The 288,358-nt window shown below is 40.3% G+C and overlaps 6 protein-coding genes across 12 annotated transcripts; 4 read left to right on the forward strand and 2 right to left on the reverse strand.

Moving 5' to 3' along the window:
• Positions 1-5,385: 5,385 nt before the first annotated feature.
• Positions 5,386-11,102, forward strand: LOC124115186 (perlucin-like). The gene is made up of 4 exons (XM_046476093.2): positions 5,386-5,502; positions 9,840-9,925; positions 10,577-10,664; positions 10,850-11,102. Exons 1-4 carry the CDS (start codon positions 5,439-5,441, stop codon positions 11,065-11,067), a joined length of 456 nt encoding a protein of 151 aa, XP_046332049.1. The 5' UTR covers positions 5,386-5,438; the 3' UTR covers positions 11,068-11,102.
• Positions 11,103-31,966: 20,864 nt separating this feature from the next.
• LOC124115185 (perlucin-like) lies at positions 31,967-37,333 on the forward strand. Its single transcript, XM_046476092.2, has 4 exons — positions 31,967-32,073; positions 36,100-36,185; positions 36,811-36,898; positions 37,084-37,333. Exons 1-4 carry the CDS (start codon positions 32,010-32,012, stop codon positions 37,299-37,301), a joined length of 456 nt encoding a protein of 151 aa, XP_046332048.2. The 5' UTR covers positions 31,967-32,009; the 3' UTR covers positions 37,302-37,333.
• A 19,237-nt stretch (positions 37,334-56,570) lies between these two features.
• On the forward strand, positions 56,571-92,095 carry LOC125377282 (perlucin-like). 2 transcript variants are annotated; one of them, XM_048390196.1, is made up of 4 exons: positions 56,571-56,687; positions 61,019-61,104; positions 91,587-91,674; positions 91,849-92,095. In XM_048390196.1, exons 1-4 carry the CDS (start codon positions 56,624-56,626, stop codon positions 92,070-92,072), a joined length of 462 nt encoding a protein of 153 aa, XP_048246153.1. In that variant the 5' UTR covers positions 56,571-56,623; the 3' UTR covers positions 92,073-92,095. The 2 variants fall into 2 exon arrangements, with proteins under 2 accessions (XP_048246153.1, XP_048246152.1); XM_048390195.1 differs by lacking the exons at positions 56,571-56,687; positions 61,019-61,104 and adding exons at positions 86,999-87,116; positions 90,718-90,803.
• A 6,768-nt stretch (positions 92,096-98,863) lies between these two features.
• Positions 98,864-110,304, reverse strand: LOC124115187. 3 transcript variants are annotated; one of them, XM_048390190.1, is made up of 3 exons: positions 110,120-110,304; positions 104,339-104,872; positions 98,864-104,248 (listed from the first exon to the last, which is right to left on the reverse strand). In XM_048390190.1, the coding sequence occupies exons 2-3, from the start codon at positions 104,811-104,813 to the stop codon at positions 99,273-99,275; spliced, it is 5,451 nt and encodes a 1,816-aa protein (XP_048246147.1). In that variant the 5' UTR covers positions 104,814-104,872; positions 110,120-110,304; the 3' UTR covers positions 98,864-99,272. The 3 variants fall into 3 exon arrangements, with proteins under 3 accessions (XP_048246147.1, XP_046332053.2, XP_046332050.2); XM_046476097.2 differs by having other exon boundaries at positions 98,864-103,978; positions 104,069-104,872; XM_046476094.2 differs by having other exon boundaries at positions 98,864-104,872.
• A 2,543-nt stretch (positions 110,305-112,847) lies between these two features.
• Positions 112,848-189,074, forward strand: LOC124115188 (AMP deaminase 2-like). 4 transcript variants are annotated; one of them, XM_046476098.2, is made up of 19 exons: positions 112,848-113,027; positions 123,028-123,238; positions 131,601-131,636; positions 150,586-150,745; positions 156,345-156,537; positions 157,666-157,707; positions 165,116-165,139; positions 172,745-172,964; positions 175,285-175,414; positions 176,850-176,984; positions 177,717-177,779; positions 179,044-179,175; positions 181,012-181,175; positions 182,000-182,126; positions 182,912-183,075; positions 183,907-184,027; positions 184,847-185,020; positions 185,191-185,301; positions 186,273-189,074. In XM_046476098.2, exons 1-19 carry the CDS (start codon positions 112,967-112,969, stop codon positions 186,468-186,470), a joined length of 2,466 nt encoding a protein of 821 aa, XP_046332054.2. In that variant the 5' UTR covers positions 112,848-112,966; the 3' UTR covers positions 186,471-189,074. The 4 variants fall into 4 exon arrangements, with proteins under 4 accessions (XP_046332054.2, XP_046332056.2, XP_046332055.2 ...); XM_046476100.2 differs by lacking the exon at positions 157,666-157,707; XM_046476099.2 differs by lacking the exon at positions 131,601-131,636.
• A 30,466-nt stretch (positions 189,075-219,540) lies between these two features.
• LOC125377278 (putative ankyrin repeat protein RF_0381) lies at positions 219,541-233,380 on the reverse strand. Its single transcript, XM_048390187.1, has 4 exons — positions 232,617-233,380; positions 230,038-230,111; positions 227,260-227,728; positions 219,541-220,285 (listed from the first exon to the last, which is right to left on the reverse strand). Exons 1-4 carry the CDS (start codon positions 233,378-233,380, stop codon positions 219,541-219,543), a joined length of 2,052 nt encoding a protein of 683 aa, XP_048246144.1.
• Positions 233,381-288,358: the final 54,978 nt, after the last annotated feature.

Genomic DNA, 288,358 nt, shown 5'->3' on the forward strand with positions numbered 1-288,358 from the left:
CTGAGTGGGGTATTCATGTTAAACTGCGGCATGGTATGTTAGTGAGCTAGCACTATAAATCGGCATCAGACCGGACTAGTACAAGCACGCACACACACACACACACACACACACACACACACACACACACACACACACACACACACGTGCATTCACGTCGTAATATAAGTGCAATAATCTTGGACGAGACGTTAAGCCAAATTTCACCTCACCTCACCAGCATCTGTTAACATTGTAAAACAAGTGTCCCAGTTGAAACTCTGAAATTTAACAACGCCATTTTGACATACTTTTTCCCCGAACATTGTTAGACTTTGTTTTTAGAACAACTTGAATTGGATCGTCACGCTCGGAACACGCCTGTTCCAATTACGAAATCAGTTCCAGATTGATGCTGACATATCTGCGTTCAAGGCACCAATGACGTCAGCGACACCCAGCTTTATGAACATAACATATATGATGGTTCTTAAAAAATACTGAAGTGTACTGAACAATGTTTATTAAGCTAAAGATTATAAATAATAACACGTGTCTGAGTATCAGTGCTTTGTTAATGTCTCAAACCATATTTCTTCAACGGCATCATCGAAAAACAGTTTTCCCGATAGAATAATGACTAAGAGCGGAAATCTATTTTGACTCGAGCTGAGGTGAAATGGGGTTTAACGTCGCGTCCAAAATTATTGCACTTACATAGCGACGTGCATGCACGTGTACGTATGTGAGTGGCTGCTTGTACTAGTCCGGACTGACGCAGAGTTATGGTGCTAGCTAACTGAGATACAATGCCGCAGTTTAACATGAATACCCCACTCAGACACACTATTACTGACTCCGAGCCAGGGTAACAACAAATACCATCTTTTAACGTTTTTTGGTATGACGCGGTCGGGGATCGAACCCCGGACCTTCCGCTCTCCGGGCGGACGCTCCACCATTAGACCACGTAGGCGGTCTATTTTGACTCGAAATAGGTATCTGTATATTTCATGTATTATTATTAACATTTGATGATGGCAACCACTCAATCAATACCCGGATAGTCATGGGCAAATGACACAGTCATCGCATCACAGACAGTTTGCAAGTCACAATTTGGTACTGCATATCAGATAAAATCAGATATATTGACAACTGTGTAGGCTTTTTCGGAACAGCTTGTGTTCATTCGAATAGAAATGTATTTACCAGTGCGACCACTGTCAGTTGATTTTAAAACGTTTTGGTGTGTGTTTGTGATGAGTGTCACAGGTGGGGCAAGAAACGCTCACCTTTTCTTCGTTATCAGTGAATACAGGTGTGCAATAACACCGAGGTGCGGACCACAGCTGTGCTGCCACTCATGATCCTAGCATTTCTATCACCTGAAATATTACATTCAAAAAATCTTTATATGCACAACTATACGTGACATATGCTTGATCAATCTATGTTCATGTCAAACAAAGATCCGGTATAGAATAGGTCTTCAGCAACCCATGCTTGCCGTAGAGACGACTATGCTTGTCAGAGAGGCGACAAACGAGATCGTGTGGTCAGAGTCGCTGACTTTGTTGATGCATGCCGTCGATTCCAATTGCGTGGATCGATGCTCATGATATTAATCACTGGATTGTCTGGTCCAGACTCGATTATTTACAAACAGCTGTAGCTGCAATGTTGCTGAGTGCCGCTATAAACAACAGACTAACCAACCAATCATATCAAACACCAGGCTATTTAACAACAGCTTGCACCATGGCTCATTAAAATACGTGTATTTAAGTTGGTAGCTGACTGTGTTGCAATATATAGACCTAGAAATTAGTTGAGCTCCCCTTGGTTTTGCGACCATGTCTGTCCAACAACAAGGTGTCATTCGCGTCAAGCCTGAGCTATGGTTGAGAATTTGATGGCTTGTCTTGAAGATGTGTATCTTGACCAATGAAAACACAGAGAATGCTGCAAATGTTCAAATATTCTAATTGCAGTAATATCACAGTTAAGCAAAACTGATAACCACGAAAACTATGGATGTGGGAAATTCCATGAGCAAGTAATCTGTCCAAGTTTTTCCTTGATGTGGGCATTCTGGAGTTTGTCCCTCCTCTATCTCGCCGCATTTCAGACGAATAATGTTGCATTTGTCGAGTCCAAAGGACATGCCCACATCATTAGACAAGGACTCGACAAGGAGAATCGTTTATTATTATTATTATTATTTACAGATTCAAATAAAAAATGCAGCAAAGAGGGGTCGGGTGATCCTGGCATAGTCAGGCTGGTTAGGTTCATCATCAGCTCAGGGCCCTTTCACCCTCTACACGCAGCCCAGACAGCGAATCGGACTTCTCCCAGGAAGCTCTGTCTAGTCAAACCCACCCAGAACTTGTGAAGACGCACCAACACTGCAGCCTTCTGCATTACCCAGATTGTCAAAAGGGCTGTATTCCTCGTAGCAAGCCCAGGTACTCTCCCAATGTCAGTCAACAGATTGGCAGGTACCAAACCTAAGTCACCGAGATCAATGGGGAGTCGGAAAACTTGGTACTTGGGGTGCAAAGCGTGACATTTCGAAAGAGAGGTCCGCATATTTGCCATGTTTTTCCTCAATCTTGTCAATCATATTAGTGTCAAGAGGACAGAAAACTCAATGATATGAATGATTTCATTGGATTTATCAAAAAAGGACAAGATCAGGTTTTTTAGCCTGGATACGTCTAAGGCTGTAAATGGGCCTATTCAAAAGAATTTTCTATTTATCATTTTCCATGACGCCCTCTAAATATTCCGGGTCGTACCATGGGTGGATCTCTGTGTCAAAACCACAAGCATGGCGAAGACGGTAACACGATGATCAAGCCACCTCATTATGTCGTTTAAGATACTTTGTTTGTGCCAAAGCTGGGCATCCACTCACAATGTGTTGGACAGTCTCATTAAATTCATTACATAATCTACATTTCATATTTACATTTTGATGCAAAATCACACATTGACTGTTTCGAGTGGGAAGTGGCCTATCCTGAGCAGCAAACAGAAAGCCTTCTGTTTTACTTTTCAGGCCAGACGACTTCATCCAAGGACTCTGCAGGATTGCTGATCTTCTCGCACTGCACATAAACTCGATGCAGTAGCGTTCAGATTGCCTTTCCTTGAAAATGGAAAGGCTATCTGAATGGTCCGACTTGATATGGCACTTCGCTTGGTTGACACTTATTTCTGTACCGTCCAGCAGTACAGAACTATCAACAAAATCAACACAGTCATTGAGATTATGTACCACATCCTTTGCTCGTTTTCGAAAACTGTGGAATGCCTTGTTTTCATCATGAATCTTGACATGCTTCACAAGAGGATCATCAGACGAATAAATGTGTGCAAAAGTGCACAAGACAATTCTATCATGAAGAGCCTCCACATTAATCAAACCACGCCCTCCCATCATGATTGGTAAATATAAGCGATTGAGGGAAGAGCGAGGATGGTGGGATGTATTGTCTGACATGATTCTTTGTGTGAGTGTGTCAATACCCTGAATTTCTTGTTTCGTCCAATCAACAACACCAAAAGAATACGAAAAGACGTGCACAGCGTAAGTATTTGTGGCTTTGACTTTATTGCGAGCGTTCAGCTCTGAACTCCAGATTTTCTTAAGTCAACATTTGTACTCTGCCCGAAGTTTGCCCTTGATATGGGCATTCTGGAGTTTGTCCCTAATCTGCATCCCTAAGTACATATAGGCCTGACATTCCCCAATTCAAGATGGTCAATAACTCCTCCTCTAAGTAAAGGGACGGATCCTTCCTCTTCTACCTTGCCACGTTTCAAATGACGAATGTTGCATTTGTCGAGACCAAAGGACATGCCGATATCATTAGAAAAGTACTCCACAAGCAGAATCTGTTTTTTGAGTGTAGATCCTCCATTGGCTATAAGTTCAAGGTCATCCATGTAAAGGAGGTGAGTAAGGGCTGTTGGGGTTCTGTGCTTAGAGGTCCCGGGTGATAACTGTCCTCTTTGCTGAGCAAAAAGCTTAAAGGTTTTAGTAACAAACAGAAAAGCAAAGGGCTAAAAGAATCGCCCTGAAATATTCCTCTGCTGATAGAAATGGGTTCCGAAGTCACCACCTGCCCCATATCAAGTTGAGTTGACCAGCAATTCATTAATGACTTGAGTAAAACAAGTCAATACATTATTATTATTATTATTATTGTTGTTGTTGTTGTTGTTGTTGTTGTTGTTGTTGTTGTTATTATTATTATTATTAAAATATATAAAAATGCAGCACATGAGTGTTGGCGTGATCCTGGCACAGTCAGTCTCGTTAGGCTCATCAGCAGCTCAGGGGCGTTCCCCCTGACACTCTCCCAATCTCAGCCAACAGACCTAAGGCACCGAGAACAATGGGGAGTTGGGCAACAATACATGTACATTTTCAGTACATATATACAGCTCAATAGTTTAATTTGTTACAAAATTATTTGCAAGGTTAATTTGTTAAAGAAACTACAATATATCCCAATTAATCATTGCTCCTCAATGGCTGTTTTTTTCGAATTCCCTTCTCCGTTTACCCATCTTGTTCCTTTTGGGAGTAAAATTATTTATATATATATATTCCTCAGATATGGATTACTACTTATCGGGCCTTTTGTCGCCAAACTGTGGAGAAGGTCTCAGGCCTGTATTAATATATACTGCGCACTAGCCACTGACTTGTAAATTTTCCTCTGAAGCCCCTCGTTCAACATGTCTTATTCATGTATGTACCGTATTCGACGTAATAAGCGCCCACGGCGATATTTGCTAATATATTGGTAAGTAAACAATCCCAATTAGCACCCCTTCCGATTGATCAATGTACACAAGACTTACTCGTGTGCTATATGCACCCTTAATTATTGGCAATTAAATTCTGGAAAAATATATCTGAAGTATATAAACATTTCAGGCTGTCAGCATAAACCACGAAATTTATCCTTCAATTCTGTTTTTTTCCACCAAAATAATATTCAAATAAGGGCCCCCTATTTCTAAGTTTGAGAGCGCCCTGGGCGCTTATTACGTCGAATACGGTAAATGTATTTGAGATACATATTTTATGAACCTACGTTAATAAATATTAATTAAATCGACAAACATGACATTTGTATCTTGACGACTTAATTCAAATAATTTATTAATACTCGGATATCAAAACATATAAATGTATTCAGTTTCACAAAAGTAGAAATCGTGAAAGGTATATTGTTTTTTGTTTATAATATTGTTTAGCCCTATGTCCCTCCAAATACGCATCATTAGTTCCCAGCTGCTTGTGTCCCGATAGCTTAATCAATGCTTATCTTTTCACAGCTGCTCCAAACCATGAAAATGCTTTATATCATATATGCATCCGTTTACTCGCCAGTGCATCCTATGACACGCTAACCGCCAGCATCTCAACTGCAACAATGAATGTGTTCTCTGGTGTTGCGCTTCTACTGTTGGGCTCTTCCATGCTCCTGTACGCAGAGGGTAAGTCACTCATTTCCCCAAAACGCTTAACATGTCCTAATGGCATAAATAGTAAAAAATGTTTTCCTGATACTCTGTGCGAACAGAAAGAAAACACAATAGTGTTTTTTTTTAGCTTACCGTTATCCTTAAAGAAATGTGTTTATACCACTCAATTACATGTCTTTGAAAGCAAACAGTCATAAACTAGTTTATACTGCAGGAAATTGCCTTCAATAAAATGCACGTAAGAATCCGTAGACCCATAATGTTGCATGTGTTACCATATGGGACTAATAGCATTCTACAATAAGCTTCCATGTGTCCATCATGTTTTCCATCAGCTATAATAAAGGTTTTGTTTTTCACACCGCACGTTTGGAATGCTTTAGCATTGAAAGGGAAATTGTCTCGTAACGTTTTCAAGTTACAGTCACCAGTGAAAATGGTGTACAAAATGCAGAAGGAAGCTATTTCATAGCAATATTATGCTGATTTAGCGTCACATAATGGACCATTGAAGTATTGGTTTAAACTGTTTTGTGCCTATTACTCTCATGGCGGAATGCCATATATTTCAAGGAAACGTGTTTCATCTAAATACCTTCGTGAATCTGATGCCAGGTTGTGTGTGCCATCTACACCTGACATGATTGTCCATACATTAAAATATACAATATCTCCCCAATAAATGCTTTTAATTAAGTGAAGGTTATATTACAGCAGAATTGCGACCTTCCTCAAATTGGCAATACTTCACATATCTATACTCAACAACAAAAGTTCCCGTGACACCAATATTTTAGTGTATTTTCAAACAAGTAAAGTTTGGTTTTCAATATTGTAGTACATGTATGAAATCAAGTCACACAAAAACGCAACTGCTACAGAAAAGCATGCATTCCATGCAAAGGTTGACTTTTATGCAAGCCCCATGCATTTCACTACCCAAGAATGGGTATAAAACATGTGCGTTAACGAGATTCCATATGCATTGTTTAGCATCGTGCTGACAACAACCACTCAGAAAAACAACAAAATTACGCAATTATTCAACATTACGAAATGCCACCCCAGTCCAAAAATGAGCGTCTGCGAGCCATTGGTATGCTTGAAGCAGGATCGAGTCAATGTGATGTTGCAAGACAATTTAACGTCCACAGAAACACCATTTGGTGTTTATGGCAACGTTGGCAACAGACGAATGCAGTCAGAGACCATCCTCTGAGTGGCAGGCCACGCGTAACCAACAATCGACAAGACAACTGGATTCGAACTACACACCTAAGAAATCGATTTCAGCCAGCAACAGTGACTGAAAGAAGCATCCCTGGCCTTCGACGAATATCTTCACAAACGTACGTCGTCGCTTCAGATGTGCAGGGATTGTCGCCAGAAAACACAGACGTCCCATTTTGACAGGAAACCACCGTCAAGCACAGCTACAGTGGTGCAGACAGCGTCTACAATATTTGACGACATGCGATGTTGCGCTTCGTTTTATCTCGGACCTAATCCAATTCAGGACTAAATTATAGCTCTATAGGAGGTATCAAATCCCGTATCGTTGCCACTGCATGCAATTTTCAGGGTAGTTGAGAGTTGCAAAAAAATACTACTTTTGATCGTTTTGATGCTACTTCATTATGCGATGTGAAAATGACAGATGGCGAGCCTCTGGTATGCTTCAGTGTGACGTCACACGCCAATTTAACGTCCAGGCCATATGACACTTATGGTGACGCGACGAGGGCTGGTCAAAAAGTTCTAAGCCTAACAAACAAAACCAACAGTTGGGAAAGTGTTTTTAATTTTATTTTTCAACATAACATCGCTGCTTTTCAATACACATCTCATATCGATAGTGAAGGTTTTTGATTCCAGTCAGGAAGAAGTTTTCTGAAGCCACCCTGCAAAACCCGTTCACGGAAGCTTTAAGGTCATCGTTGTCGTCATTGCGCTTTCCACAAAGGTGATCTTTCAGTTTAGGAAACAAGCGGAAATCACTTGGTGGCAGGTCGGGCGAGTATGGAGGGTTAGGAGGCTCTTGGAACCCACATTGTCGCACAGCAACCTTGCAAGTCGAGAGATTTGAGAATAGGCGTTGTCATGAAGTAGTAGAACTCCAGAAGTCAGAATTCCTCGCCACCTTTCTTTGATAGAATTTCTCATGCGATGAAGCAAATCAGCATAGTAGGCACTAGTTATCGTCTTTGGACTTTCAAAGGATCACACTCTTTGAAACCCAGAATACAGTGGCCATGAATTTCTGTACTGATCTTGAAGACTTTTTGTGCTGAAAAGTGAAATGGTGTCATTCCATTGATTGACTATTTGACTTGGGATCCTAGTGGTGGACCCATTTTTCATCACCCGTTACTAATCTCTTTTTGAATTTGACAAAATCCTTCTCAATTTAGCGCGAAATTTTCTCTAGCAATGTCAGTTCTTTTTTCATTAAGATTATAATTAAGAAACTTTGGCACTAAACGAGCAGATATTTTATCCACCTGTAAATGTTTAAAAACAGTGTAAATGGATCCATTCCTTAGACCTGTGTCCTCTTCAAGTTCAGCAATGGTAATATCTGACAGTATAGGTTTTTCTATCTCCTTGATTGAATCTTCATTGGTGGGAGTTGAGGAACGACCAGACCTAGGGTTATCATCAAGGCTTGTTCTCACAACCTTGAACATGGATCAACAAAGTTTAACAGTGGAATTACTAGGGCACTTACTCTTGTGCCATGAATTTCATGGGGAGTACATTTCTCTAAAGTCATAAACTTAATGACTGCTCGGTACTCGCTCTTTTCCTTTTCTGTATCCGTTAGACCCCTATCACAATCTACTGGCTGTCACTAATATACAAACGGACTCAACAGACTAAATTAACTTGAAATGAACTACTACAACATGTACTACATTGACTAGTTCACTTTGTAATGGCCCACAGTTGAAAGTTAGTCAGGCTTAGAACATTTTCTGCAGCCCCCGTATTAACAACCACGTCAGAGACGGTCCTCGTAGTGTCCGCCCACCCGCGACAACCCCTTGCCAAGATATCGTCGACACAGGTTACAGACAGCATGGCTCACAGCCCGTGTAGAAGCGCCGTTTCTGCGAGGGTGGTCCGCAGACACTGACACACCTACGGCATCCGTGAGAGACGCCCAGCCAAAAGGCTAATACTAATCAAGGTCGACGTCTCCAGTGATTCAGATATGTGGCCTTTGTCACTGATGTGTCACGTTTACTTGTTCACCGATTCGATAGCAGAACACCTGTCTTCAGGCATCCAGGGGGAACGTTATGGCACGCCGTGCGTTCTTGAAAGCGATGGTTTGAAGGTGGTGGCTTTATGATCTGAGGTGAATCAACGGGTACACGGTACAGTCAAAGTGTTGTGATTGATGGGAATTTGAATGTTGCGAAATACCAGAATGCTTGCAAGATCACCTCATCATTCAAACATGCTGGGATGAAATGGAATGATGTTCCGATGTCATTCTCATCCTCAAATGATGTTGCAGGAAATCAGGTTTATCCCTCCTCAGATATGGACTACCATTCATCGGGCGTTTCTTTGCCTCAGTGAGGAGAAGTTGTCAGGCCTGCCCTGCCACTGACTTGTAAACTTGTCTCTGAACCATCTCGTTCAACATGACTCATTGGCATATGTCAGGAGCACTCTTCACATGGACTGATGCTCGCTACAATACCTTCGTAACATTTGCATCCGTTTCAAAATAATCAAATCATTGCAGGATTACAATACAGTAAAATACTCTTATCACGAACACGCTTATAACGAACTGATGGATATTATGAACTTAACTTTTGGTCCCGGCCATTTGCTGTACAGATGGTTTATGTATGCTTATAAACGAACAAAACTGAGTAGTCCATTTGAGTTCGTTATAACCGTAGTTTACTGTACTATGATATGATCTATTGTTGAAAGTGAAGGTTTAGTGTTTTCATATTAGGAACGTTGATTGGAACCCCCTGAAATTCCTTTGCAAGAGGCATACGTTAACTGAGTGTCATATCATTTGAAAGTACACGTACATAGCCCAGGCATAAATCTGTACCTTCTGGATATCGGTATATTGTACTTTTGATACCGAACATGAGTAGATTAGGAATATTGACATGAACTACTTTTTTCCCTGTTTTGAACTGCTAGAAGATCTACGGTGCAACATCGCCAGGATCCACTGGTGATTCTTTATTTGCCAACACCCAATTCCAAATTAGTCCTTAATCCGGTCTTTATCCTATATTTCTGTTACATGGTGCATCAAAAACTAACTGATTCCAATGACATATATCAATATGTTTGTTTAAATGTTGAAGGTTCAAGGTGTGTACCAGGGTTTCATTCCCATGGACGTTCCTGCTACTGGTTCTCTGACATGACAGGAACTTTTGCTGAAGCAAGGGTAAGTAACCAGTGCTGAGTCTTCAGCTCAAATATGATTAATATGAAATAGTTAAATATCAAAAGCATTAAGCATATTATGAAAACAACCGTTTTATTGTTTGTATCGATGTTTCGGATCTCACTTCTCACCCCTTTATCAGGTGAATGGTTGAATATAAAAATGTCCCTCAAACAACATTATCTATACGTGAAGTCGTGCAGAATGCAGAAGCAACTGCTTGACAAACAGGTTCTCCTGATTGAAATCGGGGTTGAGATGCAATAGTGCATGCCATAGCCACAAGACCTTTGCAAATTGCGACTGAACTGAGCGGTGTACTGAACTGTATTGCTCATTGCACGTATTGGGCATGCTGTGAATAAACGCGATAAGATTAATGTACAGGGCTATTAACAGTATTAACAGAACTGACAAGGAGGGAGCAAACAAAGACATTCGGAGTGGTAGTGCTTGAGATCGGTTGGTGTATCATGGTGCTAATCAATCAATCAACCGTTTATTCCATCAAATCCGATCACAGCAACAACACGAATAATAAAAAAAAACATTATCGAGAACGGAAATCCAGTGGATTGACATCTTAAAATCTCAGCACCTCAATAGACGGTTGATGTTCTACTGTTCATCCCGATACCATTCGTTTTGCAGTCAGTCTGTCAGTTTTTCGGAGCTCGGCTCGTCATCATCAACAGTCGAGCGGAGGATGACTTCATCAGGGGATATGTAAGAGGAAAAGGTTTGTAAAGGCATAAGTGCACTGAAAACCTAAGGATTTTAGATAGGTAAGTAAGGCAGTTTGGACTCTTTACATAGAGAGGTGACACTTTTTGAAAAACTATAATTGAAAGACTTCTTTTACAAACAATTGATCAATTTGTTGAGGCTATGTTTCAATTCTAAACTTCGCCGTTTGCATTTAAGCTCCCTTTTACTTCATTGGAGGGAGTGACCTTGCTCGCGAGGGCAGGTTCGTCTGGGAAGGAGGCAGAACTTTTGCTGGTGGATACCAGAACTGGGGATCGGGTCAACCAGACAACTACAAGGGGGCTGAGGATTGTGTCAACATTTGGAACGCAATCGGGTATCTCTGGAATGACGCCAACTGCAGCCGAAAGTGCAACTTCATATGTGAGATTTAAAAGTGAAGTAATTAAACTGTGTGGCAAATGCTTGACATCCCGTTTTCTTTTGCTTCTATCCAGAACCAGTATATATCAAACTGTAGCGTCATGATGCGTATCCATGTACATTCACTAACATCGGTACACCTTCTTACTAACTTCAGGTTAGACCGGCGATATACACTGATTTCAGACTTGAATATTTTCACATTTGGTCTTCTGATCCACAATATTCTGAACACAGTATTATCAAATATTACATTTTCTTCAAATACAATCCGAACAACTTACGGGAAATCTATCTTGAAACGAGTTATACATGAAACTTAGACTCAACGTGCTTGGATAGATTACCATTCTAAGTATTGCCATTGTAGAATGTGTGACAGTGGAGGTGAATGTGGTATCAAGCGACGGAGTGGATGAGGTGGTAAAGTTCGGTGACCATTCCAAGTATTGCCATTGTAGAATGTGTGAAAGTGGAGGTGAAGGTCGTATGAAGCGATGAGTGGATAAAGGTGACCTGGTTGACTGCCTGTCATAGTACCGGATACGTTGGACGTTGGTCATAATATCAAAACACGGCATGTCGTGAATACCTTTCTGTGGTGAAGAAGCTGTCGTAAAATCTCTTTAGTCAGTAAAAGTTCATCACCTACCTGTTTCCCAGTGACCGAAATTGTCTGTATGCGACGATTGATTACCTTGACCACTGAAATAGTGTGTCTCTATATCTACAACTATTATGTCTTTTATGTATATAACGTTATGGCTTGGAGCCTAAACAATGGATCACAAGATTTCTTTCAAATAATATATAATGTTTTTGTACAAAATCGTGACTATCTGGACAGTCAAATAAGGGAAAGAAATCCCCCTCCGTCAAGTCGTCAAACGTTGATTCAGGCACTGTTGGAAGAATGGCGAGCCATCCCCAATGACGTCATCGGGCATCTTGTAGACTCCGTGCGGCGACGTGTCCAAGCCTGTATTCAGAGCAATGGAGGCCATACACGATACTGACAGTAATGCATTTGTGAAAAACATGCGTTTTCTGTTTTCGTTCAGATGATTTGTTTATTTTGCAAATTGACATTTTACCCCCTGTGTCATTCCTTACGTGATATTGAAGTTCCTGTAAATGCCACCTTTGTGGAATTTGAATCAGAACATTGTCAGATAAATTTTCTTTCCAACTCGCAACACTTTATTATTGTGATATATTTGATAATGTTGTCAACATCAAATCAATGTTGGTATAGTTTATTTTGCCCGTCAGTTTATGAACGTCCTCAGCCCCTACGTTAGGAGCTAATGAAGCGGTCATACAATATCCGCTTTCAGGGATGGGATTCGAACCATGACCTTCTGATCCAAGGTCGGGAATGCTGACACGGGATGGATGTCGTCAGCGGGATGAATCCACCCTACTATACATGCTTTCCTGTTGAATATTTCAAGATTCCATCCTAAATTCCTTATGAGATTTATAGATATACAAGACGCCCTTACATTTGAGCCAGTTATGCCGGCAGAAAATATTGGTGCTGTGTCGCTTGTAGAAAGTGTTGTGCCGGTGGCAGATTTATGCAGAGTTGCGTCCATAAGGCGTGTCAGAAACATTTCTTCGGGCTTTCCTACATGAAGGCGTCAATTGCGTGGATCGATGCTCCTGATGTCAATCACTGTATTGTCTGGTCCAGACTCGATTATTTACAGACCGCCGTCGTATAGTTGGAATATTGCCGAGTGTGGCGTTAAAGAACTAACATACAAACAAACAAAACATCAAGCTGACACGCAGTGGTATAACTAAAGTACTTTTCAGCGTTACCAAACTCACTCACTCACAATTTACTAGGGCCTCAACTTGAGTGAGTTTGGTTCAACTCACTCTTTTCACGCACAACATACGCTATCGGGGAAATACAAGATATCAAATACTAGTATAATGATAGCAATAATAATGACGAGGGACATAATCTCATTGTCAATGTTGATATTGTTGATGGTTCTGTATTGCTGGACGCTGCCTTGCTGCTTGCGAAGAGATTGTGTTTTGAACTGGAAATATATTTAATTCGAAGCTATCAATTTGTCGCGATCACATTCGTTCTTCCTCGGAAAATTCTACTACTACTACTACTACTACTACTACTACTACTACTACTACTACTACTACTACTATCATAATTGTTCACATTTGCACACATTTATTTGTATTTGTCAGGACACATAATGAAAACGAGGTAATTCTTAAATGAGCCAAGCATGTAGGACATGAAATGTAGGTACAGAAATAAGTGTCAACCAAGCGAAGTGCCATGCCAATTCGGCCCAGATTCAGTTTATTAAGGAGAGGCTGAATGAGTACCAAGTTGTCCGTCTCCCCATTGTTCTCGGTTCCTCAGGTTTGGTACCTCCCAATCTGTTGACAGACATTTGGATAGTTCCCGGGTTTGCTGCCAGGAATACAGCCCTTCTGACAATCTGGGTAATACAGAAGGCTGCAGATTTGGGAAGTCTTCACATTCTCCGAAAAGTTTTGGGTGGGTTCGACTGGGAAGCGCTTCCTGGTAGAAGTCCCATTCGCCGTCTGGGCTGCGTGTAGAGGGAGCAAGATCCTTTACTTACGTTAATGATACATATATATTTTGATAACTGATTACTGGTCTTCACAACCCCACCAACATCCCCACCCTCAACCTATGCTGACCGCCTCTATTATCTAGTGGTAGAGCGTCCGCTGGGGGCGAATGGTCCGGGGATCGATCCCCGGCCGCGTCACACCAAAAGACGTTAAAAATGGTGCGTATGTTAGCATGCCTGGCGCTCGGCATTAACGGTCTAAAACAAGGGCTTTTCGGCTCGGAGTATACTGTGTCTAAGTGGGGTATTTATGTTAAATAGCGGCATGGTATCTCAGTGAGCCAGCACTATAAAATCGGCATCAGTCCGGACTAGTACAAGCAGCCACACACACACACGGACATGCACGTTGCGAAGTAAGTGCAACAATCTTCACCATTTCACCTCAGCACCATCTCTATGTCAACCTCTATACTCTCAGTTCAACTTTGTTCATGGCAAAAAGACGTATCCTTTATTCATTATTTGGCTATATGTGTATTACAATGACATTGCTTGGTTAAAAATATATATGAAAAAATATAATCGACTAAACTGACCATGTCGGAGAAGCGTACGTATTATACCATATTAACGCAGGGTTGCCTTTTTACCAAAGCAATGTTCAGTTAATATTCCATAGTACTACGTAACTTAATGTCATTGCTTTATTTCCTGACTGCCAAGACGACACTTTCAGACGTATTTTTCGCCTCCTTTTTCTTGCATATGGATAAGGTGCGTTCAGATTTTTACATTTCCAAACTCTCATGTCACGTGATCGCAGTTTGTTTGTCTCTTTGTTTGTTTGTTTGTTTGTTTGTTTGCCTTTTAACGCCGCACTCAGCAATAGTTCAACCATATGACGGCGTTGTGTAAGTAATCGATCCTGGACCAGACAAACCAGTGATTGAAATGGGTTTTTTTTCCAAATAGTGTAGTCTATTTTCCCATTCCACATTACAGCGTATACAGTGTGAGAGAATGTAATAGACAATAGACAATAAAGATGTAATTTACACAAGCCACAATCGCATTGCTTTTTATAGATAGGTGAGTGAACGAGGATGGTTTTACGCCGCTTTTAGCAATATTCCAGCAATATCATGGCGGGGGACACCAGAAATGGGCTTCACACATTGTACCCATGTCGGGAATCGAACCAGGGTCTTCGGCGTGACGAGTATAGACAGTGGGTTCATCAGATTAAGACATCAACATATTGAGCTTATATCATTGTGGCACAGGTAGAATGTAATTGGTATATATTTACATCCTAAATGGTGATGGCTACAAATTCATATATACATATATATATATTGATTACTGATTACTGCCCATTTACCCTTTGATGTATAAATAGATGAAAATAGATGTCTTTTAGCAGTATTACATTTGTGATATTTCCGATAGGTTGAAGATTTGTTTGTTTGTTTGTTGTTTAACGCCGCACTCAGCACTATTCCAGCTTATGACGGCGGCCTGTGTAAAAACAATCGAGTCTGGACCAGACAATCCAGTGATTGATATCATGAGCATCGATCCACGCAATCAAACCAAGTCAGCGAGCCTGACCACCCGATCCCGTTAGTCGCCCCTTAAGCTTACGACAAGTATAGTCGCCTTTTACAGCAAGCATGGGTTGCTGAAGACCTATTCTACCCCTGATCTTCACGGGTCTGATAGGTTGAAGAAAGAATTTTACGACTGCTTTAAGAAGGGAACTCTTCACAACAAACATGTCCGGGTAAGAATAGAACCCCCCCCCTGCCATCCCAAGCCCCACCAAACCCCCCCCCCCCCCCCCCCCCTCCACCTATGCTGACCGCCTCCATGGTCTAGTTGTAGAGCGTCCGCCGGGAGCGAAAGGTCCGGGGATCGATCCCCGGCCGCATCATACCAAAAGACGGTAAAAGATAGTACGTATGTTACCATGCCTGGCGCTCGGCATTAAGGGGCTAAAACAAGGACTGGTCTGCTCGGAGTCAGTATACTGTGTCTAAGTGGGGTATTTATGTTAAACTGCGGCATGGTATCTCAGTGAGCTAGCACTATAAATCGGCATCAGTCCGGACTAGTACAAGCAGCCACTCAAACACACGTGCATGCACGTTGCGAAGTAAGTGCATCAATCTTCACCATTTCACCTCAGCACTATCTCTATTTCAACCTTTATACTCTCAGTTCAACTTTGTTCATGGCAAATGGACGTATCTTCTATTCTTAATTGGCTATGTATGTATTACAATGACATTGCTTGGTTAAAAATATACATGAACAAATAAAATCGACTAAACTGACCATGTCGGAGAAGCGTACGTATTATACCATATTAACGATGTTCGGTTTATATTCCATAGTATTACGTACCTTAATTTCATTGCTTTATTTCATGACTGCCAAGACGACACTTTCAGACGTATTTTTCGCCTCCAAACTCTCATGTCACGTGATCGCAGTTTGTTTGTCTCTTTGTTTGTTTGTTTGTTTGTTTGTTTGTTTGTTTGTCTTTAAACGCCGCACTCAGCAATAGTCCAACGACGGCGGTGTGTAAATAATCGATCCTGGACCAGACAAACCAGTGATTGAAATGCTGATGTTCATCTTCTTTTTACAAATAGAGTAGTCTATTTTCCCATTCAATATTACAGCCTATACGGTGTGAGAGAATGTAATGTACAATAGACAATATAGATGTAATTTACACAAGCCACAATCGCATTGCTTTGTATAGATAGGTGAGTGAGGGAAGATAGTTTTTCGCCACTTTTAGCAATATTCCAGCAATATCACGGCGGGGGACACCAGAAACGGGCTTCACACATTGTACCCATGCCGGGTATGGAACCAGGGTCTTGGGCGTGACGAGTAAAGATAGATAAGTATTGAACAGTTGGTTCATCAGATTAAGACATCAAAATATTGAGCTTATATCATTTTGGGCACAAGTAGAATGTAATTGGTATATATTTACTTCCCAAATGGTGATGGCGGCTACAAATTCTTACAAATTGATACTCATCATCTACCTTACCCTGGTTACAAACCAAACATAACCGTTGATGTTTTAGTTCATTTCTGATTCACGAAGCTGGGAACAACATCTCAATCCAGCAACTTTTGTTTGTTTGTTTGTTTGTTTAACACCGCACTCAGCAATATTCCTGCTATATGGTGGCGGTCTGTACATAATCGAATCTGGACTACACAATTTAGTGATTGACATCATGAGCATCGAACAACGCAATTAGGATACGATGACATGCATCAACGATGTCACCGAGCTTGACCACCAGATCCCGTAAGTCACCTCTCACGACAAGTACAGTCGCCTTTTAAGCAAACATGTTTTGCTGAAGACCTATTCAACCCCTGGCTCTTCACGGGTCACTGAGCAAGTGCATTCCCATACTTAAACATAGTTCTCTCCTTAAAATATGTTTCTGAGCCAAATTTAATTTTGAATGCATCATAAAGGTTTAATTTTGACAGGGCTGCGCACCAAACTTGGTCATAAGACGATTTTTCACTTTATTTTAAACATGAAGCTGGCAATGTTATTTATAGACTGCTGCCCCCATTCGAACTCAAAGCATCTGATGCCCAGGTGGCCCATACCATTATTACAGACTAACATGAATACATAATAACATTTCATTTCAAAACGTGACCCTCTTATGTTGAGTATTTTAACAAATACTTAGCAACACCTTTACATGCAAATATGTACATCCGCAGAATACCTCCTTATTCTCTTCCAACAACATCATTTGAGGACGACTGCTTCACACATAAAAATTGCTTACACGCGAACATTTGTACAACTTCTTTTTCCGGGGATTTATCTACAACCCATACTTCAGAACCATACAGTAAAATTTGCCAGATTTGGAGTCAAATGTTTAAAACAACCGACGGTCAAGGCTGCAGGGTGGACAGCGACTTTATAGTTTCAAAGAGAACTGAACGGAGGCCTTATTAACTGATTAGACCATGACAGTGATCTAGAAAATAATACTCCAGGGTATTTATTAAATACACACTCAAGTTCATGCTCGTCAAATGACCACCCCTCAATCTTGATAAATTGTCACCCATTTTGAAACAAGAATTTTGTCTTATCTAGATTAACTGAGAAATGGTAGTTGTCACAAAAAGATTTTCAGACATCAATATCTTTTGGAGCCCATAGATAGTATCAGCAACACGGACAATATCATCTTCAAATAGCATCAGAAATTCCTATATGATATCAGTGTGTAGCTGTACACCGGGAACAGAAGGTGAATCTATTTGTCAAGCAAGTAAAGTGATAAACATGGAGAATAGGAAAGGAATCATCACACAGCCTTGTCTAAGACCTAGAGGACAATCAAAACATTCAAAAAATATAACTTGTCTTAGCACATCTCTTGACACAACTATAAATAGACTCCTGTGCAACTAACATCTTTGGTGAAACACCATATAGTTTAGAATAAACCATTATTAATATTCATTATCATTAAATTTAAAATCAATATTAGAGTGTCCAATCTGTTCAGTGGAGTTGCAATCGCATTCTTCGAATAAATTCTTAAAATGCAAAATCATTCCGAAATATTTATGTTATCCTTTGTGGCTTCTTTGTTCTATATTTTCTTAGTACAGCCTGAAACCCTTTTGATTTGTTATTTTGTCTAACAGAGCATTTCTTACAGAAGCACTATACTGTCTCTTTATAATCCTAATTAGGTCAATCTTCCCGAGGCAAGAGAGTTAACTGACCATAAGATCCCGTCGTGTGTGAAGTGAGTGAGCATATCCTGTCCACCCTTAGTACCCGTCACGTTTGAAGTGAGAAAGCATGTCCTGTCCACCCTTAGTACCCGTCATATGTGTAGTGAGTAAGAATGTCCTGTCCTCACTACGTACCCGTCATGTGTGAAGTGAGTAAGCATGTCCTGTCCAACCCTTAGTTCTCGTCATGTGTGAAGTGAGTAAGCATGTCCTGTCCACCTTAGTACCCTTCACGTGTGTAGTGAGTAAGCATGTTCTGTCCAACCCTTAGTTCTCGTCATGTGTGAAGTGAGTAAGCATGCCCTGTCCATCCTTATTGCCGTCATGTGTGAAGTGAGTAAGCATGTCATTTCCATCCTTATTACCGCCATGTGTGGAGTGAGTAAGCATGTCCTGTCTAACCCTTAGTTCCCGTCATGTGTGAAGTGAGTAAGCATGTCCTGTCCATCCTTATTACCGTCATATGTGAAATGAGGAAGCATGTCCTGTCCTCCCTTAGTACCCGTCATGTGTGAAGTGAGTAAGCATGTCCTGTCCAACCCTTACTACCCGCCATGTGTGAAGTGAGTAAGCTTGTCATGTCCTCCCTTTGTACCATTCATGTGTGAAGTGAGAAAGCATGTCCTGTCCTCCCTTTGTACCCGTCATTTGTGAAGTGAGTAAGCCTGTCTTGTCCACCTTAAGTACCCGTCAGGTGTGAAGTGAGTAAGCATGTCGTGTCCACCCTTAGTACCCGTCATTTGTGAAGTGAGTGAGCATGTCGTGTGCTCCCTTTGTACCCGTCATTTGTGAAGTGAGTTAGAATGTCGTGTCCTCCCTTAGTACCGGTCATGTGTGAAGTGAGTAAGCATGTCGTGTCCAACCTTAGTACCCGTCATGTGTGAAGTGAGTGAGCATGTCCTGTCCTCCCTTTGTACCCGTCATGTGTGAAGTGAGTTAGCATGTCCTTTCCTCCCTTAGTACCGGTCATAAGTGAAGTGAGTAAGCACGTCGTGTCCACCCTTAGTACCCGTCATTTGTGAAGTGAGTGAGCATGTCCTGTCCTCCCTTAGTACCCGCCATGTGCGAAGTGAGTAAGCATGTCGTGTCCAACCCTAAGTACCCGTCATGCGTAAAGTGAGTAGGCATCTCCTGTCAACCCTTTGTACCCGTCATGTGTTAAGTGAGTAAGCATGTCTTGTCCTCCCTTTGTACCCGTCATGAGTGAAGTGAGTAAGCATGTCGTGTGCTCCCTTTGTATCCGTAATGTGTGAAGTGAGTAAGCATGTCCTGTCCTCCCCTACTACCCATCATGTGTGAAGTCAGTAAGCATGTCCTTTCCACCCATAGCACTAGTCATGTGCGAAGTGACTAAGTATATCCTTTGCACCCTTAGTACCCGTTCTGTGTGAAGTCAGTAAGCATCTCCTCTCCACCTTAGCACCCGTCATGTGTGAAGTGAGTAAGCATGTCCTGTGCTTCCCTAGTACCCGTCATGTGTGAAGTGAGTAAGCATGTCCTGTCCTCCCTTCGTACGCGTGATGTGTGAAGTGAGTAAGCATGTCCTGTCCACCCTTAGTACCCGTCATGTGTGAAGTGAGAAAGCATGTCCTGTCCTCCCTTTGTACCCGTCATGTGTGAAGTGAGTAAGCATGTCCTGTCCACCCTTAGTACCCGTCATGTGTGAAGTGAGAAAGCATGTCCTGTCCTCCCTTTGTTCCCGTCATGTGTGAAGTGAGTAAGCATATCGTGTCCTCCTTTTGTACCCGTCATGTGTGAAGTGAGTAAACATGTCGTGTGCTCCATTTGTGTCCCTCATGTGTGAAGTGAATAAGCATGTCCTGTCCTCCCCTACTACCCGTCATGTGTGAAGTCAGTAAGTAGTCCTTTCCACCCATAGTACTGTCATGTGTGAAGTGAGTAAGCATGTCCTGTCTAACTTTTAGTACCTGTCATATGTGAAGTGAGTAAGCATGTCCTGTCCTACCCTTAGTATTCGTCATGTGTGAAGTAAGTAAGCATGTCCTGTCCTCCCCTAGTACCCGTCATGTGTGAAGTGAGTAAGTATGTCCTGTCAACACTTAGTACCCGTCATGTGTGAAGTGAGTAAGCATGTCCTGTCCACCCTTTGTACCCTTCATGTGTGAAGTGAGTGAGCTTCTACTGTCCAATCTTAGTACCCGTCATGTGTGAAGTGAGTAAGCATGTCGTGTCCTCCCTTAGTACCTGTCATGTGTGAAGTGAGTTGGCATCTCGTGTCCTCCCTTTCTACCCGTCATGTGTGAAGTGAGTAAGCATGTCATGTCTAATCCTAGTACCCGTCATGTGTGAAGTCAGTAAGCATGTCCTTTCCACCCATAGCACTAGTCATGTGTGAAGTGACTAAGTATATCCTTTGCACCCTTAGTACCCGTTCTGTGTGAAGTCAGTAAGCATCTCCTCTCCACCTTAGCACCCGTCATGTGTGAAGTCAGTAAGCATCTCCTCTCCACCTTAGTACCCGTTCTGTGTGAAGTCAGTAAGCATCTCCTGTCAACCTTAGTACCCGTCATGTGTGAAGTCGTATACAACCCTTAGTATCCGTCATGTGTGAAGTGAGTAAGCATGCCCTGTCCAATCTTAGTACCTGTCGAGTGTGAGGTGAGTAAGCATGTCCTGTCCTTCCCTAGTACCCGTCATGTGTGAAGTGAGTTAGCATGTCCTGTCCACACTAAGTACCCGTCGTCTGTGAAGTGAGTAAAGATCTCCTGTCCTCCACTAGTACCCGCCATGTGTGAAGTGAGTAAACATGTCCCGTCCACCCTCAGTACCCGTCATGTGTGAAGTGAGTAAGCATATCCTGTCCACCCTTAGTACCCGTCATTTGTGAAGTGAGTAAGCATGTCCTGTGCTCACTTAGTACCCGTCATGTGTGAAGTGAGTAAGTATGTCCCGGCCTTCCCTAGTATCCATCATGTGTGAAATCAGTAAGCATGTCCTGTCCACCCTTTGTACCCGTCATTTGTGAAGTGAGTAAGCATGTCATGTCCACCCTTAGTATCCGTCATGTGTGAAGTGAGTAAGCATGTCCTGTCAACACTTAGTACCCGTCATGTGGGAATTAGTAAGCAAGTCCTGTCCTCCCTTTGTACCCATCATGTGTGAATTGAGTGAGCATCTCCTGTCCAATCTTAGTACCCGTCATGCGTGAACTGAGTAAGCAAGTCGTGTCATCCCTTTGTACCCGTCAAGTGCGAAGTGAGTAACCATGTCCTTTCCTCCCTTTGTACCCGTCATGTGTGAAGTGAGTTAGCATGTCTTGTCCTCCCTTAGTACCCGTCATGTGTGAAGTGAGTAAGCATGTCGTGTCCACCCTTACTACCCGTCATGTGTGAAGTGAGTAAGCATGTCCTGTCCTCCCTTTGTACCCGTCATTTGTGAAGTGAGTAAGCATGTCCTGTCCTCCCTTTGTACCCGTCATTTGTGAAGTGAGTAAGCCTGTCTTGTCCACCTTTAGTACCCGTCATGTGTGAAGTGAATAAGCATGTCGAGTCCTCCTTTAGTACCCGTTTTGTGTGAAGTGAGTAAGCATATCCTGTCCTCCCTCTGTACCAGACATGTATGAAGTGAATAAGCATGTCGTTTCCAACCTTTAGTACCTGTCATGTGTGAAGTGAATAAGCATGTCGTGTCCAAACTTTTGTACCTGTGATATATGAAGTGAATGAGTATCTCCTGTCCAACCCTTAGTAACCGTCATGTGTGAAGTGAGTAAGCATCTCTTGTCATCCCTTTGTACCCGTCATGTATGAACTGAGTAAGAATGTCATGTCCTCCCCTAGTACCCGTCATGTGTGAAGTGAGTAAGTATGTCCTGTCAACACTTAGTACCCGTCATGTGGGAAGTGAGTAAGCATGTGCTGTCCTCCCTTTGTACCCATCATGTGTGAATTGAGTGAGCATCTCCTGTCCAATCTTTAGTACCTGTCATATGTGAAGTGAGTAAGCATGTCGAGTCCTCCTTTAGTACCCTTTTTTATGTGAAGTGAGTAAGCATGTCCTATCCTCCCTTTGTACCCATCATGTGTGAAGTAAGTAAGCATGTCCTGTCCAACCTTTAGTACCTGTCATATGTGAAGTGAGTAAGTATGTCCTGTCCAACCCTTACTATCTGTCACGTGTAAAGTGGGTAAGCATGTCGAGTCCTCCTTTAGTACCCGTTATGTGTGAAGTGAGTGAGCATGTCCTGTCTTTCCTTTGTACCCGTCATGTGTGAAGTGAGTAAGCATGTCGTGTGCTCCATTTGAATCCCTCATGTGTGAAGTGAATGAGCATGTCCTGTCCTCCCCTACTACCCATCATCTGTGAAGTGAGTAAGCATCGACTGTCCACCCATAATACTGTCATGTGTGATGTGAGTAAGCATGTCGTGTCCTCCCCTAGTACCCGTCATGTGTGAAGTGATTAAGCGTGTCCTGTCCAACCCCTAGTATTCGTCATGTGTGAAGTAAGTAAACATGTCCTGTCCTCCCCTAGTACCCGTCATGTGTGAAGTGAGTAAGTATGCCCTGTCAACACTTAGTAACCGTCACGTGTGAAGTGAGTAAGCATCTCCTGTCAAAATCTTAGTACCCGTCTTGCGTGAACTGAGTAAGCATGTCGTGTCCAACCTTTAGTACCTGTCATGTGTGAAGTGAGTAAGCTTATCCTGTCCTCCCTCTGTACCAGACATGTATGAAGTGAATAAGCATGTCGTTTCCAACCTTTAGTACCTGTCATGTGTGAAGTGAATAAGCATGTCGTGTCCAAACTTTTGTACCTGTGATATATGAAGTGAATGAGTATCTCCTGTCCAACCCTTAGTAACCGTCACGTGTGAAGTGAGTAAGCATCTCCTGTCATCCCTTTGTACCCGTCATGTATGAACTGAGTAAGAATGTCATGTCCTCCCCTAGTACCCGTCATGTGTGAAGTGAGTAAGTATGTCCTGTCAACACTTAGTACCCGTCATGTGGGAATTAGTAAGCAAGTCCTGTCCTCCCTTTGTACCCATCATGTGTGAATTGAGTGAGCATCTCCTGTCCAATCTTAGTACCCGTCATGCGTGAACTGAGTAAGCAAGTCGTGTCATCCCTTTGTACCCGTCAAGTGCGAAGTGAGTAACCATGTCCTTTCCTCCCTTTGTACCCGTCATGTGTGAAGTGAGTTAGCATGTCTTGTCCTCCCTTAGTACCGGTCATGTGTGAAGTGAGTAAGCATGTCGTGTCCACCCTTACTACCCGTCATGTGTGAAGTGAGTAAGCATGTCCTGTCCTCCTTTTGTACCCGTCATTTGTGAAGTGAGTAAGCATGTCCTGTCCTCCCTTTGTACCCGTCATTTGTGAAGTGAGTAAGCCTGTCTTGGCCACCTTTAGTACCCGTCATGTGTGAAGTGAGTAAGCATGTCGTGTCCACCCTTAGTACCCGTCATTTGTGAAGTGAGTGAGCATGTCGTGTGCTCCCTTTGTACCCGTCATTTGTGAAGTGAGTTAGAATGTCGTGTCCTCCCTTAGTACCGGTCATGTGTGAAGTGAGTAAGCATGTCGTGTCCAACCTTAGTACCCGTCATGTGTGAAGTGAGTGAGCATGTCCTGTCCTCCCTTTGTACCCGTCATGTGTGAAGTGAGTTAGCATGTCCTTTCCTCCCTTAGTACCCGTCATGTGTGACGTGAGTTAGCATGTCCTGTCCACACTAAGTACCCGCCGTCTGTGAAGTGAGTAAAGATCTCCTGTCCTCCACTAGTACCCGCCATGTGTGAAGTGAGTAAACATGTCCCGTCCACCCTTAGTACCCGTCATGTGTGAAGTGAGTAAGCATATCCTGTCCACCCTTAGTACCCGTCATTTGTGAAGTGAGTAAGCATGTCCTGTGCTCACTTAGTACCCGTCATGTGTGAAGTGAGTAAGTATGTCCCGGCCTTCCCTAGTATCCATCATGTGTGAAATCAGTAAGCATGTCCTGTCCACCCTTTGTACCCGTCATGTGTGAAGTGAGTAAGCATGTCATGTCCACCCTTAGTACCCGTCATGTGTGAAGTGAGTAAGCATGTCCTGTCCTCCCTTTGTACCCGTCATGTGTGAAGTCAGTAAGCATGTCCTGTCCACCCTTTGTACCCGTCATGTGTGAAGTGAGTAAGCATGTCCTGTCCAACCTTAGTACCCGTCATGTGTGAAGTGAGTAAGCATGTCGTGTCCACCCTTTGTACCCGTCATGTGTGAAGTGAGTAAGCATGTCCTGTCCAGCCTTAGTACCCGTCATGTGTGAAGTGAGTAAACATGTCCTGTCCTCCCCTAGTACCCGTCATGTGTGAAGTGAGTAAACATGTCCCGTCCACCCTTAGTACCCGTCATGTGTGAAGTGAGTAAGTATGTCCTGTCCACCCTTAGTACCCGTCATGTGTGAAGTGAGTCAGCATGTCCTGTGCTCACTTAGTACCCGTCATGTGTGAAGTGAGTAAGCATGTCCTGTCCACCCTTAGTACCCGTCATGTGTAAAGTGAGAAAGCATGTCCTTTCCTCCCTTTGTACCCGTCATATGTGAAGTGAGTAAGCATGTCGTGTCCTCCTTTTGTACCCGTCATGTGTGAAGTGAGTAAGCATGTCGTGTGCTCCATTTGTATCCCTCATGTGTGAAGTGAATGAGCATGTCCTGTCCACCCTTAGTACCCGTCATGTGTGAAGTGAGTAAGCATGTCGTGTCCTCCTTTTGTACCCGTCATGTGTGAAGTGAGTAAGCATGTCGTGTGCTCCCTTTGTATCCCTCATGTGTGAAGTGAATGAGCATGTCCTGTCCTCCCCTACTACCCGTCGTGTGTGAAGTCAGTAAGCATGTCCTGTCCACCCATAGTACTGTCATGTGTGAAGTGAGTAAGCATGTCCCGTCTAACTCTTAGTACCTGTCATATGTGAAGTGAGTAAGCATGTCCTGTCCAACCTTAATGTACCAGTCATATCTGAAGTGAAGAAGCATGTCGTGTCCTCCCCTAATACCCGTCATGTGTGAAGTGAGTAAGCGTGTCCTGTCCAACCCTTAGTATTCGTCATGTGTGAAGTAAGTAAGCATGTCCTGTCCTCCCCTACTACCCGTCAAGTATGAAGTCAGTAAGCATGTCCTGTCCACCCATAGTACTGTCATTTTTTAAGTGAGTAAGCATGTCCTGTCCAACTCTTAGTAACTGTCATATGTGAAGTGAGTAAGCATGTCCCATCCAACCCTAGTACCCGTCATGTGTGAAGTGAGTGAGCATCTCCTGTCCTCCCTTTGTACCCGTCATGTGTGAAGTGAGTGAGCATCTCCTGTACAATCTTAGTATCCGTCATGTCTTAAATGAGTAAGCATGTCCTGTCCTCCCTTTGTACCCGTCATGTGTGAAGTGAGTGAGCATGTCCTGTCCTCCCTTTGTACCAGTCATGTGTGAAGTGAGAGAGCATCTCCTGTCCAATCTTCGTACCCGTCATGTGTGAAGTGAGTAAGCATGTCCTGTCCTCCCTTAGTACCCGTCATGTGTGAAGTGAGTAAGTGTGTCCTGTCCTCCCTTAGAATCCGTTATGTGTGAAGTGAGTAGGCATTTCCTGTCCACCCTTAGTACCTGTCATATGTGAAGTGAGTGACTATCTCCAGTCCAACCCTTAGTACCTGTCATATGTGAATTGAGTAAGCATGTCCTGTCTACCCTTAGTACCCGTCATGTGTGAAGTGAGTAAGCATGTCATGTCACACTCATGATTACAAGCAATGTTACAAGATGGCATGATTATTTCTGGATATATTAGCCCAAACTACAGTAATCTTTTATCCTTTCTCCTTCTTTTCAATATGCCCAATTTCCCCGGCCAAGAATTCTGCACCGATCGTGCAGAGAAATCAACACAGTACACCAAAGTGAGCAGTTATCTGTATTGTTTGTCACGGTAAAGGGAAATGGGATAATTGGGTTATTTGATAATCTACCATCTTTACGGGCCTAAATGTTCCACAAATAGTGGGAAACGAACTTGAAATGAACACACAGATGCCATTCACCGTGTGGCTATAGATCCAAGTATATTTAATAACTTGTACATAAGACATAACATGTTTAAAGACCAATACCAAGTACAATAAGTTTACACTTAACATTTGAAGATGGCATTAACATTGAGCTATACCATATCTGACAATATGAACAACGAACAAAACATGTCGATTAGTGATGTTGGCTTCATTCAGTCACGCAATAGTTATACACTTCGCTATGGGGACCCGTTACACAAACACATCCCGACAGATAAGAACCATATGTTACAAAACACTTCGCACGTGGATGGAACTACATGGAATATCAAGTGACATTTTGTAATTACTGTTCACACTGGCCTCTGTGACCAGCTTGCCGATAAGCGGATGTTTGATGTCCTTACTGACAGTGTCGATTGTCCTTGTTTCGACATCAGCATATACACTGAAATGAGCTAAGCTTAAATTTCTTCATATTATTTGCAGAATATCCCTTAAAACTAGGGAATATTAAATAATTATAACATTAGAATTATGCTCAATGTAACTTTAATGCCTTCAATGTTAAATAGGGGCGGTCGGGTAGCCTTCTGGTTCAGGCCCTCTCTCGAGACGCCTAAAGCCTGGGTTCGATTCCCGACATGGATACAATGTGTGAAGCCAATTTCCAGTGTCCCCCGTCTTGATATTGCATGAATATTGCTAAAAGAAGCTGCGTAAAACGATACTCACTCACTAACGATGTTGAATACTATATCCTCTTCGTTGTGATAAAGCGTCGAACAGCACATGAACGGGCCATGGAAAACCAGTGGTGGCATCAGGTGATGGCATCAGGTGATGGCACCAGTGATGACACCAAGTGCTCGCGAAAAGGGAAGCATTTTCAGCCCCACCCTGAGCCCGGAATTTCTCAACGCGGCGTAAGTCCCTACTCGTTCATTCAGTACTCACAATGGCTATTTTAGAAGAACATGTATAGACAAACGACAAAACCTCACTATAAGAAATCTCTGCTGAAAGAGATTATCAGTCTGTTCAGCCATGATGAGAACTCCTAATCTCCATACGTTCTGTTTCCATGAAATCATACTTTGGAAAATTCCCCAGTCGAGTTGGGTGAGGTGAGGTGAAATGGAGTTTAACGTCACGTCCAAGGTTATTGCACTCATATAGCGACCTGCATGTACGAGTGTGTGTGTCTGCTTGTACTAGTCCGGGCTGATGCCGATTTATAGTGCTAGCTCACTAAGATACCATGCCGCAGTTTAACATGAATACCCCACTCAGACACAGTATACTGACTCCGAGCCGACCAGTCGTATTTTTAGCCCCTTAATGCCGAGCGCCAGACAGGGTAACAACAAGTACCATATTTTAACGTCTTTTGGTATGACGCGGTCGGGGATCGAACCCCGGACCATCCACTCTCCAGGCGGACGCTCTACCATTAGACCACGGAGGCGGTCTATATTGACTCGAAATAGGTATCTGTATATTTCATGTATATATTATTAACATTTAATGATGACAACCACTCAATCAATACCCGGATAGTCATGTGCAAATGACACAGTCATTTCATCATGGACAGTTTTGCAAGTCACAATTTGGTACTGAATATGTCAGTAAAATCATATATATTGACAACTTTGTTGGCTGCTGATTACCAACGGAACAGCTAGTGTTCATTTGCATAGAAATGTGTTTACCAGTGCGACCACTGTCAGTTGATTTTAAAATGCTTTGGAGTGAAAGATTCACTTTGCATGTGTTTGTGATCGGTGTCACGGGTGGGGCAAGATACGCTCACCTTTTCTTCTCTATCAACTGGTATTATCACTATTTAATAGTGAATCATGAACACGAGCTCATGATAATCAGTCCAGTCCCGTTAATCCGGTCTAAATAACACTGATTTAATCAGTTCCCATTATATGCATCGGATAAAGCCGATTGTCTTATAAACGAGTGTCGGATTAACGAGACTTGACTGTAGTCGAATACAATAGACCCTGGTGAATGTGGAAAGGGTTTTGTCACTTTTCATTTACAGCATGTCACAATTTGAAACAATCGTGACCAACTTTTATCTTGAAGTTGATCAAGTGTCACACATGTTCTGTTACATGCGTGTGAAGAACTTAGGCGCCGTCGCAACTTGTTATCATACAGGTCTGCAATAACACCACAGCTGTGCTACAACTCATGATCCTAGCATTTCTATCACCTGAAATATTACATTTCCTTGAAAATGGAAAGGCTATCTGAGTGGGCCGACTTGATATGACACTTCGCTTGGTTGACACTCATTTCTGTACCGTTCAGCAGTACAGAACCATCAACAAAATCAATACAGACATTGAGATTATGTCCCACATCCTTGGCTCGTTATAGAAAACTGTGGAATGCCTTGTTTTCATCATGAATCTTGACATGCTTCACAAGAGGATCATCAGACAAATAAATCTGTGCAAAAGTGCACAAGACAATTCTATCACGAAGAGCCTCCACATCAATCAAACCACGCCCTCCCATCATGATTGGTAAATATAAGCGATTGAGGGAAGAGCAAGGGTGGTGGGATCTATAGTCTGACATGATTCTTCGTGTGAGGATGTCAATACCCTGAATTTCTTGTTTCGTCCAAACAACAACACCAACAGATTACGAAAGGACGGGCACAGCATAAGTATTTGTGACTTTGACTTTATTGCGAGCGTTCAGCTCTGAACTCCAGATTTTCTTAAGTCAACATTTGTACTCTGCCTGAAGTTTGCCCTTGATATGGGCATTCTGGAGTTTGTCCCTAATCTGCATCCCTAAGTACATATAGGCCTGACCTTCCGCAAGGTGGTCAATAACTCCTCCCCTAAGTAAACAGACGGATCCTCTCTCTTTTTACCTTGCCACGTTTCAAATGACGAATGTTGCATTTGTCGAGTCCAAAGGACATGCAGATATCATTAGAAAAGGACTCGAAAAGCAGAATCTGTTTTATTAGTGTAGATCCTCCATTGGCAATAAGTTCAAGGTCATCCATGTAAAGGAGGTGAGTAAGGGGTGTTGGGGAATGGTGCATAGGAGGTCCCGGGTGATAACTTTCCTCTTTGCTGAGCAAAAAGCTTAAAGGTTTTAGTGACAAACGGAAAAGCAAAGGGCTAAAAGAATCGCCCTGAAATATTCCTCTGCGGAAAGAAATGGGTTCCGAAGTAACCATCTGCCCCTGCGAATACATCTCAAATTGAGTTGACCAGTAATTCATTAAAGAGTTGAGTAAAAGAGGTAGTCGCTCGGGGAATTATTATTACTATTATTTTTAATATTCTTGTTGTTATTATTATTATTATTGTTAGGCTCGTTAGGCTCATCATCAGCTCAGGGGCGTTCCCCCTGACACTCTCCCAATGTCAGCCAGCAGACCTAAGGCACCGAGAACGATGGGGAGTCGGGCAACAATACATGTACATTTTCAGTACATATATACAGCTCAATAGTTTAATTTGTTACAAAATTATTTGCAAGGTTACTTTGTTAAAGAAACTACAAACTAACGTCCCTACCGTTACAAACATCTTCTCATTAATATCTAAGTCAAACTATAAACATTTTGATCATTATGTGAAATAATTTCCCCCCTTTTGAACGTTTACTACAACGAGCACATCATTCTAAACATCATAAGTTAAAAATGACAACACAAACGCTGTTACCTGTTACGTTGTTATGCAATCCCCATGCATTTCACTACCCAAGACACATGTGCGTTAACGGGATTCTCCATGCATTATTTAGCATTGTGCTGACAACAACAACTCAGAAAAACAACACAATTAGGCAATTATTGAACATTACGAAATGCCACGCCTGTCCGAAAATGAGCGTCTGCGAGCCATTGGTATGTGTGAAGCAGGATCGAGTCAACGTGATGTTGCAAGACAATTTAACGTCCACAGAAACACCATTTGGTGTTTATGGCAACGTTGGCAACGTTGGCAACAGACGAATGCAGTCAGAGACCACACTCGGAGTGGCAGGTCACGCGTAACCAATAATCGACAAGACAACTTGATTCGAACAAAACACCTACGAAATCGATTTCAGCCAGCAACAGTGACTGCAAAAAGCATCCCTGGCCTTCGACTAATATCTTCACAAACCGTACGTCGTCGCCTCAGATGTGCAGGGATTGTCGCCAGAAGACCCGCCAGACGTCCGATTTTGACAGGAAACCACCGTTAAGCACGTCTACACTGTTGCAGACAGCGTTTATGCTCGACGGCCATACAGTGGGGACAAGTTCTATTCACTGACGAGTCTCGTTTTCACCGCACACACAGCGATGGACGGATTCGAGTGTACCGCCGTCGAGGTGAACGTGACGTCAATCATTGTGTCATGGAAGAAGATCGCTTTGGGGTGGCAGCGTTATGGTATGGGGTGGGATTACAGCAAGACAGAGGACCCGTTTGATAGTGGTAGAGGGGAATCTCAATGGACAGCACTACCGCGACGAGATCATCGGCCCTGTTCTTCTACCGTTTTTGCGTCGTCATGGCCCAGGCATTACCTTTCACCATGACAACGCCCGGCCTCATATTGTTTGACTTGTTCAGGATTCTCTTCAACCAAACAACGTGAATGTCATCCCCTGGCCGTCTCGCTCCCCTGATCTCTCACCAATCGAGCACATGTGGGATGAGATTGATCGGCGCCTATGGACAGATATCGCACAGGACTTTGTTCGACGCCTTGTCCATTCAATGAGGACGAAGATGTGTTGCTTGCATCGCAACCAGAGGGGGACACACGCGCTATTGATTTGTAAATTGACATTTTGGCATGTTCATGTTTTTTTTTATGAAATCACGCATTTTCTGAAGTCAGTGTGGCAAATTAAACCATTTGAATACTTACAGGAGTCTTTTGTCTTTTGCAAACCGAAATTGTTTCAGATTTGGTAAAAAACATAACTTTGCATTAAATCGTATTCAATGTCACAGGAACTTTTGTTGTTCAGTATATATACATATTCCTCAGATATGGATTACCACTTATCGGGCCTTTCGTCGCCTAAATGAGGAGAAGTTCTCAGGCCTGTATTAATGTATACCGCACACTAGCCACTGACTTGTAAATTTTCCTCTGAACCCCCTCGTTCAACATGACTTATTCATGTATGCAAGTGTATTTTAGATACATATTTTATGAACCTGTGTTAGTAAATATCATATAAACCGACAAACATGACATTTGTATCTTGACGACTTAGTTCAAATAATTTATTTATACTCGGATATCAAAACATATAAAATGTATTCAGTTTCACAAAAGTAGAAATCGTGAAAGGTATATTGATTTTTGTTTATAATATTGTGTAGCCCTATGTCCCTCTAAATGCGCATCATTAGTTCCCAGCTGCTTGTGTCCCGATAGCTTAATCAATGCTCATCTTTTCACAGCTGCTCCAAAGCACGAATACGCTTTATGTTATATATACATCAGTTTAGCCGCCAGTACATCATATGACACGCTAATCGCCAGCATCTCAACTGCAACAATGAATCTGTTCTCTGGTGTTGCGCTTCTACTGTTGGGCTCTTCCATGCTCCTGTACGCAGAGGGTAAGTCACTCATTTCCCCAAAACGTTTAACATCTCCTAATGGCATAAATAGTAAATAATGTTTTCCTGACATTTCTTGATACTCTGTGCGAACAGAAAGAAAACACAACATTGCTTTTTTAGCTTACTGTCATCCTTAAGGAAATGTGTTTATACCACTCATTAATATGTCTTTGAAAGCAAACATGAAGAAACTAGTGTATACTCCAGGAAATTGCCTTCAATAAAATGCAGGTAAGAATCCGCAGACCCATAATGTTGCATGTGTTACCATATAGGACTATTAGCATTCTACAATAAGCTTCCGTGTGTCCATTATTTTTTCCATCATCTGTAATGAAGGTTTTGTTTTTACACCGCACGTTTGGAATGCTTTAGCATAGAAAGGGAAATTGTCTCGTAACGTTTTCAAGTTACAGTCACCAGTGAAATGATGTACAAAATGCAGTAGGAAGCTATTTCACGGCAATATTATGCTGATTTAGCGTCACATAATGGACCATTGAAGTATTGGTTTAAACTGTTTTGACTCTCATTGCGGAATGCCATATTTCAAGGAAACGTGTTTCGTACAAATACTTTCGTGAATCTGATGCCAGGTTGTGTGTGCCATCTACACCTGACATGATTGTCCATACATTAAAATATACAATATCTCGCCAATAAACGCATTTAATTACGTGAAGGTCATATAGCAGCAGAATTGCAACTTTTCTCAAATTGAAAATACTTCACCTATCTAAACTCAACAACAAAAGTTCCTGAGGCACCAATATTTTAGTATCTTTTTCAAACAAGCAAAGCTGGTTTTCGGTATTGTAGTACATGTATGGAATCAAGTCACAAAAACGCAACTGCTACAGAAAAGCATGTACTCCATGCAAAGGTTGACTTTTATGCAATCCCCATGCATTCCACTACCCAACAATGGGTATAAAAACATGTCCGTTAACGAGATTCCATATGCATCGTGCTGACAACAACAACATTTAGAAAAACAACACAATTACGCAATTATTCAACATTACGAAATGCCACGCCTGTACGAAAATGAGCGTCTGCGAGCCATTGGTATGCTTGAAGCAGGATTGAGTCAACGTGACGTTGCAAGACAATTTAACGTCCACAGAAACACCAATTGGACCCGCCAGATGTGCGATTTTGACAGGAAACCACCGTTAAGCACGTCTACAGTGGTGCAGAAAACGTCTACAATATTTGACTACATGCGATGTTGCGCTTTGTTTCATCTCCTATTCCAATTCAGGACGCAACTATAGCTCTATAAGAGATATCCAATCCCATGTCGTTGCCACTGCATGCAATTTTCAGGGTAGTACAGAGATGCAAAAAACTACTACTTTTGATCGTTTTGATGATACTTCATTGTGCCATGTGAAAATGACAGATGGCGAGTCTTTGGTATGCTTCAGTGTGACGTCACACGTCAATTTAACGTCCAGGCCATATGACAGACCCGTGAAGATTCCGGGGTAGAATAGGTCTTCAGCAACGTAAAAGACGACTATGCTTGTCGTAAAAGGCGACTAACGGGATGGGTGGTCAGGCTCGCTGACTTGGTTGATGCATGTCATCGATCCCAATTGCGTGGATCGATGCGCATGGTATCAATCACTGGATTGTCTGGTCGAGACTCGGTTATTTAGCTGGAAGATTGTTGACTGCGGCGTTAAACAACAAATAAACCAAGCAACCATATGACACTTGTGGTGACGCAACGAAGGCTGGTCAAAAAGTTCTAAGCCTAACAAACAAAACCAACAGTTGAGAAAGTGTTTTTAATTTCATTTTTCAACATAATCTCGCTGCTTTTCAATACACCTCTCATATCGAAAGTAAAGCTTTTCGATTCCAGTCAGGAAGAAGTTTTCTGAAGCCACCCTGCAAAACCTGTTCACGGTAGCTTTAAGGTCATCGGTGTGGTCATTGCGCTTTCCACAAAAGTGATCTTTCAGTTTAGGAAACAAGCGGAAATCACTTGGTGCCAGGTCGGGCGAGTATGGAGGGTGAGGAAGCTCTTGGAACCCACATTGTCGCACAGCAACCTCTTTTTGAATTTGACAAAATCCTCCTCAATTTAGCTCGAAATTTTCTCTAGCAACGTCAGTTCTTTTTTCATTAAGATAATAATTTAGAAACTTTGGCACTAAATGAGCAGATATCTTATCCACCTGCAAATGTTTATGAACAGTGTAAATGGATCCATTCTTTAGACCTGTGTCTTCTTCAAGTTCAGCAATGGTAATATCTGACAGTATAGGTTTTTCTATCTCCTTGATTGAATCTTCATTGAAGGGAGTTGAGGAACGTCCAGACCTAGGGTTATCATCAAGGCTTGTTCTCACAACCTTGAACATGGATCAACAAAGTTTAACAGTGGAATAACTAGGGCACTTACTCTTGTGCCATGAATTTCATGGGGAGTACATTTCTCTAAAGTCATAAACTTGATGACTCCTTGGTACTTGCTCTTTTCCATTTCTGTATCCATTAGACCCCTATCACAATCCACTGGCTGTCACTAATATACAAACGGACTCAACAGACCAAATTAACTTGAAATGAACTACTACAAAATGTACTACATTGACTAGTTCACTTTGTAATGGCCCATAGTTGAAAGTTAGTCAGGCTTAGAACATTTTCTGCAGCCCCCGTATTAACAACCACGCCAGAGACGGTCCCCATAGTGTCCGCCCACCCGTGACAACCCCTAGCCAAGATATCGTCGACACGGTTTACAGACAGCATGGCTCACACCCCGTGTAGAAGTGGCGTATCTGCGAGGGTGGTCCGCAGACACTGACACACCTACGGCATCCGTGAGAGACGCCCAGCTAAAAGGCTAATCCTGATCAAGGTCGACGTCTCCAGTGATTCAGATATGTGGCCTTTGTCACTGATGTGTCACGTTTACTTGTTCACCGATTCGATGGGAGAACACCTGTCTTCAGGCTTCCAGGAGAACGTTATGGCACGCCGTGCGTTCTTGAAAGCGATCGTTTGAAGGTGGTGGCTTTATGATCTGAGGTGAATCAACGGTACACGGTACAGTCAAAGTGCTGTGATTGATGTTTTTTTGAATGTTGCGAAATACCAGAATGCTTGCAAGATCCCCTCATCATTCAAACATGCTGGGGTGAAATGGAATGATGTTTCAATGCCATTCTCATCTTCAAATGATGTTGCAGGAACTCAGGTATATCCCTCCTCAGATATGGACTACCATTCATCAGGCGTTTCTTTGCCTCAATGAGGAGAAGTTGTCAGGCTTGCCCTGCCACTGACTTGTAAACTTGTCTCTGAACCGTCTCGTTCAACATGACTCATTGGCATGTTAGGAGCGCTCCTCATATTGACTAGTGCTCGCTACCGTATCTTTGTAACAATTCCATCCGTTTCAAAATAATCAATCTATTACAGTTTTACAATACAGCAAAATATAACGAACACGCTTGTAACGAACTGACGGATATTATGAACTTAATTTTTGGTCCCGGCCATTTGTTGTATAGGTAGTTTATGAATGCTTACAACGAACTACGGTTATAACGAACTAAACTTAGTGGTCCATTTGAGTTTATAATAACCGTAGTTTACTGTATTATGATCTATTGTTGAAAGTGAAGGTTTAGTGTTTTCATAATCGGAAGTTGCCTGAACCCCCCTGAAATTACTGTGCAAGAGGCATACGTTAACTGAGTGTCATATCATGTTCTTAGCCCAGGCATAAATCTGTACCTTCTGGATATCGGTATATTGTACTTTTGATACCGGACATGAGTAGATAAGGAATATTAACATGAACTTCTTTATCCCTGTTTTGAACTGCTGGAGGGTCTCCGGTGCCACATCGCCAGGATCCACTGGTGATTCTTCATTTGCCAACACCCAATTCCAAATGAGTCTTTAATCCGGTCTTTATCCTATATTTATGTTACATGGTGCATCAGAAACTAACTGATTTCAATTACATACACCAATATGTTTGTTTAAATGTTGAAGGTTCAAGGTGTATAGGAGGGTTTCATTCCCATGGACGTTCCTGCTACTGGTTCTCTGACATGACAGCAACGTTTGCTGAAGCAAGGGTAAGTAACCAGTGCTGAGTCTTCAGTTCCAATGTGATTGATATGAAATAGCGAAATATCAAAAACATTAAACGTATTTTGAAAACAACTGTTTTTTATTTGTATCGATGTTTCGGATCTCACTTCTTACCCCTTTATCAGGTGAATGGTTGAATATAAAAATGTCCCTCAAACAACATTATCTATACGTGAAGTCGCGAGAGCACAGAGTGTTTGTGGCGGACAGGGTTACCGCAGATGCCAATGCTTGACAAACAGGTTCTCCTGATTGAAATCAGGGCTGAGATGCAATAGTCCATGCCATAGCCACAAGACCTGTGCAAACTCTGACTGACCTGAGCGGTGTACTTAACTCTATTGCTCATTCTACCATGAATTTGGAATTTACTCGATTCTGATTGGTATATCAGAGGCTATTAAATCACAATGAACCCCCTCTGATTGAAACAGCTGGTTTGACGGCTGCATCGCCGTTTATTCCATCAAATCCGATCACAGCAACAACACGAATAATAAAAAAAACATTATCGAGAATGGAAATCCAGTGGATTGACATCTTAAAATCTCAGCACCTCAATAGACGGTTGATGTACTACTGTTCATCCCGATACCATTTGTTTTGCAGTCAATCTGTCAGTTGTACGGAGCTCGGCTCGTCATCATCAACGGTCGAGCGGAGGATGACTTCATCAGGGGATATGCAAGAGGAAAAGGTTTGTAAAGGCATAAGTGCACTGAAAGCCTAAGAGTTTTGGATAGGTAGGTAAGGTAGTTTTGACTCTTTACATAGACAGGTGACACGTTTTGAAAAACAATAATTGAAAGACTTTTTTGACAAACAATCGATCAATTTGTTGAGGCTATGTTTCAATTCTAAACTTCGCCTTTTGCATTTCAGATTCCAATTACTACATTGGAGGGAGTGACCTTGCTCGCGAGGGGACGTTCCTCTGGGAAGGAGGCAGACCTTTAAGTGGTGGATACCAGAACTGGGCATCGGGTCAACCAGATAACTACAAGGGGGATGAGGATTGTCTCGTCATTTGGAAGGCATTCGGGTATCGCTGGAATGACGCCACCTGCAGCCATAAGCACAACTTCATTTGTGAGATTTAAAAGTGAAGTAATGCATTAAATTGTGTGGCTTATGCCTGGCATCCTGTTTTCTTTTGCTTCTATCCAGAACCAGTATGTATCACACTGTACAGTCATGATGCGTATCCATGTACATTCACTAACGTCGTCATACCTTCTTACTAACTTCATGTTAGACCTGCAACATACACTGATTTCAGACTTGGATAGTTTCACATTTGGTCTTCTGATCCGCAATATTCTGAACACAGTATTTCTCATATATTACATTTTCTTCAAATACAATCTGAACAACTTACGGGAAACCTATCTTGAAACAAGTTATACATGCAACTTGACTCAACATGCTTGGATAGATTACCATTCTAAGTATTGCCATTGTAGAATGTGTGAAAGTGGAGGTGAATGTGGTATGAAGCGATGAGTGGATAAAGGTGACCTGGTTGACTGTCTGTCATAGTACCGGAAACGTGGGACGTTGGTCATAATATCAAAACACGGCATGTCGTGAATACCTTTCTGTGGTGAAGAAGCTGTCGTAAAATCTCTTGAATCAGTTAAAGTTCATCACATGCCTGTTTCACATTGACAGAAAATGTCTGTATCTGACGATTGATTACCTTGACCACTGAAATAGTGTGTCTCTATATCTACAACTATTATGTCTTTTATGTATATAACGTTATGGCTTGGAGCCTAAACAATGGATCACAAGATGTCTTTTAAATTATATATAATGTCTTGTACAAAATCGTGAATCATTTTCACTTTAATCCGCATTTAAAAGCCTTGTTTCTTCCAATATAAATATATGAGACCATTGTTTAAGTTTTAAGCTCCTACGTAAGAATGAGACATATCCACTTGCACCTTGTCAAATCATCACAATTTGCTTCTGGGCAGCTATAAAATTTCCAATCCCCATAATGGGATTCAGACCACGGACCGTCTGATCCGAGGTCCACATGAACAGAGGTTAAGCTTGCCAGCCCTTCGTAACAGAAGACACGTTTGGGCCGCGATTTGCTGATATTTAATGTGAACGTCCTCAGCCCCTACGTTAGGCGCGAATGTAGCGGTCATACAATATCCGATTTCTGGGATGGGATTCGAACCACGACCTCCTGATCCAAGGTTGGGAATGCTGACACGGGATGGGTGTCGTCTGCGGGATGAATCCACCCTACTATACATGCCTTCCTGTTCAATATTTCAAGATTCCATCCTGATTCCTTAGAGATTTAGAGATATACGAGACGTCCTTACATATACCGGGTTTGAGCCAGTTATGCTGACAGTAAATATTGGTCTTGTGTCGCTTGCAGAAAGTGTTGGGCCGGTGGCAGAGTTATGGAGGGTTGTGTATCACTTCGGGCTTTCCTCCTACATCAAGCTGACACTCAGTGATATAGTAGTTTATTTGTTGTTCAACGCCGCACTCAGCAATATTCCAGCTATATGATGGCGGTCTGTAAGTAATCGAGTCTGGACCAGAAAATCCAGTGATTGACATCATTAACATCGATCCACGCAATTGGGAAACGATGACATGCATCAACCACGTCAGCGAGCCTGACCACCCGATCCAGTTCGTCGCCTCTTACGACAAGCATAGTCGGCTTTTACAGCATGCATGGGTTGCTGAAGACCTATAGTACCCCGGATCTTCACGGCTCCTCAGTGATATAACTGATGTTCTTTTCAGCGTAACCAAACTCACTCACTCACAATTTACTAGGGCCTCAACTCGAGTGAGTTTGGTTCAACTCACTCTTTTCACGCATAACATAGCTATCGGGGAAATACAAGATAATCAATTAGTAGTACAATGATAGTAATAATAATGACGAGAGACATAATCTCAATGTTAATATTGTTGATGGTTCTCTACTGCTAGACGGTGCTTGCTGCTCGCGAGGCGCTTGTGTTTTGAAATGAAAATATGATTAATTCAAAGCTATCCATTTGTCGTGATCACGTTAGTTCTATCGGAAAATTGTAACTTCGAACAAACTACTACTACTACACCTATTACTAACTACTACTACTACTACTGCTATTACTACTACTACTACTACTTCTTATGAAGCATGTCAAGACTGATGGTGAAAAGGAGGTAATCATGATGGGAGGGCGTGGTTCCGTGATAGAATTGTACTGTGCACATTTGCACACATAACTTCGAACAAACTACTATTACTACTACTACTACTACTTCTTCTACTACTAGTAGTAGTAGTAGTAGTAGTAATTGTATTGTGCACTTTTGCACACATTTATTTGTATGATGATCCTCTTGTGAAGCATGTCAAGACCCATGATGAAAACAAGGCATTCCACAGTTTTCTTAAATGAGCCAAGGATGTAGGACATGAAATGTAGGTACAGAAATGAGTGTCAACAAAGGGAAGTGCCATATCAATTCGGCCCAGATTCAGTTTATCAAGGAGAGGCTGAATGACCACAGTGCAGTGTATTCAGAGGGACAGAAACAGACTCAACCATAGCATGTACAAACAGAGAGCTGAGAATCAAATGCTGAGAATTTAAGTGACCATTTTTTTGTGAAAGTTATTTTTGTCATGATTAGGCAATGAATTTAATAAGACTGTCCAACACATTGCCAGTGGATGCCCAGCTTTGGCACAAACACAGTATCTTTAGCGACATGATGCTGTGGTACTATCATTTTATTACCGTCTTCGCCTTGCTACACCCAGAATATGTAGAGTGCGTCATGGAAAATGATAAACACAAAATTCTTTGGAATTGGCCTTAGGCCTATCCAGGCCCTCAAAACCTGATCTTGTCCTTTTTCATAAATCCAATGAAATCATCTGTCTCTTTTGACACTAAAGTGATTGACAAGCTTCAGGACAAACATGGCAAATATGTGGACCTCGATTTCTAAATGTTACACTTGCATCCCAAGTACCAAGTTGTCCGACTCCCCATCTTCTCGGTTCCTTAGGTTTGGTACCTCCCAATCTGTTGACTGACATTGGGAGGGTACCCGGGTTTGCTACCAGCCCTTCTGACAATCTGGGTAATGTCGAAGGCTGCAGAGTTCGGGAGTCTTCACATTCTCTGAAAGGTTCTTGGTGGGTTCGACTGGGCAGCGCTTCCGTGGAGAAGTCCCATTCGCTGTCTGGGCTGCGTGAAGAGAGAGCAAGGTCCCTGAGCTGATGATGAGCCTTACCAGCCTGACTGCCAGGATACACAAACCCTCTTTGCTGAATTTGTTTTCTTTTAATGAACCTCCTCTGTCCTATTTACATTCAACGTGGACTAGTGGTGGACTATTTAACTATTAAATTTTAAAAAATATAATAAAGTGTTTTTTATTTATTCTTACATATATGGACAGAACGGTGATAACAACAATAAAATCGACAAACCATGAGAAGTTTCAGCTACACCCCTTTATTACGTTAATGATACATATATCTTTTGATTATTGATTACTGACCATTTACCCTTTTATGTATAAATAGATAGAAATGTCTTTTAGCGGTATTACATTTGTGATACTTTCGATTGGTTGACGATTTGTTTGTTTGTTTGTTGTTTAACGCCACACTCAGCAATATTCCAGCTGTATGACGGCGGCCTGTGTAAAAACAATCGAGTCAGGACCAGACAATCCAGTGATTGATATCATGAGCATCGATCCACGCAATCACACCAGGTCAGCGCGCCTAAACACCACCCGATCCCGTTAGTCGCCCCTTACGACAAGCATAGTCGCCTTTTACAGCAAGCATGTGTTGCTGAAGACCTATTCTACCCCGGGTCTGGTAGGTTGGATAAAGAATGTTACGACTGCTTTAAGAAGGGAACTCTTCACAACAGACATGTCCTGGTAAGAATAGAACCATCCCCCTCCCCCACCAACACCCCTACCCTCCACCTATGCTGACCGCCTCCATGGTCTAGTGGTAGAGCGTCCGCCGGGAACAAAGGTCCAGGGATCGATCCCCGGCCGCGTCATACCAAAAGACGTTAAAAGATGGTACTTGTTGTTTCCATGCCTGGATGTCAGCATTAAGGGGATTAAACAAGGACTGGTCAGTATACTGTGTCTAAGTTGGGCATGGTATCTCAGTGAGCTAGCACTATAAAATCGGCATCAGTCCGGACTAGTATAAGCAGCCACACACGTGCATGCACGTTGCGAAGTAAGTGCATCAATCTCCACCATTTCACCTCAGCACCACCTCTATTTCAACCTATATACTCTCAGTTCAACTTTGTTCATGGCAAATAGACGTATCCTCTATTCTTATTTGGCTGTATGTGTATTACAATGAAATTGCTTGGTTAAAAATATATATGAACAAATATAATCGACTAAACTGACCATGTCGGAGAAGCGTACGTAGTATACCATATTAACGCAGGGTTGCCTTTTTACCAAAGCAATGTTCGGTTAATATTCCATAGTATTACGTACCTTAATGTCATTGTTTTATTTCATGACTGCCAAGACGTCACTTTCAGACGTATTTTTCGCCTCCTTTGTTCTTGCATATGGATAAGGTGCGTTCAGATTTTTACATTTCCAAACTCTCATGTCACGTGATCGCAGTTTGTTTGTCTCTTTGTTTGTTTGTTTGCCTCAGCAATATTCCAACTATATGACAGCGGTGTGTAAATAATCGATCCTGGACCAGACAAACCAGTGATTGAAATGTTGCTCTTCATCTTTTTTCCCATTCCACATTACAGCCTATACGGTGTGAGAGAATGTAGTGTACAATAGACAATATAGGTGTAATTTACACAAGTCACAATCGCATTGCTTTGTATAGATAGGTGAATGAGTGAGGATGGTTTTCCAGCAATATCACGGCGGGGGACACCAGAAATGGGCTTCACGCATTGTACCCATATCGGGAATCGAACCAGGGTCTTCGGCGTGACGAGTATAGACAGTGGGTTCATCAGATTAAGACATCAACATATTTAACTTATATAATTTTGGGCACAAGTAGAATGTAATTGGTATATATTTACATCCCAAATGGTGATGGCGGCTACATATTTTTACAAATTGATACTCATCTTCTACTTTACCCTGGTTACAAACCAAACATAACTGTTGATGTTTTAGCTCTTTTCTGTATCACGAAGCTGGGAACAACATCTCAATTGAGCAACTTGTTTTAAATTTTAAATTTAATTTTGAATGCATCATAACGGGTTAATGTTGATAGGGCTGCACACCAACCTCGGTCATCAGAAAAAAATTCACTTTATTTTAGACATGAAGCTAGCAATGTTATTTATAGATTGCTGTCCCCATTCGAACCCAAGGCATTTGATGACCAGGTGGCCATACCATAATTACAGACTAACATGAATAAATAATAACATTTCATTTCAAAACGTGACCCTCTTATGTTGAGTATTTTAACAAATACTTACATGCAAATATGTACATCTGCAGAATACTTCCTTATTCTCTTCCAACAACATCATTTGAGGACAACTGCTTCACACATAAAAATTGCTTACATGCGAACATTTGTACAACTTCTTTTTCCGGGGATTTATCTACAACCCATACTTCAGGACCATACAGTAAAATTTGGCAGATTTGGAGTCAACTGTTTAAAACAACTGCCGGTAAAGGCTACAGCATGTACAGCGACTTTATAGTTTCAAAGAGAACTGACAGGAGGCCTTATTAACCAGATTTGACCATGACAGTGATCTAGAAAATAATACTCCAGGGTATTTATTAAATACACACTCAAGTTCATGCTCATCAAATTACCACCCCTCGAATCTTGATAAATTGTCACCAATTTTGAAAACAAGAATTTTGTCTTATCTAGATTAGCTGAGAAATGGTAGTTGTCACAAAAAGATTTTCAGACATCAATATTTTTTTGAGCCCATAGATAGTATCAGCAAAACGGACAATATCCTATATGATATCAATGTATAGCTGTACACCTGGAGCAGAAGGTGAATCCATTTGTCAAGCAAGTTAATTGATAAACATGAAGAATAGGAAAGGAATCATCACACAGCCTTGTCTAAGACCTAGAGGACAATCAAAACATTCAGAAAAAATATAACTTGTCTTAGCACATCCTTTGACACAACCATAAATAGACTCCTGTGCAACTAACATCTTTGGTGAAACACCATATAGTTTAGAATAAACCATAATTAATATTCATGATCATTAAATTAAAATCAATATTAGAATGTCCAGTCTGTTCAGTGGAGTTGCCATCGCATTCTTCGAAAAAAATCTTAAAATGAAAAAAACATTCCGAAATATTTATGTTATCCTTTTGTGGCTTCTTTGTTGTATATTTTCTTAGTACAGCCTGAAACGCTTTTGATTTGTTATTTTGTCTAACAGAGCATCTCTTACAGAAGCACTATACTGTCTCTGTTTAATCCTGATTAGGTCAATCTTCCCGAGGCAAGTGAGTTAACTGACCTTAAAAGACCAGTTACCACCCTTGCCGAACTAGGCTGGTATTATGGAGTTATATTTCGGCTGGACAAACGAGTCTATGCATAGTCCAATCAAAATCGTGTAACGAAGTCGAAATCCGGTTCGTTAACTGTCCAGCAGATTCTGGTTGATTGCAGGATTTGCAAAACATGTGCCCCGCCACCTCGGCGTCAACAGATATTTTCTAAATCTTTTCATGTCTTTAGTCAAGGTGCTCACATGATTTTTTGCTCTTTGCGATGTAAGGCCCGTTTTATGACAATATAGATATTGATTATTGATCAGATCGCCTTGACTTTGCGCCGCCATTTTGTTTGAAGCAAATGCAAGTGATACAAGAGGCGGAATCTGATTGGTCCATAGGAGAGGCAGAAAAGGGACACAACTCATAATAACCACTGGTGGCGCTACGATTGGACCCAGAAATTCCAGCCAAGTTCGGCAAGGGTGGAAACAGCACATTTATAGTTAGTTAACTCCCTTGCCTCGGAAAGATGAATTAGGTCATTATATCTATTGCATTGAGAAATGAAGCACTGAAGTGATACATTTTGTTTATCTAGTAAATGAATTCAATAACTTTCGAGTTAAGAATCTGTCATAGGAAGTAATACACAAGATAATATTTATATGGTTTGAAGTACATGTTTTATTGAAAAATTCTACTGATAACTTGATCCAACAAATGCAAGTTAACATAAGTGTCATATCATAAAGTATAACGAGAGATGGTTTAAACAAGAGAGGGGGGATGTGACCCGGTGGGGCAATTGGCAGGGTTGAAATAGGCCGTTGGATGAGGTGAGGTAGTTGTGTCCAAGATTATTGCACTTCTGCAGCGACATGCATGTGTGTGGTGTGTGTGGCTTCTTGTACTAGTCCAGACTGATGCAGACTTTATAGTGCTAGCCCACTGAGATATCATGCCGCGGTTAAACATGAATACCCCTATCAGACACAGTATACCGACCAGTCCTTGTTTTAGCCCCTTAATGCCCAGCGCCAGAGGGGGTAACAACACGTAACATCTTTTAACGTCTTTTGGTATGACGCGGACGCTCTACCACTAGACCCTGGCGGCAGTCTATAGACTGGGGGGCCTTGGCATAGGTGAGAATAGGCCTGATGCAAATAAACCCATCTACGCCCAATGCCCTACTGAGTGAATAAATTATGCGCCAAACAATAGACCGTTCCACAAACCGGTGAGCCCGAACATTGAGACAGACTCCATCTTCCTCTTTGGGACCATGACGACCTATCAACATGCTACCCACATTCTGCCTTCCCAATTCCCACCTGCACAACCTCCCCATGTGTCATACACTCCCTGAGATCCCGTCTCCCAGGTACCCAAGTCATCTCCCACCCTATCCCAGACATGCTACCCACATTCCGCTATGAAGCTGAAAGATACTACCTGGGGGGCACCGACCTCGGTCTGGAGGGACGCTGGATATTGACGGAGAACAAGCCCTTTACTTACACCAAGTAGGCACCAGGGCAACCAACTAACTTAGGATATAATGAACACTGCCTCGAGGTTTGGAAAGCTTATGGATGCAGTTGGAATGATGCTCGTTGTGACATGAAAGCAAATTTCATTTGTCAGATGTTGCCGCTGAGAGGATAAATAAAACTGGTTGTTGCAGTCTGTCTCTGACAGCAACAGTTTCACATGTGTGATTAAAAAATAAACGTACCCGTTATACATATATTACAGTTAACCAGATAAACAAATACAGGTTACAGGGAACCCACAGCACACTCTAGCACACTCAGATACCACGCCGCAGTTAAGGCAGTAATATGCAGTATTCTGAGCCGACCAGTCCTATTTCTAGCCCATTATTGCCGAGCGCCAGATAGGGTAACAAGTACCATCTTTTAACGTCTTTCAGTATGATGCGACCGGGCACCGCACGAGGGACCTTTCGCTCTCCGGGCGGACGCGCTATCAAGAGACCACGAAGGCGGTCCCTCGGTAAAGCCACATTTCCAAATTAAATTGGACGCATCAGTGACAAAAATCATACCCCATGCAATTCCCTAATTCAGCTTGTATCATATGTTGCCATATTTGTTCAGGGGAACAATTGGTTTGTCCTTGCATATGCTTGTGATGGGCGCCACCGCTGGGTGAAAAAACAGTAACGTGAAGTAATATTAATAGAAAATAAGTTCTGTATCTTTGGGCATTTTAGATGTGGAACCGTTTTCAGAAAGTAGCTTTTAGGGATCACATTTTATGTTGGTTGGTTGGTCGGTTGGTTGGTTTGTTGTTTTACGCCGCACTCAGCAATATTCCAACTATATGACGGCGGTCTGTAAATAATCGAGTCTGGACCAGACAATCCATTGATTGATATCATGAGCATCGACCCACGCAATTGGGATCGATGACATGCATCAACCAAGTCATCGAGCCTGACCACCTGATCCCGTTAGTCGCCTCTTAAAACAAAGATAGTCGCCTTTTACGGCAAGCATGGGTTGCTGAAGACCTATTCTACCCCGGATCTTCACGAGTCACATTTTATGTAAGGTAATTAGACATATCTGCAACAAAATCATGCGGATTAGTGTTCATTATGCAGAAGGTGCATCGCACGCACAATAGCGTTCATGAAACAGACGGTGCAACAACACATGCGTATGAATGTTAATGAAACAGAAGGTGCAACAACACATACGGATTGGTCTTCATGAAACAGAAGGTGCAACAACACAGGCGTATGACTGTTTATGAAACAGAAGGTGCAACAACACATACGGATTGGTCTTCATGAAACAGAAGGTGCAACAACACATATGGATTGGTCTTCATGAAACAGAAGGTGCAACAACATATACGTATGAATGTTAATGAAACACTAGGTGCAACAACACATACGGATTGGTCTTCGGGAAACAGAAGGTGCAACAACATATACGTATGACTGTTTATGAAACAGAAGGTGCAACAACACATACGGATTGGTCTTCATGAAACAGAAGGTGCAACAACATATACGCATTAGTGTTCATGAAACAGAAGGTGCAACAACACATGCGTATGAATGTTTATGAAACAGAAGGAGCAACAACACATATGGATTGGTCTTCATTAGACAGAAGGTGCAACAACACATGCGTATGAGTGTTTATGAAACAGAAGGTGCAACAACACATGCGTATGAGTGTTTATGAAACAGAGGGTGCAACAACACATATGGATTGGTCTTCATTAGACAGAAGGTGCAACAACACATACGTATGACAGTTTATGAAACAGAAGGTGCAACAACACATATGGATTGGTCTTCATTAGACAGAAGGTGCAACAAAACATGCGTATGAGTGTTTATGAAACAGAAGGAGCAACAACACATATGGATTGGTCTTCATTAGACAGAAGGTGCAACAACACATGCGTATGAGTGTTTATGAAACAAAAGGTGCAACAACACATATGGATTGGTCTTCATTAGACAGAAGGTGCAACAACACATGCGTATGAGTGTTTATGAAACAAAAGGTGCAACAACACATATGGATTGGTCTTCATTAGACAGAAGGTGCAACAACACATGCGTATGAATGTTTATGAAATAGAAGGAGCAACAACACATATGGATTGGTCTTCATTAGACAGAAGGTGCAACAACACATGCGTATGAGTGTTTATGAAACAGAGGGTGCAACAACACATATGGATTGGTCTTCATTAGACAGAAGGTGCAACAACACATGCTTATGACAGTTTATGAAACAGAAGGTGCAACAACACATACGGATTGGTCTTCATGAAACAGAAGGTGCAACAACACATGCGTATGAATGTTTACGAAACAGAAGGTGCAACAACACACACGGATTGGTCTTCATCAAACAGAAGGTGCAACAACACATGCGTATGAATGTTTATGAAACAGAAGGTGCAACAACACATACGGATTGGTCTTCATGAAACAGAAGGTGCAACAACACATGCGTATGACTGTTTATGAAACAGAAGGTGGAACAACACATGCGTATGACTGTTCATGAAACAGAAGGTGCAACAACACATACGGATTGGTCTTCATGAAACAGAAGGTCCAACAACACATGCGTACATGCGTATGAATGTTTATGAAACAGAAGGTGCAACAACACATATCGATTGGTCTTCATTAGACAGAAGGTGCAACAACACATGCGTATGAGTGTTTATGAAACAGAAGGAGCAACACCACATATGGATTGGTCTTCATGAAACAGAAGGTGCAACAACACAGGCGTATGACTGTTTATGAAACAGAAGGTGCAACAACACATACGGATTGGTCTTCATGAAACAGAAGGTGCAACAACACATGCGTATGACTGTTTATGAAACAGAAGGAGCAACAACACATACGGATTAGTGTTCATGAAACAGAAGGTGCAACAACACATGCGTATGACTGTTTATGAAACAGAAGGTGCAACAACACATGCGTATGACAGTTAATGAAACAGAAGGTGCAACAACACATATGGATTGGTCTTCATTAGACAGAAGGTGGAACAACACATGTGTATGAGTGTTTTTGAAACAGAAGGAGCAACAACACATATGGATTGGTCTTCATTAGACAGAAGGTGCAACAACACATGCGTATGAATGTTAATGAAACAGAGGGTGCAACAACACATACGGATTGGTCTTCATGAAACAGAAGGTGCAACAGCATATACGCATTAGTGTTCATGAAACCGAAGGTGCAACAACACATGCATACATGCGTATGAATGTTTATTAAACAGAAGGTGCAACAACACATGCGTATGAATGTTTATGAAACAGAAGGTGCAACAACACACACGGATTGGTCTTCATGAAACAGAAGGTGCAACAGCATATACGCATTAGTGTTCATGAAACAGAAGGTGCAACAACACATGCGTACATGCGTATGAATGTTTATGAAACAGAAGGTGCAACAACACATGCTTATGAATGTTAATGAAACAGAAGGTGCAACAACACATATGGATTGGTCTTCATGAAACAGAAGGTGCAAGAACACATGCGTATGAGTGTTCATGAAACAGAAGGTGCAACAACACATACGGATTGGTGTTCATTAAACAGGAGCTGCAACGAAATATACGTATGGATCTTCATTTAACACCGTCAAAAATAAATTATTTATGTCAATGATTTTATACATGCTGTCGACAACACACAAACAGATAATGTAGTTGCTAATATCAGGGATGAATTCCACGCCTCTATGATAAATAGCTACATTTTTTTGTTCTAATGTGGGATTCTACATGAGACAATTAAGTCTTGACAGGTTGTGATATGATGGTCGTGAAATCCAACAAACGTTTGCCATAATGATTTCGAGATATGTAAACAGAAAACAATGAACAGTTTACATACACTCTGTAGGTTATGTAATATAAAGTGTAGGGTGTGAAAATTAGAATACATGTGAATGTCCACATAAATACAAAGACTGGTTGAGCATAATAATAGAGCGGTTTCAATAAAGCGACAAAACCCTTTCTATAGCCAATAGAAATCTCTGCATAAAGCAAAGTCGCCACCGATCCCAACTACATGTCATATGCATGTGTTTGTGAATCACTAATCTCTGCATAAAGCAGAGTCGACTGTACAATTCCGACTATATCGTGATGATACCAGGTGTTCGGGAAAAGGTGAGAGTATCCTGCCCCACCGAAAAGTAAGTATTGGTAGGGCAGAATAATAGAAACGTTTTATATAAACATTGATTGTTTGTGCACTATGGTTACTTCCGTTGCCATGCCAATAATCAATAGTTGTATTATGAAAACGCATTCACTGTAACCCTTTCCCGTTACGCTTGTGAACATGTGCGGCTGGTCCTTTAGCAACCGCCTTGTGTTACATTAGTGTTCGTGTTTTGTTAAGGTCACAGCAATTTCGAAATAGTTTCTTGGTTGTGACGGAATCGCATATAATTATACACAATATGACACCAGTGCTAGTGTTGAAAGCTTATGAAACGTTTTTGATTTTGTTTAGCAACGCGTCTAATGATGCCCTAAGATTGGCCATGCCATTTTTTAGTGAACTGGGTTTAACGCAGCTTTTAACATTATTCCAATTTTATCACGGCGTGTCAGCTCAATGTGGGAGGAAAGCCCGGAGTGATGCAGGTCTCAGACGTTTACCACTTTCATCTCCAATCCTATTCCAGACATGCCGCCCACATTCTGCCTTCCCAATTCCCACTTGCACAACCTCCCCATGTGTCATACATTCCCTGAGATCCCGTGTCCCAGGTACCCAAGTCATCTCCCATCCTCTCCCAGACATGCTACACACATTCTGTGAAACTTCGGTGAAATTCACGAGCACGGGTACGGTGCTGACAAACCCAGAAACATAATCAGGGCGAACCAGGAATCGAACCCCCAATCATAGGTTTCTGGTGTGACCAAGGGACGCAACTCTACAAAGCGAATCGCGGCACCTTAGACGACTGGGCCGCCCGTGCCCATTCATGCCATTTGTAAAATTATGAGCCACATTTGCGTCACTGCTCATCAGTCGTTACCTTAGCCTGTTTTCGAGTTGTATCCAGATAGCATCTGTTAGACCGCCTCTTTGGTCTTGTGGTAGAGAGTCCGCCCGGAAAGCGGAAGGTCCGGAGTTCGATTGCTGGCCGCGTCATAACAAAAGATGGTACTTGTTGTTACCCTGTCTGGCGCTTGGCATTAAGGGGCTAAAACAAGGACTGGTCGGCTTGGAGTCAGTACACTGTGTCTGAGTGGGGTATTCATGTTAAACTGCGGCATGGTATGTTAGTGAGCTAGCACTATAAATCGGCATCAGACCGGACTAGTACAAGCACGCACGAACACACACACACACACACACACACACACACACACACACACACACACACACACACACACACACACACACACACACACACACACGTGCATTCACGTCGTAATATAAGTGCAATAATCTTGGACGAGACGTTAAGCCAAATTTCACCTCACCTCACCAGCATCTGTTAACATTGTAAAACAAGTGTCCCAGTTGAAACTCTGAAATTTAACAACGCCATTTTGACATACTTTTTTCCCGAACATTGTTAGACTTTGTTTTTAGAAAAACTTGAATTGGATCGTCACGCTCGGAACACGCCTGTTCCAATTACGAAATCAGTTCCAGATTGATGCTGACATATCTGCGTTCAAGGCACCAATGACGTCAGCGACACCCAGCTTTATGAACATAACATATATGATGGTTCTTAAAAAATACTGAAGTGTACTGAACAATGTTTATTAAGCTAAAGATTATAAATAATAACACGTGTCTGAGTATCAGTGCTTTGTTAATGTCTCAAACCATATTTCTTCAACGGCATCATCGAAAAACAGTTTTCCCGATAGAATAATGACTAAGAGCGGAAATCTATGTTGACTCGAGCTGAGGTGAAATGGGGTTTAACGTCGCGTCCAAAATTATTGCACTTACATAGCGACGTGCATGCACGTGTACGTATGTGAGTGGCTGCTTGTACTAGTCCGGACTGACGCAGAGTTATGGTGCTAGCTAACTGAGATACAATGCCGCAGTTTAACATGAATACCCCACTCAGACACACTATTACTGACTCCGAGCCAGGGTAACAACAAATACCATCTTTTAACGTTTTTTGGTATGACGCGGTCGGGGATCGAACCCCGGACCTTCCGCTCTCCGGGCGGACGCTCCACCATTAGACCACGTAGGCGGTCTATTTTGACTCGAAATAGGTATCTGTATATTTCATGTATTATTATTAACATTTGATGATGGCAACCACTCAATCAATACCCGGATAGTCATGCGCAAATGACACAGTCATCGCATCACAGACAGTTTGCAAGTCACAATTTGGTACTGCATATCAGATAAAATCAGATATATTGACAACTGTGTAGGCTTTTTCGGAACAGCTTGTGTTCATTCGAATAGAAATGTATTTACCAGTGCGACCACTGTCAGTTGATTTTAAAACGTTTTGGTGTGTGTTTGTGATGAGTGTCACAGGTGGGGCAAGAAACGCTCACCTTTTCTTCGTTATCAGTGAATACAGGTGTGCAATAACACCGAGGTGCGGACCACAGCTGTGCTGCCACTCATGATCCTAGCATTTCTATCACCTGAAATATTACATTCAAAAAATCTTTATATGCACAACTATACGTGACATATGCTTGATCAATCTATGTTCATGTCAAACAAAGATCCGGTATAGAATAGGTCTTCAGCAACCCATGCTTGCCGTAGAGACGGCTATGCTTGTCAGAGAGGCGACAAACGAGATCGTGTGGTCAGAGTCGCTGACTTTGTTGATGCATGCCGTCGATTCCAATTGCGTGGATCGATGCTCATGATATTAATCACTGGATTGTCTGGTCCAGACTCGATTATTTACAAACAGCTGTAGCTGCAATGTTGCTGAGTGCCGCTATAAACAACAGACTAACCAACCAATCATATCAAACACCAGGCTATTTAACAACAGCTTGCACCATGGCTCATTAAAATACGTGTATTTAAGTTGGTAGCTGACTGTGTTGCAATATATAGACCTAGAAATTAGTTGAGCTCCCCTTGGTTTTGCGACCATGTCTGTCCAACAACAAGGTGTCATTCGCGTCAAGCCTGAGCTATGGTTGAGAATTTGATGGCTTGTCTTGAAGATGTGTATCTTGACCAATGAAAACACAGAGAATGCTGCAAATGTTCAAATATTCTAATTGCAGTAATATCACAGTTAAGCAAAACTGATAACCACGAAAACTATGGATGTGGGAAATTCCATGAGCAAGTAATCTGTCCAAGTTTTTCCTTGATGTGGGCATTCTGGAGTTTGTCCCTCCTCTATCTCGCCGCATTTCAGACGAATAATGTTGCATTTGTCGAGTCCAAAGGACATGCCCATATCATTAGACAAGGACTCGACAAGGAGAATCGTTTATTATTATTATTATTATTTACAGATTCAAATAAAAAATGCAGCAAAGAGGGGTCGGGTGATCCTGGCATAGTCAGGCTGGTTAGGTTCATCATCAGCTCAGGGCCCTTTCACCCTCTACACGCAGCCCAGACAGCGAATCGGACTTCTCCCAGGAAGCTCTGTCTAGTCAAACCCACCCAGAACTTGTGAAGACGCACCAACACTGCAGCCTTCTGCATTACCCAGATTGTCAAAAGGGCTGTATTCCTCGTAGCAAGCCCAGGTACTCTCCCAATGTCAGTCAACAGATTGGCAGGTACCAAACCTAAGTCACCGAGATCAATGGGGAGTCGGAAAACTTGGTACTTGGGGTGCAAAGCGTGACATTTCGAAAGAGAGGACCGCATATTTGCCATGTTTTTCCTCAATCTTGTCAATCATATTAGTGTCAAAGGGGACAGAAAACTCAATGATATGAATGATTTCATTGGATTTATCAAAAAAGGACAAGATCAGGTTTTTTAGCCTGGATACGTCTAAGGCTGTAAATGGGCCTATTCAAAAGAATTTTCTATTTATCATTTTCCATGACGCCCTCTAAATATTCCGGGTCGTACCATGGGTGGATCTCTGTGTCAAAACCACAAGCATGGCGAAGACGGTAACACGATGATCAAGCCACCTCATTATGTCGTTTAAGATACTGTGTTTGTGCCAAAGCTGGGCATCCACTCACAATGTGTTGGACAGTCTCATTAAATTCATTACATAATCTACATTTCATATTTACATTTTGATGCAAAATCACACATTGACTGTTTCGAGTGGGAAGTGGCCTATCCTGAGCAGCAAACAGAAAGCCTTCTGTTTTACTTTTCAGGCCAGACGACTTCATCCAAGGACTCTGCAGGATTGCTGATCTTCTCGCACTGCACATAAACTCGATGCAGTAGCGTTCAGATTGCCTTTCCTTGAAAATGGAAAGGCTATCTGAATGGTCCGACTTGATATGGCACTTCGCTTGGTTGACACTTATTTCTGTACCGTCCAGCAGTACAAAACCATCAACAAAATCAACACAGTCATTGTGATTATGTACCACATCCTTTGCTCGTTTTCGAAAACTGCCTTGTTTTCATCATGAATCTTGACATGCTTCACAAGAGGATCATCAGACGAATAAATGTGTGCAAAAGTGCACAAGACAATTCTATCATGAAGAGCCTCCACATTAATCAAACCACGCCCTCCCATCATGATTGGTAAATATAAGCGATTGAGGGAAGAGCGAGGATGGTGGGATGTATTGTCTGACATGATTCTTTGTGTGAGTGTGTCAATACCCTGAATGTCTTGTTTCGTCCAATCAACAACACCAAAAGAATACGAAAAGACGTGCACAGCGTAAGTATTTGTGGCTTTGACTTTATTGCGAGCGTTCAGCTCTGAACTCCAGATTTTCTTAAAGGGCAAGTTCACACGGTAATGAACCTATTTTTCTTGTACTTTATCCACATTAAAAGTGTTAACATAGAAGTGTCATAGACAAAAATATAAAAATATCACAATTAATTAACATATTTTTCGCATTAAACGATTTATATTTTTCACATTTACCAAGTGTTCTATTTCCACAACAAAAACACCATGGCTTATGCCCCTTGCAATATGACGTCATTGGTGCCAATTGATAAACATTATGACGTCATCATGCTTTGTTAGAGCCGCTTCACGTGGTGTAGGTCTAGGTGTGTGATTCTAGCGTCTCAGATGCCAGTCAGCATAGTGTTATGCTGAGTCACCACTGCGCCGGAGTGTGTCGTAGGCCATGTTGTTTTACCGCAAACTGGTACTTGATATCTTTTGCGTTGAGAATAGACAGGGACCCAGTTGAATTGGCACCAATTACGTCATAATCTAAGGGGGATAACTCAGGCCTGTTTAGCTCGAAAAACGAAGGCCTCATAACGGCATATCATTTTCACACTGTTGTGAGCTTCCTACGTTCACTGTGAAAAAATTGAGTGTATATTTTCAAACACAGATACTAATTAATTCTAAAATTGCGTTTTGTTAAGAAAAAGAAAGAAAGTGATTTTTGCGTGTACACTTCCCCTTTAAGTCAACATTTGTACTCTGCCCGAAGTTTGCCCTTGATATGGGCATTCTGGAGTTTGTCCCTAATCTGCATCCCTAAGTACATATAGGCCTGACATTCCCCAATTCAAGATGGTCAATAACTCCTCCTCTAAGTAAAGGGACGGATCCTTCCTCTTCTACCTTGCCACGTTTCAAATGACGAATGTTGCATTTGTCGAGACCAAAGGACATGCCGATATCATTAGAAAAGTACTCCACAAGCAGAATCTGTTTTTTGAGTGTAGATCCTCCATTGGCTATAAGTTCAAGGTCATCCATGTAAAGGAGGTGAGTAAGGGCTGTTGGGGTTCTGTGCTTAGAGGTCCCGGGTGATAACTGTCCTCTTTGCTGAGCAAAAAGCTTAAAGGTTTTAGTAACAAACAGAAAAGCAAAGGGCTAAAAGAATCGCCCTGAAATATTCCTCTGCTGATAGAAATGGGTTCCGAAGTCACCACCTGCCCCATATCAAGTTGAGTTGACCAGCAATTCATTAATGACTTGAGTAAAACAAGTCAATACATTATTATTATTATTATTGTTGTTGTTGTTGTTGTTGTTGTTATTATTATTATTAAAATATAAAAAAATGCAGCACATGAGTGTTGGCGTGATCCTGGCACAGTCAGTCTCGTTAGGCTCATCAGCAGCTCAGGGGCGTTCCCCCTGACACTCTCCCAACCTCAGCCAACAGACCTAAGGCACCGAGAACAATGGGGAGTTGGGCAACAATACATGTACATTTTCAGTACATATATACAGCTCAATAGTTTAATTTGTTACAAAATTATTTGCAAGGTTAATTTGTTAAAGAAACTACAATATATCCCAATTAATTATTGCTCCTCAATGGCTGTTTTTTTCGAATTCCTTTCTCCGTTTACCCATCTTGTTCCTTTTGGGAGTAAAATTATTTATATATATATATTCCTCAGATATGGATTACTACTTATCGGGCCTTTTGTCGCCAAACTGTGGAGAAGGTCTCAGGCCTGTATTAATATATACTGCGCACTAGCCACTGACTTGTAAATTTTCCTCTGAAGCCCCTCGTTCAACATGTCTTATTCATGTATGTACCGTATTCGACGTAATAAGCGCCCACGGCGATATTTGCTAATATATTGGTAAGTAAACAATCCCAATTAGCACCCCTTCCGATTGATCAATGTACACAAGACTTACTCGTGTGCTATATGCACCCTTAATTATTGGCAATTAAATTCTTGAAAAATATATCTGAAGTATATAAACATTTCAGGCTGTCAGCATAAACCACGAAATTTATCTTTCAATTCTGTTTTTTTCCACCAAAATAATATTCAAATAAGGGCCCCCTATTTCTAATTTTGGGAGCGCCCTGGGCGCTTATTACGTCGAATACGGTAAGTGTATTTGAGATACATATTTTATGAACCTACGTTAGTAAATATTAATTAAATCGACAAACATGACATTTGTATCTTGACGACTTAATTCAAATAATTTATTAATACTCGGATATCAAAACATATAAATGTATTCAGTTTCACAAAAGTAGAAATCGTGAAAGGTATATTGTTTTTTGTTTATAATATTGTTTAGCCCTATGTCCCTCCAAATACGCATCATTAGTTCCCAGCTGCTTGTGTCCCGATAGCTTAATCAATGCTTATCTTTTCACAGCTGCTCCAAACCATGAAAATGCTTTATATCATATATGCATCCGTTTACTCGCCAGTGCATCCTATGACACGCTAACCGCCAGCATCTCAACTGCAACAATGAATGTGTTCTCTGGTGTTGCGCTTCTACTGTTGGGCTCTTCCATGCTCCTGTACGCAGAGGGTAAGTCACTCATTTCCCCAAAACGCTTAACATGTCCTAATGGCATAAATAGTAAAAAATGTTTTCCTGATACTCTGTGCGAACAGAAAGAAAACACAATAGTGTTTTTTTTTAGCTTACCGTTATCCTTAAAGAAATGTGTTTATACCACTCAATTACATGTCTTTGAAAGCAAACAGTCATAAACTAGTTTATACTGCAGGAAATTGCCTTCAATAAAATGCACGTAAGAATCCGTAGACCCATAATGTTGCATGTGTTACCATATGGGACTAATAGCATTCTACAATAAGCTTCCATGTGTCCATCATGTTTTCCATCAGCTATAATAAAGGTTTTGTTTTTCACACCGCACGTTTGGAATGCTTTAGCATTGAAAGGGAAATTGTCTCATAACGTTTTCAAGTTACAGTCACCAGTGAAAATGGTGTACAAAATGCAGAAGGAAGCTATTTCACAGCAATATTATGCTGATTTAGCGTCACATAATGGACCATTGAAGTATTGGTTTAAACTGTTTTGTGCCTATTACTCTCATGGCGGAATGCCATATATTTCAAGGAAACGTGTTTCATCTAAATACCTTCGTGAATCTGATGCCAGGTTGTGTGTGCCATCTACACCTGACATGATTGTCCATACATTAAAATATACAATATCTCCCCAATAAATGCTTTTAATTAAGTGAAGGTTATATTACAGCAGAATTGCGACCTTCCTCAAATTAGCAATACTTCACATATCTATACTCAACAACAAAAGTTCCCGTGACACCAATATTTTAGTGTATTTTCAAACAAGTAAAGTTTGGTTTTCAATATTGTAGTACATGTATGAAATCAAGTCACAAAAAAACGCAACTGCTACAGAAAAGCATGCATTCCATGCAAAGGTTGACTTTTATGCAAGCCCCATGCATTTCACTACCCAAGAATGGGTATAAAACATGTGCGTTAACGAGATTCCATATGCATTGTTTAGCATCGTGCTGACAACAACCACTCAGAAAAACAACAAAATTATGCAATTATTCAACATTACGAAATGCCACCCCAGTCCAAAAATGAGCGTCTGCGAGCCATTGGTATGCTTGAAGCAGGATCGAGTCAACGTGATGTTGCAAGACAATTTAACGTCCACAGAAACACCATTTGGTGTTTATGGCAACGTTGGCAACAGACGAATGCAGTCAGAGACCATCCTCTGAGTGGCAGGCCACACGTAACCAACAATCGACAAATCAACTGGATTCGAACTACACACCTAAGAAATCGATTTCAGCCAGCAACAGTGACTGAAAGAAGCATCCCTGGCCTTCGACGAATATCTTCACAAACGTACGTCGTCGCTTCAGATGTGCAGGGATTGTCACCAGAAAACACAGACGTCCCATTTTGACAGGAAACCACCGTCAAGCACAGCTACAGTGGTGCAGACAGCGTCTACAATATTTGACGACATGCGATGTTGCGCTTCGTTTTATCTCGGACCTAATCCAATTCAGGACTCAATTATAGCTCTATAGGAGGTATCAAATCCCGTATCGTTGCCACTGCATGCAATTTTCAGGGTAGTTGAGAGTTGCAAAAAAATACTACTTTTGATCGTTTTGATGCTACTTCATTATGCGATGTGAAAATGACAGATGGCGAGCCTCTGGTATGCTTCAGTGTGACGTCACACGCCAATTTAACGTCCAGGCCATATGACACTTATGGTGACGCGACGAGGGCTGGTCAAAAAGTTCTAAGCCTAACAAACAAAACCAACAGTTGGGAAAGTGTTTTTAATTTTATTTTTCAACATAACATCGCTGCTTTTCAATACACATCTCATATCGATAGTGAAGGTTTTCGATTCCAGTCAGGAAGAAGTTTTCTGAAGCCACCCTGCAAAACCCGTTCACGGAAGCTTTAAGGTCATCGTTGTCGTCATTGCGCTTTCCACAAAGGTGATCTTTCAGTTTAGGAAACAAGCGGAAATCACTTGGTGGCAGGTCGGGCGAGTATGGAGGGTTAGGAGGCTCTTGGAACCCACATTGTCGCACAGCAACCTTGCAAGTCGAGAGATGTGAGAATAGGCGTTGTCATGAAGTAGTAGAACTCCAGAAGTCAGAATTCCTCGACACCTTTCTTTGATAGAATTTCTCATGCGATGAAGCAAATCAGCATAGTAGGCACTAGTTATCGTCTTTGGACTTTCAAAGGATCACACTCTTTGAAACCCAGAATACAGTGGCCATGAATTTCTGTACTGATCTTGAAGATTTTTTGTGCTGAAAAGTGAAATGGTGTCATTCCATTGATTGACTATTTGACTTGGGATCATAGTGGTGGACCCATTTTTCATCACCCGTTACTAATCTCTTTTTGAATTTGACAAAATCCTTCTCAATTTAGCGCGAATTTTTCTCTAGCAATGTCAGTTGTTTTTTCATTAAGATTATAATTAAGAAACTTTGGCACTAAACGAGCAGATATTTTATCCACCTGTAAATGTTTAAAAACAGTGTAAATGGATCCATTCCTTAGACCTGTGTCCTCTTCAAGTTCAGCAATGGTAATATCTGACAGTATAGGTTTTTCTATCTCCTTGATTGAATCTTCATTGGTGGGAGTTGAGGAACGACCAGACCTAGGGTTATGATCAAGGCTTGTTCTCACAACCTTGAACATGGATCAACAAAGTTTAACAGTGGAATTACTAGGGCACTTACTCTTGTGCCATGAATTTCATGGGGAGTACATTTCTCTAAAGTCATAAACTTAATGACTGCTCGGTACTCGCTCTTTTCCTTTTCTGTATCCGTTAGACCCCTATCACAATCTACTGGCTGTCACTAATATACAAACGGACTCAACAGACTAAATTAACTTGAAATGAACTACTACAACATGTACTACATTGACTAGTTCACTTTGTAATGGCCCACAGTTGAAAGTTAGTCAGGCTTAGAACATTTTCTGCAGCCCCCGTATTAACAACCACGTCAGAGACGGTCCTCGTAGTGTCCGCCCACCCGCGACAACCCCTTGCCAAGATATCGTCGACACAGGTTACAGACAGCATGGCTCACAGCCCGTGTAGAAGCGCCGTTTCTGCGAGGGTGGTCCGCAGACACTGACACACCTACGGCATCCGTGAGAGACGCCCAGCCAAAAGGCTAATACTAATCAAGGTCGACGTCTCCAGTGATTCAGATATGTGGCCTTTGTCACTGATGTGTCACGTTTACTTGTTCACCGATTCGATAGCAGAACACCTGTCTTCAGGCATCCAGGGGGAACGTTATGGCACGCCGTGCGTTCTTGAAAGCGATGGTTTGAAGGTGGTGGCTTTATGATCTGAGGTGAATCAACGGGTACACGGTACAGTCAAAGTGTTGTGATTGATGGGAATTTGAATGTTGCGAAATACCAGAATGCTTGCAAGATCACCTCATCATTCAAACATGCTGGGATGAAATGGAATGATGTTCCGATGTCATTCTCATCCTCAAATGATGTTGCAGGAAATCAGGTTTATCCCTCCTCAGATATGGACTACCATTCATCGGGCGTTTCTTTGCCTCAGTGAGGAGAAGTTGTCAGGCCTGCCCTGCCACTGACTTTTAACTTGTCTCTGAACCGTCTCGTTCAACTTGACTCATTGGCATATGTCAGGAGCACTCTTCACATGGACTGATGCTCGCTACAATACCTTCGTAACATTTGCATCCGTTTCAAAATAATCAAATCATTGCAGGATTACAATACAGTAAAATACGCTTATCACGAACACGCTTATAACGAACTGATGGATATTATGAACTTAACTTTTGGTCCCGGCCATTTGCTGTACAGATGGTTTATGTATGCTTATAAACGAACAAAACTGAGTAGTCCATTTGAGTTCGTTATAACCGTAGTTTACTATACTATGATCTATTGTTGAAAGTGAAGGTTTAGTGTTTTCATATTAGGAACGTTGATTGGAACCCCCTGAAATTCCTTTGCAAGAGGCATACGTTAACTGAGTGTCATATCATTTGAAAGTACACGTACATAGCCCAGGCATAAATCTGTACCTTCTGGATATCGGTATATTGTACTTTTGATACCGAACATGAGTAGATTAGGAATATTGACATGAACTACTTTTTTCCCTGTTTTGAACTGCTAGAAGATCTACGGTGCAGCATCGCCAGGATCCACTGGTGATTCTTTATTTGCCAACACCCAATTCCAAATTAGTCCTTAATCCGGTCTTTATCCTATATTTCTGTTACATGGTGCATCAAAAACTAACTGATTCCAATGACATATATCAATATGTTTGTTTAAATGTTGAAGGTTCAAGGTGTGTACCAGGGTTTCATTCCCATGGACGTTCCTGCTACTGGTTCTCTGACATGACAGGAACTTTTGCTGAAGCAAGGGTAAGTAACCAGTGCTGAGTCTTCAGCTCAAATATGATTAATATGAAATAGTTAAATATCAAAAGCATTAAGCGTATTATGAAAACAACTGTTTTATTGTTTGTATCGATGTTTCGGATCTCACTTCTCACCCCTTTATCAGGTGAATGGTTGAATATAAAAATGTCCCTCAAACAACATTATCTATACGTGAAGTCGTGCAGAATGCAGAAGCAACTGCTTGACAAACAGGTTCTCCTGATTGAAATCGGGCTTGAGATGCAATAGTGCATGCCATAGCCACAAGACCTTTGCAAATTGCGACTGAACTGAGCGGTGTACAGAACTGTATTGCTCATTGCACGTATTGGGCATGCTGTGAATAAACGCGATAAGATAAATGTACAGGGCTATTAACAGTATTAACAGAACTGACAAGGAGGGAGCAAACAAAGACATTCGGAGTGGTAGTGCTTGAGATCGGTTGGTGTATCATGGTGCTAATCAATCAATCAACCGTTTATTCCATCAAATCCGATCACAGCAACAACACGAATAATAAAAAAAAACATTATCGATAACGGAAATCCAGTGGATTGACATCTTAAAATCTCAGCACCTCAATAGACGGTTGATGTTCTACTGTTCATCCCGAACACAGTATTATCAAATATTACATTTTCTTCAAATACAATCCGAACAACTTACGGGAAATCTATCTTGAAACGAGTTATACATGAAACTTAGACTCAACGTGCTTGGATAGATTACCATTCTAAGTATTGCCATTGTAGAATGTGTGAAAGTGGAGGTGAATGTGGTATGAAGCGACGGAGTGGATGAGGTGGTAAAGTTCGGTGACCATTCCAAGTATTGCCATTGTAGAATGTGTGAAAGTGGAGGTGAAGGTCGTATGAAGCGATGAGTGGATAAAGGTGACCTGGTTGACTGCCTGTCATAGTACCGGATACGTTGGACGTTGGTCATAATATCAAAACACGGCATGTCGTGAATACCTTTCTGTGGTGAAGAAGCTGTCGTAAAATATCTTTAGTCAGTAAAAGTTCATCACCTACCTGTTTCGAAATTGTCTGTATGTGACGATTGATTACCTTGACCACTGAAATAGTGTGTCTCTATATCTACAACTATTATGTCTTTTATGTATATAACGTTATGGCTTGGAGCCTAAACAATGGATCACAAGATTTCTTTCAAATAATATATAATGTTTTTGTACAAAATCGTGACTATCTGGACAGTCAAATAAGGGAAAGAAATCCCCCTCCGTCAAGTCGTCAAACGTTGATTCAGGCACTGTTGGAAGAATGGCGAGCCATCCCCAATGACGTCATCGGGCATCTTGTAGACTCCGTGCGGCGACGTGTCCAAGCCTGTATTCAGAGCAATGGAGGCCATACAAGATACTGACAGTAATGCATTTGTGAAAAACATGCGTTTTCTGTTTTCGTTCAGATGATTTGTTTATTTTGCAAATTGACATTTTACCCCCTGTGTCATTCCTTACGTGATATTGAAGTTCCTGTAAATGCCACCTTTGTGGAATTTGAATCAGAACATTGTCAGATAAATTTTCTTTCCAACTCGCAACACTTTATTTTTGTGATATATTTGATAATGTTGTCAACATCAAATCAATGTTGGTATAGTTTATTTTGCACGTCAGTTTATGAACGTCCTCAGCCCCTACGTTAGGAGCTAATGAAGCGGTCATACAATATCCGCTTTCAGGGATGGGATTCGAACCATGACCTTCTGATCCAAGGTCGGGAATGCTGACACGGGATGGATGTCGTCAGCGGGATGAATCCACCCTACTATACATGCTTTCCTGTTGAATATTTCAAGATTCCATCCTAAATTCCTTATGAGATTTATAGATATACAAGACGCCCTTACATTTGAGCAAGTTATGCCGGCAGAAAATATTGGTGCTGTGTCGCTTGTAGAAAGTGTTGTGCCGGTGGCAGATTTATGCAGAGTTGCGTCCATAAGGCGTGTCAGAAACATTTCTTCGGGCTTTCCTACATGAAGGCGTCAATTGCGTGGATCGATGCTCCTGATGTCAATCACTGTATTGTCTGGTCCAGACTCGATTATTTACAGACCGCCGTCGTATAGTTGGAATATTGCCGAGTGTGGCGTTAAAGAACTAACATACAAACAAACAAAACATCAAGCTGACACGCAGTGGTATAACTAAAGTACTTTTCAGCGTTACCAAACTCACTCACTCACAATTTACTAGGGCCTCAACTTGAGTGAGTTTGGTTCAACTCACTCTTTTCACGCACAACATACGCTATCGGGGAAATACAAGATATCAAATACTAGTATAATGATAGCAATAATAATGACGAGGGACATAATCTCATTGTCAATGTTGATATTGTTGATGGTTCTGTATTGCTGGACGCTGCCTTGCTGCTTGCGAAGAGATTGTGTTTTGAACTGGAAATATATTTAATTCGAAGCTATCAATTTGTCGCGATCACATTCGTTCTTTCTCGGAAAATTCTACTACTACTACTACTACTACTACTACTACTACTACTACTACTACTACTACTACTATCATAATTGTTCACATTTGCACACATTTATTTGTATTTGTCAGGACACATGATGAAAACGAGGTAATTCTTAAATGAGCCAAGCATGTAGGACATGAAATGTAGGTACAGAAATAAGTGTCAACCAAGCGAAGTGCCATGCCAATTCGGCCCAGATTCAGTTTATTAAGGAGAGGCTGAATGAGTACCAAGTTGTCCGTCTCCCCATTGTTCTCGGTTCCTCAGGTTTGGTACCTCCCAATCTGTTGACAGACATTTGGATAGTTCCCGGGTTTGCTGCCAGGAATACAGCCCTTCTGACAATCTGGGTAATACAGAAGGCTGCAGATTTGGGAAGTCTTCACATTCTCCGAAAAGTTTTGGGTGGGTTCGACTGGGAAGCGCTTCCTGGTAGAAGTCCCATTCGCCGTCTGGGCTGCGTGTAGAGGGAGCAAGATCCTTTACTTACGTTAATGATACATATATATTTTGATAACTGATTACTGGTCTTCACAACCCCACCAACATCCCCACCCTCAACCTATGCTGACCGCCTCCATTATCTAGTGGTAGAGCGTCCGCTGGGGGCGAATGGTCCGGGGATCGATCCCCGGCCGCGTCATACCAAAAGACGTTAAAAATGGTGCGTATGTTAGCATGCCTGGCGCTCGGCATTAACGGTCTAAAACAAGGGCTTTTCGGCTCGGAGTATACTGTGTCTAAGTGGGGTATTTATGTTAAATAGCGGCATGGTATCTCAGTGAGCTAGCACTATAAAATCGGCATCAGTCCGGACTAGTACAAGCAGCCACACACACACACGGACATGCACGTTGCGAAGTAAGTGCATCAATCTTCACCATTTCACCTCAGCACCATCTCTATGTCAACCTCTATACTCTCAGTTCAACTTTGTTCATGGCAAAAAGACGTATCCTTTATTCATTATTTGGCTATATGTGTATTACAATGACATTGCTTGGTTAAAAATATACATGAAAAAATATAATCGACTAAACTGACCATGTCGGAGAAGCGTACGTATTATACCATATTAACGCAGGGTTGCCTTTTTTCCAAAGCAATGTTCAGTTAATATTCCATAGTACTACGTAACTTAATGTCATTGCTTAATTTCCTGACTGCCAAGACGACACTTTCAGACGTATTTTTCGCCTCCTTTTTCTTGCATATGGATAAGGTGCGTTCAGATTTTTACATTTCCAAACTCTCATGTCACGTGATCGCAGTTTGTTTGTCTCTTTGTTTGTTTGTTTGTTTGATTGTTTGCCTTTTAACGCCGCACTCAGCAATAGTCCAACCATATGACGGCGGTGTGTGAATAATAGATCCTGGACCAGTGATTGAAATGTTGATGTTCATCTTTTTTCCAAATAGTGTAGTCTATTTTCCCATTCCACATTACAGCGTATACAGTGTGAGAGAATGTAATGTACAATAGACAATAAAGATGTAATTTACACAAGCCACAATCGCATTGCTTTTTATAGATAGGTGAGTGAGCGAGGATGGTTTTACGCCGCTTTTAGCAATATTCCAGCAATATCACGGCGGGGGACACCAGAAAGGGGCTTCACACATTGTACCCATGTCGGGAATCGAACCAGGCTCTTCGGCGTGACGAGTATAGACAGTGGGTTCATCAGATTAAGACATCAACATATTGAGCTTATATCATTTGTGGCACAGGTAGAATGTAATTGGTATATATTTACATCCTAAATGGTGATGGCGGCTACAAATTCATATATACATATATATATATATTGATTACTGATTACTGCCCATTTACCCTTTGATGTATAAATAAATGAAAATAGATGTCTTTTAGCAGTATTACATTTGTGATACTTTCGATAGGTTGAAGATTTGTTTGTTTGTTTGTTGTTTAACGCCGCACTCAGCAATATTCCAGCTTATGACGGCGGCCTGTGTAAAAAGAATCGAGTCTGGACAAGACAATCCAGTGATTGATATCATGAGCATCGATCCACGCAATCAAACCAAGTCAGCGAGCCTGACCACCCGATCCCGTTAGTCGCCCCTTACGACAAGCATAGTTGCCTTTTACAGCAGTCATGGGCTGCTGAAGACCTATTCTACCCCGGATCTTCACGGGTCTGATAGGTTGAAGAAAGAATTTTACGACTGCTTTAAGAAGGGAACTCTTCACAACAGACGTGTCCGGTGTGTAAATAATCGATCCTGGACCAGACAAACCAGTGATTGAAATGTTGATGTTCATCTTTTTTTTACAAATAGAGTAGTCTATTTTCCCATTCAATATTACAGCCTATACGGTGTGAGAGAATGTAATGTACAATAGACAATAAAGAATACTTCCTTATTCTCTTCCAACAACATCATTTGAGGACGACTGCTTCACACATAAAAATTGCTTACACGTGAACATTTGTACAACTTCTTTTTCCGGGGATTTATCTACAACCCATACTTCAGAACCATACAGTAAAATTTGCCAGATTTGGAGTCAAATGTTTAAAACAACCGACGGTCAAGGCTGCAGGGTGGACAGCGACTTTATTGTTTCAAAGAGAACTGACAGGAGGCCTTATTAACCTGATTAGACCATGACAGTGATCTAGAAAATAATACTCCAGTGTATTTATTAAATACACACTCAAGTTCATGCTCGTCAAATGACCACCCCTCGAATCTTGATAAATTGTCACCCATTTTGAAACAAGAATTTTGTCTTATCTAGATTAACTGAGAAATGGTAGTTGTCACAAAAAGATTTTCAGACATCAATATCTTTTGGAGCCCATAGATAGTATCAGCAACACGGACAATATCATCTTCAAATAGCATCAGAAATTCCTATATGATATCAGTGTGTAGCTGTACACCGGGAACAGAAGGTGAATCTATTTGTCAAGCAAGTAAAGTGATAAACATGGAGAATAGGAAAGGAATCATCACACAGCCTTGTCTAAGACCTAGAGGACAATCAAAACATTCAAAAAATATAACTTGTCTTAGCACATCTCTTGACACAACTATAAATAGACTCCTGTGCAACTAACATCTTTGGTGAAACACCATATAGTTTAGAATAAACCATTATTAATATTCATTATCATTAAATTTAAAATCAATATTAGAGTGTCCTGTTCAATGGAGTTGCAATCGCATTCTTCGAATAAATTCTTAAAATGCAAAATCATTCCGAAATATTTATGTTATCCTTTGTGGCTTCTTTGTTGTATATTTTCTTAGTACAGCCTGAAACCCTTTTGATTTGTTATTTTGTCTAACAGAGCATTTCTTACAGAAGCACTATACTGTCTCTTTATAATCCTAATTAGGTCAATCTTCCCGAGGCAAGAGAGTTAACTGACCATAAGATCCCGTCGTGTGTGAAGTGAGTGAGCATATCCTGTCCAACCCTTAATACCCGTCATGTGTGAAGTAAGTAAGCATGTCCTGTCCACCTTAATACCCGTCATGTGTGAAGTGAGTAAGCATGTCCTGTCCAACCCTTAATACCCGTCATGTGTGAAGTAAGTAAGCATGTCCTGTCCAACCCTTAATACCCGTCATGTGTGAAGTAAGTAACCATGTCCTGTCACACCCTTAATACCCGTCATGTGTGAAGTGAGAAAGCATGTCCTGTCCTCACTACGTACCCGTCATGTGTGAAGTGAGTAAGCATGTCCTGTCCACCTTAGTACCCGTCATGTGTGAAGTGAGTAAGCATGTCCTGTCCACCCTTAGTACCCGTCATGTGTGAAGTGAGGAAGCATGTCCTGTCCACCCTTAGTACCCGTCATGTGTGAAGTGAGTAAGCATGTCCTGTCCACCTTAGTACCCGTCATGTGTGAAGTGAGGAAGCATGTCCTGTCCACCCTTAGTACCCGTCATGTGTGAAGTGAGTAAGCATGTCCTGTCCTCCCTTAGTACCCGTCATGTGTGAAGTGAGGAAGCATGTCCTGTCCACCCTTAGTACCCGTCATGTGTGAAGTGAGTAAGCATGTCCTGTCCACCTTAGTACCCGTCATGTGTGAAGTGAGGAAGCATGTCCTGTCCACCCTTAGTACCCGTCATGTGTGAAGTGAGTAAGCATGTCCTGTCCACCTTAGTACCCGTCATGTGTGAAGTGAGGAAGCATGTCCTGTCCACCTTTAGTACCCGTCATGTGTGAAGTGAGTAAGCATGTTCTGTCCACCCTTAGTACCCGTCATGTGTGAAGTGAGTAAGCATGTTCTGTCCAACCCTTAGTTCCCGTCATGTGTGAAGTGAGTAAGCATGCCCTGTCCATCCTTATTACCGTCATGTGTGAAGTGAGTAAGCATGTCATTTCCATCCTTATAACCGTCATGTGTGGAGTGAGTAAGCATGTCCTGTCTAACCCTTAGTTCCCGTCCTGTGTGGAGTGAGTAAGCATGTCCTGTCTAACCCTTAGTTCCTGTCCTGTGTAAAGTGAGTAAGCATGTCCTGTCCATCCTTATTACCGTCATATGTGAAATGAGGAAGCATGTCCTGTCCTCCCTTAGTACCCGTCATGTGTGAAGTGAGTAAGCATGTCCTGTCCAACCCTTACTACCCGCCATGTGTGAAGTGAGTAAGCTTGTCATGTCCTCCCTTTGTACCATTCATGTGTGAAGTGAGAAAGCATGTCCTGTCACACCCTTAGTACCCGTCATGTGTGAAGTGAGTAAGCATGTCGTGTCCTACCAATATACCCGTCATGTGTGAAGTGAGTAAGCATGTCCTGTCCACCCCAAGTACGCTTCATGTGTGAAGTTAGTAAGCATGTCCTTTCTACCCTTAGTACCCGTCATGTGTGAAGTGAATAAGCATGTCCTTTACACCCTTAGTACCCGTGTTGTGTGAAGTGAGTAAGCATGTCCTGACCTCCCTTTGTACCCGTCATGTGTGAAGCGAGTAAGCATCTCCTGTCCTCCCTTTGTACCCGTCATGTGTGAAGTGAGTAAGTATGTCGTGTCCAAACTTTAGTACCTGTGATATATGAAGTGAATGAGTATCTCCTGTCCAAACCTTAGTAACCGTCACGTGTGAAGTGAGTAAGCATGTCCTGTCATCCCTTTGTGCCCGTCATGTATGAGCTGAGTAAGCATGTCGTGTCCAACCTTTAGTACCTGTCATATGTGAAGTGAGTAAGTATGTCCTGTCCAACACTTAGTAACCGCCACGTGTGAAGTGAGTAAGCATCTCCTGTCATCCCTCTGTACCAGACATGTGTGAAGTGAATAAGCATGTCGTGTCCAACCTTTAGTACCTGTAATGTGTGAAGTGAATAAGCATGTCGTGTCCAAACTTTTGTACCTGTGATATATGAAGTGAATGAGTATCTCCTGTCCAACCCTTAGTAACCGTCACGTGTGAAGTGAGTAAGCATCTCCTGTCATCCCTTTGTACCCGTCATGTATGAACTGAGTAAGCATGTCGTGTCCAACCTTTAGTACCTGTCATGTGTGAAGTGAATAAGCATGTCGAGTCCTCCTTTAGTACCCGTTTTGTGTGAAATGAGTAAGCATATCCTGTCCTCCCTCTGTACCAGACATGTGTGAAGTGAGTAAGCATGTCCTGTCCAACCCTTAGTACCCGTCATGTGTGAAGTGAGTAAGCATGTGCTGTCCTCCCTTAGTACCCGTCATGTGTAAAGTGAGTAAGCATGTCCTGTCCAACCTTTAGTACCTGTCATATGTGAAGTGAGTAAGCATGTCGAGTCCTCCTTTAGTACCCTTTTTATGTGAAGTGAGTAAGCATGTCCTATCCTCCCTTTGTACCCATCATGTGTGAAGTAAGTAAGCATGTCCTGTCCAACCTTTAGTACCTGTCATATGTGAAGTGAGTAAGTATGTCCTGTCCAACCCTTACTATCTGTCACGTGTAAAGTGAGTAAGCATATCGAGTCCTCCTTTAGTACCCGTTATGTGTGAAGTGAGTGAGCATGTCCTGTCTTTCCTTTGTACCCGTCATGTGTGAAGTGAGTAAGCATGTCGTGTGCTCCATTTGAATCCCTCATGTGTGAAGTGAATGAGCATGTCCTGTCCTCCCCTACTACCCATCATCTGTGAAGTGAGTAAGCATCGACTGTCCACCCATAGTACTGTCATGTGTGATGTGAGTAAGCGTGTCCTGTCCAACTCTTAGTATTCGTCATGTGTGAAGTAAGTAAGCATGTCGTGTCCTCCCCTAGTACCCGTCATGTGTGAAGTGATTAAGCGTGTCCTGTCCAACCCCTAGTATTCGTCATGTGTGAAGTAAGTAAACATGTCCTGTCCTCCCCTAGTACCCGTCATGTGTGAAGTGAGTAAGTATGCCCTGTCAACACTTAGTACCCGTCATGTGGGAAGAAGTAAGCAAGTCCTGTCCTCCCTTTGTACCCGTCATGTGTGAATTGAGTGAGCATCTCCTGTCAAAATCTTAGTACCCGTCTTGCGTGAACTGAGTAAGCATGTCGTGTCCAACCTTTAGTACCTGTCATGTGTGAAGTGAATAAGCATGTCGAGTCCTCCTTTAGTACCCGTTTTGTGTGAAGTGAGTAAGCATATCCTGTCCTCCCTCTCTACCAGACATGTGTGAAGTGAATAAGCATGTCGTTTCCAACCTTTAGTACCTGTCATGTGTGAAGTGAATAAGCATGTCGTGTCCAAACTTTTGTACCTGTGATATATGAAGTGAATGAGTATCTCCTGTCCAACCCTTAGTAACCGTCACGTGTGAAGTGAGTAAGCATCTCCTGTCATCCCTTTGTACCCGTCATGTATGAACTGAGTAAGCATGTCGTGTCCAACCTTTAGTACCTGTCATGTGTGAAGTGAATAAGCATGTAGAGTCCTCCTTTAGTACCCGTTTTGTGTGAAGTGAGTAAGCATATCCTGTCCTCCCTCTGTACCAGACATGTGTGAAGTGAGTAAGCATGTCCTGTCCAACCCTTAGTACCCGTCATGTGTGAAGTGAGTAAGCATGTGCTGTCCTCCCTTAGTACCCGTCATGTGTAAAGTGAGTAAGCATGTCCTGTCCAACCTTTAGTACCTGTCATATGTGAAGTGAGTAAGCATGTCGAGTCCTCCTTTAGTACCCTTTTTTATGTGAAGTGAGTAAGCATGTCCTATCCTCCCTTTGTACCCATCATGTGTGAAGTAAGTAAGCATGCCCTGTCCAACCTTTAGTACCTGTCATATGTGAAGTGGGTAAGTATGTCCTGTCCAACCCTTACTATCTGTCACGTGTAAAGTGAGTAAGCATGTCGAGTCCTCCTTTAGTACCCGTTATGTGTGAAGTGAGTGAGCATGTCCTGTCTTTCCTTTGTACCCGTCATGTGTGAAGTGAGTAAGCATGTCGTGTGCTCCATTTGAATCCCTCATGTGTGAAGTGAATGAGCATGTCCTGTCCTCCCCTACTACCCATCATCTGTGAAGTGAGTAAGCATCGACTGTCCACCCATAGTACTGTCATGTGTGATGTGAGTAAGCGTGTCCTGTCCAACTCTTAGTATTCGTCATGTGTGAAGTAAGTAAGCATGTCGTGTCCTCCCCTAGTACCCGTCATGTGTGAAGTGATTGAGCGTGTCCTGTCCAACCCCTAGTATTCGTCATGTGTGAAAAAAGTAAACATGTCCTGTCCTCCCCTAGTACCCGTCATGTGTGAAGTGAGTAAGTATGCCCTGTCAACACTTAGTACCCGTCATGTGGGAAGAAGTAAGCAAGTCCTGTCCTCCCTTTGTACCCGTCATGTGTGAATTGAGTGAGCATCTCCTGTCAAAATCTTAGTACCCGTCATGCGTGAACTGAGTAAGCATGTCGTGTCATCCCTTTGTACCCGTCATGCGTGAACTGAGTAAGCATGTCGTGTCATCCCTTTGTACCCATCATGTGTGAAGTAAGTAAGCATGTCCTGTCCAACCTTTAGTACCTGTCATATGTGAAGTGAGTAAGCATGTCGTGTCCAACCCTTACTACCTGTCACGTGTGAAGTGAGTAAGCATGTCGAGTCCTCCTTTAGTACCCGTTTTGTGTGAAGTGAGTAAGCATATCCTGTCCTCCCTCTGTACCAGACATGTGTGAAGTGAATAAGCATGTCGTGTCCAACCTTTAGTACCTGTGATATATGAAGTGAATGAGTATCTCCTGTCCAACCCTTAGTAACCGTCACGTGTGAAGTGAGTAAGCATCTCCTGTCATCCCTTTGTACCCGTCATGTATGAACTGAGTAAGCATGTCGTGTCCAACCTTTAGTACCTGTCATGTGTGAAGTGAATAAGCATGTAGAGTCCTCCTTTAGTACCCGTTTTGTGTGAAGTGAGTAAGCATATCCTGTCCTCCCTCTGTACCAGACATGTGTGAAGTAAGTAAGCATGCCCTGTCCAACCCTTAGTACCCGTCATGTGTGAAGTGAGTAAGCATGTGCTGTCCTCCCTTAGTACCCGTCATGTGTAAAGTGAGTAAGCATGTCCTGCCCAACCTTTAGTACCTGTCATATGTGAAGTGAGTAAGCATGTCGAGTCCTCCTTTAGTACCCTTTTTTATGTGAAGTGGGTAAGCATGTCCTATCCTCCCTTTGTACCCATCATGTGTAAAGTAAGTAAGCATGTCCTGTCCAACCTTTAGTACCTGTCATATGTCAAGTGAGTAAGTATGTCCTGTCCAACCCTTACTATCTGTCACGTGTAAAGTGAGTAAGCATGTCGAGTCCTCCTTTAGTACCAGTTATGTGTGAAGTGAGTGAGCATGTCCTGTCTTTCCTTTGTACCCGTCATGTGTGAAGTGAGTAAGCATGTCGTGTGCTCCATTTGAATCCCTCATGTGTGAAGTGAATGAGCATGTCCTGTCCTCCCCTACTACCCATCATCTGTGAAGTGAGTAAGCATCGACTGTCCACCCATAGTACTGTCATGTGTGATGTGAGTAACCATGTCCTGTCCAACTCTTAGTATTCGTCATGTGTGAAGTAAGTAAGCATGTCGTGTCCTCCCCTAGTACCCGTCATGTGTGAAGTGATTAAGCGTGTCCACTCCAACCCTTAGTATTCGTCATGTGTGAAGTAAGTAAACATGTCCTGTCCTCCCCTAGTACCCGTCATGTGTGAAGTGAGTAAGTATGTCCTCTCAACACTTAGTACCAGTCATGTGGGAATTAGTAAGCAAGTCCTGTCCTCCCTTTGTACCCATCATGTGTGAATTGAGTGAGCATCTCCTGTCCAATCTTAGTACCCGTCATGCGTGAACTGAGTAAGCATGTCGTGTCATCCCTTTGTACCCGTCAAGTGCGAAGTGAGTAACCATGTCCTTTCCTCACTTTGTACCCGTCATGTGTGAAGTGAGTTAGCATGTCTTGTCCTCCCTTAGTACCGGTCATGTGTGAAGTGACTAAGCATGTCGTGTCCACCCTTACTACCCGTCATGTTCGAAGTGAGTAAGCATGTCCTGTCCTCCCTTTGTACCCGTCATTTGTGAAGTGAGTAAGCATGTCCTGTCCTCCCTTTGTACCCGTCATTTGTGAAGTGAGTAAGCCTGTCTTGTCCACCTTTAGTACCCGTCATGTGTGAAGTGAGTAAGCATGTCGTGTCCACCCTTAGTACCCGTCATTTGTGAAGTGAGTGAGCATGTCGTGTGCTCCCTTTGTACCCGTCATTTGTGAAGTGAGTTAGAATGTCGTGTCCTCCCTTAGTACCGGTCATGTGTGAAGTGAGTAAGCATGTCGTGTCCAACCTTAGTACCCGTCATGTGTGAAGTGAGTGAGCATGTCCTGTCCTCCCTTTGTACCCGTCATGTGTGAAGTGAGTTAGCATGTCCTTTCCTCCCTTAGTACCGGTCATGTGTGAAGTGAGTAAGCATGTCGTGTCCACCCTTAGAACCCGTCATTTGTGAAGTGAGTGAGCATGTCCTGTCCTCCCTTAGTACCCGCCATGTGCGAAGTGAGTAAGCATGTCGTGTCCAACCCTAAGTACCCGTCATGTGTAAAGTGAGTAGGCATCTCCTGTCAACCCTTAGTACCGGTCATGTGTGAAGTGAGTAAGCATGTCCTGTCCACCCTTAGTACCCGTCATGTGTGAAGTGAGTGAGCATGTCGTGTGCTCCCTTTGTACCCGTCATGTGTTAAGTGAGTAAGCATGTCTTGTCCTCCCTTTGTACCCGTCATGTGTGAAGTGAGTAAGCATGTCGTGTGCTCCCTTTGTATCCGTAATGTGTGAAGTGAGTAAGCATGTCCTGTCCTCCCCTACTACCCATCATGTGTGAAGTCAGTAAGCATGTCCTTTCCACCCATAGCACTAGTCATGTGCGAAGTGACTAAGTATATCCTTTGCACCCTTAGTACCCGTTCTGTGTGAAGTCAGTAAGCATCTCCTCTCCACCTTAGCACCCGTCATGTGTAAAGTGAGTAAGCATGTCCTGTCCTTCCCTAGTACCCGTCATGTGTGAAGTGAGTAAGCATGTCCTGTCCTCCCTTCGTACGCGTTATGTGTGAAGTGAGTAAGCATGTCGTGTCCTCCCTTAGTACCCGTCATGTGTGAAGTGAGTTAGCATGTCCTGTCCAGTCTTAGTACCCGTCATGTATGAAGTCCTATATAACCCTTAGTATCCGTCATGTGTGAAGTGAGTAAGCATGCCCTGTCCAATCTTAGTACCTGTCGAGTGTGAAGTGAGTAAGCATGTCCTGTCCTTCCCTAGTACCCGTCGTCTGTGAAGTGAGTAAGCCTCTCCTGTCTAACCTTAGTACCCGTCATGTGTGAAGTGAGTAAGCATGTCCTGTGCTCACTTAGTACCCGTCATGTGTGAAGTGAGTAAGCATGTCCTGTCAACCCTTAGTACCCGTCATGTGTAAAGTGAGTAAGCATGTCATGTCCAGTCCTAGTAGACGTCATGTATGAAGTCCCATATAACCCTTAGTATCTGTCATGTGTGAAGTGAGTAAGCATGCCCTGTCCAATCTTAGTACCTGTCGAGTGTGAGGTGAGTAAGCATGTCCTGTCCTTCCCTGGTACCCGTCATGTGTGAAGTGAGTAAGCATGTCGTGTCCTCCCTTAGTACCCGCCATGTGTTAAGTGAGTAAGCATGTCGTGTCCAACCTTTAGTACCTGTCATATGTGAAGTGAGTAAGTATGTCCTGTCCAACCCTTAGTAACCGTCACGTGTGAAGTGAGTAAGCATATCCTGTCCTCCCTCTGTACCAGACATGTGTGAAGTGAATAAGCATGTCGTGTCCAACCTTTAGTACCTGTCATGTGTGAAGTGAATAAGCATGTCGTGTCCAAACTTTTGTACCTGTGATATATGAAGTGAATGAGTATCTCCTGTCCAACCCTTAGTAACCGTCACGTGTGAAGTGAGTAAGCATCTCCTGTCATCCCTTTGTACCCGTCATGTATGAACTGAGTAAGCATGTCGTGTCCAACCTTTAGTACCTGTCATGTGTGAAGTGAATAAGCATGTAGAGTCCTCCTTTAGTACCCGTTTTGTGTGAAGTGAGTAAGCATATCCTGTCCTCCCTCTGTACCAGACATGTGTGAAGTGAGTAAGCATGTCCTGTCCAACCCTTAGTACCCGTCATGTGTGAAGTGAGTAAGCATGTGCTGTCCTCCCTTAGTACCCGTCATGGGTAAAGTGAGTAAGCATGTCCTGTCCAACCTTTAGTACCTGTCATATGTGAAGTGAGTAAGCATGTCGAGTCCTCCTTTAGTACCCTTTTTTATGTGAAGTGAGTAAGCATGTCCTATCCTCCCTTTGTACCCATCATGTGTGAAGTAAGTAAGCATGTCCTGTCCAACCTTTAGTACCTGTCATATGTGAAGTGAGTAAGTATGTCCTGTCCAACCCTTACTATCTGTCACGTGTAAAGTGAGTAAGCATGTCGAGTCCTCCTTTAGTACCCGTTATGTGTGAAGTGAGTGAGCATGTCCTGTCTTTCCTTTGTACCCGTCATGTGTGAAGTGAGTAAGCATGTCGTGTGCTCCATTTGAATCCCTCATGTGTGAAGTGAATGAGCATGTCCTGTCCTCCCCTACTACCCATCATCTGTGAAGTGAGTAAGCATCGACTGTCCACCCATAGTACTGTCATGTGTGATGTGAGTAAGCGTGTCCTGTCCAACTCTTAGTATTCGTCATGTGTGAAGTAAGTAAGCATGTCGTGTCCTCCCCTAGTACCCGTCATGTGTGAAGTGATTGAGCGTGTCCTGTCCAACCCCTAGTATTCGTCATGTGTGAAAAAAGTAAACATGTCCTGTCCTCCCCTAGTACCCGTCATGTGTGAAGTGAGTAAGTATGCCCTGTCAACACTTAGTACCCGTCATGTGGGAAGAAGTAAGCAAGTCCTGTCCTCCCTTTGTACCCGTCATGTGTGAATTGAGTGAGCATCTCCTGTCAAAATCTTAGTACCCGTCATGCGTGAACTGAGTAAGCATGTCGTGTCATCCCTTTGTACCCGTCATGCGTGAACTGAGTAAGCATGTCGTGTCATCCCTTTGTACCCATCATGTGTGAAGTAAGTAAGCATGTCCTGTCCAACCTTTAGTACCTGTCATATGTGAAGTGAGTAAGCATGTCGTGTCCAACCCTTACTACCTGTCACGTGTGAAGTGAGTAAGCATGTCGAGTCCTCCTTTAGTACCCGTTTTGTGTGAAGTGAGTAAGCATATCCTGTCCTCCCTCTGTACCAGACATGTGTGAAGTGAATAAGCATGTCGTGTCCAACCTTTAGTACCTGTGATATATGAAGTGAATGAGTATCTCCTGTCCAACCCTTAGTAACCGTCACGTGTGAAGTGAGTAAGCATCTCCTGTCATCCCTTTGTACCCGTCATGTATGAACTGAGTAAGCATGTCGTGTCCAACCTTTAGTACCTGTCATGTGTGAAGTGAATAAGCATGTAGAGTCCTCCTTTAGTACCCGTTTTGTGTGAAGTGAGTAAGCATATCCTGTCCTCCCTCTGTACCAGACATGTGTGAAGTAAGTAAGCATGCCCTGTCCAACCCTTAGTACCCGTCATGTGTGAAGTGAGTAAGCATGTGCTGTCCTCCCTTAGTACCCGTCATGTGTAAAGTGAGTAAGCATGTCCTGCCCAACCTTTAGTACCTGTCATATGTGAAGTGAGTAAGCATGTCGAGTCCTCCTTTAGTACCCTTTTTTATGTGAAGTGGGTAAGCATGTCCTATCCTCCCTTTGTACCCATCATGTGTAAAGTAAGTAAGCATGTCCTGTCCAACCTTTAGTACCTGTCATATGTCAAGTGAGTAAGTATGTCCTGTCCAACCCTTACTATCTGTCACGTGTAAAGTGAGTAAGCATGTCGAGTCCTCCTTTAGTACCAGTTATGTGTGAAGTGAGTGAGCATGTCCTGTCTTTCCTTTGTACCCGTCATGTGTGAAGTGAGTAAGCATGTCGTGTGCTCCATTTGAATCCCTCATGTGTGAAGTGAATGAGCATGTCCTGTCCTCCCCTACTACCCATCATCTGTGAAGTGAGTAAGCATCGACTGTCCACCCATAGTACTGTCATGTGTGATGTGAGTAACCATGTCCTGTCCAACTCTTAGTATTCGTCATGTGTGAAGTAAGTAAGCATGTCGTGTCCTCCCCTAGTACCCGTCATGTGTGAAGTGATTAAGCGTGTCCACTCCAACCCTTAGTATTCGTCATGTGTGAAGTAAGTAAACATGTCCTGTCCTCCCCTAGTACCCGTCATGTGTGAAGTGAGTAAGTATGTCCTCTCAACACTTAGTACCAGTCATGTGGGAATTAGTAAGCAAGTCCTGTCCTCCCTTTGTACCCATCATGTGTGAATTGAGTGAGCATCTCCTGTCCAATCTTAGTACCCGTCATGCGTGAACTGAGTAAGCATGTCGTGTCATCCCTTTGTACCCGTCAAGTGCGAAGTGAGTAACCATGTCCTTTCCTCACTTTGTACCCGTCATGTGTGAAGTGAGTTAGCATGTCTTGTCCTCCCTTAGTACCGGTCATGTGTGAAGTGACTAAGCATGTCGTGTCCACCCTTACTACCCGTCATGTTCGAAGTGAGTAAGCATGTCCTGTCCTCCCTTTGTACCCGTCATTTGTGAAGTGAGTAAGCATGTCCTGTCCTCCCTTTGTACCCGTCATTTGTGAAGTGAGTAAGCCTGTCTTGTCCACCTTTAGTACCCGTCATGTGTGAAGTGAGTAAGCATGTCGTGTCCACCCTTAGTACCCGTCATTTGTGAAGTGAGTGAGCATGTCGTGTGCTCCCTTTGTACCCGTCATTTGTGAAGTGAGTTAGAATGTCGTGTCCTCCCTTAGTACCGGTCATGTGTGAAGTGAGTAAGCATGTCGTGTCCAACCTTAGTACCCGTCATGTGTGAAGTGAGTGAGCATGTCCTGTCCTCCCTTTGTACCCGTCATGTGTGAAGTGAGTTAGCATGTCCTTTCCTCCCTTAGTACCGGTCATGTGTGAAGTGAGTAAGCATGTCGTGTCCACCCTTAGAACCCGTCATTTGTGAAGTGAGTGAGCATGTCCTGTCCTCCCTTAGTACCCGCCATGTGCGAAGTGAGTAAGCATGTCGTGTCCAACCCTAAGTACCCGTCATGTGTAAAGTGAGTAGGCATCTCCTGTCAACCCTTAGTACCGGTCATGTGTGAAGTGAGTAAGCATGTCCTGTCCACCCTTAGTACCCGTCATGTGTGAAGTGAGTGAGCATGTCGTGTGCTCCCTTTGTACCCGTCATGTGTTAAGTGAGTAAGCATGTCTTGTCCTCCCTTTGTACCCGTCATGTGTGAAGTGAGTAAGCATGTCGTGTGCTCCCTTTGTATCCGTAATGTGTGAAGTGAGTAAGCATGTCCTGTCCTCCCCTACTACCCATCATGTGTGAAGTCAGTAAGCATGTCCTTTCCACCCATAGCACTAGTCATGTGCGAAGTGACTAAGTATATCCTTTGCACCCTTAGTACCCGTTCTGTGTGAAGTCAGTAAGCATCTCCTCTCCACCTTAGCACCCGTCATGTGTAAAGTGAGTAAGCATGTCCTGTCCTTCCCTAGTACCCGTCATGTGTGAAGTGAGTAAGCATGTCCTGTCCTCCCTTCGTACGCGTTATGTGTGAAGTGAGTAAGCATGTCGTGTCCTCCCTTAGTACCCGTCATGTGTGAAGTGAGTTAGCATGTCCTGTCCAGTCTTAGTACCCGTCATGTATGAAGTCCTATATAACCCTTAGTATCCGTCATGTGTGAAGTGAGTAAGCATGCCCTGTCCAATCTTAGTACCTGTCGAGTGTGAAGTGAGTAAGCATGTCCTGTCCTTCCCTAGTACCCGTCGTCTGTGAAGTGAGTAAGCCTCTCCTGTCTAACCTTAGTACCCGTCATGTGTGAAGTGAGTAAGCATGTCCTGTGCTCACTTAGTACCCGTCATGTGTGAAGTGAGTAAGCATGTCCTGTCAACCCTTAGTACCCGTCATGTGTAAAGTGAGTAAGCATGTCATGTCCAGTCCTAGTAGACGTCATGTATGAAGTCCCATATAACCCTTAGTATCTGTCATGTGTGAAGTGAGTAAGCATGCCCTGTCCAATCTTAGTACCTGTCGAGTGTGAGGTGAGTAAGCATGTCCTGTCCTTCCCTGGTACCCGTCATGTGTGAAGTGAGTAAGCATGTCGTGTCCTCCCTTAGTACCCGCCATGTGTTAAGTGAGTAAGCATGTCGTGTCCAACCTTTAGTACCTGTCATATGTGAAGTGAGTAAGTATGTCCTGTCCAACCCTTAGTAACCGTCACGTGTGAAGTGAGTAAGCATATCCTGTCCTCCCTCTGTACCAGACATGTGTGAAGTGAATAAGCATGTCGTGTCCAACCTTTAGTACCTGTCATGTGTGAAGTGAATAAGCATGTCGTGTCCAAACTTTTGTACCTGTGATATATGAAGTGAATGAGTATCTCCTGTCCAACCCTTAGTAACCGTCACGTGTGAAGTGAGTAAGCATCTCCTGTCATCCCTTTGTACCCGTCATGTATGAACTGAGTAAGCATGTCGTGTCCAACCTTTAGTACCTGTCATGTGTGAAGTGAATAAGCATGTAGAGTCCTCCTTTAGTACCCGTTTTGTGTGAAGTGAGTAAGCATATCCTGTCCTCCCTCTGTACCAGACATGTGTGAAGTGAGTAAGCATGTCCTGTCCAACCCTTAGTACCCGTCATGTGTGAAGTGAGTAAGCATGTGCTGTCCTCCCTTAGTACCCGTCATGGGTAAAGTGAGTAAGCATGTCCTGTCCAACCTTTAGTACCTGTCATATGTGAAGTGAGTAAGCATGTCGAGTCCTCCTTTAGTACCCTTTTTTATGTGAAGTGAGTAAGCATGTCCTATCCTCCCTTTGTACCCATCATGTGTGAAGTAAGTAAGCATGTCCTGTCCAACCTTTAGTACCTGTCATATGTGAAGTGAGTAAGTATGTCCTGTCCAACCCTTACTATCTGTCACGTGTAAAGTGAGTAAGCATGTCGAGTCCTCCTTTAGTACCCGTTATGTGTGAAGTGAGTGAGCATGTCCTGTCTTTCCTTTGTACCCGTCATGTGTGAAGTGAGTAAGCATGTCGTGTGCTCCATTTGAATCCCTCATGTGTGAAGTGAATGAGCATGTCCTGTCCTCCCCTACTACCCATCATCTGTGAAGTGAGTAAGCATCGACTGTCCACCCATAGTACTGTCATGTGTGATGTGAGTAAGCGTGTCCTGTCCAACCCTTAGTATTCGTCATGTGTGAAGTAAGAAAGCATGTCATGTCCTCCCCTAGTACCCGTCATGTGTGAAGTGAGTAAGCGTGTCCTGTCCAACCCTTAGTATTCGTCATGTGTGAAGTAAGTAAGCATGTCCTGTCCTCCCCTACTACCCGTCAAGTATGAAGTCAGTAAGCATGTCCTGTCCACCAAGAGTACTGTCATTTTTTAAGTGAGTAAGCATGTCCTGTCCAACTCTTAGTAACTGTCATATGTGAAGTGAGTAAGCATGTCCTGTCCAACCCTAGTACCCGTCATGTGTGAAGTGAGTGAGCATGTCCTGTCCTCCCTTTGTACCCGTCATGTGTGAAGTGAGTGAGCATCTCCTGTCCTCCCTTTGTACCCGTCATGTGTGAAGTGAGTGACCATCTCCTGTACAATCTTAGTATCCGTCATGTCTTAAATGAGTAAGCATGTCCTGTCCTCCCTTTGTACCCGTCATGTGTGAAGTGAGTGAGCATGTCCTGTCCTCCCTTTGTACCAGTCATGTGTGAAGTGAGAGAGCATCTCCTGTCCAATCTGTGTACCCGTCATGTGTGAAGTGAGTAAGCATGTCCTGCCCTCCCTTAGTACCCGTCATGTGTGAAGTGAGTAAGTGTGTCCTGTCCTCCCTTAGAACCCGTTATGTGTGAAGTGAGTAGGCATTTCCTGTCCACCCTTAGTACCTGTCATATGTGAAGTGAGTGACTATCTCCTGTCCAACCCTTAGTACCTGTTATATGTGAATTGAGTAAGCATGTCCTGTCTACCCTTAGTACCCGTCATGTGTGAAGTGAGTAAGCATGTCATGTCACACTCATGATTACAAGCAATGTTACAAGATGGCATGATTATTTCTGGATATATTAGCCCAAACTACAGTAATCTTTTATCCATTTTCCTTCTTTTCAATATGCCCAATTTCCCCGGCCAAGAATTCTGCACCGATCTTGCAGAGAAATCAACACAGTACACCAAAGTGAGCAGTTATCTGTATTGTTTGTCACGGTAAAGGGAAATTGGATAATTGGGTTATTTGATAATCTACCATCTTTACGGGCCTAAATGTTCCACAAATAGTGGGAAACGAACTTGAAATGAACACACAGATGTCATTCACCGTGTGGCTATAGATCCAAGTATATTTAATAACTTGTACATAAGACATAACATGTTTAAAGACCAATACCAAGTACAATAAGTTTACACTTAACATTTGAAGATGGCATTAACATTGAGCTATACCATATCTGACAATATGAACAACGAACAAAACATGTCGATTAGTGATGTTGGCTTCATTCAGTCACGCAATAGTTATACACTTCGCTATTGGGACCCGTTACACAAACACATCCCGACAGATAAGAACCATATGTTACAAAACACTTCGCACGTGGATGGAACTACATGGAATATCAAGTGACATTTTGTAATTACTGTTCACACTGGCCTCTGTGACCAGCTTGCCGATAAGCGGATGTTTGATGTCCTTACTGACAGTGTCGATTGTCCTTGTTTCGACATCAGCATATACACTGAAATGAGCTAAGCTTAAATTTCTTCATATTATTTGCAGAATATCCCTTAAAACTAGGGAATATTAAATAATTATAACATTAGAATTATGCTCAATGTAACTTTAATGCCTTCAATGTTAAATAGGGGCGGTCGGGTAGCCTTCTGGTTAAGGCCCTCTCTCGAGACGCCTAAAGCCTGGGTTCGATTCCCGACATGGATACAATGTGTGAAGCCCATTTCCAGTGTCCCCCGTCTTGATATTGCATGAATATTGCTAAAAGAAGCTGCGTAAAACGATACTCACTCACTAACGATGTTGAATACTATATCCTCTTCGTTGTGATAAAGCGTCGAACAGCACATGAACGGGCCATGGAAAACCAGTGGTGGCATCAGGTGATGGCATCAGGTGATGGCACCAGTGATGACACCAAGTGCTCGCGAAAAGGGAAGCATTTTCAGCCCCACCCTGAGCCCAGTAATGGTGTTCTCGGGATCATATTGCGGAATTTCTCAACGCGGCGTAAGTCCCTACTCGTTCATTCAGTACTCACAATGGCTATTTTAGAAGAACATGTATAGACAAACGACAAAACCTCACTATAAGAAATCTCTGCTGAAAGAGATTATCAGTCTGTTCAGCCATGATGAGAACTCCTAATCTCCATACGTTCTGTTTCCATGAAATCATACTTTGGAAAATTCCCCAGTCGAGTTGGGTGAGGTGAGGTGAAATGGAGTTTAACGTCACGTCCAAGGTTATTGCACTCATATAGCGACCTGCATGTACGAGTGTGTGTGTCTGCTTGTACTAGTCCGGGCTGATGCCGATTTATAGTGCTAGCTCACTAAGATACCATGCCGCAGTTTAACATGAATACCCCACTCAGACACAGTATACTGACTCCGAGCCGACCAGTCCTTGTTTTAGCCCCTTAATGCCGAGCGCCAGACAGGGTAACAACAAGTACCATATTTTAACGTCTTTTGGTATGACGCGGTCGGGGATCGAACCCCGGACCATCCGCTCTCCAGGCGGACGCTCTACCATTAGACCACGGAGGCGGTCTATATTGACTCGAAATAGGTATCTGTATATTTCATGTATATATTATTAACATTTAATGATGACAACCACTCAATCAATACCCGGATAGTCATGTGCAAATGACACAGTCATTTCATCATGGACAGTTTTGCAAGTCACAATTTGGTACTGAATATGTCAGTTAAATCATATATATTGACAACTTTGTTGGCTGCTGATTACCAACGGAACAGCTAGTGTTCATTTGCATAGAAATGTGTTTACCAGTGCGACCACTGTCAGTTGATTTTAAAATGCTTTGGAGTGAAAGATTCACTTTGCATGTGTTTGTGATCGGTGTCACGGGTGGGGCAAGATACGCTCACCTTTTCTTCTCTATCAACTGGTATTATCACTATTTAATAGTGAATCATGAACACGAGCTCATGATAATCAGTCCAGTCCCGTTAATCCGGTCTAAATAACACTGATTTAATCAGTTCCCATTATATGCATCGGATAAAGCCGATTGTCTTATAAACGAGTGTCGGATTAACGAGACTTGACTGTAGTCGAATACAATAGACCCTGGTGAATGTGGAAAGGGTTTTGTCACTTTTCATTTACAGCATGTCACAATTTGAAACAATCGTGACCAACTTTTATCTTGAAGTTGATCAAGTGTCACACATGTTCTGTTACATGCGTGTGAAGAACTTAGGCGCCGTCCCAACTTGTTATCATACAGGTCTGCAATAACACCACAGCTGTGCTACCACTCATGATCCTAGCATTTCTATCACCTGAAATATTACATTTCCTTGAAAATGGAAAGGCTATCTGAGTGGGCCGACTTGATATGACACTTCGCTTGGTTGACACTCATTTCTGTACCGTTCAGCAGTACAGAACCATCAACAAAATCAATACAGACATTGAGATTATGTCCCACATCCTTGGCTCGTTATAGAAAACTGTGGAATGCCTTGTTTTCATCATGAATCTTGACATGCTTCACAAGAGGATCATCAGACAAATAAATCTGTGCAAAAGTGCACAAGACAATTCTATCACGAAGAGCCTCCACATCAATCAAACCACGCCCTCCCATCATGATTGGTAAATATAAGCGATTGAGGGAAGAGCAAGGGTGGTGGGATCTATAGTCTGACATGATTCTCCGTGTGAGGATGTCAATACCCTGAATTTCTTATTTCGTCCAAACAACAACACCAAAAGATTACGAAAGGACGGGCACAGCATAAGTATTTGTGACTTTGACTTTATTGCGAGCGTTCAGCTCTGAACTCCAGATTTTCTTAAGTCAACATTTGTACTCTGCCTGAAGTTTGCCCTTGATATGGGCATTCTGGAGTTTGTCCCTAATCTGCATCCCTAAGTACATATAGGCCTGACCTTCCGCAAGGTGGTCAATAACTCCTCCTCTAAGTAAACAGACGGATCCTCTCTCTTTTTACCTTGCCACGTTTCAAATGACGAATGTTGCATTTGTCGAGTCCAAAGGACATGCAGATATCATTAGAAAAGGACTCGAAAAGCAGAATCTGTTTTATTAGTGTAGATCCTCCATTGGCAATAAGTTCAAGGTCATCCATGTAAAGGAGGTGAGTAAGGGGTGTTGGGGAATGGTGCATAGGAGGTCCCGGGTGATAACTTTCCTCTTTGCTGAGCAAAAAGCTTAAAGGTTTTAGTGACAAACGGAAAAGCAAAGGGCTAAAAGAATCGCCCTGAAATATTCCTCTGCGGAAAGAAATGGGTTCCGAAGTAACCATCTGCCCCTGCGAATACATCTCAAATTGAGTTGACCAGTAATTCATTAAAGAGTTGAGTAAAAGAGGTAGTCGCTCGGGGAATTATTATTACTATTATTTTTAATATTCTTGTTGTTATTATTATTATTATTGTTAGGCTCGTTAGGCTCATCATCAGTTCAGGGGCGTTCCCCCTGACACTCTCCCAATGTCAGCCAGCAGACCTAAGGCACCGAGAACGATGGGGAGTCGGGCAACAATACATGTACATTTTCAGTACATATATACAGCTCAATAGTTTAATTTGTTACAAAATTATTTGCAAGGTTACTTTGTTAAAGAAACTACAAACTAACGTCCCTACCGTTACAAACATCTTCTCATTAATATCTAAGTCAAACTATAAACATTTTGATCATTATGTGAAATAATTTCCCCCATTTTGAACGTTTACTACAACGAGCACATCATTCTAAACATCATAAGTTAAAAATGACAACACAAACGCTGTTACCTGTTACGCTGTTATGCAATCCCCATGCATTTCACTACCCAAGACACATGTGCGTTAACGGGATTCTCCATGCATTATTTAGCATTGTGCTGACAACAACAACTCAGAAAAACAACACAATTAGGCAATTATTGAACATTACGAAATGCCACGCCTGTCCGAAAATGAGCGTCTGCGAGCCATTGGTATGTGTGAAGCAGGATCGAGTCAACGTGATGTTGCAAGACAATTTAACGTCTATAGAAACACCATTTGGTGTTTATGGCAACGTTGGCAACGTTGGCAACAGACGAATGCAGTCAGAGACCACACTCGGAGTGGCAGGTCACGCGTAACCAATAATCGACAAGACAACTTGATTCGAACAAAACACCTACGAAATCGATTTCAGCCAGCAACAGTGACTGCAAAAAGCATCCCTGGCCTTCGACTAATATCTTCACAAACCGTACGTCGTCGCCTCAGATGTGCAGGGATTGTCGCCAGAAGACCCGCCAGACGTCCGATTTTGACAGGAAACCACCGTTAAGCACGTCTACACTGTTGCAGACAGCGTTTATGCTCGACGGCCATACAGTGGGGACAAGTTCTATTCACTGACGAGTCTCGTTTTCACCTCACACACAGCGATGGACGGATTCGAGTGTATCGCCGTCGAGGTGAACGTGACGTCAATCATTGTGTCATGGAAGAAGATCGCTTTGGGGTGGCAGCGTTATGGTATGGGGTGGGATTACAGCAAGACAGAGGACCCGTTTGATAGTGGTAGAGGGGAATCTCAATGGACAGCACTACCGCGACGAGATCATCGGCCCTGTTCTTCTACCGTTTTTGCGTCGTCATGGCCCAGGCATTACCTTTCACCATGACAACGCCCGGCCTCATATTGTTTGACTTGTTCAGGATTCTCTTCAACCAAACAACGTGAATGTCATCCCCTGGCCGTCTCGCTCCCCTGATCTCTCACCAATCGAGCACATGTGGGATGAGATTGATCGGCGCCTATGGACAGATATCGCACAGGACTTTGTTCGACGCCTTGTCCATTCAATGAGGACGAAGATGTGTTGCTTGCATCACAACCAGAGGGGGACACACGCACTATTGATTTGTAAATTGACATTTTGGCATGTTCATGTTTTTTTTTATGAAATCACGCATTTTCTGAAGTCAGTGTGGCAAATTAAACCATTTGAATACTTACAGGAGTCTTTTGTCTGTTGCAAACCGAAATTGTTTCAGATTTGGTAAAAAACATAACTTTGCATTAAATCGTATTCAATGTCACAGGAACTTTTGTTGTTCAGTATATATACATATTCCTCAGATATGGATTACCACTTATCGGGCCTTTCGTCGCCTAAATGAGGAGAAGTTCTCAGGCCTGTATTAATGTATACCGCACACTAGCCACTGACTTGTAAATTTTCCTCTGAACCCCCTCGTTCAACATGACTTATTCATGTATGCAAGTGTATTTTAGATACATATTTTATGAACCTGTGTTAGTAAATATCATATAAACCGACAAACATGACATTTGTATCTTGACGACTTAGTTCAAATAATTTATTTATACTCGGATATCAAAACATATAAAATGTATTCAGTTTCACAAAAGTAGAAATCGTGAAAGGTATATTGTTTTTTGTTTATAATATTGTGTAGCCCTATGTCCCTCCAAAGACCCATCATTAGTTCCCAGCTGCTTGTGTCCCGATAGCTTAATCAATGCTCATCTTTTCACAGCTGCTCCAAAGCACGAATACGCTTTATGTTATATATACATCAGTTTAGCCGCCAGTACATCATATGACACGCTAACCGCCAGCATCTCAACTGCAACAATGAATGTGTTCTCTGGTGTTGCGCTTCTACTGTTAGGCTCTTCCATGCTCCTGTACACAGAGGGTAAGTCACTCATTTCCCCAAAACGTTTAACATGTCCTAATGGCATAAATAGTAAATAATGTTTTCCTGACATTTCTTGATACTCTGTGCGAACAGAAAGAAAACACAATAGTGTTTTTTTTAGCTAACTGTCATCCTTAAAGAAATGTGTTTATACCACTCATTTACATGTCTTTGAAAGCAAACAGTAATAAACTAGTGTATACACCAGGAAATTGCCTTCAATAAAATGCACGTAAGAATCAGTAGACCCATAATGTTGCATGTGTTACCATATGGGACTATTAGCATTCTACAATAAGGTTCCGTGTGTCCATCATGTTTTCAGTCATCTATGATAAAGGTTTTGTTTTTCACACCGCACGTTTGGAATGCTTAGCATAGAAAGGGAAATTGTCTCATAACGTTTTCAAGTTACAGTCACCAGTAAAAATGGTGTACAAAATGCAGTAGGAAGCTATTTCACAGCAATATTATGATGATTAAGCGTCACATAATGGACCATTGAAGTATTGGTTTAAACTGTTTTGTTCCTATGACTCTCTATATTTCAAGGAAACGTGTTTCATTCAAATACTTTCGTGAATCTGATGCCAGGTTGTGTGTGCCATCTACACCTGACATGACTGTCCATACATTAAAATATACAATATCTCGCCAATAAACGCATTTAATTGCGTGAAGGTCATATAGCAGCAGAATTGCAACTTTTCTCAAATTGAAAATACTTCACCTATCTAAACTCAACAACAAAAGTTCCTGAGGCACCAATATTTTAGTGTATTTTTCAAACAAACAAAGCTGGTTTTCAATATTGTAGTACATGTATGGAATCAAGTCACAAAAACGCAACTGCTACAGAAAAGCATGTATTCCATGCAAAGGTTGACTTTAATGCAAGCCCAATGCATTCCACTACCCAACAATGGGTATAAAAACATGTGCGTTAACGAGATTCCATATGCAACGTGCTGACAACAACAACATTTAGAAAAAACAACTCAATTACGCAATTATTCAATATCACGAAATGCCACGCCTGTCCGAAAATGAGCGTCTGCGAGCCATTGGTATGCTTGAAGCAGGATCGAGTCAACGTGACGTTGCAGGATGATTTAACGTCCACAGAAACACCAATCGGTGTTTATGGCAACGTTGGCAACAGACGAATGCAGTCAGAGACCATCCTCAGAGTGACAGGTCACGCGTAACCAATAATCGACAAGACAACTGGATTTGAACAACACACCTACGAAATCGATTTCACCCAGCAACAGTGACTGCAAGAAGGATCCCTGGCCTTCGACTAATACATTCACAAACCGTACGTTGTCGCCTCAGATGTGCAGGGATTGTCGCCAGAAGACCATCCAGACGTTCCATTTTGACAGGAAACCACTGTTAAGCACGTCTACAGTGGTGCAGAAAACGTCTACAATATTTGACTACATGCGATGTTGCGCTTTGTTTCATCTCCTATTCCAATTCAGGACGCAACTATAGCTCTATAAGAGATATCCAATCCCATGTCGTTGCCAACGCATGCAATTTTCAGGGTAGTACAGAGATAAAACTACTACTTTTGATCGTTTTGATGATACTTCATTGTGCCATGTGAAAATGACAGATGGCGGGCCTTTGGTATGCTTCAGTGTGACGTCACACGTCAATTAAACGTCCAGGCCATATGACAGACCCGTGAAGATTCGGGGTAGAATAGGTCTTCAGCAACGTAAAAGACGACTATGCGTGTTGTAAAAGGCGACTAACGGGATCGGGTGGTCAGGCTCGCTGACTTGGTTCATACATGTCATCGATCCCAATTGCGTGGATCGATGTTCATGATATTAATAACTGGATTGTCTGGTCGAGACTCGATTATTTAGCTGCAAGATTGTTGACTGCGGCGTTAAACAACAAATTAACCAAGCAACCATATGACACTTGTGGTGACGCAGCGAAGGCTGGTCAAAAAGTTCTAAGCGTAACAAACAAAACCAACAGTTGAGAAAGTGTTTTTAATTTCATTTTTCAACATAATATCGCTGCTTTTCAATACACCTCTCATGTCGAAAGTAAAGCTTTTCGATTCCAGTCAGGAAGAGGTTTTCTGAAGCCACCCTGCAAAACCCGTTCACGGAAGCTTTAAGGTCATCGTTGTTGTCATTGCGCTTTCCACAAAGGTGATCTTACAGTTTAGGAAACAAGCGGAAATCACTTGGTGGCAGGTCGGGCGAGTATGGAGGGTGAGGAAGCTCTTGGAACCCACATTGTCGCACAGCAACCTCTTTTTGAATTTGACAAAATCCTCCTCAATTTAGCTCGAAATTTTCTCTAGCAACGTCAGTTCTTTTTTCATTAAGATAATAATTTAGAAACTTTGTCACTAAATGAGCAGATATCTTATCCACCTGCAAATGTTTATGAACAGTGTAAATGGATCCATTCCTTAGACTGTGTCTTCTTCAAGTTCAGCAATGGTAATATCTGACAGTATACGTTTTTCTATCTCCTTGATTGAATCTTCATTGCAGGGAGTTGAGGAACGTCCAGACCTAGAGTTATCATCAAGGCTTGATCTCACAACCTTGAACATGGAAATGAACTACTACAAAATGTACTACATTGACTAGTTCACTTTGTAATGGCCCATAGTTGAAAGTTAGTCAGGCTTAGAATATTTTCTGTATTAACAACCACGCCAGAGACGGTCCCGTAGTGTCCGCCCACCCATGACAACCCCTAGCCAAGATATCGTTGACACAGTTTACAGACAGCATGGCTCGCAGGCCGTGTAGAAGCGGCGTATCTGCGAGGGTGGTCCGCAGACACTGACACACCTACGGCATCCGTGAGAGACGCCCAGCTAAGAGGCTAATCCTAATCAAGGTCGACGTCTCCAGTGATTCAGATATGTGGCCTTTGTCACTGATGTGTCACGTTTACTTGTTCACCGATTCGATAGCAGAACACCTGTCTTCAGGCATCCAGGTGAACATTGAAAGCGATCGTTTGAAGGTGGTGGCTTTATGATCTGAGTTGAATCAACGGGTACACGGTACAGTCAAAGTGTTGTGATTGATGGGAATTTGAATGTTGCGAAATACCAGAATGCTTGCAAGATCCCCTCATCATTCAAACATGCTGGGATGAAATGGAATGATGTCCCGATGTCATTCTCATCCTCAAATGATGTTGCAGGAACTCAGGTTTATCCCTCCTCAGATATGGACTACCATTCATCGGGCGTTTCTTTGCCGCAATGAGGAGAAGGTGTCAGGCCTGAATTATTGCCCACTGCCACTCACCTTCTGGATATTGGTATATTGTACTTTTAATACCGAACATGTGTAGATTAGGAATATTTACATGAACTTCTTTTTCCTGTTTTGAACTGCTGGAGGATCTACTGTGCCACATCGCCGGGATCCACTAGTAATTCCTTATTTGCCAACACCCAATTCCTACATCAGTCTTTCAGCCTGGTCTATATCCTATACTTCTGTTAAACAGTGCATCAGAAACATAGCTTCAACTAACTGATTCCAATTGCTTATCAATTTCAATTACATAAACCAGTATGTTTGTTTAAATGTTGAAGGTTCAAGGTGTGTACCAGGGTTTCATTCCCACGGACGTTCCTGCTACTGGTTCTCTGAGACGACAGGAACGTTTGCTGATGCAAGGGTAAGTAACCAGTGCTGGGTCTTCTGTTCAAATATGATCAATATATAAAATATCGAAAACATTAAACGTATTTTGAAAACTATGTTTCGGGTCTCACTTCTCACCCCTTTATCAGGTGAATGGTTGAATAAAAGAATGTCGATATGTACACATACTTGCTAAGAATAAACGCGATAAGATTAATGTACAGAGCTATTAACAGTAGAAACAGGACTGACAAGGGGAAGCCAATAAAAACATCTGGAGTGGTATTGATTGAGATCGGTTGGTGTATCATTGTGCTATATAGGTTGACAATCAATCAATCAAATCTGATCGAAGTGACACTTGGCAAAATACAGAAACGTGCACTAGGATATTTCATTACATAGGGTGCCACATATCAGATAAATATAACACAGATGAGTTATGGACTGCTGACTATATATGCACCAGACGGGAAGCGGAGCTGATATGGGGAAATGCCCACATGCAATCGTGTACATACATTGTACAACAGTTATGTAAGGGATAAAAAATGAAAAGTTGTGTTCATGTTGATTGCCTATACCTGTTTATCATCTAGTGGTTTGGAAATTGTTTTCGAAAAATAAAAAAAAACATCATTGAGAACCGTTCAATCAATCAACCGTTTATTCCATCAAATCCGATCACAGCAACAACACGAATAATAAAAAAAACATTATCGAGAACGGAAATCCAGTGGATTGACATCTTAAAATCTCAGCACATCAATAGACGGTTGATGTACTACTGTTCATCCCGATACCATTCGTTTTGCAGTCAATCTGTCAGTTTTTCGGAGCTCGGCTCGTCATCATCAACAGTCGAGCGGAGGATGACTTCATCAGGGGATATGCAAGGGGAAAAGGTTTGTAAAGGCATGAGTGCACTGAAAACCTAAGAGTTTTGGATAGGTAGGTAAGGCAGTTTGGACTCTTTACATAGACAGGTGACACTTGTTGAAAAACAATAATTGAAAGACTTTTTTGACAAACAATCGATCAGTTTGTTTCAATTCTAAACCTCACCGTTTGCATTTAAGCTCCCAGTTACTTCATTGGCGGGAGTGACCTTGCTCGCGAGGGCAGGTTCGTCTGGGAAGGAGGCAAACCTTTTGCTGGTGGATACCAGAACTGGGTACCGGGTCAACCAAACAACTACAAGGGGGCAGAGGATTGTGTCCACATTTGGAACGGATTCGGGTATCGCTGGAATGACGCCCCCTGCAGCTACAAGTACAACTTCATATGTGAGATTTCAAAGTGAAGTAAATAAATTGTGTAACTAATGCCCGGCATCCTGTTTTCTTTTGCTTCTATCCAGAACCAGTATGTGTCACAGTGTACAGTCATGATGCGTATCCATGTACATTCACTAACGTCGTCATACCTTCTTACTAACTTCATGTTAGACCTGCGATATACACTGATTTCAGACTTGAATAGTTTCACATTTGGTCTTCTGGTCCGCAATATTCTGAACACAGTATTTCTCAAATATTACATTTTCTTCAAATACAATCTGAACAACTTACGGGAAACCTATCTTGAAACAAGTTATACATGAAACTTAGACTCAACATGCTTTGATAGATTACCATTCTAAGTATTACCATTGTAGAATGTGTGAAAATGGAGGTGAATGTGGTATGAAGCGACGGAGTGGATAAGGTGGTAAAGTTCGGTGACCATTCCAAGTATTGCCATTGTAGAATGTGTGACAGTAGAGGTGAATGTCGTGTGAAGCGACGGAGTGGATGAGGTGGTAAAGTTCGATGACCATTCCAAGTATTGCCATTGTAGAATGTGTGAAAGTGGAGGTGAATGTCGTATGAATCGACTGAGTGGACAAAGGTGACCTGGTTGACTGCCTGTCATAGTACCGGCGACGTGGGGCGTTGGTCATAATATCAAAACACGGCATGTCGTGAATACCTTTCTGTGGTGAAGAAGCTGTCGTAAAATCTCTTTAGTCAGTAAAAGTTCATCACCTACCTGTCTCCCAGTGACAGAAAATGTCTGTATGTGACGATTGACTACCTTGACCACTGAAATAGTATGTCTCTATATCTACAACTATTATGTCTTTTATGTATATAACGTTATGGCTTGGAGGCTAAACAATGGATCACAAGATGTCTTTTAAATTATATATAATGTCTTGTACAAAATCGTGATTCATTTTCACTTTAATCCGTATTTAAAAGCCTTGTTTCTTCCAATATAAATATATGAGACCATTGTTTAAGTTTTAAGCTCCTACGCAAGAATGAGACATATCCACTTGCACCTTGTCAATTCATCACAATTTGCTTCTGGGCAGCCATAAAATTTCCAATCCCCATAATGGGATTCAGACCACGGACCGTCTGATCCGAGGTCCACATGAACAGAGGTTAAGCTTGCCAGCCCTTCCCCAACAGAAGACACGTTTGGGCAGCGTTTTGCTAATATTTAATGTGAACGTCCTCAGCCCCTACGTTAGGCGCTAATGTAGCAGTCATACATTTCTGGGATGGGATTCGAACCACGACCTTCTGATCCGAGGTGAGACAAGCTGACACGGTGTGGATGTCGTCTGCGGGATGACTGCACCCTACTATACATGCCTTCCTGTTCAATATTTCAAGATTCCATCATGATTCCTTAGAGATTTAGAGATATACGAGACGTCCTTACATACACCGGGTTTGAGCCAGTTATGCTGACAGTAAATATTGGTGTTGTGTCGCTTGCAGAAAGTGTTGGGCCGGTGGCAGAGTTATGCAGGGTTGTGTCCGTAAGAAGCATCACTTCGGGCTTTCCTCCTACATCAAGCTGACACTCAGTGATATAGTAGTTTATTTGTTGTTCAACGCTGCACTCAGCAATATTCCAGCTATATGATGGCGGTCTGTAAGTGATCGAGTCTGGACCAGAAAATCCAGTGATTGACATCATTAACATCGATCCACGCAATTGGGATACGATGACATGCATCAACCAAGTCAGCGAGCCTGACCACCCGATCCCGTTAGTCGCCTCTTACGACAAGCATAGTCGGCTTTTACAGCAAGCATGGGTTGCTGAAGACCTATTCTATCCCGGATCTTCACGGCTCCTCAGTGATACAACTGATGTTCTTTTCAGCGTAACCAAACTCACAATTTACTAGGGCCTCAACTCGAGTGAGTTTGGTTCAACTCACTCTTTTCACGCATAACATAGCTATCGGGGAACTACAAGATAATAATAATTAGTTCTCTACTGCTGGACGGTGCTTGCTGCTCGCGAGGCGCTTGTGTTTTGAAATGAAAATTAATTCTAAGCTATTTGTCGTGATCACTTTAGTTCTATCGCCTTGCTACACCCAGAATATGTAGAGTGCGTCATGGAAAATGATAAACACAAAATTCTTTGGAATTGGCCTTAGACCTATCCAGGCCCTCAAAACCTGATCTTGTCCTTTTTCATAAATCCAATGAAATCATCTGTCTCTTTTGACACTAAAGTGATTGACAAGCTTCAGGACAAACATGGCAAATATGTGGACCTCGATTTCTAAATGTTACACTTGCATCCCAAGTACCAAGTTGTCCGACTCCCCATCTTCTCGGTTCCTTAGGTTTGGTACCTCCCAATCTGATGACTGACATTGGGAGGGTACCCGGGTTTGCTACCTCCCAATCTGTTGACTGACATTGGGAGGGTACCCGGGTTTGCTACCAGCCCTTCTGACAATCTGGGTAATGTCGAAGGCTGCAGAGTTCGGGAGTCTTCACATTCTCTGAAAGGTTCTTGGTGGGTTCGACTGGGCAGCGCTTCCTGGGAGAAGTCCCATTCGCTGTCTGGGCTGCGTGAAGAGAGAGCAAGGTCCCTGAGCTGATGATGAGCCTTACCAGCCTGACTGCCAGGATACAGAAACCCTCTTTGCTGAATTTGTTTTCTTTTAATGAACCTCCTCTGTCCTATTTACATTCAACGTGGACTAGAGGTTGACTATATTTAACTATAAAATATTAAAAAATATAATGAAGAGTTTTTAATTTATTCTTACATGTATGGACAGAACGGTGGTAACAACAATAAAATCGACAAACCATGAGAAGTTTCAGCTACACCCCTTAATTACGTTAATGATACATATATCTTTTGATTATTGATTACTGACCATTTACCCTTTGATGTATGAATAGATAAAAATGTCTTTTAGCAGTATTACATTTGTGATACTTTCGATAGGTTGAAGATTTGTTTGTTTGTTTGTTAACGCCGCACTCAGCAATATTTCAGCTGTATGACGGCGGCCTGTGTAAAAACAATTGAATCTGGACCAGACAATCCAGTGATTGATATCATGAGCATCGATCCACGCAATCAAACCAGGTCAGCGAGCCTGACCACCCGATCCCGTTAGTCGCCCCTTACACCAAGCATAGTCGTCTTTTACACCAAGCATGGATTGCTGAAGACCTATTCTACCCCGTATCTTCACGGGTCTGATAGGTTGAAGAAAGAATTTTACGACTGCTTTAAGAAGGGAACTCTTCACACCAGACATGTCAAGGTAAGAATAGAATCCCCCGCGTCATACCAAAAGACGTTAAAAGATGGTACTTGTTGTTACCATACCAGGATCTCGGCATTAAGGGTCTAAAACAAGGACTGGTCGGCTCGGAGTCAGTATACTGTGTCTAAGTTGGGTATTTATGTTAAATTGCGTATCTAAGTGAGCTAGCACAATAAAATCGGCATCAGTCCGGACAAGTATAAGCAGCCACACACGTGCATGCACGTTGCGAAGTAAGTGCATCAATCTCCACCATTTCACCTCAGCACTACCTCTATTTCAACGTATTTACTCTCAGTTCAACTTTGTTCATGGCAAATAGACGTATCCTTTATTCATTATTTGGCTGTATGTGTATTACAATTACATTGCTTGGTTAAAAATATATATGAACAAATATAATCGACTACACTGACCATGTCGGAGAAGCGTACGTATTATACCATATTAACGCAGGGTTGCCTTTTTACCAAAGCAATGTTCGGTTAATATTCCATAGTATTACGTACCTTAATGTCATTGCTTTATTTCATGACTGCCAAGACGACACTTTCAGACGTATTTTCGCCTCCTTTGTTCTTGTATATGCATAAGGTGCGTTCAGATTTTTACATTTCCAAACTCTCACGTGATCGCAGGTTGTTTGTCTCTTTGTTTGTTTGTTTGCCTTTTAACGCCGCACTCAGCAATAGTCCAACCATATGACGGCGGTGTGTAAATAATCGATCCTGGACCAGACAAACCAGTGATTGAAATGTTGATCTTCATCTTTTTTCCCATTCCACATTACAGCCTATAGGTGTGAGAGAATGTAGTGTACAATAGACAATATAGGTGTAATTTACACAAGTCACAATCGCATTGCTTTGTATAGATAGGTGAATGAGTGAGGATGGTTTTCCAGCAATATCACGGCGGGGGACACCAGAAATGGGCTTCACGCATTGTACCCATGTCGGGAATCGAACCAGGGTCTTCGGTGTGACGAGTATAGACAGTAGGTTCATCAGATTAAGACATCAACATATTTAGCTTATATCATTTGTGGCATAAGTAGAATGTAATTGGTATATATTTACATCCCAAATGGTGATGGCTACAAATTGATACTCATCATCTACTTTACCATGGTTACAAACCAAACATAACCGTTGAAGTTTTAGCTCTTTTCTGTATCACGAAGCTAGGAACAACATCTCAATCGAGCAAACTTGTTTTAAATCTTAAATTGAATTTTGAATGCATCATAAAGGGTTAATTTTGATAGGGCTGCGCACCAACCTTGGTCATAAGATGATTTTTCACTTTATTTAAGACATGAAGCTGGCAATGTTATTTATAGATTGCTGTCCTCATTCGAACCCAAAGCATCTGATGCCCAGGTGGCCATACCATTATTACAGTCTAACATGAATACATAATAACAGTTCGTTTCAAAACGTGATCCTCTTATGTTGAGTATTTTAACAAATACTTAGCAACACGTTTACATGCAAATATGTACATCCGTAGAATACTTCCTTATTCTCTTCCAATATCATTTGAGGACGACTGCTACACACATAAAAATTGCTTACACGCGAACATTTGTAGAACTTCTTTTTCCGGGGATTTATCTAGAACCCATACTTCAGAACCATGCAGTAAAATTTGCCAGATTCTGAGTCAAATGTTTAAAACAACCGACGGTAAAGGCTGCAGCTTGTACAGCGACTTTATAGTTTCAAAGAGAACCGAACGGAGGCCTTATTAACTGATTAGACCATGACAGTGATCTAGAAAATAATACTCCAGGGTATTTATTAAATACACACGCAAGTTCATGCTCGTCAAATTACCACCCCTCGAATCTTGATAAAGTGTCACCCATTTTGAAAACAAGAATTTTGTCTTATCTAGATTAACTGAGAAATGGTAGTTGTCACAAAAAGATTTTCAGACATCAATATTATTTGGAGCCCATAGATAGTATCAGCAAAACGGACAATATCCTATATGATATCAATGTATAGCTGTACATTTGGAGCAGAAGGTGAATCCATTTGTCAAGCAAGTTAATTGATAAACATGAGGAATAGGAAAGGAATCATCACACAGCCTTGTCTAAGACCTAGAGGACAATCAAAACATTTAGAAAAAATATAACTTGTCTTAGCACATCCTTTGACACAACCATAAATAGACTCCTGTGCAACTAACATCTTTGGTGAAACACCATATAGTTTAGAATAAACCATAATTAATATTCATGATCATTAAATTAAAATCAGTATTAGAATGTCCAGTCTGTTCAGTGGAGTTGCCATCACATTCTTCGAAAAAAATCTTAAAATGCAAAAACCATTCCGAAATATTTATGTTATCCTTTTGTGGCTTCTTTGTTGTATATTTTCTTAGTACAGCCTGAAACGCTTTTGATTTGTTATTTTGTCTAACAGAGCATCTCTTACAGAAGCACTATACTGTCTCTGTTTAATCCTGATTAGGTCAATCTTCCCGAAGCAAGTGAGTTAACTGACCTTAAAAGTCCAGTTTCCACCCTTGCCGAACTAGGCTGGTATTATGGAGTTATATTTTGGCTGGACTAACGAGTCTATGCATAGTTCAATCAAAATCGTGTAACGAAGTCGAAATCCAGTTCGTTAACTGTCGAGCAGATTCTGGTTGATTGCAGGATTTGCAAAACATGTGCCCCGTCAACTCGGTGTCAACAGATATTTTCTAAATCTTTTCATGTCTTTAGTCAAGGTGCTCACATGATTTTTTGCTCTTTGCGATGTAAGACCAGTTTTATGACAATATAGATATTGATTACTGATCAGATTGCCTTGACTCTGCGCCGCCATTTTGTTTGAAGCAAATGCATGTGGTACAAGAGGCGGAATCTGATTGGTCCATAGGAGAGGCAGAAAAGGGACACAACTCGTAATAACCACTGGTGGCACTACGATTGGGCCCAGAAATTCCAGCCAAGTTCGGCAAGGGTGGAAACAGGACTTTTATAGTTAGTTAACTCCCTTGCCTCGGAGAGATGAATTAGGTCATTATATCTATTGCATTGAGAAATGTCGCATTGAAGTGATACATTTTGTTTATCTACTAAATAAATTCAATAACCTTAGAGTTTAGAATCTGTCATAGGAAGTAATACACAAGATAAAATTTATGAAGTTTGAAGTACATGTTTTATTGAAAATTTCTACTGATAACTTGGTCCAACAAATGCAAGTTAACATAAGTGTCATATCATAAAGTATAACGAGAGATGGATTAAACAAGAGAGGGGGGATGTGACCCAGTGGGGCAATTGGCAGGGTTGGAATAGGCCGTGGTGAGGTGAGGTGGTTGTGTCCAAGATTATTGCACTTCTGCAGCGACATGCATGCACATGTGTGTGGTGTGTGTGGCTTCTTGTACTATTCCGGACTGATGCTGATTTGATAGTGCTAGCCCACTGAGATATCATGCCGCGGTTTAACATGAATACTCCTATCAGACACAGTATACCGACCAGTCCTTGTTTTAGCCCCTTAATGCCAAGCGCCAGAGGGGGTAACAACAAGTAACATCTTTTTTGGTATGACACGGACGCTCTACCACTAGACCATGGCAGCAGTCTATAGACTGGGGGACCTTGGCCTAGGTGAGAATAGGCCTGATGCAAATAAACCCATCTATGCCCCACATCTACGCCGAATGCCCTACTGAGTGAATATATTATGCGCCAAACAATAAATTGTTCCACAAACAGGTGAGGCCGAACATTGAGACAGACTCCATCTTCCTGTTTGGGACCATGACCTATCTACATGCTACCCACATTCTGCGTTCCCAATTTCCACCTGCACAACCTCCCCATGTGTCATATGATCCCGTCTCCCAGGTACCCAAGTCATCTCCCACCCTATCCCAGACATGCTACCCACATTCTGTGTTCCCCATTCCAACCTGCCCAACCTCCCCATGGAGTTTTATATGATTTCTGAAAGCAACTTCTTTGTCAAAATGAAGATCACAAATCTGACATAGGTATTTCACCCCAGCCATATGAACCTGTTGGTGTCTCACAAGGTCCTCCTCTCTTGAATATGTTGCATCACACACACCACACATACACATGGGCACAATTCCACTTATGTTCTCTCTATCCACAGGAACTAGTGTAACAGGGTTGCTGGTTCTCAGGGGTGGTGTCACTGCATCCGAAGATGATCTGATTGCTCCGTGTTCATTAAAGCGCATCTTGAGGCCATCATTCTTGGCATGCTGCAGAGGGCATGTTGAGTTTTTTATCATTTTTGGGGAGTAACAATGACAACTGTGTCTTTTCTGATGTATCTTTAGCACAGCCTCCATTGAAAACATCTTCCCACAAGCCCCACACTTGAATCCTTTCCCAGAATGAGACTGGATATGACAATCAAATATCCTCCGGTCTTGGAATATCCGGCCACATCTATAACACTTGAAGCAGCAGCTGACCCTGTGAGACTCTGTATGAAGCTTAAAAAGTCCTATGAAGGAAAACCCTTTGTGACATATGTCACAAGAATAGTTTTGAATACGAGTCATTCCACGACAAGAACCTTCACTGTGGATGTATGTAGATCTGCCACCATCAGCAGCTGTATTCTCTTGATGACCCTGGACTTGACTGTGTGTCTGGAGGTGGGAGGTGAGTGAAGCTGCTGTCCCAAACCGCACCCCACACAGGCTACACTGATACAGCAGGTCGGCCTGGTGGAGCTTCTCATGCAGCATGGCCTCTCTGCCAGACACCAGCACCTTCTTACACAAGTCACACTGGAACATGGAGCTACTTCTACTCATTGTCCAAGATGCTGATGGTTCTGTAATCTTAGCTGCTACATGAAATGACCTAGTGCGTTGAGTGTCATTAGTCTCTTTTGAAGACAAGGTTCCAGCGTCAGCAACTGTAGCTCCTTGTAGAGGTTCCTTGCTGCCTAGATTAACAATGTCACATCTGTGAAGTGATTCTGTCCTTGTGTTTCCCATAACCTCATTTCCTACACTGCAAGACTTTATTCTTTCAGTACTTTCTTTACTGTAGGCCAAATGGGTAGATCCGACACTTTCAGTACCCTTTTGGGCCTGAGGCCTTTGTAGAGGCTGGACAGTTGACTTGAGCACATCAGCTTCCAGTTTGATCTCCACCTCATGAAGGGTTAACTCCACCACAGCATCACTGACCTCAACTTCTGTAAGACCAATTTCAGTGTCTACAACAGCTGGACCCATGTTTACAGGAGAAACAGATAACTCTTCTTCTCTCTCCTCTATTGGACCAATTTCTGTGTCTACAACAGCCTGACCAATGTTTACAGGAGAAAGAGATAACTCTTCTTCTCTCTCCTCTGTTAGACCAATTTCTGTGTCTACAACAGCCTGACCAATGTTTACAGGAGAAACAGATAACTCTTCTTCTCTCTCCTCTGTTAGACCAATTTCTGTGTCTACAACAGCCTGACCAATGTTTACAGGAGAAAGAGATAACTCTTCTTCTCTCTCCTCTGTTAGACCAATTTCTGTGTCTACAACAGCCTGACCCATGTCTACAGGAGAAACAGATGCATCTACTCTCACCTCTGTTGGACCAATTTCAGTGTCTACAACAGCCTGACCCATGTCTACAGGAGAAACAGATGCATCTACTCTCACCTCTGTTGGACCAATTTCAGTGTCTACAACAGCCTGACCCATGTCTACAGGAGAAACAGATGCATCTACTCTCACCTCTGTTGGACCAATTTCAGTGTCTACAACAGCCTGACCCATGTCTACAGGAGAAACAGATGCATCTACTCTCACCTCTGTTGGACCAATTTCAGTGTCTACAACAGCCTGACCCATGTCTACAGGAGAAACAGATGCATCTTCTCTCACCTCTGTTGGACCCATTTCTGTGTCTACAACAGCCTGACCCATGTCTACAGGAGAAACAGATGCATCTTCTCTCACCTCTTTTGGACCCATTTCTGTGTCTACAACAGCCTGACCCAATCCCAAAGGAGCAATAGATGCATCTTCTCTCACCTCTACTTTAGGACTGGATAAATCTGCTTCTATGACCGCCTCACTGATCTCAACTATCTCGATATTGTCTCCAGCCAGACAGGCAGGGTCATTGTCCACACCAGGGAGAGATTGAAGGTGAAACTGCTGGGCTGCTCGTGGCAGTGACTGGTCAGGAAGTTCTGTGTCCCGATCTAATTCTTTATCTTTCTTTACTTTCACAGATTCAAACTGAAACAGGAAGTCTTTTTCCTGTAACAACTGACCTGGTTGCATGGACTCCACATCCTCCTTCACACCATAAGATGACATGCCTGCTTTAGAGTAGACTGTTCTTAAGACACTTTGAAGAATTGATGGCTGAAGTCGAGGCAAGGGTTTTTTAGACACCTTACACACACCTTCATGGGCACGATAATTTTCTTTGGAAACAAACAGCTTATCACATTTGTTACATGAAAATATCTCGCCATTTTCCTTTCGGACATGGACATTTTTCATGTGTGACAGTAGACCTTTTCTGTCATAGAAATGTTTGAAGCATTTATCACACATTTCTTCCTTCTTCTGATCATGGACTCTTTTCCTATGACTCTTCAACTGTGATGAGTTGACGAAGCATGCCGGACACTGCTGGCACCGATGAGGTCGCTCACCTGTGTGTGAGCGTCGGTGAATCAACCAATTACCGTGCTGGATGAACTTCTTCCCACAGAAGTCACACTGGTAGTTCTTCTGTCCTGTGTGGATCTGAATATGCTTTCTCATCACATACTTGGCAAAGAACTTCTTCCCACAGTGTTCACACTCATAGTTTCTTTGTCCCTTATGGACATTGAGGTGATTGATGTAATTTGTCCGGCTTGTGTATTCCTTACCACAAAGTTCACACTTAAAACGCTTCTCATTGCAGTGAACGTTCCCATGTTCGCGAAGCAAAGCACGTGTCCTGAAAGACTTACTGCAGATGTGACAGCAGTGAGGTTTTTCTCCTGTGTGGATCAGCTGGTGATTCTGAAGGTTGGTATGAGACACAAAGTATTTTCCACAAACTTCACAACAAAAAGGCTTCAGGCCACTGTGTGTTTTGACATGTGCCATATGACATGGTTTGGTCTTACTCTCCTTGCCACAAGTGTCACACCTGAACCTTGTGTCACCATGGATAAGCTTGTGATTCTTCAGCAGGGATATCTTCTGGAAGTCCTTCCCACAGACATCACAGACATGACCGAGGATGTGATCATGTTGAACATGAGGGTCGTTCCTATGGCTTTTTCTATGCGAGTAATACACACAGGCTGAGTTCAGGGATACTCCACATGCAGAACATGTGAGACTCATTACTGCTGTATGTTGTTCGAAAATATTCTGTGTTGTGAATGACCTCCGACAATCAGGACATTTAATATTGCGCAAAATCTGAAGACCATGTTTCTTTAAATGTTTTGACAGATCTTGAAAGTTCATGCCGTTGCGATGGCAGAATTCACAGTTATAGAAAGGGTACCGAGTGTGCAGCAACTGATGAGACTCCCTCTTTTCTTCCGAGGCAAAGAACTTTTTACACACTCCACAGGAAAATGGTTTCTTTTCATGAAGCAGGACATGAGCATGGTATGAACCCTGCTGGACAAATGTCTTTCCACATGACAGACATTCAAATTTCTTAATTCCTGAATGAACTAACAGATGCTTTTTCAATGCCTGTTTTCGACGAAATGTCCTGTGGCAATGTTTACAATCGTAGGGCTTCTCCCCTCTGTGGAACAGCATGTGAGCCTGGTGATTACTTTTACTGGAGAAGGTTTTCCCACAGTCAGCGACTTCACACTTGTAGCTTTTCACAGCTAGGTGAGTCTTGCTGTGTTCCCTGCAGTAGGACCCGGTCTTGAAACACTTGCCACAGACCTCGCACATGAAAGGCCGATCCTCTGAGTGAAGTTGCTTATGTTGATGCATGTTAGACTTGAGGGCGAACCTTTGTCCACAGATGGAACATGGATATGGCTTCTCACCAGAGTGACAGCGTTCATGAGTGACAAGAAGACTCTGGTTGACGAACACCTTGCCACAATATGAACAGAAGTATTTTGTGCTTACTGATCTCTTCCTCCGAAAATTCTGCGTTCCCTTTTTTATAAGAAAAGATCCATCTTGATCCTTCTCATCTTCTGATGATCGTACGGGTGTTTTGCTGGCGTATTCTGAGGGAGATTGGATCCTGGACACTTCATATTCATTAAGGGACAAAAAGCTGTCAGTCAAACATGATTCATCAACGTTCTTCTTCTGGTGATTTCTATCGGATTTCCTTCTTTGGAGTACACAGTTTGTTGTTAAACTGGATCTTTCACTGCCTGAGATCACCTTAGTAGGTGAGTCTGAACTCCTATCAGAATACGCATTAACCACAATTTTCTTTCCTAACTGATTACCTGCATGTGTGTCTGTTTCACTCATCTTAACAGGACTCAGCTGTAGTTTAGCAACCAGCAAGTCCTTACACTCAGGATCACCAGTTTCTATCAAGCGTGCCTCCTGTACTTCATCTGACATCTCATCACTTCTCACCACCTGTTCTCTAGCACCTACAGGCACATCCTGCTGTTCTTTAGCCTCTGCAGACACATCATGCAGTCCTTTAGCACCTGCAGACACAGCCTGCTGCTTCCTACCACCTACAGGCACATCCTGCTGTTCTTTAGCCTCTGCAGACACATCATGCAGTCCTTTAGCACCTGCAGACACAGCCTGCTGCTTCCTACCACCTACGGGCACATCCTGCTGATCTTTAGCCTCTGCAGACACATCATGCAGTCCTTTAGCACCTGCAGACACAGCCTGCTGCTTCCTACCACCTACAGGCACATCCTGCTGATCTTTAGCCTCTGCAGACACATCATGCAGTCCTTTAGCACCTGCAGACACAGCCTGCTGCTTCCTACCACCTACGGGCACATCCTGCTGAGAAGGCCCCCATGGAATCCCACACTCTGCTTGTGATGCTACAGAGACCCTACCAGCTCCGGGTGACTCTGGACAACACTTAAACATCGGACTCTCTTCACGTCCAACCGGTCCAGTTACCCAACTGGACGTCTTTGTACCACTCTTGTGTATTTCATCACCAAACACTTCCTTAACACTTGTTTGAGAAGCTTCCACACACTTCCTGCTAGATTTTTCATATCTCTGTTGCTTCAGTCTGGGATGTTTTGCTGAAATATTTTTCTGTTTTCTGCCATAGTTGTCAGTTGAGCTCCTTGTGTTTCTCCCATCAGGGGATACTGGTATCCTGTCTTGCTTCTTTGAAGACAAAGATATCTTATCATACTCATACATGCTGCACACATTTTGTTTCTTCTCTCTTGAACTCCTCCTGACTGGCTCAAGTGCTGTCCTGACACCACAGGTCTCTGCCATTTTTTTCCCCACACTCTGAACCCAGAGTCAAAACTGGAACTGCTGTCCCCTGCTGACACCTGAAACATGAATGAATACTTCAGCTATTGTCGTAAACAATAAGGCCAGAGTACCACAGGCTCACAAACTCACCCTCATTCAGTTCACTATTACCGTATTCGACGTAATAAGCGCCCCGCTCTAATAAGCGCCAACAGCAATATTTGCTAATATATTGGTTGTGAGTGAGTGAGTGAGTATGGTTTTACGCCGCTTTTAGCAATATTCCAGCAATATCACGGCGGGGGTCTCCAGAAATGGGCTTCACACATTGTACCCATGTCGGGAATCGAACCCGGGTCTTCGGCGTGACGAGCAAACGCTTTAACCACTAGGCTACCCGACCGCGCCATATTGGTTGTGAACAATCCCTATTAGCACTCCTTCTGATTGATCAATGTACACAAGACTTAAATTTATTTGTGTATAATACACACTCGTGTGTTATATGTACCCTTAATTATGGGTAATTAAATTCTAGAAAAACATATCTGTCGTATATAAACATTTCAGGCTGTCAGCATAAATTAATGATCTTTCAACTATTTTTTTTCCACCAAAATAATATTCCAATAAGAGCCCCCTATTTCTAATTTTGAGTGCACCCTGGGCGCTGATTATGTAGAATACGGTATGTTTATTCAGCAAGGTTACGTGGGAAGTAATGTGGGAAATACATAGTAGTTTCTTGGAATGTACTGTTCACGCAATTCGGCATACACCGTGCATACAAACAAGAAATGATACTACTCAACGAAACCTTTTTTACAAACATTGCAAAACCTTTCATTTCTTGGAACATTTGCATATCTGCCAGTCTCGATTTTCAGTTGGTGAGAACTACATCTAAACTTTGCTAAAGCTACACGAGATTTATGGATAGGAATATACTTAATATAATGCTCTTGACACACTATAGATTTATAGATAGAGTAATTGAATGTTTTTGCACCACGTGACAAGGATGCATGCCAGTCTTGCTGATAAATACATTTTGCTCTTATCATAAATTCTGATAAAAATGATTGAATACTACCAATGCTTTGATTATCCCAAACATAGCCAAATCCCATTTTAAATAATACATTCCTTAACTTTGAAACCCAATTGCTTTTACCATGACTCATATCTAACATGATCTAACAACATCATCTTATAGCATTTCTTTGGTACTCGCGAGTCTGGCATGGATAATAATTTATACCAATAATTTTATACACAGCTTCTAGGCATAAATATATACAGGGTATCTCGCGAGTCTGGCATGGATAAAAATTTATACCAATAATTTTATACACAGCTTCTAGGCATAAATATATACAGGGTATCTCGCGGGGTCTGGATTGGATAATAATTTATACCAATAATTTTATACACAGCTTCTAGGCATAAATATATACAGGGTATCTGGCGAGTCTGGCATGGATAATAATTTATACCAATAATTTTATACACAGCTTCTAGGCATAAATATATACAGGGTATCTGGCGAGTCTGGCATGGATAATAATTTATACCAATAATTTTATACACAGCTTCTAGGCATAAATATATATAGGGTATCTGGCGAGTCTGGCATGGATAATAATTTATACCAATAATTTTATACACAGCTTCTAGGCATAAATATATACAGGGTATCTCGCGAGTCTGGCATGGATAATAATATATACCAATAATTTTATACACAGCTTCTAGGCATAAATATATACAGGGTATCTCGCGAGTCTGGCATGGATAATAATTTATACCAATAATTTTATACACAGCTTCTAGGCATAAATATATACAGGGTATCTCGTGAGTCTGGCATGGATAATAATTTATACCAATAATTTTATACACAGCTTCTAGGCATAAATATATACAGGGTATCTCGCGAGTCTGGCATGGATAATAATTTATACCAATAATTTTATACACAGCTTCTAGGCATAAATATATACAGGGTATCTCGTGAGTCTGGCATGGATAATAATTTATACCAATAATTTTATACACAGCTTCTAGGCATAAATATATACAGGGTATCTCGCGAGTCTGGCATGGATAATAATTTATACCAATAATTTTATACACAGCTTCTAGGCATAAATATATACAGGGTATCTCCCACATTCACCACATACAACATGATTTGGAGTTGATGACTGTTATATAACAGTTAAGTGGATGCTATTTTCTTCTTCAAATACTTTTCTCGCCAAAAACCCGGGTTTGATTCCCCAAATGGATACAATATGTGAAGCCCGTTTCTGGTGTCCACCGGCGTGATATTGCTGCAATATTGCTAAAAGCGGCCTTAAACTATAACTCACTCACTCACTCACTTCCTTTTAATGTTTCATATGAACTGATTTACACAATATTTATCCATCTTACACTCATTCGTGAGGACATACCGTATTCGACATAATAAGCGCCCCGCTCTAATAAGCGCCCACGGCGATATTTGCTAATATATTGGCTAGTGAACAATCCCAATTAGCACCCCTTCCAATTGATCAATATACACAACACTTATTTATTCGCGTATAATACGCACTCGTGTGTTATATGCACCCTTAATTATGGGCAATTCAGTTCTGGAAAAATGTATCTGTCGTATATAAACAGTCAGGCCGTCAGCATAAACCACAAAATTTATCTTTCAACTCCTTTTTTTTCCACCAAAATAATATTCTAATAAGAGCCCCCTATTTCTAATTTTGAGAGCGCCCTGGGCGCTTATTACTTTGAATACGGTATATCATACTTTCCATTCCATATAAACTTACGAAATGTTCTATTTAGATCTTTAACAAATTGATCAGATGGGTTGGGTAAAGCTGACAATATGTGCACTAGAGTTGATTACCGTATTCGACGTAATAAGTGCCCAGGGCGCTCTCAAAATTAGAAATAGGGAGCTCTTATTAGATTATAATTTTGAGTAAAAAAAACAGAGTGGAAAGATCGTGAATTTGAACTGATACAAAAGAAAAGTGTGCTTATTACACACGACAGATATATTTTCCAGAATTTAATTCCCGATAATTAGGGTGCATATAACACAAGAGTGTGTATTATACGCGACATAAATAAGTGACGTTGATCAATCAGAAGGGGTGCTAATTGGGATTGTTCACTAGCCAATATATAAGCAAATACAGGGCTCAAAGTTCACTTTTTGACTTACTTGTTGTTAACTAAGTAAATATTTTTAATAAGTAGCCAAAAGGAAACGTAAGTGGCCATGCAACTTTACCTATTTAAACAATCGTGATAAATAAAAGATTATGTTTATTTGAAGTTGTTTGTTATTTATTATAACTGATTACAGTTAAAGACATCAAATTTGCACACAATGCTGCAATTGTAACAATGTTAAATGTTTGAGCATTTATATTAGCTGGCTCTCAAATAGATGTTTGTTTTGAGTACTGTCAAACATGATGACATGATCATGGATAGTCACTTTAAAAAGATACTTTACTTCAATCTTAATTTTGAACACAATGGTGTATGCCTGATGTCCTGAAAGATTGAAAAAATCAAAATGTCATTGAAATTGACTTTATTTAACTTGTAACATTATGGGAAATAGTGAATATGTTTTTTAATTTAGCGATAAAAAATGATAAATTGAAATGGAATGCGTATTTCATTCATCGTGAAATGCCAGAGATTTAAAAAATGAATGATACGACAGGTAGGTTCATAAAATTATATACTATTTTGACGTGATTATGGCTTGGTTGGTCTACTGGCCTGGGGTGTCTTGGCCAGTGTACAGGCCTACAGTGTTGAAAGAGTTAAATTCATGATTTTTTCATACTCACCAAGAGATAAGTGTTTTAAAATATTTCATTGCATTTCTCAAACTTCACTCGCAAATGCAACCAAATCACTCACAACTTCGAGCCCTGAAACATCGCCTTGGGCACTTTTTAGAGCGGGGCGCTTACTACGTCGAATGCGGTATAAGTGATTTTACAACAGCGATTTTGCCAGTAGTGAGTGAGTGAGTGAGTGAGTGAGTGAGTATGGTTTTACACTGCTTTTAGCAATATCATGGCGTGGGCTTCACACATTGTACTCATGTCGGGAATCGTCTTCAGCGTGTCAAGCGAATGCTTTAAATAACCACTGGGCTACCAAACCGCCCTGATCTTGCCAGTAAGTATCAATTGGCTGTGTTTCAAGTTTGCCAGCAATCTGTTATAGTTATTTCTAGTCTACTTTAAGTGTAAATAACCAATAGCTCTTTTATATACTCATTACTGTCATCGCAATGTTTCTGTATAGATCCTCATACCCTTGTCAAGCAGGCCTGGAGAGAATGAGAGGAGAGTCATAAAAAATAACTCACATATATTTTGGGAGGATCATGAAAATAAGAACACTAAAAAATCTTTTGCATTTTTTCTTTTCAGTTTTCAGGGAGGGGTAAAAAAAGTACAAGCACATGGGGAGGGTCATCCAAAAGTATGATGTACAAGCCCTAATGCTTTGTTGGTTTGTTTGTTGTTTGACGCCGCACTCAGCAATATTCCAGCTATATGACGGCTAGCCCTGATGCAAAATAAGCACTAGCGGATGGTGATTATTTTCTGGGAAAGAGTTCCGTCCATACCCCCTCCCTCCCTCCAAAAGTAGATAATTGAGTCTGGACCAGACAATCCAGGGATTGACATTATGAGCATCAATCCACGCAATTAGGATTGATGACATGCTTCAACCAAGTCAGCAAGCCTGATAACGGGATCGGGTAGTCAGGCTCGCTGACTTGGTTGATGCATGTCATCGACCCCAATTGCGTGGATCGATGCTCGATGCCAATCCCTGGATTGTCTGGTCCAGACTCGATTATTTACAGACCGCCGTCATATCATGCATATAGCTGGAATATTGCTAAGTGCGGCGTAAAACAACAAACAAACAAACACACAACAAACAAAACCTCCAAACATCTCCTGTGCATTGCGGCTGAATCATTTCTGTTTTGGAGGGGAGATACGGACGAACCTCTCACCATTTTCTGTACATTAGTCAGTCAAAAACCTCTGACACCCCACCCATCGACACTGTAATAAATGGCGGTTCCCTAATCCAAACATTTCAAAATTGCCATCGCAGCCAAGTACAAATTCGTCCCAGATAGCAAACACAGGGTAGAGAATGCTTATCCTGCAAACTTAAATATTTAGACACTACTGATGTAAGTGAGTGCAGAGCCGTTCAAGTTGACTGTAAACAAGGTCACATGTTACCGTTATTCTACTCACAGCCGAGTGTTTCAAGTTGAGCAAGCTGCCTGTATGAGAGTACCGAGTCGTTATCGCCATGGACATCCGCAACTTATAACTGTGTAAATGCCGTGATGCTGTATTCCTGGGATTCCCATTCAAAACATTAATTCTCTCTGGCCTAATTCACCTGAAAAGTCTCTCAAAGTATGATTTCCAAGGGAAGTAAGTCTCGTTGTTAAAATCCGGACATGGTACAATTTGCATTTGTATGGAACACTAATAATGATACAATTCGTCTTTCCACGGTTTCTCAGAAAAACAACGTGGCCAGGGTATTACAATTAATACAGTATTCACAACTCGGAAATTTAATGTCGCCCATTGTCGTCCATTTATGGCGTCCATTGACGACCGTTACGTCTGTGGACTTCATGGAAGCGGGTCACAGCTGCCTCATGTCAGAACGGCCTCAAAGGGTAAAGTCAAACCGGCCGCGCAACCCATAGTCAAAATGGCCACGCACAAAAAGTCACGACGGCCACAAAAAAAGGTCATAACGGCATGACACAAAATAAAGAGGACAAACTCAAGTATTGTGTCACAGTAATTGTTTGATATACATTATATAACAGTTCACAACACCATAATATGCACACAGATCTTAATTCAGCAGGCACTAACTGGTAGGGCTTCCACGAGTCCAATTTTTTGGACTCGAGTACCCGAGGGGTGAAACTCGACTCGTACTTGAGTACCCGAAAATAGGACTTCCTTTAAGAATATTGGTTCATTAGATCAAAATTGCCATCTAAAAGTAATAAAACATGTTATAAGTATAATTGAACTGCACTGAAATGTAAATAGAAAGCGTCCACTGAAATAGCACATATATACCAGCTAATCAGTAGTTAATCTGTGTAAGGGAATACACTTGGCATTTGAGTCGGAGCAAAGAAGCAATAATCTCCTTGATACATTCAATTTCTTAAGGAAAAACAATAATTACGTCTATTTTATGTGACATTCTCAATTATTCTAATTTACATCTACTTTCTACAAAGAATACATTATTCAAACAAATTTTTTTGAAGCTTTAATCAATATATTGATGAACAATTGAACATTGAAACAGAGTGATCTCCTTTATCGAGTACTCGATCTCCTTGATAACGGACTCGAGTCCATCTAAAACCGAGTACTCGTTGAAGCCCTACTAACTGGGGACTACACAAGTGATTACACAGTTCCATATCACATATCAAACCCATGATCCATGGTTTGAAGCGCGTATGTTCAGCATCTCTGATGGTGTTATGTCGCCTTTCTTGTACGATCTCCAGGCCGCGCAGATTTCTAAAAAATTCTTACTGGCTTGTAGAATTCCTTTTGAAGTAGCGACGGAGCTTGCCAGCTTGCATCAGCGAGACCCGAAGATCAATGAAAGACGTCTCCTTGTGTGAGTGAGTGAGTATGGTTTTACGCCGCTTTTAGCAATATTCCAGCAATATCACGGCGGGGGACACCAGAAATGGGCTTCACATTGTACCGATGTCAGGAATCGAACCCGGGTCTTCGGCGTGACGAGCGAACGCTTTAACCACTAGGCTACCCGACCGTCTCTCTCCTTGTGTGGGGCAGGGACCAACTTGTATTTGCCAAGGGACTGTTCTGAACTCTCGGAGTTGATCCTTCTGTTCCAGCCTAGAAATGAAAAGAATATTCATTAATCTATCATATACCCATATCCATATATATATATGGTTTTTTTCGTTCTTACCCTTGCAAGTTCTTGCACACATGATACACGCACGCACGCACACACACATATATATAATATATATAAAATACAAAAGTCTGTATAACTTACTCAACCGGTTTCACGAATGTGATTTTCAAGAGTGAAAACATAAGTCAATTTAGGGACGAAACAATACATATACAATTTATATAAGTGTTATTTAATTAAGTCCCACGCCATCGTGTTTCGATATATATATATATATTTATACCGTATTCGACGTAATAAGCGCCCCGCTCTGATTTGCTAATATATTGGCTAGTGAACAATCCCAATTAGTACCCCTTCCGATTGGTCAAAAGACTTAATTATTCGCGTATAATACGCACTCGTGTGTTATATGCACCCCTAATTATGGGCATTTAAATTCTGGAAAAATATATCTGTCGTATGTAAACATTTCAGGTTGTCAGCATAAACCACGAAATTTTTCTTTCAACTCTGTTTTTTCCACCCAAATAATATTCTAATAAGAGCCCCCCTATTTCCGAGCGCTTATTACGTCGAATACGGTATACGTATTTGCACGCACTGCGCCAGACCGTACGTATTCTGTAGCGACAGATCTATGAACGGAGACCAATTCTTACTCGGAATCCCCAAGGAGTCATCTATGAAATAAATATCCACATATGAAAGAAATTCTCTTTGAAAGAAACTTTCAATACTGGAGTCTAAGTAACTATTTTGTCACTGTGCCGGTTACGCCTAATCCAGTTTCCACAATAAAGGCACTGGGAAGTTTCCATACAAATTATGTAGGGATCAATCATTGTAAATAAATAATTATTCTGTGTGAATGTCCTTAGCAATATATCAAATATAAACCGGCAACAATCATGCATATTAGGTTTAATATCATATATTTCTGTTCTACACTTTGCATTCAGTTTTGTTTCAGATACGATGTGGACAATTTGGGGGGAACATGTGTAAACATTGTTAATAACTTGTCCCTAATGACAGCTTCAGACTCGCAGACGATATTGCGTTGAACGAATGTGCTGGGTGCATGTCATCAATGAATTGAGCTAAATCTGTCACAATATCTACTGTTCTTCATATTTTTGGTAACTTTCTATACGATGGAGCTTCCAATCGAAGAAAATGATTTAGATGACGAGACTAAAAAGCGAGGAGCTGCAGGTAATAGTTTCTCTGATTCGGAACGGATCAGATTTCCGTCAGGTTTTCGAGGTGAACGCACCACTGAAAGATGATAACAATTTATGCACATTGAGGTGTGCTTGCATTTGTTTAAGATGAATGCGTTTTATATCCCTTCGTTGTGTGCAGCTTATGAAAAAGAAACATATATGATCCAGGTTTCCGACTGTTAGCTTACGTCAATATGGCAGCCACTCGACCTGATCAGCTGGTCGTGTTTTTTTTTTGGAGGGTCTGCCTTCTTTCAGTCTGATCAAGTGTGAGTCGAATATGACAGGAGCTCAGTTTTCATATAGCTAGACTGTTGTTAGGTAACAAACAAATAAAAGTAATAAATTGTATTTATATTCAACCAACGTGAAATAGTTGCAGTTTTGCCTTGATAAGATCCCTGTGGGTATAACTTGGACCCTGTGGTACCACAGCATTCATTCTTTCGCAGCATTTGTGATTTCCGGTAGGTCACGCAGGACACGATAGTAGCGGCTGTCTATTAATACAGATCAGTAACCAGGAAGTGCTCGCTTCATAAACAATTTCCTTTTCCTCAGAATGTCTCGTCTGAAGTGAGTAAGCATTTATTATTGCTGAGTACCCTATTTTCGAACGACACCGATTTTCGAACAGACATAATGAACATGATTTTGTCGCGTTATAACGAGAGGTGGGACGTCAACAAGGATGTCGCCCTGAGAGTGCACACTTTCATCCTGCCAACATTGTGTTGATGTGAAGTACTGTACACCTGTCAGAACAGTCACTCGTCATTCAGAATTTTGGTGCTTGTGCCATGATGAAAAAACGGTGTGGAATAGTTTGGACATTATCATTTGAAAAATATTCATATTTTGTGACTAGGTTTCAAACTTTCAATTACTGTTTGAGTTTCAATGCCAACCTGCAAGAAATATGTTGAGAACTGTGTGCCAAAACATGTCTGTTCATTCATGAAAATCCTGCTAAAGTACCAAACCAATCAGGGTCCACTTGCACAGAACAATCTTAATTACAATAGATCTTAGGCGGCTACAATCAACTTTACAATCACCATACAATTGTCCTATTCCAAATCGATCTTAGCGCAATGGCTTGCATTAAAAATTTGAAACATGTTTATCTCCCAATTCACTGGGTATTAATTATTTTGATAATTATTTTTAAAAAGTGTGAATTTTAGGGGCTCTTATTAGAATATTATTTTGGGTGAGTTGAAAGAAAAATTTCGTGATTTATGCTGACAGCCTGAAATGTTTTTGTACGACAGATATATTTTTCCAGAATTTATAACACACAAGTGTGTATTATATGCGAATAAATAAGTCTTTTGTACATTGATCAATCGGAAGGGGTGCTAACTGATATTGTTCGCTAGCCAATATATTAGCAAATATATTAGCTGAGGGTGCTTATTAGAGTGGGGCACTTATTACGTACTTGTATTTTCTTTTTTTAAAATTCATATCTTAAAACCGCTCATCCCCGCACTACTCGATTTTTGATTTAAACCTGTATGATTTTGCTCTTCAACTTGTATTTATTTATAGATCAATTTGATGATAAACCAAGGACAAAATAACTGATACGAATGTGACCCAAAAGAAATACAGGGGGAGCATTAAGACACTGGGCAAGGTAGATTCTACTCTATTGGCTTGTACAAAGGGAAACCACTCCCATCTAGAGTATAAACTAAGATTAGCTGCCCTTGAGTTATCCAAAAGGTCACGGACGTCACTAATCGCTTGCAGACAACTTAGGTTTTTCATCCTTCCCTTGTTTAATATTGCTTAGTGTGGTGTTAAACAACAAATAAACAAAATGCATACATTTACTACCAGTAACCAGTCCTTTGAAGTTTTCACAGGCCTCAGACTACCAGAATATGATCACTTTAACAACATTGTTTTACCAATGCACCAATATGTCGGGAATAGGTAAAAATTAACTGCTTGAGTACTCATTAGTTATTACTCATCGAGTACACATGGACTTGCCTGAATTTGCTGAGTAAACAAACCCCATGCCCACACCGGAAAATTTTGCATAAGTAAATTCAGTTTCCTGCAATATCTACACTTTTAGAATGATTTACCATCATATTTGTCCATTGAAAGTTACCATTTTGTTTGTACAACTGTTTTCAGAAAATTCAGGGAAAACTGTTTCGTTTATGACTCAGAAAAAACACCTTTTGCATCCTGTTCTGATACTCATTAATCATTGCTGTTTTGTGATTGGTCTCAATTACGACAAAAATATCAATTATTGGTTTGTCATACAGCTCTCTTATAGCTGGAATATTGCTGAGTGTAGCTTTAAAGATCAAATATGCAAAAACAGCTTCAAACTGAAACATAGAGAGATATGGAAGATGTTTGTTTCTTTGTTGTTTAATGCCATACTCAGCAATAATCCAGGTACCGTATTCGACGTAATAAGCGCCCAGGGCGCTCTCAAAATTAGAAATAGGGGGCGCTTATTAGAATATTATTTTGAGTTGAAAGATCGTAAATTTCGTGGTTTATGCAAACATCCTGAAATGTTTACATACGACAGATATATTTTTCAAGAATTTAATTGCCCATAATTAAGGGTGATATAACACACGAGTGCGTAATATGCGCGAATAAATAAGTCTTGCGTACATTGATCAATCGTAAGGGGTGCTGATTGGGATTGTTCACTAGCCAATATATTAGCAAATATCGCCGTGGGCGCTTATTAGAGCGGGGCGCTTATTACGTCGAATACGGTATATGACAACAGTTTGTAAAGAATCAAGCCTGGACCAGACAATCCAGTGATTGACATCATGAGCATCAATCTTCACAATTGGGATATAATGACATGCATCAACTAAGTCGGCGAGCCTGATCACCCGATCCCATTAGTCGCCTCTTACAAGCACAGTTGCCTCTAATGGCAAGCATGGGTTGCTGGAGACCAATTCTAACCAGGATCAGATGTACATGAAATGAATATAGTATGATAACGAACATATGTTACAATTATGAACTAATCATAGGGTTCAAAACATTTGCAGAATTAATAGTAGATTTAGACTGATGTGTAGTACACAATGAGAAAAAGTACACATTTTCTAACTGATAATTTTTTATGTATTGCAAGGAAATCTGCAATGCGTCAACTTTGGTACAACACTCCGATATTCCTGTCTGCACCACAGTATAGAGATTGATTGTTTCATTGAAATGTCGGAGATTTTTATGAACATATATGTTGATATAGACAGACAGCCTGTAACATCTGTTGACATGAACACAGGTATTTCCATACCGGAGTCAGATGATATGTATTTGTCATTGTCTCGTTTGATGATCAAAGGTTTTAAATTTGTTTTCCATGTATGCAGCAGGGATTTGTCCACGATTCCAAACTAAGCGTCCTTGGCTGGCAAATTTGGAAAAAAAACTGTTATTTTGTTCAAATTAAGCATTCTTTTTTCGTCTTGTTATCGGTAAAATACAAGTCACTTTGATAAATGCATGAAATTAGTTATGACTTTATTAAAATGAATTGGAAAAGTTTTAATTTGCATATGGGCATTTTAATGACATTTTTTTGCAGTATAACTTTTGAGTATTTCAGCCTCTGAGTAGGGTTAGATAAGTTGATGTGTTGGTCTCACTCATTCTTTGATAACTAAAGTTAAGGGATCCTTTCTAATAGTTGATGTCCTATCTCTAATATCGAAAACAAATATTTTACAAGTACATGTACCAAGATAAAAATACTATAGTAGAAAACCTCAATCCAGGGTAGAATAGGTCTTCAGCAACCCAAGCTTGCTGTAGAAGGCGACTATGCTTGTCATACAAGGCGACTTACGGGATCAGGTGGTCAGGCTCGCTGACTTGGTTAATGCATGTCATTGATCCCAATTGCGTGGATCGATGCTTATGATATCAATCATTGGATTGTCTGGTCCAGACTCGATTATTTACAGACCGCCGTCATATAGCGGGAATAATGCCGAGTGCGGCGCAAAACAACAAACCAACCAACCAAAATCAAGGATGCCAGGATCCTCCTTAATTTGTAATACCACTTTGTAAGCAGGTACTAATAAGAGTTGACTTGGGCAACACGTGGAAGTCATTGATACATTCATAACTGTGAGTGTCTATTACAGTGTTTCGAAATTAAGGGGGATCCAGGAGTCTTTGTGTTGTTGTTCTATGGTATTTGAATCTAGGGGCCCAAACATCTTTAACTTTTAACATTCTAGGGTAATAGGATACCTAGCTTGACGTTAATTCTTACTTTCGATCACATTATTTAAGAAACAAAAGACGAGTGGGAGTTGTTTATCGTACAATAAAACACAGTCGGAGCCCCTTATGGTTTATTCTCCTTGTAGTGTTTTAATGCGCCCCTCATTTCTTATTCCCCCTGCAGTGTTTACGATAAATGATGACCACACGTCATTATATTTCTTATATGAGATATCAACAATTTGTTCAGCTTCTAATAAAATGTAAAAACTCAGAGCTACAGATAAGAAGTGTATTTGCGTAAAATGTGCCAAAAAAATATTCAAAACCCAATTACTTTCAATTAACTTGCGTACAGAAACGCATGCATCAAATGTATGAAGACCCAATAAAGCTTTTTCAGCATGCGTACAAAGGAGCTATTTTCCGAAACAGAATTACAAACTAATTTACTTTCCGAGTCAAGCCCATATATATCAAAAACATTATTTCATTTTGTTTTAAATCTTAAAATGTTCACTAATTTTGCGAAAAACCCAATAGAGTGATGAATAGATGAGTGAACAAATATTGGTAACCCAATGAAAAATGTAATAACCCAATTAAGATAGAATCCCTAGAGTAAAAACTCAATTGCTCAAAAAGTTATCTGGACCTCTGCAAACTTTAAGAATATTTACTCATATTTAAATAATGATGACTCCCTTAATACAACTGGGCTTAAGCAATGTTGGGCAAATCCATTTTGTGAACAGGGGGTAAAGTTTGGTATTTCCCGGATATTCTCACAAGTTTCACATCGATTAACTGTACCTTTTCTCCCAATACCAACTGTTGTATCGCCCCCAGTTTTGGGTGCGATCGTTCGGCCATAGTGTTTATCTGAGTTGCCCAGCTACATATATGGGGAACATCTAACTAGACGCTTCCCTCTCAAAAGTAATGTTGTCCAATCATGTATGACGTCATCAAGGTGCGAGCATAATGTTCGAATCTCCAGAAAGGATCATTCGGCCATAGTGTTTATCTGAGTTGCCCAGCTACATATATGGGGAACATCTAACTAGACGCTTCCCTCTCAAAAGTAATGTTGTCCAATGTATGACGTCATCAGGGTGCGAGCATAAGGTTCGAATCTCCAGAAATGATCGTTCGGCCATAGTGTTTATCTGAGTTGCCCAGCTACATATATGGGGAACATCTAACTAGACACTTCCCTCTCAAAAGTAATGTTGTCCAATGTATGACGTCATCAAGGTGCGAGCATAATGTTCGAATCTCCAGAAATGATCGTTCGGCCATAGTGTTTATCTGAGTTGCCCAGCTACATATATGGGGAACATCTAACTAGACACTTCCCTCTCAAAAGTAATGTCGTCCAATGTATGACGTCATCAAGTTGCGAGGATATGTTCGAATCTCCAGAAATGGCGTCATGATAGATCAATGTTTTGTGGTGAAATAAACCACACATTGTTTTCTGTGATTTATCCTGTAGTAGTCTTATATAGATGGCTGTAAATGTTTCATTATAGACACCCTTCTTATATGTATATCAGTGTTGTAGCCTGGAGCTGGTCAGGGTGAGATTGGTTTGTAACTTAGCCACCTATCTCATAGGCCTGCAGTGTGAAGCAAATTCACTGACTCGTCAGTTTCTCAGCAATGTTATATGGGTCAGTTGTGTGACGAGCGACCCATTCGTTCTCAGGTAATGGGTCACTTGACCCACAAGAACGGTAATCGATCTGATGCTCTGCATTCATATGCCATGGATAATGTTTGTTCACGTTTGCTCTGTGCTACTGAGAACTACCGTATTCGACGTAATAGGCGCCCCGCTCTAATAAGCGCCCACGGCGATATTTGCTAATATATTGGCAAGTGAACAATCCCAATTAGAATGAATCCCTTCCGATTGATCAATGTACACAAGACTTATTTATTCACGTATTATACGCACTCGTGTGTTATATGCACTCTTAATTATGGGAAATTAAATTCTGGAAAAATATATCTGTCGTATATAAACATTTCAGACCGTCAGCATAAACCACAAAATTTATCTTTCAACTCTGTTTTTTCCACCAAAATAATATTCTAATAAGAGCCCCTTATTTCTAATTTTGAGAGCGCCCTGGGCGCTTATTATGTCGAATATGGTATGTCAAACCCTGTCTTTCCTTGTGTGAAATTAGCAATCATATCCATGGAGTATGATCAGAGTTTTGTTTGATATGTGTTGTTTAAGTAATGGGACACATCAATTTCTCCAAGATAATGTATACCCTCATCTGGCAACGAAACCATGGAAGTATGCAAATTGGGAGGTCTTTGAATTGATAGGAACATCAGAACCTGTATATATTATTTATTAACTCACAAATTCATACTTAGAATACTCCTGATGAGGAGGCCCGAGACATTGCAAATCAAAAGAAGAAAAAAGTTGCTATCCATTAAAGCAGGCTGATATTCAGCCCCAAGAGTGCAGGAAATGTCAGTTTAATTTTCCAGATGGGAAGTAGAAATTTCCCAATTCATGTTAATATGGTTATTACAAATGTAATGGCTTAGTCGAGTTGACTTATATTTCACTGATGACATGATCAATAATGAGGATGAGACATTTATGCCTAATTACATTAATGCAATGAACACCATGCAGTGAAAGATAATAACATGTTTGTCAGAGGCAACTTGATGAAGGGATTCCGGGTAAGAATATAGGTTTGTAACGGGCATTTTGATTGGGGAATTCTTGGTAAGATTATAGGTTTGTACGAGGCAACTTGATCAGGTGATTCTGGGTAAGAATATAGGTTTGTAATAGGCAACCAGTGATAATTCTAGGGTAGGGCTTTGTGCTTTTAGCCCCTAAATTTTAAAAAAGGCCCACATTTCCAAATACAATGAGGCATTTTGACATTGTGCTGTATGGGCAAGTGTGGGTGCACCTCCGGAATATATGAAAGTTTCACATAAAGGGCCCATGTCAGAAAATTCCTAGAGTGAACCCTGTAAGAGGCAACTTGATGGGGGGATTCCGGGTAAGAATACAGGTTTGTAAGAGGCAACTTGATGGGGGGTATTCAATGTAAGAATACAGGTTTGTAAGAGGCAACTTGATGGGGGGTATTCAATGTAAGAATACAGGTTTGTAAGAGGCAACTTGATGGGGGGTATTCAATGTAAGAATACAGGTTCGTAAGAGGCAACTTGATGGGGGGTATTCAATGTAAGAATACAGGTTTGTAAGAGGCAACTTGATGGGGGGTATTCAATGTAAGAATACAGGTTTGTAAGAGGCAACTTGATGGATCGGGTATTCAATGTAAGAATACAGGTTTGTAAGAGGCAACTTGATGGGGGGATTCCGGGTAAGAATACAGGTTTGTAAGAGGCAACTTGATGGGGGGATTCCGGGTAAGAATACAGGTTTGTAAGAGGCAACTTGATGGGGGGTATTCAATGTAAGAATACAGGTTTGTAAGAGGCAACTTGATGGGGGGTATTCAATGTAAGAATACAGGTTTGTAAGAGGCAACTTGATGGATCGGGTATTCAATGTAAGAATACAGGTTCGTAAGAGGCAACTTGATGGGGGGTATTCAATGTAAGAATACAGGTTTGTAAGAGGCAACTTGATGGATCGGGTATTCAATGTAAGAATACAGGTTTGTAAGAGGCAACTTGATGGATCGGGTATTCAATGTAAGAATACAGGTTTGTAAAAGTCAACTTGATGGATCGGGTATTCAATGTAAGAATACAGGTTTGTAAGAGGCAACTTGATGGATCGGGTATTCAATGTAAGAATACAGGTTTGTAAGAGGCAACTTGATGGATCGGGTATTCAATGTAAGAATACAGGTTTGTAAGAGGCAACTTGATGGATCGGGTATTCAATGTAAGAATACAGGTTTGTAAGAGGCAACTTGATGGATCGGGTATTCAATGTAAGAATACAGGTTTGTAAGAGGCAACTTGATGGATCGGGTATTCAATGTAAGAATACAGGTTTGTAAGAGGCAACTTGATGGATCGGGTGGTTAGACTTGGTGACTTGGTTGATTGCAGTTGCATGGATCAAAGCTCCTGTTGTCAATCACTGGATTGGCTGATCCAGGCTTGATTCTTTACGTCCTGGCATGGTCATATAGCTGGACTATTGAGTTTGGTGTTTAACAAACGACTAGGGCTGGGCTTGGGACTTGTGGTGTTGAGTTGCAGATTGCCCTAATTTGAAAACCAAGTTCTTAGAGAACAGGAAGTAGATCTTGTTGACTTGTCAGTACAAATGCCCTACTGAGATAATTTATTTACAAAAGAATACATATGCTATGGTGTAGTGCTTTGTAGGGTTGTTACGATAAATCAAAATATTGTTATATTGCTATTGGTTAAGCACTTAAAGTCAATAAATCATTTGTTAAATCAGTTTCTGATCAATAGTATCGATTTCAGTTATGCTACTATCACACCAAAGTAGTTTTATCCCGTTCTACCCCGTTCTACAAAGAAATACTAGAACGGGCTGTGGTCACGGTAGAACATGTGGTTTGGCGTAGAATATGATGCTAGTTCGTTCATAAGCAGTCCTCAATACGTCTATCTCGTTCTTAGCCAGTTTGCAGTTCGTTTGTATGCAGTTCAGATCGTGTAAAAGTGCCAGTTCACCTCATCCCGACAACATTTCGAAGCAGTTCGAGCTCGCCCGTAGCCTTTCTGAACCCGTACTTAACCAGTTCAACTTCGTTCTGTCTCGTTCACAATACGTCCAAGCCAGTTCTAACTAATTCTTAACCCGACCAACTCGTTCGCAGTACGTCCTCATCTCGTCCCAAGTGCGTGTGTATTCGCGTCCTGGCCCGACTCCTATGGATACTGAGCGCGTTTAAGCCAGTCTTCATTCAAGTTCAGGGCTCCGAGCTGTACACATCATGCCTCCAAGAGACGTCGACCCGGTCGGTGTGCACACATACTGAAATTTAGGTCCGACTGCACCATGTCGTAACACGTCCCTAGCAGGCTTGAAGTACGGCAGTTCCGTTCGTAATACGTCTTTCTCGTTTTAAGTAAGTTGTCAATCCGACTAATTGCAGAATGGGATGGACGGGATAAAATTTTGAGCAGAATCATAGTTTTAGAGCACCCTCCCCGTCCTAGCCCGCCCATGAAGTTCGTAAAAAGACTGTCAATAGTTGCTACAACGTCCACTACGTTCATACACAGTTGGAGCTCATTCAACAACATTTTCACAAACGTATTGAAAACTAGTTTGGTGTGATGGGGGTATTAGGAATATCGATAGTTTCGATTGTATTTCCCATATCAATAAAACAGATGCAATGCTGTTCAAATTTGCTTTTTCTTTTGATCATGAGTGGTAGTAATTTACATTTGGTAATGTGGAAGTTTCTTTTTCTTAAATTATTAGAGTAAAGAAAAATACAGATTAGTCATATCTCAAACTTTATTTTTTATTTGTTGTTATGGTTATCACATTTAACGGAAGCTTCAGTCCCACTTTTTAATTCAACTCTAAATATCCATCTAAAATATCAATACTAATCGCAGTAGTTTGTTTCAGTATCAATAGTTATTGCAATATTGATTTCCAGACCATTAGTCACCCCTAGTGCTTTGGTAGCTTGTTGGAGGGAACTTGGATAACACATATATTCAAAATCCTTTCTTTCTTGTGGTTTCTTTTTCTCTGACAATTTTTTCATATTTTCCAGAGGTGTTTTCTCCGACAAGAATAAAGTTCCCCAAACACATACACACTGATGTTGATGACAAACTGCAGGCATTGGCAGATTCCATTTTGAACCGAAGTCAGATAGGAAATGAACAGGTCAGTCGCCAGGTGACTGCCCCATTTGAAGTACCGGAATACCCGATTGAAGAAAAGGAGAACAGAAGCTACTTCGAACGACAGTTCAGCCACAGGTAAATGTTTGTATGTTGATATAACCCAGCTTTCGTGTCACCAATGGTCAAACAGTGATATATTATTTCTTTCTGTCTGAAAAAAATACTTAAGTTGCTGATACATGGATTCATACAGTTTGCACATCGGTTTATCGATTCATACCTAAATGAACCGAAAAACATACACAGTCAATCGTTAATTAAAGTTCAGTATTAACTTATCATCATGTTCTCAGTACACCATGTGTTCTAATATAAGAAAATCCCATTTATAGGAGCTGTCATTTGGGTCAGTCTTCCACTAGTTTCAGAGTCACAGAGCTTGTCAGAATGTCCCTTCAGAGGTATACTGGGTGATTTATTTAATATTATTGCTTTTAACGATGTAATGGCTTTGGAGAAGGGTCATTCCACATCCTTGTATAGCGGCCATAAAATTTCCGAGTCCCGTGAAGGGATTCGACCCACGGACCTTTTGATCAAAGGTCGGACGCCTTGTCCACATGACCAAAGAGGTTAACCCCGTCAGCAAGCTGACAAGGTAAGGATGTCATCTGTGGGATGACTCCACACCCTGCTACATACTCCCCCGTCAACAGAAGGCACGTCCCGGGCCGCATAGTAGGGTACTGAGGCTTATTTTGCTCAAATTTAATATGAACATGCTTAGCCCCACGTTAGGCGCCAATGTAGCGGCCATAAAATTTTCGAGCCCCGTAATGGGATTCAAACCACGGACCTTCTGATCAGAGGTCGGATGCCTTATCCACATGACCAAAGAGGTTAACCCCGTCAGCAAGCTGACAAGGTAAGGATGTCATCTGTGGGATGACTCCACGCCCTGCTTCACTGGCAACAATCAACCCTGTCAGACTTCACTTGTAACTGTGAACACAGCACTCTCCATGCATTCATTTCCCCTTTTCAGTTACTGTACTTGTCATTGTGATGCAACATAATTAATGCCCCAATTGCCACAGTGATAGAAATTAGCACTAGCTAGTTTTGATAGCTTTGTCACTATGCAGTGTTAATGAGCTGAGCTTATAATTTTACTAGATTCTAACTTGATATTGTGGCTAAAATCTCATGCTGGAACTGTAGCTCAAGGAACTACTGTAAACTAATCTGCTATGGGTTGGTTGAGCGTGAACACTTCTACACTCACCCTTGGCACAGTGTTGGAACCTTTTAGCTTCTGACTTGGTTCATCCAGTCTGTGCCAACAACTTTTGCATCTACTTCCCATACTTGTCTCTTAACTTCATTTTCTGTAGATATTAGTCTATTATGTAAACTATAATTGCTGAAGCTGACTAGACCAAACAGATTTTTACTAGTCCGGGCTCAGACTAGTGCCTAAAGTCTCAAACTTCACACATGTTACTTCAAACCCATCTTTCAATGTTTAAGAATGTTTCTTGGTGGGGCCATATTTGATTATAATTCTGATCGATGTTTCTCATATTTATTTATTCAATAAGATTTCTTTTTCTTCTAAAGAGAAAACTTTGCAAGTTGGCATGATGCATCAATAATACATTTAAAGTTTTGTCTTCCAAGCTTTACTTCTTTACATAAGTTGACTTACAAAACTGGGGGTGGAGGGGACCCTCAATAATTAATTTCAAGGGTTCTCACAGGAAATATGACTGTCCTGTACAGTAATGAAATGGTGTAGTGGACTGTGTGTTAAGATAATTACTTTGGAGCCTGGAATGGTTGGTTTGTTGGTGTGTTGTTTAACGCCGTACTCAGCAATATTCCAGCTATATGATGGCGGTTTGTAAATAATTGACTCCGGACCATACAATTCAGTGATTAATATCATAAGCATCAATCCACACAATTGGGATCCGATCGATGACATGCATCAACCAAGTCAGTGAGCCTGACCACCCAATCCAGGGGTAGAAACTAACATATTTAGTCCACTAGTCCTTATAATGATAACATATAGCAAAACCCTTAAATATGGCAAATTTCTACTAGTCCTTTTGATACCTTAACTATTGGGCAGTTTGGCAAGGACTACAGGACTAGTGCCAATTTCTACCGCTGCAATCATGTTAGTCGCCTCTTACGACAACCATGTTGCCTTTTATGGCAAGCATGGGTTGCTGAACCTATTCTACCCTGGATCTTCACAGGTCGGAGCCTGGAATGAATCAATTTGTGTTGTATGCTGTACTGTAAGATTTGATAATTATCTTAATTACAGGACCCTTGTTTTCTTGTCAGGAATTAATTACAATGACTATTATTGCAGTCTGCAAGTTTAGTTACTAGGCTGAAGCCCAACTTCAGTGTGGTCTAGTAAGCTCAGCATATAATTGTCAAAATGATAACACTGAAATGTACTAAAATGATTCTAAGAGATAGTTCAGACTAGTAGAGTAGACTCAACGATTTTTGGCACAGACTGTTATTGTGCGCCCTTTGGAACAGTATTACCTTTGTCTGCATCCATTCTATACATTTGTGAGTATTGGACACAAATTTCAGCATTGTGTAAAACCCTGTTTCCATGGATACCAACTGCCACTGTGGTGTGACTGGCACAGTCATGTCAAAAGACGTTAAAAGATGGTACAGGTTGTTGTCCTGCCTGGAGCCGGAGATTGAGGGGATAAAACTAGCACTGCTTGCGTTAGAGTCAGTGTAATGTGTCTGAGTGGGGTATCTATGGGGTAACTGTGTCATCAGATCTCAGCGGGCTAGCACTATAATACCAGCCAGAACCTTTGGAGTCTAGTACTAGGCAGAACCTGTCACTTGACATCGTTTTCAGTAGATCTTAGTGTTAATGTATGGACTCTTATTAGCATAGCTTACTAGACGGAAAGAAATTGTACTTGGCTCGGGTTTAGGACTACTGGCTAAGGGCGCAGACGTCAAAAGCCCGGACTAGTACAAGCAGCCACACACACACGTGCATGCATGTTCGCTGTAATAGTGTGAGTGAAATATTTCACCTCACGTCACCTCACCTATGTTGTGCCAGTCAACAAATCACTTTATGGCAGTGATACTGGTTCTGTTTCCTCTCAACAGCCGTCCATGAAACATTGGTTCCTGTGAGGGAACTTGCCAGGTTACCTCCTTTTGACCACAGAAAACCTGTTTGGCTGGCGAATTCAAAGTTCTAGGCCCACTTGCACAATGCGATCTCAGCGCTAAGATGATCGTAACTCCCATACTTTAACAAAGGCTTACAATAGTCGTAGCACTAAGATCGCTTTGTGCAAGTGAGCCCAGGATTGCATTCCTTTTACTGTCATTAGTGTCAACTTTGCAAATGGTGCAGTTTTGGTCACATGGGACTTTTGGTACGATGTCAATCACTGGATTGTCTTGTCCAGGTTTGATTATTTACAGACAGCTGTCATGTAGCTGGAATATTGCTGACTTTATGAGTTGTAGCTGAGCTACAGTTGTAGAACTCAGTGTTAACATAGCTACAGTTGTAGTACATACAGTTTAAACTGAGCTACAGCAATAATACTTACTTTTGGCCGTCTTAAGCCAGAGGTGACATTTCCTGAACCCGAAGAGCTCATAAACTTGTTGCAAATTAAGTTCAAATGATATGCACTCCTCCATTGAACGAGAGATTAGTCATATGACTGCAGAACTGATATCTTGATGAGTATATGAATTTTTCACAGTGGTCATGATTGGTGGATGAAGTCACAGACACCCATAACTGCTATTGATGCGCTGTAGGTACAGTGATCGCTCGCTATTGCGCTCTTCGATAAAGCGCTACCTCGGTTACTACGCGCGGTAACGCATGGCTCCCAAAATTTATGTACACTTTTATTACTGAGAGTTTTACACAGACATAATTGTATTGTTGTTCGTTGTTCATTTGCACATAACGCTTCTCATTGCATAATCAACCGTTTATCGCTGAATGGAGTTCTAATAATCTGTTTGAAAACATCCGCGGCAAGTCCCGGAAATACGATTGTTCAACTAGTTAACTTTTCACACTATACATCCTTTGATCTTAGAAGCGCATGCATGCAATAAAAGAGAACCACAAGCGAAGTTTATATTCTTAATTAGTGGGCAATCCAATTTAAGGCTAAACTGTCACACACATGTAGTTGCTGTCACAACACGGCGGTCATTCATTTCGTAATCGCGCTTTCGTAACATCGCCTGTTTTTTCCCCGTAGTTATAACAAGCGATTTCATTGGATTAAAATTTGTTTCTAATGACGCTTTCTTGCCGAAATCTGCTACAAGTTTCGTGATTGGTCAATTTTGAGCACGTGACCTCAGGCAGCCAATCAAGCTGTGATACCAAGCTCGTGTTTGATAAATTTCATAAGTTAGCGAAAGATTTTTTGTTAAATCGTGTTATTCTGAACGTTTTAAGCAGGAAATCACGATATATATTAAAAATATGGAACTTCGCGAATGTATCGTGCTAGGTTACGAGCTGTGACAAAGATTTTCATGCATATATTTTTGCATTAAACGTTGTGTCCGAGCCGATGAATATTATTATGCGTCCCTTGGGCCACAGTATTTTTTTTCTGTGTCCATTCTCTTCGTGGCTACTGGACACTCATTAGTCCATCAGGTAAACCCTGGCCAAGTTACTACCCCTCCAAATAAAACAATACTGACATATGCACGTTAATGATTCCTGGACATTTCTGCATTGATCTATTTATATGAGGCATTACACTTATGTATATTCCCTTAAGTGTCTCCCAATTAGCAGCTAATTGCTGCACAGGACAAAACACTAGGAACATCTTTGATCATCTATCACATTGGCTGTGTGGACCATATCTATACATATTACAATACACTGTAAGTTTCATATCTGTTTTTAACATATTTATTCAAAACAATTTTTTTGAAAATGTTACTGTTAGGTATTTCAAGCACATAAACACTAAAATATACAGCTATGAGCGGATGGTTATAATTTATATGCCAGTTTGTATACAATTACAATACCAAATGATATGTCGAAATTAGAAGATAAATACTGTGTGTGTGTCTATTTCCGGGATTTCATCGAGCATTTGCATCTTGGAAATTCATCTCGAGACCCGAAAGCGTTAGCTTGAGGGTCTCGAATGAAAATTTCCACGCCATTTTGTAAAAGTCGGTCACCGGTAGTGATGTCATACATTGTAAACATTGTTGTACATATTTGGTAATTTCTTTGAGGTGTAAACTTTCAACTTGGCACCCAGCATGTTCTTTGTCTTTGTCTAGTTTGCATTTTCATCATCGCCTTGATAATCCAGATATGACGGAAACATTTTTGTGTCGGGTCACATTATTTATGATTTGTAAGCAGCACATAGGATGACGTCACTTATGACAGTGGTGTCGTGTATAATGCGCTACTGCAATCATGACAAATTCATCGGTTCGATGCTAAAAAGGCGCTATTTTAGGGTGTGAAAGAAACAGATTACTGCACTCGTGCCTGTCAGATACCACTGATCTTACAACTCGTTGTTACAGAGCGTATCTAACTCGCTTTCGCTCGTTAGATACGTTTTGACTGACTGAGTATGGTTTTACGCCGCTTTTAGCAATATTCCAGCAATATCACGGCGGGGGACACCAGAAATGGGCTTCACACATTGTACCCATGTCGGGAATCGAACCCGAGTCTTCAGCGTGACGAGCGAACGCTTTAACCACTAGGCTACCCGACCGCCCCTGATACGTTTTGAAACAACTCGTTGTAAGATCAATGGTATCTGACAGACACTCGTGTAGTAATCTCTATTTCATACACAGTGATTCGGTCGCTTGCTTCAGGGAATTTAAATCATATTTTCAAACTTTGACATTTGGTCATGTGACCCAAATTAGCCAATCACAACACAGAACACACTTTCTATAGGTTTACAATATACAATATCTTGAGAACTGAGTTTCACTTTGTGGGAGTTCATTGGAGTGTGAACCATCACACTAAGAGGTTGGACAACAACTGTATGAATATAGTTGCTTTGTGAAAGTTCAATGATGCTTTTCACCATGTATTGACACACAAGACTAGGTTTGAATACTGTCATGCTTGCTCCACATAAGGAGAACCAAAGTGATATGTTTTGGCTTGTGTATGATGACACACTTGTAAACAACCATCACCATGATCAGCAGCCGTCTGTATGTATTTTTATTTACCTCAAATTGTTGGTTTCGCTGCAATGGCCAATGTTTCTGATTTGCGTAACATTCAAATTTCCTCCCACTTTAGGCTGGCATTCTTTAATTGCACTTAAATCCTGTTGAAAGTTGTGTTTTGTCCGACCTCAGTTTGTGCAAAAAACTTTCGAATTTAATATACTTATTACATCATTTTCAAAGATTTTTGTGTTATTATATGGACTGTTGTTAGCTGAGATTACTAATCCAAACAGAATTTGACTAGACACTGGCTTTGCATGCACATGGGGCTTCTGTAGTATTATCAGGTGTTTTGAGAAGGACACTCCTCTGTTTCCCTCTCTAAAGGTCCAGGACCGCCTCTGTGGTCTAGTGGTAGAGCGTCCGCCCGGAGAGCGAAAGGTCCGGGGTTCGATCCCCGGTTGCGTCATACCAAAAGACGTTAAAAGATGATACTTGTTGTTACCCTGTCTAGCACTCGGCATTAAGGGGCTAAAACAAGGACTGGTCGTCTCGGAGTCAGTATACTGTGTCTGATTGGGGTATTCATGTTAAACTGCGGCATCGTATCTCAGTGAGCTAGCACTATAAATCGGCATCAGTCCGAACTAGTACAAGCAGCCGCACAAACACACACACGTACATGCACATCGCTATATAAGTGCAATAATCTTGGACGCAACGTTAAACCCCATTTCACCTCGCATCTAAAGGTCCAAGCTGGGGACACACAGTGACTACACACACTGCAGCAGTGCTCATGTACAACCAACAATGGCCATGTCTTTCTATTGTATTCATGAATTTTAACCCCGTCATGTTTTGCTGGAATATTGCTAAAAGCGACGTAAAACTATACTCACTCACTCACTCATGAATGTTACCTTTATGGAACCAGTTTCCTAAATGATACATATATGTTAGTGGTCATTAGACCTTTAAGATTCAGATTTGTCATATGATGGAGTTTATAGTAAAAAAATTGATGAGTTCATCTTGAAATAACAGTGCAATTGCCCTGTATGTGTATCACAATGAACAATGACAAGGAGAATTCATTTACATTTCAAATACATGTCCCACTATTCACTTTATGAATGATAATAGTACTGTGATGTTCCTTCACATTTTCTTCAGAGAGCTTATCCAAAACGGTCTGGAACATGTTTCCAAAACAATGTCTAGATGTTGTAATTACTGACTGAAAATACAACACAGTTTGGTGATAAACTGGTATTGCTCTATTGATGGATTACAGGAAGATGTTCCTGTTCCTATTGTGGTGTAAACTGGTATTGCTATATTGATGGATCACAGGAAGATGTTCCTGTTCCTATTGTGGTATAAACTGGTATTGCTATATTGATGAATTACAGGAAGATGTTCCTGTTCCTATTGTGGTGTAAACTGGTATTGCTATATTGATGTATTACAGGAAGATGTTCCTGTTCCTATTGTGGTGTAAACTGGTATTGCTATATTGATGGATTACAGGAAGATGTTCCTGTTCATATTGTGGTGTATACTGGTATTGCTATATTGATGGATTACAGGAAGATGTTCCTGTTCCTATTGTGGTGTAAACTGGTATTGCTATATTGATGGAATACAGGAAGATGTTCCTGTTCATATTGTGGTGTAAACTGGTATTGCTATATTGATAGACGTTCATTTTGTGGATGTCTGGTATTGAGTTGTGAAGAAACATGACGCTGGTATTCAGGAGTACATTGACTGACATTGTACTATCTCTGCACCAATGAGTTTGTAATATATATGAGCATATGATCTTGTTCTGTGTTTCTGTATTCTGTCTGAAAAGACCCGTGAAGACCTGGGTTAGAATAGGTCTTCAGCAACCCATGCTTGCTGTAAGATACAACTATGCATGTCGTAAGAGGCAATTAACGGGATCAGGTGGTCAGGCTCGCTGACTTGGTTGATACATGTCATCATATCCCAATTGCATGGATCGATGCCCATGATATCAATCACTGGATTGTCTGTTCCAGACTTGATTATTTACAGACAGCCGTCATATAGCTGGAATATTGCTGAGTGCGGCGTTAAACAACAAACAAACAAAACAAATCTGTCTGAAAATAAACTTACTGTTCCAGGATATGATGAAATGATGACTGATGCGTGTCCCATGGCTGTGTGATAAACCTTATATATCCTGCGTGTTGCTTGTGTGATTGACTGCTCCTGTTTGCTGTTTCAGGTTACCCGCTAATGTCCTCAATTTTAATATCACAGAGTGAGTTTGATAAGCATGGGTGTAGACAGTATTTGTTCGTGTATGTTGCATGATGTCATTCCTCCTGTAGCCTAGTCCCTGTATTGTCATGTATGTGTGTAAGAGAAAATACATCATTGCAATTCAGTTGGTCTTTCATTATTAATCAGTGGCTTACCTGGATTAAGATTGATTTTTTTAAAGTGATGTTTGTTTAATAGACCCACCCTGATCCACAGAAGCCATGACTTTACAGTACTATTAAGGAAAATGTCATGGTCCCTGGTACCTCTTGCCAGAATCGGTTTACAATATCAGCACTTTTAGCATCCTCAAAGGAACAGTGCATGCATTAATGTGGAAAATCCTTTGTTATTTTCATACTCATAGCTTGAGTAATTGATAATGTATCCTGCTTGTGGTACAAATGCCCCAGAAGAAAATGTAATTTGACCTGGGCCAACTTGCACAGAGCTATTTTAGCGCTACAACTATAGTAAGTCTATGTTAGAGTATTGGAGTTATGATCATTTTAAGATTGTGTACAAGTATGAGATCTGCATGATACATGTGCATCCAATGCATCCAATGCCTTTATTGTTACTCCTGTGAACATGTCATTACAATATGTTTTGTAACGAAAGTGTGTTTAGCTTCTGGTTCTATACTTTGATGGAGGGCAATGTTAGAATTGTTTGGAAGTCTTGGGGTCTTTACATTCTGTTCTATAGCACTTCGAACCCTCCTCCTTATGTTAGCTCTTCACATAGGACCTTTGACTTTCATGCCTATTTTCAGAGCTCCAGATTAGCTTTTGGTGTTGTGGGTATTTTACCCATGCATTTTAAAATCATTGGTTATCAGTAATTCTATCTGGGTATTCAAATTTCTGTTACCCACTAGTTTTTACACATGTGGGTATTTAAGTTAAATATTTAAAAACACTATTCATCTGGTCCCTGCAAACTGGTGTCGTGTGGGTTCGAGAGCTTTATAGGACTCAAAAATACCACGATACTTCCACAAGAAAGTGTGATGGCAAATGATCATGATTTAACTGTCATCTTGGAGTTTGGCAAGGTTGATGGAATGCCTGTTTATGATTTCAAAATAAGTTGCTGATTTGCTAATCAAATACGCAGGGTTACTTCACAATATTTTGATGATACGCACAAGTTTTTTTTTTGTAGCGTATCTGTTCGATGCGTATTTGATACGCTTGGATTTTATTTAACTGCGTATTTCTGCATTTCTGATGCGTATTTTATGCAGATACGCAGCTTATCTGGAGCTCTGTACTTTCTAACACTGTTGGGCAAACCACACAGGCATCTGTGTCACTCGTACATTTTCTTCGTTTGATTTCTTTTTTTAGTAGAATGTAGAAATGCAGCGCTAAAAATTGGCACTAGTCCTGTAGTCCTTGCCCAACTGCCTTATACCATATTTTCTTGAGTATAGTGCGCACCCATGTATAATGCGCACCCCCCTCTAGCAGGTTCAATATTTTGGAAAAAAAAGAAATTTGAATATTATGCGCAGAAATTTTTTACACCGTACCCTTTTAAGCGAAGTCCGGCAAACGAACGGGTGCTGAGAAACTTCGTCAGTACAAATTCGAAATTTGAGATAAAAAATCACCAGACATGTTTATTTACCGTTTAAATAGTATTTATTGTTCTGCTAGGCATTGTTTTATATTTAGGGATTAAGATTACCTTGCGTATTTTCTCGTAAACTAAGCTGGAAACAGCAATCAGCTGTACACACGTTTTCTTGGAATCGACCGGTGATTCGGTCAAGACACACCCAATGATATAACTTTATAAGATTTTTAATGCAAGGATCGGCAACAATTGTATCTGAAACTATTTTATTTATCAGGAATAATATATTCCATTATTTTCTTAATTATATGCAACCTTTAATAAACATATTTAAAATAATAATAACCCTAAGCGAAGCAGCTGATCGCTATTCCCGGGTATTATTTTTTACATGGAACATGTCTGACCAGTCACCGTCAAGGCTCACGCGCACATGATCACGTGATCGCGAGAATTTCATGTTGACATAGAATCGTCAAACAAAAACAAATATGACTTTTAACGAGTCAAAGTATGTCATTTATGATATATGTATCCATTCTCTGTCAACTAAAGTTTGTTTCAAGGCGTCAATAGCGGTATTCTGACCGTGGTTGCTGTTAATAACGGTGAGTTGTGCGATCTTCCGATCCCTTCACACACGATTTCGCCGAAATTAATAAAAACAATATTATCAGATTATAAGAAATTTTGAATAAAATCAATGAAATAAGTTACAAACATAAGTCCAGATATACAAAGAACACTTTTTATAGCCAGACATATAAATTACATAATTATTTTGCGTACTTCAGTATGGATTTGTTGACATGGTATTCCCGGTGTTTCGTGTTCACGGTAATGTCTTTCCATGGGGGAAAAAAAACATCCAAAATCATAATTCGTGTATAATGCGCACCCCCTTCTACACAGCTGTGTTTTTTCAAAAAAAAGTGTGCACTATACTCAAGAAAATACGGTATTCAAATTTCTGTTACCCACTAGTTTTTACACATGTGGGTATTTAAGTTAAATATTTAAAAACACTATTCATCTGGTCCCTGCAAACTGGTGTCGTGTGGGTTCGAGAGCTTTATAGGACTAAAAAATACCACGATACTTCCACAAGAAAGTGTGATGGCAAATGATCATGATTTAACTGTCATCTTGGAGTTTGGCAAGGTTGACAGAATGCCTGTTTATAATTTCAAAATAAGTTGCTGATTTGCTAATCAAATATGCAGGGTTACTTCACAATATTTTGATGATACACACAAGTTTTATTTTTGTAGCGTATCTGTTCGTTGCATATTTGATACGCTTGGATTTTATTTAACTGCGTATTTATGCATTTCTGATGCGTTTTTTACGCAGATACGCAGCTTATCTGGAGCTCTGTACTTTCTAACACTGTTTGGCAAACCACACAGGCATCTGTGTCACTCTCACATTTTCTTCGTTTGATTTCTTATTTATGGTAGTATGTAGAAATGCAGCGTTAGAAATTGGCACTAGTCCTGTAGTCCTTGCCCAACTGCCTTATAGTTAAGACATCATAAGGACCAGTAGAAATTTGCCCAATTTAAGGGTTTTCCTACATGTTATCATTGAAGGACTAGTGGGCCAAAACTGTTGTTTTCATAACTGGAATTGTATGTTTGTTTTGACTCATCTGCAGTAATGATATGCTACTGACTAAACCATCTACCTAATGATGAAAGTAGTAGTGTACAAGAACAATTTACTGGTCCTTCCAGAATTTTTCTAATCAGACTATGTTTCTTTCGAACACTGACACTTCATTTGCAAGTTCAGCGGTAGAAACTAACAGTTTTACTCCACTAGTCCTTATAATGATAACATGTAGCAAAACCTGTAAAAATGGCAAATTTCTACTAGTCCTTATGATACCTTAACCATTGGGTAGTTTGGCAAGGACTTTAGGACTAGTGCCAATTTCTAACACTGAAGTTAATGAATCAGTTAATTCACACTTCAATATTCAACATGAAACTGGAAAAAAAGGTGTTCTTATCATTATCCACATGTTCATTGTTAAATATTTAGACAGCGTTAGAAATTGACACTAGTCCTGTAGACCTTGCCAAACTGCCCAATAGTTATGGTATCATAAGGGTTAGTTCTAACGGTGAACGGGGGCACCCTTTATATCTAACAACCCTATGGGCATTCTGCGTTAGAGTTGGTCCCCAGCAACCAATGCTTCTTGTTAGAGGTGACTTTGTGGATTGGGTGGTCAGTGACTTTATTTCGTGTCATCACAACTCACTGCTCACTATGTCACATTGGTTTGTGTGGTAAGGGCAGTCAGGTAGCCTAGTGGTTAAAGCGTTCGCTCGTCACGCTGAAGACCCGGGTTCGATTCCTGACATGGGTACAATGTGTGAAGCCCATTTCTGGTGTCCCCCGCTGTGATATTGCTGGAATATTGCTAAAAGCGGCGTAAAACCATACTCACTGACTCAATGGTTTGTGTGGTGTTGATTGTTTATTTACAGGCCATCATCAGCTGGAATATTGTTACGTGTGATGGCAATAGTCAAACAAGACAAAACAGTCAGGTTGAACATGTTTAAGTAAAGCGATCAAAGAGAATAGTATATTGTTTTGTTCTAAGCAATATTATTTACCAAGTCACATTCAGATAGAAAAAGGGGGCACGGGTGGCCCAGTCGTCTTAGGCGCCGTGATTCGCTGTGCAGAGTTGCGTCCCTTGGGCACGCCAGAAACCTATGATTGTGGGATCGAATCCCCGTTCGACCCGATTATGTTTCTAAGTTTGTCAGCACCATACCCGTGCTCGTGGGTTTCACCGAAGTGGTAAACGTCTGAGACCTGCATCACTTCGGGCTTTCCTCCCACATTAAGCTGACACGCCGCGATATAACTGGAATACTGTTAAAAGCGGCGTTAAACCCAACTCACTCACTCAGATAGAAAAAGAATTGTTTTGATAGTTTGAAACTTTGTGCTTGTGGAATGTATCTAATCCTTTACCCTTGTATCACATTCCCTGCACGTCATTGCACAGCAATATTGCATGATATCACATAGCATGTCAACTTTGAATTTGCAAGTCTTTCAAAGAACTAATAACATGGTTATAAGTTTGCAGGGGGTCCTCCTTTTGCAAAATACCATAGACGAAACCCTGAAGGATCCTTTAATTCATACCACTCATTGCGCTAAAATACGATTGATAAGGGGATCCTTGACATTTGACTTTCTTAATGTTGTATAGTGCCACTAGTCTCGTTAATTGTCTTGAATTTACCTGAATCAGTCAAGTAATTGTGTTTGGAATGTGCTTTATATTCGGAACTTGCTCAAATTGTGATTTAATAAACTCACTCACACTCACTCACTGATTTAATAAAGGGATCCTTGTCATTACTCTGATGGTAAAATGTGGTTTCTTAGATTTAAATACATTGGAGGAAAACCCCAGGACTTTCTTATATTGAACACTGCCATTAATCTTGTACCACATCCTCTTGTCTGGCAATAAAATTATGTTATTACCGCTAAGAACACTTGTCTGAGCATTATTGCTTTGTTTTATGTCAGTGTTGAAAATGAAGCCTTCCTGTTTGGCAAAGACTGGAACCTGTGGAGCACCTCAGTGGCAATTCTGGATTAGATGAGGTCCAGAACCCCTGCTGGTTGTAAGACTAAGAGGCTACCAAATGGCCTGGGTGGTCAGGCTCGTTCCCTGATGGCTTAGTACCCTGGTGGCGTGGATCATTGTTCACAATATCAGTCACTGGATTGTCTGGTCCAGTCTTGATTATTTTCAGGCCGCCATGTTTTTGCTGGAATATTGCAGTGTTAAACAAAAAAATCACACACACTTACGAAACTGTAGAGCAGGAGTGGTACCCTTTTTATGAAAACTGTATATATTTTCCATAATCAGTATTTGAGTTCATCTCAAAGAGTGAGTGAGTGAGTGAGTATGGTTTTACGCCGCTTTTAGCAATATTCCAGCAATATCACGGTGGGGGGACACCAGAAATGGGCTTCACGCATTGTACCCATGTCGGGAATCGAACCCTGGTCTTCGGTGTGAAGAGCGAACGCTTTGACCACTAGGCTACCCGACCGCCCCTCATCTCAAAGAGCATTATGTTCTCAGAGCAGGCTACAATTACTGTTGATTAGGCCAAACTGTTTGTGTACATCCATTACTGTGTTTGTGTTTATCTAGTATATCAAATGTTAAAATAGCATGGATGTATCCCCAGTCATGTGTATGACATGATTCATATACAGTAAAATACGTTTAAAACGAACACGCTTATAACGAACTGACGGATATAATGAACTTTATTTTTGGTCCCGGTCATTTGCTGTATAGATGTTGTATATATGCTTATAACGAACTACGGTTATAACGAACTGAAATAAGTGGTCCATTTGAGTTCGTTATAACCGTAGTTTACTGTATTATGTAGTTGGCGCACTCCACATTGATGTCATTTTCATTCACAGCTGCCTGACTACAGTTACTTGATTCTCAAGGTTGAAACTCATATCTTAAACCACAATGAGTTTTTCACAATTGGTGGTATCAGAAAACTGATATATCACACAATGCGGATCTTGTGATAGTTATGAAAATGTTTACGTTTGTGAAATTCTGCAAACTTCATATCCAGCCTGTTTAATCAAACCATGCTTCACTGAGCAAACAACAAATGAACCAGTTTTTGGACATTCACTCTTTGAAAACTATTTTCAATTACACAAAGAAAAAGATCGAAGCTATTTGCATAAATTTGTAAATTGTCTTGAATTTACCTGAATCAGTCAAGTTATTAAGTATGGAATGTGTTTTATATTAGGAACCTGTTCTGATCTTTAAATTTGTTATAATTGGTTTCAATAATAATATCCATTAGACATGAAATTTAATTGAGTAATAAATATAATTTATTAAGTTCATTATTTTTTCTTTGACACACAACATGATGGTAAATTATGAATCTTATCATGATAGACGGAATCCTAAATGATCCCTTAGTTGATACCAGTCATTGTGTGGGGCGGTCGGGTAGCTTAGTGGTTAAAGCATTCGCTCGTTACGTCAAAGACCTGGGTTCAATTTCAACACAACCGAGAATTCGACACATTCGTTTGGGGTTTGGCTGCACATATATTTTGGAGTGTGTTTATGCTTTGCTGAGTGTGTTACTCAGTGGATGAACCAGAGCTAAGAATAACTATGTCGGCAGGTCCTGACTGTAGCTTTCCGTGAAAATGTACTTACTATGCTTATTCAATGAAATTCTGTCTGCACTACGGTCTGTGCCAAAACGTTTACTCCACCAGCCGGTCAAGGCTCATACTCTTAATAACATTTGCAGTCCATTTTAGTGTCAAAATATAGGGACTATTATGTCTGTGCTAGCTAAGGGCTGCGAAGTTTTAACAATTCTTGTGAAATAATCGGTAATATATTGTACAGACGATACTTGAAGTTTGTGAAATCGCGATATAAATGGAACAGGAACTGATGGGGATAGCTCCCGTAACGGCAGAAGTAGCATGGCTGACAGTAAGCATGGCTAAAGATGAGGACATGGTGGTAATGGCGGACACCCCAAATGTTGGTTTTAAAAAAAAGTTGTATTCAGGTTGTGCTGAGCAGTCAACACATATCACTATTGAGCAAGGGGGTATTGAGTTCAATGAAATAATTTCTTTCTATTTTTGGGGTGTATTGGGTGCGGCCGGGTAGCCTAACGGTTAAAGCGTTCGCTCATCATGCAGAAGACCCGGGTTCGATTCCCGACATGGGTACAATGTGTGAAGCCCACTTGTAGTGTCCCCTGCTGTGATATTGCTGGAATATTGCTAAAAGCGGCGTAAAATCATACGCACTCACTCACTTGTGTTGTACAGTAGAACATGGATATAACGAACACTGATATAGCGAACAAACGGATACAACAAACTGTTAAAAAATCCCCTCTTTTTCTCCTATATCATATCATATTAAATTTACGTATTTAACTAACTCTCTACAGTGAACTAACAGATACAGCGAACTGATATCTGATCACCGACAAGCCCATCTATCACTAATTAGTGACGTGTATAGCGAACTGAGAAATCTCTCAGTGTCAAGTGTCACTGACAATTGGCTGTACGCAATCAGTGGCGAATCAACACAATGGCGGCAAATCAATACAATTAGCAGTGACGGATCAACCTTGTTAAATTTGCATTGTGTTAATCTTACCTGTACATGTAATCTTGTCTGTAAAACAAACATTAAACATATACATTATTACGATATTGTCTCCAAGTGTCAGTTCACTTGCATATGAGAATTATTATTACTATTGATGCTGGCATAAAAACCAAGAAAGACATTGCAATTATGAAGAAGAGAGAATGCATTCTTGAATCCTGTGACTCGACTGATTTTGGACCTGTCCGGGGGTTACGAGCTGCCAATAACCAAGACGTAGAGGACGCCCTCTTCAAGTGGTTTCAAGCCATGAGAAGCAAAAACATTACGTTAGTGGTCCGTTACTGCAGACCAAAGCTGGCGAACTTGCAGTGAAATTAGGCCATGAAGAATTCACGTGTAACACTGCAATTACGTGTATTATGTTGTGTCTTATCCAAGATGGCGGACATTTCCGAGCGAAAACGTGTATAACGAACAACGAACAACGGATATAACGAACTGATTTCTCTGGTCTCTTGTAGTTCGTTATATCCGTGTTCTACTGTATTGTGATACCAGTGATATATATATCATATCGCTAGATGTCAGGCATTACGCAACGGTGGTGCCAAATAGACTAGCGATAGAAACTAACAGTTTTAGTCCACTAGTCCTTTGATTACATTGAACAAAATCCTAAACAAATGGCAAATTTCTACTAGTCCTTATGATACCTAAACTATTCAGCAGTTTGGCAAGGACTATAGGAATGGTGCCATTTCTATCGCTGTAGACCATTCAGAATTGTCTAGACCCAGACTTCATTCTAGTCGATTACCGTATTCGACGTAATAAGCGCCCCGCTCTAATAAGCGCCCACGGCGGTATTTGCTAATATATTGGCTGGTGAACAATACCAATTAGCACCCCTTCCGATTGATCACTGTTCACATTATTTTATTCGCGTACAATACGCACTCAAGTGTTATATGCACCCTTAATTATGGGCAGTTAAATTCTAAAAAAATATATCTGTCGTACATAAATATTTCAGGCTGTCAGCATAAACCACGAAATTTATCTTTCAACTCTTTTAATATACTTGCTAGTAAACAATCCTAATTAGCACCCCTTCCGATTGATAAATGTACACAAGGCTGTTTATTCGTGCATAATATGTTTGTTATATGCACCCTTAATTATGGGCAATTAAATTCTGGAAAAATATATCTGTCGTTTATAAACATTTCAGCATAAACCACGAAATTTACGCTCTTTGAACTCTGTTGTTTTTCACCAAAATAATATTCTAATAAGAGCCCCCTATTTCTTATTTTGAGAGCGCCCTGGGCGCTTATTACGTCGAATACGGTAAGTCTGGTAAACTTGATTTGAAGGAATGTGTTTGAAATGCCTGACCTGTATTTTACCTGCTTCAGTTAATAATAATAATAATAATAATGATGATTATAATAATCTTATATGAGGATAGGCAACAGCATCATGTTTTTAATTAGTAATGTAAGATGCTTTAAAAAATTGGCACTTGACCTTGAAACATGAAGGTGGATTAAGGTTCACTGAAAGGAATTGTCATTGAATTATCTTGGTTCAATAATTCGTGTGGCTACAATCACATCTGAAAGCTTTCATCTGGCTACAAGCTAAATTAGTAATATTGATCATTTAATCCGGTCTCACATACATATGTCACAATAATTAGCTGTTTCCCAGAGAATCATTTTGAAGCTATAGTGCGTTCTCAGTTTCCTTATTGAAACTGTAGTACAGTCCACGTCATCCGTCTCAGCAGGAACAAACCTGGTACATCCTTTGGTTGCCAGGATACACGTGTTGTGTGAATCACACTTCAGCGCTCACTATTTAGAATTAAGAATAAAGGTCAAAGGGTCCTTTTCCTGTCCCTAATGTTGAAAGTTCAAGGTCCCTAGATGGCGGAAGACTCCAGCATCCAATGTAACCCCTTAATTTCCAGACCCATGAAGATCCGGGGTAGAATAGGTCTTCAGCAACCCATGCTTGCCGTGAAAGGAGACTTTGCTTGTCGTAAGAGGCGAATAACAGGATTGGGTGGTCAGGCTCGCTGACTTGGTTGATGCATGTCATCGTATCCCAATTGCGTGGATCGATGCTCATGATGTCAATCACTGGATTGTCTGGTCCAGACTCGATTATTTTACAGCCCGCCTTCATATAGCTGGAATATTGCTACCCACCACCACCTTAATTGCCAACACTGTATGCGGGGCGGTCGGGTAGCCTAGTGGTTAAAGCGTTCGCTCGTCACGCCGAAGACCCGGGTTCGAATCCCGACATGGGTACAATGTGTGAAGCCCATTTCTGGTGTTCCCCGCCATGATATTGCTGGAATATTGCTAAAAGCGGCGTAAAACCAAACTCACTCACTCACTCCAACACTGTATGCCCGTTACGGTCCTTGGTTTGCCAGTTTATGACACGGCTTGTGAGCTTTTACCACAGTGATTAATATCCTGTATTGCTTTGGGATTTCCTCCCACTTTACTTCAGAATGTGAATATTACAACGATATTAGACAACTGTACTTACCAACAACCTTTTGCCACAATCCAGATATGCATAAATTCAAAATGCTGCTGTCATCCTCATGTAAACAAGTACTTGGAAAACTATGTAAATACTTGTATTACAGCTCTTAAAGGAGACGTAATTATGAAAAGTCTGTAAATCTGCAAATTAGTACCTGACATTACCTTTTTTGCATGTACCACACTATTTCAAATGTATGTATTGTATATGGGCCAATGGCCTTAGTGCAAATAAAAAACTTCTTCCTCTACACATTCAACTGACAGATTAGGATATGATTCACACAAAAGCTATAAGCAGTGATAGAAGCTAACACGTTTAGTCCACTAGTCCTTATAATGACAACATATAGCAAAACCCTTCAAAATGGCCGATTTCAACTTGTCCTTATGAAGTAAGACGAGTTCTATGGATGAACAACTTCTTTATTACAATATTCATCCATAGAACTCGTCTTACTTCATCACTCCAACTTCTAAATGCCACTCAAAGAAGTTGTCCTTATGATACCGTAACCATTGGGCAGTTTGGCGAGGACTAAAGGACTAGTGCCAATTTCCAATGGTGCAATAGTCCAAAATATTTACATCTACTCACAAAGCCTAAACTTGTTTTATCCTCATTTACAGTAGACTTTAGGGTTAATATATATATAAATATATATAGATTTGGAAACGAAAAGCACTCTCTTCTGCAATTGGATCATACTTGTGTGTGTATATATATATATATATATATATATATATATATATATATATATATGGAATTCATGAAAACCTTGTGGATGGATCCAGGGATTAGTGTAGGTTTTTCAAAATGCGAGCCCTGGAGATATAGAGGATGGAGTACAAGCTGATCTTACAAGGCCGTAAGAGTGAGTGAGTGAGTGAGTGAGTGAGTATGGTTTTATGCCGCTTTCAGCAATATCCCAGCAATATCACGGCGGGGGACACCAGAAATGGGCTTCACACATTGTACCCATGTCGGGATTTGACCCGGATCTTCTGCGCGATGAGCGAACGCTTTAACCACTAGGCTACCTGACCGCCCCACAAGGCTGTAAGAAATGTTACAAGCAAGTTGAAATAAAACCCTGGATACGAAAACAAATTTCTATGCTAGTGTCTAGATTTGCACTGCTCACACTGATACTTCAATACAGCATTAGAAATTGGCACTAGTCCTGTAGTCCTGTAGTCCTGTAGTCCTTGCCAAACTGACTGATAGCAAAGATATCATAAGGACTAATAGAAATTTGTCATTTTAAGGGTTTTGCTATATGTTGTCATCATTAGGACTGGTGTACTAAAACTAAAAGTTTCTATCGCTGTAATAGATGACAGTCTTGGTGGAATAGTGGTATGGGTGGGCCTTGTAGTTAAGGTGTTTGTTTGTCACACCTAAGACCAAGTTTGATTCCACAGTTTGGTACAATGTGTGAAAATCATCCTTGTTGTCCCAGTCACATCACTGAAATATTGCTGAAGTGTGAACAAACATCACTCAAACATTCACCTAGAGAAAACAATCACCTTGTTTTTTTCCGAATTCTGTTCATGACCATGATGACAATTACTTAAAGTACGTCTTGTAGACTGATGGAGATCATTCTTTTCCCTCCCCCTTTGCATCCAGTCCTGCTTAAAAAATGACTCTAGAACAATGCAACTGACTGACTGACAACAGAGGTCTGTGTAGGGAACATTGCAAGGTTACTAGACCAAACAAAATGTTGCCAGTCCAGAATTTTCTAGACAAACAAAAACAACAAAAGGGTAAATGTAAGAATACCGCTGTTTAATGTTAGTTCTCAGACAATAACAATAAATGTTGGATTGTCAGCTTAGTAACTTTAACTCTCGACCATCGGGCAACTTTTCAAAACTTACTGTCCATCTCAGGTATTTTCATCCGTGACGGACTAAGAAAATGATAGATTACCACAGTAAAGATACTTATTACTATTGCATTTTTCTCTTACAATAATGGAGGCATACAGACAAGTGATAATAGATAGTAGTATCACTCCACGTCGCGGCAACATGAAATGCTCAGAATGGGGTTGTCTAAAAATAGCACTGCTTTTCAGTCACTGCAGTAGGCGTGTCATGTCATGTCAGTTAAAATTTCAAGAAAGTTTGCGGCTGATTGAAAATTTATCTTAGCTTAATTTTATCAAATCATTTCAGCGAAAATTTGTAAGACGACAACGTTTTTGGAACATGGATGTTGATTTTGTAATACGTTCTTTGTGATAGTCCACTCATATTTTAGCACAAAAAATTAGGCTTGAAATGGTGGTGGTGGGAACTAGGATTTGTTATGGGCCGGTGGACATGCTTGCCTCGGGAAGATGGACAGGGACTGATATAAGCTAAGCTTCTTAGAGCAAAGCCAATTTACTGGACTCAGGCTACAGACGAGTGCCTAAGTCACAGATAGGTGTCAATGTCCCATCTCTGTATGTAGTAGAAAAGTTCTGTTATTGGGCCAATAACATAAAGGGTAGCCAAAGGGCCTTGAATTTGAAAGACAATATTAATGTTTGAGTCTTCTGTTCAGTAAATTAAGTTACAAATTGTGTGAAGAAAAGGTTAATCCGTAGATAACCTTGATAAATAATATTCCTGATTTTGTTTCAAGGTTTGGCAGCACCATACCCGTGCACGTGAGTTTCATCAAAGTGGTAAACATCTAAGGCCAGCGTCACTTAGGGCTTTCCTCCCACGCTGTGATATGACTGGAATAATACTGTTCAAAGCAGCATAATATTATAAATTTAGGGATCCCTAGATTCAACTACTGTGGCAGCAAAACTCAAGGACCTCCTCTTATTTTGAAACACTTGAACAAAGTGACAGCAGTCTGTAAATAATGAAATCTGGACCAAATCAAGTGTTGACACAGGATCAGCCCAGTCACCAAGCAGCGTTAGAAATAGACACTAGTCCTGTTGTCCTTGCCGAACTGACCAATAGTTAGGTATCATAAGGACTATTAGAAATTTGTCATTTTTAAGGGTTTTTATATCATAATAAGGACTAGTGGACTAAAAATGTGTGAATAATATCACAATCTGTCAGTTAACAAGCCTGACAAGCAGATCCATTTAGTCACCTCATGCAACAGGCATTAAAGATTGCTGGGGACCAATTCTAACCCCGCGCCCCCTTTGGGAGACAAGAATACGTTTTCTGGAGACTAATTCTAACCCAGTATCCCCATGGGGTGACAAGCATAGGTTGCTGGGACCAATTCTAACCCTGTTTTCCCATAGGGAGACAAGCATAGGTTGCTGGGACCAATTCTAACCCTGTTTTCCCATAGAGAGACAAGCATAGGTTGCTGGGACCAATTCTAACCCTGTTTTCCCATAGAGAGACAAGCATAGGTTGCTGGGACCAATTCTAACCCTGTTTTCCCATAGAGAGACAAGCATAGGTTGCTGGGACCAATTCTAACCCTGTTTTCCCATAGAGAGACAAGCATAGGTTGCTGGGACCAATTCTAACCCTGTTTTCCCATAGAGAGACAAGCATAGGTTGCTGGGTACGAATTGTAGCAGGGCATCCCAATGGGATACAAAGGAATATGATTGCTACTATTTCGTTATGAATGACAAAGACGCGCATTTACACTGACTTTCAAAGTCACTTTTGAATAGTGAGAAATTTATTCAATCAGTTCATGCATAATTTATTAGTTATGTCCTTTTCACCTTGCTTGTATCATTTCAAATAACCTGCCTCACTTGATTCAATAACAACTATTTGAAGATATTCATCATCACTGACTTTGTTTGCAATATGCAACATGGCTTGGCCATGGATGAAGGTCGGTTTGCAGTCTGTGCCCAAACCTTTTACAACTAGCCCAACCTTAGCTCTTAGCATCATTTTCAGTAGAATTTAGTTTTATTTTATGTAATATTATTAGCTGAGCTGACAAGACAACAAAATTAAATTTGACTTCTGCTTCGGACTTGTGGATAAATCTCAGACTGGTTGAATGAAAATGTAATATAAAATGCCTTCAGGCTCACTTTTAAAATAATCTTGTAATTAAAAATCTCATTATTCATCATAGTCGTCTTTTTATTGTCCCTTATTTGAGTTATCTCTGTTCTTTTTATTACTAAAATATAAAATGTATAGATTTTTTCCTGAAGACCAGGGAGTAAAAGGAGGAGTAAGTCGTATTAACCAAACAACTCCTCAATGGCCATAGATCTATTAAGAAAAGACTATACACTCAGACAAGCAGTCGCTGATTGGCCGGGATAAGATAGGTCAATATAAAGTGTATTGTTGCTGCTCTTGTTTGGGTACAAAGAAGTGAATCTCAATCATGGGTTATGTCATTAGGCTTATAGTGATGCGATTAGCCTTGTAGTGAAAGCTGTATGTACATGCTGTAGGCACTTGCAGCATTGATACGTTCCAATTCCTTTGTGAAGCAGGTGCTTGCTATTCGTCATGATGTTGCTATTCGGGTGAGTGTGCGTATTATGCGGGTATGAAAATAGAGAATAGAATATAATTGTCAGGAATTGTTTGTGATTATTCTGTCAAGGTGACTGAATATAGGTCCTGGTAGTTTGTTAGACATATGGCTGTTGTGTTTCACTATTTTGTTTACCGTATTCGACAGGGCGCTCTCAAAATTAGAAATAGGGGGCTCTTATTAGAATATTATTTTGGTGAAAAACAACAGAGTTCAAAGAGCGTAAATTTCGTGGTTTATGCTGAAATGTTTATAAACGACAGATATATTTTTCCAGAATTTAATTGCCCATAATTAAGGATGCCTATAACAAACATATTATGCACAAATAAACAGCCTTGTGTACATTTATCAACCGGAAGGGGTGCTAATTAGGATTGTTCACTATACGGTAATTTGAATTCTTAATTTTTTTATGATAATACAGTGTGTGCCAAGAGCATTTGTGTTCACTATCCTGAACTTGGCTCTTAGCATTGTATTTTAAACATTTAAGTGTTGTCATATGCACTATTGTTAGCGGATTTTATGAGACTGAACAGAATGTTACTGGAAACAGGCTACGGACTATGGCTAAGGTCGCAGACTGATATTTTGGAGGCTTTTTGTAAGGAGACAGTTGTGCCAAGACTAATAAAGTGTTGTGATTGAAACAAACCAAACTTGTTTGAGACAGACTATTTGACAGCAGGATTCGAAAACTGATGAAACTGTTTCATCCAGGTCTTGTATTTTCAGCCAATCCCAAATAACTTTGACAGTAAACTTACGAATGAAATTGTTCAGATTGACAAATATCTGGATTAATGAGTCATGGTTCGGCAGAATAATATCTTTTTTACTGAATGTACGCGTTCCAAAAACAGGGCTGGGTTCTGGATTAAGTAGGCCTGGATTAACAAGTGTCTGTATTGGACATGTGTCTGTATGTCAAGGTTGGACATTCTTCTTCTTTGGCACTCTTTAATTTCACACATAAGTATCTTAGTCAGTACCTGTGGCACATAGAACAACAAACATCAATCTCCGTGTTGTCACAAATTACCTTAGAGGCAGAGGCAGATCAAATGAAAATAGTGAAACGTCGTTAATCCAGACCTTGTTAATCTTGAACTTGTACATATTCATAAAAGATATTATTTGAAATGTTTACCTCCAATTCATGCAATTCAATATTTGTGTTACTACAATAGGATATTTAATTCACCCTGTGGTGATTCTTTCTGGGAGACAGTAATACCCTAGGTAAAAAATATCAGTAGAAATTTTTGCCAAGGATTTTATTACCACAGCCTGTATCTTACTAACATTGGAATATTTTCCCATTTGAATATTCTTTCCTCGAGAATCTTTTTGACCCAGAATCAGGATTTTTACTTATGAGAGAAAATGTCCCCTAGTCCAAAAGAATGAGCTTTTTTTGGCGTGTGATGAGATTTTGCTAATATTGTGTCTTCTCACCATGCTCATTGTGGAAACTGTATTTGATTTTCAGTATTTGTGACTCGAATTATGTTGCAATTTATGTTACTGGATTATATAGTCATATTAGATATCCTATTTTCGAGAATTAATGATTCCAGTAAAAATATTAAAAAATATTACATGAGTATTAAAAGAAATTACAGTGGAATTCATAGTTCTGTTCATTGTTTACTTTAGGAGAAATTACATTAATATTTATGTATTTCTGTTCATTGTCGACTAGGAGGAATTATTCGCGAGTACAATTATGAATTGTTTAGGAGGCGTGTTTACCACTGTCAGCTTTTCATTTTGTTGGCATGAGGGAGACAAGAATCTGCAGTTAGCAAATTTCTAGGTCTTCGACAATGTTTTTTTAGATTGTAATTTTATATGTTCAAAGTGATGACATGAAAAAGTGACTGTTGTAAATGATGTTACAGTTTGTTGGCCAAAAATATGATATTTGTATTCCAGAGGGGATGAAACACGGTGCTTTCATCAATTCTACTGTCTATGTCCGTCCGTAGTGTGTACCATATCGAAGGAAATATTATTGAATTTTCAATTAATTAGAAGTGACAGTTCATCCTACGTTTATTATACAACGAATGTTGCCCCAGGTTCACTCTTTTGTTTAGTGAGTGAGTGAGTGAGTTGGGTTTAACGCCGCTTTTAACAGTATTCCAGAACTATCACGGCGTGTCAGCTTAATGTGGGAGGAAAGCCCGAAGTGATGCAGGTCTTAGACGTTTACCACTTCGGTGAAACCCACGAGCACGGGTATGGTGCTGACAAACCTAGAAACATAATTGGGGCGAACCGGGATTTGAACCCACAACCAGAGGTTTCTGGCGTGCCCAAGGGACGCAACTCTGCACAGCGAATTGCGGCGCCTTTGACGACTGTGCCACCCGTGCCCCCCTCTTTTGTTTAATTAGCAACAATATATTGTTTATGTCCCGCAGAAGTCGGCCTGTTTGCCATGTGCAGCAGCCAGGACATGTTTACAAGTTACCAAAAGTTAAAAAGACTGTTGACATTCACCATGTTTATGAGTTACAGTTGAATGATGATTGAGTCACAGTTTTAAATTTTTATGGACAAACCTTAAAGGAAACATATCGTAGCTTATTCTAAAAACTCTAAATCTTACTTACTGTTTGGCTACTAGAAATAGTTCAAACTTCATAATTCACACAACAATGTTGTGCACTCCACCACTGTCAGCCGATGCAAAGCTCCATGCAGCGATATAGGAATCGGTTGTGCACAGTAAGAGATGGCATGCAGTGTTGTGAGTATAAAACTCACTGTTTCAAAATGACAACTTTTGATTGAATAAACTATCGTGTTAGTTTGTTGTTGAAATGTGTAGGTAAGGTTGATAATTTTATTCAAGCAGAAAATTATTTTCGATATTTATAGGTGAAAATGAGAGTGTCAATGCTGATGAAATAAAAATGAAAGAAGTACGCGATTTTAATCGCACAGATTGAATGTGAATGTTATATGATATATATATCTATGACAACTATGCAAGAATATCACGAAATCGCGACTAAGTCAATCCATCTTAATCGTTTATATTTTGTATCCAATACATCTCACTTGCACTGTATGTGGGACGGTCAGGTAGCCTAGTGGTTAAAGCGTTCGCTCGTCCCGCCGAAGACCCGGGTTCGATTCCCAACATGGGTACAATGTGTGAAGCCCATTTCTAGTGTCCCCCGCCGTGACATTGCCGGAATATTGCTAAAAGCGGCGTAAAACCATACTCACTCACCCACTCACTTGCACTGTGGTCAACATGGAATTACAAGTCAATATAGTTGAAAGTCAAGCAAATTATATTTGGCAAATAGATGTGCTACTGTTTGTCCAGTTTTAATTTAAGTTTTCAAAACAGGGTTCAAACAGGTCACCGAATCGTGGAAGAGTCATGGAATTTTAGTTTGATTTTCACAGACATGGGATAGTTTTTGGAAATAGACGATTGCCATTAAATTATTTGTCATGGAAAAGTCATGGTAATATTATCAAATTTTCTGCCAATACTTCTTTTTCTGGTGATTTATATTCAGGGAAGTATAGGCTTTGACCAATGTGAAGTATAGTTTAGATTAATTATCCGCTCGCAATGCATTTTGAGGGGGATTAAAATGGATAGCGTCTGCCTGTGTAAGTCGTTTCCGGAGCAGATTTGAAAACCGTACATTTCTTCACCAAACTTGATACACGGATAGGTCAAGTGGTCAACTGGTGCTTTTTTATTTCTTTTTTAAACATTTATTTTCGTGTTTCCATGGTAACAACTTTGACCTAGGGTGGTTGTGCCCGTTTTTGGAGCAGATCTTGAAAAACATACAATATTTCATCATCTTGACAAATAGATAGGTCTAGAGATGAACTTGCTCTTTTTGATTGTTTTTAATTTTTTCAACAAATATGTTTCAAGTTAACATGACAACAAGTTCCATATATTTATTCACGACAATTGTCTAACATTGCAGGGGATTTTGATGATTTTGTCCTCTTGTTGAGTTATTTTAAGTTTGTGATTTTGTTGTGGTTTTGGTGACATTTGTCTTTGTAGAGGTGAAAATACAGCATATTCCATGTTTTCCAGCACTTCCTCACAGACCCTATCATCCCCTGTGGAGCGGAGTCGACCATCCTTTGTGGATGAAGATGTGACGCCCCAGGATGTAAAGGCGGAGCTAGATGAGGAGATTGACTTGGTCCCCACATTCCAGAAGATTACCATCAGCGGAGAGGATTTCAGTGGGGTGAGTGCACTGGTGGTCAGGCTCTGTAACTTGGCTGATGGTGTAACACCGTTCCCAAACACGTGGATCATTGCTCATAATATTAATCATGGGATTGTCTTGTCTGGTCTGGTATCAGATCAGGTTGTGTATATTATGCGTCTGGCTGTGTATCGTGTGTGTCAGGCTGTTTGTCTGTCCGTCTGTGTATCGTGTGTCAGGCTGTTTGTGTGTGTCTGTGTATCATGTGTCAGGCTGTTTGTCTGTCTGTCTGTGTATCGTGTATCAGGCTGTTTGTGTGTCCCTCTGTGTATCGTGTGTCAGGCTGTTTGTGTGTACGTCTGTGTAACGTGTGCCAGGCTGTTTGTGTGTGCGTCTGTGTATCGTGTGTCAGGCTGTTTGTGTGTCCTGTGTATTGTGTGTCAGGCTGTTTGTGTGTCCCTCTGTGTATCGTGTGTCAGGCTGTTTGTGTGTACGTCTGTGTAACGTGTGCCAGGCTGTTTGTGTGTGCGTCTGTGTATCGTGTGTCAGGCTGTTTGTGTGTCCTGTGTATCGTGTGTCAGGCTGTTTGTGTGTCCCTCTGTGTATCATGTGTCAGGCTGTTTGTGTGTCTGTCTGTGTATCGTGTGTCAGGCTGTTTGTGTGTGCGTCTGTGTATCGTGTGTCAGGCTGTTTGTGTGTCCTGTGTATCGTGTGTCAGGCTGTTTGTGTGTCCCTCTGTGTATTGTGTGCCAGGCTGTTTGTGTGTGCGTCTGTGTATCGTGTGTCAGGCTGTTTGTGTGTCCCTCTGTGTATTGTGTGCCAGGCTGTTTGTGTGTGCGTCTGTGTATCGTGTGTCAGGCTGTTTGTGTGTCCGTCTGTGTAACGTGTGCCAGGCTGTTTGTGTGTGCGTCTGTGTATCATGTGTCAGGCTGTTTGTGTGTCCTGTGTATCGTGTGTCAGGCTGTTTGTGTGTGCGTCTGTGTATTGTGTGTCAGGCTGTTTGTGTGTGCGTCTGTGTATTGTGTGTCAGGCTGTTTGTGTGTGCGTCTGTGTATCGTGTGTCAGGCTCTTTGTGTGTCCATCTGTGTATCGTGTGCCAGGCTGTTTGTGTGTGCGTCTGTGTATCGTGTGTCAGGCTCTTTGTGTGTCCATCTGTGTATTGTGTGTCAGGCTGTTTGTCTGTCCATCTGTGTATTGTGTGTCAGGCTGTTTGTGTGTCCATCTGTGTATTGTGTGCCAGGCTGTTTGTGTGTGCGTCTGTGTATCGTGTGTCAGGCTCTTTGTGTGACCATCTGTGTATCGTGTGTCAGGCTGTTTGTGTGTCCATCTGTGTATCGTGTGTCAGGCTGTTTGTGTGTCCATCTGTGTATCGTGTGCCAGGCTGTTTGTGTGTTCATCTGTGTATCGTGTGCCAGGCTGTTTGTGTGTCAATCTGTGTATCGGGTGTCAGGCTGTTTGTGTGTCCTGTGTATTGTGTGCCAGGCTGTTTGTGTGTTCGTCTGTGTATCGTGTGTCAGGCTGTTTGTGTGTCCGTCTGTGTATCGTGTGCCAGGCTGTTTGTGTGTCCTGTGTATTGTGTGTCAGGCTGTTTGTCTGTCTGTCTGTGTATCGTGTGTCAGGCTGTTTGTGTGTGCGTCTGTGTATCGTGTGCCAGGCTGTTTGTGTGTCCATCTGTGTATTGTGTGCCAGGCTGTTTGTGTGTGCGTCTGTGTATCGTGTGTCAGGCTCTTTGTGTGTCCATCTGTGTATCGTGTGTCAGGCTGTTTGTGTGTCCATCTGTGTATCGTGTGTCAGGCTGTTTGTGTGTCTGTCTGTGTATCGTGTGCCAGGCTGTTTGTGTGTTCGTCTGTGTATCGTGTGCCAGGCTGTTTGTGTGTCAATCTGTGTATCGTGTGTCAGGCTGTTTGTGTGTCCTGTGTATTGTGTGCCAGGCTGTTTGTGTGTCCGTCTGTGTATCGTGTGTCAGGCTGTTTGTGTGTCTGTCTGTGTATCGTGTGCCAGGCTGTTTGTGTGTCCTGTGTATTGTGTGTCAGGCTGTTTGTCTGTCTGTCTGTGTATCGTGTGTCAGGCTGTTTGTGTGTTCGTCTGTGTATCGTGTGTCAGGCTGTTTGTGTGTCTGTCTGTGTATCGTGTGCCAGGCTGTTTGTGTGTTCGTCTGTGTATCGTGTGCCAGGCTGTTTGTGTGTCAATCTGTGTATCGTGTGTCAGGCTGTTTGTGTGTCCTGTGTATTGTGTGCCAGGCTGTTTGTGTGTCCGTCTGTGTATCGTGTGTCAGGCTGTTTGTGTGTCCATCTGTGTATCGTGTGCCAGGCTGTTTGTGTGTTCGTCTGTGTATCGTGTGCCAGGATGTTTGTGTGTCAATCTGTGTATCGTGTGTCAGGCTGTTTGTGTGTCCTGTGTATTGTGTGCCAGGCTGTTTGTGTGTCCGTCTGTGTATCATGTGTCAGGCTGTTTGTGTGTCCTGTGTATTGTGTGCCAGGCTGTTTGTGTGTGCGTCTGTGTATCGTGTGTCAGGCTGTTTGTGTGTGCGTCTGTGTATCGTGTGCCAGGCTGTTTGTGTGTCCGTCTGTGTATTGTGTGTCAGGCTGTTTGTGTGTCCATCTGTGTATTGTGTGTCAGGCTGTTTGTGTGTCCATCTGTGTATCGTGTGTCAGGCTGTTTGTGTGTCTGTCTGTGTATCGTGTGCCAGGCTGTTTGTGTGTTCGTCTGTGTATCGTGTCAAGCTGTTTGTGTGTCCTGTGTATCGTGTGTCAGGCTGTTTGTGTGTCCGTCTGTGTAACGTGTGCCAGGCTGTTTGTGTGTCCGTCTGTGTATCGTGTGCCAGGCTGTTTGTGTGTCCTGTGTATCGTGTGCCAGGCTGTTTGTGTGTCCTGTGTATTGTGTGCCAGGCTGTTTGTGTGTGCGTCTGTGTATCGTGTGTCAGGCTGTTTGTGTGTCCGTCTGTGTATCGTGTGCCAGGCTGTTTGTGTGTCCTGTGTATTGTGTGTCAGGCTGTTTGTCTGTCTGTCTGTGTATCGTGTGTCAGGCTGTTTGTGTGTGCGTCTGTGTATCGTGTGCCAGGCTGTTTGTGTGTCCGTCTGTGTATCGTGTGTCAGGCTGTTTGTGTGTCCATCTGTGTATCGTGTGTCAGGCTGTTTGTGTGTGCGTCTGTGTATCATGTGCCAGGCTGTTTGTGTGTCAATCTGTGTATTGTGTGCCAGGCTGTTTGTCTGTCTGTCTGTGTATCGTGTGCCAGGCTGTTTGTGTGTCCGTCTGTGTATCATGTGCCAGGCTGTTTGTGTGTCCGTCTGTGTATCATGTGTCAGGCTGTTTGTGTGTCCATCTGTGTATCGTGTATCAAGTTGTTTGTGTGTCCATCTGTGTATTGTGTGCCAGGCTGTTTGTGTGTGCGTCTGTGTATCGTGTGTAAGGCTGTTTGTGTGTGCGTCTGTGTATCGTGTGTAAGGCTGTTTGTGTGTCCATCTGTGTATCGTGTATCAAGTTGTTTGTGTGTGCGTCTGTGTATTGTGTGCCAGGCTGTTTGTGTGTGCGTCTGTGTATTGTGTGTCAGGCTGTTTGTGTGTCCGTCTGTGTAACGTGTGTTAGGTTGTTTGTGTGTCCTTCTGTGTATCGTGTGTTAGGCTGTTTGTGTGTCCGTCTGTGTATCGTGTGTCAGGCTGTTTGTGTGTCCGTCTGTGTAACGTGTGTTAGGCTGTTTGTGTGTCCTTCTGTGTATCGTGTGTTAGGCTGTTTGTTTGTCCATCTGTGTAACGTGTGCCAGGCTGTTTGTGTGTCCTTCTGTGTATCGTGTGTTAGGCTGTTTGTGTGTCCGTCTGTGTATCGTGTGTCAAGTTGTTTGTGTGTGCGTCTGTGTATCGTGTGTCAGGCTGTTTGTGTGTCAGGCTGTTTGTGTGTCCGTCTGTGTATTGTGTGTCAGGCTGTTTGTGTGTCAGGCTGTTTGTGTGTCCGTCTGTGTATCGTGTGTGTCAGGCTGTTTGTGTGTGCGTCTGTGTATCGTGTGTCAGGCTGTTTGTGTGTCCGTCTGTGTATTGTGTGCCAGGCTGTTTGTGTGTCCTTCTGTGTATCGTGTGCCATCCTAATCATGGTGGTTGTTTGCTCATGCTTACTGTCTGCTCTATCTTTGGCTACCCTGGTCCTGTAATGTTTATTCACAGGCTGCCATAAAAAATACACGTGTACAGCCTGTGCCAAAAACCTTTTGGACAACATCAAACTTGGCTCTCAATATGATTTTCACTAGCATGTAGTGTTTTTATATGGACTTGTTATCTGAGCTTACTTGAGCAAACAGAATTTTACTCTCTTAGACTTTGGACTAGTGGCCTGATGTTATAATGATGGTACACACTCCACGTCATTGTTTACACAATACAATACCACTGTCTATGTATTCAAACATCACTGTTAATTTGTTGTCATGCCAGTTGTATTTGACAGAATATATGAGGGGTCTTTGTGTACTTGAGGTATTTGCTGTCAAAGCATTTGAATCGAGGGACCCCCTAAATCTTAAACATTATGACAAGGACCTTCACTTTCATGTATAATTTTGAACACTGTTTACTAACATCAGGTTGTAATGACCTCACAATGCATCATTGTTGATGTTGACCCTGAAAACTTTACACTACAGGTTTGAAACAGAACACACTACTTCTACACTAATACACCTGGAATCATCGTGACCCCACAAAATGTTACGGAGTGTGCAAGCGGTCAAAAGCGCCATGCTAGCAAGCGCCTGGTGCTGAGATCGTATCCCACTAGTGACCGGGTTGTTATTCAGCCTTGGGACCAACATGTTTACATGTCCTTACAGTGTTGTCACTATCCCTTGTGTACAGTACATACAGCCCGTGCACTCAAAAGAACCCGCTCATCCGATGGTAGATGCCCAGATGGTGGAAACCTGAATACGTACATACACCCGAAACACAAGTGTTAAAACATGTAAGGTCACCCTGGGCAAGTGACTTAGTTCAAATTGCCTCTGTTCACCCAGCAGGGAATGGGTACCCAATATCTGAGGTGGATGTAAAAATCTGTAGCGCCCATGAGCAGCTTGGGTTGTATACTCCCCAGGGAGTTGAGAATGATTAGTGGAATGCAAACGGATCCACTGGTCGGGGATCAAATAAAACCATATTTGAGCAGATACTAGTACCTGCGGTTTATAAAAGTACAGTTTAAATAAATTAAAATGAATTGCAGGTTTCACTTGGTAAATGCAAATATTCTGATGCTCATGTCATAAAATCAGTATGACAGTTGACACACACTCTCATTATAGAAGGGGAGAGGCTGATACATACAATGCGTGAGCTGCATGGGTATTGGAGGCACACGTAACATCATTATGATTATTTGCATACTTGTATATGGTTCTCGGTAGGAAGTGACGTATGTTATATGCGACAGATACATTTTTTCAGAATGTAATTGCCCATAATTAAGAATTCATATAACACACGAGTGCTTACTAATACTATAGGATAAATTCTTGTGTACTTTGATCAATTGGAAGGGGTGCTAATTGGGATTGTTCACTAGCCAATAAATTAGCAAATATCGCCGTGGGCGCTTATTAGAGCGGGGCGCTTATTACGTCGAATACAGTAACACCACTGCTGTGTTACAGGTGCCCCTGAAGGATCTAGAACTGGCCTCAAAGAGTCTTGTGAAGGCTCTGATGATCCGAGAGAAATACATGGCCTTGTCGCATCAACACTTTCCTCGTGTTACTGCCCGCTTTCTTCAGAGCTTGGAGGACCGTGAGGAATTTAGCAAGGTCAAGAACTCTTATTCTGTTGGTGACAAGAAAAGCATCGAAGGTAACTATATTGAAGATCTGTTCGAGCTGTCACACTTTGTTCTTTTGATGTTCTTTAGTTCTAAAGTATTTCACTGTTGTCATTTTACTTTTCAACTTTACTTATTTAGCCGAGCCTTTCATCAATGTTTTATATAATTATCTGACATGATACTGTCATAGTTATTATTTGGAATGTATTCACATAAATAATAAAAACTTTCCGTAGTTGCACAGCAGTTGTATATATACAACAATAGGCCAGTAACACTGATTGCATGACAATGTTGATCAGTCACTGATCGTTTCTGTTGTAAACAATAATAATCTGCTGCAATGCCAAGCTTTGTACGTATCACTGCTGTTTGATGGGTAGTATGCATGGCAACCAAACATGTTACCAAACAAGAAAATATTGGTTTATGTTCAAAATGCAATCATTTACATGCTTTGATATCTTTAATGATAATAATGATAATAATGATAATACCACCCTCTCTATGCAAAACATATATACTGTATTTCTCTGAAGATTATTTTCATCTCTCATAATTTGATTACAAATAACTGATGTAAAGAAGGGATATTTGTAATATCAATTGATGTTATTAACTAGTAATAATGTATTAAATACTATTGGTATTGAGTATTAATCTTGAAATTCCTACTGTGTTATTATGGAGATAGGTGTTGGAACTGATTGCTCTTATCTGAGTACTATATTGTGTGTATGAAAGGCCGGCGGTCTGCATCTGATACAAAGGACCTTCATCAGCAGCAAGTCATTTGTTATAAGACTATATATAAGTTATAACTCTAAAAGCACAAATTTAACCTTTTCAAAATTATTTTTGCTGTTTTAATATACGTCTTTTTTATCCTCTTCATACAGTTTGCGACGTATTATGTTGCGAAAACATTTGACCTAATATGGCCAAAATTCTCTTGGAGAATAATGTTTTTCAAACATTTTTATCGGCGATAGGCCAATACTATTTTTAAACACAAGATGAAGGTTATATGTTTGGAAGATTTTCAGAAACGCGAATAAATTGCGAAAAGAAAGGATGCTAAACTAACAGATGACTGACATGTTGCTGATGTAGAGTCCTAGTCTGTAGGTTGCTAATTTCCTCTTTTGTTTCTTCAGTTGACGAAGACATGTCTGGCATTATGTATTATGAAAAGCAAGGTATACATGGTCACATGTGTGTGCTGAGTTTGTTTGCTATTTTGTTTAGTTCCTATTTTGAATTTTCTCTCCCATTTTGTCAATCCTGACCATGTGACTTGCACATGTGCTCCAGACCTGGTCGATCTGGTACTGTCGGTGCCATGGATACTGTCATTAACAACTTTTCCTTTTAATGAGTTAATACACGATTTCAAGCACTATAATAGCTTACTTCCGATAAAGAGTGCATTTTAACATCTGAATGTTTAATGGTAGTTTCGAATAAATTGTATGTATCAAAGATTACACATTTCTCCACTTTTTATTTACAATCTGTAGAACTCAGATATTATTATAACATGGGCTATCCTAGTCTAGCCATTTTGATTATTTTGTGAGCAAGAGAATGTTTCAAGGTTGCTCATTTTAAGAATGCCAAAATTATTTTTCAGAATTACATATGAACCGCTGTCATGTTATTGAAATGCATATAGAAGTGATACACATAAGGAAGAGAATTATGAATGTCAACTTCTTTATCATGAGGAACGCAACGTTTCGGAGTTTATGCTCACTCCTTCATCAGGTGAATGAAGGAGTAAGCATATACTCTGAAACATTGTGTTCCCAATAATAAAGAAATTGACATCTATAATTCTCTTCCTTATGTATTATGTTTGTATTTATCAATATACGATATCAAAAGAAAAACGATTAAACTTTATGCCATATTAAAAAAACACATCTTGAATTAAAGCAAGGCCTCTTTTAGGATACAGGTTCAAGTTTTCTTACAGAAAACTAAATTATCTGTGCAATACGCCTTCAGAAATATTTCTGCAGTACCAGCTGCTGTCCAGCCCAAGTTGTTGTAATGCATGGGTGTTTCTCCCAGGGTGTATGCAGATAAACATAGCCTTCACCTTGCCCCCGATGTTAATGTCCTGGTGTGTCAAGGTAGTGTGCTTCCATCTCCTCAGCATGGGGTAGGTGGGCTGGTAGTGTTGTCACCTGGCACGCTCAAACCTAGGTTGGATCCAAAGTCTAGTAATCTTTGCGTATGATAGCCCATGTAAGTGACTATGCTTGTCGTAAAAGGCGACTAACAGGATCGGGTGGTCAGGCTCGCTGACTTGGTTGATGCATGTCATCGATCCCAATTGCACGGATCGATGCTCATGATGTCAATCACTGGATTGTCTGGTCCAGACTCAATTATTTACAGACCGCTGTCATATAGCTGGAATACTGCTGAGTGCGGCGTAAAACAACAAACCAACCAACCAACCAATGTAAGGAACTAAGTGCAGTGAAGCCATTAAGGAAGGACAAGTGATGGTCTGTGCTGCGATTCTTTCATGACCTTTTATCTGAAGCCTATGATAGTTTATCACTGGAGAGTATGTGACAGTTCCTAATTAATGGTGCAAGTTACTGACTAGGACATAAAAACAATGATATGGTAGACTAGCTATAACAGGTCAAGATCTTAGTGTTCTTGGTGTTGCAACTAAAATAGGATCATGAAAGTCCTGTAAGATAGATTTGTTGAACAGGGTCCCAGGATCAGTTTTCTACACTGGTACAGTGTGGGAATCCCTCATGCAGTCCTGATTTTGCTGCATTATGGTACTGTTCATAAGCCTCAACCCAACTGATCTGATTAATTAAATTCTGAATTTCAAAAATACTGTAAAATAACATCCTCTAATTGTTGGTCAGCATGTTGCAGAAATATTGGCTGTGTCCAATTTGAAAATGTTTGATCACTGAGTGCCTAAATAATGATTCCCCAAGAATTGTTGCTCCATTGATAAGACCAAGTTTATCTTTCCCTTGAAAGGCAGAATCGAGATAAGCATAATTTCCCCAATATCCTACATTTTGCTGTTCAGCTGAGTGGTGCATTTATTGATATGTACACCTGATGATGTACAGGGAGTATATAGCATTTCTAGGTAGGTAGAGTAGGTCTTAACGATGCCCTGAGGAAGAAGCACATCAATGCCCAGGTTGTTATGGCGATCCAGGCTATTGATTCCACACAGCATAATGGCTGCTTGCTTCTCATAACTGAAAGACAGATTGCTCACTAAAAGGATTCCCTGCAAATCAGTGGACAAGGCCAATATGGTATTGAATGTATGGATAAGCCTCTCTCTGCAGTTATTGGTTGTGCTGTAAGTAATTATAACTCTTTCATCTACAATTGATTGTTTCCTCATACATATTCAAGTCCAAAACTAGCTGCCATAATTTACATTGGCAGTAAAGGGCTAAATTGGTACCAATTAAAGAATGTCAGGTGTTTTATAATGATAGTTGTCTTTCATTCCTCATCCCAAGGTAAACGTAAATTGGGCAAACATGAGCACTTTATTGACGCTCCCAAACTAGGTACATTGGTACCTGGTGTCCCAGCCATATCAGTCTGTGCCTTAGCCATCAGTTCAAAGCCGAGTTTCATGAAACGATTTTCGGTTCAGTAAGTTCAGCAGAAACTAATCTATATATCAAACTCGTATGCTAGGACCAAAGATAATGCCAAGATACTTAGTTCAGGCTCGTAGATTACATTATGCAGAAGTTTACCTTCATGTTTGTCAAGAGCTCGGACTGCAAAAATACGCTAAAATGGCAATTTTGCCATACTACAAAATGCTGTTTGGGGATACAGAATGCGACATGTTGCCTTTTATGAAGATTAGTATTGAAACTTTGTTGAAGCTTTATAGAGTAAGGGGCCAGATGGTTACTTGTACGAAAAGCGCCAAAACAGGGCCCCTTCCACAAAGCGATCGTAGCGCTAAGGTGATCGTAACTCCCATACTTTAACATTAACTTACAACAGTCGTAGTGCTATGTTCGCTTTGTGGAACGGGGCCCTGTGGATCAGCTCTTAACCATGGGTTCAGATCAATTGTCTTTCCAGGATATTGACTAAATGGCATTCAAAATCTTAAAGATTTATTTACAAATTTGGCAGTGATGTAGAAGTTCCAATCAAGTATGGCTAAGATCATGTTTAAAGCTGTATACATATGCTCAGTTGTACTACAACTTACAATCCTACAATTTGTGGGATCAACTCTCAACTCTAGAGTCGGGATACCATCTGCGACTTAAAAGTTGAGTAAAATTTTGTTTGGTGTAGTAAGATCAGCTAATAAAAAACGACATATGATAATACTAGAGTGTGCTGAAATATTTGCGGTACACCTAGTGACCTACAGAATACCGGATACCTAATCACCATATTTGTTTGTGTCATGTGCAGTTCCTTTAATAAGGAGCCACATGCGATGGCGCTAGGAAAAAAACGCTTTGTGAAATAAAAAAAATACCTTCATTTTCAGCTTCCACGAATTTACTTTCAGTGTTATTTAATCTAACCTTTGAATTTCATTTTGAATATTGCTAAAAAAGCGGCGTCAAACCAAACTCACTCACTCACGTAACAAAAATATTTGGGCATGCTTCACACATCTAGCCTTACGACAAATTGGAAATGTGAATTTAGGATGTTTTCCGTTTTAAAGAAGAATTATTTTATTTAGTTTTTTTTTAGGAGAAAGGGATTATTAAGAAATTGAGAGAAAACAAGTGGTAAGTGCTTAACTGAAAACTTTTATTTGTATACCGATAATAGCTACAGCAATGACACCAAATTTGGAAATGTAGTGAGAAAGACTGTGGGGGAAAATATTTACGTTCATCATAATTCATGGTTTGAGAACAGTAAACTAGACATTGGCACAGTATTGTCATTGGCCTATTGTTGGGTTTGGAGACTGCCACAGGATTTCTTTCACAGGGAAATTGACATTTGTTCATGTAGCACTACTGTGGATAGATACCACTTCCGCAGGGAGGTTTGCGTTTGTGTGTGGATTAGGACAGTGAGCAGCGGTAGAAACTAACAGTTTTAGTCTACTAGTTCTTATAATGACAACATACAGCAAATCCCTTAAAAATGGCAAATTTCTACTAGTCCTTATGATACCTTAACTATTGGGCAGTTTGGCAAGGACTACAGGACTAGTGCCAATTTCGGTCGCTGGTGAGCAGATAGGGGATGTTGGAAGCATTGTTGAAATAGTTGAGTTTAACTTTGAAAAAAGAATATTCAACAGAGGAATGAGGGTTAAAGGACAGTGGGTTTTCAGGGGCATTGATAGGGACTCAAAACAATGTTTCTCTGCATGTGTTGAAAACAGCTTCTTGGACTCTAATACCAGTAATCCTGAAGAACATAAATCCAGGAACGACCATCATCAGTGATTGTTGGAAGGCATGATTGCCTGAAGGAGAAATATTTTTCACATTTGACAGTTAACCACTCAAGGATCCCAAAACGGGGGCACGCATGAACACCATAGAATCATTGTGAGGTGCATTGAAGTGTTTGCTTCCAGGATCAGGCACCGCGAAAGTTTTGTATTCTTCTTATTTTGAAGAATTTTGAACAAGTCACAAATACTTGGCCTAAGGTAAAGATAAATTTGAGGCCTTCCTTGAACTGATTGTTCGCGTTAATAATATAACCCTCATGCTAAGGACTGCCTCAGTGGTCTAGTGGTAGAGCGTCCACCCGGAGAGCGGAAGGTCTGGGTTCGATCCTTGGCCGCGTCATACCAAAAGACGTTAAAAATGGTACTTGTTATTACCCTGTCTGGCGCTCTGCATTAATGTACATGCACGTCGCTATATAAATGCAATAATCTTGGTCGCGACGTTAAACCCCATTTCACCTCACCTCACCTAAGGACTCAGAGTTGTTGTTGCTCCACGTCAGCCACTCGCTCCTACTGATGCGAAAGACAGTTTGGATGTCTTTGGATTGTAATGCAGGAAAGCAATTTCATACAAGATAATACATAAGAGATAAGATGTTGAGTACTCACCATTTGATTGGATATATTTATTTATGGGCTAAAAAAGTCAGGCGAATTGATAGTAAAGTGGTGACATGTAGATACAAGCATCAATGCTGAGGAAGTATCTTGCGCAGTTTTCTGCGCATGTATAAAAGATGGTGGAAGGTATCCGGTGTTCTGTATTGTAGCCAAACAAGAACCAAATTCTGTCCAGTGGACTCAAATGTTTTTTGACACAGACTGGTGATACGTCTGAAACATTGCTGAGAGTGTTCGACACGGACTGGGGATACGTCTGAAACATTGCTAAGAGTGTTCGACTTTAACCTGTTCCTCGGTGTGCCCAAAACTTTGAATTCTACTCGCTCAAAACTTATATTTTGGTGTTATTTTCAGTTGGTTTTAGTCCCAGCATATGGACTAGCATAAGCTGATCTTGCTAGACCAGAAAAGGTTTTACCAGACTTGGGCTTCTGATTAGTGGCTTAAGTCTCAGGTTGGCTCATTCACCTACTAGGGGCTGATTGTGTATCATTTGGCCATATTTTCTTTGTCTATGGACCACTGAGATAATTGATTTTACAATGTGGTTCACCTGGTACACATGGTTAACTTACAGATATGGTTCATCTGGTCCATGTGGTACAATTCAATGTTAAACTGATTTCATGGTGTACTTGAATGCTTGAGACAGCAGTGAACAGACGACTCAAAGCAAATAAGAAAAGTTGCTAATTTATGACCATGAGATTGCTGAGACCATGCCTGCACACCCTGAGCTCCTTATGTCTTACACATGTTTAAAAACTGTTCAGCTTATAGAACAGTGTAACACAACCTGAAGAATGGTGTATGCATAAGATTCTACCCTCAATTAATGCTGAATTAGGACATCTGCTTGTGTTGTTGTACACACCAGGTTTACAGGTTACCATGGTAATACTGTATATCACTGTGCATAAGGCGAGTTTTTTCGTACCTAGAATTAGGGGGCTTTCAAGGGGGTGTCATCTTATTTGTCACAGGGTTGAAGAGTTTTGATGTTTCTTTCCCAACACAAAGACATTACTGTGAGCATGTAACACCAGAAATACCATGTTAACAAATCCGTACTGAAGTACGCAATTGATCATGTAATTACACCGTCTGGTTATAAAAAGGGTTCTATGTATATCTGGGATTATGTGTGATATCTATTTTATTAATTTTATTCAAAATTTCATTCAATATTGTTTATGTTCATTTCGGAGAAATCATATGTGAAGTGATCAGAAGATTGCACAACTCACCGTTATTTACAGCAACCATGGCCATAATTATTACCGCTATTGACGGCTTTAAACAAACTTTAGTGGATAGAGAATGGATATATATATCATAAATGCCACACATTGACTTGTTGAAAGTCATATAATTTTTTGTAGTTTGACTATTATAATATTATGTCAACACAAAGTTTTTGCTGTTGCGAGCGTGGGAGCGTCGACGGTGATAGGTAAATCATCATGTCTAGTGTTTTTTATCTCAAATTTTAAATTTATATTGACCAAGTTTAATTGTTATGATCTGTTCATTTCCCTGAATTCGCTGAAGGGATACAATGTAAAAATATTTTTCTGCGGAAGACAACACGTTTTTATTGCAAATGTAGGGATTGTGTATGCGCTGGTGACGTGCTTCATTCCGATTCGCTTATAGACGGGGTATATAAATTAGCATAGATTTTGAAGGCTTGTACAGGGGGGTCACTTTATAGACGGCTATATATAAAATTCTACCCACAATTAAAACTGAATAAGGCATCTGCTTATACATGTCTATTGTACGCCAGTTTTACAGGTTACCATGGTAAGGGTGTTTTGTTATATGTGATTCTACCCTCAATTAATGGTATTAAAATGATATCATCTTACGGCTTTGTACACACCAAATAGTACATGCTATGCTACACGCTGTGCAGAGTTGCATCCCTTGTGCACTCCAGAAACCTATGATTGTGGGATCAAATCCAGGTTCGCCCCGATTATGTTTCTAAGTTTGTCAGCACCATACCTGTGCTCGTGGGTTTCACCAAAGTTGTAAACGCCTGAGACCTGCATCACTTTGGGCTTTCCTCCCACATCAAGCTGACATGCTGTGAAGAACTGGAATACTGTTGAAAGCGGCGTTAAACCCAACTTACTCACTCATTCATTAGGAAAGTTTTACACGGGTGTGTGGGAATAAAGAGGCTAGGTTACACATCACTGATAGGCAGAGAAACTCACTGGTGCAAAAGCTCTTCTATAAATTTATCTAACAGTCCATAGGAAAAGTAGGAAATGACTGCAATTTGAAAGGTGTATGGGTACAGCATTTGAAAAGACTTAAATGTTGGTATCTTCAGCTGTGTATGATTTCGTCAATAAAACTCATTACCAGTGTTTGAGATAAGAACCCAGCGTGTGTTGGCAGGTCTAATGTGGAGTGTGTAGCTACATGCTGTACCTGTGTGTAGTGGAGCTGGAATGCTTCATTTAGTTGTAACCATGTGCTTTGTTTGCCTTCAGAGTTTGGCCCAGTTTCTATCAAAGGTAAAGCAGCCTCCAATCCAGGCATGCAAATGACCTCTGACCTGCAGTTTGGTTGGCTGTTTAGGTCACATGATTGTGTAACATGTATTTTGGTAGATATAGCGCTAGCTTGCTAAGGCTGCCTGCTGCAGGGATGTCAATTTGGGGCACTTTCTTTTCTTTTAAAAAAAAAAAAAAATTGTTTTCTTAATTTAGATATTGACAATAATATTTCTGAGTCAATATATGTTTGTTTAACTTTTTCTGGCATGATTTTCTGTTTCCATTTTATCGAAATGTTTGGAGAATACTTACATTAGCAATGAGAGTATATGTCAATGTATGTCTGTATATCGGGTTTCATCAAACAAGTGAAATGTAGGTGACCTGAGTCTTGTGACTTGCTCTGACTGCACCAGATAGAGATAAGTATTTGTGTCAACACCAGGTTCAAGAGCACTCGGTGCTGTGTCAGGTTACCTATTGTAAATCTGATCACTGTAACATATTTGACCTTAGTGCTGAATGTTCTGCCCATATATGTTGCTCCTTTCTACAGTGATAAGTATGTGCTTACTGAGGAGCAGCATACTCAAAAAGTGTTGTATACATAATATTTCATATAAATTAATATGAGTTGATTTGATAATTCCAAATTGGAAGTATCTATACATACAAATGCAACTTTGAGGCAATGTTACTACTCTTGTCGTTCCATGAAGATCCGGATTAGAATTGGTCTTCAGCACCCCATGTCTGTCTGAGAGGCGACTAACGGGATGGGGTGGTCAGGCTCGCTGACTTTGTTGATACAGGTCATTGTATCCCAGTTGCGTGGATTAATGCTCATGATGTTAATTACTAGACTGTCTGGACCAACCCTGATTAGCTGGAATATTGCTGAGTGTGGTATTAAACAACAAACAAATAAACAAACTACACTAGTAATGTTATTTATGTGATTATACCTCAGCGATAATACATCTATAGACATAGGCGTACATTAAAGAAATTGACTATAAAGTATACCATAATCTATGGGGAAGACGTGGACAACTTGATTTTACTTCTTGAGTACACTCTCCAAGGGAATTGTTGTTAAGAATAGGTCCCCATTAACCTGTAGTGGTCGAAAGTTGGGACCAGGTAGCTAGGATAGATGACTTGGTGGATCATCGTTGTCAATTATATGAATCACTGGATTGTCTGGTCCATTAGATCACATAGCTGGAATGCTGCTGAGTGCAGCAGTAAACAACTGACAGACAAGCAAGTCATGCGTCTACTTTCAAAACATAACGTACAGTGATAGTCAGCATTTTATGCATGTCAAAATTTCATCATTTGCACCTAACGTAACCAATTGTTTTTTTTCCCTTTGAGCATGCCTGTCGTCATTTAATGCAACGTTCAGATTATGAGATGCCCCTGACATCCTGCAGCCTCAGCTTCCTCCTGCTGTTACACAATGCAAGTGACCAATCACATCGTCTGTAACACACAAACCCTCTCATGGCTGTCTGTTAAGAAAAAACACTGCAGCAAGATGATTAACTTCCAACTTGTCATGATGAAATCAAGTCAATGTCTTGTGCAGACTAAGGCTGTCTAGACCTTGTCTAAAACTCGCAATGTTTCTGTAGTTTGTACATTCTTTTGAAATAAATCAGGACAACTAATATTTGACTGTGAGTAATAACACATGGATTTACGTAGTGGGACCTTCAGGTGTGTATGTTGAATCAAAGAAAGAACATGTCCAATTATTGTCAAGAACATTGTCATTCACATGTAGAATGTGTATATATTACATACAGCCAAGGAGTATTGTTGTCCATAAATTCTCAGTTCATCCGTGAGTTTTAACTCACATTATTTGATGGATAGGATTACTATCGTGTCAAATATGCAACACAGAAAAGGACTCAGTATCAGACATGATCATTAGGGGAGACAACTCTGAGCAGTTTGTGTTATACAGAGGGTGATCAACAGCCTAATACAATAAGGTCTGCTATTAGGTTTGTTTTTGTGTCCTTAACATGTGTGCCGAAACCCACTAATACATTTTCATTTACTTATGATGTTTAGGTAGAAGTGTTCAATCTAATGCTAAACATGCTAAACTGTTTGAATTTATTAACATATCACATTTTGTGCACACTTGATAATATGCCTAGAATGAGTACTCGAGATCTATTCAACTATATACTGTTTTCATGTGTGCTGTTTAAGACATTGTATGACTTCTGTCGTTTACCATGTAGGATGTCAACATCTTTATGGGAGGTTAATTTCTAGAAACTCAGACATTCGTATTTTCTGTAACAAGTGCATATTTACATCAAGATTAAGTGCCACTTCCACTTAACTCACAATATATATTTTTTATAATGATGAAGATGCTTGAATTCTTGTCTTTATTTGACTTCATTCTCGTGTTACTAGTCATGAAGATTTCATCGTTGGTAGTATTTAGGAAATACTTTCTTATTTATGTGCTTACATTTCTTTACATGCTTGTCTTAGAGGTATAAATATCCTATTGTTGAAAGCTCTGTCCACAGCGCTTTTGCTGCAAATTCAGCACCAAACCAAACTTCCTAGATAATCATCAAGCTGCATCAGTTTGGGGGCATATATTGAATCGTTTAGTGGTTAACTGTCCTTATTTCGCATCAAAAGATTCACAAATACTGCATTTTACCAGTGTGTTGGTGTAGATTATTTAAAAGTCTGGAGGGGCCATGAAGTATGAAACCTCCCTTTTGTTAATCACAAGGGACTTGAATGACATTAAGCTAATACCTTTGTATTATTGAAATATGCATGTACATTCACTAAAAGCTAAGAACTCAACACTCTCCCTTCCCCAACCACACACTGTCTGAAGTTAGGGAAATCAAATTTTGAAAACACTTCCTTAAAAAAATTCTCATCTGCATCAGTGTATCATTGTTTAGGTATTTCGTATCCTCAGTTTATAGGAATGGTCCACTGGGCCTGGGGGAGGGCCTGATTGCATCATACAGCTCATTTTGATGACTGCATCTTGCCATGATATAGTTGCAGGCTACAGTGATTGGAATGTTTCCAACTACAGGCCACAGTGATTGGAATATTCCCAACCACAGGCCACAGTGATTGGAATGTTCCCAAATACAGGCCACAGTGATTGGAATGTTCCCAACTACAGGCCACAGTGATTGGAATGTTCCCAACTACAGGCCACAGTGATTGGAAAGTCCCCAACTACAGGCCACAGTGATTGGAATGTTCCCAACTACAGGCCACAGTGATTGGAATGTTCCCAACTACAGGCCACAGTGATTGGAATGTTCCCAACTACAGGCCACAGTGATTGGCATGTTCCCAACTACAGGCCACAGTGATTGGAATGTTCCCAACTACAGGCCACAGTGATTGGAATGTTTCCAACTACAGGCCACAGTGATTGGAATGTTTCCAACTACAGGCCACAGTGATTGGAATGTTCCCAACCACAGGCCACAGTGATTGGAATGTTTCCAACTACAGGCCACAGTGATTGGAATGTTTCCAACTACAGGCCACAGTGATTGGAATGTTCCCAAATACAGGCCACAGTGATTGGAATGTTCCCAACTACAGGCCACAGTGATTGGAATGTTTCCAACTACAGGCCACAGTGATTGGAATGTTCCCAACTACAGGCCACAGTGATTGGAATGTTTCCAACTACAGGCCACAGTGATTGGAATGTTTCCAACTACAGGCCACAGTGATTGGAATGTTCCCAAATACAGGCCACAGTGATTGGAATGTTCCCAACTACAGGCCACAGTGATTGGAATGTTCCCAACTACAGGCCACAGTGATTGGAATGTTCCCAACTACAGGCCACAGTGATTGGAATGTTCCCAACTACAGGCCTAAGTGATTGGAATGTTCCAAACTCCAGGCCATAGTGATTGGAATGTTCCCAACTACAGGCCACAGTGATTGGAATGTTCCCAACTACAGGCCACAGTGATTGGAATGTTCCCAACTACAGGCCACAGTGATTGGAATGTTCCCAACTACAGGCCATAGTGATTGGAATGTTCCCAACCACAGGCCATAGTGATTGGAAAGTCCCCAACTACAGGCCATAGTGATTGGAATGTTTCCAACTACAGGCCACAGTGATTGTAATGTTTCCAACTACAGGCCACAGTGATTGGAATGTCCCCAACTACAGGCCACAGTGATTGGAATGTCCCCAACTACAGGCCACAGTGATTGGAATGTCCCCAACTACAGGCCACAGTGATTGGAATGTCCTCAACTACAGGCCACAGTGATTGGAATGTTCCCAAATACAGGCCACAGCGATTGGAATGTTCCAAACAACAGGCCATAGTGATTGGAATGTTCCCAACCACAGGCCATAGTGATTGGAATGTTCCCAACCACAGGCCATAGTGATATATTGCTGTAGTATTGTGTACTGCAATGTGATGTCTTATGGCTTGCCATATTGATCTTGGCGGTTCCTATACATCCTCTACTTGTGCAAATGCCTCTGTGGTCTCATGGAAAGAGCATCTGCTCGGAGTGCGGAAGGCTTTTGATCCCCAGCCACATAACAAAAGACGTTGATCATGTTGATGGTACTTGTTATTACCCTGCCTTGCGCTTTCGTCAAGGGATTAAAACAAAGACTAGTTGTCTGGGAGTCGGTAAGCTAGGGCTGAGAGGGATATCCGTGTTAAATGGCAGGATGGTATCTCACTGGTTTAGCACCATAAAACAGGCATTAGTCTTGACTGGTACGAGCAGCCTCACGCACACACACACGCACACGCACACGCACAAACACACGCATACGCATGCACATAGCTGTATATAAGTGCAATAATCTGGAACATTAAACCCTATTTCACCTCCCCTCTACCTGTTATATTGATGTCTTATGAAACTCTGGCGGTCGGGTAGCCTAGTGGTTAAAGCGTTCGCTCGTCGCGCCGAGGACCCGGGTTCGATTCCCGACATGGGTGCAATGTGTGAAGCCCATTTCTGGTGTCCCCCGCCGTGATATGGCTGGAATAGTGCTAAACGCGGCGTAAAACCATACTCACTCACTCACTCACTTATGAAACTCAGAACACACAAGGACATCAGTGTATGAGAATCTTATTAATGACTACTTAAAACATAAGTTTACTTTCCCGAGTCCAGGGGCACACTGTAAACAAAGTCGTCATAGCCCTGTGACAACTCCTATACAGTAACTTGGACAAAAGCACTAATATTGTTTAGTGAAAGTGTACCCAGATACATTTTTAGAGCACTTATGAACTTTAGCAAACATAGCAAGTGTTTCATTGTGTCAGGATTATAAGGATATTAATGGAAAAGCTTGTGTAATCATTCTGTGACTTCAGCCACTAATTAGAACCCAGAGTAAAGTAAAATTTGGTCTAGTAAGCTCTGCCAATATTAGTCCATATGATTACTCTCTCCTGAAAATGATGTTAAAAGCCATGTTCATCCAAGAGACTCAACACTTTTGCACAGACTGGTAAAAATGATGTGTAAATTGGTCACCTTTTTTGCTTCTTTTCGAACTGGACAAAAATCTTATCACCTTGGTGAAAGAGTGTAAAAGGATTACATTTTCATATTACAAGATCTATTTTCTCTTTCCTATAACTTGGAAACAGATAAATTTTGGGGGGACGTTTAACACTGCAGTGAGAAACTGAGTCAGAACTTAAGATATATTTGATTTTTCTCTTGTCCCATCTTACCAGTATCAGTATTTGAAAGCATTGGGGATTCAGGGTTAGAATTGTTCCCCAGCAACCTAATCGGGTCGTAAGAGTGAGTGAGTGAGTTTGGTTTTACGCCGCTTTTAGCAATATTCCAGCAATATCACGGCGGGGGACACCAGAAATGGGCTTCACCCGGATTCGAACCCCGGGTCTTCGGCGTGACGAGTGAACGCTTTAACCACTAGGCTACCCGACCGCCCCCGGGTCGTAAGAAGCAACTTACTGGATCGGGTGGTAAAGCTCGGTGACTTGGTTGATGGCATGACACCATACCCCGACGGCATGGATTGTTGCTCACAATATCAATCACTGGATTGTATGGTCCAGATTCCATCATTTACAGGCCGCCGTCATGTAGCTGGAATATTGTTGAGTGTGGCGTTAAACAACAAATGCAGCCACCCACCAGTATTTCGACTGGGAGTCACTAGTCACCAATCTTTTCTTTGACAGCCACACTTACAAGCAGTATGGGTAGTGGTTAATATAGGCCTGTGTGATGCTTAGTGTTCTGCTAAAATACATTGCTTACAACATAGTCTGGTATTTGATCATCACTTTTAATTGTAATGTAGTTACGCTGCTGAATATATGTTTAGGAAATAAGAGATCAAAAATTAAAAGTATAAAATATGTATATGATCATTCTCCTGTTACATTTTTAATTTCACCAAACGTATGTGATACGGCTTTAAAGCATTTTCCAATCTCAAGTGTGGGTTGCATGAACTCATGTTAACAATGTCTGTCTTTTGACATTCTTTTATGTGGAGCAGAGGAAGTAGAAGTCAGTCAACACCTCACTCAGCGTTGTTATTTGGACATCATTAACTCTCATGTTTTTTATGCATAATATTTTATTTGTGAAATCAGCATGTAAAGAGAAGAATTATAATAGCATATTTAGAAACATTCCATTCAACTGTCTAGGCCTCATTTTTTAATTTTATGTTTCACGAATTTATTCCAGCCTTTCCACACAAGGTCGGTTGAAATGAAAACAAAAATAAATAGCTATGTCAATCATTTTTTTATTTATATGAAAGTCATTGTGTTGTGGAGTTAGAACTGCAGCTGGCTTCTTAAATCACTGATAGTGATGTAGACATGGAATTTATATATAACATATTATATTGTATAAGAGGGTATATATTACTCTTGAGAGACATGATAAAAATAAATTATTTTTATGTTTAATTTATTTCTTTTCCAGCTGCTTTTCAGTAGGGCCGGTAGGCCGGTGAAACGAAAAATAAAAAATGTGTGGCCTTGTTAAGATCAAGTTTATATTTGCCCAGTTGTCTAAGGCGCCGCAATTCGCTGCATCCCTTAGGTTGGCCAGTAACTTACTGTATGTCCTGATTATGTATGTAGGTTTGTAAGCACCATGCTAGTGTGTTTCCTGAAAGTGGTTAAAATCTGATGCCTTCATGAATTCAGGCTCTCCTTCCACAAGAGGCTGACTCTCTTCGGCATAACTGAAATAATGTTCAAAGCAGCTTTAAAACTAACTCATTCCGTCCGTGGAGAGCAGGGTTCAATGCTCAACCTATTGCCTGCTCTGGGCCTCATTACTCTGGTTCTTCATAATGAAAAGGTTAATAAGAGTTCACTTATCCCTGGCTTTGGAACACATTTATCTTATGCATGAGACTTTTTAAGATATCTCTGTATGTAAAGTAACATCACATATCTCATTTTTTATGTACGGGTATTCATCATTACACCAATATGAACAACAATATTGATCTCAATGCAACTCCATGGCATGTGAGTATTTATGATTCTGAAACCGTATGACAAAATTTGACACTAGTCCTCATTGTCGCAGATCATCCAATTCACCCGCCACTTAAACATGGCGACCCTTTCAACATCGACATGGATGAGGACGTGGGATGCTGCTCCAAGCTTGTGAATGGTGTTGTGCATGTGTACCGCAGTCGGGAGGCCATGGATAAAAACGTGCCTATTGAGTGGCCCTACCCAGACCTGAACACCTACCTAGATGACCAGAATCTCATGTATGCCTTCATCAGTGATGGCCCTCTGTAAGTACTGATGCTGTTTTGCAATAGCCCTGTTGCAAGGGCTCTGTCCCTTGTAGCCCTTGCGGGTTGTAAGGGCATCTAAATAGGTCCCTTGTAAACTTTGCTGGTTGTAAGGGCATCTAAATAGGTCCCTAGTAAACTTTACTGGTTGTAAGGGCATCTAAATAGGTCCCTTGTAAACTTTGCTGGTTGTAAGGGCATCTAAATAGGTCCCTTGTAAACTTTACTGGTTGTAAGGGCATCTAAATAGGTCCCTTGTAACCCTTGCTGGTTGTAAGGCAGGGTTAGAAATTGGCACTAGTCCTGTAGTCCTTACCAAAATGCCCAATAGTAAAGGTATCCTAAGGACTAGTAGAAATTGGCCCATTTTAAGGGTTTTGCTATATGTTATCATTATAAGGACTAGTGGACAAAAACTGTTAGTTTCTAACCCTGTAAGGGAATCTAAATAGGACCTGTGTAACCCTTGCTGGTTGTAAGGGCATCTAAATAGTTCCCTTGTAGCCTTTTCTGATTGTAAGGGCATCTAAATAGGTCCCTTGTAACCCTTGCTGGTTGTAAGGGCATCTAAATAGGTCCTTTGTAACCTTTGCTGGTTGTAAGGGCATCTAAATAGGTCCCTTGTAACCCTTGCTGGTTGTAAGGGCATCTAAATAGGTCCCTTGTAACCCTTGCTGGTTGTAAGGGCATCTAAATAGGTCCCTTGTAGACTTTGCTGGTTGTAAGGGCATCTAAATTGGTCCCTTGTAGACTTTGCTGGTTGTAAGGGCATCTAAATAGGTCCCTTGTAAACTTTACTGGTTGTAAGGGCATCTAAATAGGTCCCTTGTAACCCTTGCTGGTTGTAAGGGCATCTAAATAGGTCCCTTGTAAACTTTGCTGGTTGTAAGGGCATCTAAATAGGTCCCTTGTAAACTTTGCTGGTTGTAAGGGCATCTAAATAGGTCCCTTGTAAACTTTGCTGGTTGTAAGGGCATCTAAATAGGTCCCTTGTTAATTTTACTGGTTGTAACAGTGAGGGCATCTAAATAGGTCCCTTAAAAACTCTTGCTGGTTGTAAGGGCATCTAAATAGGTCCCTTGTAACCCTTGCTGGTTGTAAGGGCATCTAAATAGGTCCTTTGTAAACTTTGCTGGTTGTAAGGCATCTAAATAGGTCCCTTGTAACCCTTGCTGGTTGTAAGGCAGGGTTAGAAATTGGCACTAGTCCTGTAGTCCTTACCAAAATGCCCAATAGTAAAGGTATCCTAAGGACCAGTAGAAATTGGCCCATTTTAAGGGTTTTGCTATATGTGATCATTATAAGGACTAGTGGACAAAAACTGTTAGTTTCTAACCCTGTAAGGGCATCTAAATAGGTCCCTTGTAACCTTTTCTGGTTGTAAGGGCATCTAAATAGGTCCCTTGTAGCCTTTTCTGATTGTAAGGGCATCTAAGTAGGTCCCTTGTAACCTTTGCTGGTTGTAAGGGCATCTAAATAGGTCCCTTGTAGCCCTTGCGGTTGATAAGGGCATCTAAATAGGTCCCTTGTAACCTTTTCTGGTTGTAAGGGCATCTAAATAGGTCCCTTGTAGCCTTTTCTGATTGTAAGGACATCTAAGTAGGTCCCTTGTAACCTTTGCTGGTTGTAAGGGCGTCTAAATAGGTCCCTTGTAGCCCTTGCAGTTGATAAGGGCATCTAAATAGGTCCTGTGTAACCCTTGCTGGTTGTAAGGGCATCTAAATAGGTCCCTTGTAAACTTTGCTGGTTGCAAGGGCATCTAAATAGGTCCCTTGTAGCCCTTGCGGTTGATGAGGGCATCTAAATAGGTCCCTTGTAACCCTTGCTGGCCATGGTTGAAAGGGCATCTAAATAGGTCCCTTGTCACCCTTGCTGATTGTAAGGGCATCTAAATAGGTCCCTTGTAAACTTTGCTGGTTGAAAGGGCATCTTAATAGGTCCCTTGTAACCTTTCATGATTGTAAGGTCATCTAAGTAGGTCCCTTGTTTCCTTTGCTGGTTGTAAGGGCATCTAAATGGATCAGGTGGTCACACTCGGCAACTTTATTGATAGCGTGTCATCGTACCCCTACAGCATGGATCGTTGTTCACAATATCAATCACTGGATTGTCAGGTCCAGATTTGATTATTGATATGCTATCTTATAGCAGGAATATTGCTAATGGCGGCTTTTAACTTTTCACAATATAGACAGGGCCAAGGCTATTCAATCTGCTATCATATATTGAATGCCTCTTCAACCAGCGACTGTCATTTTGCTTGTGCCTTAATAAGTCCCCCTTAAACTTCATTGTGACTGTTGGGCATTTTGGCTTCCAGGAAGTCCTTCTGTTACCGCCGTCTCTCGTTCCTGTCGTACAAGTTCCAGCTGCATGGCTTGCTCAATGAAATGAAGGAGTCCGCTTCTCAGAAAGAGGTTCCCCACAGAGACTTCTACAACATCAGAAAGGTCAGATCACACTTTGATTTATCGGGACCTACTCAGAGACCCATACTTGTCTGCACCAAATGTCAGAAAAAACTCATAAATTTAAATTTAGAATTTCCCAATTCATGCTGTTATTTATAACTACATGTGACAACTTCATGGTGGTACTTGTATTTCACTGATAAGGCCTTTTATATCTCATAAATAATGAGAGAAATGCTGACGTTAAAAATAGAAAATACAGTTACCCTGCTTATTTTTTTTGTTGCCAATGTATTCAAATACAAAAGTGAAAAAAAACATAACACATCAATGGGAGTTTATCAACATGAAGTTAGAAGGAACGGTTGCGGGTTTAATTAACAGTGTTGTGGCAGATTCTGATATTGTCAACGAAATGTGTGGGGCAGAGAAGTCAAATATATATGGCATACATGTTGAAGTCAACATTCCCATACGTTTCTGTACGACTTTCACTGTAAACACACATATATTTCACTGAAAAAAACGAGCTGTATCAGCTTCCTCTTCCAAAATGCACGCATTAAGTATATTATTGACATGTCAAAAGTTCTGTACTAATCTTCCCCAAGAGAGGTAAGTTCAATTTGTGATAATTTTTATTTTGACCATCGACATTGCGAAATGAAAATAGGTAAATAATAATAATGGGATAGTGATATTTTATTAGACCTCCAGGATTTCTTTTCCTTTTAAAACAACTAATAAAATATAAAAAGCCTAAAGGGCCCAATAAAGAGGAAGATGCTTAAATGCTCAGTTTTGGGGTTGTGAAAATATTTCTTAGTTTTGGAAAATAAAAACTTTATTTTATCACACAAAAATCTGGCTTCCACAGCAGTTATCACTTTGGTGAGATCTCCTTGGAGATATCACTGCAATGAAATTGAATGACAATACTTTCAGACCATTGTGACCTCATTGGGTACCATGATGTCGTAATCAAATGACATCACTAATCTCTCTGCAAATGAAGCTGGTTGGCCATACTTCTTATACTCAAGACAGTGGTGATTACTGTTTGCAAACTGAAAAAAACTAGACGAATGATTTTGGATCATAAGAAGAATGAAACCTGGACTTGTGTAGATATATTTCATATCAAAAGACTCTCGGGTGTCACTTGGTGTCTAATCTTAGATAAACTGATAACATGGAGATTCTCCTGGCAATTTGTTCAGCATTCACTGACTGTCAACTTAAAGATATAGGATTCAAATACTAATGCAGAATGCCTCAAAAACCCTGGGAATCCCCTTAATTTTGAACACTGCAAGATGTAGCATGAGCTGTTGAGTATGAAAAGGTGTGTTAGGGTACATGTATGGACTTCAACTTGTGTATTTGCTATAGACACTACGACTGTGCAGACTGCCTTGTATTGCTGTGTTACTGATATCAAGGCCCGCAGACTCACAGCCTCTGTGTGTTTTAGGTGGACACCCACGTACATGCCTCCTCCTGCATGAACCAGAAACATCTGTTGAGGTTCATCAAGAAGAAGATGAAGACAAGCGAAGATGAGGTTGTGTGTAAAGACAGGAACAGCAAACTGATGACCTTGGCTGAGGTAAGACACGGAGCCAAGAGACATGTGTGTGTTCCACAAAGGCAGCGATAAAAACTAACAGTTTTATTCCACCAGTCCTTATAATGATACCATACAGCAAAACCCTAAAAATGGCAAATTTCTTCTAGTCCTTATGACAACATGGCTAAACACATGTTTCTTTTTCACAATATTTTATTATTTGATCTTTATTTGACCTTTGCACTTTGACCCTGCTCCTAAATTCTCTCAAGATGCATTTTCTCACTCTGTAAATGTCGTCTCCGCAGAAACCAAGACCAATGAAGCTGAAATTTCCCTGCTTGTTCCCTCCAAATATGACACCCTAATTTGTTCAGGACCTCACTATTTTAAATTTTGTTTTTACCTATAAATTACAATGCCTGTTAAACATATCTGTGATACATTTGAGAACTTTTTTTTTCTCCACAATCAATTATAGACACAAGTAGTCCATCATAGGATCCAAAATGTTCCAAAGATATTTTTCAAATTTGGTCATGATATAGAACAATGATCATATCACGAAAAAGTCCTAATACTATCTGTCTCTTGAAAATTCACTGATAAATCTGCTCATCTGAGTATTGTTTAGGAAGGACCAGTGACATTCCTTTGTCAGCTGCTACTGATGATAGTAATAATTGATTTCTCACCCTGCTCATGTGTAGTATATTGAAATGACAGTTTTGAGAGATCATAATTTAAGTTCAATCATTTCTTGTGTTTTAGGTGTTCAAAAGTCTCAATCTGACAACATATGATCTAAATGTGGACATGTTGGATGTACATGCTGTAAGTATATACACAAGGAACTTCTCACCTCAATTAGCAGGGATGAGAATTTTCCTCGGGTCTGATGAATTCAGTGGATTTCATGAAGTCTGAGACCCCTTTTGTGATACATGTCCTTACAATATATGAACAAATCATATAGTCCCCCAGACCAAGTCTAACTTTCAGTGTTTTATTTCAGTTCTCAACTCTGAATAAGATGTTTTGTTGTAGTATGTTAGCATTACCAATTTACCGTCATGCTACAGATATGTAGTGTGAGATATTTTTTTTATGAATGATAAAAGGTTAAAGCATATGGGGACAGTCATCAAACTATCTCTATATGCAAACCTGATATATTGTCCCTGTCCTCTGTTCTCTACCACTGGACATTGCTATTTATAAGATTGCCACTGGTTGCATGTGATGGCTTTCAAGAATACTGGGGGGCTCGGGTGGCCAAGTCGTCTAAGGTACCATTATTCGCTGTGCAGAATTGCATCCCCTGGAAATGCCGGAAACCTATGATTGTGAGTTTGAATCCCGCTTCAAGCTGATTATGTTTATGGGTTTGTCAGCACCATACCCATGCTCGTGGGTTTCACCGAAGTGGTGAGCGTCTGAGACATACATCACTTCAGGCTTTCATACCACATAAAGCTGACACGCTGTGATATAACTCGAACACTGTTTAAGGCGGTGTTAAGCCTAACTCATTCACTCACTCTCTCAAGAATACAGTGTGATAGTTTGTCATGAAATCTGTTTGATATTCATGTTAAGCTTCAACTCTGAATGGAGCAAGTGACACTTAAGACACTGTGGGGATTCTGGCTAAGAATTGATCCCAGCAACCTATGCTGGTTTAACAGGTGACCAAATAGATTGGGTGGTCAGATGCAGGGACTGGGTTGTTGCGTGTCATCGTACCCGGACAGCATGGATCGTTGCTCACAATATAAATCACCGGATTGTCTGGTCAAAACTCGATTGACCTGTGAAGATCCGGGGTAGAATAGATCTTCAGCATCCCAGGCTTGCCGTAAAAGGCATGCTTGTCGTAAAAGGTGACTAACGGGATCGGGTGGTCAGGCTCACTGACTTGGTTGATGCATGTCATCGATCCCAATTGCGTGGATCGATGCTCAAAATATAAATCACCGGATTGTCTGGTCTCGATTATTTACAGACCGCTGTCATGTATCTTGACTATTGTTGAGGTCAGTGTTAAACCACAAACAGACAAATAATAACTGACATGTTTGACTTATCTGCATTTCAGGACAGAAACACATTTCACAGATTTGATAAGTTCAATGCCAAGTATAATCCTATTGGTGAAAGTCGGTTGAGGGAGATTTTCATCAAAACTGACAACTACATCAATGGCAAATACTTTGGTCAGGTGATAAAGGTAGGTGTCATGTTGTCAGTCATTGGGTATATAGTTTTAAAGCCAGGTACAATTGTAGATTTGAGAGTGGAAGTGCAGCTATCTGGGCAATATTTCATACAAATGTACGACTCGTTGAGAGTGGGAATGCAGCTATCTGGGCAATCTTTCATGCAAATGTATGACTCGGTGAGAGTGGAAGTGCAGCTATCTGGGCAATATTCCATACAAATGTACGACTCGGTGAGAGTGGAAGTGCAGCTATCTGGGCAATATTCCATACAAATGTACAACTCGGTGAGAGTGGGAATGCAGCTGGAATGCAGCTTTGAGGGCAATATGTCCTACAAATGCAGGACTGAGAGTGGAAGTGCAGCTATCTGGGCAATATTCCATACAAATGTACGACTCGGTGAGAGTGGGAGTGCAGCTATCTGGGCAATATTCCATACAAATGTACGACTCGGTGAGAGTGGAAGTGCAGCTATCTGGGCAATATTCCATACAAATGTACGACTCGGTGAGAGTGGGAATGCAGCTGGAATGCGGCTGTGAGGGCAATATGTTCTACAAATGCAGGACTGAGAGTGGAAATGCAGCTACCCGGGCAATATTCCATACAAATGTACGACTCGGTGAGAGTGGAAGTGCAGCTATCTGGGCAATATTCCATACAAATGTACGACTCGGTGAGAGTGGAAGTGCAGCTATCTGGGCAATATTCCATACAAATGTACGACTCGGTGAGAGTGGAAGTGCAGCTATCTGGGCAATATTCCAACAAATGTACGATTGGTGAGAGTGGGAATGCAGCTGGAATGCGGCTGTGAGGGCAATATGTTCTACAAATGCAGGACTGAGAGTGGAAATGCAGCTACCCGGGCAATATTCCATACAAATGTACGACTCGGTGAGAGTGGGAACGCAGCTATCTGGGCAATATTCCATACAAATGTACGACTCGGTGAGAGTGGGAATGCAGCTGGAATGCAGCTTTGAGGGCAATATGTCCTACAAATGCAGGACTGAGAGTGGGAACGCAGCTACCCGGGCAATATTCCATACAAATGTACGACTCGGTGAGAGTGGGAATGCAGCTGGAATGCAGCTTTGAGGGCAATATGTCCTACAAATGCAGGACTGAGAGTGGAAATGCAGCTACCCGGGCAATATGCTAAGTGGAACTTAGTGCTACGACTAATGCAGCCTATTGCCTATCTCTTTGTGGAACAGAGCCCAGGGCTCTATGCCATACAAGTGTGAAAGTGAGAGTGAAAGTGCAGCTATCAGGACTGTATACGGTACAGTGCTCCATAGTATTAGGTGTGACAATACAAGGAATTGTTCATTTAACCAGCTGGTTTGGAAACATGTTATTGCAATGATGTATATTAAGGTTCATACATGCTTGAAAAGGCCTTGAATTTTGAGGCTCCTCTTCATTTTAATGTCAACCTTGAGAAGGCATTGAACACTACCCAAATAGCTTGAAAAGCCTTGAATTTGTACACTGTGACATACTTGTCAGTAAAAGTAAGTGATAGATCTGAGTGCCAAAGACCATGAAGAAATCATGATAGACTTAATAAATATGTAGATATTTTGTCATGTTCATTCTTCTTTTTAGGTATTACGGCATATATAGTATGCTGGATTTATTAAAATATTGACAGACTAAGGCTACTAACCCACCTAAAAAAGCCTTGAAAGTGACACATGGAAGCTTTGAAAAGCTGTGAAAAGGCCTTGAAGTTTAATGTTCCATACCTGTATATATTAATTGTCTTGAACTGTAAGCGAGTAGTTAAAGGCACCGTGAGAATACCACTGATTTCTCTGATCTACCTTGACACGCAGGAAGTGATGAGTGACTTGGAGGAGAGCAAATATCAAAATGCAGAATACCGTCTGTCTATCTATGGGCGGAGTCGAGATGAGTGGGACAAGTTGGCAAAGTGGGCAGTGGAGCATCGCGTTCACTCGGAGAACGTCCGATGGCTGGTGCAGATTCCCAGACTCTAGTACGTGAAACTTACCTTTGCTTTCATGGTTTGAATATTCACTGATTGACAAGTGTTATAAGCAAATGAAAAGTGAAACGTAATTGTGAAGTGTGTCACTGATATTCCTGTCATTATATACTTCCTAGACTGCAATAGTTTATGATGATGTGGTCATATTTGAGAAACGTGTTGTATGGATGTGGTGAATAGTTGTAATTGTTGTATGCATGCAGGCTGTAAGAAGCAGGTTTGTGTTGATGGTGTTTCTTGTCACACACTAACACATGTTGCTGTTTGTGACACAGTTACACATGTTTGACCAACTTCTTCATCACACCAACTTCTAAATACCACTGAAAGAAGTTACACATGTGTTGAAGTTTCAGTTGTGTATCACAGCTGAGACAATGTTTTGTTTCACACATTGACACATGTTGTTTCTTGTCACACCGTAACACACATGTTGCTGTTCGTGACAGAGTTGCACATGTGTTGAAGTTTCACACATTGACACATGTTTCTTGTCACACCGTAACACACATGTTGCTGTTTGTGACAGAGTTGCACATGTGTTGAAGTTTCAGTTGTGTATCACAGACAATGTTTCTTGTCCCACACTGACACATGTGTTGTTTCACACATTGACACATTTTGTTTCTTGTCTCACACTGACACGTGTGTTGTTTCACACATTGACACATTTTGTTTCTTGTCTCACACTGACACGTGTGTTGTTTCACACATTGACACATTTTGTTTCTTGTCCCACACTGACACATGTGTTGTTTCACACATTGACACATTTTGTTTCTTGTCTCACACTGACACGTGTGTTGTTTCAGTGATGTGTACCACAGCAACAAGCTTGTGAAGAACTTTGAGGAGATCTTGGAGAATGTGTTCCTGCCTCTGTTCGAAGCCACCAACAACCCCAAGAGTCACCCAGAACTACATGCCTTCCTGCAATATGTAAGTGAAGGGAATGCCCACACTCCGTCGCAGTGGTGACTCAGCATAACACCACTGCCACAGGCTAATTTGCATATCACGTGACCAGACTTTTCTCTTGTTTGTAAACAAACGCGCTTTTTCAGAAATCAGTATAGAACGGACTTATTCAAGTATTTGGGGTCGCTTAACATATTGTTTTGCATAATTATATAGATATGCTACTACCACTGCGACAGTGAATTTCATGACAATATATATTTATACATCAAAGTGACCGTATCTCTAGCTCTCCGTTGGGCTTCGATGATAGCACGTGGAGCCGTACAACCATTGTAAACAAAGGATAACTACGCAAAAACAAGTAGATTTTCACGTATTAGGATACTTTCTTAATGAACCATAACCATTCTTTGACATTTGTTTATGAAAATGTGTAGACTTGTCAAACATGAAACGGATGAAAAGCATATTCAATATCTTGAATGAACTGTGAAAGATGTGACGAATCAGAACACAGAACACATCCCCAGCAACCTATGCTAGTTGTAAGAGACGACCAAATGGATAGGGTGGTCAGGCTTAGTGATAGTTAATTGCGTACCCCTATGGCTTGGATCGTTGCTCACAATATTGATCACTGGACTATCTGATCCAGTCTCCTCACTGTTTTTCCCTGAGTTAACTATTTGCAGGTCAGGTACGTAGTATTTCTCACTTCAGTGTAAAATAACACTTATCTGATTAGGCTTCAAGAAAAGATTGATGCGAGTTAAATTTTGAGGTTTAAAATAATTCTCCTTCAGGTGACGGGCTTTGATTCTGTGGACGATGAGTCCAAATCTGAGCACATTGTGTTTGACAAGGACACGCCCCTTCCACAGGACTGGAAGTCCGAAGAGAACCCCCCCTACAGCTACTACCTGTTCTACATGTATGCCAACATCACCGTGCTCAACATGTTCAGGAGGTGAGGAACACACCATCAGTTTACCACAACCCCACACATTCACACATTTTCATTGCCTATGATGATCTTCATGCATGTTGAGCAAAAGAATTGGCCATGTGAATGATATAATGGTTGTAAGCAATATGGGAATAGATTGATATGCCACTTCTTTTTTCCCAGAGAAAGGACCAATCATAAATCAAAAGCAGAATATATCTATCATCATTTTGTTTGGCCCAAATGACCATGGCCACTACCGATACATATTGTGTTGTCCCACAAAATCTGCAGAATCAAAAGGAATTCAGGTCATTGTAAGACACTGTTGGTGTTAAATCTTTTTTTTCACCAGTTTGCCCATAATTATCTGCTGCAGAGTTGCCATCTACCTTATAGTAGAAGTGGTAAACCACAAGATTATGTCACTAGTTCTTCCTGAATTTGGCCAATCTTGTTCTAGCAGACTTGTGGAAATTTTGAATCCTGAATGGTGAAACTCCCCAACTATTCAACATAAGTAGTTGTCAACAACTTTTCCCACTTGTCCTTTCTGTCCACAACATAGCAAATGATGGCAGGAATTGACCAGACTGAGGCATTTTCAAGTGAAATTTCTTTAACAGATTTCAGAAAAGAATATCAAAATGTCAGATCAAAACAAGTCCTTCAGCCTGACACGGGCACAGAATCTGCTTGCTAGCATTGAGCTCTATTCAGTTGGTATTTCATTGAAAGACACTATTCCATGTATGGATAGCAGAGGTAACTACCCGCATTAATTCCACCATTAAATGCTTTTAGAGTCAGCTAAGGTGTTACAGCTTTGATCTTGTTTGTTTCCATCCGCAGTGAGCGAGGGTTCAGCACCTTCAAATTTCGCCCCCACTGTGGTGAGGCCGGCAATGTGACGCATCTCCTCGCTGGCTTCATGTTTGCTGAGAGCATCTCACATGGCCTGGTTCTCAGGAAGGTTGGTCATCAGGGATTTACAGGACAGAGAATCCTGTATCCTATATGATATGCATATCAACTGAAATAGGACGCAATATTAAAATACAGAGTGCAGAAAATGAATGTTCCTATTTCAGAATGAATGCTTCAATTTCATTTTTTTTTACCATTGAAAACAAATTTCTGTACATAATCATTTGAAAAATTCAATACATAAATATGTTTTTAATTGGCTAACTCAATATAAATTTGTAACTAACAGCCTCTGAGGATGTGCAGTCTTACGTCACTTGCAGTAGAGTGCTGTATTAAGCTGTCAACTCTCTAGGACACCCATTTTGTAGCTTTGGACCCAATTTTTAAACCTTAAAAGTCAATAGCTTTGAGTCTCCTGGACAACTCTAAAATATATCAGGTAAATCCCTGCGTGTACTAGAAATTCAGACAACATGAGAAATCTCCTCTAAAGATTAAACAAACAGACATTCTCTTTTGGCAATATCATCTTAATATTATACACACACTCATGTGATATAAAAAGTCATTGCCAGAAAATATCCATTTTGGATTATCCACCGAAACAGATTCCATTGGGAGTAAAAGGGAGAAAGAACCTATGCGCTTAGGGGCGACTTAATGGATTGTGTGGTCAGGTTTGGTGACTTGGATTATTGCATGTAATTCATCAAAATTGGATGGATCAATGCTCATGATGTCAATCACTGGATTGTCTGGTCCAGACTCAATTATTTACAGCCTGCCACCATAGAGCTGGAATATTGTGGAGCACTACGTTCAACAACAAACAAACGAAACTCTCCACCTATCCATGTTGCAGGTGCCAGTGCTTCAATACTTGTACTACCTAGCTCAGATTGGCATCGCTATGTCTCCGCTCAGCAACAACTCTCTCTTCCTCAACTACCACCGCAACCCACTTCCGGAGTACTTGGCTCGAGGCCTCAACGTCTCCCTATCAACAGATGATCCTCTTCAGTTCCACTTCACTAAGGTCAGTGTCGAGTTGATTCGTCCTGTCATCATTCTTAGGTTCTTGGACAGAATTGAACTTTCTTGCCAAATGCAGGAATTACAGAGGTAAATTAACTCTCAATCTTCAAAATTGCTACAAAATGGAACTGAATGTGTGCCCCTCTTTCACTAGTGTTGTGTTGTGTGCAGGAACCGCTGATGGAGGAGTACAGCATTGCAGCCCAAGTGTGGAAGCTCAGTACATGCGACATGTGTGAAATCTCTCGCAACAGTGTTCTACAGAGTGGATTCCCTCATTTGGTAAGCACAAAAACGTAGTTTCAGATTTCTTATTATCTGATCGACCAGGTTATTATATGTATGCCTTGACAATTTTATTGATGTTTAGTTTTTTAATGATGGCAAATGCATGTTTAAACTGAAGAAACTATAAGCAGCGGTGTTAGTTCATGTGGACTAACTCGACTAAAGTTATGATTGTGTATGGATGGTGTGGAGCTTTCCTCAGGCTATCAACCACTGGTTCATCTGGTCCAGATGGTGTACAGATGACTCGGCTACATCTAAAGAGATGCTGACAATTAATAATGGATAGTACAGACATATGATTGGAGAATTATGACAATTAAGTTATTTTCACAGAAGTTCTGAAAATTGTCGTAATATATTTCAGAAAAGTCCGAAATCCAAGCTGTCTGTAGTCTCGCTATAATGCATGTAATGCACTAAGGTTATCCTGTTGCAACTGGACACATTTTTCCATTAATTCACTTCTGGTAATGAGAACAATGTAATGAAAAAACATGATAAAACCCAATACAGTTGATCTGAAATTGAGAAAGTTGTCTTTACATGTCTATGTACACGAATCTTATTATATATAAGATAAGATAAATATTTATTTCCCATTTGGGAATTCTTCTTACTTTAGAGCATCAGAAATGTAAAGGGGATTAAACAAATACACATTTATAACATGGAACATACAATATTTAGAGCATTTTAGAGGTTTAAGGTTTAACGAAACAAATCCTGCAGATAATGAGTTAGAAAGTTTAAAAACACAAGGATGTAACATTTGTTTAAAAGTGATATTCTTACTGGATTAAAAGAGGTCTTGGATTGTTAGAAATACCTTTCATAATGAGATATCTTCTTCCAGATGGTAAAACAGAATAACAAGAGTTTAGAAAGTGAGATGGATTGTGTAAAATTTGTTAGGCTAAATTAGTAATGTTCTATGGGTATAAAACATCATATTTCAATAACAGGTGAAACAGCACTGGCTCGGCCCTAACTACACCCTAGAAGGCGTATCTGGAAATGACGTGAGTCGCACCAACGTCCCCGACATCCGTGTGGCCTACCGCTACGACACTCTGGTTGAGGAGCTGAGATCTATCTGTAGGGGGGCACTGTCCTTTGATCGATCTTCCCAATCCAGCAAGAAGAACTCAGTCAGCAGCTAAACATAAGGAGACACGAATGAGGCAAATGTGTCTGGTTCTAGATAAGAGGGTTGTGAAAAGTTGATTTATTATCCAAAACTGGCTTCCACAGGTTATATCCAATGAGATCATGTGATATCTGATACAGGTGCAATGGAATTGCATCACACTGCTTGCAGACCATTGTGACATCACAATCAAATGATGTCACTAATCTCTCTGCCTCTGAGGCTGGTTAGCTTTTCTTTGTACACTCAAGGCGCTGGATATTACTGTTTACAAACTGAAGAAGTTTGAAGAATGATTCTGATATCAAATATATCCACATTCGTTGATAAAAGTTCACGAGGCATGAGGTGAGAGTCTCTGTTTTGATCTGAGTAAGCAAGTTGCAGTCACAGAATTATCTAGATCACAGATAACCCGGGGACAGCTAATGGGTAAACCATCATATGGCTGCAGGTGCGATGGGGAAGTACAAGTATTGTGAAACAGTTAACGTATATATGTGCCACTTATTGATGTAAAGATCACTTGTGAACATCACATAGGTCAACATGTGTAATTTGATGGAATAATATTGACGTGTCAATCATTATTAAAATTAGATCTTAGTTCTCGCTACCTCTGAACAAAGATCTGAGAACATCCCATTACTGGCCATGGTTCACGAACTTTGACCGACAAAAGAAATGACTAACATAAAATGCCTCAAAGGATACATATATATATATGCCAAGTATATCATTTGAGGCCTTGACTGTTAGTCATTTCTTTTATGTTAGTCTTTCGTGTTAGTATGTCTTGCAGCCCGTAACTGTTGTTCTGAAATGCACCATGTTAACACATTTCGACGCTCACTTTCCCAATCTGGTAGACAATGCTCTGATCGATCGGGTTAGAGGTCATTCTGACGTGACCCGTAATGGGATGTCCTTAGATCTTTGTTTAGTGGTCGTGAGAAGTAAGATCTAATTTTTACTGAGATTGGTGAATGTGTAGAGATGTCATTCCTACAACTCTTGAAACATGTTTCAATGTGTACTTGCAGTCACACAGACATACAACTGTGTGCAGTAACAACTCGAGATGCATACTCACAAATGTACACAAAAATACATAGCATCACAGTATGCAAAATCACCTCGAGAATGCTGGAGAGGTTTCAGAATTTGGTCATTAATGAATTTTTGTAAGGAACCTTCGTTTACTAAAGCTATGCGTATTTCCATTGAAGTCATTGAAATCTTCAGATTATCAAGTTTCAAGCTCTGAAGCAATTTAGAACATCAAAATTAAGTTTGTATATGGAAAGAAATTAATAATCTTGCTACCCAAGTGAAAGCAGACATCAGCTTAAGTTGTTTGAGGTTAGTCATTATTTTATCTTCCCTTCTACATACTGTGTAATCCTGAAGCTAGTTCATACATACTGAATAAATACACTTTCATGAGTGCGCAGCCAACTATACATTCATGCACATGTTAATGTTTGCACACTTGTGTTTTGTTACTGTGTATATTGAGTGCTCAACATGGGGATAAAGCTTAACCTTGGACTTTATACAATAGCCAAGATTAGTTAGTGATGCCAATGATTACAAATGAATTCAGTTCTGTATCAATTATCAATGTAACAGAAAGTTTACAAATTTATTTTCGGGCATATATCAATCTAACAACGGTAATTTTTAACAACACATTTTGTGTTTCATCACTGTATATGGTAGAAGTCAATCATTTGTTTGTGGCATGAACAGCTCTTGTATTGACCTAAAAGAATTATGATACTAGAATATATGGTGTGATATCCAGGGATGAGATTTCCGACAGATGATGTATTTTCAAGAGTCACTTTATGTGTCTTTATTGAGTGAAAGAAATGACGTACTCAGCCTTGTCCAATAATTAAATAGAAGGTAACGATCTGCCTTTTAAGAGAATAAGATCTACCCAATTAAAATTTTTTATGAAGATAATGTTCAGGTTGTACAGAATGCGATGGAGGCCACTCTGTGTGACGTGTATAGAGCTGTGCCGTTTCTTCAGTTAGAGAGTTGCAGGGTGTCAGATCAGTTATGTTTCTAGGCATTGATGACTGATTGTCAACCTGCAAATCTATTTTGGTCATGTTATAGGGGAATGTGATGTCAAATGTTCATAAATCCTGAAAATGTTCAAATGCCATTTGTTCGTAGTAAAATTCCCGACGTGTGTGATTCCCACATTGTGGAACAATGTGTTACTTCCAAAGGTTTATTAACCATGTTTATCACATTACAGTAGAACACGGATATAACGAACTACAAGGGACCAGAGATATCAGTTCATTATATCAGTTGTTCGTTATACACGCTTTCGCTCGGAAACGTCCGCCATCTTGGATCAACAGCATTAATATTTCTCAATTTCGTGTCTAAACTGATAGCTTTCCTCTTACTGTTGCCCGCCATGACAGCATAATTTTTTAATGTTTAATGTTTGTTTTACAGACAAGATTACATGTACAGGTAAGATTAACACAATGCAAATTAAACAAGGTTGATCCGTCACTGCTGATTGTATTGTTTCGCCGCCATTGTGTTGATTCGCCACTGATTGCGTACAGCCAATTGTCAGATTGAGATTTCTCAGTTCGCTATACACGTCACTAATTAGTGATAGATGGGCTTGTCGGTGATCAGATATCAGTTCGCTGTATCTGTTAGTTCGCTGTAGAGAGTTCGTTATATACGTAAATTTTATATGATATTATATAGGAGATAAATCGGGGATTTTTTAACAGTTCGTTGTATCCGTTTGTTCGCTATATCCGTGTTCGTTATATCCGTGTTCTACTGTAATTTTGTACCTCAGTATTTTCGATTTTTTACATTATTGATTTTTTTTCAAAGAAAACAAGTGGCAGAAATAATTCCTTTTTGAAAAGAGCCTAACTGCTAACTATATAGTTTGTTCATACACAGGAATATGTAGCTATATTAAACAATGTACTTTTATTGAGCAATGTGGGTCAATATGAATATATATAACTGTACAGATATTCCTGTGATTCAAAGAGACAGTGTTAAGTTTTATTCCCTTTTGATTGTACTGGTCCATTGTAAATAGGAAATGGAATTGAGAGAGAAAGAAGTTACTTAATGAAACAGATACTATTTATTGAAGGATAAATATTGGTGTGTCTATCTGTTGGAGGGTATATATTTACCACTTAGATAACTTGTGCAAATAGTACCATGCTATATTTTGTTGATGCCTAGTGCAACGTGTTAGTGGTTGTTCAATACATGTGATTCACCCTATTCTTCCATGTTTGTGATACGGTGTACCTTTAATTGTTATTGGATTGTTACAGTTTCAAACCTACGAATGAAAGATGTTAATCGTGATGGCATTAATGACAATTTTCACCGTTGACAGCTTACATTCTGATGGCCTCATCAGTGTCTCGTTCTGTGAAGGTGATGCAGTGTTCCAGACAGGAAGTAGGGAGATTGGACAAATAATCATTTAGCTGCAAAGTCATAGCTACTGCATATCTCTGTGATAGGTCTCCAGTAAGACGAAAACCAGAAGTAGCATCAGCTGGTGAAAATGAACAAGAATAGTTCTTGGATGGGTGACAACCTGTGGTTTGACTCTCCCATTTGTCCATCCCCCTGGTTTGTCTGGTCCAGTAAGAGAGTTGTGATAACATTGTAAACTGCTCTTTCTGCATGCGGTAATAGAGAAATAACTCAAACCAGTTGATTTCGAATTGGGAATCAATCAGCTCTTTGTTTTAACTTCCAGAATCAACATACTCGAGCGATTTCTCAGATTTTTCTATGATTTTGTAGAATGACTTATAGGTACTTCAGTTTTAATTGGCCAGAATGAATGGCCAGTGAATTCTTAGCTAAGAAGCTACTGCAGCAGCATTTGTATGAAGTCATCATAAATTTTTGATTTTCATTGCAGAAAGTTGGTCAGTAAACTCATTTCATTACAGATAAATTTGAAACAACAGAGTAACGTCATCGCTGCATTTTCAGGTCATTAAGCATAACGATGCGTGCTTAAGAGATTTTTCTTTAGTAACCAAAGCATGATCAGCCTTAATGTTTAGTTGTCCAGTCTTGCTACAGTCATCCAAATGTAACTGGAGTAAATACAACACAGTAATGTTAAAAACTGATTACGTGTACAGTCATTGATTTCCCACTGATGAGATTGCTGGAGCCTTAGCTCAAGTGGTATTAGAAGGTCGCAAAAGTGATTTCGTTGGAAGTGTACATGTATATGTTTGTGTATATGGGTTCGTATAGGATTATCATCTATGTGGGGATGATGTTGTGTTTGTTGGTGAGATGGGCAAGAATTCTTTTTGTACCTCACGTCTGATGGACATCCATCCTTAGAGGCGTTGGGGGCCGGTCTGGCACAGTCGCCTAAGACACCACAATTCGCTGTGCAGACTTGCGTCCCTTAGGCATGCCAGGAACCTGTGATTGTGGGTTGGAAGCCCGGTTTGCCCCGATTATGTTTCTAGGTTTGTCAGCACAATACCCGTGCTTGTGGGTTTTCACCAAGGTAGTAAACGCCTGAGACCTGCCTCACTTCAGGTTTTCCTCCCACATTAAGCTGACAAGCCGAAAGTTAACTAAAATAACATTGAATGCCGAGTTCAACCCAACACACTCACTCACTCCTAGAGGTGTTATTGCGAGATGTCTGTATTATGATTTCATATTATGAGTTTCCAGTTCATCAATACATCCTCAACAGCTTGTATTTATTGCGAAAATCACTGCCTACAAGATGCGGATGTTTTAATGAATTTCTAATATATGTTTGTTCATTCCATGATAATCTTCTGTATGATATTATTCAGTGCCTAAGACAAGTATGAGCACTTTACTTAGAATCAATAATATTCAGAGACAGTGTTTGTTTGCTTGACTGAATTGCATTAATATCCTTCCCATAGACTGATGAATCTTAGTTTTTCAATTCGCTTTCCATATTGTATTTCCCATGGTTTCAAATAAAATAATCAGTTTGTTCAAGGAAAACAGAACATGCTTCATACTTATACTCCTACCATGTTTGTTTCTTTGTCTCCTTAGGCATAGCAGAAAGTTATGATCATCAAACCTATGATCTATGAATCTTTGCCATGATTCTGTTTCTAGGTGTGTCACATGCTTGTGGGTTTCACCTATCAGGTAAACATCTTAGCACCTGCACCACTCCTGGTTTTCCTTCCACATTCAGCTGGGGGCACGGGTGGCCCAGTCGTCTAAGGCGCCGCGATTTGCTGTGCAGAGTTGCGTCCCTTGGGCACGCCAGAAACCTATGATTGTGGGTTCGAATCCCGGTTCGCCCCGATTATGTTTCTAGGTTTGTCAGCACCATACACGTGCTCGTGGGTTTCACCGAAGTGGTAAACGTCTGAGACCTGCATCACTTCGGGCTTTCCTCCCACATTAAGCTGACACGCCGTGATATAACTGGAATACTGTTAAAAGCGGCGTTAAACCCAACTCACTCACTCACTCCACATTCAGCTGACACATCATGATTTAACTCAAGTACTGTTTCAAGTGGTGTTAAACCTATATTACTTACTATCGATGGAAAATGTAATTACTCATAAGCAGATGGGTATGGAAGTAATACTCATTCAATATTTTTTCTCAAATCTATTCCTTAGCTAAAACGTCTCTTTGTTACACATTTTAATGATTTGAAAATGTTGGTATAGATTTCATAATGATGTTACCTCATACATACTTTGCAGCGTGTGCCAAAATTCATATATTTTACAAGCTGTTTTACTGTGTCACACTTTCGGGCTCTCTTAAACAAATTAATTCGGCAAATTCAGCAAGACGTGCTAGATGGGTTTTCAGGCAAGTGTTATAAGGCACCTTGGAGATATCAACTACAAATTAAACATTGATATTTTGTTGAAACAATGTGTTAGACAGAAGCAAGACTTGAAATGTACTAATACTGAATTAAGTACATGTGCAGAAATGAGCAATTCGTTAATACCTGGCGGTCTGTCTCAAGCATGGCTACAAATTTACTGTCATGACCAGCGTGTTTATTGTGGGTATTAAGGGTGAAACGATACACCGATATTCCGATGCATCGCGATACTTGACCCACGATACGATATAGGATAAACGTGGGCCCATTTATCGATACGCCACGATACAGCAACCACGGTCAGATTACCGCTTTTGACACATTGAAACGAACTTAAGTTGCTAGAGAATGGATACATATATTAAAAATGCCATACTTTGACTCGTTAAAAGTCATATTTGTGGCAATTTGGCGAATATATGTCAACATAACGTTTTCGCAATCGAAATACATGTAGCACGGGAAGTCCCTAGGGTGACTTGTCAAATTGTTCCATACGTAAAAATATCCTGCAACAGCAATCACCAGTACCAAAATGCTACACTTGTTCTTATAATTTGAAATATATATATAGTAAAAGCTGCAACTAAGGTAACACGATATTGGAATATATTATTCCTGATAAAACAATAATTTCAGATACAATTTCTTCGACCATTGCATCAAAATTCTTTGAAGTTGTATCACTGGTGGAGTACATTAATTATTTTCTGGTGTTTGAACTTTGAATTGTTTTTAAGGAAAGTTAGAGAAAGTTCCACTTTGAAGCTGAACAACTTCAGTAGTCTTGTTATTATAAAATAATTTTGACTGTTCCAAAATCATGAAAGGTTCAATCTTGACATGCTTTAAGTCTTGTTTTATTTATCATTGCGTATCGAGATACGTATCGTATCGTGACCAGAATATCGAGATGCGTATCGTATCGTGACCTTCCTGTATCGTTGCAGCCCTAGTGGGTATGTTGGTATTTCTGTTGTACAAGTCTAGTCTAGTCTTTCTTCCAGTCAAGAGACTTAAAAGCTCCGTTGTCACAAGTTATTAGTATGAAGATATATGTAAATATGTCTCTAATTTGTTGCATTTAAGTATTTGCTAGTATTTTATTTCCATTCCAGATAGTCTTGAGTATGTTAGCATATATGTATATTACACATGATTTGTCATTTAGAAAGCATATTTCCCTGCTTTGATGGCGCAATTAAAAGCCCTTCACATTTTTTTAGTACAGCTATCAAGACAATATTTGTTGTTTCCAAATTCAGTTATGCAGTACAAACTTGGGAATGTTTCTGTTGTTATGCAAGAGACTGTGTTGTTGTTGCACTTACACATCACTTTCGCTTCTATTGTTAAATTGTTTGATAGGCATTACTTAGAAGTTGATGGATGACAAGGTAGACACAATTTTATGGATAACAACTACTTAATACTGTAAAAAGCAACGTTTCGGTATAAATCCTTATATCCAAACGTCTTGCTTGACAACAGTATAAGGATCTATACAGAAACGTCGCTTTTTACAGTATTAAAGAAGTTGTTATCCATAAAATTGTGTCTACCTTCTATTGTTAAGCTTCATGGCGTGAGGTTCAAACTAGCCTAGTTCACATGGGTTGCTATTAGTCATTGTAGAATTGGTGCATTTGGACAAGTGTGCTTATGAGTCATGACATAATTATGTATTTTTCATTTATGGGCATTCCAGGGTGAAATAGGTCCCCATTGACCCATGCTTTTATACGAACCCGCGAGATGAGGATCATGCTATGGTTGTCCTGGTCTGTTTCTTGTCATCCTACCCTGATGTGTTTGTTTGCTGTTTAATGCGGCACTAAGCAATATTCCAGCTGTATGAAAGTGGTCTCTAAAGAATTGAGTCTGGACCAGACAATCCAGTGATCGAATTCATGAGCTTCGATCCACACAATTGGGATGCGATGACATGCATCAACCAAGTCAGTGAACCTGACACCGGATCCCGTTAGTCGCCTCTTACAACAAGCATAGTAGACTTTTATGACAAGCATGGGTTGCTGAAGACCTATTCTATCCCGGATCTTCACAGGTATCTTACCTTGATGGTACACACTAGTACTTTGCCTGGTCTTACTGGATTATCAACAGGCCGCTTGAATATCAAGCTCAAGATCCACTCAAAGGTAAAGAGTGTGTGGCAGTTGTCATCTTCCTACGTTTTGACTCCTTAATTATCACAGTAACCTTTGTGGATTAGTTGACCGCAAACAGATAAACTTGGTCGCAGATGTCTGTGTTTTATCAGTGAGGTAAGGGGAACGTCACCCCAACATTATATTATGCTTTTATTCATTTTAATTTAGACATGTTTGATGAATCTATCGATAGATTGGCATTATTCAGATTGTTCCAGTTTGGCTACTGTTTTATGTATATTTTATAGATGTGTGCAGTGCTTCCAAACTTATGTTTTCTATTGTTTCTATGTTTTGCATTTAGTGTTTATTGTGTTTATTTGAAGTTTTAATTATTGGTGAAATTACTGTTATATCACCTGTGATTTTATGTCCAATGTAAGTCATATCAATTGTGGAAATTAAAAGTTATACAAGATGTCTTTTTTGTGTGTTTTCATTATATTCATTTCAGTGTTCTGTTAGTCAGTCAATGTGTCAAGACTGTTTATGAAAGGTCTTAAGAAAGAATTGCTTTTATTATGATAGAGTATATAATATAGAATCTACAATACATTACTCATACAGTTTGTCCCGCTCTAACAGAGTGAAAGTCAATTCTTAATTATGCAAATGCAATGGTTGATTTTACATTAATTGAGGTTTTGATACAAGTTGAGAATAACTGCATAGATCTATGCTCGTGATGTCTGTCACGGTTTGATTGTTTTCAGAATGGAATATGGTTAAGTTCTAAAGACGTGACAATTGGACAATTGTTTTCTAAGATGCTGATTGTGATCAGTGCATTTTTCTGATGGGGAGCTGAAAAATATTAAGAAATAATCCACTTGCATGTGTGTTGTACTTATTTTATGACACTCTTGTAAGAATTCATGAATTACTATCACTCTTGCTTGGGAAAAACAAGAATTCTGACACTTGTTTTGTAAAATCAGTATGACACACATGCTCGTGTAATAATCCTTAATTTCTTATCACAGTCTTCATTGAACCAAGACATTTTTATACAAAATCATCCAGCCACAGATTACATTTTACAAAACTGTTGCAGGAAGGATTGATGGTTAAATAGACAAGATCAAATTTATCAACAGTTCTTTCAAGTGTTAGTTACATAAAAAACAAAATTGGTGTAGATTCTAATACCCCTCAGTTTACATAAAATCACTAACCATTCGAGGTCAATATACAGTTGCTTGAGTAAGGGATCTTATGTTGGTGAAGTTCACTGATAAGTAGTAGTGAAAAGTTTACCTCCTGTCATAGTGGCTATTCACTTAGTAGTGCTACAATATGATCAGTACTACCCCTATTACATTGCCAATTTTAGCCCAAATACTTGAAAAGCCAAGCATTTTTGCATTCTTGCTCGTAATTTCATTATTCTAATTCTATGTTATAAAAATTTCCTTTGTCAATATTCTCACAACATTAGTACAGTGTTACTTCTCAGCACTGTTTTGTAACAGCAAAAGAAAATACATTGAATAATTACAAATTTCCCTGGCTGCCTTTGCTTCATGTGAACCATGTGAGTCTCTTATCTACATGAAAGGATATACTGAAAATCTTGAAATTAACTTAAATACGAAAAATGTGAGTGGTCTTTGCTCACATTATTAAACATCGCATTTATATCAACAATAAGACATTTTGGATAGCTGAAATACCAGCTTAGACATACCCTGAAAACAAAAAAACTATGTATCAATTTTGTAATCTCTAAATTTGTGAAATGTAGCCACCAGAGCCTGGAGCTGCTTGAATATTACTCAACATGAAGGGAAAGTTAAGTCATCCCTCTTATAGTGTCTTCTGGAGAATATTTGAATGCTCATGCACGCATCTAAATATGAAACAGATGAGGCGGTTTCAATTGTGGACAAATCAGTGTTTGGGAATTTGCTATTTGACCATCATCAATATACCAAAAACTTAAATTAAAGTTTTTTGTTTTGATTTTGCAGTCCAAGGAGAAATTCCTATCCATATGCATAAAGAAACAAATCAGCAAAGAGGAGAGCACAGTGCAAGAATGTGCAGTAGTTCGCATATTAATTATCAGTAAACTTCAGATGGCATTTGCTCAGCTGACATCAAGAAATAGAGACTGCATTCAACACGGTGCTATGCAGGGTGGAATCTGATTAGTCAATAGGAGGGACTCATAATAGCCTCTGGTGACACTTCGATCAAGCCCTGAAATTGCAGCCTATTTCAGCGAGAGTGGGAAGTGGACTTTTACAGTCAGTTAACTCCCTTGACTCGGGAAGATGTCTCTTTTTAATGGTTTGTCTTGACTAACAGTTGTCTGAAAGCATATACAAGATGAATACTAATGCAAGTTTCATTGTCGATCTAAAACCTAGTTCTTACAACAACAAAACACAACATTGTCTATAAACATAATGTAGAGCCCATAATATTTCCGAGTCCCGTGATGGGATTCGAACCATGGACCTGATCCTAGGTCGGGCGCCTTGTCCACATGACCAAAAAGGTAAACCCTGTCAGCACACTGACAAGGTAAGGATGTTATTTGTGGGATGACCCCATGCTGTGCTACAATAAGAAATAGTAAGAGTCCATTGTAGTATTCTGACTATATCACAAGCATTATTTCAGAATAACTAAAAATAGTGATCATACCATGTGAGCGTATTCGTCACATACACATGCAAACACAAGTCAAATGTTCACCTGAACAACAAGGGAATATATCGTTCAAGTACATTTTGTGGTCAAGGACATGGATACTGAGTAGACGGTTGTCCCTTTTCCGCTACTACTGGATACTACTACTACTACTACTACTACTACTATGGATATTGATATCTAAGGATCTTCTCTATTAGACTTTTTTGTATATGCTTCGACAGTTGGTAGCGGGTTACTCATGGTATTTTGGGTCATATTTGAATAACTGACGAAGGTTGTTATTGTCAACAATAGAGAAGTCATCTGAGATTATATAACCAACAGGTTGGAAGATATTCAACATGTTCTTCTACTCTTTCGGCCAATTGTTTTGCATATATAATGAGTTTAAAGTTGTGATCCCTGGTAGGAGGCAGCTCACGATAATCTGGTCCATATTTGAAAAACTGACGAAAGTCATCTGTGTGATTATGTGACCTGCAGGTTGACAGTATTGACAGCCACAAGTAGCGGGATGTACATCATGAGCTAACAAGTCCACATTCTGCAACACTTTCCAGACGATATTGTGACCTCTTTCTGTTGTAGACCCATTCTTCAGCCAAAGATGCTCAAGTTGTTTGGCTTCTTTCAACGATTTAGCCATATGCTTAGTTGTATTCACTGATTTCTCTGGACATCCTATTATGCCGACTGCATTTATAGCTATTCGATACATATTTAGGTTCTCTACTGTCTAAACGTTTAAGCAAAGGATGGAGTGATTTTCAGTTTTAAAATGTTCACAAGTGGAAAGATTTCAGTTGATGCCCGATGTATAGTGGCTGAAACGTGTCGATAATTTTGGTTGTCTAAAAGTGTAATTTCAATGCCATATTTGACGCCTTTAGAGTGACAGAACAGTTGGATTTGAATCAAGAACAGTTATCAAAATGGCACAGTTTTACAATTTTAATCCCTCAGGAAGAAATATTGTATGGATATGGGTTCGTTTTTCTCCAACCTTTCTGAATATTTGTTGGTGATGTTCGTATTTTTAACTTTAAAATAGAAATTGCCTTAGTGTTGTACACGGGAGCACGGGTGGCCCAGTCGTCTAAGGCGCCGCGATTCGCTGTGCAGAGTTGCGTCCCTTGGGCACGCCAGAAACCTATGATTGTGGGTTCGAATCCCGGTTCGCCCCGATTATGTTTCTAGGTTTGTCAGCACCATACCCGTGCTCGTGGGTTTCACCGAAGTGGTAAACGTCTGAGACCTGCATCACTTCGGGCTTTCCTCCCACATTAAGCTGATAAAAAAGCGGCGTTAAACCCAACTCACTCACTCACTTATGTTGTACACACGTAGAGTTCATCATAGCCCAAAGGACCACCAGAGGAAAGAACGTTCATCACAAACAACACACACACAAAACTTACAACTGCCAAGTCCACAGCACCAACGAAGTATTTTGCCTCATTCGTTATCCTATCGTGGTCCATTTTCCATAGGCGGCAAATTGGAGTAGGAATAGTGTATCCAATAGCTCGACAGAAGCCATTCTTTATACATTTGATTTGGCATAACTTTATGCCTGTGTACTTGACGATGTACGATGGATGTGTCGGCGTATCTGTTGGCACCTGACAATTAGCCACACCAAATTTGAGGCACGTTATTAAAGTTAGGAACATGTTCTCAAGATTACCGAAACACAACTTTGCTGTTCACGGATCTATATTATTTAACATTGATAATACCACGTCGATATGGTAGAACGGAAAATAATAAATGTTGCTGACGACAATGAAATAGGCAGCATCGATTAACGAGATTTGAAGTAGCAATTCAAGGGATTAGCTAAAAACTCTTACATATCCACCTTTCTACTTTTCCTCTAGTGGCGAGTTTGACAATTTTACAAAATGCCATTTGATAGCAAAGATACACAGACATTGATTTTCCATTAAGATGAACGAATTATCCTGCATTGTTAATGATATAAAATGTAACCAACGATAAGATAAGGGACTTTATGGGTGAAAAATCACATTTTGACTTCTTAATATATTTTAAAACTTCGGTATCTTAGGACCATGAAAATTCAATTCATAAGCTTCATTTAATATCTACTACAAAGATGGGGGCACGGGGCCCAGTCGTCTAAGGCACCGCAATGCGCTGTGCAGAGTTGCGTCCCTTGGGCACGCCAGAAACCTATGATTGTGGGTTCGAATCCCGGTTCGACCCGATTATGTTTCTAGGTTCGTCAGCCCCATACCCGTGCTCGTGGGTTTCACCGAAGTGGTAAACGTGTGAGACCTGCATCACTTCGGGCTTTCCTCCCACATTAAGCTGACACGCCGTGATATAACTGGAATACTGTTAAAAGCGGCGTTAAACCCAACTCACTCACTCACTCACTACTACAAAGATACATGGCATCAAACATATTGACTTATTTTCTGGAAAGTCCCATTTTCAGACTTATCATGCTTATAACTGTTTTCTGACATATTTGCAGTTTTTTTTATATAGAGTCTCATTAACTGAATGTAGACTTGTGTGCTGAAATGTTTTGACATAATGTTTTTATCACATTACGAACTAACGAAAGATATTAATTTACAGTCCTAAAACATGTGAGGTGACGTCAAACGTCCCTCTTTATGACGTCACAGCGCAATTATGTCCAAGCACCAAGGAGTCCCTTTTCACCTGTTGGTCCACAAATATTGACAATTATTAGCCACGGTGACTCCTTGAATCGTATTCAGCTATGTGTGTGTGTGTGTGTGTGTGTGTGTGTGTGTGTGTGTGTGTGTGTGTGATTTGTGTGTGTGTGTGTGTGTGTGTGTACATGTGTGTGTGTACTGAATCTAGATCTAGTTTACATATTAATAAGCTAATGAAATCATAATTAAATAAAACAAATAATCAGATATCAGTTTAAGAGAATATCTCATCACTCATTTAACAGATCAACATCTTTTTCAAACGTGATAAAAAAACATGTGGCTACTACAAATTGAAGTTTACAAATATGTCTTTCATATGCATGTTTCTTCTGTACGGCCGCTTGACCCAAAACTGCATATCAACAAAATGAAGAATGTAACATCGCAGAATAATTTATGACGGAGAAGAGTACATATTGAGAATAACCAGATTCTTTGGCTATCATTGATGCATTTGCTCATAAATTGTTTGGTCAAGGTTACAGCATTCAAGGCCTCAGCAAAGCTTTCAAATTGTTTGGTCAAGGTTACAACATTCAAGGCCTCAGCAAAGCTTTCAAATTGTTTGGTCAAGGTTACAACATTCAAGGCCTCAGCAAAGTTTTCAAATTGTTTGGTCAAGGTTGCAACATTCAAGGCCTCAGCAAAGTTTTCAAATTGTTTGGTCAAGGTTGCAACATTCATGGCCTCAGCAAAGCTTTCAAATTGTTTGGTCAAGGTTACAACATTCAAGGCCTCAGCAAAGCTTTCAAATTGTTTGGCCAAGGTTACAACATTCAAGGCCTCAGCAAAGCTTTCAAATTGTTTGGTCAAGGTTGCAAGATTCAAGGCCTCAGCAAAGCTTTCAAATTGTTTGGTCAAGGTTACAACATTCAAGGCCTCAGCAAAGCTTTCAAATTGTTTGGTCAAGGTTACAGCATTCAAGGCCTCAGCAAAGCTTTCAAATTGTTTGGTCAAGGTTGCAACATTCAAGGCCTCAGCAAAGCTTTCAAATTGTTTGGTCAAGGTTACAGCATTCAAGGCCTCAGCAAAGCTTTCAAATTGTTTGGTCAAGGTTACAACATTCAAGGCCTCAGCAAAGCTTTCAAATTGTTTGGTCAAGGTTACAACATTCAAGGCCTCAGCAAAGCTTTCAAATTATTTGGTCAAGGTTGCAACATTCAAGGCCTCAGCAAAGCTTTCAAATTGTTTGGTCAAGGTTACAGCATTCAAGGCCTCAGCAAAGCTTTCAAATTGTTTGGTCAAGGTTACAACATTCAAGGCCTCAGCAAAGCTTTCAAATTGTTTGGTCAAGGTTACAACATTCAAGGCCTCAGCAAAGCTTTCAAATTGTTTGGTCAAGGTTGCAACATTCAAGGCCTCAGCAAAGCTTTCAAATTGTTTGGTCAAGGTTACAACATTCAAAGCCTCAGCAAAGCTTTCAAATTGTTTGGTCAAGGTTGCAAGATTCAAGGCCTCAGCAAAGCTTTCAAATTGTTTGGTCAAGGTTGCAACATTCAAGGCCTCAGCAAAGCTTTCAAATTGTTTGGTCAAGGTTACAACATTCATGGCCTCAGCAAAGCTTTCAATTTTTTTTATGATAGATATGTGGAAGACATTTTCAAATTTGTAAACTCTTCTCCAAATTGTGATCTTTATAAGCAATTTAAATCCATGTTAAATGTTGAAAGGTACTTGTCATGTCCACTCCCTACCCATTTAAGAATTGTTTTTACTAAATTCAGATGTTAAAATTTTAAAATAGCTTTAGAAACTGGCAGATATAGTAAAACAGACCGTTCACTCAGATTCTGTAACTATTGTAGTAGTAAGGGAGTTAATGTCATTGAGGATGAATTCCATGTACTCTTTAATTGTAATTTATATTCTGCCCTAAGACAAAAATACCTTGTTAATCTTCCTATGCCTACTCATTGCAGTAATTCTCATGTAATAAATATTCTTAGTAATTATAATGAGCAAACATTATTTCTAGTTTGTAAATTCTTATATTATGCTCACAAAATAATAAATGATAAATTCTGTGCCCTGTAAATGTCATGCTCACATGTCTGTATTTTGGGCCATTGGCCTTTTACTGAATAAACCTGTCTGTCTGTCTGTCTGTCTGTCTGTCTGTCTGTCATTTTCAAATTTGATGCATCACAGACAACAATGATGTCCGACGCAATTCCTATTTTGACTTGTACCATATGTCCCGGTGTTTTGGTTTTTTTTCCAAGTGAAAATATGACTGCCTTTGCATGTGTTTGTGACTGATGCATCCGGTAGGGTAGGGTACGCTCGCGAACACCTGGTATCACGATTTGATAGTGATTCATAAACACAATGTCATGCTCATGATATAGCCGGAATAACATTTTCAAGCTCAAGTCATTATTTTGCTAAATGCTTATTGGAGAATGAAGAGCATGAAAGAATCATGACCAAAGGACTACTAACGTGCGCATGCGCTTTGACCTATGATATTACGCATGCGCACGGACAGCGTCTAAACCGCGAGATCGCGAGATCGCGAGATCGCGAGAAAATGAAATGTCACATTCTCGCGATTCCGTGTTTTTGTGGCCTAATTTGACAAGTAAAGATTGTGAGATTGCGAGATTTTGCATCATGTCCAAATGTCGCATTCTCGCGTTGTCGACCAAGACAAAAAGTGCTATGTACCCAAAACACGAGAATGTGAGATCACGAGAACGCGAGATTACGCCATTCTCGTGTTTTTGGCATATTTACCTCGTTTCCAAAGGTCGAGATCGCGAGAATGTCCCTTACAGTATTCCATAGTTTTTCGCGTGTATTCCTAATGATAATATCGACCATATCCCTTAAAAGGATGCATTAAACAAGTGTACAAGCTTAATGATAGATGGCGTTATCACACGTATCCCCAAGTGACAGATCAGCACCTTTTCTTTCAAGTAAATCAAATACTTCTCTATGTCTCCAATATGCTCTGATATGTGACAAGTTCAACTTTGACTCTTTTATCCAATAGCTCTGATATGTGAGCGGTTCGACTTTGACTCTTGTATCCAATATGCTCTGATATGTGAGCGGTTCAACTTTGACTCTTATATCCAATAGCTCTTATATGTGACAAGTTCAACTTTGACTCTTGTATCCAATAGCTCTGATATGTGACAAGTTAGACTGTAAATAGTGCATTCAATAGCTCTGATATGTGAGAAGTGCGACTTTGAAAAGTGTATTTAACAGCTCTGACATGTGACAAATTCGACTTCAAATATTGTATTCAATAGCTCTGACATGTGACAAGTTTGACTGTGAATAGTGTATTCAATAGCTCTGATTTGTGTGAGGTTCGACTGTGAATAGTGCATTCAATAGCTCTGATATGTGAGAAGTGCGACTTTGAAAAGTGTATTTAACAGCTCTGACATGTGACAAATTCGACTTCAAATATTGTATTCAATAGCTCTGATATGTGACAAGTTAGACTGTGAATAGTGCATTCAATAGCTCTGATATGTTAGAAGTGCGACTTTGAAAAGTGTATTTAACAGCTCTGACATGTGACAAATTCGACTTCAAATATTGTATCCAATAGCTTTGATCTGTGACAAGTTAGACTGTGAATAGTGTATTCAATAGCTCTGATATGTGAGAAGTGGAACTTTGAATAGTGTATTCAGCAGGTCTGATAAGTGACAAGTTAGGTTTCGACTTTGAGTATTGAATCCAGTCGCTTGTCTTGGCATCCAATTTCAAAACTCATGAGTGCAAAAGGAAATAATAACAATAATAATAATAACAACAGGTGAGGTGATGTGAAATTAGGTTTAACGTCGCGTCCAAGATTATTGCACTTATATAGCGACGTGCATGCACATGTGTGTGTGTGTGTGTGTGTGTGTGTTTGTTGCTGCTTGTACTAGTCCGGACTGATGCCGATTTATAGTGCTAGCTCACTGAGAGACCATGCCGCAGTTTAACATGAATACCCCACTCAGACACAGTATACTGCCACCCCCAGCAGCCGGTACTCATCCCCTTTTCATCTCCTGAAATTAGGTGAGGTGAGGTGAAATGGGGCTTAACGTTGCGTCCAAGATTATTGCACTTATATAGCGACGTGCATGTACGTGTGTGTGTGTGTGTGTGTCTGTGTGTGCGGCTACTTGTACTAGTCCGGATTTATGCCGATTTATAGTGCTAGCTCACTGAGAGACCATGCCGCAGTTTAACATGAATACCCCACTCAGACACAGTATACTGCCACCCCCAGCAGCCGGTACTCATCCCCTTTTCATCTCCTGAAATTAGGTGAGGTGAGGTGAAATGGGGCTTAACGTTGCGTCCAAGATTATTGCACTTATATAGCGACGTGCATGTACGTGTGTGTGTGTGTGTGTGTGTGTGTGCGGCTACTTGTACTAGTCCGGACTGATGCCGATTTATAGTGCTAGCTCACTGAGAGACCATGCCGCAGTTTAACATGAATACCCCACTCAGACACAGTATACGTACTCCGAGCCGATCAGTCCTTGTTTTAGCCCCTTGATGCCGAGCGCCAGACAGGGTAACAACAAGTACCATATTTAACGTCTTTTGGTATGACGCTCTCCGGGCGATAATAATAACAACAACAACGACAACGACAATAATAATAATAATAGTAATAACTATGATGGGAGGGCGTGGTTTGATTAATTGTGAAGGCTCTTCACGACAGAATTGTTTTGTGCACTTTTTCGCACATTTATTTGTCTGATGAAGACAAGGCATTCCACAGTTTTCTAAAACGAGCCAAGGATGTGGGACATAATCTCATTGTCGGTGTTGATTTTGTTGATGGTTCTGTACTGCTCAGAAATGAGTGTCAAATCGGCCCAGTACCAGAGTTTATGTGCAGTGTGTTGAGAAGGTCAGCAATCCTGCAGAGTCCTTTACTTGGATGAAGTCGTCTGGCCTGAAAAGTGAAACAGAAGGCTTTCTGTTTGCTGCTCCGGACCAGTCACTTCCCACTCAAAACAGTCAATGTGTGATTTTGCATCAAAATGTAAAAATGAAATGTAGATTGTGTAATGAATTTAATGAGACTGTCCAACACATTGTGGGTGGATGCCCAGTTTTGGCACAGACACAGTATCTTAAGCGACATGATGGTATAGCGCGATCATTTTATTACCGCCTTCGCCATGCTTGTGGTTTTGACACAGAGGTCCATCCATGGTACGACCCGGAATATGTAGAGGGTCATGGAAAATGATCAATACAAAATTCTTTGGAATAGGCCCGTTTACAGTCTCACACGTATCCAGGCCAACAAACCTGATCTTGTCCGTTTTGATAAATCCAATGAAATCATTTATATCATTGAATTTTCTGTCTCTGTTGGACAATAATGTGATTGACAAGATTTAGGATAAACATGGCAAATATGCGAACCTCGCATTCGAAATGTCACGCTTGGAACCCAAGTACCAAGTTGTTCGACTCCCCATTGTTTCTCGGTGCCTTAGATTTTGTACCTCCTAACCTGTTGACTGACATTGGGAGAGTACTCGCGTTTGCTACCAGGAATACAGCCATTCTGACAATCTGGATAATGCAGAAGGCTGGAGTGTTGGGGAGTCTTCACATTCTCTGAAAAGTTCTGGGTGGGTTTGACTAGGCAGTGCTTCCAGGGAGAAGACCCATTTGCGTTCTGGGCTACGTGAGGTGGTGATGATTATGATGAGCCGGACAAGTCTGGCTGTGCCAGGATCACCCAAACCCTTTTTTCTGCACTTTTTTAAATTTTAATCTGTAAATAATAATGATATAATAAAATGTAATAATAATTTTTATTTTTTTTCAAGCTGAATATCTTGCTCAAAGCGCATTAGGAGTAGGGGAGTGTACAACTCAAGCTGCCTGTGATGTGCTGGAAGGTTAACAGATTCTTGGTGTAAAAACACTTCTGTTATATTAAAACCCATACAACCATTAACGAAGCCCTAGAAACTCTCAGGAGCCAAGTAGCCGAACACGAACCCCCATCCAAGGACTCCCCGTGACTAACGTGACCTATGGTTTAATGTCGCTTTGAACTATATGTCCATTGTTTCACAGCATGTCAGCTTGATGTGGGAGGAAATCCCTAAGTGATGTATGTGCTGGGATTCGAACCCACGATCATAGCTTTCTGGTACGTATAGGAGTCACAGAGAATTGCGCCGTCCAAACCGACAGGGCCAACCGTATTCAAAGCGCAACAATACGACCACGTGACAATGTGACAAATGGCCAAAATGTCTCGTCGCATTGTTGCGCTTTGGTCAGTTTTGACACTTTTTGTCGTTTTTGTTTGGACCACAATGTGAACAATGTGACAATGTCCCTTTCTAGGATTCCATACCCTTTGCTTAAAAAAAGATGAAAAATATATTTCAACATTTTGCGTAGTCTCACAGGACATGATCTGTTACTGGTTGTGAAGAAACAGTAGATATATTTTCAATTCTTATGTATGTGAGGCAATATTAATTAGGACATTTAATGATGATGCATGCACATGTGTGAACCACTTGTTTGCAGGCGAGCTCTCGTATTTTTTCTTAATGTGCAAATATATTTCATTTCTCAAATTGCAATCAGTTCATCATTTATTCAAGCAGGCTATCGCAGTACGCCTGGCTCAGAATATATCCTCCTTAAAATAAGACTATCAAGCTTACAACAGATCAATCAGATATAAGTTTAAAATATTAAAAATATTAGAATTGTAATCGCCCCATTAAGTGGCAATGTATGGGACAGAACCACAAGTATCTTCTTAACAGGAATTCTTCTTCTCCACCATTGTTATATTATTAGATACACCCCAATATTTCAAATGAACACAAAACAAAATTAACAGTTATCAGCAATATATCAAAAGGTAAATTTGCTTATTTTACATAGCCATTATCAAGCGTTTTCAATGAGGTGTTCCTCGTAGGTCCTGATTGAGTTGGTAACTTTGGTTTAAACCCGCTTTAAAGAGGAATTCAGTTATATCAGGTTGTGTGGCTTGATGCGGGATGAAAACCAATACAAGCAATACAGGTATGGACGGTGCTTTTAGTAGAGATTTCTTATGATTATGGAAAGGGTTTTGAGGCTTTTTTGACACTTTTATTACTTTTGTGAAATAATTAGGATATGGGACTGACAACACTAGTAACAATAAATACTCACGATCACGGGTCTCTAACATGCCCAAGGGCCGTGTCCCCAGTAGTTCATGATAGAACACGACTGACAGTCTTGAAGCATTTATCTGTCACAACAAAGTCTCAACGAAATGGACGCACATACTTCAAGAACTGTAACAGTGGTGTCATATCATGAGTATGAAGTCACAGAGTAGTATAACCTGCTGATCATTGTGCCCAGGTAGTATATCTCTTTGATCATTGCACAAATGTAATATAGCCCTCTGATCATTGTACCCAGGTAGTATAGCCTTCTGATCATTGTGCCTAGGTGGTATAGCCCTCTGATCATTGTACCTAGGCAGTATAGATTTCTGATCATTGTGCCTAGGTGGTATAGCCCTCTGATCATTGTGCCTAGGCAGAATAGATTTCTGATCATTGTGCCTAGGTGGTATAGCCTGCTGATCATTGTACCCAGGTAGTATAGCCTAGTCCTTCTGATCATTGTAACCAGGTAGTATAGCCTTCTGATCATTGTACCCAGGTAGTATAGCCTTCTGATCACTGCACCTAGGTGGTATAGCCTTCTGATCATTGTGCCTAGGTAGTATAGTCTTCTGATCACTGTACCTAGGTGGTATAGCCTGCTGATCATTGTACCCAGGTAGTATAGCCTAGGCCTTCTGATCATTGTACCCAGGTAGTATAGCCCTCTGATCATTGTACCCAGGTAGTATAGCCTGCTGATCATTGTACCCAGATAGTATAGCCTGCTGATCATTGTACCCAGGTAGTATAGCCTTCTGATCATTGTACCCAGGCAGTATAGCCTTCTGATCATTGTCCCCAGGTAGTATAGCCTTCTTATCATTTTAGCCAGGTAGTATAGCATTCTGATCATTCTAGCCAGGTAGTAAAGCCCTCTGATCATTGTACCCAGGTAGTGTAGCCTTCTGATAATTGTACCCAGGTAGTATAGCCTTTTGATCATTGTAGCGATGTAGCACAGCCTGTTAATCATTGTACGCAGATAGTATAGCGCTCTGATCATTGTACCCAGGTAGTATAGCGCTCTCATCATTGTACCCAGGTAGTATAGCCTTTTGATCATTGTACCCAGGTAGTATAGCCTTCTGATCATTGTAGCAATGTAGCATAGCCTGTTAATCATTGTACGCAGGTAATGTAGCCTGCTGTTCATTGTACCCGGATAGTATGACAAAGACATGCAGATGAAGCACACATATGTTACAGGAAGAGATATGAGTGAAAATAGGAAAAATATTTCAAGAATGTTCTTCACTGTTACCTTGACCATATACATACTTCACTCGCGACCCTGTCAAATTGCGGTCCCAACCTAAGAGTGACACACTGGACAAAATATCATCCATTCCAAACAATCCAAAACTTGGAAATACCACCATTCCAAAATTTGTCAAGGTCATATTTCCAAGCTTGGATTTGTTTGGATTTGTTTGGGATTTGTTTGGATTTGTTTGGATATGTTTGGATACAACATGTCATAATCATATCTGTTAAACGTTGTACAACTTTTGACCTTATGTGAGATTAGTAATGACATGAAAGTAAATAATTAAGAGTATTTTGGCGCTATTTACCACGAAAAGACCAAATCATGATCAAATTTAACTAAAAGAATTTCTGTCATTTAAAGTGGCTACTCTTTATATTTAATTTCTTATCTTCCTTGTCTATAATCATATGACATTGACTATGAACTTTGAACAATTAAACAAATATTTTGTTTTCCCATACCAACTTACGGTTGTCGTAGAACAAAGACCGTTTCGAGAATAGAGGGAGTCATTATTATAATTTGAACTAATAAACATATGTACATAATAGTACTAGGTGTAAATGAATTTTGATAAGTGTTCGTACAAGAATATGAATTATCTCGGAATTATGCGCAACACATAGGGCTGGAAATTTTATAATTGGTCTGGAACTATCTGACGGTAATTCAAAACAGGGAGCAAGATTTCGTCAAATGAATCATTGAGCCAGGAATGCAACGATTTAAATGCTGACAAAATGAATAAACATATCTGGAACAGAGTAGACTGTTCATGCGGACAGTTATATGCTACGTCTATTGCCAATGAAGTTTATCACCCCATGTTATAGCATTTGTTTCATATAAAAGGTAGAAGTCAAATAAATGGGACAATTAGTTGTTATGAATTAGTTTTACCTCTGTGACATATCATGCAACTGAATATCAAATAACCAATTACAGTAATTAACCTATACATGGACCATGTATGCAGTGAGTTCTTTATACAGAGAAAAGTGAAATTCAACAGTTGGCAATAGTTGACCATTTCAAAGCGTAAACAACGACCATAAGAGCATTATTGTGATTTGCACAGTATTTGTTATGGTTGAATAGCACAACTTTCGGTGAAAATATCATCCCTGAAGCCTAACATGACCCAAAAATGATTGATGTACACAAACAGTTAATGTACATATGAGGGAAATTCATTTCTCTTTAATTTTGTACTTGACCACTGAATAAGCGATACATTCATGTCAGCAACGAATGACTTTTACCAATGTTGAACGCAGAGGATAATGTGTTTTTATTGCGTATTCCATTGGGACTATGATCAACATTCAAGACCATTGTCCCTCGATAAATCATCAGTAGCTTGTAGTGCACACCTGTATGTACCTTGTTTGTGAGTGTGATTGAAATGTGTTGTAGGTGGTTCACCACTTAAAGTGAGATCAAGGCGATGTTAATGACGTATGCTATCCCATTTTCTACGTTTGAAATATCAACACAAATAACAGAGATTATCCTTACTATTGAGACCCGTGAAGATCAGATGTGAAGGTTAAGGTGTCTTGCAACATCGCGTTGGCTCGATCCTTCTTCAAGAATTCCAATTGCTCGAAGACGCTCATTTTCGGACAGGCGTGGCATGTCGCATTGTTGAATAATTGCGTAATTTTGTTGTTTTTCTGAGTGGTTGTCAGCACGATGCTAAACAATGCATATGGAATCCCGTTCACGCACATGTTTTCATACCCTTTCTTGGGTAGTTAAATGCATGGGGCTTGCATAAAAGTCAACCTTTGCATGGAATGCTAACTTTTCTGTAGCAGTTGCGATTTTGTGACTTGATTCCATACATGTACTACAATATTGAAAACCAAACTTTACTTGTTTCAAAAATACACTGATATATTGGTGTGACAGGAACTTTTGTTGTTGAGTATACTATTCACAACAATTATCTTTTTTAATTGGGACCACCTCCGTGGTCTAGTGGTAGAGCGTTCGCCCGGAGAGCGGACGGTTCGGGGATTCCCAGCCGCGTCAAATCAAACTACGTTAAAAGATGATACTTGTTGTTACCCTGTCCGGCGCTCGGCATTATGGGTCTAAAACAAGGACTGGTCGGCTTGGAGTATATTGTGTCTGAGTGGGGTATTCATGTTAAACTGCGGCATGGTATCTCAGTGGGATAGCACTATTAAGCGACATCAGTCCGGACTAGTACAAGCAGCCACACACACACACTTGCAAGCACGTCGCAATATAAGTGCAATAATATTGGACGTGCAAGCAAACCCTATTTCACCTCACCTTTTAAAGTGTCTACTTAATAGTCGTTTAACGTCCATAAAATTACCATCAAACAATTCACTTCGTTGACAAGGATACGCAACTTGGTCGTTATGTGATGTCCGCAGCAAAACATTATTGAATTCCTTGTGAGGCTCCAAACGTTTCTAATCGCTGCCGTGGTCTATTGGTAGAGCTTCCGCCCGGAGGGCGGATGGGACGGGGTTCGATCCCCGGACGCGTCATACCAAAAGACGTTTTTATAAGATAGTACTTGTTGTTACCCTGCCTTACTCTTTGGGGCTCAAACAAAGACAGGTCGTCTCAGAGTCAGTATACTGTGTCTGAGTTGGGTATTGATGTTCAACTGTGGCATGGTATATAGGTGGGTTAGCATTATAAATTAAAAGGACTTGTACGAACATCCACACACACAAACACGTGATAATTTAACGCGACATTTAACCCTATTTCACATCACCTCACCTCAAAACTTTTCTGTCAACACTCATATGTCCTTCCAAACAGAATGCATCAGTTGTTTTACTAAGAGTCAGATTAGTCCATTTCCACATACAAGCTGATGTAACCGGAAACAAACCTTCAGCTACACAACCAAGTCTCGCAACAACCACCACCACCCTACCTCTCGCCCAACCCTCCCTCCGGCTACATAACCACGTCTCGCAACAACCACCACCACCCTACCTCTCCCTTTCTCCCCCCACCCTCCCTCCAGCTACACAACCAAATCTCGCAACAACCACCAACACCCTACCTCTCCCCTTCTCCCCCTACCCTCCCTCAAGCTACACAACCAAGTCTCGCAACAACCACCACCACCCTACCTCTTCCCCTCTACCCACCATCCTCCCTCCAGCTACACAACCAAGTCTCGCAACAACAACCACCACCCTACCTCTCCCCTTCTTGCACCACCCTCCGTCCGGCTACACAACCAAATCTCGCAACAACCACCCCCACCACCCTACCTCTCCCCCAACCCTCCCTCAAGCTACACAACCAAGTCTCTCAACAACCACCACCACCACCCTACCTCTCCCCCCACCCTCCCTCAAGCTACACAACCAAGTCTCGCGACAACCACCACCACCCTACCTCTCCTCCCACCCTCCCTCAAGCTACACAACCAAGTCTCGCAACAACCACCACCACCCTTCTCCCCCCCCCCCACCCTCCCTCCAGCTACACAACCAAGTCTCTCAACAACCACCACCACCACCCTACCTCTCCCCCCACCCTCCCTCAAGCTACACAACCAAGTCTCGCGACAACCACCACCACCCTACCTCTCCCCCCACCCTCCCTCCAGCTACACAACCAAGTCTCGCAACAACCACCACCACCCTTCTCCCCCCCACCCTCCCTCCAGCTACACAACCAAGTCTCTCAACAACCACCACCACCCTATCTCTCCCCCAACCCTCCCTCAAGCTACACAACCAAGTCTCGCAACAACAACCACCACCCTACCTCTCCTCCCACCCTCCCTCCAGCTACACAACCAAGTCTCGCAACAACAACCACCACCCTACCTCTCCTCCCACCCTCCCTCCAGCTACACAACCAAGTCTCGCAACAACCACCACCCTACCTCTCCCCCCACCCTCCCTCCAGCTACACAACCAAGTCTCGCAACAACCACCACCAACCTACCACTCCCCCGACCCTCCCTCCAGCTACACAACCAAGTCTCGCAACAACCACCACCACCCTACCTCTCCCCCCACCCTCCCTCCAGCTACACAACCAAGTCTCGCAACAACCACCACCACCCTTCTCCCCCCCACCCTCCCTCAAGCTACACAACCAAGTCTCTTAACAACCACCAACACCCAGCCTCTCCCCCGACCCTCCCTCCAGCTACACAAGCAAGTCTCGCAACAACCACCACCACCCTTCTCCCCCCCCACCCTCCCTCAAGCTACACAACCAAGTCTCTTAACAACCACCAACACCCAGCCTCTCCCCCGACCCTCCCTCCAGCTACACAACCAAATCTCGCAACAACAACCACCACCAACCTACCTCTCCCCCAACCCTCCCTCAAGCTACACAACCAAGTCTCGCAACAACCACCACCACCCTACCTCTCCCCCCACCCTCCCTCCAGCTACACAACCAAGTCTCGCAACCACCACCACTACCCTACCTCCCCCCCTTTACCCACCACCCGCGTAGTAGCCTCTTGCATTGAATATGTGAAATACGTGAGTGATTAAATGTTATTTTAAACCACAACCTGCAATAGTCCAGCTATATGGCGACGATCTGTTGATAGAAACTGGATCAGGCCAATCTAAATGATATTTATGTTCAAATATTATAGTGTCCAGCCATCAGTTGTCGTTTACAGTGCATTAATCTTCAAGACAATGAAGCGATTTTCCGTTATTCCCGGTGTATTGAAGACGCGAAATGAGATATTGTGTTGTACACGGGTGTACTAAGCAGTAGTTCCAAATGTCATTTCTTCAAATATTCAGCGAAAAGGGTGATTTAGCAAGGGTGAAATGTCCCTTTGGTCGTTTACTGGCTACGTTTCAACGGAAGTTCCGTCAATATTCAGGAATATATGTGTCACAGTTTTCAAAAATTCAATTTTTAATATTTCACAATAATACACAACAAACATCCCGCTACATGAGTACATGCAACAAACATACAAGACACAGAACTCAGAACACAATGGACGAGCACGGGTGAGACTTCCCTTTGGTCGTTTTCTGGCAACGTTTCAATGATTTGTTTCCGTTGCATTCAGTACCATCTGCGTCGCTGTTGTTAAACATTGAATCTTCCGCACTCTTGACGCACACGAGGTTGATGACTAACAGATCCCGAATACATCCCCACCCCTCCCTGGGAGAAAGGGGAGGTGTGATCCCTGACCTCCAAGTTTCAATGTGCCATGTCCGGAGGTCGAGTGATTATTTACAACTCTTACTGCGCAGTACTTCTCTCGAAACAAGGAAGGAGATTTGACAGTGTTGAAAATAAATCAGCAGATCAGATGAAACATGTCACGAATGAATAGCCTTGCTGTGGCTAAACAATTTGTAACATTTTCGGAAACTTTGATATTATGTAAACAGCAAATATAATTCAGTTTAATGTCATCTTAAGATGTTAGTTTAATCCTGCTTATCTTGTGGATACCATAAAAATAAATCAAAGTTTATTTGAGCTGGCATGAATATCATAAACTACTTAGTTAGTCTATCCTCATAATGTTCTCTATTCCACCATGCATCTGGTCCCATACAAAATATTCTTCATGAATACTGTAAATCGTAAAATTAATGCAATGATGAGTCACCACATTAATGCGAGTGTCCACCCCTGGCCTAAAATACGTCAGGAACTTTATTCGAGTTGCCTTGTACATAGCACCCAGACTGTAGACTCAGAATTCCATAAAGGAGTTCTGGCTGACGTTCGACCGAATAATATCATTTGCTATCTTCACAAACTTAACGTCCATTAGTGTATGTGAAAAGTTCATATGTTCATAGGCTTCTTCACCGAGTGTACACTGTAGTGGACGTTTTTAGTTAAGGATTAGTATTATATCTTGAAATAATTAGGATATTATTGTCATTGTTATTCCTTCAGATTATTACAAACACAACTTATTTTATGTTTCACATTAAACAGTGAGTGAGTGAGTGATTATGGTTTTACGCAGCTTTTAGCAATATTCCACCAATATCACGGCGGGGGACACCAGAAATGGGCTTCACACATTGTACCCATGTCGGGTATCGAACCCGGGTCTTCAACGTGACGAGCGAACGCTTTAACCATTAGGCTACCCGACCGCCCCGCATGAAACAGAGAGAGGTATGGAGATTAAGGAGATTTGGCATTATTAACATTATTCTTAATTCTTAAGGATATTATGTATTGTTTGTTTGTTGTTTAATGCCGCACTCGGTAACTTAGGGATATTACAACACACATGTAAGTTGAGTCTGTATTATTAAATTTGTATTGTTTTGCAGAGACTTGACAAAGTGATAATGAATGTAAAGTCCCTATTCTGAAAGGTAAGCATATAATAGATGTATCTACCAGAAAAAGTGCATACCAAATGATAATCATATGTCACGACTCTATTGTACGTCGAAGTCCATGATATTTGTGATATGTTATAGCTACACGATTGGTTGGACACGGACTGGTCATGATACGGCAATGAGAAATTGACATATATTTGATGTTACATGACTAGACACTGATATTATCTCTCATGTTTATCAGTTAACAAAAGCGACAAGAGCCCAGCCAAACGTCGACTGCACGATTCCTACCACATCAGGAGCGCGTGTCATGATTCACTATCAAACAATGATGATACTGGGCGCTCGCCACCTGGGGACCGCCACAAGCACATGCGAAGGCAATTGTTTACCCTAATAGGCACGGGAACACACGGTACATATCAAAATAGGGAATTGCATCGCACATCATTTTGGTCACTGATACGTCAATTCTGGAAATGCCGTCTACACGTCCAACACAAAACCTTTGGAAAGCCCCATGCACCCAGGCCCTGAATCCCTTGAACACGACCAAACAACCCCCGAGCACGACGCTTGTCGAACTCCAAAGTTATGATAATTACAGACTTTTCCCCTAACCCAAAGTAATCTATTCTAGTTCTGGAGTAGATCGTATTTACCCGTATTAATCGTGGTATGATATTTAGCCCGCGATAAACAGAACATGATAAGACACGCACCAAACCTATTCTCTTGATGTATAGGTTGCTCTTATTTAAAAACTATTGGGTTAACAAGATACGCGTATTATGCTATGCTTTCTTTCCTGCTGTGCTATCATTCTGATTTGAAATAATGACGTAAGTTGTTACCGCTCATCTTCTCATATAATTTAAACAAGGTTGGGTTCATGACAAACATATTTAAATATATATACAACAACTATACTTACTTATACTTAATTTGATACCTTATTATTTAAAGAAAATACCTGTGAAGATCCGGGTTGGAATACGTTCCAAGCAACCCATGCTTGTCATAATCGGCGACTAACGGGATCGGGTGGTCAGACTCATTGACTTGATACATATCCCAATCGATGCTCATGGTGTCAATCACTGCATTGTGTGGTCCAGACTCGATTATTTACAGACCACCGTTATACAGCTAGAATATTGCTGAGTGTGGCGTTCAACAACAATCAAACAAAAAATATTATTCAACACCCTCCGACATTTAAACTACACATAGTATAATCAGAGAATAGAATAGACTATTTTTATGGTCTCTGGTGTAATATAATGATTCGAATGCCTATAAAGGGCATTGTTTAAGAAGGAAATATTAGCGGATTTGTCCTCTTGATCAGATATGCGCTTCAGTAGTGGTTTTGTATATCTCCAGGTTGGCTCTAATTATTTGTTGATAATTCAACAAGCAAAATAAAACAAAACTATTCTACCATGGCGAAAGGTGAGGTGAGGGTTAACGTGGCCTTCAAAATTATTGCTCTTATATGGCGACCTGCATGCCGCACGTGCATGTGTGTGTGTGGCTGCTTGTATAGTCCGGAGATTTTAGAGTGCCAGTCGACTGAGATACCATGCCACATCATGAATACCCCACTCAAAAACAGTGTACTCGGAGCGGACCAGTCTTTATTTTAGCCCCTTAATGCCGAGCGTCAGGCAGGGTAACAACAAGTACCAGCTTTTAACATTTTCTGGTATGACGAGGCCGGGGATCGAACCACCGACCTTCCTCTCTCCAGGCGGACCTTCTACCACTGGACCACGGAGGCTGTCGATCGCATTTTTCGCATAAATGTCATGCTCGCATTAATTTCATGATTTACTGAAGATAGATTTGAACATTTCTGAGCAACGATCATGTTTGGGTAAGGGAAGTAAATCTTGTCTCCGCTTGCAATTGGATTCAATCGGGCGAGCAGTTCCGAGATCGCAGCTTGACTGTTACGGCCGAAAGGCGGCATCCATGTTGTTCACGCTCCGCTGATCACGGGGCCTCATTTGTCTGTATTCTGCTTATGAGCCGGGATGCGCATGAAACACGGGTGTCAAAACGAATATATTTACCAATTATATGTACGGTCAAGTAGCCAGTCCAAGGGACAATACCCTGGTTCTACCACCTTTAGGTGTAATTACGTCGCATGCCCCTGGTTCACGGTTCGTCTGATCTCCCGTCATAAAACCACGATGTTTATTTACCTGGAGCCTCCGACAGCGCCGACTTCCTGTGTACATGTACGTACATGGCAATAAATGGTTTGACAGTTGTTTGACGGAATCAATCAATAATTATTGACAGAGTGATGTAATTTAATTTTGTCACTATTCACAACTCCTTTTTTGATTTTCTATTGTTCAGCTGTAATTTCGATCAGTTTTATATGTATAAAAAAATCTTCTCTAGTATTTATAAACCAAACCTAAAAACATTATATAAGAACAATTGTGTTTTTAAAACGTAAGTTTTCTATTAAAACAACCATGCAAGTAAGATTTCAGCCGTAATATTACTTTAGTTACTCCACAGATTACACATCTTATATGCTGCGTGAATGTAATGCTACTACGTCACAGCTGCCTCGGTAATTAAGGGCTGGAATGTTTTTGTGAAGGCAGTAAGAGCAGACGAATCCCCCCCCCCCCCCCCCCCCCCCCCCCTCGCTGTGTAATGACGGTCGCTAACCATATATATATGTATTTTTCGTGTTTTTGGCTTGATTTGATTGTCCTTTGGTGAAAACAAATGTTCAATTGTGAAAGCAAACCCTTTTCCCCTGAACGTTAAAAGACAGGAGACTTTGTTTTTGTCTGAAATATCAACGTTGAAGTCGTTTATATATTCGGAAATCCATATTATGGTAATTATTTATTAAATGCATGTCCTGTTTTGTATATATGTATATATTATTGTGTTAATATGGACAATGGTAAACTTCATTATCATAGTTTAAGTGCTATTCACAAATGTATGTAAATCTACTTCGTGATGAATGAAGCATGGCAATAAATGTATGCATCTGATTCTTTATTTGTTCTGTATTCATTGATGAGAATGAGTTTCGTTAATGATGATCACTCTCACAGATTTTTTTGATAAGAGGATAGGACTTTAACTGGAGAATAGTTATGAAAAATATATATATAAGTAAAGGCGGTCTGTGCACATGTGGTGAAACTGATACCTCATTGATTTGATAATCGGGACTTGGAAATCATAGTCTGTCATTAAATTGATTTTAAAATATATGGTTTTGACTGTAGTACGTCCTGACATCATAATATTATGTTGTAAACAACTTATCTTATCTTATGTTAAGTAAAACAATTATTGATAACTTCCTGAATTCCAATTGTTCAATAACATAATTATTCACAGCTCTGGCGTGAGACAACAATAAATTAGATGTTACCAAAGATTGTCCATTTTATGATCTTAGGCACATGTCGGCGCACTTACATGTGAGCCGTCTAGACGACTGTCTGTTTTGTAATTAAATGGCAGCTGCCATCCAGCCGAATACTTAATCTTGAGACCTATTAGTGTCTTGTCGAGTCAAGTGCGGGTCTCTCTCTCACCTTAGGGAGAATGCGACTGTAAAAGCCCCTCGCTAGACAGACAAGTAGTGAATGTTTGAGATAAATTTAATATTTATTATATATAGTTTAAACTCAATAAATTATTCATAGTCTTTTTATTGTTCAAATTACTAATAAAACATATTTTAACTTGTTCCTTCTAACCATATTTCCAAACAATTACAAACCATTCCAAACCATTCCAAGTCATTCCAAACATTTCCTGTGTTGGAAATATGTTTGGAAATGTTGCCAATCCAATTTTGGATTTTCTGGAAAGATCGATCCTTCCAAGCTTTGGAAAGTTTGGAATGAGCGATCTTTCCAAAGCAATCCAACGTTCATTCCAAATTGGAATGGACGCTCCTTGGTCCTGTGACATATGCAAAGTTCATTGCTCAACAGTAAATCCTTCCCAATGTTGGTGGTACACAAACAGTTTTTCAGGCTGTGATCGTGTAGATGACAATGACCCTTCAAGTGACTTTTCACTATTGACTTGTCTTTGCATGTGTTTATGATGGGACTGGATGCGTTCACTTTTTCGCAAACACCTGAAATCATCACTATTTGATTGTGATTCATATACATATGCTCATAGCATAGTCGGAATCGTACAATCGACTTTGTATTTTGAAGGGATTTCTAATGACTATCGTGATTTGTTATGAATATCGTGATATCCACAATATCATCAGTGATAGATCCAACGCTTTTAGCCCAATTAAATCCAAGAATTTGCTCATTCTTGCTTGGAATCTCATATTATTAATTCGATGTTGTTATAAAAATGCGCCGTGCCTATTTTGGTATAACTGTACAGTGTTTCTTCTCAGAAACGACGGCCAAAGCAAGTACACTGACGAATCACTAGCTTCACTGGCTTTCATCGCTTTATCTCATCTATCCTAATTCTTGAGAGAAATACCTACGATTCCAAGCGAAAGGATATATAAGAATATAACACTGTTCAGTGTTGACAATTTCACACTACATACCAAGCAAAGAATATCGTTATCACCAGTATCGAATTGGGATAGATGTGTTAGTTTCTTTGTATATAGATCAACATTGTCCGCATGTTGCAACCATCACTGCTGTCACTTTGTTCTGCTTGAGGCCATACCTATCAACACTGGACAGGAAATTTGAAGAAGAGTTCACCGTTGACATCAACTTATGAGAAATCAACTCATTTTTTCACAAGTCAAACACTTCTTTGAATATGATCGAGAGTGCATTCAACACGGGTTGTCCTCACTGAACCGCCCCTCAACAATGTGTCGTGTGATAACATACTTCACTATATCTACATTTCCTCCTTTGCAGGCCATATGCAAGATGTTATCACCAACATAACTGACAATTGTCAGATCAGCCCTATTGTTAACAAGCAAGTCAAACACAGCCTTGTTTCCCTTATATGCTGCAATCATTGCTGGTGTGTTGTCATTCCCATCTCGACTGTTGATGTCCACATTGCTCTGTGTCAGGAGGTACTTGATTATCTCAATATTTCCTCCAACACAGGCCAAATGAAGGATGTTTCTATTGGCATCATCCAATAGTGATAGATTTGCTCCTTCTTTTACAAGTAAGTCAAATACTTCTTTGCGTTTGTCATATGCTGCCGACATTACTGGTGTCATGCCGTCCACAAAGCTGTTGATGAACTTAATGTACTGTGGCAGAAGGTACTTGATTATCTCAACATTGTCCCCATCACAGGCCAAATAAAAGATGTTTTCTTCATCATAACTCAAGAGTGACAAGTTTGCTCCCTCCTCCACAAGAAAGTCAAAAAGTCCTTTATCACCCCATATTGCCGCATCCATTACTGGCGTCAAGCCGTCCACATTTCGATTGTTGACGTCCACAATGTTCTGTGTGAGGACATACTTGACTATCTCAAGATTTCGTCCTTTACAAGCAAAGAAGAGAATGTTCCTATCGGAATGATCCAACAAAGACAGGTTGGCACCTTTCCTGACAAGTTGGTCAAACACTTATTTATGTCCCCCCCTGTGCTGCAATCATCGCTGGTGTCATCTTATTACTTCCCCATGTGTTGATGTTTATCCGGACCTCAGATAAAATATATTTGACTCGGCACAAATCTCCAACCTTACAGGCATCAAGGAGATCAGTGATTAAATTGGTGTACACTTGCGCTTGATATAGGAAGACATGAAACCGTTTGATTAAACATTGAACTTGAAAAGTAATACTGCATGTGTAAAACTTAAAAGAAAATATATAACGTGTATACTTTGGCAGATCATCGAGACGTTTTACATTCAGTTGTACGTTAATTACACGTGCACATTAACGCGATTTACATAAGAATGGCATTATCCACTGCAGCATCCACAGCGGCATGACATCCGGTGAGGTGAACTTAGAGGCTGTAACTAATCTCATTCTAGGTACATATTTTCTTGATGAATAAAAAACATGTCTTAACTCTCATGCTCTTTGAGTGATGTTTCTTACCATTTTGATCCTGTACATTCCACTCTTTTTCATGATAGGCATCCAGTTCACATTTGATTAGGTGCTGAATAAAAACAAATATTTGAATGAAAAGTAGGTTGCACTTATGCATACGCCTTAAGTGTAAACATGAAAAAATAGCAGACAATATAATGTAACATTTATTTTAGACCAAAAAACCTGCTTCCTTTAAGTCTCAAATAGTAAAGACTTCAAGGCAATATTTGCAAAATTGTTATTATCAAGAAATAAAATAATAACATTAACTTTGAATTCAGAATTCCCTCCTTCACAAACCATTGCACATGAACTAATATTCATGTGAATATTATAAATGCGGTCGCACATATGTGAAATCCCAATATTTCTCGAGGGACACACATTTGGTATGACACGACTTGGTATCACTGACGATGATTTATGTTGACAAATGTCTCTCTTGTTATAATTAGAAATAAACCAGTGAAATAAATTCTGAATACAAAATTCCCTCATTTGCAAGCCACAACACATGAACTGAATTTTGAATGAATCACGTATTTATCTTTTACCAATAAATACACTAAATGAAACTTTGGAAGATATGTGGCATCACAATGGAACTCCGTATTGATTATTTCATATTTTTTTTCAAGAACATCATCAATCTATAACTTCTTTGAGAGGCATTTAGAAGTGGGAGTACTAAGTAAAGATAAGATATATGGATGAACAGCTTCTTAATTACAATTAGGGGCGCACTACTGTCCAGCTATATGACGGCGGTCTGTAAATCATCGAGTTTGTACCAGGCAATCCAGTGATTGACATCAGGAGCATGTATCTACGCAATTGGGCTACGATGACATGCATCAACTTGAAATCAGTTCACAAACAATTACAACTGTCTCACATTTGGGTAACATGGATAGATACTCTCTGATTTATGTCAACATTTTACGACATTTACCTTTCACACACACAGTTTTGCCAGTTCGAGTTTCCAGACACGTCATGTTTGGGCAAGTCTTCAACTGACAAGAGCCATCTCGGACCTAAAACAGGAGTAATGTGCACATGTTTTCATCTCCTGGGCAATGTATTTACATCTTCTACTCTACATGCTAGAGATCTTAGTTATGCGGATATAATTATGAGGTATTATTGGCCAGGTTATAATTACATATTAAGAAACTTATTCGAATTTATTTTTGTTTGGTTTACATACAAAGTATTAGCCGGATGGCAGTATGTTGCCGTTAGTGCCATAAGTTTGTACGTTAATGACGTGATTACTGCAAGAAGGTTGCTGATGAGCATGACGTTGCATGTGTTCAAACAGAAGGTTCGTTAGTTCCAATCGGGTACCATTTCGGTTCATACATTAACCGGGTATAATACCCAGTCACTCCCTAGTTCAATACGGCCTCCGTGGTCTTGTTAAAAGTAGTTGTCCTTACGCTGTCCGGCGCTCAGCATGAATGTTCTAAAAACAAGTACTGGTCAGCTCGCAGTCAGTATACTGTAATTGAGTGTGGTATCCATGTTAAGCTGGGGCCTGGTATCTCAGTGGGCTGGCACTATAAAATTAGCATTAGTCCGGACTTGTAAAGCAGCCACACAAACACACACGTGCATACACGTGTTATACAAGTTTAATAATCTTGAACACGACGTTTTACCCCATTTCACCTGATCTCACCTCTGTTTAAAACGCATTTGCCTGGTATTCGTGTTTGTTTACGCATACCAATAACTATCAGTAAGGGCCCTGCATATTTTGTATAACTGCAAATATGTGCATGTTATCAGACTGTGAATATAAGCATTTCAACAAATACCTTTTCAGTAATAATTGTAAGAAATATATGCGTGTGCGTGTATATGATTTGTGTGTGTGTGTGTCTCAGTCTGTGTCTGTGTCTGTGTGTCTGTATATAATCTTCAGCGACCCGTGCTGGGCGAAATAGGTGACAGACGGGATCGGATGGTCAGACTTGGCACCGTATCACGATGCTTATGTCAGACTTTCTTCTTTCCTCTTATTCAGTTTGTGCATTCTACCAAAGTCAACACCACGCACTGACTTAGCCTACTCTGAAAGACATTACAAATGTTCACTTCTCTATTGACCCTCTTTTGACATACGACACTATCCAGACTGTTTTCAAAGTTAGGATCCCAAACGGAAGCGGGATGTCACCTGTGATTGAATGACCTACAGTTTGGTACCTTTATGCTGAGTCATGGCAGACACATGTAGTGGAATTTACATCACGAGCTGCCAAGTACACGTTGTGCAACCCGTTCGTGTAGTTGAACACACACATACTTACATCTGCTAACTCAATAGTTCCAACGAAGTAATGTTCCTCATTGGGAAGCGTATCGTGATCCATTTCTGATAGTTGACAGGTTAGAGTTGGAATAGTGTATTCAATACCTCGGGAGAGGCCGTTTTTTACGCATTTGATTTGGCATAAATTGATGCCTATGTTCTTGAAGAATAAAGAGCTATACGCCGGCGTATCTGATGGCACCTGACAATTAGCCACACCAAATATGAGGCACGTTATATAACTAAGGAACATGTTCTCAAGATTACCAAAACACAACTTTGTCATCTTGCTGTTCACAGATCTATATCATTTGCCAACTGAAAATACCACGTCTATGTGGTAGAACAGAAAAATATAGATGTTGCAGTCTTAATGACGAGATTGTCTATCGGCAGATCAATCCAAAAGGAAATCAAATACCCATATGAGTGTTTCAGAAGTACAGCTGCTCTGTTAAGTAGTTATCCAAGGTATACAGTTACCAGCGTCTACTTATCAACCATTCTACTTTTCCTCTCGTGACTTTTACTTTTACGCCAAACAATGCTATTTGATAGCAAAGATAGACATACATTGATATGCATTAAGATAAACCAATTATTCTGCATCATTGTTATATATATTAAATATTTACAAATATAGGCCAATATGATAATAATATGACTCCTTGATCCTTCAGCCACATACCCACTTACAGCTCATGTTGTCTGTGGCCCAATAGTCTGGTAGATATCAAACTTATACCCAATAATATATGCACGCAAGAGTATGTGTGTGTGTGTGTGTGTGTGTGTGTGTGTGTGTGTGTGTGTGTGTGTGTGTGTGTGTGTGTTGAATCTAGATCTAGTCTACGCGTACATAATTTACTGAAATAGTATTTTAACAAGTATAAGAAAGGGGTTTAAGTGCCTATTTTATCACCAGATATCAATGAGAATGGCATCGACGAGGCGTCAACAGCGTCTCAACGCCCTGAAAGTTTTGACTCTATACAACTCCGTCAACACCAACCGGCAATAAACAAGACGGTATAGTAAAATATACGACTCTTCAAAACACATTTAAGATATAAATAGATTCTATTTTTCAAATTAGAGGGCTCAAGATTCAAAATGTGACATTGTTTCATCTATGATATATGTCTCCCTATAGAAATGCTCTTGAACATTGATACTAACATGAATGTGCATAATGATGGCCTAGAATGTGTATGCTATGACTCAGAGATCCTCATATTTCCATGGCTTGCAACGAAATACATGACCTGCACCAAAATATTTGATATTTTGTCTACACATCCGAAGCAACATCTTGATCACTCATTTAAGAGATCAATGTCTTTTTCATGAGTGACAAAAGACGTATGACTATTACCATATCAACTGAATGTAACTTCACAAGAAAGTATTTGACGGAAAAGAGGATATATTAAGGATTGCCAGATTATCTGCCGTGATGCACTTGATTTGTTCTTTTTCTCAATGGTGTATCTAACATGTCACTTGAAAGGATGTATTCAACAACTCTACTAGCAAGTGGCAGATGGTCTTATCATACGTATCCGCACGTGGCAGATCGGCACCTCTCTATGTCCCGAGTATGTTGCACACATCGCTGGTGATCTTGCATCATATCCTCTTGTCATGACCTCTGGAAGGTTCTGTGTCGGAACACGTGTTGCAATCTGAAGACTTCCTACAACATTCAGGATTATTTTGCTGGCACGATTCATTGTTGTCTGATTAAACCTTTCGAAACCTGTATATAAAACAGACTCTCCTTTGCTGCATCCATTTCTGGCATTCTCCCGCCAACACCTTTACTCTTGATGTCAGGAATTTCCTTCGTGAGGACATACCTTGACTATCTCGATAGATGCTCCGTCACATGGGGAATGTTTATATTGTCATGGGTGCAGATCTGCTTCTTCCTCCTCGAGTACGTCTTTATGTTAATCAGTTCTGGCTGGTACCTGTTATTTTGTATCGGGTTTTCTTATCGTCACCATCTCATAATGACAAGTAGGTTAAACACTTCAGGATGTATCCTCTTTGCTCAGAATTTGTTGTCTCCATCGCAGTTGTGGATACTCTTTGACCTTGTGGCAGGTCCGTCAAAATGACACCTCAAACTGGTTGTCTAGCGCGAATACCTTCAGCGCGTCAACGGTTCCTCACTGTCTGGGTTGATATCCTACTCAATCATGATATTGCCGTAGTTGTAGAGGTCGCCGTGGTGATGCTTTACGTGAGTGACATAGCCGTATGAATCTCTCCTGTGCTGTAGAAGTGATAGGTGGATCGGATCCTCAGTTTGGTGCTTGGTGCTACGGGTTTGCAGTTTCCCCGATGACGTTGCGTTGGGCTGCCGTTAGTCGTGGCATGTTTTCGTTTTTAATTTGCTGTAAGATTGTGATGCCATGGACATGAAAAACATATGTTTCATAGACCAGCAACTGATGTTGCACGTGCACCTCATGTTGGTGTGCTTTTTGCGCCAGGCTCTCACGTGTTTTTGCGATATTGCCAACTTTTCACCAAATGTCTGCAGCACCTCGTTCTTTCAACTCAAACAATTCCTAATCCATACAGAAATGACAACTCATTTTGGGTATTAATTTTGTATGGATGTCGGCAACTCTGTCGAATTTACTACTTTTATGGTTTTTTTTGGCAGAGTATATTAATATATTGTTTGTACCTTTTACAATTCACGTTCAGGTTGGTGGGTATAGCATTCAGTTAAATCCCATCAATGAGTTATCCAATGATGCAAGTATGTCCTGTATGAAGCAATTAGCAGTCATTTTCAGCAAGGTATTGATACTAGTGTCTAGTACGGTTTAAAGTGTGTTACGAGGTGATTATTAGATTAAAACGCAGAGGCTAGCCAAGAAATTGGTTCACTCAGGACTAGATTGGGAAATCAGTAAATGACCATCCCAGATCAACTAAACTTTCCAAAATCTTCTCAGTAGCCTGAGGCTATTCAGGCAGTCACAATGTCTGCCTATGTGACCCTCAAGTGAGTTTCAGAATTGTCGTTTTGACTTTTATCATAATCATTGACCATAGATATGAACCTGCCAGGCAAGGCCGAAGAATGAAACTTGTAAAGAATGGACACACGAATATAAATGGCATGTATGTGTTATAAGCAACGCTTTTTAAAGTGAAGGACATAATCTTCATTTCCTCGGAATAGTGCAATGGACATTTGTCGCATTTATTTGTGTATAAAAAAACAGGGGCGATGACGCAATCGTTGAGGTAGTCAGTAATTTAATGAATAATGTATACTTTTAAAGAAAATATTTATTGAATATCATTTAAGATGTCAGATTTTCTGAAAACTTGGTTTTGCTGATAATACGAATGTCATTTTTAGGTGGTGGAGAATATTAGCTCCAAGGCCATTTTCAATAACTCTTTATTACACATGGTAAGACTAACTGGAAGTCATCTTATTTAAGAAATAGATATAGGATACTTTTCACATACTGCCCTGTAAAGAGTAAGATTGTAGATTCTATCAGTACGTTTTGTCTTTATAAGTGAGTCATTTTGTATTAGATGTCCCATACAGTGGTGATACTGACATCGAGTTTAACCATACTATAACAGTAATTCCCTTTTCAACATTTACTGCGTGACCAATCAATGTATAATGAATAATGCTTATCAGGTCAGTCAGTTTCGCTGGCTGTCATTTTTAGGTGGTGGAGACTATTGGCTACAATGCATGTCGCAACCCTCACTGCTGTCACTTTGTTCTGCTTGAGGCCCTACCTATCAACACTGGAAAGGAAATTTGAAGAATGAGTTCACCATTGACATCAACTTATGAGAAGTCAACTCATTTTCTCGCAAGTCAAACACTTCTTTAAATATGATCGAGAGTGCATTCAACTTGGGTTATCCTCACTGAACTGTCCCTCAACAATGTGTCGTGTGATAATATACTTCGCTATATCTACATTTCCTCCTTTGCAGGCCATATTCAGGATGTTATCACCCACATTATTGACAATTGTCAGATCAACTTCATTGTTAACAAGCAAGTCAAACACAGCCTTGTTTCCCTTATATGGGAGTTCGGTCCTCCCCATCTTGACTGTTGATGTCCACAATGTTCTGTGTGAGGAGGTACTTGACTATCTCAACATTTCCTCCAACAAAAGCCAAATGAAGGATTTTGCTATTGGCATCACTCAATAGTGATAGATCTGCTCCTTCTGTTACAAGGAAGTCAAATACTTCTTTGCGTTTATCGTATGCTGTCGACAATACGGGTGTCATGCCATCCACAAAGCTGTTGATGAACTTAATGTACTGTGGCAGAAGGTACTTGATTATCTCAACATTGTCCCCTTCACAGGCCAAATAAAAGATGTTTTCTTCATCACCTTTGGCACCTTTCCTGACAAGTTGGTCAAACACTTGTTTATGTCCCCCCTGTGCTGCAAGCATCGCTTGTGTCATCTTATTACTTCCCCATGTGTTGATGTTTATCCGGACCTCAGATAAAATATATTTGAATCGGCACAAATCTCCAACCTTACAGGCATCAAGAAGATCAGTGATTAAGTTGGTGTACACTTGCGCAAGATTCTGCTTTGCTGTAGGAAGACATGAAACCGTTTGATTAAACATTGAACTTGAAAAGTAATACTGCATGTGTAAATCTTAAAAGAAAATATATAACGTGTATATTCAGTTGTACGTTAATTACACGTGCACATTAACGCGATTTACATAAGAATCCACAGCAGCATCCACAGCGGCATGACATCCGGTGACGTGAACTTAGAGGCTGTAACTAATTTCATTCTAGGTACATATTCACATTCAATGCCATCGATGACGTTTTCAGTTTTGACAAGACCGGTCTTCAAAAGGTTTTGTGTTGTACATATGGATATAAATGCATGATCAGTTAACAAAGTAGGACAAGGTTTGCAATTTGAAGTATTGCATGGTGTGTGGTTCGAAATATAAACATATTTTTGGTGATATTAATAAATCCTTTTTCTTTTGAAAAAAATAGAAGTAGCTTTCATGTTGTACATAACTAGTGTTCACGTTTTGCCGAAGGGCCACTGGAGGAAAAGACAACTTTCATCATAAACAACACACACAAACTTACATCTTCCAAGTCCATAGCTCCAACGAAGTATTGTGCCTCATTTGAAATCGTATCGTTGTCCATTTCCAACAGGTTACAAGTTTGAGTGTGAATAGTGTATTCAGTATCTCGACAGAAGCCATTCTTTATACATGTCATTTGGCATAATGTGATGCCTATGTTCTTGCAGATTAACGAGTTGTGAGTCGGCGTATCTGTTGGCATCTGACAAATAGCCCCACTATATATGAGGCACGTAATTAAAGTGCGGAACATGTTCTCAAGATTGCCTGAACATACGTTTTTCATCTCGCTGTTCACACATCAATACTTATTTGACAATTAATAGTACAACGTTCATGTAGTGGAACAGGAAAGACTGAAGGCAATCAGACTATCGCATCAACAAAAATTTCGGATGATACTTTAGATAGACATATATTGATTTAATGTTAACATTATTCTGTATCGTTAGTTATGTATTGATAACAACTAGCCTTTAGGCTTTAGTTGTTTTCACGATGTATCTTGCCCTATTGTTCATGGACCTTTAATGCACGTGAAGGCGCATTGGCTTAATGCTAGGTCTGAAATGGTATACGCTTTATGCTGCACCACCCTTTCATATTGTATTGGTGTTGTTGATGAGACGGAACAAGAAATTCATTGTATTGACACCCTGACACGAAGACTGATGTCAGACAATAGATTCCACAACCCTCGCTCTTCCCTCAATCGCTTATATTTACCAATCATAATGGGAGTGCGTTGTTTGATGAACGTGGAGGCTGATAGAATTGTATTGTGCACTTTTGCACACATTTATTTGCCTGATGATCCTCTTGTGAAGCATGTGAAGACTCATGATGAAAACAAGGCATTCCACAGATTTCGTAATGGAGCCAAGGGTGTTAGAAATGATATCAATGTTATTGTTGATTTTGATGATGGTTCTGTACTGCTGGACGGTACATAAATTAGTGTAAACGGCAGGCATGAAAAGTGAAACAGAAGGCTTTCTGTTTGCTGCTCGGGAAGAGTCAATTCCAACTCGAAGTTGTCAATGTGTGATTTTGCATCAAAATGTAAATATGAAACGTAGAATTTTGCAAAGAATTTAATGAGACTGTCAAACACATCGTCAGTGCCTTGGACACAAACACCGTATCTGAAACGACATTATTGGGACGCTCGATCATTTTATTGCCGTCTTCGTCATGCTCGTGGTCAACCTAAAAATATGTTGATGGCGTCATGGAAAATTATAAATACCAAATTCTTTGGTATAGGCCCGCATAGAGCCTCAGACCTATCCAGGCCAACAAACCTGATCTGGTCCTTTTTGATAAATCAAATGAAATAATTTATATTATTGAATTTTCTGTCCCTTTTGACACTAATGTGATTGACAATATTCACGAAAAACATGGCAAATATGCAGACCACTCTTTCAAAATGTCACACTTGCATCTAAATACCAAGTTGTCCGACTCCCCATTGTCCTCGGTGCCTTAGGTTTGGTACCTCCCAATCTGTTGTCTGACACTGGGAGAGTACCTGTGCTTGCTGCAAGGAATGCAGCCCTTCTGACAATCTGGGTAATGGAGCAGGCTGGAGTGTTGGGGAGTCTTCACATTCTCCGAAAAGTTCTTGGTGGGTTTGACTATGCAGCTCATGGGAGAAGTCCCATTTGCTGTCTGGGCTACGTGTAGAGGGGGGCAAGGGCCCTGAGCTACTGATGAGCCTAATATATCATAATACTTTTTCCTCAAGCTGAATATCTTGCTCAAAACGCATCATTACCCCTGTCATTCTCATCTTCAAGGGGAGTAATAGCGAAGCTGCCTGTAATATGCAAGAAGGTTAACAGGTACTTGCTGTGGAAACACCATTGAGATATGAAAACTGACACAGACAATAACTGTATATGAACCAGTTTCTTAAGCAACGATGAAAAATGAAATTTGGTGAAAAGGAACCCACATTGCCATTGCTAATTATTTTTTAGAACCATTGGAACTAAAAATGACCACTGGAGTTTGACAAGGAGTATAACCATTTCAGCGCATGCGTAGATTAATTCATCTACTTGACATTTGCACCATTAATAAAAAATGGCGACAACACGATAATGCAACATTATCAATATATCGCATTGTCGCGTTGTCATGCATTTTAATGCTTTGTTACACATTATTGATGAAGCGACAATGAGACAACCCAACATTCATTGGCCTTGAAAAAATGTCCCGTTGTCGATTTGTCGCACTTTCGTAGACTAAAAACGATTATTCAAAGCGCGACAAAACGATCACGCGACAATGTGACAAATGGTCAAAATGCCTCGTCACATTGTCGCACTTTTGACACATGGTACTTGTTTTTGTTTGGGCCACAATGCAAAAATTCGACAATGCGACAATGTCCAATCCAGGATTCCATACTATCTGCATAAAAAAAAGACTTTACGTAGCCTCACAGGACATGGTCTCTTACTGTTCGTGAAAGGAACAGTGGATTAATTGTCAATTCTTGTCGATGTAAGGCAATATTAGGCGACTAACCGATGCTGCATGTACGTGTGTGAACATCTTGTGTGCGTGGGAGCTCTCGTATTTTATAATAATGAGCAAAAATATTTTATTTCTCAATTTGTTATCAGCTTATCATTTATTCAAGTGGGCTTTCGAGGTACGCCTGGCTCAGAATATATCCTAGTTTCATTAGGACTATCAAGCTTACAATACATCAATTAGATATGTTTCAAATATTTAATGAAAATCTTCTGTTTTAGAATTTTATTGGCCCCATAAATGGAAATTGAAGTGGCAGAACCACAAGTATCTTCTTGTCTAGAATTCTACTTCTCCACCATTATTATATTAATGGATACACCACCATATATTTGAAATGAACGATATTAACAGTTATCGGCAATATATCAAAAGGTAAATTTGCTTATTTTTACATAGCAATTATCAAGCATTTTCAACAAGGTGTTCCTCGTAGGTCCAGATTGAGTTGGGGGGTTTGGTTTAAATCCGCTTTGAAGAGTAGTTCTGTTATCTCAGAGTGTGTGGCTTGATGCGGAATGAAAGCCCGAAGCAATACAGGTATGGACAGTGCTTTTAGCTGAGATTTCTTATGCTTATGGAAAGGGCTCTGTTGCTTGTATTTACACGTTTATTACTTGAGTGAAAGTCAAGATGTCGGGCATAGTATATATTCACGTGGTTACTTTCGGGCAGACAAAGCACATGGTCAATGCAATGCATTTATTAAGTGGAAAGTCTCTTGCCTCTATCTACCTAATAAAAAACTTAATAACACTTCCGGTGTGATGACATTCACAGCCAGTTTCACTGACTGACTGACTGAATATGGTTTTACGCCGCTTTTAGCAATATTACAGCAATATCACGGCGGGGGACACAAGAAATGGGCTTCACACATTGTACCCATGTCGGGAATCGAACCCGGGTCTTCGGCGTGACGAGCGAACGCTTTAACCACTAGGCTACCCGACCGCCCCACAGCCAGTTTCAACTAAACCCATGCATGAGCATTTTAAGTTGCTTTTATTGGTGTTAGTTCTTAACGTTCTTATCTTGTTTATGGATGATAAAAACACAAATTCATCCTACTGAAGTTAACTATTCTTGAGTTTGAATGTAAACATGAACATAACACATTTCTGTGAGAGTAAACACGAGAGTAAGTGTTTTCAGACCATTCCCAAAGGTTACCAGGTGAAACTTTAGCGTACCCTTCTCTCAGAAAGCAAGTCAACGGAGGAAGCGTTACAGTGATAGCTCAGTGTCAGTGGTGTCAAATCATGAGTATAAAGTCATAGAGTAGTTTAGCCTACTGATCATTGTGAATAGGTAGTATTTCCTTCTGATCATTGTAACTAGGTAGTATAGCCTTCTGATGATTGTCTCTAGGTAGTATGGCCTTCTGTTCATTGTACCCAGGTGGTATAGCTTTCTGATCATTGCGTGGATCGATGCTCAAAATGTCAATCACTGGATTGTCATGTCCAGACTCGATTATTTACAGACCGCCGTCATATAGCAGGAATATTGCTGAGTGCGGCGTTAAACAAGAAACAAACAAACAAACTTTCGTTGTATATAAATCAAACGCCACACCTTGTCCCCCACGTCGCAACCATCACTGGTGTAACTTTGTTCTGTTTAAGGCCCTACCTATCAACACTGGAAAGGAAATTTGAAGAATGAGTTCACCATTGACATCCGCTTATAAGAAATCCACTCATTTTCTCACATGTCAAACACTTCTTTGAATATGATCGAGAGTGCATTCAACACAGGTTGTCCTCACTGAACCGCCCCTCAACAATGTGTCTTGTGATAACATACTTCACTATATCTACATTTCCTCCTTTGCAGGCCATGTTTAGGATGTTATCACCAGCATCATTCACAATTGTTAGATTAGCACCCTTTTGAACGAGTAAGTCAAACACAGCCTTATGTCCCTCATGTGCTGCAATCATTGCTGGAGTGCGATCCTCGTCATTCCGACTGTTGATGTCCACAATGTTCTGTGTGAGGAGGTACTTGACAATCTCAACATTTCCCCCAACACAGGCCAAATGGAGGATGTTTCCATTGTCATCACTCAATAGTGATAGATCTGCCCCCTCTTTCACCAGAAAGTCAAAAACTTCCTTACTGTTGGTCAATGCTGCTTCCATTACTGTCGTGCACCCATACTGTTTTCTGTTGATGTCCACATTGCCCTGTGTCAGGAGGTACTTGATTATCTCAATATTTTCCCCTTCACAGGCCAAATAAAAGATGTCCTCTTCGTTATCATTCAGAAGTGACAGATCCGCCCCTGCCCCCACAAGAACGTCAAACACACCCTTATCACCGTTATACGCTGCAGCCAATACTGGCGTCCACCCATCCTCATCCCGACTGTTGATGTCCACAATGTTCTGTGTGAGGACATACTTGACTATGTCAACATTTCCTCCTTCACAAGCCAAATGGAGGATGTTGTCACCTATACCATCCGATAACGACAGGTTGGCACCTTTTCTGACAAGTAGGTCAAACACTTCTCTATGTCCTGAAGATACTGCAAACATCACTGGTGTCATCTTGTCCTTATCCATTGCATTGATGTTTGCCCGGGGATCGGACAAAACGGATTTGACTCGGCTCAAATCTCCCGCCTTACAGGCATGAAGGAGATCAGTGTCGGAATACACTTGCGTTTGATGCTCTTTTTCTGAAATATCCGATGTATCAAAATAATGTATGTGTCAAAATATATTACTCTTTGTAACGTCTTAATTATAGGATGTTTTCTACAACAAATTGCTAAAGTTCAGTGTTTGAGCCAAGACGTCAATGAGATGAAAAATGAAATGACATGGGCCCTTATCAGGCATCATCATTTACCGACGATTTTACTTGCCTTTGCATGTGTTTGTGTTGGGTACCACAGGTGGGTCAGTATACCCTCACCTTTCCGTGAATACCTGGGATCATTTCTTTTTGATTGTGAATCAAGAACACATTCTTATTAAACAGTTGGAATCGTAAAATGAATTCTGCCTTAAGAAGATATTTCTTATGCGAATGGAATTGAAATCACATCTATTCAACAACCAAAAATGTATTACCTCGCGATAAGGGTATTAAGTGACAGTATTTCGGATTGCAAGTGCTTCCAGTATATACTTAACACAATTAGTTACAATACTAGTGCGGTTACAAGATAATGGTGTGTTATATTTAAATAAAGTAGGATTTGAAGAGTAATAAATAGGTAAATACTTATTTCTTAAATATCTGTAACATGGGCAGAAAAGCATAAAATGAAACTCATCTTCAATTTCCTGTAAATTACAAAATCTGCACTGCCTATTATAGTACTCTATACCGCATCTTATGCCTAAATTTACCATCAATGGCATCTCGCCAACTCTTAACAAACAAAACATACGTCTATAATGACGGCTTGTGATTTCACAGAGATACTTTTCAACTGTTAGCAATGACTTATATTCCCTATACATTGATAATTTCCGTAGTTTTACAAACTTTACAATACCAGTCCTGTTGGTTAAAGTCTTTTAACCTTTGAATAAATGCATTAATAAAGAGGGTCTCATTACCAACTTCCTGCGAAATCAACACGTGGCCAAATCCATAACTGAACAATAATCTTTTGACACAAGTTACCCATGTATTGCGATTTACTTCATCTAAAGATTTCAGCATTAAATAACATTGCTTAGGGTATCTATAACTGGGTAAAAATATCAATTTCAACCAATAATTAATACATCTCTTGTAATAATCAATAAATAATCCATATCTACCACATTCGCCAAAGGCAGCAACATTTGAAACATGACTTCCAATTCCAATAGTAAATTTACAGAATTTAATCTAAAAAATTTCAATTGCTGCAATTTTTGAATAGCCCCATATTTTTGAAGTGTATAATAATACAGGCTTAATTCGACTGTCAAATATTTTTAAAAGTATATGTACGGGTATGTTCTTCAAACAATGCCGTAATTTCTTAACAACGAACAGAGCCTTATTTGCCTTCTGAACAAGAGAGTTGGTACCAGTCGTCCAACACAGCCGATTTGAAAATAACAACATTCTACTGTAAATGCCGTTCACCATCGTGCTTTGAGATTTTTCTTAAGGTTTGGTACATACGCTCCAAATGTTGCTGTTTATTGAGATATGGAATGAATGCCCTTCATAGTTAGACAGTGGATGTGTATATATTAGACAGTATTGTCGTTTCACTAAAATGTTTATTAGATTAAATAAGTATGTTTTTATGTGGTCTGAACGTATGCTACTGGACGTGTGAAAAACTGGAATTTTCGTGTGAATGCAAAGCTGAACGGATGGGGTCTGAATATTTCTGAGAATGTTAGCGTGAAAAGTGTAGTTGTACGTGTGCATGATATACAACATGTGTGCATGTGAAAGTATGTGTCTGATTGGAATGAACTGTTATGCAAGCCTGTCGGAAGAACGGGTGGTAATAAATTACGTACGTATAGAATGTTTAAAGAGGTGTATGGGTGTGAAAGTTATGTAAGTATATATATGCCTCGTTCTTACCGCACTGCCTTCTCCAAATTTAAATCAGGTACCGCTCCTCTGAAGTTGGAAACAGGCAGATATACGAATATAAATGTCAATGAAAGGGTGTGTTTTCAGTGTAAGGAAAGTACTGAGGATGAATGTCATGTACTGCTGGATTGCCCTGTGTAAGATGATTTGCGTGAAAGTTTATACGAAAAGGCCTAGAGCAATGTAATACTGATAAACTTATTTTACTTTTCAAATATTATGTATGTTTTACAGCCAAAACCTGCTATTTAATTGTCCAACGAAGAAAACATATTTTATATGGTTACTGTCGAGAAGTATATTTTATATACCCCTTTTACATTAATATATTTATGCTGTATATACTGTGATGTATTTTAAGTCTCTCGTAATCCTTAACGGATGGCTCACTTATATGTCCCGTTATATGTATTTATTTAAATATATTTGTGAGGTGAGACTCAAATAAACAATCTGTCTGTCTTAATATTCGAATCCTCAAAGGGTTTGCTTGTACCAATGCCGTCAAAAGTAAGGCATCACTACGAAACTGGCGTGTACCGGAGCGTCAATAAGTGTTCTTATCCCATTTCCGATCTCGTCCATGTTCGAATCCTCAAATGGTTTGCTTGTACCAACGCTGTCAAAAGTAAGGCCCTGCTTGCAGCATATCGCCGTTACGAAAATTTGGCGTCTGTCGGAGTGCCGGAGTGTCCCATTTTCGACCTTGTCCACATTCGAATCCTTAAAGGGTGTGCTTGTGCCAACGTCGTCAAAAGTAAGGAACCTCAGCAGTTGGCAATTGGGAAACAAAAGACATGCATCAACCAAAACAGCAAGTCTGACCACCCGACCTCATCAGCCTCTTTCGACAAGCACGGTCGCCTCGAGGCAAGCATGGTTTGCTGAAGACCTGTCCTTACCCCGATCTTCAAGCGCAGTATACATAATGCGGAAGACATTTGCGACAAGACTGTGTATTGTTCATGGGTCTCTGGAAAGCCAGCAGTGAATGTGGGTTAATTGTTTATTTATGAGGCGCTTCCTTCAGTATTTGTACTCAAATCTGGGTAATTCCTAAAATCAAATATAACCTTAATCTGTGTTACTTTTAATATACGACCCGTGAAAATCCGGGGTAGAATAGGTCTTCAACAACCCATGCTTGCTGTAAAAGGCGACTATGCTTGTCGTAAAAGGCGACTAACGGGATCGGTGGTCAGGCTCACCGACTCAGTTGATGCATGTCATCGATCCCAAGTGCGTGGATCGATGCTCATGATATTAATAACTGGATTGTCTGGTCCGGGATCGATTATTTACAGACCGCCGTCATAAAGCTGGAATATTGCTGAGTGCGGTGTTAAACAACAAACCAACCAACCAACTTTTAAAATACCATCAAATGAGGTCCATATGACACCATATTGTCATGCAAACTTTCAATACTTTCTGTGAAAAACCAAGAACTGCTCCAGGCCCTCCAAGAAGAATGGCGACGTATCCCACGTGACGTCATCAGACAACTGACGTTTTTTGTTCGCGGGAGAGTTTTTGCGTCTCTTGGCGCAGGGGGTGATCATACATGCTATCAATTTGTTGTGTCATTGAACTTGGGTGATTTTGGGAAATGTGTGTGCGTGCCCTTTACCCATTACTTTGAAAGCTTGGTTATACTATCCCACCTTATGTTGGATGCAAATATCGGATGATGTACAATTGTCATTTTAAATATTGATTTCGTTGAGATTTCGATCTTTTCAATACATTTTACTTCATGCATCTATCTTTTGTGGTATTTAAACTAGAGTGATTAAATAATATGGTAAAGTTTCTTGTGGTGGTAAGTCTATAAGCATCTGGTCACGACTTCACCAATATTATTTACTCTCTTTTAATTGCATTTAACAAATAGTATATATTATATAGGGAAACACGGATGCTATTACTCTTCACAGTTCAATCCAGGCACGAACAAAATAGAATTCTTTCTCTGAGATAAGTCCTACCTCTTTTAGCTTTATAATACTTATAATTATATCAATGGATTCCTGTTTTGCTAGTTCAGAAACAAAACGACTCTCAACCTACAATCAAGGTCTGAAAGAATATTTTTTTATGTGAAACATATATAAATATCATATATTCAAACATACATTTAATGTTTTCAGTTTTCACCTCTCTCACATTTGTGTAAGATGAACTATTACTCTCTGATTCATGTGAACATTTGACGATATTTACCTTTCACACACACAGTTTTGCCAGTTCGAGTCGCCAGGCACGTCATGTTTGGGCAAGTCTTCAATTGACATGAGCCAGCTCGGACCTAAAACAAGAGTAAGTAGGACACATGTTTTGATCATATTATTCCATCTGTTTATTTCTCTGGCCAATATATACTCTGCAAAAAAAGAAACGCAAAAGTGTTTGTATATGTATATTTTATATGAACAGACGGTAATCGATTGTTCAAAAATGGCACACATCATTTTCGTTGACCCAGGTTCCATACAGGATACATGGAACAGTATATTTTCACCGTCGTCCCATGGAAGCAATGAGATCCCGAATTGTTGCCTTGGGAATGTTCAACCATTCTACCTGCCTGCAGTTCCTGTGCAAACTGTCGGAGGTTCTGTGGTTGCTGCTGGCGTGCTCGCAGCCGTGGATCCAGTGCATCCCATAAATAATTGGGTTGAAATCTGGAGAGCAGGAGGGCCATGACAGGACATGGATGTTGTGATTCCTGAAAGAAGACTGTTTTGCTGTGTGAGGTCGGGCGTTGTCTTGTTGGAAAAGGGCCGTCGCTTGTTGCATAATGGGGAGGACCTGTGGCCGAAGAGACTCATCCGTGTAACATTGTTTCATTAAATTCACCAGAACTAGCACCAAGTCTGTTTCGGCAGTGTAGGAGATGACTGCCCTTTTCATCACTCTACAACCACCAAAGCTTCCACTTCCTGTATGCAGTTTTGCACATAACGTTCTCTGTGGCGCCTGTAAAGACGACGTCTATCATTCGCACGGCGAAGCATATAACGTCACTCGTCACTAAAGCCAAACTTGTCTCCATAACAGTTGTGGCCGTAATCTGTGACCTTGCTGTTGCACGTGCATGTGATGTTGGTGTGTTTTAGCGATTTTCCCATCTTTTCACCAAATTTGTGCAGTGCCTCATTCTTTCCACACAAAAATAAATGCCAATCCATGCAGAAATGACCAATTCATTTGTGGTATTACTTTTGCATGAATGTTGACAACGACCTGTTATATATTACCAATCTCATGAAAATCCGACCTTAGTTCTTGCTAACGCTTAACAAAAATCTGAAGGCATCCTTTTTCGGGATAGGATATACACGATTTTACAACTTTTCATTTCTTTTCTTGCAGAATATATTTATGCTTTGAGATCTCATTAAGTGATACTACTACTACTACTACTACTACTACTACTACTACTACTACTACTACTACTACTACTACGAACGCCAAAAAGAAAGTCATCTTTTAACTCCGCAGACCAGTCAGACTCCCTCCGGTATTCAAATCAACCATTCTGGAGATGGGACTTGCCCCACGGGAAAGCATAGAAACCATCCAAAAATATCTTGGACGCACAAACCTTTGTCCACACTTCCTCACATGATGGCCTGAAATGCCACGTAAAAATCGCAAATTATTGAAGTAGGATTGGGACAAAGCCATGCCAATGTGTGCATACCTGACAGAGCAGAATATTCGCGACCTTTAAGTTGTATATGTGCTGTCAACGTGGTGCGCGAATTGCCAACACGAATCAGGCACCTTTGCATGAATCCTCAGCTCAAACAGTAGAAGACATGAAAATGAACGTTCGCATTATTCTTGCAAATTAACACGATGCCCAAAATGAAATCCGCAATGTTGGCATCTGAAGATTGTGAGTTTTCTTCAGATTTGGACCCCTCTTCTGTTAGTGATCTTTCTGAGGATCCATTGTATATTCTGTTCATGTCGTTGTATAATCAAATCTATGATTAAGACACGACGACCACTAAAGCAATTTTACCAATCATTTCCACAGAATCTAATTGATAAATTAAATGACATTATTGCTTCAATCTCAATTATTACTGTGCTTTGCATGACATTAACTGCTGTACCCTAGGGTGGGTCATCATTGTTGTGTTTCATTTCACCTGATGGCTTGACAAAGGCTAATTAAAATATCCAAATATATTGGGATGTCAGGGCCTGACGGTATTTGAAACTGTTATTGGAAACTGTTTCCTTGTCTCCAAACACCATCAATTAATGATTAAAATTCTCTTTTTGGATACAGCTGGTTTTCCGTTCCTGCTTGATTGAGCAAAAGGCGAACAATACTTTTCACAATTAAAGGTGATTTGACTGACCCTTAAAACATCCGCCCTACATGTCTGAATAAAAAGTACAAAATATTTACAGGTTGTCTTACAGATCTTGTGTCATCATGCTGCGCTCCCAAATGTATTATTTACATGGAGCAGACAGGAGCCATAGAGGGAAGATCAATTGTTTTTCTAAAAAAATGATCATTGAAGAGACTAAAACTAACGACTCTAGCATCTGAAGGATGAAGGTGCAGTGTCTCTTCGACATAAATTATTCTACGAAGTGTAATTATAATGCCGTATATAACGTGTTTAGATTGACAGGACAGGTGAATGGAAATCAGGATCAGTCCAAGTTTTGTAGTGTTTTGTGTATCATGAAAAGAATATTGCATGGAGAAAGAAACATATTCCTCCAACCTTACTGACTGTTTTGGGGTAATGCTAGTAAAGGAATGTACACGTTTTAAATAGAAGTTGACTTCATGTTGTACAGAAGCGGAGATCATGATAGCCCCAAGGACAACCAGAGGAAAGAAAACGTTTATCACAAAAATTACACAGATACTTACATCTGCTAACTCAGTAGTTCCATGGAAGTAATGTTCCTCATTCGCAAGCGTATCGTTATCCATTTCTGATAGTTGACAGGTAAGAGTTGGAATAGTGTATTCAATAGCTCGGCAGTGGCCGTTTTTTACACATTTGATTTGGCATAACTTGATGCCTATGTTCTTGAAGAATAACGAGCTATACGCCGGCGTATCTGTTGGCAGCTGACAATTAGCCACACCAAATATGAGGGACGTTATTAAACTTAGGAACATGTTCTCAAGATTACCAAAACACAACTCTGTCATCTTGCTGTTCACAGATCTGTATTATTTTACAACTGAAAATACCACGTCTACGTGGTAGAGAGGAAAAAAAAAAGTGTTGCTGACGACAATCAGATAGGCAGCGTTTTCAGGACTATCATCATGTGACATTTTATTGTAGTCTTAATAACAAGATGGTCTATTCTGCTATCGGCAGATCAATCCAAAGGGAATCAAATACCCATAAGAGTGTTTCAGAGTTACAAATTGCTATGTTAAGGAGTAATCCAAGGTATACAGTCTCCTTATCCACCATTCTGCTTTTCCTCTCGTGGGGGATTTCGACTATTACACCAAACAATGCCATATGATAGCAAAGATACACATACATTGACATACATTCAGCTGAACGAATTATTCTGCACCATTGTCATGTATGTTTAATATTTAAAAATATAAGCAAATATGATAATAATATGACTGCTTGATCCTTCCGCCACATACCCACTTACAGCTAATGTTGTCTGTGGCCTGATAGTCTGGTAGATATCAAACTTATACTCAGTAAATATATGCACGCAAGATTATATATATATATATATCAGCACGTGTTAGTAGGAAACGGGACTCGTCAGTAAACGGTACATTTCTCCACCTTGCACGTGCCCATCTAACCCTCTGTTGGCACCAAAGCAGACGGTCTTCCAGATGACGTGGGGTCAATACATGACGTCGAACAGGTCTTCGTGCAAAAAGTCCAGCCTCCCTCAGTCTGTTGCGTACCGTTTGATCTGACATTCTGCGTACCCCAGGGATCTGTGTGGTTGTAGACATGGCTGTTGTTGTGCGGTCTCGGAGGTGTCGCAGCCGGATGTATCGATCCTGTGCTTGGGTTGTCACCCTTGGTCTGTCGTCAACTCTGTTGGTGTTATTGTATCGGGTCCACAGTGCGGAGATTGTCTGTCTGGATACGCCAAAGTGCCTGGCCACTTCTTGCTGAGTTTCTCCAGCTTGTAATCTCCCAATGGCGTTGTTCCGTTGAGCTGCATTCAGTCTTGGCATTCTGTCACCGCCTCTACTGCCGTTATAAGGACTGTATGAACAACCGTTGATGTGGATATATTATATGTATATATATATATATATATATATGTGTGTGTATATATATATATATATGTGTGTGTGTGTGTGTGTGTGTGTGTGTGTGTGTGTGTGTGCTGAATCTAGATCTAGTCTACACTTCCATAATTTACTGAAAGTGTAATTAAATATTACAAGTATAAGAAGGGGTTTAGATGCCTATTTTATCATCAGATATCAATTAGAATGGCAGCGACGAGACGTCAAAAACGTCTCAACGACCTGAACGTTTTGAATCTATACAACTCCGTTAAAACCAACCGACAATAAACAAGATAGTATGGTAAAAATATACGACTCTTCAAACACATTTAAGATATAAATAGATTCTATTCTTTTCAAATTAGAGGGCTTAAGAATCAAAATGTGACATTGTTTCATCTATGATATATGTCTCCCTATAGAAATGCTCTTGAACATTCATACTAACATGAATGTGCATAGTGATGGCCTAGAATGTGTATGCTATGACTCAGAGATCCTCATATTTCCATGGCTTGCAACGAAATACATGACCTGCACCAAAATATTTGATATTTTGTCTACACATCCGAAGCAACATCTTGATCACTCATTTAAGAGATCAATGTCTTTTTCATGAATGACAATTGACGTATGACTATAACCATATCAGCTGATTGTAACTTCACAGAAAAGTATTTGATGGAAAAGAGGATATATTAAGGATTTCCAGATTATCTGCCTATCGGTGATGCACTTGATCTGTTCTTTTTCTCAATGGTGTTTCTAACATGTCACTTGAAAGGATGTATTCAACAACTGAACAAGCAAATGGCAGATGTTGTTATCATACGTATCCACACGTGGCAGGTCAGTACCTCTCTATGTCCCGAGTATGTTGCACTCATCGTTGATGACCTTGCATCATATCCTCTTGTCATGACCTCTGGAAGGTTCTGTGTCGGAACACGTGTTGCAATCTGAAGACTTCCTACAACATTAAGGATAATTTTGCTGGCACGATTCATTGTTGTCTGATTAAACCTTTCGAAACTGGTATACAAAACACATCCTCCGGTGCTGCACCCATTTCTGGCATTCTCCCGTCCATATCTTTACAATTTCCTTCGTGAGGGCAGACCTTGACTGTCTCGATATCTGCTCCTTCACATGGGGAGTGTTCATATTGTCATCGGTACAGATCAGCTTCTTCCTCCTAGAGTACGTCTTTATGTTAATCGTTTCTGGCTGGTTGCTTTTAATTTGTATCGGGTTTTCTTGTCACCATCTAATATGACAAGGAGGTTTAACACTTCAGGATGTATCCTGTTTGCTCAGAATTTGTTGAGATGTTTCCCATATCACCAATCTCATTAAACTAATATCTTTCATCACCTCGATATGACACCTCTCGGGCCGAAGTTTTTATCGTCGAGGCTTCTACATTGTAGGTACGAATGAGTGAACCTTCATATCTTCTTGTCTTAAAACGAAGTCAATTTTCGCATGTATCTCGTTAAAATGTTTTATTTATTCACCCTCTCGTATCAGAGCGCTTTTGCATCTAGGCCCCAAATGGAGTATCACCGAAGGGATATTTGTGTTGCCTATATTCCATCGTATTATTAAATATAAATGTGATTTAACATGAAACATGTTTTGATTATCCTTTCTTTCAAATCGTGAATGGCGAAACAACATATAAGTATAATATGCCCGAAATGAAGGAACATACCATTCTAAATGCTAAAGACAAATGAATTCTCAAATGGAAGACACTGTCCAAAATATTTATGTATCTTACCGTTGATCCTTCCTTTTGTCAGGGCAGGGAATGCCATTTGCTTAAATGTTCAAATGGAACGCATCACTTTTAGTATTATATATACGTGACATGAAACATAAATTCGTGAACTACGACATTCATCCAACTGGGGATTAGGAAACCTTCGCATTTCAAATCAACAATCGGTCAACTATAGTGAACCGATTGGAGTCTGTATGCAGTTTTGTGAATAACTTTCCCCACGCGACGCCTGTAAACACGACGTCTATCATCCGCACGGCGAAGCATAAAACGTGACTCGTCACGAAACAAAACATGCCTCCATCACAGTTACGGCCATACTTTTTGACCTTGTGACACGTTCGCCAAAATGACCGCTCGAACTGGTCGTCTAGCACGAATACCTTCAGTGCTAAACGGTTCCTCACTCTCTGGGCTGATATCCTACGCAATCATGATATTGCCGGAGTTGTAGAGGTCGCCGTGGTGACGTAAGTGACGTAGCCGTATGAATCTGTCCTGTACTGTAGAAGTGATAGGTGGATCGGATCTGGGAAGGTCACGTATTGTCCCGTGTGTCTGATAACAGTTCCTCAGTTTGGTGCTTGGTGCTTCGTGTTTGCAGTCCCCCGGTGACGTTGTTGCGTTGTGCTGCCGTTAGTCGTGGCATGTTTTCGTTGTTCACTTGCTGTAAGATTGTGATGGCATGCAAATGAAAACCAAATATTTTTTTATACTGATGTTGCACGTGCATATCATGTTGGTGTTACATGGTTGTGTTTTTGCGATATTTCCATCTTTTCACCAAATTTCTGCAGTACCTCATTCTTTCCACACAAACAAATCCCAATCCATGCAGAATTTACCAAGTCATTTGTGTTATAATTTTGTATTGATGTCGGCAACTCTGTCGAATTTACTACTTTAACATTTCACATTTAGCAGAGTATATTAATGTATTGTTTGTACCTTGTTAAGTTCACGTTCAGGTTGGTGGGTATAGCATTCAGTTAAATCCAATCAATAAGTTATCCAATGATGCAAGTATGTCCCGTATGAAGCAATTATCAGACATTTTAAGCACTGTATTGATACTAGTGAGTAGTACGGTTTATATTGTGTTACCAGGTGACTATTAGATTAAAACGCAGGGTTATAGTTTGTCCAGAAACTCAGGACTAGACAGGGAAATAAGTAAATGACCATCCCAGATCAACTAAACTTTCCAAAATCTCCAAACTCTTCCAAATCAGCACACCATCCTAGATATCTCATTTTCCTTTCTATTTGGGAAGACACAATGTCCGCCTATATGGCCCTCGGATGAGTTTCAAAATTGTCGTTTTGGGTTTTGTTATAATCATTGACCATAAATATGAACCTTCCAGGCAAGGCCGAAAAATGAAACTTGAAAAGATTGGACACACGAACATAAATGGCAAGTTTATGTTATAAGCAACGCTTTTTAAAGAGAAGGACATAATCGTCATTTCATCGGAATAGTGCAATGGACTTTTGTCCCGTTTATTTGTATATAAAAACCAGGGGTGATGACTGCATCGTTGTTGTAGTCAGTGATTTAATGAATAATGTATACTTTTAATGAAAATCTTTATTGAATATCATTTAAAATTTGAGATTTTCTGATAACTTGGTTTTGCTCATAACACGGATGGTATTTTTAGGTGGTCGAGAATATTAGCTCCAAGGCCATTTTATAACTCATTATTACACATGATCACAGTAACTGGAAGTCATCCTATTTAAGAAATAGATAAAGGATAATTTTCATATACTGCCCTGTAAAGAGTTAGATTGTAGATTCTATAAGTACGTTATGTCTTTATAAGTAAGTCATTTTGTATTAGATGCCCCATACAGTGGTGATATTGACATCAAGTTTCAAAAATATATCAGTACCCCCTTTTCAACATTTACTGCATGAACATTTAATGTATAAGGAATATTGTTAATCAGGTCACTCAATCTACTGCTTTAACCACGACGACTTGGTCAGTTAAAACGTATTATTGTATATTACGCTTTAAATTTTCTCGCCGAGGAGATTGGTTTCAATGTATCAGAATGTCGTGGGAAACCGATCAATCCCAAAGCCTTCTGGCAAGCAGATTGTGGTAGAGTGAATCACCGAAACAAACCTATACGTAGTGTGGAGCTGGGGAGAGGGAGCACTTTTAGTACACCGACTACCTTTTGATGGTTTCATCACCCCTCGTCCACATGCTAAACAAGTGGGGGAGGATACCCTCACCTTGTCCTGTCTCATGCTCACGATACAGTGGGAATCGTACACTGGACTTTGAATATGAACAGGGTTTTGTCGCTTTTATTTACTAAACAAATATTTCCTTTTCGACATCTATTCTTAAGTAATAACACATAAAATGTATCATATTTATTTTTTGAAATAATAGTTAAAAGAAGAAAAGTAACTACACATGCCAGTCTGACGCTCTTCGGTCATTCCATGGAGGCGGCCATGTTTCGGTCTCGCGAGGTAACGTGAGCGTGAAATCGCGAGAGTATAACGTATACGACACATCACCGTAAGCGCCAAATCGAAGGTCAATGGCGGTTTGATGGTAAATCCTACTTTCAAATTCCTAACGCCTCTAAATATCCAGAAAAACATTATTGGCTGATCGGTGGCTGCACAACATTGGCACTGGCTGGACATCAGAGGCCTTTACATTTCGGATGCACAAGGTAGATAAATTGTGTTGTACTGCTGTTTATTCATTTGACATGTTAAAACGTTCTGTCTTGTCGGCACAGGAACTCGTTATTCGTTAGTAAATACAAATATATACCCCCTTTATGTAAGTAGAGAAAAGGAGCGTCACTCGCCATCTTGCCGGTTTGTTTACATTCGATATCCAAGGCGATTTTTTTTATTATACGCTTTTTGACAAGCGCATTTCTGGCCGTAGATTGATCGATAACACATTTCTACACATGTACAAGTCATCTACATTCAATAAATGTCCCTTACTTACCGAAACATTGACAGTTTATTTCGCCAGCTGTGAAAATGTTACCAACCCCGAGCGGGAGTAGATTTCAAACGCGGGCATTATCGAGCGAGCCACCTGATTGGCTGAAAATATGCAGCACTCTAATTAAAGAAATTAGCGCGAAATATGGAGACAGTTATCTGGATAGACAGCAGCATCTAAAAAATCACATCAGATACTTTCTTCAAATGGTAAATATTTATTATGAATATGTTTTTCATTTTATAATATACTTGTCATCTAAAGCTGATCTATTATTAGCTGGTGAAGCAGCAATACAAACAATTAAACAATACATCACTATATTAATATAATAGGCACATTTTCATGCATATTGTCTGTGTTAGATTACATTATGCATACTGGCCATGCTGATTGAAAATGAATAAAGTGATCATTTAAAGTTAATATTTATCATTAATGCAAAAGTAATACATCTATTTGAGAATAATAAGTTAATTACAACATTACATGATCATATGAATATCACAAACACACCCAAATCTCATGATGTGCCATTATAATAACAAAATGAAATTCTGAATTTTTTCTAAAGCGCATATATATATATATATATCCAAATATCAACACAACCAGGCACCAAAAACCTTGTGATTGGATGAAAAACATCGCGGTTTACCGTGGCATCAATGTGAGATCTGAACAGACACAATACGCAATATCTGACATTCCCAAAGACTATTTTGTACTGCAGCAAACTAAAGACTATTTTGTACTGCAGCAAACAAAAGACTCTGTAACTGTTGGAAGTCATACAGGATTATCCTGTACCGGGAATATGATATATTTACAAGTGAGATTTTCTACTGATTAGCATGTACAACTTTCCGTCAGTGGTACAGTAACAAATGGCACTTTTGGGATTCAGTCTAAACATTACAACTCAAAATCCCTTAACTCATTCTTTTCAACACTGAATATGACAAGATACTGTCAGGGCATATCTCCTTACAGAATACCAGATGAGAAGGAAAATATTGTTCTTCAGCAAAATGTTGAGAAGGAACCCATTGCATACTCTGCTAACTGTTTGAAAGTATTATCTCTGAATTGTTTAAAGTCAACAGTAACATGTCAGAACTGTAGGTCTTTGCTTTGGTGTAGCCCCACTGAAGTCACAACTAGCCTCAACTAACATCTGCAAACGAAACTGTGTCTGTACTGGACGATGTGGACCATGTCGAAGGGCCAAGTACATCATATCCCTTCACACCTGAGGAGCTCTTAACATTCATTAAGGAAAAAGCTCTTTATCTAAGTGATGGACAAATGAATGTGTTTAAGTCACAGTAACTTAACTCAGATAAATCTGACATACCTGCCAGGAATGACATACATGCGACATGATAAAGTTGTCGCTGTCCATTTACACACGTAGCCCCAGAGTCTACAGACAGTTGGTGAACAGTGGAAGCCTTCTCCTTCCATCTGAAAGCACATTGAGTAGAAGTAAGAACTGTATAAATAAAAATCCAGGCATCAATAATGGCATGATGACATGGATGTACCTGCAGTCCCAGCACCAACAATTGCCCCCAACTGGGTTGTCATGAATGAAATGGCAATTCAGGAGGATTTGATCCTAGTTCGGCAAGGTGACGGACGCAAGCTTGTTAGCTTCACTGACACAGGCAGAGAAGCTGAGTTCCTGTCCAGTAAGGATCGTCCAACCTTGGCAAATCATGTCATGCAATTCATGTTCCATGGATTGACAGGTTTCAGGTTCCTGGTGACACATCATCCAACCAATCAGGCTACAGGACCTCAGTTATACAGTATGTTTTGGGATGTTGTCCAGACTCTAAAAACATGGGGATTCCATGTTCTATATTCATGTATGGATGGACCCTCCAACCACCATATGTTAATGAAAATGCATTTCTCAGAATCCCCAGTTGATCAGCATATGAGCGTTCTCAACCCTTTCAGTGGCGCGCATCCCATTGTATTTCTAGCAGATCCATCTCCCCTCTTTACAAAGATCCGTAATAACATCCTGAAGAGTGGAAATGAGAAATGACACACCCGTCTGCTCCTTCATGAAGGTAATGAAGTGACCTGGAAGCATTTCGTTCAGGCATACGAGTGGGACAGGGCGCACAGATTGTCAATACACCATAAGCTCACCCATGAGCTTCTTCTTCCTAACAATGCCAATAAAATGAGGAATCACCTGGCAGAGGATGTATTGGACACTGATATGCTCCATCTGCTTCAGAGGTACCAAGCAAGTCTGGGAGATTCAAGGGACAGAATAAATGGACCAATATCTCTCTTACAACAAACCAGCCAGCTCATTCAGCTCTTCAGAGATAGACGACCAATCAACTGTTCAAGTGACCAGCGCCTCAGTGACATTGGAGATGTTTTTGCGTGGTTTGTGGCTTGGGAGAAGGAAGCACATGCCAAGAACTTCATGTCCAAGGAAACTTTTGAAGATATCAGATATCTCTTCCATGGCTTCAGGAAGTTAGTCTCGGTTGTAACAGCTGATGTAAAGGTGAGGTGAGGTGAAATTGGGTTTAACGTCGCGTCCAAGATTGCTGATGTAAAGCACACTGTAACCCAGGTCTGTGTAAACAGTGACATTGTTGAGAACAACTTTTCTCAGCAAAGGGGATTGCACCACGACTCCGGCTCAAACCCAACTATCTTCAGTACTGCCATGCCACCAATTGCATCACACTATGTCAGAGTGTAGTCTCCAAGAAGGCCAATGCAGCGAGGCGAAAATCATCTATCCAAGGCGGGTCAATTCCTCTTAAGCAGCTGAAATTAAAAAATAACTTGTAAACTGTGATGATAAGGTAATCTAAAAATATTTTTAACACATGTTACTGTACATACTTGTAAACAGCAAACCTTTCTTTACTGTTACAGCCTACAGTCAAGTCCTGTTAATCCAACAATCGGCTATAGCCGACACTAATGATTGGAACCGATTAAATCTGTGCTGCATAGACTCGTTAATCCCAGTCTCGCACTCCGACTCTGACACACCTAATTTGCAAAGGATTGATGAAACACTCATGTGTCTTGTTAATCGGACACAAAGATCAACTTACTCAGTTTTCATCTGATGTTTACATGCAAGACAAATCAGCTACTGGCTGCACATTGCAACCAAACTGGATAGATCACGTGTTTAGATTAATTTGAGAAAACCAGAATTTAAGAAAAATCTTCAACAAAGAATAGCCGTGATCATGGTGTGCTATCTTAAAATGTGAAACTTGCAATGGTTTTGAGAAAAGTCACTTAATTCTGCAATTGTATACTCATGACAAGTAAACTTCATAAAGTAATGTATCCATCAATATTTCCTGCATGTGATATATGTTTGACACCAACCTCCTTATTATTTACATAGTGAGTACTTCCATTCAGCATCTCCCCGAGACACCTCTTCCCACTGATCATGTGATATGCCTCCACAAGACATGTGCATCCATTGTTCACAACTAGTACATTCAATTCACGGTTCGTCGTCTTCATTATTGTACATGTCACCACAAACACCACAGAGCTCCTCATCAATCTCAACATGTAAATTAACTGTCTTTCCTTTTCCTCTGCCTTTTCCTTTTCCCTGCTCTGGTAGTGACCCGTCTACTTGTTCTTGTGACTGATCTTCATCTGTTTCAGTAACAACAGATTTCCTCACCTCAGTTACCAGGCTACCACACATCAGTGCATTGGCTGGTCTTGGAGCATAAAGGGCAATGCATACAGCAGTGTAGTCAACTGATCTTAGATACTCATGGCAAGTGTTGAAGAATTTGTTCCAATCCACTGTGTTTTTCTTTGTGTCTGATTTTCTTGGAGCACTTTTCTTCAAGTCATGTACTTTCTGATACTGCTCATTTAAGAAGAACGCTGTTCTCTGCAGTTCTGCCCTGAGGACATCTATGTTGGAGTTCATAGACTGTTGTTGTGGTGTGAGACATACAGGATTGATTAGGCTTGAGAGGACATTCTTCACGTCTTCCAACTGATACTTGACATCAGGAGCATGGTCATCCTATAAGAAAGCATAATATGTTACACGAAAAAAACTTATTAACACTAGATATTGGCACCAACATAAATGAATGATTATCATCCTAACTCAATTCTCTGCACTTTACCTATTTAAAATCGCATATATAATAAGTTTTTACCCAAAATGAACAATAAAAGTAGAAAATAAAACCCATCTCTCCTCACGTCCGTAAACAAAGTGAATGATCATATGATAATAAATGCATTGTGACTTTGGACAAGTAACAATAGGATTTAGAAACTCAGGAAGAGAACAAAAAGGATGATTGAACTGTAATGATTCACAAATATCAGGGTTGTGGACATAGTGACTTACTGCATATGCACTTTGTTCTAATTCATCAATACCAAAGTCTGAATTGCCAGAGAAATCAGGATCATTCTCCTCGTCAACACGGTCAAAGTCATCACCAAAATCAACCTGCTGATACACCTGTAAGATATAGTTCATATATATACATGTGGTATGTATTCAGGAAATCGAGTAAAATATACAATCATTTTACGATATAACTTCCTTTGAGTCTTGGTAATTGTATATATAGCCATGATTACCTGAATAAAACATATTCATGATATACATTAAGTACCTAATAATGCTTAATACATATTGTAGATATTCATTTGTGAAAACTTGTCAAATAATGTCATCATGGTATTCGTAATATTAATACAATAATTCATGAGTACAATGTATAGGTATTAAGAATTGATTTATTCAATAATCATGATAAAGTTTGATAATGATATAGATAAATTCAAAAGTTTAAATATCATAATGAATTTTGAGTAACCTTCTTCAGCAGGAGAGATCTGATGATGGGGCCCTGTCCAGGTTGCTCGCAGTAGTGTGACACTTCTCTCTTGTGTTTCTTGCAGCAGGATGGCTGATAGTGATGGACACAAAGACCTTCAATATCCACAGATCTACCTACAGCAACTCCAACCTGATTTGGTTGAAAGATGTTTCTGCAGTCAATGGTTACTCGAGGAAGTGTCTGTCCTCCACTGGATCATAGACAGTAAAAGACACTTTGTGCAGTTTGATCACTTTTTTTTCCAAATTGTACAGTTGGCCCATCCGAATCTAATGCTACAACTGTTCCAAGCTCACCATTGGCTAACTCTTGTGACAGGTTTCTCGACAGCATTACTGGACAATTCACTTTCAGAGAAAGCACCCTCTTTGCAAGGAGTTTGTCCAGATTTTTCCTTTCTCCAGAGTCATTTGCTTGATAGCATATGCTTTCTCCGGGCACTTTTGCCAACTCTGAAGCATTGTGAGAGTCGACTTCAAAGTTCCGAGCATACAGGAAAACAGGAGCAGCACCCTCTGGCAATGGTCGAGACACTGAATACATCAATGTGTCAGTCTCAACACTCGGGCACCCATGCTCTTGTTCATTAATGGCTTTAACAAGCTTCACATTTATTTGACGCATAACATTTGTAAGTCTAACCCTGTGTGTTATTGTTTCAATCCATGCATCACTTGTGAATGGATGTTGGCCAGGATCTTGGTACATGGCATTGGTATATGGGGGAATTTGAAAGAAATCCCCAACACACACAACCAACAATCCTCCAAAATTCAAACTTGGGTCTCTAATACTCCTGCATATGAATTCAAGCTGAAATTAAACAGTATACATTGTGTACATGGAGCATATGTTTACAAGAAAACAAGCATGGAATACTCATATCCCCCGCCAATATGACATGTCCGGTTGTGTGCAATGCATTAGCTCCGGTGAACTATGTTCACTGGGCTTTTTTGTAAATGGCCTAATTTGCAGCTCTAAAAAAAATTATTTCTGGTGTTGTTTCCCATCTGCAGTGTGTGATAGAATATGTAACTGTATTTGGAATGAGTAAGGATGAGACAAATGGACAAACAACTTCTATATTACAATTAGGATCTATGATTTCGGTGTAGGTTCTAACACCGTTATCAAGCAAATGAAGTACAGAGTATGATTGACAAGAATAAATACAGAATAGGAGGCAGTGTTTATACAGTTGATGGTTATAGATCAGTTACACTGTTGTATTTGTAATGAGTTGTGTTTCTGCATATAGTTAGTGAATGAATGCAACAACCGTGTCCATGACACTTTTGGAGGAACATACACACAAGCAAAACAGAGCTTACCAACAATAAATGGAAATGTATTCAATACTGCGAGATGATATTATGTGCCAAGTTTGGTGATGAAATATGGTACGGTTTTCAAGATCTGCTCCGGAAACGAGGACTACCACAATTTTCAATCTAAGTCAAAGTCGTTGCCATGGAAACGTGAAAAAAAATATCGTCAAAACTCCCAAACTATCAAAAGGCACAAGTTCACCACTAGACCTATCTATTAGATTGGTGATTGTGATTGGTGATACCAAGATTGGTGAAGAAATATGGTACGGTTTTCAAGATCTGCTCCGGAAACGAAATAGGAAGGACGGACGGATGGACGGACGGCACCCATTCCTATATCCCCCTTTCACTTCGCATCGGGGGATAATAATAGGAACCGTTGGAATAGGCAAAAGAATATAACTCTTAGGGAATGGGTCTTGAGGAAATAAGTAAACATAAGTAAAAATAAGTAACAGTATTTAAAGTGTAATGACACACTTGAAAGAAAACATTGTCTTAGCTACTTTATTAGGTATATTAATATTGTGACTTGCCATATTCATTAGAATAATTCCTACATTTTAACATATTTAAAAATACATTTGTTATGGTATGTTGAGGATAACATGTCTAGTTTAAAACTCTATTAATATTATGATTTGTGATGGAACTGTGAAGATATTTAAGTTTGGAGTATATACATATAATACATGTCATATTTTTTCTACTGATCATGCTTATCTCATTAATGATCAGCACATCAGTCTCCTTAATCCTCCTGTAGACATTCTTCTTTTCATCACTAAGAAGTATCTTATAAGAGTCAGGATTTCTGTGTCTTCCATCACTCAGCCCAGCCAAATCATGAAGAGTTCTTCCATTAAGCTGTTTAGAAGCCATACCAGTGCTAGCAGTAACAGACACCAGTTTTCCATTTCTCCTCAATCTCTCCGTAATTTCCTTGATAAGAACCGTTTTTCCTGTGCCATCCTGGCCAATGATTAGAGTGTTGTGTCCACCTTTGATCAAATTCCATGCAAACACTTGTTCTTCAGTCATTTTGAACCCACGTGGCTTGCACATGTGTTGTTGTTTTCACGCTGACTTGACATAAGTAGGTCAGCCAATCAGGTAACTCGCTCGATTCTGCCCGCGTTTGAAATCTACTTCCGCTCGGGGTTGGTAACAGTTTCCCAGCTCGCGAAATAAACTGTCGATATTTCGGTAAGTAAGGGACATTAATCGAAGGTAGATGACTTGTACATGTGTAGAAATGTGTTATCGATCAATCTACGGCCAGAAATGCGCTTGTCAATAAACGTATAATATAGAAATCGCCTTGGATATCGAATGTAAACAAACCGGCAAGATGGCGAGTGACGCTCCTTTTCTCTATTTACATATAGGGGGTATTTATTTTTATTTACTGGCCAATAACGAGTTCCTGTGTTACAACCTCAGATTTGACGTGAATTGGAATAGTCAGTCCACGACGACCTCAGTGGAAATTACCATTATCCAACTATTCTTCAAACAATAGCTCCTACTGATGTTCCTTCGTCATCAAGATGGAATTTCACAAAAGCTAACTGGTCTTTGTTTGAGTTACACTGTACGAGCAAGTTAAATCCTGATCGTTGTTTTGATGTTCCTCATTCAATAAAGGTGTTCTCTGATGAACTAAACAAAATAGCTGATGAATGTGTCCCAAAGTCCTCGTCAGATCCACACATTCGTAAAACATGGTTTAATGATGCCTGCAAACAAGCTAGAAAGGCATTATCTCCGTCGCCATCCTATGGTGCATAATTAAAATAAATTCTAAATTCTAAATGCTAAAGCACGGCGTACATTTAAGCAAAATAAACGTATGTCTTGGCAAGATAACCTTTCAAAAAATAATTCGCGAATGCCTATGTCCAAGGTATGGAAAATGATTAACAAAATCAAAGATAAGGGAACTAAATCTCGCATTCACCATCTTAAAAACGAGAATGAATTATTAACTTGTAAATCTGATATTGCGAATAAACTGGGTGAAACTTTGGCTAAAAATTCTTCCTCATCAAACTATGTACATAAATTTCAAAATACCAAAAGCAGCAGGAAAAGAAAGCTATTAATTTTATTTCAGATATTGGGGGAGAATACAATGAAATATTTACTATTCATGAACTACATACTGCCCTGGGACAAGCACACGATACTGCTACCGGAGTACTATTGATCATTTAGTACGTTCAGAATCATCACCATAATAAACAAACAACATGCAGTGTCTATCTTTTTTTATCTAGGAAAAGCATATGACACTGCATGGAAACATGGTATTTTACAAGATTCACATGATTTTGGTTTGCGAGGCCGTTTGCCTAATTTTATATCCAATTTTTAAACAGACAGACAATATCAATTCCGCGTGGGTACTACCAATGTCTGATCATTATAGTCCGGATCAGGGCGTCCCACAGGGCAGTATTTCGTCTGTCACATTACTCAGCATAAAGATCAATAGTTTATCGAAAGTTTTAAATGATTCCATTGATGGATCACATTTTGAGGGTGATTATAATATTTCCTGTCGTGGTAAAAACATGAATACAATTGAAAGGCAACTCCAGTTATGTTAAAATAAAATTCATAAATGGTTTCGCAAAAGTGGTTTGAAGTTTTCTAAATAAAAAACGAATTGCATTCATTTTTGTAGAAAATATAAGTCACATTAGGACCCCGATTTAGTTTTGGATGGAACTCCTATCAAAATAGTAAAAGAAGCCAAGTTCCTTGGTATTATATTTGACCATCATGTCAACTGTCTGAAGGCACTTGATCTCTTGAAAGTCGTTCCAAATACAAAGTGGGGAGGGGATCAGAAATCCCTCCTCTAACTGTACAGAGCGCTCATCCGCTCTAAGTTGGATTATGGCGCCATCATATATGGTGGAGCTTGCAAATGCAATTTAAAAAAAAAAATGATGCTGTTCATCATCAGGGCCTGAGACTTTGCCTCGGAGTTTTTAGCACTTCTCCAATACAGAGTATGTATGTGGAGGCTGATGAGCCGTCCCTTACGCAACGCCGCATGAAATTGTCAGTACATTTCTAAAAATACATTCTTCTAAATCCAATCCAGCGTACAACTGTGTTTTTAATCCACTTTATGAGGAACTTTACAATAGAAAATCATCACTTATTCACCTCTAGGAATAAGAATACAATCTCATATTTCTGCTGCTAAAATATATCTTGAAAATATAACCCCCACTCAGCTTTTCTCTTCTCCACCATGGCAGTTAGAACAGCCAGAGGTGGACCTAACCTTAACTAAACTAAAGAAATCCGACACAAATCAACTAATTTATCAACAGCAATATAATGAATTACGAAGCAAATATGACACTTATAAATCTATATTTACAGATGGATCCAAGGATGGTGACACTGTTGCAAGCGCCACTGTTCTGGGTCCAGGACTATCTCACCCCGCTTACCTGATAACTGTTCTATCTTCACAGTGGAAGCAAATGCTATTTTAACAGCACTTAAATATATCAACATAAACCAAACTAAACATAAACAGTACATAATCTGTTCAGATTCTCTTTCCTGCCTTCAGGCTATTAAAAACTTGTCATGCACATGTCCACTTTAATCGAAATTGTTGAATTGTTTAATAATCTTGCTACTGGCCAATACGACATCGTTTTCTGTTGGTTACCCAGCCATGTTGGGATTATAGGTAACACAATGGCCGATGCTGCTGCAAAAACAGCACTCAACAACTCATTGACACCACTTCTAATCCCGTACACTGATTATAAACCTGTTATAAGATCTTACATTAAAGATCTTATATAAAAGAAGTGGGACACCCAAGAAGGTATCAATAGATTACATGAAATAAAACCAAATATTGGTTACACCTACTTGGGCTGACAGTCCAGATTTGAAGAGGTCATAATACGACGATCTCGTATTGGCCATAGCAGGTAAACTCATGTATATATATTAAAAGGTGAGGATCCTCCATTCTGCATCCCTTGTGATGAACGAATCACGGTCAAGCATGTCCTGCTTGACTGCATTGATTTTTCCATCACAAGGGATACGTATTTCAATATTACATTCATAAAATATCTTTTTATTCAAATCAGTACTCATTCAATCATCGGTTTTGTAAAAGAAATAGAGTGATAGATAATTTTTGAGTGTAATATGTATAGTATAAAGTAAGTGATTTCCAATTTGGTGGAATGAATTCATAACTGAGATTGTTGGTGGCTGTCCCTTCACAGGGGAAGGTACGTAAGTCCGGTATCATTCAAGGTATCTTTTCATTTCAATGTGATTTTAATCGAAGTATTTGTGTTGATTTTAACTGTTTGGCTAATCTTTCTGATCATCGCCAGTGGCCAGAGGGATGGAGTAAATCCTGCTTGGGTACCATGTAGGTAGCAGAAGTACCGTAAGTCCCCATGGTCCCTAGTATGGTGGCCTAACTTTGTTTGCTGACGATCTATAGCCCGTTTTTATATTGTATCGTCTGTTATAATCTGATCATTTTATTGTTCTAGAACTAGTTTTACAATTATAATCTGTAATATATTGCTAGTTGTACTGTCCTTGGACGACAGGTTTTTATATATTATATAATGCATAACTTGCTCAAGTCACGATATGGCTGGAATAGCGCCGTTGTGACTTTGAATGTTAACACGTTCACTCACTCATGCAGTAGTCTTGTAAGGTAAAGAGTAAGAGCATCCTGGAATATGGTCTGCATGCTTCGAATGTATAAACTGTTATATGGCAGTGTATTTATTGTTGAGCAATTATTGTAACTGTGTCACATTGTTTCTGTTCAGGAACCGGAAGAAGCTAATTGCATTGTATTTGGTTGGTTGTTGGTTGGTTGTTTTACGCCGCACTCAGCAATATTCCAGCTATATGACGGCGGATGGAAATAATCGAGTCTGGACCAGACAATACCGTGATTGATATCACGAGCATCGATCCACGCAATTGGGATCGATGACATGCTTCAACCAGGTCAGCGAGTCTGACCACCCGATCCCGTTAGTGTATTTGGACAATGATAAGTCGTCAGGAATGTGTAATCGGCGAGCCTTATAGAGCCTTACATCACTGGAGTGTTTTCGTGAGGTGTGGTGAAATGGGGTTTAACGTCGCGTCCAAGATTATTGCACTTATATAGCGACGTGCATTCATGTGTGTATGTGTGGCTGCTTGTACTAGGCCGGACTGATGCCGATTTATAGTGATAGCACACTGAGATACCATGCCGCAGTTTAACATGAATACCCCACTCAGACACAGTATACTGACTTCGAGCCGACCAGTCCTTGTTTTAGCCCCTTAATGCCGAGCGCCAGACAGGGTAACAACAAGTACCATCTTTTAACGTCTTTTGGTATGAGGCGGCTGGGGTTCGAACCCCGGACCTTCCGCTCTACACAATTCGAAAGCTCTCTGAGTTGTTTCGGAAGCACCACACACAATAATGACATATGTTTCAGGTTTTGTTTGTGTGTAAATCCACAGTGTTCAGAATTTACTTGATTTCTTTCAAAATAATGATGGTGGAAAATCTACACTAAATTATTTATGGGTTGTAGGCTCTCATACTTTCCCACGTCTATAATTGATCTTCTTGTTCATGTACACCGAAATGATCTTTCGTTATACGCTATTCTCACGACTGTACGTTTTATAATCTAGAGGTTAACTGCTGCAAACTTTATCTTTCAGGTTTAAATGCTTGATTGACTATTATGTGTATGGGTGTGGCGCAGTGTTTCCTATTTGCTTATGTTTTTTAAATGTACATCCTTAAAATAAGTAGGGAGTCAAGAAACTAAATATTATTTGCAAGTGTAGTTAAATAAAGATAAGTGTTGACGACAATTATCCTTTACAAGAACGTTTATGTCTGTGAAGTGTACCATCAAAACGAAAGTAGCAAAATCGTTTGTATATGCATAAGATGTATCTGCCAAAAGCAGATTCGATTTTTCGATTCCGACCATATCATGTGTTTTTGACTCACTATCAAATAGCGATGCCACCAGGTGTTCTCGATAAGGTGAGTTTATCCTGTTCCACCGTCGGGACCATTCACAAACACATGCAAAGGCAAGTATATTGTTAACTTGACAAAACAACACGGGACCATATGGTGTTAGTCAAAATAATAAATTGCATCGGACATCAGTCTTATCACTGATGCGTCTCATTTTCAATTGCCCTCCACGTGTCTCCATTAAAACTTTTTGATAGCTTTACTGGGGTCTTGTACCGTGTAACCTTGATCAAACATTATGCCACTCTTTGAAGTCTTGGTAGAAAGAGCATGCAGGATCATCTCAAAAGTTGTGAAATGTAGACACCAAAAGCTGCAGCTGCAGAAATATTGCTCGACATAAATGGAACCGATCCTATTGTTTTCATGTGTCTCACACAGTAGAGCGAAGGCTGACATTCCTGATTTTGACACGTTTTGTGCCGACAGACCAGTATACCCGAGCACATGTCAAGTTTGTAATATTTGTAAAAATCATCCACCTTACGCTCATTTGTGATTGTTGGCTTCACACAATCTAAAACAATAAAATGACAATCCAATAATTTTGACACACAATTTTGTGATATGTTAAATTTCTATCCCAAACTTCCTATACGTGTCGACGTGCAAATTGAAACAATAAGTTAAACCAGAAATCAAAACGTAAATAAAATCAGTGTCAAGCCAACAGACAGCAAGGAAATAGTATACAACAATTAACAATTGTATCATCTTATTATGGGCTAGGTTTACAAATCAACACAAACTACTGCAGAGCAATTACCGTAGTAGTCCACACCAGAGTGTAAGTACAAAATGTAATGGCAGTACAATTACAATTGAACTGTAAGTGAGTGAGTATGGTTTTACACCGCTTTTAGCAATATCCCAGCAATATCATAGCGAGGGACACCAGAAATGGGCTTCACACATTATACCAATTGAACCATAATGTACAATAGCAGTGGTGATAATATTCACATAGCAGCAACAGTGGCTAAGTAACAAAGATAGACCAACGCTGAACATCCAGGGTGAAAACAATTACTTTCACACAAAAGGTGGTCTTGGTGTGATGTGAGATATAGTGTGAGATGAGAAAGGCATGTGGCTGCACACCTATATAGTCTAAATACCTTCTACAAATTCCCATACCAATCTGGTCTACAGTTCTAGATGAGTTTTACAGATCATGCTGGATTAATCTGTAGCTGGTCTAGAAGATTTGAGACTTCAAAAGCATCTAAATAGAGTAATTTCCACACCACTGCTTACATTAGATGCTACTACATTCCTGACAACTAACCATTGTGGAATCCGCAACACATTTAGCGTCTACGGGCAATTGGCATGCTGGAAACTGGTAGAAGTCAGTATGCAGTGGCCAATACGTTCAATGTTCCACACTCTTTGACTACGGGACAGTTACCAACAAACCCAAAATGTTGACGATTGACCCCGGTCAAGGCAAGAGTACAGGATCGACTGATCCGAAATCAGGCTCTATGATATCTAGTCAGATCTGCTGCAATCTTTCATCCGGCAACTGGAGTACGAGTAACGGGTCAGAGACGATAAGTGTTACATTTCTAGGGCAATAATAAATCATAAGGGTTTCATTTTACGTGCATGTTAGTGATAAAACTTGCAATCATATATAGGTATAGTATATACAGGTATAGTGCACCACACAACCCAGTTGTGAGTTCCACTAGTTCCACAGCTAAATGGATAAGGTGGTCAGGCTTGGTGACTTGGTTGGTTGTATGAGATGGTGCACAATCAAAGTCGGACGTTGCTTAAATATGACAAACGATTTGTGAATTTATGCAGATAATAAAGGCAGTTGATATCAACATCTTTGTCTGAGAACGACTATGCAACTGTATGCAAATGAGACACTTGCGATAGATGTTATATAAGATCGTGCTATTTGTGTTTATTATTTACAGATCAAAATAAATAATGCAGCAAAGAGGGTATTGGTGATCCAGACTGGTTAGGCGCATCATCAGCTCAGGGTCCTTCTCCCTCTACACAGCAAACCTTGGCACTCCTCCAATTTCAGTCAACAGATTGGGAGGTACAAAACCTAAGGCACCGAGGACAATGGGGAGTCGGACAACTTGGTACTTGGGATGCAAGCCTGATTTATCAAAAAGGACAAGAGCAGGTTTGTTGGCCAGGATAGGTCTGATGCAATGGTATCCACTGACAATGTGTTGGACATTCTCAACGTAAATTCATTACATAATCTACATTACATATTTACATTTTGATGCAAAATCACACATCAACGGTTCCGATTTGGGGCTGACAGATTCTGAGCAGCAAACTGAAAGCCTTTTGTTTCACATTTCAAGACAGTCGTCTTCATCCAAGTGAAGGACCCTGCTTGGTTGTTGATCTTCTCAACACACTGCACACAAACCCGATACAGTGGACATTCAGATAGCCTGACAATGTATTGGACAATTTCATTAAATTCACTGCATAATCTACATTTTATATTTACATTTTGATGCAAAATCACACATTAACGGTTTCGAGTGGGGTGACTAATAATCTGGTGCAGGGCCGGTTTTATCGTTTTGTGTTGTTCCAATGATTCTCTGAACACGTGATTAGTCTTGTGACGTGTGGCACTAGTGGGACAGGATACGCTTACCTTTACCTGAACACCTGATATCATCAATATTTGTTATTGATTAAGAAGCACATGCTTGTGTTTGTTTCTTTGTTGTTTAACGTCGCACTCAGCAATATTCCAGCTGTATGACGTTGGTCTGTAAATAATCGCGTCTGGACCAGACAATCCAATGATTGACATCATGAACATAGAACCACGCAATTGGGATTGATGACATGCATCAACCAAGTCAGCGAGTCTGACCATCCGATACCGTTAGTCGACTCTTACGACAAGCATAGTCGCCTTTTACGGGAAGCATAGTCGCTTTAACGACAAGCATAGTCGCCTTTTACGGCCGGTATAGTCGCCTTTTACGGCATGCATAGTCGCCTATTACGACAAGCATAGTCGCTTTTTACGGCAAGCATGGATTGCTGAAGACCTATTCTACACCGGATCTTCACGGGTCAGTATATTATTGACACATACTCACCGTTAGTTTGCCTTTTGCATCAAAATGAAGCTAATTGTACTGTGCATTCTGATTCCATCAACTATAGCATATTCGTCTTTCACTTATCTGGATTCATAAAGTGAAACATCATTATGAATATATCAGTAATGTTTTGCCGAGCAAAACAAAGAATACGCTCTTGTTTGATGGTTGCCAAAAATGGTACAAACAAGAAATGTCTATTTTATGGTGAGGTGAAACGGGTATCATAGTTGTGTTTTGGACAAGACGTTTGCAGAGATGCGGAGACTCTTTTAGCCTAGTAACGTTTCGATAATGTTTGTGATTTGTTGGTCAAATCCTAATTTCAGGTTTATACATTCTTTTTTACCGGCAGTTTATATAATTAGTCTGGCATCGACAATTCCTCCATTATGAAGCATAAGCACACGCTACATTACAAAAAGAGACAGCACATATTTACACACTCATGTCCAGTATGCATTTAAATGGTACACAAAAGAGAGACATGTCTTGACAACTATATATTAGCAACTAGTTTTAAAGATAAAAAATCTTTCTTGATTACTACTGAATTGCAGAGTGAAAAAGAATTCAGTCACCCAGTAGTGTGTGTGATTACACTTCGTGATAGAACACTTGAAAGGACAGGTACACAGAAATATGCAATGGTGGATTTTAGATACGTTGATTAGCTTTGTTTATCAATCGGTTTTTAATTTATATTTCACTATTGGCGCAGATGGACAGTATATTTGACTACCATAATTGAAAATTCAAGACCTCTATCAGGGTAAGAGATAGGCGAGTGGAGATATTAGATGCGACAGACTAACAGAAGGAAACATAGTTGGTTGGTTTATTGTTTAACGCCGAACTCAGCAATATTCCAGCTATGTGACGCCTATTACTACAAGCATAGTCGCCTTTTACAGCATGCATGGGTTGCTGAAGACCTGTTTTACCCCGGATCTTCACGGGTCTAGGAAATATAGAACAGTTGTAAAGAATATTTGACACGATCACACTGAAGGCAATCATATTCCTCATGGGCTGGAATGGTACGTAATGCATATGAAATTTAATGGCAATGTACGACAATTATTAAGTTAGAACAACCACCATTTTCAAACGGCTTTTTGGCTGCTTCATAGAGAAGGAACGAAACTGACAAACAATTGGCAGGACAGTTTAGAAACATACAAACACAACACAAAAGTGGCAATTCTATCAACTAAAAAAAATGTCTGTGTAACCAACGACAATGGAACATACACAAAAAATGAGCTATAATGTAAGTGTCATGTTCAAATTATTTTGCGCAATGGTGTGTGAGTGAGTTGGGTTTAAGCCGCTTTTAACAGTATTACAGTAATATCGCGGCGTGTCAGCTTAATGTGGGAGGAAAGCCTGAAGTGATGCAGGTCTTAGACGTTTACCACTTCGGTGAAACCCACGAGCACGGGTATGGTGCTGACAAACCTAGAAACATAATCGGGGCGAACCGGGATTCGAACCCACAATCATAGGTTTCTGGCGTGTTCAAGGGACGCAACTCTGCACAGCGAATCGCGGCGCCTTAGACGACTGGGCCACCTGTGCCCCCTTTACGCAATGGAGATATACGAGTAATACACATGATAACATGTTCAATCGAAATGGACGAAGATATGGTGGTTATGCTACGAATACCTATGCATGATTAACCTCTAAGCGTTTGCGTCAATAAGGGAGGCTTTTATACCCGCTAAGCCCATGATAAACGTTTATCTCGAATTACGTTAAAGATCAGTCAGGATACCACCATCGGCTTACCAAGATGACATGGCTTTTCAGATTGTTGACAAGCAAACATAACTTTTCGACGTCCTTCATCTTTAGGATGAAGGTTGTACCCTAAGCCTACACAGCATAACCTACCACAGACTGAAAACAAGGGATGTTATTGTTTTTTTGTTTAACGCTGCACTCAGCAATATACCAGCTGTATGACGCCGGTCTGTAAATAATCGAGTCTGGATCAGGGATTGGGATCGCTGACATGCTTCAACCAAGTCAGCGAGCCTGACAACCCGATCCCGTTTGTCGCCTTTTACGACAAGCATAGTCACCTTTTACGGCAAGCATGGGTTGCTGAAGACCTATTCTACCCCGGAATCTTCGAAATTTGTTGTGCATGTGGTTCTAAAGTTTCTTTCAAGCTTACTTGTATACATTACTTTTTGTAAAGGATATATATTTTTTGCATGATTTTACCTCATGATTTATCCATTATAATTGTGATTAAACATATTTAATGACGCAGGACAAATAGACTTGATATTTCACAGTGATTATATTTACAGCAATGAGATCTTTCAACTCAAAACTACTGTTAATTCATTTAAGGAATACACAATTTCAAGTACTTTACTTTAATGCTCTATTTTAGCGATCTTTGTATTGACTGAACACTAATGATTCACTTGCTCTTTCAGTGACGTGATAGAGTCTGGACAGAACTGATAATACTCACGACGACTACTTTCATTGTGAGCAGATAACACCATAATATAGTTCAATGGTACATTGATGTGTTTTCATATGAACTAAATGTGAGCTTCACTTCAATATCAAAAAGGTAGCATATACAAAAATGATGCTTGACTGCTCAACAAACTTGAATACTGACTGTCTGCGTTCCGTGGGTAAAGGCATGATCGGGGACAGTCGAGAAGAGTGTTTTTTCTTAACGTTGTTAAGCAGTATGTTTCGTAAAAGCCATTGTACATCCAATACACAGACGTGTATTTTCGAGAAGGTTAAGGAAGCAAAACAATTTACATTGTAATAGTAGCAGTGTTGGTATAAAAAAATCCAAGCTGTTTAGAATGATATGCCACGTGTTTTGGACTTGTCTTACCTTGCCGTGGGTCGTCATGTGCAGGGCAGATGCGCTCAAGGATATGACTGTATTCAGGAAATGTGCACAAGAAGAGCTATGTGACGCCCCCCTTGCTGAACTGGCGCCATACGGTAGTTTACTGTGCTTCACTAAATGTTTGCAGCTTGCTAGTTGTAGTCATGTAGGATTCAGTTCCAAGACGCTGGTTTGCAGGACCTGCATGGCATCAAGTAATGTGCCAGCTGGTAAACCAAAGACGTCAGAGAGTGATGAAGACTGGATGTGTCGGAAGAAAGTAACATTGGTAAGGCCAAACATTTGTCACTTTTAAACTTAGACAAACCGCAGGATGTTTTAGATATTATTATCTGAACCCCAAACTGGAGGGCATCTGGCCAACCTGGTAGTAGCCGTGCCTCAAAACCTATGACCGCTGATTAGAACCCCCTGATTATGTTTCCGGGGTTTGTCAGCACCGCAGCCATTCTCGTGGGTTTATTTCATTGGATTGAGGTTTACTTCATTTTTAGTAACATCATTGTTATGCTGGTGGATCCCGTCAGAATGATGAGCGAACACCTGCCTGGTCAACTTACACCCCTTATTGCTAGATTGCCTTCGCTGAATTTTATTATTTAATGGTATTGGTGTTTACTAATTATGCTGTTATGCTGGTGGATCCCGTCAGAATGATGAGCGAACACCTGCCTGGTCAACTTACACCCCTTATTGCTAGATTGCCTTCACTGAATTTTATTATTTAATGGTATTGGTGTTTACTAATTATGCTGTTATGCTGGTGGATCCCGTCAGAATGATGAGCGAACACCTGCCTGGTCAACTTACACCCCTTATTGCTAGATTGCCTTCGCTGAATTTTATTATTTAATGGTATTGGTGTTTACTAATTATGCTGTTATGCTGGTGGATCCCGTCAGAATGACGAGCGAACACCTGACTGGTCAAGTTACACCCCTTATTGCTAGATTGCCTTTCCTGAATTTTATAATTTAATGGTATTGGTGTTTACTGAATATTGTATCGTTCGGTTTTATTTAATCCATGTCAGCATATCCGACGAATATGCATAACAACAATTGGTTAATATATTTTCCTTCGATGCTCCAAAGAACTAATAGGAAGAAGGCGCCACAGTCCCTCAGGACATCCTTAGATTAATGTTTATAGGTGAGATGAAATGGGGTTTGACGTTGCGTCCAAGATTATTGCACTTATATACACGTGTATGTGTGTGTCTGTGGCTGCTTGTACTAGTCCGAACTGATGCCGCTTTATAGTGCTAGCACATTGAGATACCATGCTGCAGTTTAACATGAATACCCCACTCAGACACAGTATACTGACTCCGAGCCGACCAGTCCTTGTTTTAGCCCCTTAATGCCGAGCGCCAGACAGGGTAACAACAAGTACCATCTTTTAACGTCTTTTGGTATGACGCGGCTGGGGACCTTCCGCTCTCCGGGCGGACGCTCTACCATTAGACCACGGAGGCGGTCTAATGTTTATAGATCAAAGACACATTTGGACATTGGGGAAAACCAGTACCTTATTGAAAATGTATTCACACTTTCTAAATTGTAGATTTAGTCATTTAAAGAGATCTCGAGTTCGTGTCTCCTGAAACAACACAACATATATCTCACGTGATCGTTTACATGTTAGCTCAGATTTGGCTAAATATTTTCAAGAGCACTTTTCTGAATGAGTGTTTTCACAAATTGAATCTGCTGCAGTTTCGGTGACATTTGGATACAACAAAAGGCTCAGATTTTTTTAAAAGCAGTCTCCGTGTTATCACACTATTTCTTTGGTTCACATCGAAGTAAAACAATGTGCGGTTTCTTGAAAATACATCTTATTCAGAGAACAAAAATAAGATTGAGGACTTCATTTTCCCATTTTTCTCCTTTTATGTCATCTGTTTGTGTCAAAGAGATGGTTTTGGTTTGGTTTGTTGTTTAACGACGCACTCAGCAATATTCCAGCTATATGACGGCAGTCTGTAAATAATCGAGTCTGGACCACACAATCAAGTGTTACACATCATGAGCATCGATCCACGCAATTGGAATCGATGACATGCATCAACCAAGTCAGCGAGCCTTGACCACCCGATCCCGTGATGTCGCCTTTTACGACAAGCATAGTCACCTTTTACGGCAAGCATAGTCGCTTTTTACGGCAAGCATAGTCGCCTTTTACGGCAAGCATAGTCGCTTTTTACGGCAAGCACGGAGTGCTGAAGACCTATTCTACACCGGATCTTCACGGGTCAATATATTATTGACATAAATTTCCCCGTTGGTTTGCCTTTTGCATCAAAATGAAGCTATTTCGTCGAATAGTCAAGAAAGTTGGAGTTTTTTTAGCGTTGAAGTTTTGTATGTCACGAATGTAGGAGACGCCCCCTGCTTGCACCACTTTTAGCATTGCCCCCACATGTATCTGACACTGGATTTAATAACTATGTTGCTACAAGCGGACTATGGTTGTTACATCCAATACAATGGTCAATGCAAGTAAATAACCAGGCAGGATTATCCATTGAAACATATTGTTCTTTCATTTCACAGGCTCCATGTTCCGAGTGTCAGCCAGGAATCACATGTGTAAAGTCTCGAAGTGGTGAAACAAAGTGTGTCCATTATGGTGAGTGCATAATATGAATTAATCTACACGTAAAAATCGTCTACATATGTTTCGTGCTAATGTTTTACAAAAGGTATACTTTACTGAGCCTGAATATTTCCTAATGGGGTACAAAATCAGAAGATATATCACCATTAAATATGGTATGGATAGTTCTTCACTTAAATAGAATTAACTGTAAAATGTAATATTTTAGGAATAAATCAATGTATTATACGAGCTTTTGGCGAGCATAATTTCATGTTATTTATTCCTAATATACGATATTTACTGTGCAAAACAGAGACTCGATTATTTACAGACCGCCGTCATAAAGCTGGAATATTTCTGTGTGCGGCGTAAAACAACCAACCAACCAACTATTGTGACATTCTTGAAATAATCGACGTTTATGATAGGTTTATTATTACTCAATACAGTTAACTTTGGTTGGTGACCCGTGAAGATTCCGGGGTCTTCAGCAACCCATACTTGCCGTAAAAGGTGACTATGCTTGGAATCGATGACATGCATCAACCAAGTCAGCGAGCCTGACCACCCGATCCCGTTAGTCGCTTTTTACGAAAGCACAGTCGCCTTTTACGTTGCAGAATGTAGCGTTAAACAACAAACATAAGTCCATGTTCCTTACCAGTAAGCTCTCTGTATCAACTATACTACATTTTCAAACAATTACCTGACACTGATGATTAATGTTAAAATGATAAAACTTGTTCTGTACTCCGCAGTACTGTTTTAAATCGGTACTCGAATTTTCTTTGCAGACCTACAAGAACATTTAGAGGGGAAAGGTAGAATGTCGACGCAACAACGAAATGCTAAATTATTGAAGATGACAAAACAAGGTAATTTGTTTCACTTTTTCGAGAGCAGATGGTTTTCGAGAGCATAAAACAAGAGTGAAAATACTCGGGTGACTAATATGGGGCATTTAAGTGTTGTGATAAGTTTCACTTTTGAATGCTGCAAACTCCAAAGATAAGAAAGTCCTTGAAGTAATAAGGATGCAGCTGTCTCTCTGAGAAAGAATTTGGAAGCAATGCTAGGTACAAATTAAAGTTAACGTCCAAAAAGACTCTGACACTGCAAACACGGAACTGTCATTTTTTTGTCTGTACATTCCCACGGGAGTGAAAAAGAATGAAAATTAATGAAAATTGATTAATTGGTGGACACTAAGAAATTATCCAAAATACATTCGATGTTTTGAAGAATAAAATTTGCTCAACCTTTTATAAATGTTAATGACTAATCACATGGCCTTGCTCCCCCGATGCACATGATACCCTCAGCTTCATTTAGGATACTATCGATCTTTAACTGTAGTAGTTGTATTTCTGGCTGTGGGACATGCCTTACTCTTATATCTCTGTGATCCGCCCTGCGATGTGCTGCTAGATTTGCTACAAGGGCGTTGTGGGATATGTAACAAGTCAGTGGCATTTATAAACGCGCCAAGAAGTCTCTACAAATATTGTTACCAAGTTCATTGATATTAATGAAAGATAATTTATTCTTCAGTAACAAGGTATGGAAATGTACCCAAATAATGTTCCAATTTCAATTCCTTCGGGTAATGTATGACACACATTTGGCAAACTGTATGGACTCGGATCATTATTATAAGTTAGAACATTTCAGACTCTTACCTCGGCATGTATGTGAACACCTTATCCCTTCCCCACACTTCTTAAATGTATGAAAGCAAAACCTGTAGCAGTGTGTTTTAACTTAATATATTCTGAAGGAAATGTATGCTTTTTTTTTCATTTCGGTTTTATAAGAAGGACCTAAATGATAAATGTCTTTGAGGTTTACCACTTCGTTGAATCCCACGAATGCAGGTATGGTGCTGATAAACCTAGAAATAGAATCATAAGGAATCTGTGATTCGAACCAACGGTCACAGGTTTCTAGCATACTAAACAGAAACAGTTAAGCACAACAAGGTGAGGTGAAATGGGCTTTAACGTCGCGTCCAAGATTATTGCACTTATATAGCGACTTAAGCACAACAAATTACAGTAGCTTTTGTGACTTGGCCAATTTGGTTTGGTTCTTGGGATCAAGGGCCCAAATCAAGCCACTGAGTGAATAGGAGTCTGTCCAAACTGACAAGTCACACACACGCACGCACGCAATAAGTGTTCGCAATAAGGTGAGTCTATCCTGCCCAACTGGTGACACTCGTCACAAACACATGCAAAGACAAGTCGATTGCTCACCTGAAAAAAACCACGGCAACATATGGTACAGTCAAATTAGGGAATTGCATTGGACATCATTTTTGTCACTCATGCGTCAAATTTTTAAATGTCTTCCACATGTCAACCCAAAAAACCTGTTTAAAAGCTTTACTGAGGCCTTGAATCTTGCAACCTTTATTGTAATCTTTCATATATTACCGAGGCATTGAAAAAGTGGAATTCACAAAATTAAAATGTTAAAAGTAGTACTTCTATAGCTGAACCTAAAACAAAAATATTTCAAAATGTTATATCTCAATATTATTTCACTTATGGAAAGCGTGAAATTAATATTCTACCATTAATTTGGAATTTAATCGATTCTGATTAGTCAATCAGAGGCTATTAAATTACAATAAACCCCCTCTGATAAAAACAGCTGGTTTGACGGCCGCATCACCGCGGAAGCTAATATTCTTAGAATAGTACTATTTTCAGTCATTGTCGGTAGGCATATTTAAATAATTATATCTACAATTACAGGTTACAAAATGCACAGTTGCGGTTACTACAATAATCAAAGGATGTTAGGCAATACATTTCGTGGAGAAAAACCAAGAGAAATCAACAAAGGGAATGTGTTTACGTTTTGAAGACAACAGAGAGCTTGGAATTTTGGCGCTATTCTATATACGACTGTGACGTTATATATTTTGCGTCACAATGAGCGATATGACGTCAAAATGGTGACGCGCGATGTACAGGGAAAGCCTTGCAAAGCTTGCTTTGTTTTCTTTAGGGATGCCCAACTCATGTTAGCTTACCAAGTTGCCGTGCTTATATGCTTTCAATGCCTGTCATATGTTCGAGTGAAGTATCACGGTGTAAACAAACTGCTTGAGTATATACAGCGCCATATTTTGTTTGGTAATTCCGTAATTCAGATCGATAACCCAATCAAAACACTGAATTCAACCCATGCCGCTTCACTCAGTATATTTGCTAACACCAAAGAGTTCGTGTTTTATTTAGTCATGGTTCGGTTGCGCGTTCGGTTCCAAATTCAATTTAGCGGGGTTAAATCTACAGGTAACCTGGCTCTACATTGAAAACACAGTATGTTTATCTTCTAACTGTTCACAGAAGACGAAGATATAGATGTAGCAATCTGAATAATGATTTATTCAGGTTAATTTGTCGACAATATTTCTTGCTCTTGCGGTTCCCCATGCGAAAATACTTTTCACTATTTCCTCGAATGTACTAATTATGCTTTAATAAGACTTAATCTTTGTTCATCGGTATTATGAACAAAGGGGCTCAGCCCAAATTAGAAACCATTCTAAGTGGTAGCAATAATATTTTCGAGGAATAAAATAATTCAATTTTCAAATATGTGTGCTTGTTTACATGTGTGTAATACTTTATATATGTACGTCCCTTGTACCTAATCCATTTGAATTATTCGCAATAAAATTTGTTTAAATCAAATCAAACTATAACTGGCAGCAAGTGCCGAACCTATAACGTTCACTTAATATCAGCGTGAGAATGACCGTAGGTATATTCTTCAATTAATGAATCTGTTTATACTCAATACGGACCAGATTTTAAATTAAATCATTACAGACAATCCTTGCACCTCCCCGTGAAGCGGTTTCTCTGAAAACCACCAACGGCGGTATAAGAGTTTGTATATACAACGTATAATATTCAGTTTAGATCAAGATGGTAACATGCCTTAATAAGTGATGTAGACACTTTAACGTAATAATGTGTTCAAATGTACAATGGTTCTGGACAGCTGTTTCAAAGTGGATATAGTTTAGGTGATAACGTCTTATGCAGTTTACACATAGTTGGCCAGGTATAACAATTCACTGGAATATAAAGAAGTCGTTGTTGGAGAGGTGAGGTGAAATGGGGTTTAACGTCGCGTCCAAGATTATTGCACTCATATAGCGATGTGCATGCAAGTGTATGTGTGTGTGTGGCTGCTTGTACAAGTCCGGACTGATGCCGATTTATAGTGCTAGCTCACTGAGATACCATGCCGCAGTTTAACTTGAATACCCCACTCAGACACAGAAAACTGACTCCGAGCCGACCAGTCCTTGTTTTAGTCCCTTAATGCCGAGCGCCAGGCAGGGTAACAACAAGTACCATCCTTTAACGTCTTTTGGTATGACGCGGCCGGGGATCGAACCCCGGACCTTCCGCTCTCCGGACGGAAGCTCTACCACTAGACCACGGAGGCGGTCCGTTGTTTGAGAAGAGCTTTACACCCAAAAAGATTGTGAAACTCGTCTCCAACAGCAGATGAATTTCACAGGGTACAGACACGGTCTTCTCTCAGTAACCGTCGCCATCGCCGTTTTCAATGGTCAGTTGATGATTCGATGTAAGTAATTGAAAAATTGGCAAGTAGATTGTGTTGGGAAGTAATAGAAAATTTTCGAATTTTGGTAATTCTTTAAAGTGTTGGTAAGACTCGATAAGATACATTATCGCCACTGTTGAATAAATTGGTCTTCAAGAGTTCTCTCGACCTCTTAAACAATGAGATTGAGGAAATAGATGGGTTTATGAATACTTCAGAAAGTCCGACATCATTTAGTATTTGTTTACTGTTGCTATCGATTCAAACGATTTTGCATCATAATCTTGTATCAAATAATTATTTAGAATATTAGATAACTTTGTGGGATCGTTAAAATTCGTTAATTTATGCCAGAAGGACATCATCCGTTTAAATACTTTAATTTTGAGAGATTTCTGCCAAGTTCCCCACAAACCATAGACTTAAGTGTTTAATTCCTCAGACCAGTTACCATTTTACAAAATTTCAATTGCATGCTCTCTCTCATTTTCAAAACTCCAAATATCGGAAGAGTAAACAAGGATTGGCACTACCATCACGGCAAACGCCTTCAATAAACAATCTTATGGTAGGTTAACATTTCGTGCTCTTTTTATTAGGCAGTACATTCGTTTTGTCGCGTTTGCTGTTAGTGTTTGTATAAAAAATACAAATTATACCTAAATATGTATAATTATCAACAATTTCCGGTGTCTTTCCCCAAAACTTAACTTTTAATTTGGTTGATTTGGCTGGGCCCCCTCCAAAGATTTTTGTTGTTGAGATATTTACATTTAGCTTCAATTTTAGGCAATATCGATTGAAGGAATCTCATGATTTCTGTAATCCAGATGGGGAATCGCTCCATAGGACTGTATCGTCTGCATAGAGTAATACTTGTAGCCACACCGTGGTGTCATTCCCTGATATACAATCAAATAAAATCTATTCGCATCCTTGTTTTGTTAAATACGGTTCAAGATCATTTAAAAATATAGAAAACAGGACTGGCAATAGATTTTCGCCCTGTCTGACACCTGATTGACAGGGGAAATACTCCGATTCTGCATTATTTGATTGTACCATTGATTGAAATTGGCCCTCAGTACCAAAGTTTTGCATTTTAGACCACAGTCCTACTCTCCAGACAGTATCTAATGCATTTGTAAAAGCTATGCACGCACAAGTATTTTTTTGATAGTTTCCCCGACTGTGCTGGAGTTAGATTATTATCAGCATATAGAAACAGCTTTATATTGTAATAGGTCTATACGAGTTTGGATCAAATGGATCGCCTCAACGGGATCGGGTGGTCAGGCTCGCTGACTTGGTTTATGCATGTCATCGTATCCCTATTGCGTGGATCGATGCTCATGATGTCAATCACTGGATTGTCCGGTCCAGACTCGATTATTTACAGACCGCCGTCATATTGCTATAATATTGCTGAATGCGGCGTTTAACAACAAACAAACAAATAAACAAAACATTTCAGAGATAACAAAACATGAGAGGATAAGACTGAAAATTCCGAAGATAGTGGGGCAAGTACCCCAATGATATCTATAATATGATCATTCTTGATAAAATCTTGCCCGGAAGTCTTAGTTCTTTTAAGTTTCTTTGCAGCTTTTATAATTGCTTCAGTTGTTACATCATTGTTTAAGATTTTACAATCGTATATCAATGTTGCAGTTGCACATTCTTCTAATTCAGAATCATCGAATTTGTTTTCATTTATTTATTTTTTTACAAAAATAAAGAAGGTATTAATATCAGGAGCTTTCAGATTTGTTTCTTTCTTACAATTAGTTAGGATCTTCCAAAATTCTTTTGGTGAGTGTTAAAGGTTTTGACGAAAAGTCCTCTTTAAACTGTAATATACGTATTTTCTTTTCCATACATGTCTTGTAAGCTTTTGTTTCTTGGTGATATGCCAATTTATTAAATTCTGTTTTTGAATTTTTAAGACGCCGTTTTGCTTTATTAAATATGTTACAGGATCGTCTGCATTCTATTCCGATCCAAGGTTTATCTTTTTCAAGTTGTCTGTATTTAACACTGTATTTAACACTGGTGTCTCGTTCAGCGTTAACAAGCACTCGACGAGTCACGTATTACTTGTCATAACACAAAACGGGGCTTTTGCCATCAAGGGCGGCGATACCTGCCCGGATTGGCAGAAAGGCTAATCTAGTGCTCAAGTATCTTGTAATCCGACACACATGCGCTGCTCATTAGTTCCGTTGAAAGTATGTGGGGACATGGGGGTTTTAGGGGTACATGTACAGGAAATTTATAATTTTGTCTACAAGGGTCTGTGACAATTCATTTTTGGTAAATGTGTTTTACACATTCCCGTTATGCTGTTAGTTGTTCGGTTGTATTTTTAAGGAAACCCCTAAATTCATAAAAAAGTGTCTACTGCGCTTTACATGAGACGTTTTACATTTAAATGTTACCAAAGTGAGTGAGTGAGTTAGTTGGGTTTAACGCCGATTTTAACGGTATTCCAGTTATATCACGGCGTGTCAGCTTAATGTGGGAGGAGAGCCCGAAGTGATGAAGGTCTCAGACGTTTACAATTTCGGTGAAACCCACGAGCACGGGTATGATGCTGACAAACCTAGAAACATAATCGGGGCGAACCGGGATTCGAACCCACAATCATAGGTTTCTGGCGTGCCCAAGGGACGCAACTCTGCACAGCGAATCGCGGCGCCTTAGACGACTGCAAAACATGAATCCCACGTGCTACAAGTTCCTACAAATTGCTATCAAACAGCATGACCCCTCACATTTGGAAAAAAATGGAGAAGACCGAATGTAGAGTCGTTATTAAGTATCTACATTTAAAAATGTTAACGCCGAAGCAAATTCATGATGACATGGTACAAACATTAGGTGACAATGCTCCTTCGTATAGTTACGGTCAAACAGGGGTGGGCTGAATTTACAAGGGGCAGACGCAGCACTGAAGACGAACCACGGTCTTGTCGCCCTTGTGAAGTGACTACCCAAGATGAAGTTGCAGCTGTTCTTGATACAATAATGCAGGACAGACGAGTAACTGTTAGACAGTTAGCTACTGCACATGACATGAGTAAAACATCAGTGGAACGAATAATCCATGAACATTTACACATGAACAAGGTGTCTGCCCGTTGGGTGCCCAGAATGTCGACTGAAGAACAAAAACGTCAGAGGGTCATGATTAGTCAACAGTTTCTGGAAGATTTTTGGAGAGATCCACATGCTTTCATGGCTCATATTGTTACTCAGGATGAAACCTGGGTTTATCATTTTGACCCAGAGACAAAAACTCAGAGCATGCAATGGAAGCATGAGACGTCACCAACACCCAAAAAGTTCAAAAGCACATCGTCCAGTGGCAAGGTCATGGCCTCCGTTTTCTGGGACTCTGCAGGCGTAATCATGATAGATTATCTACAGAAGGGTTCCACCATTAACGGTGCATATTATGCAGATGAATTGCGCAGACTGCATAATGAAATCAAAGCAAAGCGCAGAGGTAAACTAAGCCGAGGTGTCTGGCTCCTCAAGGACAACGCACCAGTCCACACCGCCCTAGTAGCAGTGAGCGCTGCACATGAATGTGGCTTCAAGATCCTGCCTCACCCAGTCTGTTCTCCAGATCTGGCCCCCTCTGACTTCTTCCTCTTTCCTCAACTCAAATCTGTACTCAGGGGCCGAAGATTTGGGACAAATGAGGAGGTCATCACTCCTGTAGAGGAGTTTTTAGGGTCACGTGACAAACAGTTGTTTTCTGACGGGTTAAATATGCTGGAGAAACGGTGGAACAAGTGCATTGAGGTCAAGGGAGATTATGTTGAAAAAAAAGTAAAACAGTTTTTATATAAATCGCAAATTACTTATGGAGGCCGGAGACTTATTGGACACTCCTCGTAGCTAGAATATAGCTGAATGCGGCGTTTAACAACAAACATACAAATAAACACAACATTTCAGGGATAACAAAACATGAGAGCATAAGATTGAAAATTCCGAAGATAGTGGGGCAAGTACCCCAATGATATTTATAATATGATCATTCTCGATAGTTCTTTTAAGTTTCTTTGCAGCTTTTATAATTGCTTTCGGATTTATTTATTTCTTACATTTAGTTAGGATCTTCCAAAATTATTTTGGTGAGTGGTAAAGGTTTTGACGAAAAGTCCTGTTTAAACTGTAATATACATATTTTCTTTTCCATACATGTCTTGTAAGCCTTTTCTTCTTGGTGATATGCCAATTTATTAAATTCTGTTCTTGAATTTTTAAGACGCCGTTTTGCTTTTTTAAATATGTTACGGGATCGTCTGCATTCTATTCCGACCCGAGTCACGTATAACCTGTCTTAACGGGGCTTTTGCCATCAAGGGCGGCGATACCTGCCCCGATTGGCAGAAATACTAATCTACTGCTCAAGTATCTTGTAATCCGACACACATACACTGCTCATTAGTTCCGTTGAATGTATGTAGGGACATGGGGGTTGATGGGTAAATGTATAAATATATAATTTTGTCTACAAGTGTCTGTGACAATTCATTTTTGGTAAATGTGTTTTACCCGTTATGCTGTTAGTTGTTCGGTTGTATTTTTAAGGAAAGCCCTAAATTTAAAAAAAAGTGTCTACTGCGCTTTACATGAGACATTTTACATTTACATGTTACCAAAGTGAGTGAGTGAGTGAGTTAGTTGGGTTTAACGCCGCTTTTAACAGTATTCCAGTTATATCACGGCGTGTCAGCTTAATGTGGGAGGAAAGCCGGAAGTGATGAAGGTCTCAGACGTTTACAATTTCGGTGAAACCCACGAGCACGGGTATGGTGCTGACAAACCTAGAAACATAATCGGGGCGAACCGGGATTCGTGCCCAAGGGACGCAACTGTGCACAGCAAATCGCGGCGCCTAAGACGACTGGGCCACCCGCCCCCCCCTTTATACAAGACTCAATAAGAAGAGGGATGACTTTTACTTCCCAATAGTCAACTTTCACTTAAGGTCGAGCAATATTCCAGCATCTCCAGCCTTTGGCGTTTAATTTCACTATTTTTTAGGAACAAACAAACATGCTCTGTCCACGAAGGCAAACAGTCATACAACTCTCACTCAAAATTTGTAATGTTTTAATGTCTTTGCCCGAAAATTTGTTTTGAAGATGACTCAGCATATTTGATAAATGCTGCTGAGCTCATGAATTCGGGGACTTTGTCTAAGTAAATATAAAATGTCCATGCCAGGGACCCCTCTCATTTATCTGCCGAAACAGAAACCAATTGGTGTAAACGGCCAATAGTTGTACAAATTATGTGAATGGATAAATGAAAGTCAATGAGGACACAAGGAGTTTGCGAAGAGAGAAGGTTGGGTTTTTTATCTTCGAAACAGACACAGTCGATCTAATAAATCTGATTCTAGATTTAACACTGTTGATACAATATAGGCAATATAGGCACGATGTTAGCTAACTTTCATTTCATGATACTCCAGACGACGGTTTTTTCATGTGCCTGGTTAAAAGGCATAGAAGCATAAACGTCAGGACGCCAGCTAGACTTCTTTAAAAGTAAAATAATACAAGACATTTATTTCAAACATGATAGAAGCAAGTCGTTGGTGTGACTTAGCTAAACACATCTAGATTTGCTTTACTATGTCATAGTGTTGAATACCGGTTTTCTTTTATCGTTTTGTTTCAGGATCTGAATGACAGAGTGTTACGGTCTGGTCAGCTGATACTGCTTAATGTCAACACAGTTTTATTAACATAAGGGGTATTCTTGATGTGTGTTACCAATAACCGGGTATAAGTGATATTTCTTTACTGAAGAGGTCGTGAATATTTGGAATATATTCATGTGCTTGACTTCAGTGTGTACATTCGAACAAGTGGCATTTGTAACTGCCACATTGTCTACTTTCTCCCAGTATTTAAGCGTAACTTTATCAGTACATCTGCAATACACCGTGCGGAATAAAATACAGTATACTGTTACACTACCATATGACCATACAGCATGCATGTGCTGTTAGCTTTAACCTCTTTTGACACACAAAAGCAAAATGTCAATGAATTAAAGAAAAAGTTTGATAACATTTTCTTTGCGCAATAATTCTTACTATAAAATGTCGACGGTTATTCGGAGTTCAACCGTCACTTAGAAAGCATCCAATACACATATACGTTCGAAAGCAACGGTGCCGTGTTTGCAGTGTGAGTCAGGTTAATTATAAATCAGCTTAGAACTGTATTTCATTTAGTCCACGATGTGTCAGCTCAATCTTGAAGGGAACATCAAAGCGATAGAGGTCCAGGTATTTACCAATTTGGTAAAACCCAAGAAAACAGGTGTGGCGCTGACAAACCTAGAAAACCTAGAAATCTGATCAGGGCGAATCTGGGATGTTAACAAACAGCCATAGGTTTCTGTCATACGCCAGGGACGCAGCTCTGCATAACGAAATGCGAATTTGCAACATCACGTACAACTATTCCCTACCCTTAGGCTACCCCTACCCCACCCAAACCCTCATATGCCCGTCTGTTCCAAGCACGTTACATTATGTAATATTTTATATTACAGATTTTAAAGACAACTGGACCACAACTAATATTCTAGGATCCGACAAAGTAATAGCGTTGACTTATAGCCCTTCATTTGCTAATGAGCTGTACTGTTTGAGTAAGAAGGGGTCTCACTTCATCATTGCGCTTTTCATGCTCAAAGGAAATTCCCTGGCGAAAAAGGTCAGATGGGATAATGTCCGTCTTCCAAGTAAAAACAGAGTTGATTTATGGAAATCAATAGACACAGGACCTTGTCTGACAAGTGATAATATGTCCTGCATATATGCATTCAGAAACTATCACTCGTTTAATGAACTTGTGATGCATTTGCGTTCTTACCGGGAAGTCAAGAGTCCACGTAACCTGGAGTTGGAAAAGGAAGGGGACATAACACAGTATGTATAACTATGTTCTTGTTTATTGTAGCTGTTGTCGACTCAAGTACACAAGTATACAACCGTGTCTGTTAATGTTCCATTATCAGGTGATGGGGTCGGTGTTGAAGTCTGTGGTTAAAGCGTTCGCTCATCACGCTGAAGACCTAGGTTCGAATCCCCACATGGGAATAATGTGTGAAGCCCAATTCCGTGACTCCCGCCATGATATAACTGGAGTATTGCTGAAAGCGGTGTAAAACCATACTCACTCACTCATCAGATGATGCCACTTATTTCCCCGTCGTCAGGTGATGTTTTCCAATGTTTCGGCAGATAATCTAAACTTGCTTTTCTCTTACGATTATCCATTGAAACATATTGTTCTTTCATTTCACAGGCTCCTTGTTCCGAGTGTCAGCCAGGAAGCACATGTGTAAAGTCTCGAAGTGGTGAAACAAAGTGTGTCCATTATGGTGAGTGCATAATATGAATTAATCTACACATAGCAATCGTCTACATATGTTTCGTGCTAATGTTTTACAAAAGGTATACTTTACTGAGCCTGAATATTTCCTGATGGGGTACAAAATCAGAAGATATATCACAATTAAATATGGTATGGATAGTTCTTCACTTAAATAGAATTAACTGTAAAATGTAATATTTTAGGAATAAATCAATGTATTATACGAGCTTTTGGGGAGCATAATTGCATGTTATTTATTCCTAATATACGATATTTACTGTGCAGAAACAGAGACTCGATTATTTACAGACCGCCGTCATAAAGCTGGAATATTGCTGTGTGCGGCGTAAAACAACAAACCAACCAACTATTGTGACATTCTTGAAATAATCGACGTTTATGATAGGTTTATTATTACTCAATACAGTTATCTTCGGTTGGTGACCCGTGAAGATTCCGGGGTAGAATAGGTCTTCAGCAACCCATTCTTGCCGTAAAAGGTGACTATGCTTGGAATCGATGACATGCATCAACCAAGTCAGCGAGCCTGACCACCCGATCCCGTTAGTCGCTTTTTACGAAAGCACAGTCGCCTTTTACGTTGCAGAATGTAGCGTTAAACATAAGTCCATGTTCCTTACCAGTAAGCTCTCTGTATCAACTATACTACATTTTCAAACAATTACCTGACACTGTTGATTAATGTTAAAATGATAAAACTTGTTCTGTACTCCGCAGTACTGTTTTAAATCGGTACTCGAATTTTCTTTGCAGACCTACAAAAACATTTAGAGGGGAAAGGTAGAATGTCGACGCAACAACGAAATGCTAAATTATTGAAGATGACAAAACAAGGTAATTTGTTTCACTTTTTCGAGAGCAGATGGTTTTCGAGAGCATAAAACAAGAGTGAAAATACTCGGGTGACTAAGGACATTTAATTGTTGTGACAAGTTTCCCGTTTGAATGTTGCAAAGCTCCAAAGATAAGAAAGTCGGCAAAGTAATGAGGATGCAGCTGCCTCTCTGAGAAAGAATTTGGAAGCAATGCTAGGTACAAAGTTAACGTCCAAAAAGACTCTGACACTGCAAACACGGAACTGTCATTTTTTTGTCTGTACATTCGCATGGGAGAGAAAAAGAATGAAAATTAATGAAAATTGATTAATTGGTGGACACTAAGAAATTATCCAAAATACGTTCGATGTTTTGAAGAATAAAATTTGCTCAACCTTTCATAAATGTTAATGATTAATCACATGGCCTTGCTCCCCCGATGCACATAATACCCTCTGCTTCATTTAAGATACTATCGATCTTTAACTGTAGTAGTTGTATTTCTGGCTGTTGGACATGCCTTACTCTTATATCTCTGTGATCCGCCCTGCGATGTGCTGCTAGATTTGCTACTAGGGCGTTGTGGGATATGTAACAAGTCAGTGGCATTTATAAACGCGCCAAGAAGTCTCTACAAATCTTGTTACCAAGTTCATTGATATTAATGAAAGATAATTTATTCTTCAGTAACAAGGTATGGAAATGTACCCAAATAATGTTCCAATTTCAATTCCTTCGGGTAATGTATGACACACATTTGGCAAACTGTATGGACTCGGATCATTATTATAAGTTAGAACATTTCAGACTCTTACCTCGGCATGTATGTGAACACCTTATCCCTTCCCCACACTTCTTAAATGTATGAAAGCAAAACCTGTAGCAGTGTGTTTTAACTTAATATATTCTGAAGGAAATGTATGCTTTTTTTTTCATTTCGGTTTTATAAGAAGCACCTAAATGATAAATGTCTTTGAGGTTTACCACTTCGTTGAATCCCACGAATGCAGGTATGGTGCTGATAAACCTAGAAATAGAATCATAAGGAATCTGTGATTCGAACCAACGGTCACAGGTTTCTAGCATACTAAACAGAAACAGTTAAGCACAACAAGGTGAGGTGAAATGGGCTTTAACGTCGCGTCCAAGATTATTGCACTTATATAGCGACTTAAGCACAACAAATTACAGTAGCTTTTGTGACTTGGCCAATTTGGTTTGGTTCTTGGGATCAAGGGCCCAAATCATGCCACTGAGTGAATAGGAGTCTGTCCAAACTGACAAGTCACACACACGCACGCACGCACGCACGCGTTTTTCTTGAGAAACATATAGCTTTAATAATTGGGTCCCCTCTGTAGGGCGTTCGTAATGTCAAAAACAGAAAACCAGCAGTACAATATTGGTCCGGATTGCACAAAGGATGATATGTCATTCTGTATTCTCCTTTCCCTGGGATACACTAAACTGACCGTAGGATTCCTACTATATCATAAGCATGCGTTTGTGAATCAAATAGTGATAATAACAGGTGTTCGCAATAAGGTGAGTCTATCCGGCCCAACCGGTGACACTCGTCACAAACACATGCAAAGACAAGTCGATTGCTCACCTGAAAAAAACCACGGCAACATATGGTACAGTCAAATTAGGGAATTGCATTGGACATCATTTTTGTCACTCATGCGTCAAATTTTTAAATGTCTTCCACATGTCAACCCAAAAAAACTGTTTGAAAGCTTTACTGAGGCCTTGAATCTTGCAACCTTTATTGTAATCTTTCATATATTACCGAGGCATTGAAAAAGTGGAATTCACAAAATTAAAATGTTAAAAGTAGTACTTCTATAGCTGAACCTAAAACAAAAATATTTCAAAATGTTATATCTCAATATTATTTCACTTATGGAAAGCGTGAAATTAATATTCTACCATTAATTTGGAATTTAATCGATTCTGATAAGTCAATCAGAGGCTATTAAATTACAATAAACCCCCTCTGATAAAAACAGCTGGTTTGACGGCCGCATCACCGCGGAAGCTAATATTCTTAGAATAGTACTATTTTCAGTCATTATCGGTAGGTATAATTAAATAATTATATCTACAATTACAGGTTACAAAATGCACAGTTGCGGTTACTACAATAATCAAAGGATGTTAGGCAATTCATTTCGTGGAGAAAAACCAAGAGAAATCAACAAAGGGAATGTATTTACGTTTTGAAGATAACAGAGAGCTTGGAATTTTGGCGCTATTCTATATACGACTGTGACGTTATATATTTTGCGTCACAATGAGCGATATGACGTCATAATGGTGACGCGCGATGTACAGGGAAAGCCTTGCAAAGCTTGCTTTGTTTTCTTTAGGGATGCCCAACTCATGTTAGCTTACCAAGTTGCCGTGCTTATATGCTTTCAATGCCTGTCATATGTTCGAGTGAAGTATCACGGTGTAAACAAACTGCTTGAGTATATACAGCGCCATATTTTGTTTGGTGATTCCGTAATTCAGATCGATAACCCACTCAAAACACTGAATTCAACCCATGCCGCTTCACTCAGTATATTTGCTAACACCAAAGAGTTCGTGTTTTATTTAGTCATGGTTCGGTTGCGCGTTCGGTTCCAAATTCAATTTAGCGGGGTTAAATCTACAGGTAACCTGGCTCTACATTGAAAACACAGTATGTTTATCTTCTAACTGTTCACAGAAGACGAAGATATAGATGTAGCAATCTGAATAATGATTTATTCAGGTTAATTTGTCGACAATATTTCTTGCTCTTGCGGTTCCCCATGCGAAAATACTTTTCACTATTTCCTCGAATGTACTAATTATGCTTTAATAAGACTTAATCTTTGTTCATCGGTATTATGAACAAAGGGGCTCAGCCCAAATTAGAAACCATTTTAAGTTGTAGCAATAGTATTTTCGAGGAATAAAATAATTCAATTTTCAAATATGTGTGCTTGTTTACATGTGTGTAATACTTTATATATGTACGTCCCTTGTACCTGATCCATTTGAATTATTCGCAATAAAATTTGTTTAAATCAAATCAAACTATAACTGACAGCAAGTGCCGAACCTAGTTCACTTAATATCAGCGTGAGAATGACCGTAGGTATATTCTTCAATTAATGAATCTGTTTATACTCAATACAGACCAGATTTTAAATTAAATCATTACAGACAATCCTTGCACCTCCCCGTGAAGCGGTTTCTCTGAAAACCACCAACGGCGGTATAAGAGTTTGTATATACAACGTATAATATTCAGTTTAGATCAAGATGGTAAGTCCGGACTGATGCCGATTTATAGTGCTAGCTCACTGAGATACCATGCCGCAGTTTAACTTGAATACCCCACTCAGACACAGAAAACTGACTCCGAGCCGACCAGTCCTTGTTTTAGCACCTTAATGCCGAGCGCCAGGCAGGGTAACAACAAGTACCATCCTTTAACGTCTTTTGGTATGACGCGGCCGGGGATCGAACCCCGGACCTTCCGCTCTCCGGACGGAAGCTCTACCACTAGACCACGGAGGCGGTCCGTTGTTTGAGAAGAGCTTTACACCCAAAAAGATTGTGAAACTCGTCTCCAACAGCAGATGAATTTCACAGGGTACAGACACGGTCTTCTCTCAGTAACCGTCGCCATCGCCGTTTTCAATGGTCAGTTGATGATTCGATGTAAGTAATTGAAAAATTGGCAAGTAGATTGTGTTGGGAAGTAATAGAAAATTTTCGAATTTTGGTAATTCTTTAAAGTGTTGGTAAGACTGGGGTTGAGGAAATAGATGGGTTTATGAATACTTCAGAAAGTCCGACATCATTTAGTATTTGTTTACTGTTGCTATCGATTCAAACGATTTTGCATCATAATCTTGTATCAAATAATTATTTAGAATATTAGATAACTTTGTGGGATCGTTAAAATTCGTTAATTTATGCCAGAAGGACATCATCCGTTTAAATACTTTAATTTTGAGAGATTTCTGCCAAGTTCCCCACAAACCATAGACTTAAGTGTTTAATTTCTCAGACCAGTTACTATTTTACAAAATTTCAATTGCATGCTCTCTCTCATTTTCAAAACTCCAAATATCGGAAGAGTAAACAAGGATTGGCACTACCATCACGGCAAACGCCTTCAGTAAACAATCTTATGGTAGGTTAACATTTCGTGCTCTTTTTATTAGGCAGTACATTCGTTTTGTCGCGTTTGCTGTTAGTGATTTCATAAAAAATACAAATTTTCTATTTCTGTCAAGATTTATACCTAAATATGTATAATTATCAACAATTTCCGGTGTCTTTCCCCAAAACTTAACTTTTAATTTGGTTGATTTGGCTGGGCCCCCTCCAAAGATTTTTGTTGTTGAGATATTTACATTTAGCTTCAATTTTAGGCAATATCGATTGAAGGAATCTCATGATTTCTGTAATCCAGATGGGGAATCGCTCCATAGGACTGTATCGTCTGCATAGAGTAATACTTGTAGCCACACCGTGGTGTCATTCCCTGATATACAATCAAATAAAATCTATTCGCATCCTTGTTTTGTTAAATACGGTTCAAGATCATTTAAAAATATTGAAAACAGGACTGGCAATAGATTTTCGCCCTGTCTGACACCTGATTGACAGGGGAAATACTCCGATTCTGCATTATTTGATTGTACCATCTATGGAAATTGGCCCTCAGTACCAAAGTTTTGCATTTTAGACCACAGTCCTACTCTCCAGACAGTATCTAATGCTTTTGTAAAAGCTATGCACGCACAAGTATTTTTTTGATAGTTTCCCCGACTGTGCTAGAGTTAGGATATTATCAGCATATAGAAACAGCTTTATATTGTAATAGGTCTATACGAGTTTGGATCAAATGGATCGCCTTAACGGGATCGGGTGGTCAGGCTCGCTGACTTGGTTGATGCATGTCATCGTATCCCTATTGCGTGGATCGATGCTCATGATGTCAATCACTGGATTGTCCGGTCCAGACTCGATTATTTACAGACCGCCGTCATATTGCTATAATATTGCTGAATGCGGCGTTTAACAACAAACAAACAAACAAATAAAACATTTCAGAGATAACAAAACATGAGAGGATAAGACTGAAAATTCCGAAGATAGTGGGGCAAGTACCCCAATGATATCTATAATATGATCATTCTTGATAAAATCTTGCCCGGAAGTCTTAGTTCTTTTAAGTTTCTTTGCAGCTTTTATAATTGCTTCAGTTGTTACATCATTGTTTAAGATTTTACAATCGTATATCAATGATGCAGTTGCACATTCTTCTAATTCAGAATCATCGAATTTGTTTTCATTTATTTATTTTTTTACAAAAATAAAGAAGGTATTAATATCAGGAGCTTTCAGATTTGTTTCTTTCTTACAATTAGTTAGGATCTTCCAAAATTCTTTTGGTGAGTGTTAAAGGTTTTGACGAAAAGTCCTCTTTAAACTGTAATATACGTATTTTCTTTTCCATACATGTCTTGTAAGCTTTTGTTTCTTGGTGATATGCCAATTTATTAAATTCTGTTTTTGAATTTTTAAGACGCCGTTTTGCTTTATTAAATATGTTACAGGATCGTCTGCATTCTATTCCGATCCAAGGTTTATCTTTTTCAAGTTGTCTGTATTTAACACTGGTGTCTCTGACTCCGAATGTTACTCGTTCAGCGTTAACAAGCACTCGACGAGTCACGTATTACTTGTCATAACACAAAACGGGGCTTTTGCCATCAAGGGCGGCGATACCTGCCCGGATTGGCAGAAAGGCTAATCTAGTGCTCAAGTATCTTGTAATCCGACACACATGCGCTGCTCATTAGTTCCGTTGAAAGTATGTGGGGACATGGGGTTTTAGGGGTACATGTACAGGAAATTTATAATTTTGTCTACAAGGGTCTGTGACAATTCATTTTTGGTAAATGTGTTTTACACATTCCCGTTATGCTGTTAGTTGTTCGGTTGTATTTTTAAGGAAACCCCTAAATTCATAAAAAAGTGTCTACTGCGCTTTACATGAGACGTTTTACATTTACATGTTACCAAAGTGAGTGAGTGAGTTAGTTGGGTTTAACGCCGATTTTAACGGTATTCCAGTTATATCACGGCGTGTCAGCTTAATGTGGGAGGAGAGCCCGAAGTGATGAAGGTCTCAGACGTTTACAATTTCGGTGAAACCCACGAGCACGGGTATGGTGCTGACAAACCTAGAAACATAATCGGGGCGAACCGGGATTCGAACCCACCACAATCATAGGTTTCTGGCGTGCCCAAGGGACGCAACTCTGCACACCGAATCGCGGCGCCTTAGACGACTGCAAAACATGAATCCCACGTGCTACAAGTTCCTACAAATTGCTATCAAACAGCATGACCCCTCACATTTGGAAAAAAAATGGAGAAGACCGAATGTAGAGTCGTTATTAAGTATCTACATTTAAAAATGTTAACGCCGAAGCAAATTCATGATGACATGGTACAAACATTAGGTGACAATGCTCCTTCGTATAGTTACGGTCAAACAGGGGTGGGCTGAATTTACAAGGGGCAGACGCAGCACTGAAGACGAACCACGGTCTGGTCGCCCTTGTGAAGTGACTACCCAAGATGAAGTTGCAGCTGTTCTTGATACAATAATGCAGGAAAGACGAGTAACTGTTAGACAGTTAGCTACTGCACATGACATGAGTAAAACATCAGTGGAACGAATAATCCATGAACATTTACACATGAACAAGGTGTCTGCCCGTTGGGTGCCCAGAATGTTGACTGAAGAACAAAAACGTCAGAGGGTCATGATTAGTCAACAGCTTCTGGAAGATTTTTGGAGAGATCCACATGCTTTCATGGCTCATATTGTTACTCAGGATGAAACCTGGGTTTATCATTTTGACCCAGAGACAAAAAGTCAGAGAATGCAATGGAAGTATGAGACGTCACCAACACCCAAAAAGTTCAAAAGCACATCGTCCAGTGGCAAGGTCATGGCCTCCGTTTTCTGGGACTCCGCACGCGTAATCATAATATTATCTACAGAAGAGTTCCACCATTAACGGTGCATATTATGCAGATGAATTGCGCAGACTGCATAATGAAATCAAAGCAAAGCGCAGAGGTAAACTAAGCCGAGGTGTCTGGCTCCTCAAGGACAACGCACCAGTTCACACCGCCCTAGTAGCAGTGAGCGCTGCACATGAATGTGGCTTCAAGATCCTGCCTCACCCAGTCTGTTCTCCAGATCTGGCCCCCTCTGACTTCTTCCTCTTTCCTCAACTCAAATCTGTACTCAGGGGCCGAAGATTTGGGACAAATGAGGAGGTCATCACTCCTGTAGAGGAGTTTTTAGGGTCACGTGACAAACAGTTGTTTTCTGACGGGTTAAATATGCTGGAGAAACGGTGGAACAAGTGCATTGAGGTCAAGGGAGATTATGTTGAAAAATAAGTAAAACAGTTTTTATATAAATCGCAAATTACTTATGGAGGCCGGAAACTTATTGGACACTCCTCGTAGCTAGAATATAGCTGAATGCGGCGTTTAACAACAAACAAACAAATAAACACAACATTTCAGGGATAACAAAACATGAGAGGATAAGATTGAAAATTCCGAAGATAGTGGGGCAAGTACCCCAATGATATTTATAATATGATCATTCTCGATAGTTCTTTTAAGTTTCTTTGCAGCTTTTATAATTGCTTTCGGATTTATTTATTTCTTACATTTAGTTAGGATCTTCCAAAATTATTTTGGTGAGTGGTAAAGGTTTTGACGAAAAGTCCTGTTTAAACTGTAATATACATATTTTCTTTTCCATACATGTCTTGTAAGCCTTTGCTTCTTGGTGATGTGCCAATTTATTAAATTCTGTTCTTGAATTTTTAAGACGCCGTTTTGCTTTTTTTAAATATGTTACGGGATACGGGATATGTTATGGGTAAATGTAAAAATATATAATTTTGTCTACAAGGGTCTGTGACAATTTATTTTTGGTAAATGTGTTTTACTCGTTATGCTGTTAGTTCTTCAGTATTCTTAAGGAAAGCCCTAAAATAAAAAATGTCTACTGCGCTTTACATGAGACATTTTACATTTACATGTTACCAAAGTGAGT

The sequence above is a fragment of the Haliotis rufescens genome, unplaced genomic scaffold, assembly GCF_023055435.1.
Source record: "Haliotis rufescens isolate VD_foot unplaced genomic scaffold, xgHalRufe1.0.p SCAF_86, whole genome shotgun sequence".
Classification (NCBI taxonomy): domain Eukaryota; kingdom Metazoa; phylum Mollusca; class Gastropoda; order Lepetellida; family Haliotidae; genus Haliotis; species Haliotis rufescens.

Coding starts and splice junctions, on each gene's coding strand:
- LOC124115186 (XM_046476093.2), top strand. CDS start 5,439: ATGAATGTGTTCTCTGGTGTTGCGCTTCTACTGTTGGGCTCTTCCATG. Junction 5,503..9,839: donor CATGCTCCTGTACGCAGAGG/GTAAGTCACTCA, acceptor TAAATGTTGAAG/GTTCAAGGTGTGTACCAGGG. Junction 9,926..10,576: donor GAACTTTTGCTGAAGCAAGG/GTAAGTAACCAG, acceptor TTCGTTTTGCAG/TCAGTCTGTCAGTTTTTCGG.
- LOC124115185 (XM_046476092.2), top strand. CDS start 32,010: ATGAATCTGTTCTCTGGTGTTGCGCTTCTACTGTTGGGCTCTTCCATG. Junction 32,074..36,099: donor CATGCTCCTGTACGCAGAGG/GTAAGTCACTCA, acceptor TAAATGTTGAAG/GTTCAAGGTGTATAGGAGGG. Junction 36,186..36,810: donor CAACGTTTGCTGAAGCAAGG/GTAAGTAACCAG, acceptor TTTGTTTTGCAG/TCAATCTGTCAGTTGTACGG.
- LOC125377282 (XM_048390196.1), top strand. CDS start 56,624: ATGAATGTGTTCTCTGGTGTTGCGCTTCTACTGTTGGGCTCTTCCATG. Junction 61,105..91,586: donor GAACTTTTGCTGAAGCAAGG/GTAAGTAACCAG, acceptor TTCGTTTTGCAG/TCAATCTGTCAGTTTTTCGG. Junction 91,675..91,848: donor GGGATATGCAAGGGGAAAAG/GTTTGTAAAGGC, acceptor TTTGCATTTAAG/CTCCCAGTTACTTCATTGGC.
- LOC124115187 (XM_046476094.2), bottom strand. CDS start 104,813: ATGGCAGAGACCTGTGGTGTCAGGACAGCACTTGAGCCAGTCAGGAGG.
- LOC124115188 (XM_046476098.2), top strand. CDS start 112,967: ATGGAGCTTCCAATCGAAGAAAATGATTTAGATGACGAGACTAAAAAG. Junction 123,239..131,600: donor GAACGACAGTTCAGCCACAG/GTAAATGTTTGT, acceptor TTGCTGTTTCAG/GTTACCCGCTAATGTCCTCA. Junction 179,176..181,011: donor ACTTTGGTCAGGTGATAAAG/GTAGGTGTCATG, acceptor CTTGACACGCAG/GAAGTGATGAGTGACTTGGA.
- LOC125377278 (XM_048390187.1), bottom strand. CDS start 233,380: ATGGATAAGGACAAGATGACACCAGTGATGTTTGCAGTATCTTCAGGA. Junction 227,729..230,037: donor TGAAGATGAGAATGACAGGG/GTAATGATGCGT, acceptor GTCTTCCTACAG/CAAAGCAGAATCTTGCGCAA. Junction 220,286..227,259: donor GGAAATGTTGAGATAGTCAA/GTACCTCCTCAC, acceptor CCAACTTGTCAG/GAAAGGTGCCAACCTGTCTT.